At 35.6% G+C, this 233,820-nt stretch overlaps 1 protein-coding gene across 5 annotated transcripts; it reads right to left on the bottom strand.

Annotated features, from left to right (window-relative positions):
- Positions 1–9,490: 9,490 nt before the first annotated feature.
- On the bottom strand, positions 9,491–221,354 carry BLTP1 (bridge-like lipid transfer protein family member 1). 5 transcript variants are annotated; one of them, XM_060105644.1, is made up of 87 exons: positions 221,159–221,354; positions 219,131–219,218; positions 204,017–204,146; positions 200,221–200,337; positions 194,049–194,127; positions 192,819–192,883; positions 180,474–180,660; positions 176,845–176,926; positions 176,277–176,470; positions 174,153–174,232; positions 172,154–172,304; positions 167,775–167,931; positions 167,288–167,366; positions 164,166–164,257; positions 162,733–162,850; positions 157,445–157,600; positions 157,077–157,174; positions 154,354–154,532; positions 154,082–154,188; positions 152,870–153,075; positions 141,994–142,221; positions 141,065–141,202; positions 134,446–134,625; positions 131,827–131,955; positions 129,712–129,831; positions 128,473–128,753; positions 122,847–123,097; positions 119,930–120,188; positions 116,670–117,507; positions 114,103–114,173; positions 113,387–113,560; positions 112,781–112,901; positions 111,664–111,810; positions 111,148–111,275; positions 110,614–110,813; positions 109,153–109,350; positions 108,272–108,483; positions 104,381–104,532; positions 103,751–103,901; positions 103,431–103,583; positions 101,566–101,806; positions 100,321–100,463; positions 97,255–97,474; positions 96,644–96,802; positions 94,899–95,074; positions 92,020–92,195; positions 85,964–86,670; positions 85,290–85,535; positions 84,694–84,787; positions 82,454–82,504; positions 78,386–78,592; positions 76,429–76,667; positions 71,743–71,987; positions 69,513–69,618; positions 63,898–63,995; positions 62,969–63,154; positions 61,815–61,983; positions 60,039–60,250; positions 58,506–58,704; positions 53,128–53,187; positions 51,055–51,281; positions 49,754–49,884; positions 48,369–48,492; positions 46,370–46,479; positions 45,612–45,702; positions 45,016–45,078; positions 42,713–42,966; positions 41,929–42,144; positions 40,305–40,485; positions 39,602–39,800; positions 34,546–34,707; positions 33,920–34,059; positions 32,136–32,337; positions 28,482–28,682; positions 27,495–27,674; positions 25,111–25,248; positions 24,144–24,401; positions 23,098–23,248; positions 22,522–22,679; positions 22,213–22,405; positions 21,780–21,997; positions 18,379–18,630; positions 17,500–17,703; positions 16,160–16,354; positions 15,612–15,746; positions 12,393–12,558; positions 9,491–10,047 (listed from the first exon to the last, which is right to left on the bottom strand). In XM_060105644.1, exons 3-87 carry the CDS (start codon positions 204,111–204,113, stop codon positions 9,831–9,833), a joined length of 15,075 nt encoding a protein of 5,024 aa, XP_059961627.1. In that variant the 5' UTR covers positions 204,114–204,146; positions 219,131–219,218; positions 221,159–221,354; the 3' UTR covers positions 9,491–9,830. The 5 variants fall into 5 exon arrangements, with proteins under 5 accessions (XP_059961627.1, XP_059961643.1, XP_059961635.1 ...); XM_060105660.1 differs by lacking the exon at positions 82,454–82,504; XM_060105652.1 differs by lacking the exon at positions 219,131–219,218.
- Positions 221,355–233,820: the final 12,466 nt, after the last annotated feature.

The following is a 233,820-nucleotide window of genomic DNA, read 5'->3' as shown; positions in this document are numbered from 1 at the left end:
CCAGTATTTTTCTATAGATACGCAGACATACAAACTATATAGTTTGTTTTGCAGCAGTGAAGTTATATATTTTGCTCTGCAGTTGCCTTTGATATGGTAGTATGTGGGCAAATTGCCATTGTTTTGTTTTGTTTTGTTTTTTGCAGCACACGGGCCTCTCACTGTTGTGGCCTCTCCTGTTGCGGAGCACAGGCTCCGGACACGCAGGCTCAGCGGCCATGGCTCACGGCCCCAGCCGCTCCGCGGCATGTGGGATCTTCCCGGACCGGGGCACGAACCCGTGTCCCCTGCATCAGCAGGTGGACTCTCAACCACTGCGCCACCAGGGAAGCACAATTAGCTACTATTTTGTTGAGGATTTTTGCATCTGTGTTCACGAGGAATATTGGGTTATAAGTGTTTCTTTCTTGTAATGTTGTTGGTTTTAACATTAGGATAATTTGGCCTCATAGAATCAGTTGGGAAGTATTCAGTATTATTCTACTTTCTGACAAAGATTAGGTAGAATTGGTATTATTTCTTCTTTGAATGTTCTGTATTTTACAGTAAATTTTTCAGAATCTTCAGAATTTTTTCAGTAAAACCATCTGGGGCAGGAGTTTTCTTTTGTTTTGGGGCGGGGAGAAGGTTTTAACCTACAAATTCAATTTCTTTAATCAATATAGAAGTATTTATGTTATCAATTTCTTAGGTGAGTTTTGGTATTTTGTACCTTTTAAGGGATTAGCATATTACATCTAAGTTTTGTGTAACTGTGTCAAATACATGGCCATATAATTTTTTATTATTATCTTAATGTCTGTGAGATAAGTAGTGATATCCCCTCCTTTATTCCTAATATTGGTAACTTGTGTCTTCTTCAGCCAGGCTAGAGGTTGATCAATTTTATTGATGTTTTCAAAGAAGCAGATTTTGGCTTCATTGATTTTTTTCCTGTTATTTTTCTGTTTAAATTTTATTTATCTCTGCTCTCATCTTTATTATGCCCTTCCTTCTTCTTGCTTTGGATTTGTTATTCTTGCTCTCTAATTTCTTTATTCAAGCATAGTTTACTGATCTCAGATCTTCTTTTCTAATATGAATGTTTAATTCTATAAATTTCCCTCGAAGCACTGCTGTAGCTGCATCCCACAAATTTTGATACATTTTCATTTTCATTTAGTTTAAAATATTTTAAAATTTCCCTTGGGACTTCCTCTTTGACTCTTGGCTTACTTAGAAGTGTGTTGTTTAATTTCCAAATATTTCAGGATTTTTTTCAGATATCTTGTTTAATTCTGTTATGGTTTAAGACATACTATCTTTGTATGATTTCTATTTTATACTTGTTAAGGTTTGTCTTAGGGTTGAGTATGGTCTGTTTTGTGAATGTTCTGTTTGAACTTGGGAAGAATCTATATTCTGCCGTTGTTGGGTAGAGTGTTTTATAAATACCAACTAAATCGAGTTGACTTTTAGTGTTGTCCAGGTCATCTATATTTCTACTGATTTTCCTCCTACTTGTTCTGTCAGTGACTAAGAGAGGCATCTTGATATCTCCAGCTATAATTGTGACTATGTCTATCTTTTCATTCCTATCAGTTTTTAGTTTTTACCTCACATATTTTAAAGTGTAGATGTATACACATATAGGATTATTATGTTATCCTGGATGATTGACCACTTTATGTCACATCACTGTTTGGTCTGATAATATAATATTCCTTGTTGTGTAGTTTATTTTTTATGAAGTTAATATATCTACTCCAGTTTTCTTTTAGTGTTTTCATGATATGTATCCTTTTGTTTTAAACCTATCTGTATCTTTATATATAAAGTGAATTTATTGTGGATAGTGTATGGTTAGGTTTTGTTTTTTTATCCAATCCAATTTTTTTTTTTTTTTTTTTTTTTACTGGTGTGTTGGGCAATTCACATTTAAAATGATTATTAATGTGGTTGGATTAAAATCTTTAATCTTAAGGCTAGATGTTTTTTCTGTTCCATTTTTTTTTTTTGCTGACTTCTCTGGGTTTAATTGTACATTTTTTTATGATTCCATTTTATCTCCTCTGTTGACTTAATATTTACATGTCATTTAAGAACTTTTTTAGTGGTTGCTCTGGAATTTACAGTAATATTTTAAAATAATCTGAGTCAATCTTCAAACAATATTATACCACTTAGCATCTGTATATTAATCTTATAACAGTGTATTCCCAGTTATTCCCTTACATGCTGTAAACACAATATATTGTTACAGCTTTTTTGCTTTACATAGTTAATTATCTTTTACAGTAATTAAAAACAAAGATATTTTTGTTATCCTCATTTACTTTGAACACTCTACATGTCTTTATATAAATCCAAGTTTCTGACTATATCATTTTCATTCAGAAGTGTTCCTGCCCCTTTTTCAGATCTAATATTGGGGCTAGTTCTCCCAGCGGTAGAACTTTTTTTCCTTTTTATTTTCCTCCAGCTTCAGTGGGTTTCCACCAGTTGCCTCAGGCAACAAGTTTGTTGCCCTTCCCTCTGCGGATTAGACTTGTATTCCTTAGGAGATATAGAGGACATGGGTCTGGGCAGGGTTTCAGTGGTGGCTGTTCTTCCCAGTATCTAGCCAGTATCATGGGGGGAGCTTTTTCAGGATTCATCTTGATTTATCCTATGAGCATTTTGTGGGATTCCTGGAGAGAAAGCTTACAGGAAGACACAAAAGCCCCTAAGTCTGGCTCCCAGGGGCATCACAGTCTTATTGTAGCCTATGCTTAGCCTATCTGATTAGTTAAAAATTACTGGCTGATTCTTCTTATTAGCTTGTATGGCATTTGGCCCAAGTAAGCAAATGCTCAGGTCCTGTTTGTCCTTATGCCTGTCTCTTCAGATTTTCTGTTAGTTGTTCACACTATGACCTCAGTTTTCTGATGGGTTCAAGAAAAATTGTTAATTTACAATGTGTCCAGCTTTTTTTTTCTAAGGGTGAGCGCAGTGCTTTTTTGCAGTTCTCTACCTCTCCAAGGTGAAACCTCAAGTTGTCTGATTATGTATTTTTTTTTTTTTTTTTTTTTTTTGTGGTACGCGGGCTTCTCACTGCTGTGGCCTCTCCCGTTGCGGAGCACAGGCTCCGGATGCGCAGGCTCAGCGGCCATGGCGCACAGACCCAGCCGCTCCGCGGCATGGGGGATCTTCCCAAACTGGGGCACGAACCCGTGTCCCCTGCATCGGCAGGCGGACTCTCAACCACTGCGCCACCAGGAAGCCCTGATTATGTATTTTTAAATGAATAATTCTGGGCCTGAAACTCCTAGGATATATGTTGGATACATATAAGAAGAGTGATCTAACCCCCTACTACCCTGATTCTGGTGATGCTGCACGTTAGAATGAGCTAAGGGGACTGTCATTTTACGTTGCCAAAGTTTACCCAGGTTGCCAAATACCTGTTGGCCTTTTCTTTATTGTTTCAGCCCCAGTCAGCATGTTAAGTTTTGCATGTGAGTGCTGTAGAGATACAACGTGATGTTTTGGGCCCTATGTTTTAAAAAGTGATTAAAATTTTAACACAGCCAGAGTCTGATAAATTTTAGGTGAGATTTACCTGACTTAGGCTCTGGGACAGATAATCCACATAATTTGCATAAAATTCCCAGCGAATTATACAGTAAAAGAGAAAGTTTAAGTAATTTAGTGTTTAAGACATTTCAGTGTAACTTAAATGACCTTGTATTTCAAAACTATGAGTGTTGCTTATGTGCTGATTTTAGTAAACTGCCTCAGATTTAATACTATATAAATATTGCTATTAATTAACAAATGATGGATTGCCTAGTGTATAAATGGAAATACACCAGGTCTTAAATCCTTGCCTTCACATTTCTGACATACTGATGTAAAGTTAACTAAACATCAGATGGCCAAAATATACTGTATGACTTGAAGGACATTTTGGGAACTGTTGAACTATAGTACTTTCATCCTTCATACTTGACATGACTCTCCATTATTATTTGACAAGGAAAACTGGGAAATTGGGTGTGATAGTGAATTCCCCATCTCATACCTGACACCATCATTAACCAAGTTGTTCAAGCCAAAAACGCAGGAGCAAGGCCATAGTGTAAGGCTGTGAACAAGGACACCAGGCCAGGGGGGCAAGTGGGGCTGAAGTATACCTTCACTCTGCTAACCAAGCTATATGCCTTGGTTTGGGTCTTCTATGGCCTGAAGAACAAATGTTCTTTCTAATTTCTGATCTCATTAATGTAGTTTCCTTGGCCATGACTGGGAACTATCATTGACTCCTTTCTTTCCCTCCAGCCTTATTCCGCGGTTGGCTCTTTGGGCTCTGTCTCCATAACATGCCCTGAATGAGTTCATTTCTTATCACTTCCACTACTGCCACCCTTGTCCAAGCAACCATTGTTATCTCTTTCTGGGACTTCGCAGTAGCTTTCTGACAGGTCTTCCTTCTTCCAGCTCTTGTCCCTTTAACCCACCAGTAAGCCGTTTTCCATTTTACTTTCAAAAGAGTTTTTTAAAAATAGAAAAAATATATTATTTAGATCTGAGAAAGAAGTGGGTGAAGATAAACGTGTATATGAGAGGCAGTGTTGGATAACGGTTAAGTAATTGGGTTTTTGGAGTTAGCACAGTGTTTTATTTATTTATTTTTAAATTAATTTTTGGCTGCATGGGGTCTTCGTTGCTGCGCGCGGGCTTTCTCTAGTTGCGGTGAGTGGGGGCTACTCTTTGTTGCAGTGCGCGGACTTCTCATTGCGGTGGCTTCTCTGGTTGTGGAGCATGGGCTCTAGGAGTGCGGGCTTCAGTAGTTGCAGCACGCGGGCTCAGTAGTTGTGGCTCATGGGCTGTAGAATGAAGGCTCAGTAGTTGTGGCGCACGGGCTTAGTTGCTCCGCGGCATGTGGGACCTTCCTGGACCAGGGCTCGAACCCATGTCCCCTGCATTGGCAGGTGGATTCTTAACCACCGTGCCACCAGGGAAGTCCCTAGCACAGTGTTTTAATTTAGACTTTGCTGTTCATTTTTTCATTCATTTACAAATGTAGCCAACAAATATGTTGAGTGTCTACCATGTGCCACTGTTTTAGGCCTTGGGGATTCAACAGTGAACAAAACGGGAAAAACAAAACAAAGAAACCCCCAAAACCCTGGCCTTCATGGAGCTCACATTCTAGTGTGAGATACAATGAAAACATAAGTAAGTAAAATTATACAATGTTAGTGAGAAGTGCTAAAATGAGATTATAAAGTTGAGAAGGGAGACATATATTTATATAGAAGGAAGTTAAAATTTCAGGTAGGATATTTAAGGAGTACCTCACTGAGAGGACTACTGTTAAAGACCTGAAGAAAATTAACTATGGTCAAGTTACCTGGCCCTCTGAGTCTCAACTTCTTCATTTGCAAAATAAGCAGATTATCATCCACTTCATACATTTGTTGGGAGGAATCTATTAATTGATAGATATAAACAGCTTAGTACTGTACCTGTTACCCAGTAAATGCTTGGTATTATTATTTTATTTCATATATGAATAAGTACTGAAGCTTTAAAGGTACTTTTAAATGTTTGTCACAGAACTTAACACATAAAACTTCCATGACAGAAGTTAAATAGGTGGTAGAACCCTCATTTCAACTGGTCATATGGTGGTGGTTAGAATTTATCATTTATTTCTTGTACCACCCGTTCCATGTCAGTTGCCTTCAGTCAGTGTCTCAAATGATTGGGGCTCCTTATTCAGTGGAATAATCTGTCAAGAACTATGAAGGATTTGAGATTTTACTGTACTTGAAAACTTTAAAGTTAGCCTGCCATAGTTATCGATGCTGGCAGAACATGAGACTTGTGATTCAGTGACAAAGAGTAGTGTGGCCATCAGTATGTCTGAATGGTTCTACTTGTCCCCAAGTCCCATGGAAGCAGCATGTATAGGTCCAGATGAATGCTGCACACACAGTAGGGTTGTGTTACAGAAGAAGAACTTTCAGCTTAGGGAACTCTAATCTTTTATAATGGGCAGAAGGAGACACTATTTTCCAAGGCTGTAGGTAAATTTACCCTTTGCTCTGGTGGCAGGTACTATCTCTATTTTCCAGGGTTGTTCACTGTACAGATAACCTGGAGAATATAGTCCTGAACAAAGAGCAGTTAGACTCTTGCTTGCAAGATGTGTGGAAATGTAGGAGACCCACTGAGAATATCTTCCAAAGTGTTCTCATCTCTGCTTCTGAGGGAGCTGAGCCCTAATGGACATGCCTATGGCTGCTGTGCTCTGCCACTCATTTAGGGGCACTAATAGACTCCTTCAGGGCTCACCTTGGAGCTATCTGTGTCATCTCCATTGCAACAGCAACCCATTTCCTCACAATTAATGGAATCAGTCCACGTGTCCAGTACCTTTTCCTGGTTCAACCAGTCGGCATCTGGAAACCCAGATAACTAGGTGGCAGCCTCAGATTCTAATTTAATGAGACCATTGTGTGTTCCTGGTGGAAACATTGCTCCCTTGGATACTAAGAGCTCTTTTCAGTGGAATTGGACAGAAGGTATACATTTTGAAGGTGCTTGTTAGGTATAATAGTGAAAGGAGATAACTTTATCTTTCAACTCTCAGTTATTGAACCTATGTATTTTGTTCATGAGAGATACAGGATGAGATACTGACCACTAGTTTAAAACATCTACTACATTATGTAGGTCAGCACCCCAGCTATACATATCTTTCTTAGATTGAGGAATCACTGAATCTTCAGTAGGCTAGTCTATGATGATAAGTCCAGCTGCATATGGGTAATGATAAAACTAGTGAAACCCACGGGCATCAGCTTTCTCTCACTGTAAGTTAGGTAAGTTTTCATTCCGTTGAACAATGAATAAACCTGTTAACAGGAAACAGTAGTAACAAAGTAATAGTAACAATAGTAATAGTAAAGTATTTAAACAGAAAACTATTCATGTTTGATGCTTAAGATAAATATCTGCTTTCTCCTGTCCAAAGGTTGGAATTCATTGAAAGACACATATCAGAGATACGGAGGTTAAAAAAAATAGTCAGCTTTATTGCCTAATGAATCTGAATTGGAAAATGTGCTCAGCTGTCTGGCCAAATGGGGTTGCCATCACTCTCTAAATACACAAACTTCCTCATTCTATCAGTGCAAGCTGGACAAATCCAGCTTGCCCCTTACAGCATGCACAAGGGGGGAAATCAGAATTGCATCCTCCTTGCAGGCAGGCTGGCTTCAAAAGATGAAATGAGAATAGGCTCATTCATTTTCTGTAGAAAATGAATTTTCTAGAGAATTTTCTCATTTTCTTCATAGTGAGGATAGAGAAGGTTCTAGAGCAATTCTTTTTAGTGTAGTCCATGGACTGAGGCCACTCCATGAATTATTAGTGTTCTACAAGAAGTATAGAAATTGAGAGTACGCGTTTAGAAGTTCTTACAGCAATTGACAGAACACACTTGAATCTAATAATAAAACTGAATGTAAAAAATTAAAAATTTGAGCTTGTGTTTTATATGTTGAGTATTTTTAAAAATGTTTTCATTTTGAATAATTGATCTTTACTGTATTTTACAAGTATTGTTTTGGCAGTTTAGATTGGTACTGCAGATTTATATTTTGGTACTGCAGATTTATATTTGGTGCTACATATAGGTAATTTTTAAAAAATGATTCTTCACTACAGATGGTTTGTGAATCCCAGGTCTAAAGTGGGCCAGGAATTACGATCTTTATATGAGAAAATCCTTTAGATTTTGTCACATGTCATTGGAATGTTATAGAAAATCTGGATGTATAATGTGATTTACTAGAATAGGGTAAGGTACATGATACTCAAAATATAATTTTAGCAGACTGCCTGGAAACTGGTATCTACACAGGGCTGTATCTTTTTTCATTCAAGGATAGAGATCATCCTTGGTTTTTGTTTGTTTTGTTTTACAGTTGTGTACTATTCCATTAAGTGGGTCTGTCATATTTCATTTACCTGTCTTCCACTGATGGACATTTGAATTGTTTCCATCCATTTATTATGAAGAATACTGCAGTAAATATTCTTACATAATTATTTCACACATACGCAGGTATATCCAGTAGTGAGCCTGTTCAATAAGGGATGATGTGCCTTTGTAATTTTAGTAGCTTTGCGTAATTGTCCTTCATGGGGGTTGTGCCAGTTTACACTCCTACCAGCACTGCACAAATATGGTTTTCCCATAGCTTTGTCCAACAGAGCCACAGAAATTTTCAAGTTACAGATTTATTTTAAATTGCCCTTTTTTTGATAGCGTTACCACAGTAAGTACCAGAAATAGAGTTTATACTTATGTCGTTTTTTTGGTAATCTCATATATCAATACATTTAAAGCCAGAGGAAATTTTTCACATTTAGAACTTACTACTAGCACACTGTTTCTTGGAAGCAGAGAATTAATACCTGAAGTACAACTCCAGGAACTAATTTTCAAAATTTTTACTTATTCTGTTGTTTTATGAAGTAACTATCTTAGATAGTTCTCTGGTAAGCTTGACCAACAGAAATATTGTACCTATTGCTCCCAACTGTAGGGCTGCCAAGGGGGAAACAGAGATCAGGCAGATGATTCATAAGATGGTCTAGCAGAATACAAAATGATGATTCTAGACACTAGGGTTTTAGTTTTGCTACTGAATTGCTGTGTGACCTTAGATAGCAGTTCTTAATTCCCCTACTGACACTTAGTGTACATGCATATCTACATACATACCTATACACACACACCCTTGGCTAAGTGTCTTGACTCTTGAGCTTTTAATCTGTCAGAACAAATAAATGCAAAAGTCTGCACCAGAGGCTTTCTTGAGGTGTTTTCTAGCTCATGGTTCTTCAGTTCTACTCTTTTACCCAGCCTTTAAACTGACTATTGACTTAGCTAGATTTCAAACCTGAGTTGTGATTAACAGTATTATAGCTACCTTTGAATATTACTTTAGATTTTGCTATTCTTTTAAAATTTATTTATTATATTTACATGTATATTATACATATTCGTATGCACAAGGAATACATATAAATATATAAAGAATATAGTATAATAAAACAAATAGCTGTGTACTCACCAGTAGCTTAAGAAATAGAACAATACCTAATATTTCTGAAGCCTCTGCTGTACCTCTCCCTGAGATAATTTTTTATAAGTATTTTTTTCTGTGAAAACAGTAACTGACCCAGGATGGGCATCTATTAATTATAAAAATAAGCTATAAAAGGAAGAAAAGTCTCAAACAACTACAGACTGAAACCAATTATTGTGACTTTATTACAGTAGTTACAAACAATACTTTAGTGGTATGTATTTGTATCACAGTTACTCAAACTATATACAAATAGGTATTTATACAAGTCTACACTTAAAAAAAAGAAAAAGCAATTAATGTCCAAAAAAAAAAAAGTCACATTATCAACAAAATTTTTTTCTAAACGTTATGGCCAATAACAAAGGAAATTCACAGTTATTCTGAAAATATTTTAAAGATGCAGGAATCATATTGCACATAATACAGTTATAAACCTTACTGAGCAAATGTGTATATTTTAATCTAGTTTTTCACAAAATTTACATTCTCATGCAATACTTCACTGTATACAGAATGGTGGAACTAGAATAAACAGGTTAACTTACAAACTTTTAATATAATGGCCACAAAATTAGAATTTTTTAAAGTTATATTTAAAATAATTTTACTATACAAAAAAACCCCCCAAAAACCCAACACTCCAGTGTAATAAAACTTAATGGACAGAATCAAAATTTGTTCACAGATCAAGTTACATTTTTAGTGTTCTTCTTTATCTTTTCCTTTCTTTTCCTTTTCATCCTGTAGTGCAGTACCGAGTTTTTTAATAAGAACTGACAGAACCTTGTCCAGTGGGTCCATGACTCCTCTTTGAAGCCACTTAGGAATAGTAGTCCTGGCATGATGAAAGCCCAATTTTTGAAGAATATAATCAACGCCTACTGGATCAATTTTTCTTCCAGTCCAAGAAATTAATCTAAAATAATTATAAATTATTATTAAGGAGTACAGTGCCCTAGCACAGTCCTGAAGATAGGTTCAAGACAAAGTATTTTCAGTAGATGCAAATGATTATCTAACCTGCAATTCCTGGATTCACTGTAATAGCACTCAAAAAATGTGTGAGCCTACACAGCAACGGCATTTATGAATTTCATCATGATTAATTTATTTTAGGCCTCAAGTTACATGGTCATCTTAAACCTTTAAAGGACATCTGGCTCATTCTAAAAGATGGTATTAACTTGATGGGGGGAATCCTTTCATGATGTACACGTATATCAAATCATGATGTTGTACACTTAAAATATCTGTTTTGTCAATTATACTTCAATAAAGCTGGGAGAAAAAGGCTAAAATTTACTAAGTGTTTGCTATGTGCTAAACATGTTTGAAGGAAGAACCATTTTCTCCCTATTCTTTCTATTTTCTTCCATATAGAAGAACAGCATTAGTGAAACACACCTGGTCTTTCTCTGCCCCCTTATTGATGATTTATCTGATTGGCAAATTAACAGAAGAACTGAGTAGTGTAGTTCAGTACCCTCCTCCCTACCTGCTCTTCAGGAGCCACTCATTTTGAACTGTTCCTCCATGCCATAGGTTTTTCAAGGACAGGCCCCTAAATAGTTAGCCCAAGACTGTTCGTGGCTACCTGTAGCTAGGTGAGTACACACGGCTGCTGACTGCACAACTCTAGCATCCCTCTGCCCCTCACCTCCTACTTGAGTTCTGCATCGAGACCCTGTAGGTAAGTCCAAACCTAGACTTTGTAATAGAAAGACATTGTTGCTTGACACCAAACCACATTCTGTTATCAGCTTTATAAGTATTAAAGCTGTAATTTTGATTTCCAGCTGCCTCTTGCTGTTTCAATTGATCCTGAACTTAGGTAGGGAAAAGGAGGGTATGAAGCACTGGTCTGCTAAAACTCTAATGGTTTAATAAGCTTTTTCCATTAATTAACTCATGTAACCACCCTGGAATGTAGGTAATAATACCATTTTCCAGATTTTTCATATGAGGCACCTGAGGCATTAGATCCTTTGGCCAAGGTCACTCAGCCGCTATGCTATGTAGCTGGGCTTAGAGCCGGAGCCCTTAACCACAGGCTCCACCAGTATATCGTATTGCTTAATCTCTTGATAGGTATCTAAAATATATATATATATATATATATGTGTTTATGGCAAATTTAACTTTTTATTCTCATTTTAAATTAAAAGATAGTCAATTTCATTATACTTATTGAGATTTACATATACTGAACAGTTTTCTGTATTAGGACCTTTGCAGTATTTTAATATTGACACTGTTAATATTTCTCATGAGTATATGTACTATTAATACCAAAGTGTATTGTTGATTTGGTTACAACATATTTTATTAAATACAAATTACTAACACAAAGTCACTACTTTCTGCTTATACAGGAGTCCACTGAATAATGGAGATCTTACTAGTTTGGAATGATTCTGTGGCATAAATATATCTGAAAAATAACGTCTAAATGAAATATGTATCATTCTGCAGAATGTTGTGCTGGACTTTTTTTGATACTGTTATTGCATGATGGACAGTTATAATTTGATTAACAAAGCAGAGGAGAGGAAAGAGGAAAATAACAGGAAGTTTGTGTTAAATCACACACAAGGACATACAGAGCAAGTACCGCTAGTTACAGCAGAAGTTTAATGTAATTAAAACTAGAAAATACTTTGGAAAGTTTGATATGAAAACAATGTGATGTAGCTGGGATTGTGATTGTAGTAGAACATGACACAGTAAAGGAACCTAAATCTGAATTAAGTCTGACATTTCAGGATGGTTTTATGTTGCTTATTAGTATGCAGACAGAAAGACACTGTGACACTGTAGGTTCTATTACATTGTCCTGACATCTGTGAGAAATTGTAATGACTCCTTAATGATGATGTATGACTTGTGCATCTTACAGAAGTTTATTGTAGCTACCTCAAACACCTGAAAATAACATCCTGCTGAGATGGTGAAAAAATAATAGCAACTGCAAAAGTGGAGTTACTCTCATTTTTTACTGATTAACCGACAGGATATCATGTCACACACTGGATAGCTCATCAGCACGGAGCTATTCTCAGTTGTTTGAGCTTCTTTTGCCTTGCTTAGAAGCACTTACAAGAGAAAAAAGGAGCAGCAAAGATATCAGAAGCTGTAGAGGTTGTAAGTGACTAACATAAAAATATTTTTTGGTAAACCGTATTTAACCTGCTGCATTATTTATAACCCTTTTCTCATAATAATCTCATAGGAAATAGGTAAATATGTACACCCACTCCTTACCTAAGAGTGGGTTCTAGATGCCATGTATTGCACATAAAATCTCTCCAGTCCACAGTAGTGTAAGTGATGCTGTCTTCTCTGTCTTTGTCAGAGGAATTTTCATCATGAATGATAACTGGACTTTTCTGTCCTGGTCGAGTAGATAAAATCCGAGGTGGAAAAATAGCTATAAGGAAAATGATATATTAATATTGCAAATACATATCTTATAAATTTATTTTAAGTCACTAAATGAACAAAGTAATTGGCTCCATTTGTTTTTATTTATAAACTGGCCAAAGCCTCATTTAATTACATTTCTTAAAAAATATTTTAAAATAAGCCATAAGTAAGTGCCAGTTGTTGGTATTTCTTGGAGAAAGACAATATTGAAGTTATTTTATTCTAAGAATTAGAAATAACATGTCATCATTTATTTTTGAGTAATAGCACATGTTTTACATGTATCTGTGTGCCTAAAACATAGAGTAAAGAATACTGAGATTTACTTGATAGCAGGCACAGGACACTGAAATTGACAGTTATAGGGCTCCTAAAGAAATGCCTGTAGATGGATGACTTTTTAACAGCTTTTTTGAGATGTAGTTCACTCGTTTAAAGTGTACAGCTCAATGGGTTTTTTTTTTTTTTTTTTTTGCGGTACGCGGGCCTCTCACTGTTGTGGCCTCCCCCGTTGCGGAGCACAGGCTCCGGACGCGCAGGCTCCGGACGCGCAGGCTCAGCGGCCATGGCTCACGGGCCCAGCCGCTCCGCGGCACATGGGATCCTCCCAGACCGGGGCACGAACCCGCATCCCCTGCATCGGCAGGCGGACTCTCAACCACTTGCGCCACCAGAGGGGCCCTTTTTTGTTGTTGTTTTTTTTTTTTTTTTTTTTTTGCGGTACGCGGGCCTCTCACTGTTGTGGCCTCTCACGTTGCGGAGCACAGGCTCCGGACGCGCAGGCTCAGCGGCCATGGCTCACGGGCCCAGCTGCTCCACGGCATGTGGGATCTTCCTGGACCGGGGCACGAACCCGTGTCCCCTGCATCGGCAGGCGGACTCTTAACCACTGCGCCACCAGGGAAGCCCTCAATGGTTTTTTAATGTTAATGCCTATATATATATATATATATATATTTGAACAGCTGTACTAACTTAGGAGTTTTTTAGGTAAGCAGTCTTTTCACTCTTCATAGTTGAGTACTCAAATGTTTTATGAAAAATGAAGTCTTTTAAAATTGGTGATCATAAATGATATATTTAAAATTGAATCTGGGACAAAAGTAGCTTTCATATGATCTTTAATAAATACAGCATTCCTATAGGGCACAGGTTTTCAAGACACAAATTGGGCATAAAATAATGATTAATATGAAATATGATATATATTATGTAGCTCTGGTTATAACTGTTAATTAGCAGTGGGATAATATATTCATTGGGAATGAACCTAGGCATGAAGCTGTACTCTCACACCACATCAGAATACAGATGTCTTCAGTTATTGCTTGGTCTGTTGCTCTGCTTTTGTTTATTATTGATGGTGGTTACAGTACTACAGTTTATCTGGATGTTCTAGGAATATGTTGATTCTGCTCTAGTCTTACATGCTGTTAAGAATTTTCTGAGGCATGTTTATATTTATTTTGCCCAACAGTACTTGCTTTTAGTTTTTTTTTTAAAAAAATATACTTACAGCTATTAAAATATTTTATTTATAATTAAAATCCCCATAAGTAATTTTGTTACTGTAAGTCCAATAATCAAGTCCCTATTTTCTCTTTTCTCATTGAAATAATGTCTTACAACAATTTCTAAAAAAAAATACATTTTAGAAGAAGCACAGAGTTCATGGCAGGCCAACACAGTATTTCATAAAGTGACAAAGGTTCCACATAATACCTGAGGGAAAGAAATCTGGCAGGCATTCATACCTAGGTAGACTAGAAAAGAATTCTGCACTTCACAGCTTTATCTAGAATCTGTGTTTCTCCACATTAAGTTTAAACATTAAGGCAGAGAGAAAAACAAGAGGATTAACAGTGATGGTATATTTTGTTGCTCTATGTGAAGACTGGATCTATGCATATTATACATAACATTTCCTATTATACGCCTGCAGTCATTTTACTTGAGTGGCTCATAGATTTCTCCCAGCCATCATTATTGCTTTCACTCTCACTGAATTTTTGGCACATCTAGATTAAATAGTAATGGAAGAGCGATTCAATTTATGTATGCTATATTTACACTCTTTCCACATGGTCTTTTGAAAATCTGTCTTTGTTTTCTTCACTCAAACATTCATCATGAAGCTATTTTGAAATATCTACAAGATAAATTTTATATTTCTTTCTTCTTGGAAAAAATAAAGCAGTTATTATAGTGTGATTATAGTGTGACTTGATTATATTTAATAAATTAAATAAATTTCATCTATTTGAAGCAGTTTTTTTTTAAAAGCACATGTGTTGTTTTTACCATTGTATATTCATATAGTTGCACAATAAATATTTATTGAGTGAATAAAGACCATATATTTGGAGAGCATTCCATATCATGACATTTTAAACTACCTCATTCTTTTAAACAGCTACAGAGTATTCCATTTCATTCTATGGACACACCATAATATATTCAGCCAATTCCATATGGATATTAGGGTCACCATATGTTTCTTAGTGGGCCAACATTTAAGTTTCCAGTGAGTAAAACCAATGTTAGCTAGCTCATGAAAACAAGATACCACTACTGAGGTCTAAATATTTATAAAAAAGATAATGTTCTGTGCATTCTAGACAGATATATCTTCTTATTTAATTCGGTTTTCCCAATTTTGTATGTAAGTCTTGCTAACTTTATTATGTAGTTGTTTCTCTAGTCATTTCACTTTGACTAGCAATATTTCCTCAAAGAGGTTTTCTTTTCCAACTTTTGTGAGACTATCTTACTAGACCTGATAATATACAGAACATATATGGAAACATTGTGTAAAGTATAAAACACCATTCAGTTTGAGATATGGTTAGAAAAAAATGAAATGTACCTGGCAGATACTCAGAAAGTCTATCACATTGTCTTACTACTATATATTTATTGATATTTGTAACTCATAGAGGAAGGAGATACATTCTACCCATTTTATCACTAGACCATAAAAATCCATATAAATTGTAGTGAGAGCTGCCTTTCCTGAAGCTTGAAAGGAAAAACAAAAACAAAAACAATGTTACCCACCTTTTTCTTTTTCTTTAAGATAAGCTGACACTAAATCATGAAGAAACATGATGAGCTCAGCATCCATCGTCACACAAATGTGGTCAGTGAACTCTGTCACCACACTGCATTCTACCTTTGGCTTCAGGCTGGCGTCTGCAATGGCAAAGTTCTTTTACAGTAAAAGATTATTGAAATAAGTCCCTTCCTCTTCCCATTAACAAGGGATTTACATGGGTCCGTGTAAATGCCTCCACTTAAATGCAATTTCTGTATATGACTTACAGAATGATGATGATAGTTTACTAAGCACTTTCCAAGTATATGCCATTTACTTATAAAAACCTGATGAAATCCTATTAGCTCCATTTGAGGAGAAAGAGGCACAAATGGAGTAAATTATTTGCCAGAGGTCATACAGCTGGTAAGAATATCAATCAATTTGAACCAGAAGATCAATTTCATTATATTATATTACAAAAATAACCTTCAGGGAAAAAAAGAAGTTTGAAGATCCTTTAGAATTTTCTTGGTTAACTTTAGAAACTAAAGATTGTTTTTCCACATACTCTGTAATGAAGGTTCTTGTGGTTCTTGAACGTGAATAGATTTAAAGTCAAGCTGCATCCTTGGTAATGCAAAGATAGTCTCTGTTTCATGATTGTAGCTAGAACATCCTCTGAATCCACTCAGCAAACTAGAATTCTTCACTGTAGTGCTATTCTCAGTGTTATTAGCATCAACATTACGAAGCAGATTTAGCTCTACAAGCATAATGATAAAGACAATAAGAATCAAACCAACAGGCATTGATAAGCATAGAGCTTTCATGACAGTGATACACAGAACTTTTATCATTTCAAAAGGCTGGAAAATGAATACATTAAAAAAAAGAGAGCCATAATTAAGCTTTGATTTTGAGACTAGTTATATGCCTCTATAAATATGGACACATTTATATATACATACATATACAAATATATATCTCACTATTCTCAATATTGAAGCTTTATAACATGATTTTGGATAAATCCAGTAAATTGTGTTTTTTTGTTTCTTGAATTTTGAATATTATTCTCAATTGAAATTGTATCTGAATTTAATGAAGGCGAAGTCTTAACCACTGGACTGCCAGGGAAGTCCCAGGAGGTCTTTTTAAAGTAAAACATTCAAGTCTTAACAGGTCCCAGTCTAGTCAGCTTTTTAATACAGATGAAATGATTGGTAAAAGCAGTACTCTAAACTCTAACACAAAAACAACCACAGAATGAGAATTTTCATGACTGAATTACTACAAGACCGGTGAATCTAATGTACTTCCTTATCCTCCTTTGTTCTGAGAACATTTTTAACAGTCTCTGATCCCTAGGGTTGCCTGTGCGTAACAACTATTTTCCGTGAGGCCCAAGCCATCTTCTTTTCCATTCTGAGAGGATTAAAAAAATTAATAAATTAAAAAATGAAAATCAATTTAAAAACTTCATCAAAAGCACTCTCTTTAAACTTATGACTTCATAGGATTACTAATATTTAGTTTCATTTTATTCCAGCCATCCTGAACCTTAATTTTTGGTATTCTATTACTTAGTTGTATAATAACTTTCCCAAACCTCCAATGTGAACATTACTATAAAAATATTTTTCAATTATAATAAACTTAATTTAATTTATTTAAACCAATTTTATTTTGAATGTTTTCAGTTACATCTAAAATAATTTTAGTCCATGAGATGTTGCACTACTAGGGTGGTGAATCATGTACTAATATTGCTACTTAAGGCAGCTGGAATAAAACGAAAATTGTTTAAAGAAATGGAAATTCTCCCTACACTTAAATTCTAAACACAGTCAACAGAGCCCAAAATAGAACAAAACAAAATAAATCTCTCCAAAGAATCAAACTTTTAACCTTCATTTCTTGTGGCTGTAACGTAATTGAACCATTCTTTCACACTTGCTACTCCATGGGGTGGATTTTCATGGCGACGCCTTGTTATCTTGGTTATTGTTGCCATAGGACTTTCCAAAGCACCGCATGGTTTGGTAACCATGGTATTATGGCCCAGATGAAAATCCAGTGTTTGTACAATATATGTAGAATGATCACTAGCGCCTAGAGGGGAAAAAAAGTTTCTCAGTGTAACAAACTATATTTAGATGCAAGAAAAGTTGTGGTCCTAGAGCAATAGATTTAGCTAGGTAAGTCATACATAGTAAGGAGTACAAAAGAGAGAAAAAAATTCACAAATACTCTTTCTTTTAGTTATAACTGGATCTATCCCCAAGAAGATGAAGAACATCAACCATTTTTTTCCTTCATCATTAAGAAACCACTGAGTAGAAAATTAAAGCTAAAAGAAACTGTAAATAGAGGTAAGAGCACAGCCTGCCCATAGAAGTTTTGTAAAATAGTATTGACTGGCAAGTAATTTCCTTACACTACCACTGTGTGTCATCTTCTCTTCATGTTTTTATAAGAAATTTTTACAATAACTATTATTTTGACTGTGGCCAGCCACAGCAACAAAAACTTTAATTGCCTAAGTAAGAAACAGAGTGAGATGGTAAGTTCAGAAATAAGTCCTTTCACATGTCCCAGACTTTATAGATACTGACTCATTGGCAGTGAACTCCTTGACACTGTCAGATACATGATAATAAATAGAGATGGATTTCAGAAATACCATAAGAAAAACAGATAAAAGATATGAGAAAAGAAAATTACTTTGTCATATATAATCATATAAGAAGATGGGGAAAAGTGAAAGCTGAGAATGTGTCAGTTTACCATCTTCCCAGATTTTTTGAGCTTCAGTCCAAAAAGCAATATTTGGTTCCTCTAAGTGAAAAAGGGCCCATGATTTTGAACGGAAATTTGGACCATGAAAACAAGCTAGTGTCATATGATTTCCATGTAAGCTCATTGATCCTCCAAACTGCATTCCATCTTCTGGTAATGGAATCTGAAATAAGGATATGTGGCATCCTGATACCACCTTCAATACTCCAGGCCAATGTCGATGATGAGCTGCATCGAGCACTGCAAGAAAACAAATAACCAGTTATCCTGAAATATCTCATGAACATCCTGAATGCTGGGTAGGAAAACAGCAGGTGGCTACTTTCTACAGCTGAAGTGACTCAGATAACAGATGAAAACAACAATTCAGTCCCTGGTTAACATTAAGCAGAAGCTAATAAGGATACAGCCTGGGAAAAGATGCTGTGTAAGGACGGCTAGAACTCAGGAAAGTAGCAACTTGCTAATAACAATTACAACTAATGCTTCTGTAATGATTAATGATTTACAAAGTGCCTGCATGAAATTTTATGTAATTCTCACAGTATCTTTGTAAACTAGGTATTTCATCTAGACTCTTCAAGTGAAATAGAAGAGGGGTTAAGTGAACCAGTGATTAGAAGGCCTAGAAATCAAAGGCAGATCCCTGATTTTAAGTACTGGAAAAAAAATCTTTTATACCCTTTGCTGCTCAAAAGTGAGGTCTGAGGACCAGTGGCATCAACATCGCCTCGGTGCTTGTTAGAAATTCACTCTTATGTCCACCCCAAATCTACTGCATCAGAATCTGCATTTTAAAAAGCTCTCCAGGTGTTTCAGATGCACAGTAAAGTTCAAGAAGAACTAATGAGATATACAGTTGACCACTGAACAACATGGGGGTTAGGGGCACTGACCCTCCGCACAGTCGAAAATCCACGTATAACTTATGGTTGGCCCTCCACATCCACACTTCCTCAGGATTCAACAAACCATAGATGGTATAGTACCACAGTATTCATTACTATTGAAACAAAATCTGTGCATGGGCCTGCACAGTTCAAACCCATGTTTTTCAAGGGTCATCTGTACAATTCATATTTCTATTTCCCACTTATTCCAATAATATCCTTTTGGCTGTTTTCCACAATTCTCATTCTGGATCTAACCAAGGATTATACATCATGATCATGCAAGGATCATGTATTAGTTGGCATATCTCTTTAGTTTCCTTTAATCTAAGACAATTCCTTAAGCCTGTTTGTTTCCCATGCCAAAGACTTTTTGGAAGAATCCAGGCCATGCATTTTTGGGAACATCCCTCTATTTGTATATACGTCTGATACCAATTCTAGTTTAAAGGAAATGCAGGGACTAGGGGAACAAGATAAATGAAACCACAAGGAAGCAACTGAAAAAGACCCAGAAAGTAGGATATTCTGCAGGACAATTGGCCAAGTCTCTTCAGCAAGTCAGGTCACTAAAAAAAGGGCTATACTGAATTTAAAAATAGTAAAGGAATATAACCATTTTTAATCTGTGATCTTGAATTGGATATAATGGTTTGGACAAACCAGTTGTAAATATAATTTTAGATCAGTTGTAGACTGTGCTGAGGTGGCTAGAGGAGATAATTAGCACAATGGAAAGTTCGAGACTGTTGACTGGAAAAGGCTACAAAACAATATGAATAATGTTTTGGTAAAAGGTACATATGTGTGTGTGTGTGTATACATATACATACATACACACACATATACATACACACACACACGCATAGAAAAGTATCTGAAAGTATATACTCTAAAGTGTTCACAGTGATGATTTCTGGGTGGAATGTGATTATTTTTTGCTTGTATATGTTTTCTCATTTGTTTTCCCAATGCACATGTACTGCTTATGTGCTAATAAATCATTAAAAATTATCCTGCTTCTGACTACTTTTCACTTTTACCACTCTCTCTCTAGTTAAGGCCACCATCGTCTGTTGCCTGGACTCTCAAAAATCCTCCTTACAATGGTAATGTAAGTCTGTAGCAATGGTAATGGTAATTATTGCAGTGATTTCCTTACTTTCATTCTTTTTTTTTTTTTTTTTTTTTCCGGTACGCGGGCCTCTCACTGTTGTGGCCTCTCCCGTTGCAAAGCATAGGCTCCGGACGCGCAGGCTCAGCGGCCATGGCTCACGGGCCCAGCCGCTCCGCGGCATGCAGGATCTTCCAGGACCGGGGCACAAACCCGTGTCCCCTGCATCGGCAGGCGGACTCCCAACCACTGCACCACCAGGGAAGCCCCTTACTTTCATTCTTAACCATCTTGGTCTGTTCCCCACACAGCAGCCAGAGTGATGCTTTAAAAAGGATTAATTTTTTAAAAAGTGAATCAAATAATATCAGATCGGTTCAAAGCTCTCCAATAGCTACCCATCATATTAAAAATCTTATCTTTGGCCTCTCTAAATTCATGTCCAGTATTTTCTTGCTTGCTCACTCTGTTCCACCACAGTGGGCCACCTTAATGATCCTCAAACAAGTACGTTTCCTCCCGACTGTAGGAGCTTTGCACCTTTCGGTAGCCTACTTTGCCCAGAACCCTCTTCCCCAGATCTTAGCCTAGCTCTCACTTCAGAAAAGGTTTCCCTGACTACCCTTTCTCAAACAGCTATCCTCACAGTATGTATCACAGACTCTATGATCCTGCCCCTGCTTTGTTCTTTTTCTCAGCATTTCTCTCTACCTGAAATTATCTTACATACTTACTTAGCAAATTTGTTATCATCTGTCTCTCCCATTAAAATGTAAGCTCCATGAGGGTAGGAATTTTTTCTACTAGTAGATCTCCTAGGCCTAAAACAGTGCTTAAGAACACGGTTGATACATAATAAAAATTTGAAGTACTGAATGAAAATCTGCCTAATATGACACAGGTAATAAATCCAAACTCAGACATTCTGATTCTATAGCCCATGCTCTAAACCAGAACATGGTGTTGTCATATTTAGTATTCAAGAGCATGGAGTATAGTTGTATGTATTAAACAGTCAAATGAACATGAGTATTGTAATGGGAAATACAATGTAAGCTATTCAGAATAAAAGAAAATATATCTAATCATTAGTTGTAACTTGTAATTATGTAATAAAGTAAGAATTAATTTGTAGTGTAGTGATGTAATCTGTAATAATGGCATGATTGTAGATGAGCTGTGGCAGGGGGAGGAGATAATGAATGAATGACTTCCCAAACGATGGCCTCTAATTCCACTGGTGGGTAGGAAATTGGGTACTTTGCTGAGTGAGCAGGATAAAAAGCATACGGACCACTTTTTAAGTATGGTATATAGATATTATTTTAAATGAACACATATTTAGTGAAAGATAAAGCATATATAAAGCCTTAGTCTTCTCTTACATTGTTCTTGTGAACTTTTCTCTAGGTTATTAGTCATTGTCTTAGGTGGAAGATAAGGAACTGGTCCCCAGGTAGACAGAGCTCGTTTGCTGGTGTCAAACTGTTGAGTGAAAAATTCCTGCAGCTTCATTCCTATTTTTATCAGGTCTGGTGTAGTTGATCTTGATATCATTACTTGGAAAATATCCCACTTCAGATCTCCATGGACAAAAATTTCACTAGAGCATAAAACAGAATCTTTTATCATACATATTACAGAAGACAGTTTAAAAGCACAAGAAAAAGTCTCTTCCCCACCAGTTTTTTCATTCATATTAATTGTATGATATAAAATCACTGTGCAGGAAAAATGGTTTGTGTTTTCTCACTGGATGATAAAAAATATGTTGAGTAGTCCTGTAAAGTACTGAAAAAGTAATATTTTACTAAATACCTTTTATCAGTAATGCTTGAATCCAGTGTGTTATACAGATTTACTTTCCATTCATCCTGAAGCTTGAGATCAGCATTACTGAAGATACCCATGAGAATACTTGAGCCCATGTAATCAACACGAGCTTCAGTAGAACCCATAGTAATCTGAATTTTGTGACTGGGTTGCTGATTTGGATGTTCAGAAATATGAGCTAAAATAGAAACAATAATTACTTTGCACAGAAATGCCTCATGGGAAAAACTCATCAAAATCAATTTTCAAATACTTTTCTTCAACATATTGTTCAGTTGTAAAATTTCAACATACCAACCATCTCCAAAGCATTGACATCTATAGTCCCTCCAACTACTCCTCCTTTAGAATCTAACTGTGATCTTCCTAGACCAACAGACATGCTTATCTCTCGATCTCGATTACTTCCTACTGACAGACGGCCCTGGCTCTTCAAACCACTAGTTGTCCAGCTATAAAAAAGAAAAAGTGTTATTAATTAGACATATGGCTTCCCAAGTCAATGAATTAAAACAGGAGTTAGATGATTTCAAAAAAGTTGGACAATGAAACAATACATTTCTTATAAAAACTATGGTAAACATTTGAATATTAACATTAATGATGAAGCTTTCTTCTTAACTAGATAATTATGCTATTTTCCTTATCATTTTCTATCTTTTTAGAAGACATATTTCATGCTGTTTTTATGTTACAATCTCTTTAGGATTAAACCATTTTCAGGATAAAGCAAGGCATATAATCTTTTATCTACTGTCTTCACTGTCTCAAACATTGCAGCATTAAAAAAAGGTTTTGAATTGCTTTACTACAATTAGAAAAATTACAACTAATGATTAAATGTATTTTCTTTGTATCTGAATAGCTTACGTTGTATTTCCCATTACATTACTCATATTCATTTGAACGTTTAATTGCTTCAGGTTGATAGCAAACACGACAAGTGTTTCCCATGGGGTCCCTTGTTGGCTTGCTGCTCTGTTTGATTTGTTAAAAGGAGTTGATGTTTTTGAAAGTGAATCTAAAAATAGAAAATCAAATGTACATTCACATAGATGCTCAGCCAATTACAAAGCAAAAACTACTCATCACTATAATCCAGAAAATAAAATTATGATATTCTTGTGTTAAAACCTAACATTTACTAGCTGTCATATTGCCTCCAAAATATTAATAGTTACCATTTACTGAACGGTCAGTAAGGGTTGCCAGCCTTACTTCTTGAAAGCTCATAGTTCTGTATGAGCTCCATCTTATATGAGGAGATTCTGGTGTGCATGGGATATAGCAGCACAGATCATTTATCACCCTAGGATTTTCTTACCAAAGGAGAAAATCATAAGTTGCTGCTGCCAAGAAGAGAACTTGGAAGGCAAGTGCCATTCTGAAATGCAGAGGCTGGCTGGGGTGCCTGTCTTCTGTGTTCTTATGGACTCAGTATATATCCTGAGTCCTGCATTGACTCATTATACTCTAATCTTACCTTGTGACATGAACTACATCATTCATTTTATATACTTAGACACAAGTAGAGCCTTGAGCACATAAGAGTTAAAAAAAATAGTGGCTGAGTAGAAGAATGACTGAAAGAATGCAAAGATTAACTTTTTCAATATGGAGTTTACAACACTGTAGGTTTGTTTTACTTCCTGTGGTGCATGCTAACACTATGCTCATGCCTCTCTCCCTATCCCTTTTCAAAGCGACTAGCCGTCCAGCTGTCTCTTCTGCTAGCAAATACTGTGAAGTGCTTTGTCTGTTGTTTGGTTTGGGGTTCCTCCCTCAACCCCGCATCTCCATAAAAACCTGCAAGAGAATAACTTCCTGCATTTGGGGCAGAAGTCTGGGCATAACTAATTAAGATTTTTATCTTGGGGTCACTGGAGGACTACTGATAACAAGGAGAGCAGTGTTACCTCTTTGGGGAACTGAAGAATCAGACACACTCCTTGACCTTATGGAAGCTGGGGATTTTAGGCTCTGTGCTGCTGTCCCTGGTGACATGGTGCTGTTTGTCATATGCTCATTGAACACATTAGGTGACTGAGGCATGTGGGTGAAAGAGGATGACTGACTAGGCTGCTCCCAGGTCCTGCAGTAAGCTTTTCTTGAAGATTCGGGGGAAAGGTGTTGGCTTACACCTTCAATGGAATCAGGTGTCCCTGGGCCAGATGCTAACAGAAAAGTAGATAGCAAAAACAAAATTAACAGGGTAATATCACCATGTTATAAAAAAGGGAATTTCACCACTCCACCATTTCTAATCACATTTTATATCCCTTCCAGTTCTCTGACAACTGTATGATGTACAGTTTGCAAAGTACATTCCAGCATGTTATTTTTTAAAATTCTCACAGAAACTCCATGAGATGGGTAGGACAGGCACTCTGTCCCATATTACAGATGAGGGAATAGACCCAGACCCAGATTTCTGATAGTTTCTACTGTATCATGCTAACTCTGTCTTTCACTTACGCAGTGTAATACTACAACAATATCTAAGTCCACGAGAAAAAATGCAGTATGATAGCATGTCCCCAATATATTCTATTTTCCATGTTTAACCATGATTAACTTGGTTAAATGTATTTCTGCGTTTCCAGATTTTACAAAGATTACAGGGTAATCATTACAGAACAAAAATCAGCTGAACTTAACCCCTGAGAGTGCAAGTATTTTGTGACCTCCAGTGCTAGTGCACTCCCAGTGGTTATCTGAACATTAAAGGGGCTCCACTGACATTTGCTGAATGAGTGAAAGAACTGCAGGGTAAAACTTACCAAGTAAGACAAAGTTTGTGTTATCAATCATGGATCTTGTTACTATTGTAATCAAAATGAAAAGCAGCCTAAGTATAATTTATAATTACATAAACAAGCTTACTTGGCAAATTTATAGTTTGGTCTCCAAGGAACAGGCGTCTTGCAATACTCCTCCTATACCAAGCTCTTGGAAATGCCAGAATTTCACTGAGGCGGCGCATATCATATTTAAAGGAAGCAGACCCTATATCACAAACAGCTGATACATAAATAAAGTTTGTTAGAACACATTTCCAAAACCTTTAATATTTTCACATGGTAGGTAATAATAGGACATGATATCACACAACTGAATTATAATTCTGTTACAATTCATGAAATACCAAAATAAGTTACATAGTATGATTAGTAAGTGATAATGTGTTCCACAAATGATAAAAATAGCACATTCTGCACTGTTAGTTCCATTTTTAAGGTGAGGGCAAGTTGGAATTCTATTATCAAGTGATGATATCGTGAAATTCTCAGAGAGGATCTAAAGATCGGTCTTACAAACAGCTTCCAGCTTTAACATAGAGCTCAAATATGGGAAATGAATCATCAGGATGAGCGAGAATACAAACTTCCTCAAAAGTAGCTGCAAACCAAATAACTATGGCAAAAACTACTATTTTCCTTTTAGACAGAAAGTAGCGACTTGTTAATCTGAAAGCACTCTCATGGCTGTCTCTAGGGGTTCTGCTCTGAGCACACTGCTGCTTTTGCTTCATGTGCCTTCTGTTCCTCCACCATAGCTTCTGTTGCATTTACATGCCAACATCTCCCAAACCTGAAGTGTCTGTTTCAGTCTGAGCCCATATCCACACAGCTCATTAGCCAATTGCCTACCAGACCCTTTCACCTCAAGGTCATATAGGCATTTCCTTCTTTATTGTCTATCTAAGTTAATGACCTCACTGTCCCTTCAGTCACCTAAGCTAAAAGTTTGAGGCATCCTTGTCTCCTCTACTGCTCCTCATACAACTTGTCCTTAAGCTTGTGGACTCTCATATTTCTCTTGAAACCATTCCCTCTACTCTTTTTTTCCTATAACAACTCAGGCCCTCATCCCCTATTGCTTAGTCTGTTTCAACAGCTTCCTCAAGCATCTTTCCACTCTACCACCCCTTTTCATTCAACCATCAACTCCCTTCCTAAAACATCAATCTGAAGCATCATTCCTTTTTTTTTTTAATGTAAACAGATTATTTTATAATCCGTATATAATTTTGGTTGTTTTTTGTGGTAAGAACACTTAACATGAAATCTCCCAGCTACAGATTTTTAAACGTACAATACAGTATTGTCATCTTTCGGGACAATGTTGTCATACCATTTCTTAAAAATGCTAATGGCTTCTCCCCGCCCAAAGGATCAGAACCCTATTCTTTAGCCTGGCATATGAGTCCCCCCTACCCCAATCATGTCCTGGGCTATTTTACCAGCTTTACCTCTAGCCAACTCCTCTCTCACTCTGGCCTCACCTACTGTGTACAACTAACTAAATGTTCAGTTACACCTATGCTTCAGCTTCAGTGAATCAAAGTATGATCCAAAAGCATACTTTTTGACACTTTTGTACCATTAAATACCATGTTGCTATAGCCAAGGATATTCCTACATAATTTTGAAGATCTGGTCCAACATCATCTCCTTTGTGAAGCTTTCTCTGATCACTCATATAAAGCAGAGTATGTTTCCTCCTCTTTAAGTAAACCTCCATTATAGGATTTATCACACTGCACTGTAATTTGTCTACTCATAAGACCTTCCCTTATTCATGCCTGCACCTTCAAGCATCTAGCAGAGTGCCTGGCACAAGTTCACTGTAAAATAAAGGCTCAATATATGTTTGATGAATGACCAAACATATATTGTGTTGAGTGAGTTAAGTATACTTACTATATCTTTTCAGTTAATAATTTAAAGATTTTTCACTTGCATAGTACTCTGAATTCTTCAAAATGTTCTACATGCATTTAATTTTAAATACTCAAATCACAACGTAAAGAAAATGAGCAAGTAATCTGTCCATAGTTATGTAACTAGTTATAAAGCTGGCAACACATATGCACACAACTCAAGATCTAATGACACCAAGTAAAAAATTTCCAACACTCATCTCTCCTTAGTGTTTTAAGAATTTCTAATTAAAAAATCAAACAAAAAGTCAGAAATTTTACCAATTCATGGTAGAGAAGCGAAGAAGCCGTTTTCAGTGATTCAATTAGGCATATTTTGGCCCTTGGGTGATATTTCCATGTATTTATCTAGCAATCATATTTCTAACATTGATTACCTGGACTGAGATAATACTTGGCTGGACAGTTATTCTTCTCCTTTAAATCAATTTATCACTGAATGCTTAATATTACTAAATGTATTTAATAATTAAACACGAAAAGGAGGCCCTTATTTAATTCTGGAAAAACAATATTTTAATTAAAAAACTATAAAATTGAATACCAGATATATTTATTAGTGTAGTGTCCATTTTGCTTGCAGACTTGCTTACAGACTGACTTTCAAAAAATGAGGCACCTCCTGAACGCCTTATCCGAGACAAACTCACTTTTACGAACTCGAGATTTATACTGAGTGAGTCTTTTCGACCAGTGACTGAAGTGGCCTCTTCATCCACATTCCCTTTAAAAAAAAAAAGAAAAAAAAACCCCAAAACACATGCGTATGAACACACACACATATATATATGTATACACACACACACACACAACTATCTTACATGAAATTATGAAATTACATGAAATTATCCAATAGGCTAGAATATGCTATCAAATAACATCACTTAAGTGAGTAAAAATTTAAACAGAATGACCTAATGAGCATTAGGCATTCCTAACAATAATTTTATAGGTTCAAGCCCATAAACATAATAGATGATTTTTACAGCATCTCTCCAGCAAAAATTAGGATGGACATGGAGTGTGTGTCTTTATTATTTGTCTAAATAAGTCAAGAGACATTCACTAATATCAACATCCTATGCATTTTTAATGGTAAATCTGCACTTTAAATGCCAGGGGAATTTAAGTTCACTAAATAACTAGTAATAATAGTCTCATTTTAAATTAACAAATGTGATGCACACCCTTTAAAAATTTACTATTTATAAAATATAATTTGTTATACAAATAGTGATTTGATGAAACATTTAAAATTTAAGTAACATAAGTAATGATATCTGAAGCGACTGCACAGTGTATATCACTTATAAAATATTTGGAGTTTTAAAATTCTTATATAATTGATTTACCTACATTACTTATTTCATATTTCTATTTATTATGTAGAGACAGGATAGATATTATCAAGAAGAAAAATAAAAGTTTCTGATCTCATTTTATATCCATTATTAAAGATAACATTTCTAAAAAGATCAAAGCTTGAAAAGATGCGATAAATTTGAAAAAGATGCAGACATGCCAAGAATACCTAATCCTCCTGATCCAGGTGTAAGGCCAGAAACAGCAGTTTTTTGTTTCCCTGCTCCATATGGATGAAATACATAAAGGGAAAAGTCAGACATGCACGCAGTGAAGCTCAACCCAGATGAACTGCTGCTGGAACTGGTCAGATCTGACTGACTACTACTATGTCGACTTCTGCCAAGAGGGCTGCCTAATCCTGACAAACCTACAGGGAACACAAGAACACCAAAATATTTATAAGCCACAGAAAATTTTAAAAACTGTCACTAATATAGTCTCAAGAAACAAACATGACTTGAAAATAAAGTGAAAATAGTCAAATATTAACCGATCAATAGAGTTAAATCCTTGAAATTAAAATGAGGACTTAGATGTATTTTCCAGTTAATTTACTTCGTAAACTAAGGCTGAATATTCTGTTCATCTTTGAAATAATTATTTATACATATTACTGGCCAACTCCATGGTTTCCTGTTTCTCTTCTCCTTTGTTCTACAGGAAGCAGGCCGTGGAAGAGGTACAAAACAGCTGGGTTTTAAGCAATGGAAGAGAAGAATGAACTGTAAAAAACCCAAACCATATAGCTGGAGTCCACATTTCCCAGAAACAGTGGAAACAGAGTAAGGTACACAAATAGAGAAAGTTAAAGATCTCCTTCTCTTAGGCAGCTACGTGCCCTCACTGGCAACATCTACCATGGGTGGACAGACTAAATCCAAATGTGCTTTAAACATAAAAAAATATGAGACTGTCTGAATGGAGCTTTATATGATTTGCCAGTGATTCTAAAATACGTATCTCCAGACCAGACTTCTTTTGGATTCATATATTGCCGCTGGTTACTTGACATCCAGCTAGAATGGATCACAGACACGTGATCACCGACATGGTAAGACAAAGCTTACCATGTCCAAAACTGAACTGATCTTTTCCCCTAATCTGCTTTTCTTCCAGTATTTCCCATCTCTGTAAGTAACACTTCCATGCAAATAGCTCAGCCAGAAACCTGGGAGTTATCTGTCATCCTTCCCACTTCTAACTTCCTATCATGCAATTTATCACCATACCATTTCTATGTCTAACAACATATATCAAGTATGTCCATTTTCCTCCATCTTACTATTGCTATTCTAGCCTAAACAATGATCAATTCTGGGCTGCTGAAATGGCCAACTTCTCTCCCTGCTTCCTCCCACTCCTGTTCTCCTCAAAGCAACTGCCACACTGCAGCTGGACTAGTGTTCTAGAAGTGTGAATGATAATCACGTCCACTTCCCTGCTTAACCTCTCGGTGGCTTCCCTGAATGATATGGCTCTTTCCTATCTATATAAATCTTGCTTATGACAGTATACCCTTTGTTCACCATGCTCCACTTATACTAGTTTTATTCTTTTTATTTTTCAAAGTTGTCAAATTCTTTCCTACTTAATTCTTGTATTCTGTACCTGGAGTGTTTATTCCCCCAACTCTCTGTTTGGCTAACTCATACTTAACCTACTTCATGTTTCCACTTAAAACATGTTTGTTTGCTTATTATCTGTTTCTCCAAATTCAATTTAAGTTCCATATTAGCAGGCACTATGTCTGTTAGCTAAGTTCACTACAGTATATGCAACCCCTAGTACTGACCCAGAACTCAGTAAAGTTCAGTAAAGATCCTTTAAAAGAATGGATATTGTCATAACCTACATTTCTTATACATTTATTCTCATCATCATTCCTTCTTTCATGTTTTATGATGATAGAATAAGGGGTGCTGTTTCATTCTTTAATTTTCTAAAATAAATGTGGACATAAAAATAGCTGCTCATTTTATTTTCCTCTCATTATATATTTCTAGCATAGTACATATATACTGCTATAATAATTTGTGTTAATAATTTGTGATATTTTGTCATTAAGAAAAAAGTGAATATCCCAACAGAGAAATGGGCATGGGCATACTTATCCCCCTCTGTCAAACAGCCAATAAAGTAACAATCATATTAACAATGATTGAAAATAAATTTAAAGCAAAGTGTTGAGAAGAGTACAGTGAACTTGGCGTTCAGACACGTTATGGTGAAGATGCAGAAATCTTTATAGTCTTACTAGAGAGTAAAATATATCAAACACCTTAAAATGTTTACACTCTCTGACTTAGGAATTCCACTTTTAAGAATTAATCCTATGGATGTTTTAAAATATTTATATACAGAGATACTCATCTCAATATTATTCACAAAATAAAAGCCAAAGAGCCCAGGGAGTTTCAAATATATGATCAAAATGATGTTATATCATACAGTCATTAAAGTTATTTTAGAGATAAATACTTAATAATTTGGGAAAACCTATATTTAAAATTTCTGAAAGTTACATAGCAGAAGAGACCATATTTCAGTTTTTCCTGGGAAAAAGATCATATCTTCACAAAAATGCTAGAGAGTAGGTAGGAACTGATAAAGGGATATTATTATTTTCATTTTTGATACTTTTCTGTTTTCTTTATGTTCTGTAATGAACAATGAGTTAATTTTATAATCAAAAAAATATGTTTTCAAAAACCAGCACTATTGCTCCAACATGTTGTTGACTACAATACAATTCCAGCAGCAATATTTAGGAGCTAAGTGTAAGACAGTGGGCAATGGTATTAGCAAAAATCTTATTTCTAAAATATCAACTTTTTGTTGTGAAAATTTTCAGAGATTTACACAGCAAAGCAAATGTTTTGCTTTAGCCCTTTCTCCACGTTGCGGAATATCCCCTGGGGGCAGAATCGCCCCCCCACTGCTTAAGACCACTGAACATTAGTTCTCTCATCAATTTTCATTCATTCTAGTCTCTCTTTTAAAAAATGGCCAAGAAAATCTTTATTTTTTGCATTTGTGATCTCTAAATGATTTTTAGGGCAGAAATGACACAGTTTTAATACAGTGAAGTGTGACTAACTCATCAGGAAATCATCAGTTCTGCTTTAAAAACTAAACCTTTCATGAAACAAACATTTGAGGAGGTAACAAAATTCACCAATAAAAAGTTTTTATACACACACACACACACACACACACACAATGTGATATACTTTTTTTTTTTTTTTTTTTTTTTGCGGTATGCGGGCCTCTCACTGTTGTGGCCTCCCCCGTTGCGGAGCGCAGGCTCCGGACGCACAGGCTCAGCGGCCATGGCTCACGGGCCCAGCCGCTCCGCGGCATATGGGATCCTCCCAGACCGGGGCACGAACCCGTATCCCCTGCATCGGCAGGCGGACTCTCAACCACTTGCGCCACCAGGGAGGCCCTGATATACTTTTAATTCAGTGTGATAAGAAATCCTTGCAAGATAATACTACATCTCATTTACCATTTGCAACACTGATTACTTGTAATGTAAAAATATAGCATAAAATCAAACACTCAGAAGTGCTTGAACACATTATCATTCATACCTCATAGTGCATGTAATGCGTATGTGAAACCAACAACAAAATGCTATCCCACTGCCATTCCTTTGTAATAAAATACACTCAAAACTTTGATCTCCTATAGATTTTTTTCTACAAGTACTCTAATTCTCAAATATTCTCCTTTTCCAAATTTATTTATTTGGCAATATATATTACTGTTAAAATAATACTTGGCTTTATGCCAATTGAATAAAAGAATGTTTCCACACCTGGTATTCCAGTTTTGCTTGCAGAGGTCTTTGTTCCACTCTGAGGAGCATTACCTCCAGGGGATAAAGTCTCTGCAGGATACGTAGCCCCTAAAGTCTCCAGCTCTCCTCGGTTTGAAGAAAACACCAAGTCCAGGGATGGCAGTTTTAGCATGCATTCTACTCTTGACACTGGTAAACAGCTAAACTTGATCTGTGAGGGCTAAAAAGTGCAGAAAGCCAAAAAATAAGTTTCTAGGAGCTAGATGATTAAAAAACTTCCCACTGGACTCCAAAAATTACATTCAGTTTCCGTTTCAGTCTACATATACCAAATTTATTATTTGACACTTAAAAGAATTTTGTCTTTAGTGTCCTACCTTTTTCAAACAGACACACGATACATTAACCAAAGTATATTAACAAAATGGTATCATTTTAAAAACTCTAAATATTTGAGGAACTATCTCTAAGCAGTAAATATGTAGACATAGAGATAATTCAGAACATTAAAGATGTTTATGTTCATATTGTTCATAATCAAGTATTTTAAATAATTTCCTTTTATACTAAAATTTAAAAAGGCTATTGCATTAATAACTGAAGTTTTACAAACTCTCAAACCCTTACTCATTACATGTTTTCATCAGATCTTCAAAACAGCTTGTGCAAAACTCCAGAAGATCAGACTGAAGTTCTTTTGGCCAAACTGCTATTGTAGAAATTAATCTGAACAGATGATCATTAGCGTTTTTTTTTCTTTTTTTTTTTTGCGGTACGTGGGCCTCTCACTGTTGTGGCCTCTCCCGTTGCAGAGCACAGGCTCCAGATGCGCAGGCTCAGCGCCATGGCTCACGGGCCCAGCCGCTCCGCGGCATGTGGGATCTTCCCGGCCCGGGGCACTAGCGTTACTTTTATTCTTGAGATTGTTCATAAAATTTTAATTGAGAGTAAACTAAACCTTGAAGTTTGGATACAAGCCAAGTCCTCCTTAATAAATGGACTCAATCGGATGCTAATATAACATACCTCGTTTTATTGTGCTTTGAAGATGTTGAGTTTTTTACAGATTGAAGGAGGTTCATGGCCACCCTACCTTGAGCAAGTCTAATGGTACCATTCTTCCAACAGCATTATTTTTTAATTAAGGCAGGTACATTGTTTTTTTAGATATAATACTATTGCACACTTAATAAACTACCATATAGTGTAAACATAACTTTTATATGCACTGAGGAATCAAAAAATTCATGTAACTTGCTTCACTGCAATTTTGCTTTATTGCAGTGGTGGTTTGGAACTGAACCCACAATATCTCTCAGGTATGCCTATACTCCTAAAGGACTACAGATTGGACTGAATTTTAGAATAAAATATTAAATATATATTATATAACTCTTAGAAAAATCTAACAAAGGTACTGTTGTGACTTTGTATCTCAATTTCACTTTATACCTGCTCCCAAATGACCATAATGACAAGAAATATAGGTGCCATCATAAAAAATGGCATAGAGTGCTAAAAAATAGTTTTAACTTACATATTTTTACATTTGCCACAAAAGTATGAGATCTCAATTTTGAAAACTCAAAAGATACGAACCTCCTCAGCAGACAAGTAAACACACACATAAAATTATACATACACTTCCCAAAGGTTCACACAACCTCTAAGCCATCATAGACATACTAAAGGTCCATGAAGCTTAAGAAAACGCTAAAGGGTAGTAATATTGTAAATGTTCAAATAAACTTAAGAAAAAATTTTTTTCTTTAAAACAGAAAGGAATAAATGAAGTATATCACCTGAACTCGTACATAAACCACAACATCTACAGGGAAGGAAGAGTAAGCAGATGTTGAAGATGATACTAGTGATGTTGTTGATTCTTCCATAGGATCTGGTATTTCAAAATGTCCCATATCTTCATCTTGTGAGCTGATAGCTGTTAAAATATTTAGTTTTAAGTGCACTATTAGGGCAAGGGCAAACTATTTATTAAAAGATCTTTTTCTCTTATGCTAGTACTGAGATCAGGGGTATGAATGCACAGAAACACTGGCTCTGTAGCCCATCATTCTATACATCTTTCCCTATTCAAACCTCTTACTCATTCCTTCAAACTCTGATTCCCTGCTGCTATACCAAACAACAAACAAAGAAAAAAGTAATTATGCCTTTGCCCTCAAGGAGTTTCCAGTCCAAGAGACACACTAACATAGGACCTAAAAATGTTAATTTTGTCACTAGCTGTGGCCGTGGAAGAATCGTAAAACCCCACCAGGACTAGATGGTCTCTCAAGTTCTTCTTCCGTTCTATAATTCCTTTACATTTATCATTGAATATATAATAGCATTAAGAAATCCTTCTAAGTAATAGGACCCCAAAGTACATGTGATGGGCAAATAAGTATATAAAGAAGACACTCACTTGTATAGTTCCTTTCAATTGGTGTAATTGGGATAGTTTCCAGAGCCTTTTCCAGAAAGTCTAATAGGCAGGGACTAATAACCATTTCTTCTGGTAATGACTGAAGTGCTACCCAGGCATATAACTTGGCTGTTTTTACTCCTCCACTTGCTTTTCCTTTAGCTAGAACATTTAAGGGTGTGAAGTGAATTTAATAGTTTCCATAAAACATACAATAATTTTGTGAGAAATTAGAATTATATGACAGTTTAATCACATGAAACACCTTATATTTAAGACCATACAAGAATGCAATAAAAATAGGTTGAAAGAAATCATAAATTATTGTTAGAATACAAAGATAATCAATGATGTATATAAAAGTACAACAGTTATTCCTATTTGCTCTAGGTAACAAATTTTGGTTCAGTTTTTCAAGTTCATACTTTGCTAACTCTGCCAGTATTATTTTAGCATTTAATCTCTCATTTAGTATTATTTTGTCCACTTGAGGAGTAAGATGTAGAGAATTTTGACTAATGACATTCTGTGGCAAGTTGAAGAAAAACATCATTGTTTTTAGGTTTTCCTGTGTTCTTGCTGTTCTTACCTTGTATGCATTTATAATGTCTCCTTACATTGGCTGCATCTCTCTTTCCTTCTGCCTGACTAAATGTTTCCACATTAGTAGAATGATTATAATAGCTAACTAAGATTTGGCTAACTTTGGCTTAGATTTCCAACTCCAGCATGTATTAGCTTGTAAACGTAGGAAAGAAATGCAACTTCTGTGAGCTTTAAATTTCTTCATATATAGAATGGGGACAATATTGATAATATCTGCCTTGCACTTAATGGACATACATGTGTCTTGTCAATTTAAAAGTGATCTAAGGACTTCCCCAGTGGTCCACTGCTAAAGAATCCACCTTCCAACGCAGGGGATATGGCTTTGATCCCTGGTCAGGGAACTAAGATCCCACATGCCATGGGGTAACTAAGCCCACACACTGCAACTACTGAGCCCACGCACTGCAACTACAGAGCACATGCACTCTGGAGCCCACGCGCCACAACTAGAGACAAGCCCATGCCCCACGATGAAAGATCCCATGTGCCGCAACTAAGACCCAACGCAGAGAGCGCAGAAGCAAGAACTACAATCCTGCAGCCTGTGGAACAAAAACCACATCACAGAAAGACAAGATGAAAAGGCAGAGGGCTATGTACCAGATGAAGGAACAAGATAAAACCCCAGAAAAACAACTAAATGAAGTGGAGACAGGCAACCTTTCAGAAAAAGAATTCAGAATAATGATAGTGAAGATGCTCCAGGACCGGGGAAAAAGAATGGAGGCAAAGATCGAGAAGATGCAAGAGATGTTTAACAAAGACCTAGAAGAATTAAAGAACAAACAAACAGAGATGAACAATACAACAACTGAAATGAAAACTACACTAGAAGGAATCAGTAGCAGAATAACTGAGGCAGAAGAACGGATAAGTGACCTGGAAGACAGAAGGGTGGCATTCACTGCTGTGGAACAGAATAAAGAAAAACGAATGAAAAGAAATGAAGACAGCCTAAGAGACCTCTGGGACAACATTAAATGCAACAACATTCACATTATAGGGGTCCCAGAAGGAGAAGAGAGAGAGAAAGGACCCGAGAAAATATGTGAAGAGATTATAGTCGAAAACTTCCCTAACATGAGAAAGGAAATAGCCACCCAAGTCCAGGAAGCACAGAGAGTCCCATACAGGATAAACACAAGGAGAAACACGTCAAGACACACAGTAATCAAATCGGCAAAAATTAAAGACAAAGAAAAATTATTAAAAGCAGCAAGGGAAAAACGACAAATAACATACAAGGGAACTCCCATAAGGTTAACAGCTGATTTCTCAGCAGAAACTCTACAAGCCAGAAGGAAGTGTCATGATATACTTAAAGTGATGAAAGGGAAGAACCTACAACCAAGATTACTCTACCCAGCAAGGATCTCACTCAGATTCGATGGAGAAATCAAAAGCTTTACAGACAAGCAAAAGCTAAGAGAATTTAGCACCACCAAACCAGCTCTACAACAAATGCTAAAGGAACTACTCTAAGTGGGAAACAAAAGAGAAGAAAGGACCTACAAAAACAAACCTGAAACAATTAGAAAATGGTAATAGGAACCTACATATCAATAATTACCCTAAACGTGAATGGATTAAATGCTCCAACCAAAAGACACAGGCTTGCTGAATGGATACAAAAACAAGACCCATATATATGCTGTCTACAAGAGACCCACTTCAGACCTAGGGACACATACAGACTGAAAGTGAGGGGATGGAAAAGGACATTCCATGCAAATGGAAATCAAAAGAAAGCTGGAGCAGCAATACTCATATCAGAAAAAATAGACTTTAAAATAAAGAATGTTACAAGAGACAAGGAAGGGCACTACATAATGATCAGGGGATCAATCCAAGAAGAAGATATAACAATTATAAATATATATGCACCCAACATAGGAACACCACAATACATAAGGCAACTGATAACAGCTATAAAAGAGGAAATCGACAGTAACACAATAATAGTGGGGGCCTTTAACACCTCACTTACACCAATGGATAGATCATCCAAACAGAAAATTAATAAGGAAACCCAAGCTTTAAATGACACGATAGACCAGATAGATTTAATTTATATTTATAGGACATTCCATCCAAAAACAGCAGATTACACTTTCTTCTCAAATGCGCATGGAACATTCTCCAAGACAGATCACATCTTGGGTCACAAATAAAGCCTCAGTAAATTTAAGAAAATTAAAAACATATCAAGCATCTTTTCTGACCACAACGCTATGAGAGTAGAAATGAATTACAGGGAAAAAAATGTAAAAAACACAAACACATGGAGGCTAAACAATACGTTACTAAATAACCAAGAGATCACTGAGGAAATCAAAGAGGAAATCAAAAAATATCTAGAGACAAATGACAATGACAACACGATGATCCAAAACCTATGGGATGCAGCAAAAACAGTTCTAAGAGGGAAGTTTATAGCTATACAATCCTACCTCAAAAAACAAGAAGGGGCCTCCCTGGTGGCGCAGTGGTTGAGAGTCCGCCTGCCGATGCAGGGGATACGGGTTCGTGCCCTGGTCTGGGAGGATCCCATATGCCGCGGGGCGGCTGGGCCCATGAGCCATGGCCGCTGGGCCTGCGCATCCGGAGCCTGTGCTCCGCAATGGGAGAGGCCACAACAGTGAGAGGCCCGCATACCACAAAAAAAAAAAAAAAAAAAAAAAAACAAGAAGAATCTCAAACAATCTAACCTTACACCTAAAGGAACTAGAGAAATAAGAACAAACAAAACCCAAAGTTAGCAGAAGGAAAGAGATAATAAAGATCAGGGCAGTAATAAATGAAGTAGAAACAAAGAAAACAACAGCAAAGATCAATAAAACTAAAAGCTGGTTCTTTGAGAAGATAAACAAAATTGATAAACCATTAGCAACACTCATCAGGAAAAAGAGGGAGAGGACTCAAATCAATAAAATTAGAAATGAAAAAGAAGTTACAACAGACACCGCAGAAATACAAAGTATCCTAAGAGACTACTACAAGCAATTCTATGCCAATAAAATGGACAACCTGGAAGAAATGGACAAATTCTTAGAAATGCACAACCTGCCAAGACTGAATCAGGAAGAAATAGAAAATATGAACAGACCGATCACAAGTAATGAAATTGAAACTGTGATTAAAAATCTTCCAGCAAACAAAAGTCCAGGAACAGATGGCTTCACAGGTGAATTCTATGAAACATTTAGAGAAGAGCTAACACCCATCCTTCACAAACTCTTCCAAAAAATTGCAGAGGAAGGAACACTCCCAAACTCATTCTATGAGGCCACCATCACCCTGATACCAAAACCAGCCAAAATAAAAAAATAAAAAAGACCCAACGCAGCCGAACATAAATTTAAAAATATAAAATATAAAAGTGCTCTAAAAATGTTAGGCATTATTACGATTACTGGCTACTTTAAAAGATTTATCAAGTTCCATCTCTCTAATAAAGCTTTTTCAAATAGTTCTTGTCCAGTCCAATATTCCCTTTTTTGGAAATTCTATTATATATATATAAGGTATTATCCACATGGTATAGTAGCCAGATTCCAAGATAACTTCCAATAGTCCTTTCCTCCTGGTATTCACACCCTTGTGTAGTTCCCTCCCACACTGAATAAGGCTCACCTCTATGATCAATTAGATATTGTGGAAGTGATGTTACATGACTTCTGAGACTAAGCCATAAAAGATATTGCAGCTTCAGCCATGTTCTCTTTTGGATCACTCCTTTTGAGGGAATGTCAGCTGCCATGTCCTGAGAACACTCAGGCAGCCCAGTGGAGAGACCCATGTGGGGAGAAACTAAAGCACCAGCTTGCCAGCCATGTGAATGGGATACAATGGAAGCAGATTTCCAGACCCAGTCAGGCATTTGGATGACTGCAGCCCTAGCCAACATCCTGACTGCAGCTTCATAAAACACTGTGAAGTTAGATTCACCCTGCCAAACTGCTCCTGAATTTCTGATCCGCAGAAGGTGTGTTTGAGATTATAAGCCACTAAATTTGGGTTAATTTGTTATGCAATAATAGATAATAAATGTGGTTAAGTCCAGTGTACTCTGTCTTAAATGTATAACTTTGATGTTTCCATCTAGATCATAAGCTCCCAGATATAACTTTGATGTTTCCATCTAGATCATGAACTCCCAGATTTGAACTACATTAAGACTTTTCTAAATATATATAGATCTAAAAAATTAAGTAAACTATTAAGTTTATTTTAACAACTGATATTCTAAGGTAATATCAATTTGAGAACTAGGCAAAAGTAGTTGGCCAACACTTCCACATATGAACTTTGTACAGTTGTTACTGATAAGTCTAAGTCCTTTCTTCTTAAACATGAATTTGAAAGAAAGTCTCAAAAGAGCAAGTAGGTGATGACTAAAACTTAATTTATGAAAAAAATTAAAATAAAATATGTTTTCCGTAAATACCTGAGGGAATAGGCGGGGGCTGGGGAGGAAGTAAGCTGTGAGTCTTGCTCTGGGCAGTGCAAGGTAAAGGAGGAGGAGGAGATGTCGCACTGTCTTTCACACCATACAGCTTGGACTCTTTAGACAGTGTTCTTGGCAAGGAAGATCCTCTGGAGGCATTAGGTGATTCGGTCTTTAGAGTCTTGGAATTATAATGCAACTGTATTGAAACAAATAAACTTTCAAAATTAAAATTATGCAGATGAGGGAAACCAAGAAATGTACAAAAATGTGGCTGAAAGAACACTGGTTCTGGAGCCAGAAGATTTTACGAGTTAGCTTTGTGATCCCGGAAAGTTCCTTATTAGCTTTTTCTCATTTTTAAAGTTAAAAAGGGTCATCCCAGATAATATTTTAAGTTCTTTCTAGCTTAACATCCTAGCTTAATAATTCTAGAATCTAAAAGAGTTGCAATAGGCAAGGTTTAGCAAATACATTGTGAGTATCAGTGTTTAAAAAAGAAAATTAACTTTTCTGTCAAAATTTCGTGGAAAAAGGGGCAACCTGCAGTTTAGAAGGTCTCATGTTCAGAATATGGCTATATTAGAGAAAAACTTCAGAAAGCCTCATTTTAATATAATTGGTGAAGGAAGAATATATATGATAGAAAATAAGCATGGCTACTAAAAATCTAATCCCTAATCCTAGACATTTAGGTTTTTACCTTTACATCAACTCCAGGAATGTAAAATACTGTTGTTTCTAAGTCACTAGGCTTTGTTTGTAGAGATGATGGCACTTTCTTGCCAGTCATTAAATGGGTGGTGGAAGCATAATTAGTTTGAAACTTCTTCTTTTTCGAAGGAGAATCTTGATCTAAACTCCTGGAACTTCTATCATAACTCCTATAAATAGAAAAATGTTATATCTTTTTGAAAGATATTTATTTCATTTTATTTTGTTTAAAAGCAACTTTTATTTATATAGTAAGTGAAATGTAATCCTTCATTAATAAGGTTGAAAAAGTGAAGCTCATCAGCATCTCTAGCGAAACTGGTTAATCCTTGCATGGATGAGGTTTATGTTGTATGTTCCACAACTACACAAGGCAGTTATTCTTTCCTGAGATCACAACTGTTTCACATGAACACATAAGGTTGAACCAAATGAAACTGCCCTTTACATAGGTAAATATAGCTGAGTACCAGCAATTTATTTTGGTTTACTGCGGTTCAACCAAAAATAAATTAACAGTTGTTCTTTTTATCACCACTATTACATTTGTAAGAATTTAACTGTTTAGAGTGCCTTTTTATCTTCTCATTTTCTAAAAAGCTTCATTAGACAAAGAGACATTTAAAAATCTTTTATTGGGCCTCCCTGGTGGCGCAAGTGGTTGAGAGTCCGCCTGCCGATGCAGGGGATACGGGTTCGTGCCCCGGTCTGGGAGGATCCCATATGCCGCGGAGCGGCTGGGCCCGTGAGCCATGGCCGCTGAGCCTGCGCGTCCGGAGCCTGCGCGTCCGGAGCCTGTGCTCCGCAACGGGGGAGGCCACAACAGTGAGAGGCCTGCATACCGCAAAAAAAAAAAAAAAAAAAAAAAAAAATCTTTTATTATAGAAAAATTTGAACATACAGAAAGTAAATGGAGTGGCAGAATGAACTCCCATGGGTCCATCTCCCAGCTTCAGCAGTTGTCAGCATTCTGCCTACTTGTTTTATTTACATTTCCACCCACTCCTTACTCATTCACTCAATTATTAATATTACTGTTTTCTTATAATTCTTTTTTAGATTAGGAAGGAAAAGTAAAACAGAAATTCAAAGAACAAAATAATCTAACCCTACGCCTGTTTATACCACTATTTCTTCAATGATGGAAACAAATGGTAAAGCTGCAGTTATAGCCTGAACAACATTCCAGTTTACTGAGGTCTCTTGATGCAGTTGTTTCCCAATCTTTCTTATTTCTTTATGTCATCAAACTTTCAATAACAAGATATCTTTAAGTATTGTACTGTTCTTTGAAACAGAAATGTGCACCATATGATGACAGAGACTGAGAAATTCATGCTTATTTAAAGAATTCCAAGGATATAACTATTTTAATTAACAAATTTGCTAGAATCTAAATCAGATGTCCATTTCTAATCACCAGAAAATATTATACACTTGTTTAAAGAAAACAGTATGTTATACAAATAAACAAACATGCTAATTATAATAAAATATACTCTTTAAATCTGCATTTTGGGATGTGGTGGGAAATGTTTGTTATGATTAATGATATGTAAATAGTAGTTCTAACAAATGAAGTTACTTGTACACCTTTCTGACCAATATGTTACCTTCTCAAGCTTATATCATCATGTTCTTGTAGAAGGGTGGTTGGGTGGAGCACACATTTTCCACTATCAATTTCAACTCGTATATCAAGTTCAAAGTCAATATTTCTCTCTGTAGCTGTGCCACTAAGACTTCTGTTGGCTGGGGCTGTTGGCCAGCGTTCTGTAAATAGCTGATGAACAGCAGCAAAGCCTGTTGCTTTTTTACGAGATGTATGTCTAGAGGAGGAACAACTGGTGATTACATTGTAGTAAACTGGGAAGAGTTTTCAACCAACTATTTTCCAACATGTTATGTGAGCAGTAGTCTATAAATAAATTTCACTATTTTATAAATTCACACAAATTACCCAACTGGCTCCTACTAATTGAAGTTTTTCTTAAGTTTAATGGAGTCACATTTTATTCAACAACTATGTACTGAGTAACTATCACGTGCCAGGCAGTGTTCTAAGCGCTCAGGACACAGGCACAAGCACTGATATTAAGGAGTCTGAATATCAGTGTATGACCTACATTCTACATCTTGGAGGAGATTTCATTTTTGCAAATTGTAAAATTTAAAATGCTACTTTCTAGATTTTATTAAAAGACATAAAGACAGGGAAAGAAAAAAATAATGCCATATGGAGCTAAATTATATTAGTAAACCATGGATACATCTCCTAGTCTCACTCTGGGTAGGCATGTTAAGATTTTTTTTTTCTGTAAAAATTAACAGTTATATAATGCTTTAAGCTCAGTTCTAGATTCTACAATACTGCCTAGGGATCTTAAAGCTACTCACGAGGGCTTCCTGTAAATATAGAACCTTTCCCTCTCATGGTCTTCATCCTTTTCATCCTTCTCGGAATCTTCACTGGTAGAAGACAAACTGTCATCCCGTCGGCCCTCCTCAGGTTGGAAAGAAATGCCTGGTGAAAGGCCTCCTGGAGTTTTGGGAGAACTGAACACGGAATATGATCCTTCACTATTTGAGGAGTAATGGGATGGACCTTCAATGGTTACTGACAAAAGGTCCAGTTCTGTCTCCTCTGGAAACTGAATGTAAAGAGAAAAAATATGAATCAGGTTCACATTATAAACCTCTTTTCCCTTAAAAAAAAAGAAAAAGAAAAAATATACATTTAAGCATCTAAAATTTCTCTCAAAATTGAATTTCCTCACTCTGAACTGAAAGATCAGCTTTACAAACATATGAAATGGTACACCAAGGAAGGAAGGAGAAGTTCAAACCACAGAAAGTCATACCACTGACTCACTAAAAATTAGAGTGAAATTTTACTTTATATAAGCATATATCATCACGTTAATTAGTACATACTGTAATTCTTTAAAGCATGGGTTAATCATGCTGTGGAGACAAAAGAAGCAATGTGATTAAATTAGAAGGGCAAGAGAGCAATTAATGATGGAAGAACATGCAAGTGTCAGTACAGAATGTACTTTGTGCTTCCAGAATACTTTCTGTGGATACATCATTTTAAAATGGGCCCCTAATGAGCTGAAGAAAGATGTGTAAATAGTTATATAATTAAATAGCAATCAATCAAACTTAAGAATTCTGTATTTTAAGGCAAATACTTTGTATAAATACAATGTCACTCACTGAGGATTGTATCAGGAGACCACTGCATTTAAGTAGGTCAAAAAAAACCAAAAAACAAAACTTCTATGACCTAATTTTGATTCCCAGTTTTGAGATTTGCTCGCATATCCTTTGAAGGAATGTGATAAGCCTTTGTAAAGTGTAATGTGCAAGGTACATTTATTGATATTACTATAAGATACATAGTGAAATCCTATAATCAAAATTTCAAACATTTGCAGAATCTAGATTTTCTTCACTTAAAAGAAATAACATCATTTAGTAAGTAAGTCAGATTTTATCAGAAAATCTTCAACTTTTAAAGCTGTGGTAAGAGTTTATGTAGATAAATATACCTTTGTTTATATTTATTTTCTATTTAACCATGCCTTAATGATCTATTCTGTAATTTATGATTTTTATACACTATTTTTTTTAAACAGCATATACTGCTATTTAAAAATAGGACTTGAATCATTCAAATATTAATGCCTTTAAGAATAACTCAATCATTTCACAGTATATACATATATCAAATAATTATGTTGTATACCTGAAAATAATGTTATATGTCAATTATCTCAATTTTAAAAATACTGTCCAGGAAAAAAAAATCAATTAGTAGAATCCATTCAATTCACTGTAAAGGACAGTATTTCCAAGTTCATTTTTAGAAAAAAGGACATGTCTGTCAAGCTCACTCTATTACAACCTAATAGTTCTACAACAAAATTTGGCTTGACTAAATTCAGTGTAACTACGGGATATATATTGAGACTATCTTAAAAGAGTGGGCTATGGGAAACAAATGTGGAATAAGTTCCAATTTTTAAATGTAACTTGACAGAAAATTTCTAGACAATGATTTAAGTACCTACTATACAGATACAATTTTAAAATTAAATTTTACTTTTATAACTTATATTTAGGGAAAATATGTAGCTTATAAAGGTGTTAACTCAACTTATAAGTGATTGTGTAGCACATTTTCCATACTGTTTTGAACATAATTTTTAATAGATTGCTTTTATACATGCTTTTTTATACCAGTGACTCAAAATAAATAACTCAATGATTAATTTGTTGTTCTGAGATAGGTTTGATTCTAGTTTGAATTAGGTAACTAATTTTTTCTTAAAGAAAAGATTCATTTTGTATTTGAGTGTAGGGAAAAGAGATTCACTTCGGGATTAGCAAATAACTGTAACATACTGCAGTTTTTGGTTTATGATTTTGTTGAGTTAATCTGCTGATTTAGTCCTTTAATTTTGGAGATTAAATAATTACTATTAAATTATAAGTAAGTATAGAAGTAAAATATATTCATGAAAAAGCTTAGGAAATATACATGATGAAAAAGAACTGAAACAATCTTAAACCTTTATGTAAAATATCTTCAAGGTCTGAGTTTAGTATGAAATGAGAGGAAGACATTTTGAAAGCAGATTTTCAGAGTGGTTAATTAGTTTTAAAGCAAAATTTATGTTGTTCTTAAAAAGTACCTGAAAATACCCTTCCCCAGGACAGCTGGACTGTGGTGTACTTCCCCATACCGTGTTTTTCAACTTAATTAAAATAATAAGAAAATTTATAAAAATTCATGAAAAATAAAAAATGCTTTAAAAGTAAACAAAAAACAACAAATATTTTAACATTAATTTTAACATGCTATAAAATTAGAATACAACTTTGACGCTGACCTTTTTTACTACTAGTTTCTGATATTATCTCTCTATATATTCTGAACAGAAATACATAAACAATAAAATACATTAAGTAAAAACATTCCACATTACATTTGTGTAAAATACCCAGTTTAATGCAGAGTCGAACTTGAAAGAAAAATTATTCAACAAAATGTTTCTACCTACAAGCAAGCAGTATGGAGTCTTTATTCTACATGCAAAACACTAACACCTGCGGCATGGCTCTCAATAGTGCTCTGCTATTTGGCAATGTACAGACACCTCAACCATCACAATCCACACTTTCACTGTAAGTAGGAACTACTATTTCTAAACTGCATAACTACTATAATTTTGTAATTACTAAAAATTATTTAGCACTGTGTATCTCTAACAAATAGTATCTCTCTTACTGTATCTTGGATATTGAAAGTGACTCTGGGTCCAGGAGATGCTGCATCCACCCGGATTTCTGGGAGTTCCTCAGTTTCACCTACTCGAGAACTATAATAAAATATAAAGTTATAAAACATTAATACTCGTGTTCAAAAAAACCCCTGGACTTTATAAAAGTCTGATTAATGACATTAACACTTTATTTCTAAATATTTACCTTATCCAAGGATTGAACTTTTGGTATTCCATTTCTTAACCTTTAGCATCTCATAAAAAAAAAGTTCATTGCTTTAACACAAGATTTTCTAAAATTAAACCTTATAAAAAAGAATTTATACTTTATAGTGTTCATTTACTAGTAAAACTATATTTTTCTTCAATAACAAGTAAAATTTCCCATTTTTCATATGTTAAATGTGTGTATAATCACACTTTTTCTAAAATGACAAATTTAGAGCTGCAGCTACTAACATGCAACTATTCATTTCTTTGGATAGTCTATAAGTTTACGCATAAACTTGTCTAAATAGCAGTGTACTTCATTACTAAAAAGCACACAATGACTTTTATAATATAAAAGTAGAGTATAAATGGGATAGAGGGATTCCTCAAACTTCTTAGTTTGACAGTATCCACTATTACTAGTTTTACTAATAAGGTCCATTTGCTACCTTAATTTTGTAATTTCCCCAATTAGAACACAATAAATAAGTAGTGACCTTTGGCAAAAGAGTCAGCAATTTTATTACTTGTTGCATTGGTTGAAATATATTACCTTGCCCTTTCCATTCGCTTAAGAGGTGGTCTTCCAGAAGCTGAAATGCTTTTTGATCGGCTGTAACTTGGTTTGTAACCCAAACCCCACTTATCCTTTAGGGAAGCAGCCTAATGAAAGGGGATAGAAAAAGGGTGAGTTTAGGCAGTTGTTTACTGTTGTAATATCTGACTTCAGGTAAAATGTTCTGCTGTTAAAGAAGTTAGCTTGTCTCCCCCAGGTCAATAACAAGTTATCTTAAATTGTGACATTAAATGTCACTTAACAACACAGATGGATCAAAGTGCAGCAGGAATCAGCTATTCTTAGTCCTAACGTCAATTAGGAAGGCTGTACAAGGAAAATAGGAGCCACCAGATAATTTGAGAGAAAAGATTGGGAGCAGGGATGAGGGGTACAGAAATAAGGGGAGAAATAAGGAAACAATAAGAAAAGAAAGAAACGAGAAAGAAAATGAGAATTAAAAGGAAAGATTCTGGGAGAAAGGGGAGGGGAGGGGGGAGAAGAGGAGATCAGGGAAGAGGGGGAGGGGGAGGGAGGGAGCGACCACTAATCATCCTGAGTACCACCCAAGGGTACCCCCCCGACAGAACTCTTTATTACAAAAAAGGAAAGGAAGTGGTGACTGGAACACCCTCCTTGTCACCAAATCCCTCTTCTTCAAATTTGTAGTTTGGGGGGCTAGATAGTAAAAAGATTCTAATACAATGGAGACTTAGAAAGCAAGTGGACTAAAAGGGAATTGAGGGGGAAATACCAAATGAGAAAAATGTTAAGAACACAGATTTAATTTCAGTAATTTTCCTAATCCTCTCTACCTAGTTTTATTTTTAACAGTTAATTGCCAAGTCTAAACTAGCTTATAAACAGTATGCAAGCAATATTTTCATTATGTTGCATGACTGTGAGGTACATAGTGGCAAAAAATTTAAACACAGAGTTATGCATTACAGAGCATCACTATCCATTTAGTACTATCAGAGGCCAGTGTTGAATAAGTAAAATTGAATTTTATTCCTAATTTAAATAAATAATTTAGAACACTATTCAAATGAGGTTGTCTAGGACTTTGGTGGTGACCAAGGAAAGAAAGTTCAAGCTGATGAACTCTGGATCCCTGCAACCTTTCCCCCTTTTCTCTAACCTCAACAGCTCTGATTTAATCAGTTTTTATGTATTGGGGTAACACCCAAAAACCATACTCTGGTTAAAAAAAACTGGAGGGTTTTGCTGACTATATTTTTAAAAATTAGTTTTTCTACTAACAAGACTACCTTGACCCAAAGCAACCTACCTCCATTTGAATAAGTTTTAGAATTATTTTCTACTCTATTTTTCTAGTACATCTATCTATATATTATTTCAAGTGTTCAGCAATTGGACTAAATCCCAGGATGTGGTAGATAGTAAGGTCAAAGATAAACAACTTGTCCTTTAAGAGACTCAAATACTAGTAAGGGCAACTAAATATGCAAATAACAAAGGTAAGAATAAAGTGCTTACAGTATGTAGTGGCTAAAAGTAAAATCCGCTGTGGAAAATGGGAGGGGTAGAATGGACATCTCAAAAAATTTCACATTTGAATTAGAGACAAAAAAGAAAGTATGACTTCATGACAGGCAGACAAAACACAGTGGCTAAGGGCATAGACTGTAGAATCCCACTGTTTGGGTTTGAATCTTGGCTCCACTGAAATTATTGGCTGTATAACCTTGGTCAAATTGCTTGACCTCTCTGTGCCTCAGTTTCCTCATCTTTAAAATGGGGAAAATAATACAAGCTACCACATAGGGCTGTTGTAAAGATTTAATGGGTTGTTGAATGTAAAGTGCTTTAAACAGTGCCTGGTACATAGTAGACATGAGATACACAAGTCAAGTGTTATCAATAGCAATGGAGGAAGAAAGAGAACAACATAAGTATCATCATAAAATTTCATAAAGTGAAAAAATGTTTAAATAGTCTACTTTAATAAAATTCTCCTTAAATGTTTACTCACTCGCATACTGGACCTCCGTAATTTTTTACGAACATCTCTTCTAATATCATTCACAGCAACAGATTCTAATTGTTGATAACGTTGAATTTCCTGGTTTATGGTTCCTTCACTTGCACCTAGTTTTCTGGATAAAAAACAAATATGGCAGTTAGTGTAATGAGGTAACAAAGTAAGAGTGATTTTTACTTGCTCCTTTTTAAATTCTCTATCAGAATATCAAAGATTATGTATGGACAGGCCACAATCCTGCATAAAGTTAATACTCATATCTGGCAAAACTGTAAAAAAAAAAAAAACTTTCTCTAATGTTTTAGGAAATGGTTCTTATCCATTTCTACATCACGAGTCTCTGTGATAATCTCAGGAAAGCTATGGAACCACTTAGCAGATAGTATCTGTATGTAATATTCTACATATAATTTAAGCCTCAGGTAAGATTTTAGGGGAGGAAGTATATTTTGCTTCAAGTCAGTTTTCCCCTGATAACAAAACTCAAACTACAATGTAAGTCAACAGGAAAACGTGAATCACTGTATCATAACTGATTTTACAGACAAGTTTTTAGCGAATACCTTTCACTGTACAATGTATACATTTCTGTAAAATCCTCGAATGCAAAAAAACACAGATAAAGGAGTACAAAGATTAGAAAAGATGAAGTATGTTTTCCACCTTTGGGGAAAACAAAAATTTCATTTTGGCAAGAAGAATATTTAGTCTTACAGAGCAAGCATTACCTACTCAGTACTATTTAGCAGGCTACAGATAAAGAAAAAAATGACTACCACCTACTCCCCACTCTTGACTCACCCTACCCTCACCTCAGTTCTAGTGAACTGCTAATACAGGAAAGCAAAAAAGCATGAAGTTTGAATTCAGACAAACACAGGTTCAAATTCCAATTCTTTAATCTCTCTGAGCCAGTTTTCTCATCTATAAAGTTTGGATAATGCCATCTAATCTCACAGAAATGTTGTGAGGATTAAATTGAGATAACATGTCAGAATCACAATAGGTGCTTAATAAATTCTAAATTTTCTTCCTCTCTCAAAAATTTGCATTCCAAAAATACTGTTAGCAAAAAACTCATATTTACATACATATGTGAAGATACATGTATGTACATGTAGGGATGCATATATGTGACATAAAGTCAGTCATAAACTTCTCAGAAATGCGGAGTTGTGGTGAGCACTAGACTAACATTTCTAACTTTATCACTAATGAATGTATGATCTCAGACAAATCACCAAACTTTTCTGGACCTTGGTGATCTCATTTATAAACTAAAGGGGTTGTACTGGCCCCAATCCAGTTTCCTTCACATTTAAAATCTATTCTATTATTAGGGAATACTATACTAAATTAAAAATCATTATACATACTTAAGATCATCTATTACTTTGGCCTGTTCATTCAGTTCTCTGATATCCACTATACGCTTCATAATTTTTCTTCCTCTAAGTTCTCCTGGCTGGCTACAAGATGCTCCTTGTCTTCGATGATCTACAGCTTCCTGAAAAATCAAAAGCATGTCTGTCAGTAACACCCTCAGGTCACAAAGCAAATCTACCCTATCACAGAAATAACACCTTAAATCAAAGGGAGCATGCAAGAATCAAAGCCATCTATATTAAGTAAGATGATTGGAATTCTCCAGTGATTCAAACCCCTTCATTTTCGCAAGGAATCCATTTAGTTGCTACCTACGTTTCCCCATGAGTGAGCTCTGCATGCTTTCAGATGGGACTGGCTAGACTGAGGGGAGGCCCACATCTCTGGGTTACACAGATACTCTGCAGGAACAGAATAGCGCTGATGTGGAGGCCTCAGGCCTAGGAGGTGATTTACAAGTCGTTGCCCAAAGGTGAGCTTGTGGCCATCTCCACTTACTGAACTTCCCTCTGAACTCTAAATGGTAAACAGTAATGTTAATTTTTAAAAAATTTCTTTCCAAGAACAAAACTATTTCATGATACAGTAGTTAAAAGATGTTTCAAATTTTTTTTTACGTCGATAATAGAATGAAAGCAGAGAGAAACTTTCTTTTTATCTAATAATAAGTTTAATAACTAATCAATCTGATACTATAGAATATGTACAGTATAAATGGAAATACACATTTTTAAAATGTATACTTTATTTTGTGTGGGTGCACTTTGCTTCTGACTTTCATTTTTGAACATCATTATTGAGATAATTCACATGCCATAAAATTCACCCATTTTAAAATGTATAATGGTTTATAGTGGTTTTTAGTATAGTCACAAAGTTGTGCAGCCATCATCAGAATCTATTTAGAACATTTTTACCACCTCCCAAACAAAACCTCATAACATTAGCAGTCTCTTCCCATCCCCTCTCCCAACCCCCTAAACTCTCCCAGTCCTAGGCGACCACTGATCTACCTTCTGTCTCTACAGATCTGCTTGCACTTTGCTTTTACTGTTAACATGTTACCTGTAGGTTAAGGCACAAGTTGGTTGACAACCGTTATGAAACAAGGAATTCAATTAAAAGACAATATTTTGGAATTAAAAAAACAATATTATATAAATGTAGACACAGAGAACCACCACTCCCTTCCTCCACAATTAGCAACTACAGTAAATAACACTGACCTAATAATATCCCTTTCTCAGGGTAAAAGCCAGTCCTGACAAAGTCTAACTGTGAGTTTACTTACAGTATGGATAGTGGGAGACATAGTGTCAACTTCATCTTCATCTGACAGGTCAGCTATGTTCACTGAATTTAGATCGGCAATGTCATCTACGTCCTCCTCTCCTGTCAGTGTTGTAAGGGTATTGCCCAGAGCGTTAAGTCTTTTGCCAATGTTAGGATCCATGTGGACATCAATCCCACACATTTTCCACAATACATTGAGTGTCCAGGTTCCAGCACTACTACTTTCTGTTTAAATAAAGAAGTGACGTTTTTGGTAAGTCTTGAGTATAGAAATTTAAATAACTCTACATTCAGGTAATAAAGTGGATGATGGCCCTGTGTAATAACTAATGTCTCTCACAGCTAGATCTGTCAGAAACATGAGACTACGGGATTGATTTCCCTATTGTATAGTGTGCACCTATTGTTTCTCTGTTTTCAGCACTCTTCTTTCCCCATGTGACCTATGAATTCCCTCCTCCCCTAGCCCCATAGCTGATCTACCTCCCCATGACTATAGTAGGAGAACTGGCACAGCCCTCCCTCATTAGCCAGAATTAATCAGATGATTAGCCTGAGTAAGGGTCAAAGTTGGAAAACTAAGAATCCTTCCCTGGACTTGAGCAAAGACTGGTCCCTCTCTAGTGATTGAGGGGTGGGGAATGAGGCTCATGAGCTGCTGGCAGCCATGTTTCCTGCCATATTTCAGGAGGTCAGCAGTTAGCAAAAATGAAGCAGCCGGAGAGAAGCAAAGACAAGAGCTGGAAAGAGCCCTGGTGACAGCTGCGATCTTGTTTCCAGTAGTTCCTGAGGGCCCCTGAATTGACCTCGTTCTTTCTCTTCACTGAGATAGCCATTCCTAAGTTTAATTGTGATCTGCAAATGTTCTTTTAACAAGTTCCCCCTTCTGGTTAAGCCAGTTTGAGTACGTTGTTGTCGCTTATAAACAAGACTCCTGACAAAGACTTTTATGTGACCTTCCTCCCAATATGTATGTTTACCTCAGTTATCAACTTTTCCTTCTAACATTACTGCTGGAAATTTCCTAACTTTTTCAGTTCTCTGTCAGTGGGGACTGCAGGCCTTGCTATTTTCTGAGACAGTTTACTTAGGACGAGCACTGAGACTAGGTTTTGGAGGACAGGAGGAATAGTAAGGAGAAAAGGAAATCTACTCATCCTAATCGGCTTCTCCCCTCTCAACATTTTAAGCGCTCTTAAATAAATATCTCCATTTATCTTACCCTAATTTTATACCAGTAAAAATAATAAAAAGTTACACTATGCTGTCATCTTAGTTAAGACAGATTATTACTTCTATGGTTATCTCCTAACCAGTTTCCTAGATTTTTCTCCTCTCTAATCCTTGAAAGTGTGTGTCCCTTTGATACTGTCACATCTGCTTTCTTGCTCAAAAAAACTCAATGGCTTTCTCACTGTCCACAAAATGAAGTCCAAATTCCTTAATTTGGGATTTAAGATTTTTCTCATCTTATTTTCACATAACTCTATTCCAGCCAATTTGGACAACTCTAACTAGACACTGTGTTTTGACATCATGACAGGTATTATTCTCTCTGCCTGAATTTCCTCTGTTCATATTTTCCAGTTTTTGCTTAAGAAACAGTTTTATCCATCTTTCAAGTCCTTGTTTAAATGCTTTTCCTTCCATAAAGCTTTCTCTCATTCCAGTATCCTTTGACATTTAGAAATTTTATCTCCCTCCTGTAAATTTCAATAGCAATTGGAATTTTATATATTTTTTGAACTTATCACTTATTACAGTTTAGTTATGCTGCAGAGCTGTAACTACATTATTAGAATTTAAGCTTATATGGCATAGAAAGTATATCTTATTCATCTTTGTCTTTCCCAAAACATTTTGTAGTGTATCTTGTACACTGATGGTGTCTAATTAATTGTTAGATAAATAAAAATATGCTAATATTATTGCAAAATAGTTTTTAAAAATTAGGGAATACCAGAATGAGTTTAGTTAAAAGAGCCTCTAATATAAAGGCAGGAAAAATGGATAAAAAAAGCAGAATTCTATCAGATATATATAGCAAAAGTAATACCAAAGGTGAACTTACCAGCAGCTGCTTGTCCTGTAGTCCTGGAACACACTTCATAGGTACCATCTGGAACTACACCTGCACAAAAATCACCCCCAAAATAAGTTTCAATAAAATTATGCTTGTGATTAAATATTACACTGCAATTTTTCTTCCAAAAATGATTACCTAAATATAAACAGGATTACTAGCCTCTCTAGGTTTCAGTTTCTTTTTTTTTAATTTATTAATTTATTTATTTTATACAGCAGGTTCTTATTAGTTATCTATCTGATACATCTTAGTGTATTAGATTTCAGTTTCTAATCTGGAGAATGAAAGGGCTACCTTAGATGACTTATGATATCTATTTCATATCTCGCAATATTTTATTCTTACCGATTTTAAGAACTGCATACACCTGAAACTAATATATTGTAAATCAACCATACCTCAATAAAGAAAAAAAGATTTGACTCCAGTTTTATCTTTACATTCTGCATGTGATTTCCTTATCTGAGTGACAATACCTGGCCAACTCTGAAACTCTAGTTTCCAGATTCTATGACAATTTGTACCATCATGAATGAATGGCACTTTGAGAATGCAAATAAGTTTAAAATGATTTTTTGATAACTAAGAACTGCCACATTAGGTCACAGACATGATTCATCAACCTTGTCTTTTACTTTGACAAGGATCATTTTATGAGGGGAAAAAAAAAAAGATTGCCTGCCATGATGTCAACCTCATAACGTCAGCCTCCTAAGGTCATGGACCTATCCCCAGAACATATCTAACTTTAACTTTGAAACATTTACTACTTCTTAGCTTTAATCAGATAATTTCAGCTTTTTAAAGAGGTTAATTAAATCAACAAAAGACATGCCATCCTTGAAACAACTTTTAAACAAAGTAGAGCCTAAAGATAGAATTAAGACCCTTTCTCAGTAATCCTTAATGGAAACCAAATTTCAGTCTAAACCTGACAGTATATATACCGTAAATAAAATGTCCTTTTGCAATTCATTCCATATTCTAAACTGGTATTCAAATGTTACTCAAATGTGAGTTGTAGAAATACTACAATTTAGTGACTTCCCTGGTGGTCCAGTGGTTAAGACTCCATGCTCCCAATGCAGGGGGCCTGGGTTCGATCCCTGGTCAGGGAACTAGATCCCACATGCCACAACTAAGACCCAGCACAGCCAAATAAATAAATTTAAAAAAAAGAAAAGAAATACTACAATTTATTTTGGGAGAAAGGGTTCATAAATGACAATTTCTATTATGTATTTTTTAAGGTGGTGCCAATAACTTTAAAATCTAAATTATATTTTTGAACCATATGGTACTTGTGCCTCACATACAAATTATAAAAAAGAATTAGATCTTGTTTGGGGGTAAAAGTTTGCCTAATTCACCTTTAATGTCATAGTTATAAATCAGAGCAAAAAAAGCCTAGACTACCCTTTCAAATCTTAAGACTGCTAGAATGAAAAGAAAAGCCTCTGAAATTGGAGTAATATAACTAAGGCCAAGTGAAAGTAAGAAACAGTAAATTTAAAAAGGGTAGAAAACATCGGGGACTTCCAATCCCAAGAAGTGCTAGAGAATTTTTGAATATTAAGCTAAAAAAAAGATTATATAAATTCATAGAATACAGAGGTATGATGAATTAATAAGGAATGTTAAAATTCTTAGGAGTATATCTGGATCCTGAAAGTGAGAAGTAGGAAACCAACTGGGCTCCTGCCCACTGTACCTGTCATCTCTGAGTTGGACCAACCAGAATCCAGGATGGCAGTATTCCTGCTGTGACAACCAAATGCTGCTACCCAGGTGTTAGCAGAAAGCTTGGAATTTTTCAAACTTCTAGTGGTTTAGTTTTTCTAAATACATGTTAAAGAATAGCGTCTAATCTTTACTATTTAAGTGGTCCATGGAACCCTTCCTATAGATTGTCCTTTCTAATTTTTATTGCACTTCCCCCCAAAATATTATCACCTAGAGAGGAAATTACACCGTGCTATCTTTTTTTTTTTTTTTTTTTTGGCCATGCCGCTTGGCTTGCAGAGTCTTAGTTCCCCAACCAGGGATCAAACCTGGGCCCCGCCAGTGAAAGCGCCAAGTCCTAACCACTGGACCACCAGGGAATTACTGACACAGGGCCATCTTTTTTTTAGGGCATGATTTTTTTTTAACATCTTTATTGGAGTATAATTGCTTTACAATGGTGTGTTAGTTTCTGCTGTATAACAAAGTGAATCAGCTATACATATACATATATCCCCATATCCCCTCCCTCTTGCGTCTCCCTCCCACCCTCCCTATCCCACCCCTCTAGGTGGTCACAAAGCATCGAGCTGATCTCCCTGTGCTGTGCGGCTGCTTCCCACTAGTTATTTACTTTACGTTTGGTAGTTTATATATGTACATGCCACTCTCTTACTTCGTCCCAGCTTACCCTTCCCACTCCCCATGTCCTCAAGTCCATTCTCTACATCTGTGTTTTTATTCCTGTCCTGCTCCTAGGTTCTTCAGAACCTTTTTTTTTTTTTTTTAGATTCTATATATGTGTTAGCACATGGTATTTGTTTTTCTCTTTCTGACTTACTTCACTCTGTATGACAGACTCTAGGTCCATCCACCTCACTACAAATACCTCAATTTCATTTCTTTTAATGGCTAATATTCCACTGTATATATATATGCCACATCTTCTTTATCCATTCATCTGTCAGTGGACACTTAGGTTGCTTCCATGTCCGGGCTATTGTAAATAGTGCTGCAGTGAACATTGTGGTACATGACTCTTTTTGAATTATGGTTTTCTCAGGGTATATGCCCAGTAGTGGGATTGCTGGGTTGTATGGTGGTTCTACTTTTAGTTTTTTAAGGAACTTCCATATTGTTCTCCATAGTGGCTGTATCAATTTACATTCCCACCAACAGTGCAAGAGGGTTCCCTTTTCTCCACACCCTGTCCAGCATTTATTGCTTGTAGATTTTTTGATGCTGGCCATTCTGACTGGGGTGAGGTGATACCTCATTGTAGTTTTGATTTGCATTTCTCTAATGATTAGTGATGTTGAGCATCTTTTCATGTGTTTGTTGGCAATCTGTATATCTTCTTTGGAGAAATGTCTATTTAGGTCTTCTGCCCATTTTTGGATTGGGTTGTTTGTTTTTTTGATATTGAGCTGCATGAGCTGCTTGTAAATTTTGGAGATTAATCCTTTGTCCATTGATTCATTTGCAAATATTTTCTCCCATTCTGAGAGTTGTCTTTTGGTCTTGTTTATGGTTTCCTTTGCTGTGCAAAAGCTTTGAAATTTCATTAGGTCCCATTTGTTTATTTTTGTTTTTATTTCCATTTCTCTAGGAGGTGGGTCAAAAAGGATCTTGCTGTGATTTATGTCATGGAGTGTTCTGCCTATGTTTTCCTTTTTATAGTGTCTGGCCTTACATTTAGGTCTTTAATCCATTTTGAGTTTATTTTTGTGTATGGCATTAGGGAGTGTTCTAATTTCATTCTTTTACATGTAGCTGTCCAGTTTTCCCAGCACCACTTATTGAAGAGGCTGTCTTTTCTCCATTGTATATTCTTGCCTCCTTTATCAAAAATAAGGTGACCATATGTGCGTGGGTTTACCTCTGGGCTTTCTATCCTGTTCCATTGATCTATATTTCTGTTTCTGTAGGGCATGATTTTTAAATGATCTGTGAAAAAAAATCCTAAGGCATAATCCTACTTTTCCTTATTTCTCTGCCCTAAACTCAACTCTTTTTTAAAAAAAATCTCAGTTATATCCAAGTATACTTACTACTAATAAAAACTACACTAATAAAAACTACAAAATAGTAAACTAATTGGTGAATCTGTAATTTGGAATTCTTTTATGTCAGCAAAACAACTACTCTACTCATCTCGTTTGCCACTCTCCCAAAACACCAAACAATAAGCATGTTACAAAAACAAGTCATTTGATTCCCTCCAAAACCCCAAATAAATTATGATTATCGCAATTATCAGCATGTTAGTGTTCTACTTTGCTGGTATAATATCCACTGAGGTGCTGAGTTATTGTTTATATTTTTTAATATGTGTTTTTGAGTCAGAGGCATATTTCTTATGCATTTTCCCTTTGTTTAAACTGCTAAGGAAATGGTATCCTTCCTTGTTTCCAAATATATTCTATCCAGTATGACTATAATGATGGCAAAATGTCATCATAATAAAAATCAATAGGTTTAAATTTATTTTAAGAAAAAAAACACACAAACAAAAGACAGTTATGGTGACCTTTTAAAACATACATAACAACCATGTAAAATGATTACTTGTAAAAATTTCTAATGAAGCCTAATTTTGGTCTTTTGGGTATCAGGCACGAGTATTTTGATATCAAGTCTTCTTAATAACCTGAAGTATTTCAAAGAAATCCTAGTATTTTACCTATGAATTATCTAAATGCAAAGCATTCAAAACCAAAAAATTTCACCTAAAATTTTAGCCAATATTAAATGCTAAAACTTCAAGTTTTGATATAAAAACACTGGAAAGTTCTCCCAATACTCAAAGAAAACCCAGAACTGGAAAGAAGATTGTCTTACAGTGAAGAGAGGAAAAAATTGCTAAATAATGGCATACCACCTTCTGAAAAGTAATTAATTTTGTTTTACAGATTAGCTGAGGAATTTTAGTCCACAACCATTAATTTTTCAAATATAATTTTTCTTCATTATTAAGATTAATGATAACACAACACTGTAAAGCAACTATACTCCAATAAAAATTAATTAAAAATAGATTAATGATGCTTTATCAACTCTGCTGTAATATTTAAAATATTAAAATAAAAATAAATCCCTTTACCTTCAAAATAGCATACAAATACAGCTTTAGTTATTCACAACCAGAGGAATAACTAAAGCTGTGTTTAATGGAGCATAATAGAATCAGAGAAATTCACACAAATTATACTCTGTATACTACATATGTGGACATGTGGACTTATTTATGGCTGGAATCCCTGCTCCTGGTTATCCTGTATTATGTTATAGGATGAATTGGATCTTACACATTTATCACTTTGTTTCAAGATCCCCACAGAACAAAGACACTTTGCCTGGTCATTCAAGAATCAGTTACAGGAAAAATCAGGGAGTGAGCAAACCTTCAAATGTTATACCATCAAAAAGAATACCTAGTTGGTTTACTTACCCAAACAACTGAAAGCTGCAGTTTTTCACAAATATGTTCTGATATCTTTAATTAGAAATAGTCTTTATGTCACAAAGTCCAATAACATTCCTAGATATGAACATCCTTTAGTTTTACTTATGAAGACACTGGGGTTATTTTTTAATTTTAAAAAATTCAAAACCTCATACAGAAAATAAGAGACACTCACAGGCATTCATCACTAGGTCCCCACGAATTTCTGGTTTCCAGTCATCCCATGATGTCTCAAAGCCATCAGCAAAACGGATACAAAAGTTTTTGAAATGCCCTTTACTAACTAGAGATTCTGAAGAACAAGCAGTGATGAGAGTACTTTCAATGGTCAGTACTAAAGCAGAACCAGTGTCAAGGTCTCCAGTGTGATTAGACTGCAAAATATATTAAAGAAATGAGACAAAAGGTGACAACTTTTAAAATTTGGAAACCTCACAGGATTCATAAGATCAAACATCTAGAAAGGGTCAACCCTAGAGCGCTTCATTAAAAAGCAGTTTAGAAAGATGCCTACTTTTAAAATTAAATTGCTCATGTGAAATGCATTGCCATGTGCATTTTTTTAACCTAAACTTGCAAAAGGCTAATTATCTGTTCTTTTTATCTCAAGCCTTTTAGTTTGTGTGGAACATTTTCATTTTGACAACCATCCCTGGTGTGTAAATCCTTCCTAAGCTCTGTCCATCATGTCATTAAAATATTATCATTTTTCAGCCCCTGAAGCACAAACATACCACGTTGCCAATCCTTAACTCAGAGTTTTTCTTAACACTGTTTTGCCAAACAAAATACTTAAAGATAAATTCATTCAACAACTGGTTACAGGTTAAGGTAAATTATAACAGTAAAATGTAGACCTCTGTATTTGTTATAATTGTAACTTCTTAGCCTAACAGGGGGTTCATAGCCTTTTCCCTCACACACATGTGCATGCAAATATGTATTCCTGAGAACTGGTCCTAAATCACAAAGAGTAAATTTTTGCTTTATCCAGTACACATAACTTGGAAGTTTTGTTACCACTAAATATTATAGTTTAAAAGAATTTTGAAATTCCCTACCCTGTTTTAGATAAAGTTATTAAACATTACTATATAGCATCCTTAAATATCCTTTGTTTCTATTTTATTATCAAGTGTATGCCAAAGATGTCTTGGCTAAATACAAAACAAATAAAAGGGCCTCCCTGGTGGCGCAGTGGTTGAGAGTCCGCCTGCCGATGCAGGGGATACGGGTTCGCGCCCCGGTCTGGGAGGATCCCATATGCCGCGGAGCGGCTGGGCCCGTGAGCCATGGCCGCTGAGCCTGCGCATCCGGAGCCTGCGCGTCCGGAGCCTGTGCTCCGCAACGGGGGAGGCCACAACAGTGAGAGGCCCGCATACCGAAAAAAAAAAAAAAAAAAACAAATAAAAATTTTTGAAAGCTAAGCTGCTTATTTTCCAAGGTAAAAATTAAGATATATTAGATGGGTGTCAATCTCATTACTATTATGAGGCATATCAGAATGCTTCAGAGGAGTCTCATGAAACTGACGTTTAATACACTGTGGATGAATAACGGTTGAAGGAGTTCAATCTTACTTGCTATCTACTAAACTCAAGTTATAAACTGTTATCCTGAAAAGCTTATTGTTATACTCTATACACATAAAAATGGTTTCTAGAAATGTCTGGCTCTTAATCTTGGACTGTGATTCGATTTTTTATACCTGTGCAGTATTTGTGATAGGCAGGCAAATTCCCAGATCATTCACAGTGAGCTGGAGGAAGAGAGTCCCAAACGCCTGGGCTGACGTTTGCTGGATACCAGGCAACATATCTACCACTTCCTTTGTAGCCATATGAATATCTTTATGTAAAGCCATTCGTTGTTCATTCCAATTGTCATAGGCAGCCTTATAATTCAGCCAAAACAGCACAGCTTTTGATAATTAAGACAGGGCAGAAGGAAAATTAAAATAAAAACTGTAAAGCTATATGGCAAGTAAACCTCTAGAGCTGCAAAATCCTGTTGATTAATAAAAATTATTCCCAGAAAATTGTAGCATTAGAATTTGAAAGGATCTAAGAGGATACAGTCAACTTGAGAAATGAAAAAAGCAGAAAGCAGGGACTGCAAAGTGGCAAAAGAAGAAAATCCAGGTCCATTCATTCATTCAATGAATTAGTTGTGAAATGCCTACTATATATGCTAGGCATTGGCATGGAATAACAAACGAAAACAGACATGGTCCCTGACCTTATACAGCTTTCTGTTACAACCGTTAAAAATTCTTGAAGGAGAGGTACGTCATACTGGGAGTATACATTAATAAAGTGTGATTTAGAGAGAGAAGTCAAAGACATTTGAGTTTGTAACAAGAATGAAACTTAAGGTAAACCATCATTTAATGCAGTGTATACAAGGAGGAGTCTAAAGAGAGATAAAGATGAACGGGCCAGAGAAGTAGAAGGAAAAGCAGGTGTTATGTCATGGACACAAAGAGTACAAAGTACTTTAAGGAGTTGTTGAAAGTTGATCAAAAGTTGGTAAGATGAGAAATGAAAAAAAAAAAGTGCACCAGATTTAGCAAAATAAAATGGTAAGGGCAGTTTTCTCACAAACTGATCTTATCACCAGCCAATGCCCACCACTGATTTAAATCTTTTATGGCTTCATAAATGGTTCTTCATTACTTCTAAAATACAATTCCTATTTGCCCAAGACACATTAATTAGATTCTATCTATTGTTCAGCCTTATTTCCCATTATTTTCTTTTATAAAAATGGCTGCTATATTTTCTTAGACCTCTGTGCTCATATATATTCATTCATGTTCTTTCTCACTTGGCAAATATTTATTTAGTTCTTAACTACATGCCTGGGACTGTTCTAAGCCTTCAGATACAGAGGTAAATAGGACAAGCTTTCATTTCCTGTCTCCTTGGTGAACTCCTAACTCCAAGTTGAATCTGAAAATTTAGTTTCTCCTCTGAGAAGCACAGAGAAAGTGAGAGACACCCTCAGATATAAGGGGGAAAAAAAGAAGTGTGTGTGTGTGTGTGTGTGTATCTATATCTATATATCTCCACTCTGTAGTCTACTTTGTTCTCTTTCCCACTGAACTGAGAGCTCCTTGAGGGCAGAGATCCTGTTTTCCATATTTGTATTCCACTTCTAGACAGTAAACAATAAATGTTTATAGAATAAATTAATAAAGACAGTGCTAAGACAATTGGGTGCAATAGTTATCCAAACCAAAAAATTTAAAATTCTGAATCAGACATTCCTATAGATCCATGTAAAAAGCAAATAACTTTAAAAAGTAAAGTAACTTCAAAAACTAATGGTAATAAGCATGAAACTTTTTTTGGATGCTCACATTTTAAATTTAAGAGACATTTAGCTGTCAAGCATTTAAACTTGTAAACTACAGATAATTTTTTCTAGCATTACCAAAACATTTCTAAATCTAACAAGACAGTATTGATAGACTTCATCTTACCTCTATCAAAGGCCACAGGCTGTGCATAAACAATTGGTCTATTCAGGGTAATAAGCACAGCTTCCCTATCTGAAGAACCACTGATTTCTTCTCGCAGGGCATTTCTTAACCCAATTCTAGTTTTAAAATAGGCAACCTGATGAAAATCAGAACCAGCTTCCTCATAAACCTAAAATAAAATTAAAAGCTCAATAAAATCAAATAATGGAAAATATTTTAATTTAAAAAATTAGAAGTTTTAACACCATTAATGGTATTGTTCACTAAAAGAACTACAGTACATTTTTCTCTATTTCATGTCAATGATAAATTCCTGATACTCTGTACCATAAACACTTGAAATTAATATACAATATGGATGGGTATATAAGAAATAAATAGGAAGTCATACATAAAATTCATACAAAAGCTAGGATTAGGGCCATATCCTCAATGGCAATGTATTAAATGTTTCAAGATAATTAGATCCTCTCTCCTCTCAAACTGTGTTTCTATTTGAAAAAATTACTGTTTTTCTAGAGATGACATGAAATTTTTGTTCATTTATTCCCCCACATAATCTTTAATACAACCACTCAGGTTTGAAAAGTGACTGGTATTCTTTTAATCTTCAAACTAAAGAAGGAAAAAGGTTAAATCTACATAATAATTTTTAGCAAAAAAAATAGTAAAATTCCCTGATGAGCTGTGAAAGTTAATTTTTATACAACAGAATCTGATTTACTGTCATATATATACACTTTTTTTTAACTTTACATGTTTATATTATAGCATGCAAAATTTGCCATTATCAAACAGGACAGCTAAGAAACTTAGTAACATTTTAAAGACTGACCAATGTTAGTACAAAGTGTTGAAATAAAAAATAATGTTTAACAAAATCAAGAGACATTATAAACGAATATTTATGAAGATACTAGATTCAAGTTTCATGTGATTGCATTTGCACTGAACAATATACTACCAATATACTCAATGAAATACCAAGGTAAAATTATAAGGTCCTTCTTAAATGATTTTTTATTAGAATTTACAATCAGATTTTAGGAACTTCAACTCAATACTTTTTAAAGTATAGTAATACTTAAAGTAGTTTAAATTGATGTGCAAAGTTTAAAAGCCACAGTTTTAATATCAACATATTCAGCACTCACCTGATGTTTAACAATTTGTCCTAATGCCAGATTTAAATCCACTTGGCATTTACCAAACAGTTTCAGATAGCTGCTACTTCCTGGTGAAGCTTTGGTTTGAAGTCGGTTTGAAAGTTCCAGTTCAATCAATCCAGTTTCAAATCTCACAGCTCTCATTGAGGGAGTTGTGGCCGTTACTTGAATACCCTAGCAGATTATATGTTTGGAGGAAAAAAGAATCTTAAATCAACAATGTACACCCACACAAATGAAATCTTTCAATATATGATAAATAAAACAGCCATGTTTTAAAACACATATAGGATGCCTGATGAACTGATAAAACTGGCAACATCCTTTAATTTCTCATGTCAGTAGGAACTTTTTTAGCTATTAAATTTTTTTTCAGTATTCTGTATTGAAAATATAGACTGTTCATGTGTTAAATACATTAATTACAAGTAAATAACTATTTGGTAAGAATGATTTTTATTTTTAAGAACACTAATATCGTAAATATTGGAAATAACTTTTCTATTAAGGTATTATTTTAACTGGATAACTACAAAATATTTCTTACAGAGTAATTTATAACAGCAATAATTAGAAAAAAGTCAAAAGGTTTATCTGAAGGAAGTAGTTAAATTGTTACAACTGTATAATATATAGCATAGCTGTTCAAAAAGATAAAGTGGATCTAAATGTTCTGACATGGAAAGGTATTCAAGGTTTTTAAAAATGCAGAAATATATACATATATTAAAAATACAAATAGGAAAACGTCCTAAAGGATATTCAACTGTTAAAGCTTCTTCTCTGCGTGGACAGGGTTATACTTCAGTTTTATTTTCTATTTGGCATACTCATATATCATATAGATTTTCTACAAGCATACATTAAGTAGAAAAATACTTCTTAAAGAATCATTATTATATTATTATTTATGTTACCTTAAACTGCAAGTTCAGGGAATAGAGTAGAATTTTAGGCTTATCTCCATCTGCTGTTCCATCATGTTCGTTCCAAAGAGGAATAGGTTGCTCCCCACCTGAAAGGTTAAATAATTGAAGGTTTGAGGCAATTTCTTTAAAAGGAAAATAATAACTACTTTGTGTGCTTAAAAACACACACACACACACACAACATTTTCTTCTTCCTGATCATTAACTCAATCTTTAACAGGAAACTTTAGCCATGTCACATTTCACTGAGGCAGATGTTATATGATAGGGACAGTACTGCATATGTAGATATTTATTAAGAACATTTTATAAGGACTAGAACTAAGATCCCACAAGCTGTGCAGTGCGGCCAGAAAAAAAAAAAAGAACATTTTATAAGGACTAAATTAAGACATTATACCTATAATTACACCAAACATGATTATACACCTGAGGAAATATATTTGAGGGAAAAACAGTACAATGAAATAATTTCTTCAACCAAAAATGTGACCTTTGTCATTTATATTTGTGTGTCATAAACAAAAAAGAATGGAAGAAAAAATAAAGGTGGAGAAATAAAAAATAAGGTAATAATTAAGAGTGTGACAATAAAGGTTTGGCCTATACATGAAAACAAAATGGGGGCAGAGGACCCTGGGGATAAAGTTCCTATTAATAGACCATTTGTTGCCCAGGCATTGTGGCATTCAGGAAATAATGTTCTAATACTTGAAAATCCAACTTCTATCTCTACTCCTCCTTCCTTTATTGTAAAAACCTTTCTGTATGCTTACCTTTCAAATATTCTAAAAGTGATTCATCTTTTTCTATGTATATTGAATTTAGCATCATCCCAGGGAGCAAATATAAGTGGGATGGGAAGTTTTTTCCTAGTAGGTAATCAATTAATGTAATTCATCACATCAACAGGCTAAAGAAGAAAAATTACATTATCATATTACAGGATGCAGAAAAAGCATTTGACAAAATCCAACACCTATTGATAGTAAAGATTCTCAGTAAACTAGGAGCAGAGAACTTCCTCAACTCGATAGAGAATATCTACAAAAAACCTACAGCTAGTAGGATCCTTAATGGTGAAAAGCTCTTAGTTTCCTCACTAAGATAAGGTACAAACCAAGGATGTCCACTCTTACCACTCCTTTTCAACATCATACAAGAAGTCCTACCTAATGCAACAAGACAAGAAAAGGAAAAAAAAAAGATATACAGATTGGGAAGGAAGAAATAAAACTGTCTCTGTTCACAAATGACCTGATCATCTATGTAGAAGTTCCTGGACCCAATAAGTGATTATAGCAAAATTGCAGGATACAAGGTTAATAATATACAGTTTCCTATATACCAGCAATAAACAGTGGAATGTGAAATTAAAAACACAATACCATTTACATTAGCACCACAAAAAATAAGATACTTAAGTATAAATTAACAATATATATATAAGATCTACATGAGAAAACCTACAAAACTCTGATAATGTCAGTTCTTCCCAACTTGCTCTCTAGATTCAATGCAACCCCAGTCAAAATCCTACCAAGTTATTTTGTGGATATTGACAAACTCATTCTAAGGTGTACATGAAGAGACAAAATACCCAGAATAGCCAATAAAATATTGAAGGAGAAGACCAAAACTAGAAGACTTAAACTACCTGACTTCAAGACTACAAGCTAATCAAGACAGTGTGGTACTGGTGAAATAACAGACAAAAAGATCAATGGAACAGAAGGGAGAGCTCAAAAATAGATCCACATAAATATAGTCAACTAATCTTTGACAAATGAGCAAAGGCAATACAATTGAGCAAAGGCAGTACAATGGAGCAAAGATACAGTCTTTTCAACATATGTTGCTAGAATACCTGGACATCCACATGCAAAAAAATACATGTAGATATAGACCTTAAACCTGTCACAAAAATTAACTCATAATGGATCACAGGCCTAAAGGTAAAACACAAAACTACAAAAATCATATAACAAAGGAGAAAACCTTAATGACCTTCTGTATGACAATGACTTTTTGGATACAACACCAAAGGCATGATCCATGAAAGAAAGAATTGATAAATTAGACTTTTAAAAAATTTTTTAATTTTAATTTTAATTTTTTTTTGGTCACACCACACAAAATGAGGGATCTTAGTCCCCCAACCAGGCATGAAACTCGCACCCCTTGCAGTGGAAGCACAGAGTCTTAACCACTGGACCACCAGGGAAGTCCCAAGCTAGACTTTATTAAAATTAAAAACTTCTGCTCTGAGAAGACAGTATCAAGAGAATAACAAGACAAGCCACAACCGGGAGAAAATATTTCCAAAAGATACATTTGTAAAGGACCATTATCCAAAATATGCAAAGAGCTCTTAAACTCAACAATAAGAAAACAACCTGATTAAAAATGGGCCAAACATTTTAATAAACACCTCACCAAAGAAGATATACAGAAGGCAAATAAGCACATGAAAAGGTGCTTCACATCATGTCATCAGGGAAATGCAAATTAAAACCACAGTAATATACCACTGCACACCCATCAGAATATCCAAAATCTAGAACAGTGACAAACAACACAAAATGCTGGGGGGATGTGGAGCAAATGGAACTTTCATTCATTTCTGGTGGGAATGGAAAATGGTACAGTCACTTTGGAAGACAGTTTGGCAGTTTCCTATAAAACGAAACATACTTTTATATGATCCATATGATCCAGCAATGTTGCACCTTGGCAGTTACCAAAAGGAGATGAAAACTTATGTCCACACAGAAACCTGCATGTGGATGTTTATAGCACCTTAGTTCATAATGGCCAAAACCTGGAAGCAACCAAGGGAGGAATAAATAGGCAAAGAACAGAGGATTTTTAGGGCAGTGGAACTACTCTGTAGGATATTATAATGATAGATACACATCATTATACATTTGTTCAAACCCACAGAATGAACAATGCCAAGAGTGAATCCTAATGTAAACTATGGGCTTTTGGTGATAATGGTGTGTCAATGTAGGTTTGTCAGTTGTAACAAACGTACCACTATAATGGGGGACTTTGATAATGGGGGAGACTATGCATGACTGAAGGCAGAGGGTATCTGGGAAATCTCTGTACCTTCCCCTGAATTTTGCCGTGAACCTAAAACTGCTCTAAAAAATAAAGTTGATTTTTAAAAAAGACTATTTGTTTTGTTCATCTGTCACTATGCTGAATATCTTTTATATAGTTTCAGAAAAAACATTTTTTTTTAATTTAAAAGACAAGCTCTGCCTCTTACAAAATGTATTACATAATACTTTTAGTTTATAGAAATATCAGAGATACTATTAGTCACATTAACTCCACAGTTTTTACCTTGTTATGAATTAAATATAGACCTGGTCCAATTGTAAGAAGGTAACCTCACTATATATATATTTCTCATTACATATAAATGGCTGTACATACCCAAAAATAGACCTCTTCTCTTTACTAAGTCAGTGCTTACCTACACCTTTCTGAAACCCAGGCAATCCATGGGCAATAAGATTATAAGAATTGATTCTTCAAAAAAGAATTTTCCTAACAAACTTGATGATGATTGTGAACAAGAGTATTCCTATGCAACAGAAAATGTCCTAAAGCTAAATGTAACATGAAGGAAAAGCATGAGGAAAAAGTTTAAGAAACAAATAAGGAAAATAATCATGAAGATTATGGGAGAGTAGGGAAGCAATATAGAGATTAGAATACTAAGAAATGTGGCTACAGGGATTCTAAGTATTCCCTCTCAATAATCTGTTACATTCTCTGGTTTTGAAAAAGATAAGGGAACATCTGTGCTCCATGAGGCCCTGGGCCAGCTGGATGATATGTGATTTACATTTCAGCTATTTTCCTAGGGTTCATGCTCTCTCTACAGTCAGGAAGGAATGGTTCAGGGAGCAGATCTAGCCACTAAATGACTTTGGCATCATTATCGGATTTCTCTATTCTTCACAGTGATTAGCAAGCCTTCATGGTTAGAATATTAATTTCCAGTCTTCTTTTCCAGTTCATTATTCACAGACCTAGGGATACACTTTACTTATAACTCCTAACTGAATGTAATTCAAAGGTTAAGAAAAGCCTTTCTTTTTCATCAAAACCACTTTGACAGCTTACAGTACCAGACTAATACGAGGAACTCTATAATCCTAGCTTTTTACCGTAAGAGATACAAGATTAGTTAATGGAAAAGTCTGTTTGTTCTTTAGTTATACATATTCAGCAATAGCAGTCTTAAAAATACTCTTTAAAACTCATAAAAATTTACCAACTTGAAATATTCTTTACTTTCACTTTATAGACAATGTTCTAATGTGATATCAACCAGGTAAATGGGCCACATTAAAACTTCTGTATGGTCTCCAAGTAGAGACACCTTCAGTGGCAGAAGAGACTTCTGCTATGTATTTATCCCTCCCTTAATGGTTTGTATTCAACCGTTTTTAGAAAAATTCCAAGACTACCAATTGATCTGATTTTTATATTAACTTGTAAAATTCTATAGCTCTGCTAGGCTTCTTCAATGTGATCATTAAGTAGCTTCCTGACCTCAGATACAACCAGAACCAACCCATGAGAACCAGGAAAATCTCTTGCTCACACAGCTGCTACATAATTTAATTCCCTAATCCATGTTCTGTCCTCCTTCAGGGCCTTATCAAATACTGGTCCATAAGCTCTGCCTGAATCTTCTCTACTTCTCCTTTCTTGCCAAATGAGGCTTCACTTGTGAGGTTTTGAATATGACTTCCTCTGTGAAGCCTTTTCTGATTCCTTAGACTACATTAGTTTCTCCTTTGACACAGACATAGCACCTTCTTGTCATTCAGAGAACTCATCACAATTATAATATACTATCTAGATACTCAATAAATTTGTAAAATGAATGAATTTATCCATCAACATGGAGGAGTCTCCTCTTGATGCCAATTTATAGATGAGGCTTAACTATTATTTTAACATGATAATATTCATACTGAAATATTCAGCCTCAAGAACTGTTATACAGTCAACTTGTTTTCCACCCTAATGCCTCTTAATACTTTACCTTGTGAATTAAAAATCAATTAATTGTTTAAATCAAACATATTTCCGGTTAAAATATAAAATATTGATTAAGAAGCTCACTTATAATCTGATCTTGAGGAATAGCAAAAATATAATAAGGGTTGCTATAGACAATTTACCATGTGGCCAGCATACAGTCACCATCTGATACAGATTAAAATCGAAATCTTAATACTGATCTAAATTTTGTTCCCAAATGATTAAGATTAGTTTAGTTAACAGACACACACTAAGCTTTTTTTTTTTTTTTGGAAGGGAAGCATAAGGGAGCTTTGTTTAATTTATAAATTGTAAATGCATATATTACATATGACAAAAGTAATAAGCAAAAGAATCTGTAGGTGAGAAAGCCATAAAAGGAATGCAGAATTTTTAGGGAGTTACTCAACAATTTCATCTAAATGATAGGGGCGATACTCATACATACCACTGGTACATGGACCATCATATAGCCAATGAGAATAAAAACCTGTTGTATGTTCTGCACTGAAAGTATCAAATCATCTTACCAGAAACTTTTTGTATTACTTCATTAACTTCCTTCATGAACACTTTCTGTACAAATACCAAGTGGTTTAGAAGATCAGTTGTAAGGTTATGTTCGAAGGAGCCAACCTGCCAAACAAAATCAGAATATTAGATTAACATACTGACTATATTAGTTTAAAATACATCTCACATAAGTCATCCCAAACTCTGAGGAAAAACAATTATCTACATGCTATTTGAAATGAAAATACTGAAGAAGGGTTAAAAATATTCCCCAATACTCTACTGGCCTGACATTGTTATGAGCTATTCCCCCCATATTTTAAAATAACAGTAGCCAATAAGGTATAGGAAATCTTTTGAAAATGAATGAAAATTATACTCTATGTAACTTGCTGATTGCAAAATTGAAATTTTATGTAGAGTAATATTTATTTTTAATGACCACTGTTGTAGAGTTAGAAAGATGGACCAGTATAAATGAAAGTAAATGTATTTACTCATTCAAATATTTATTGACCATCTGCATTAGGTGCTAAAGATACAGCTGTGAATAAAAATAACAAAATTATGGCTCTCATGAAACTACATTTGAGCAAATTAGCAAATCAGATATACTAAAGTCAGCTTTACCATAATACATGTCCCATAATTAGTATAAAGCCCAAAATTTCTGGCAAGTATTAGTTAATAAACAGATTAAATAGAAACCCGGCCCTAACTGGAGTTGAGTTTTATATTAACAATGAATTGAAACATCCTTATGAGTAAGGCAAATGCTACAACATTTGTCACTTTGATAGTGTCCATATTTTGATCAAAAGTTAACAGCAAAAGAGATGTAGCAGTCTTTTCTTAGGTGAGAAGTCACATAAAGTCTAAGTTTCACTGGGCACTTTTATTTTATATATAGTAGTATCAAATGGGCAAAGATGATTTTCACATGTGTCTACTTTAGGCCATAGTTAAATGGGCAACTCTCAGAGAGATGCAACTTTAGATTCTTCTGAATGTTTGTAATTAACTGCATTCTCAGTAAATCTGGGATGGTGTTCTGCCCCAATTACAAACTTTATAGCTTTATAATAGCTAATATTAGTAAGGAACTATGCAATATACTGCATTTGATTTGTTTTATTTTCTGTCAAATGAAGCATTAATAATAGTATTGCTAAACTACAGTCTGGGACACTTATTTTTCAGTGTAGAAAGCACAAATGAAATATGCTTTATAATCCACCTTTAAGTAAATATTTGACTTCTAGCATCTTGTACACGAGAAGTTCTAGGACAAGCAGAGTCTAAAGAAGGTAAACTAGATTTAAATATATCCTACTTAGCTGTAATATTTCTAGAAAGACGCCAAAGAGCATTCTTATAGATCCTTCAGATTCTAGAGGATAAAATTTATAAAACAAAGAGTTGGAAAATTGATTTTTGATAAGGTTGCAATTGTTTCTGACAAACTGACAAAGCAAGCTGAGGGACGAGCACACTGTGTGACTCCTACATCTCTCATTTGATAGTTGGGAGACTTGGGGAAAGTTATTTAATCTCTCTAAATTTGATTTTGTACTATAAAAAATTAGGATGATAACAAATGGCCTACTTACCACAAATCAAATGAAAACATATCCAAATGCTTTTTAAACTTGTGATAATTGTACAGATATAAAGGGAAAAAATAATGATGGAATCATGTATGCTGGCTTTCAAATTCCCTTAGTAAAGAAACTAGTCTGTGAATCTGCTTGTAATTATTTTATGTCTGTATGACCTTTATATTGTTAATAAATATGTATACCTGGATGAATCATGTAACCTCTCTAATGGCTCAGTTTCTTTACTTGTAAAATGAGAATAAAATATCTACCTCAAAGGATTGATTTAAGGATTGTACAAGTCAATGAATATGAAGCACCTGACAAATGTTAGATACCCTTAGCGTTTTTATAATCAAATGAATCACGAAAATATTGTAGAGATGCATGTGAAACCCAATATAATAAATTTGAATTCAAAGATGATTAAAACAAGAAAAAAAAGCATGTTTAAATAGAACTATAAGGAGAGAGACACAAACACACATGTGTACGTACGTACACACACACACACACACACCAAACAGAGTACAAAATTCTGTAGGAATAAATGATTTGATGATTTTTTGGATCACTACATACTTTGGTACAACTAAAATTTGAAGGCTCCTAAATTACAAAGAGTAAGAAGATTAAAAAGTGAACTTACTTCTGCCACACAACGTAGATAATTTCCCTGTAAATAGTACCCTTGTTTAGAAGGCAGTTCATCTATACTCCACACCTGGTCTGAATAACTATCATGCTCTTCCATTATATATTTCCCTGACATAGTAACAGGAGGAAGGTTAAGACTGGCAGAAGGAGGAATGGTTGACATATCTGTGGCAGAAACTTTTGAAGTAAAACGCAATCTGTGATTTGGCAGCTCAAATGTAAACCTGGTCTGTGCACCTGTAAGAAATAAGGAAAGTTACTGTTTGTTGTTCAGGTGCTCATTCACTCATTCATTCCTTACGTTGTTCGATAAATGGTGTCTATAAAAAAAAGTATGCATTTTCCAAACCTACGTTGAAAGATATGAGGATATTTTAAATTTGCTTATAAAATATTTCCCATCTTTAAATATATGTATGGTTACTATAAAGCATCAGCCAGTATTACTAAGCCAGCAAATATCATTTATTAAGCCTACTAGGTGCCCAGCATTGAGTTAGGTGCTAGAGAAACACCTGTAAATGTTCTCTTTATTTCACATAAGGTAGAAAAGAAATTGCCTTTATTATGAAAGAGTTAAAACAAGAGAAATTAAAGTGCAAAACAAAACAACAGCAATCCATACAGTGTTTTATTCACAGAGAATAGTTAGCAGTTGATAACTTGCCTCTTGATCCTGACTCAGTATGGAAGGAAACAGTGAAATTGTCAAATCAACTAAATTACACTCAATGAAAACATTCGTAAAGTATAAAATTTTACAAACACATGTATCTTTGACCTTAACAATAATAATGGGACCATACTCCAAATAAGAATATGGTATGAGTTTTAGTTTACTGTTGGTTCTAAACACTTAAATCAACAATTTGGCATGTAGTTGTTCAAACAATTATAAATACACAACCTGTACTATTTATTCAGGCCATATTTCTCCAACTATTTATTGAGGGCATTAAGGCGTAGCAGAAACCTTGTTAAAATCAAGATCTATTATTGCCTATTACATATACTGTCTAATGTATATGTGCATGTTCCTTTCCAACCAATCAAATCTACTGATACTGTTCTGTACATAAGCAATTCTCTCCACTCAAACATTAAACAGCCTATTTTGCCTACATTTAAAATTTATTATATGTTCGTAGTATTCTCGATTGTGCCAGAAGTAATTCTCTTTCTTCCACAAACTAATTAAAGGTCACCTCCTATATGTCACTTTCACTATATTCACTCACTATACAGTAACGTTTATACTTGGAATGAGTTATCCATAAACAGAAACATGCTCTCTCACCAACTGGTGCAACCGTGAGAGGCCAGATAGGTCACAACTGCTCTGATATCCTCTTACTCACCACTCCAGCCAGGCAGAGTCATTGACTATGGCTTGCAGGCTGCAAGGGGTGCGGGCTGCCCTCCACAGTAGCTACCACTACTATTACTACCACCAACATCACCAAATAAAAACACAGACTGAAGTAATACTAGGCCTCAGGTCATCCCTTACCACTAGTATAACCTTTTTTTTTTTCTACTGTTTTTGTCCCTTTCCTTTATTGCAAGAAGAATTATGGGTTGTTATCTGACTGGATATTTGACAATATGTTTTCTTTGCTCCTAAATACTCATATCTTCCTAGTTCCAAACTGACTATTCGGCTTTTGATTTGCTGCTTCTGTTGACTCTTCTATTTCATGGATACCCTGAATAAACAGACAAGAAGAGCCATTTAGCCCAATACCTGAAGGCCCAACACTTCTGACTCTGCCAAATATGGAAATTCACTTTAAAGTGCTTCTGTTTCTGATACGAAAAGATGTTCAGAAAAATCCCTCTCAATAAAGAAAACCTAAAATGCTAGAGAGCAGAAATAAATACATACACATACATACAAAAATACATACATGTATGTATTCACATATATGTATATGTGTTTTTTTAAATTATTAATGTAATTTATCATGTTAATAAAATAAAGGAGAAAAAATATTTTAATTTCAACAGATACAGAAAAAAGTATCCAATAATAAGTATTCGCCAATCATTCATAGAAACTCTTAGCACACTAGGAATAAAAGTAACTTATCTTGACCTGATAAAAATAATCCAGCAAAAACCTACAGCAAGCATCATATTCACTGGTGAAATATTAATTCCCTTAAAAAATGTGAGTAAAACAAGGATGCCAGCAGTACCCCTTTTACTGAACTTGGTAGTAGAGACACAGTAATATAAGAAAAATAAAAAGGCATAAAGACTGGAAAGGAAGAAACAAAAGTATTATTTGCACATGGTATGAATATCTACTTAGGAAACTCCACAGAATCTTATTAGCAATAATAAAATAGTTTAATATGGTTGCTGAGTATAAGATTAACATCAAGTGCATTTGTACATACCACCAGTAGTTTAAAATGCTATTTATAAAATATACCATTTGTAATAACAACAATAACATAAGGTGCCTAGGTATCTAAGTAAATAAACATATCTTGCAACAGATACACAAAAACCTCAAGTTGAAAAATTTAAACTTTATAGAAAAACGTTGAAGATCTAAAGAAACAGAGAGATAGACATATGCAGGAATAAGAAGGTTAAATACTATGTCAGTTCTCAATATCAATCAATATTTTTAATTCTCCCCCAAGTAAATCTATAGATTCAACTCAATTTCTATGAAAATCCAAACAGGCTTTTTCAGGGAACTTGGCAAACTGATTCTAAAATGTATCTGAAGGAGCAAATAAACAAAAATAACCAGGACAACTTCTAAAAAAAGGAAAAGTCAAGTATCAGTATGACACTGGTGCAAACAGGCCACTGAGGCACAATAGAGTTCTCTGAAATAGACCCCCATATACATAAACACTTAATAGATGATAAAGTTGGATTATCTGTCACTGAAAAAAAGAACAGATTAGTCAATAAATGATGCTGAGGTAACTGGTTATGCATACTACTCCATACCAAACTGAAGAAAAAACCAGTCAATTCCTTACAGATTAGGAACTTAAATGTGAAAAGCAAAACTTCAAAATGTTTAACAGTAAATATGAGAGAATCTTCTTATGATCCTGGGAACAGAAGGATATAAAAATTTATATTTTTATGTCTTCTTCAAGACATAAAACTACACAATTAAACAAGAAAATATTAATGCAGTTACATTAAAATTAAGAGTATATGTTGATCAAAAGACCAAAAAGTGAAATAAGCCTCTGACTGGGTAACAATATATGTTGAACATATAACATCAAAGGTTTAATATACAAAACATACAAAGAATTTCTGTGAACCAAGAACAATACAAATGACTCAATGGTCAAATGGACAGAAAACAAACAAGAACCATCAACAGGTGTTTCATATAAGAAAACATATAAGGACCCCTTAATCATATTTAAAAATTGAGCTCCATTAATAACTACAGAAACATAAATTAAAGTACAATGAGATACCGTTCCACATTTACCAGACAAGCAATAATTTTAAAGTCGATAATACCAAGTGTTGGCAAAGATGCAGAACAGTGGGAACTCCAATCTAATACTGATAGGAGGGTAAAAACTGGTGGACACAAGCACTAAGGAAAACAGTTTTATATTTCCTAGTAAAGTTGAAGATGCATTTACCCTATAATCAAGCTGTATCACTCCTAAGTAAATATCCTTGAAAAACTCTTGCACATATGTACCAGAAGATGTGTATGAGAACAAATGTAATAGCAAAAAAATAGAATGAGGCAAAGGTCCATCAATAGTGGAATAGATAAATAAATTGTGATATAGTCACTTAACGGACTACTATATTTCACTGAAAAATGAATGAACCAAAGATACATGGATGAATATAAATAAATCAAAGAAAATGTGCAATAAAAAATTCCAAGTTAAAATATACATTAGTGGGACTCCATATGAATAAAGTTTAAAACAGGCTACAACAAAATTGGTCATTTGTGAGTATATGTCTCCGTAATAAAACTATAAAGAAAAGCAAAGCAATGGAAAACACAAAATTCATGATAGTGATTATTAACCAAGCACTCATGGGGACTACTATCTGGTAGTAATAATATTCATTGAAGGAGCCTTCAAAGTACTGGTAATGTTTTAATTCTTAGGATGTGTAATCGGTGGGTGAGTTTACAGTTCTATAAACTGTGTGAATGTAACTGACATACTTTTGTATACATGATACATTTCAGAATAAAAATACAACAGCAAAGTGCTTTTGGAGAGGATATATAAGGATCACAAAATCTTATAAAAATAGCTATTTTGAAGAAGTCAAATAACCTCTGATTTAAGCTAGATGTACTCAACGTGAAAATAAACCAAGTTATTCAGGCTATAAGAACCTAACAATGTAGAAATGTATCCAACTTGTAGAAATGTATTCAATTCAAGCTTAAGTTGGAAATGGTTTCTAAAGAGTGGATAACTCTAAAGAGTTCAAATGAAAGCAGGGTCCATGCTGGTCATTCAAGGAAGTGTATTGCTATTTTTACTTGACTGAATGAAGAACATCATTAATGAAATTTAAAAGTTTTTGATTAAAATTATTTAAATTTTCATTAAAAATCTATAAAACTAAATTTGTTTCACCAAAATATTACTGATTTCTTAAATCAGTCATAAATTTTAAGAATGAATTCAAACTTCAATGTTACCTGTCATTCCATGACTTCTCATTCTTCCCATCTTGTATTCTGCTTTCAGAGATGGTAAAAGTGCTGCTCCAATGGCTATACCATCTAACATGGTGCTGAATTTAAGGACAATAGGCTTCTTCTCTAAACCTTCTGGTAGCTGAGGAAATTCATTTGTTTCAATAGGAGTTTGATTAACACTTGTTGGGGTTTTTTCAGAAGGTAGGGGGGTTGCAATATCTTCTTTTACAGGCTGCGGGCTATAGAGCAGAAAAAAAAAGTTTAAAAAAGACAATTAGAACAGCTACTAATAAAATTTAAATTGTATAAAAATAGGGCCTCCCTGGTGGCGCAAGTGGTTGAGAGTCCGCCTGCCGATGCAGGGGATACGGGTTCGTGCCCCGGTCTGGGAGGATCCCATATGCCGCGGAGCGGCTGGGCCCGTGAGCCATGGCCGCTGAGCCTGCGCGTCCGGAGCCTGCGCGTCCGGAGCCTGTGCTCCGCAACGGGGGAGGCCGCAACAGTGAGAGGCCCGCGTACCGAAAAAAAAAAAAAAAAAAAAAAAAAAAAAAAAAAAAAAAATTGTATAAAAATAAAAATTGTATAAAATTGGTATTCTCAATGTAAAAGAGCAAAAATAAACTATGAACAGATGTTTTCTTTCTAATACCAGATCATATTAAGACTTCCTCAGAACAGCCATTGAAAAATGATGATCTAGAAAAGTAAACAAGATGAAGTAATAACAATATAAACTGAATGTTACACTGCCAAGGCCATTCACATCATTAATGTGAAACTGGAGGTTTGTCTGATTCCAAATTCCATGACTCAACCATTATGCACTCTACTGTTGATTGTTAATACTATTACTATTACTAGCACTATTAATAAAATAACACCAACACCAACAACAGCAGTAATTATTTGAGTGCTTACTATGTGCCAGGTATTATTCTTATTGCTTTGTGTATTTCATATAATTTATTTATCTCACAAAACCCTTTGATTAGGTACTATTATCTCCATTTTACAAATGAAGTATAGCGAGAAAGTGGTGAAATCAGTTTTGAACTCAGTCAGTCTGACTCTAGAGTCTTTTTGTTTTTAACTACTCCACTCCACTGCCAATACATTCTAATAAGGAAAAATTCCTTAGGGTATTTTATAACTTAGGCTCATGTACACATTCTGGATTCCATATTCCACTGACAGGAGAAACATGTTTAAATTATTACTACTTAGTCAACCAGACATGAATTAATATTACATCAGAATTAAAGATCTAAATAGGACAACTGGAAAAATCACTGCTTTAAGACACTGTCAAAATACACACTTGTTATTTTCTGCCTTACAGGTTAGGAAAAAGGAAACATAACAAGACAACTTTTTACCTTCTACTTATATTTTTATTAGTTATTAATTAGCTATAACTTTGGAGACCAGGAAGAAAGCTTGGCAATGCAGACCCAGGGAATAAAGGTTACTGTGCAAAGGTCCCATTTACTGCCTTTTAAAATATTTAAATGGTATATTCAAATCCTGCCTTGAACCATGTACAATAATCTCACATAGAGGTCAGCACAAAACCACGCATGGGACATAAATGGCCACTGCAACTTTATAAATCTATGCACTCACAAATTTCAGTGAGTTCAAAGTAAAGAAATATTGCTACAATCCTAGAATTTGCCTTTTATTAGTAACATGTTATAACGTCCACTAATCTCTAGGATCTCTTAAGCTTTACTGATGCAATATGAAAGACTGACAATTGCATTTGTGACATAGTACTTTAATAATATTCAGAATATGATTCTCCCACAATCATGTTTAGCTACTTTTCACCTGCCCCACTATCCATAATAGTCACTACTTAGATGTAACCTTCTGTCTTCCTCCAAACTATTGTTAACACAGCGAAGAATGACATGAAATACTATATAGAATCACAGATCTTAAGTAAATAACTTACACTGTAGAAGGTTGTCTGATGAGATCTGAGATCTGCTTAGATAGTTGGTGAGAACTTCGAACCATCATGCTGTGTAAGGTGGCAGGGTGTTGGGGAATGTTGATGCTGATAGCTCCTACTTTGAACACCGCGGCATTGTTAGTCTTCAACCCCCTCTGGGCACTGTAGAGGGCTTGGGACTTGGCAATACTACATTTCACTACAGTTCTAATTGAAGAGAAGGAGGATCATTAAAATATGGCCAATTAAAGAGAAATTTTGAAAAAGTATTTTGAGAGCAAGACAAATGTTTTTAAATCATTCAATGAAGTAAATTACAAGATTTTTCATGAATTTAAATCACACTAAAGAAATAATGTTTTCTAAAAATATGGACATACATTTTATACTGAATATTATTCTGTTTAATAAAGAGCTTACAGAAGAATGTATGTATGTGCTTACACGGAAGAGAATACACTGACATATTACACATATACAACACACAAAATCCCATTTTGATTTTTTTCCCCATTCAGAACTCCATTTTTCTTCAACATATTTTAGGCATCTGTACAACCACTAAGAAAATATAAACAGTGAAAATTAAAAGAAAAGAAACAAACACTCACTATACTTCTTAAAATCTAATCAGCCAAAGAAATTAATCTAACAATCATCTAATATGTTAAAAGAAATTAATGAGAAGGAAGAAATATAACTTGCATTTTCCATTTTTTTTTCAGTGAGTAGCAAAGAAATGATAGAAGTCCAATTCATAATGAGTAACTACTACTTAATTAAAAATTGGTAAGCTTTGCTGGTACAGATATAAAATAGAAATACTGTCTTTCTTGATTTCTTGTTCTTTCTTTCCAATGCCTAGAACAGTGCTTTAAACATGGTAGACACTCACTGAATTTTGTGAAATGAATGAGCAGAAAGAAGTACAGCAGAAGAATGACTCAACACACTGTGGAATTCACAGATATCATGTGATAAATCATGTATGTAAAAGCCACGATGAAGCAGTCTTGACACACACAGTGGAAAGGTTCATGTCAATGAACTGCACCACTAAAGGCCCAGTAGTAAAAGGAAAGCTTTTAACATATATGTTATCTTTCAAATGAGCAAAGAATGCTTGACAACAGATTTAGCAAAACACACAAAATGCAAATTTCATATTAACTACATGTCAGTTCACACACATTTATCTCTACTTAGGCTACAGAGGATTCACAGAGAATTTATTTAGTCTCAAGGACCTAAGGAATCATCCATTCATTACATTTAACTTCTATAAGAATAAACCTTGAGAAGCGTTAACAGTGGTTCTATTAGAAGTTCTGATTATTTACATAGTGAAATCCAGGTATTATACAAAATTCGAAAATGATTACTAGAGAACTGCATTTGCTTTCTTCTTCAAAGGAAACTATTTCTCAAAGACTATCACTGACTAGAAAAAGAAAAAAGTAATCTATGGAATTGTTCTAGCTAGCAAGAGTATAGATTCTAGGATGCTGACTAGTTACTGAATTTTGAATCTTAACTATTTTAATAAATAAAGCTACTATTTATCATCAATGAGATTCCATTTTAAATTCAATTTCAACATGAGCCAGAACACTCAGATGGTGCTAAAATGCAAAGGGCTTTCTAGTTGTGAACAGTATTCACCTACTGAATGAAACTAAGCATACATTTACAAAGAAGTCTTGTTATCATGACATTCAAGAAATTCTATACCTATCTTACTATTTTACCTTTATAATCTATAGAAGTCTGCTTGAATATTACTTGTGATTATAGAAGCATATACACAACCCTTGATTTTCAATTACACACCAAATGTCAGAATAGAAAGCTATGGGGCTGACTGCTCTCCTACTGTAGATCCTACTGTGGTATTTCCAGTGGAAATTTTGATGTTAAGGACTTCAGGGGCTCTGTGTTGCCCAACTCTAGAGGGCACCATCACACTGTAGGCTATGTAAATGATGCCCATGACTACAGCGTGAGTAATGTTCCTTGGAGCTAGACAACAGGATAGTCCTACACTGATCAAACTGAGACAGACACTGTAGAGGATGTCTGATTAACTCTTGTCAAACTGTACATGTCAAACATGTAAGGAGACCCAGAATGAGGAATTAAACAATTTACAAGCTGCCAATATGAATTATCTATTCATAATTTATCTATTCATAAATTATCTATTCATAATTTCAGATTTATCTATTCATTATTATCTATTCATATATTATCTATTTTAATTCTTAAAAGAGCTGTCACTTAATCTAGATCAAAAAACATGTAGTATACATAAGACTTTTACACAGGAAAGAAGTGGTTGAAGTCTTTTTAAAGAGAAGACTATAAAAACTTGTAGCATGCCAGGCATGCCTCATATATGTAAAAAGTTCATGGCAAGTGACCAAGAAGCTTGGTTCAAGAATTCATTGGCAGTGGTGGTAGGGCAGATCCACTGTGAGCCTGTTATAACCACCACAGTGCCTAATCAGGCAAGGACTTATCCGCATCTTCTTTTTCTTCCTGTGTCCAGGCCACAGGGCCTTTAAAGCAGGCCAGCCATCCTCATAGTGCCGGTTGAGAGTTTGAGGATTTACTTTGGGGCCTCATTATCGCTACTCTATCTCCACCCCCACCCCACCTCCTTGATCTTGCAGGCCCAGACTTTAAAGGCAGGAAAAGGAGGTAAACTAATTTATGTACCCTGACCCATGCTGCCTGCCTCAGTTCAGTTTTGCCTGGAAATCTCTACAATGTGGACAGAGAGTGTTGGGATCAGGTGTAATTCAGTTAACTATTAAAAATCATTCGAGCTTTCTTTCCCATTTGGCAATTGTACCTTACGTGTTAACTCTCTCAGCAGGAAGGTCTAAAAAAGGAGGGAGTGGTCCTATAAGTGATATTATGACAGGAACTACCTCTCACTTGCTTACTGTTGCATCTCTGAAACATAACACAGTGAGCAGGCCATACTATGCAACTAATAACCTAATTAGTTGAGTGGATAAAGATGTGATCTTCAGCCATTAAATAGCATCCTCTCTAAAGTCATACAGTACTGATTTTTTTTTTATTATACATCCAGAGAACTCAGTGATAAAAAAAGAGAGAAACAATAAATCTTCTCTAGCTACTATAACTTCTAAAGTGGAATTAGCTATTTTTCCTATATCTTAGAGTGGTTTCCAAAAACAATCAATTTTCTAATTTAATATTAGTGCATTTATTCTTTTTTAGTACTTCTAGTTGCCTGATGAAGTGACATAGATCACAGATAATCCCAACAAAGGGTTGCTGACTGATGATATTTTGACTATGGCTTATTATCAATACGCAATGAAACAAATCTCACCAGGTATTGATAATCTTACCAGCCTGGAACAAAATATGCAGATTCATCTATTTATTCAGCATACTGAAATTTTATAGAAAAGGCTGAAAGAAAATATCAGTCCTAAGTAACATACTAAATTGTCATGGTGGTAAGACTCATGTGACAAGTATTTAAATATATCACTACCACAAAATATCAGATATACACAGGCCAAATCAAGCCGGTCAAAATACAAAAGGATAAACAGTAAAAGCCATACATAAAAGCTGACAACAGAGCAGTGAACTCTCTCCATCTTAAAGACAGAATTATTATAAGATTGACCAATGTAGATATTTTCATATATTAGTGTTTTAATAATTAGTTTTGCAAATTTGTGAAAACTCATTTGCAAAGTTAAAAATTTTAGCTTCTATTATCACATCAAACGTTAACAAGGGTTTGTAACAGGTCTTAAAAAAGCACAAAGCAACACACAACTACAGTGTTACAATCTTTCAACAATAAAACAAGGTATGAATTACCAAAAAGGTAGTCCTTACCTGTGTATTTTCCTTGAAAATCAGTAAACTTTAATCTACAAAAGGATCTATATTAAAGCTACAAAATAATAACTACATACTTTCACAGCCATGCAGATAATCTAAATATTTTATCTTTAAAACTATTCAATACTATGTTAATCACAAAGTCCATGAAAAAGAATAATAATGACATACAGAAACTCTTGTTTGGCTGTGCTTGTAGGAGATGTAGGAAAATCCTCCAGTCTACAGATGAAGATTCAAGAGAAAGCAGGAAAACAAAAAGGAAGCAAATAAACATTCATGCATAAATTACTGACAATATGAGCAATCATTTGGAAAGCTTTTATTTTCCATTTTTAAAATTTTCAAGAACCTTTTCAACTATTTTTTTAAAGTTCCATTTCCTTTTAATTGAAACTGGAAGTGAAAAGCCAAAGAATAAATCCAGAAAGTCTTAACACTACTAGAGTTTGGCAGTGAGTAATTAATAACTTTTATTTTTTTAATGAAAAAATTAAGGGATCTTGGCTTCAGATTTTTTTAAAGGCAAGAATTATCAACTAATACTTTTTTAAAAAAATCAATTTTATAAATATGTTTGCAAATTTAGAGACTATTTGAAGCCCTTAAGAGATAATAGATAATGGAGATAAGAGGTTCAAGAGGATAGAGTAAATAAAACCCACGAGACATCTAAAGAAATTTTTTTTTTTTTTTTTTTGCCTCTGGTACGCGGGCCTCTCACTGTTGTGGCCTCTCCCGTCGCGGAGCACAGGCTCCGGATGCGCAGGCTCAGCGGCCATGGCTCATGGGCCCAGCCGCTCCGCGGCATGTAGGATCTTCCTGGACCAGGGCACGAACCCATGTCCCCTGCATCAGCAGGTGGATTCTCAACCACTGCGCCACCAGGGAAGCCCTGTTGTACTTTTGAATAGGTCACAGTGACCATAATACTTTAAATTTAGACTCAACAAAGGAATCATGAAACCCAAGGTCTATGGTGACTTCCTGCAGTAGCATCATAGTGAGGTAGAAGGTGCAGAGGTTCAGGCATCTCTTCTTACTGACTGTATGACTTTAAGCATTTTAGGAAAACACTTTGATATTTCTGAATCTCGATTTATTGTTCTGTAAAGTGGGGATAAAACACCCCAGTTAACAGAACTGTGGTGAGGATTAAATAAAATAATGTATAGGAGGCTCCAGGTCCATGATAGATAACTCCTTTAGATGGTAATTATTACATAATAATACCCCTCTCCTCCCATACTGAATGATCAGAAAAGATCTTTTCTCACAACTACTGGAATTTCCTGGTCTTTAGAAAGACTGCTTAGGACATGTGATCTGGACCATTTAGGCAGCTATAATGAAATATACTCTTTGGTTCTAGATATACAGGTCCAAACTGCCTCAGCAAGACTTAGACCTCCATTTCATCCATCCATTTTATGTTCCCCAAGACAGTCATCACATTACCCATGTTTGAAATGTTATGAATAGACCTGTAATGAGTCAAAGTACAACTAATATTTAATATTTATAACATTGAACCAAATCCTGTATTTATCAGTATTTAGCATGATAGATGCTTTAAGGGACAATAGTAGGACATTAACTAGTTATAATATTAAGAATGAGCAAATCCTCAAAATCTGACCTAAATTATCAAAATACATTTTGTAGTTATAGCATAAAAGTGCTGCACTGAAAGGAAGTTAGGAATGAAGTTTTATACTCCCAAGTGTATGAGCAAAGTAAACAGTTAAATGTATTGACAACCAAATAGTGATCTAAATATCATGTATAAAGGTAATCATTATCAGAACAATTTTGGACAGACCCACAAATAGAACATATAAAGAAAAGGTGAGAGCAAAGAGTCAAAAAAAAGCAATATGGAATGGTATACTCACTACAGAAAGCTTACCTATACTATTAGAAGGGTCTCACAGGCTTTATTGTTAAATTCTTTAAATGAAAAAATGGCAAGATAAAGTTTGGAAACCCAGCATGAATATGGGTAATGATTAGTTAGAATAAGATCAAGAGACAGTCTATATTCTCTGACTATAATTTTGTTTTAAACACTTAACTATTTGAATTATGTGAGCTTTTGCATCTCATATGTTTAACTGAAATTTGCATTGTAATCATTTTTCCTGTCACACAATCTTAAAATGCCCCAGGAGTCAGTTTTTTAGGGTGGAGGGGTGGCAGTAGGCCAATTTTAGAAAAGGAATAAATAAGTTTTCTGAGAACATTTCATTTGTGATGTTCTTAGTGACAGAATCACAGTGTCTGGCAACATTAAGTAATATAAATCTCAAAACTTAGTAGGTACGGGATTCATCCAATGAATTTTAAGTTTCCTGTAAAACTATAACAAACAAGTTTAAGAGAATAGTAAAAAAAAAAAAAACCACACTTACTGTATATTTGGTGTAATCCCTTCAAGCAGCACAATATTGACCCCACCAATATGAGCAGTGGCACATGTCTCAGTCATCTTTTGATGTAAAACATCTTAAAATGTGAAAAAAAAAGTGTATGAATTCTGGAAATAGAGTTGCACTTCATATTAAAATGTCATTTTATTCATAATATGTTCAATGACAAAAGATAACTTTAAAGGTACAATGAAATTTAAACTATTTCCAAACGAGTTTTTAAAAAATTTCCTTGAAGATTTTTATTTCTATGCACTCACATATACATATGTATTATATGTCAAAACCGGAATGATGCTGAATATGTAGTTTAACATGCCATTCATGCACTAAAGAGCCTAATGACATTAAACAGCCTAAGGACATTTTAAATCTCAGAAGTAAATCTTGGCACAGAATACTTACAAGAATTTTAAAAACGTTAAGAATAAGAAAAAGAAACTATATACATGAGCACTCTTGATCTGTATAAATGGGAAGTTCCATTCTCTGAAGAAAAATTGCCAAGTAGGAATTTGTGAGACATGGCACTGGCTTTCTTCAGAAAAAACGCGCCCCAGGGTTAGAATGTCACCTGCCTTTCATTTTTTCCTTCAGTGTGAAACTGCCGTGGATCCTCTTCAGCTCTGACTCCATGGTTAGCCCACCAATGTCGGCCTCCAGGTGTGTGCGGCTCACCATGCCAACCCCAAACACTATTAGAGTGACGTGCTGGGGCTCAGCAGCTGCCACACTGCGCTTCCTCTGCGTCCTCGTCAAACTGTTCTTGTCTTGTTCATTCTCAAACACAACTTTACACGTTGGCTCTGTAGGGCTCCGGACTCCTTTAAGTGAACAGAAATATATAGGTTTAGACGTGAAAACTGCAAAATGGAAGGACATCAACTGACCTTTCTTTCCTGCACATTCCAAACTGGCCCTCTTTGTCCTCTTCCCCACCAAAATGATTTCTTAAATTTTTCAACATTTTCCCATGGTCATATTTGAAAATAAATAGTACAGTCAGGTGTTTGAAAGCAGGTCTGTGTGAATTCTTTAGGAGCATACTGTGTAAGGGTTAGGAAGGATGGGAAAAAGGGGTAGCAGAATATCTGATCGCCATCACTATTTTCTCTCCTTGGGTGACCGCCAATTTCTTTGCATTTCAATTATCCAATTATAACATTAAGAAAACATGATGAATAAATTTGTCTTTTTTAGTATTATTGCTATTCTAAACGGAAAAAATTTTAAATATAAAAATATCCATTACCTGCTGGTCCAAATGTTTCTGAAGATTTTTCCAGTATTCCTGTTGGATCAGAGATAAGTGAATAGAAGTTAAGCAATTTATACATATTCTGCCAGCACTCAGCTGAAGGCTCACTTTGTTCTGACACTGTAATTGAGTCAGAGTCATCCATATGGATAGTCATATGATCCGCAACGTCTTTTGAACCCTTCCTAGACACTTTTGAAGTTCTTCTTTCAGATCTTCCTAATGAATTTTTGTTTCGAGACTCCTTTTTGTTGTTCTCATTGTTGGTCCGTTTGTTCTTTGCATTATTTACTCTATTGCCACCATTAAGACTTCCTCTAGAACTGCGGCTGAAGTCAGATGAGCGAAAATCCCGATGTTTTCTGGTTTTGAAGGTAGGCGTTGGAGAAGCTGATCCAGCTGTATATCTGCTAAGTTTAATGTCAGTCTGAGTCGCTTTGATGTCATCTATCATCGTACTAAATTGATGAATAAGACGAACTAAAGCCATATCTACATGCTGGCTTATTGACTGACAGGAAATAGTAAAGTTGCAGTGAAAGGTATTGTAATAACGCTTGTTGAGATCATGAAAAGAAAGAGCACTGGTAGAGTTCTGAGGGGTGCACACAGACTTTTCCATTACAACAGCGCTGATGCTAAAGGTTTCCAACATCAATGCTGGTTTGAACTCAAGTGGAGGAAGATTCACATGGCCTTGCCTAAAAATGTGGAAAAAAATGAAAAAAGAAAATGACAAGGTTTTATTTCTTTTTCCCCAGAACCACACAATCTTTATTAATTTGTTAGCAAAATAATCTCTAAGGTGAAGAATAAGCCATTTAAATAATTTTAAGTAAGAGATCAAGTAGAATAAGTTTTTCCAACTTTTTCATAAGTGGGAAACTGGGCCTTAAGTCTTCCTTCGTGATCTTACTCTATGACTAGTCAAAATCAGACTTAATTAATGATTTCAGTGAAATGGTAAAATAATTTTTCTTGCCATCTGATGGCACACCCCAACGGTATTAGAATTTAAAGTCAATAGTAGGTCAACCAGAACATCTTCCTTAACCATCCTCTACTGTTCTGTTAAATATATGATTTATATATTTAATTTCTTCACATTTTATATATTTTGATTTGCTATTTGAAATGAAACCCTGCTGGCATATTTTGCCAAGTTGAAAGTGCTAAGAAGAGCAACTGAAACAAAAATGAGAAATGCACACAAGACTTAAAACCTCTATAAAAGTTATTTTCGCAAACCCCCTGCATATCTAAAATTTTTCAGGTAGAAATATTATAGACAATTTTAATATTAAAATGTCAAAATATCTCATATTTTCATAAATCAACTACTAATAACAATAAACCTCAAGCACCAAAATTTTAAAAAGATATTTTTCTCCTCTTCTTCCATGTAAAATATGAATGTGTAGTCATATAGGTTAAATTAAACACAGGATTTTTTTCTATTGGGAAAAAAAACCTCTCCAAGATTCTTTGATATTTTCAATTTGACTTAAAGAAATTATAATTAGAGACTAATAATTCCTTAATGAATACTAGTATTTCGTATTTAATAAGAAAAATTCCACTCTGTGGTATAATTCAAGAAAATGTACAAGCTTAGAGTAAGCCTATAATCAATGCTAAGTGTGCAATCAGAGAAGGAAAAATTAGATTTTGAGAATTAGAAGATATAGAAGAGAGACTCAAAAGAGATTAAAATAATCCAAAACTGCAAAAACAAGAACTGAAAACATGTAAGCGAGGCAAAAAAGTCTTAAAGAGAGGAGATTCAAGTAAAAGGGGGAAGAAATCTAGCTACATAATGAAGCAGTCATTTAAGGCAAAAGCAGCCACATGGGTAAAGTTAAAATTAAATATTTATTAAGCCCTTAACATGTTCACCTATCTTGACTGGAGATAGCAAAGATATAAGGAAACCAATATTTATGAGGACATACTACATGCCAGGACTTATGCTAAATGATTTAATAACTGTTCTGGCTTTATGGTCTAGGAGACTTATACATGTTTATATAAGAAACTATAACCCAATAGTAAGGTACAATAATTAGTAGAATGAACAATGTGCTACAAAAAAAGCCCAGACCAGACTAAAATTAATGACCAGGAAAAGTGTACTGTGACAAAAGTTTCCTAATAAATAAGAGCTAAGGTGGAGTTACAGGAGATCTGAGAAATAAAAGCTAACCATGGTGGAGTAATAAGAATGTAGAGCATTCAGAGGTGGTGTGATAATAGAAAAATTAAAAGGAATGTTAGGTTCGGCTAGACTAAAGACAGTAAGTTCAAAGTCATTCAAAGAATTTGGAGACATAAGAAGGGAAGTGTGGTCAGATGAAGGTCTGGTCTGTAGCAGTATTATATGGCATTTAGCAGGCCAATAAGTAGGCTGTAAATATAATCTAATATATATAATCATATTATATATAATATAATTATGCATAACCTAATTATATCTGATGATACATATACTATGTGTGTATACATACCATTTTTATATATACATATATTTTTACATATTAATATATATTTATATGTATGTATATATTTACATGAAAGTAGGCTACTGTAAATAGAAATACAAATTTAACGCAGGACTTTAAACTCTAATCCAGGAATGTAAGCAGATATTAATGTTTTGGTGTCTGGATTTGATGATTCCAATGTGAATGGATGCAATTACCATGGTTTATAGTTAAATAACACCAGACCCCAATAACATGGTTCAAATTTTAACTGAAATTTACTGCATAAAGTATAAACTTGCTGCTAGCTCTTCAGTCCACAAATCACTACATAAATAATAGACGTACATCATGATCACTGACCAACCACATCACTTCTGTCAAAGTCTGCCAGTGATTAGTCAGTGCACATTTGTTTTTCATTTCATGCACAGACAGTAAAGCATGTAGTTATATTGCCTCCTTGTGATAAACCCACATGACATTTTACAAAAATGGTTAATTAAAAGGGAACTGGACAGCAAAGATGAAAATGAAGCAAAATAAGATTGTGGTGATGAAATTCAATAAAAAGTAAATGGAAAGTTGCAGGGTATAAAATCAACATACAAAAATCTGTTGTTTCTATATGCTTACAATGAGCCAGCAGAAAGAGAAATTAAGAAAACAATCCCATTTACAATCGAAACAAAAATAATAAAATACCTAGGAATACATTTAACCAAGGAGGTAAAAGACCTGTATACCAAAACCCATAAGACATTGTTGAAAGAAACTGAAGACACAAATAAATTGCAAGATATTCTGTGCTCATGGACTAGAAGAATTAACATTGTTAAAATGCCCATATCACCTAAAGCAATCTACAGATTCAACGCAATCCTTATCAAAATCACAAGGACATTTTTCACAGAAAGAGAACAAAAAACATATATGGAACCACAAAAGACCCTGAATAGTTAAAGCAATCCTGAGGAAAAAAAAAAAACAAAGCTGGAGGTATCATGCTCCCTGATTCTGAACTATATTACAAAGTTAAATTAATCAAAACAGCATGGTATTGGCAGAAAAACATACATAGATCAATGAAATAGAATTGAAAGCCCAGAAATAAACCCACACATATATGCACAATTAATTTATGACAAAGGAGCAAAAGACAAACAATGGAGAAGGATAGTCTTTTCAATAAATGGTGTTGGAAAAACTGGGCAGTCACATGCAAAAAAAAAAAAAAAAGAAAAAGAAAGAAAGAAACTAGACCACTATCTCACACCATACACAAAAATCAACTCAAAATGGATTAAAGATTTGAATGTAAGACCTGAAATCAGAAAATTTCTGAAAGAAAACTTAAGCACTATGATTTCTGATATTGGTCTTTGCAAGATTTTTCTGATATGCCTCCTCAGGCAAGGGAAACAAAAGTAAAAATAAACAAATGGAACTACATCTAAATGAAAAGCTTCTGCACAGGAAAGGAAGCCATCAACAAAAGGAAAAGACAACCTACTGAATGGGAGAAGATACTTGCAAATGATATATCTGATAAGGGGTTAATATCCAAAAAATACATAAGGAGCTTATACAACTCAATAATTTAAAAAATGATTAAAAATGGGCAGAGTATCTACATAGATATTTTTCCAAGGAAGACATATAGATGGCCAACAGGCGTATGAAAAGATTTTCAACATCACTAATTATTAGAGAAATATAAATCAAAACCATGATGAGATATCACCTCATGTCTGTTAGAATAGCTATCATCAAAAAGTAAGAAATAACAAGTATGGGCAAGGATGTGGAGAAAGGGAATCTTCATACACTGTTGGTGGGAATATAAACTGGTGTACCACTATTGAATACAGTATAGAAATTCCTCCAAAAATTAAGATTAGAATTACCTTATGATCCAGCTTTCCTACTTCTGGGTATTTATCAAAATAATACAAAAACATTAATTCTAAGAGATATATTCACCCCTATATTCATCATGGCATTATTTACAATAGCCAAGATATGAAAACAGCCTAAGTGCCCATCAATGGATGAATGGATGGAGAAGATATGGTATACACTCACACACACACACACACACACAATACTACTCAGCATAAAAAAAGATGAAATCTTGCTGTCTGCAGCAACATGGATGGAACTTGAGGGCATTATACTAAGTGAAATAAGTCACACAGAAAGACATACCATATGATTTCACTTACATGTGGAATACAAAAAACAAATAATAAAATAAATAAACCAAACCAAACAAAAACAAACACCCAGATACAGAGAACAGAGTAGTGGTTACCAGAGGGGAAGGGGCTCAGGTAAGGGAGGGGGGAGCAAAATGGGTAAAGGAGATCAAACACATGGTAACAAAAGGAAACCAAACGTTTGGCAGCGAGCATGCTGTAGTGTATACAGAAGTAGAAATGTAATGTTGTACATGTGAAACTTATATAATGTTATAAATCAATGTTACCTCAATTAAAAAATAAAGTTTAAAAAAGTAAATGGAGTTATAGAAGAAAACAACTGAGTATGAAAATGTTGACACTTCCACTGTTCTAGAAACTCTAGATATGCAGCTAGAGGAGCTCAGAGAAGGCAAACTTACTAGCATAAAGAGGAAGTGGTCATGGCAAAAAGGATGAAGGTATCCCAGAGAAAGTGATGTGGGCAAAAACCTTTCTAGTGAAAAGAACTAGGGAAGATATTTCATGACACAAAGTGCAAAGGTAAAATGTTGGAAACTGCTGAGAATGGCATATGACATTTGCTAAGGCACAGAAAAGATGCTCATTCTGTGTTGTAAGTTACATGATGATAAGAAGGTAAGGACTACACAAACTACCCTTTGATGAGTTTTTAAGAAAGAAATAAAACACCTTAATTCTCCATGTTTCTAATGTTTTAAATTGTATGAACAAAATATTAGTTTTACTATATTTTTCATTTTCCTATACATTTATAATAAATAGTAAGAGGCTTTTTTAATATTTTGACAAACATTTTTCCAGGTCACAAAACAAAGGTAATTTTCCCCATTAATCTTTATAATCATTAAGGTCACTTCTGCAGTGTTTCAGCTTGCATGGTCATTATTAATGGTACCACACTATTGTGAAAAGCAAGTCCATACTCTCAGCAAGACTTCTACTCTGTTCCTAATAGAAAATACTGCCTGCTACAAGTCAACTCAGAAAGGAGGTTAGGAGTAAGTTCTAAGAATAATATATAAAATTACAATCCATAAGATCATAAAAATTAAACTACTGCAACAGTAAATAAAGTGTATTTATCAGCATAAGTGCTTTGGCTGACTCTCATACATGTACTAACATCTTACAAAAATATGCCTAAAAATAGGTCTCATAACCTACTGATAAAATCAACAGGTTTTTAAGGAAATGTGACTACTGTTTCTGTTAAATGGAAGTTATCTTCTCATTACGCTATTAAAATTACTACCGCATCAGCACTGGAAGAAAGCAAAGTTAAAAAAAACAAGTATTATAACTTTTGTACAAAACTTTACATAAAAACAATAATAATGTAAGACACCTTCTTGCTCTTTTGCCTTTTCTCTCTTTGGCTGTGTCTGAATCCACGATATCTGCTCTAAGGCAGTCCAAAGTTCCTGAAAATGAGAGGTGTTCTCCGAAGTACATTCGGTAGCAGAGAGGCACTGCATCCTGTGACTGGATCCCTGTATGACTCAGAAGAGGTTTGAAAACAACCTAAAAAACATAACACATTTATATTACCTCAACTTAACAATTCATCATTTATTGTGGCTTTTTTCTTACACTCTATCTCAGTATATATTATTAACTGTAGTGTGAAGGGGAAAAAAAAGGCCTTGTATAATAAATATAGCTCTAATTTTACTTAAAACTTAACAGTATTTTTGAGCACCTACTATGTGTCACTCATCTTCAAATTAATCATAAGGACAAAGATGCCTTGATCCTACTTAAGTGAAAGTACAAGGTAAATAGAATTGTGAATTAGTTTAAATCATTCTACTTCTTGCTTTTAAGAAAGGCTTGAATATCTACTGTGTTTCCGTAACAATCTGCTATAAAAGGTTCACAAAAGAGTCTATCAATTTCCTGTGTTAATATAAAAACATTTCATGTTATATTTTTAATATCTGGTCTATTTTTAAGTGGTATCACTTGGTTGCAAAATAACATTTTCTGACAAAGAACTTCCTTTACATTTTAAGTATCATATATGCTATGGAAATATTAATACATCACTCTGGTTAAATCTCTAGTTAACTGAACTTCATAGTTACTAAGAGGTAACCCAAATAGAAGCAACTATATGTGTGCAATAGTAGATCACTATAATCTTTCTGACTACTCCTTCTCTGCTGCATGGGTCCTTTTCCTCCTTCCACATCCTAAATACAGATGCTATATATCCGGTGCTTTCCTTGACCCCCTTCTAACTCTTTCACCACACATTCTCACTTAGTAATCTTTTCCCGAAGCTTAAAAAATCTATCAAAATGGAGAAATTCCATTTATGCAATGAAACTCAAGTCTGCACTTTCACTTGTCTCTACATCATCTCATTTGTTTGTGCTTGGGAAAACAAGCTACCCTTGTGAAAGCATGAAGGCCTAGAATGAGAGAATTCAAACAATTCACCCCTCACTGGAAACTTAGGGAGTATTTTTCTCTCCCTTGTGTATCTGCTTGGCATACACTTTCTTGGGTTTACTCTTTCTTAGATTTGCTCTTTCATCCTAATGGAAACGCTCTTCCCTCTTTAAGGTTCAAACCATCTTCCACCTTTCCTAATCTTTGTTATCTACTTATGCCCCTTAGTTAATTCTGCAAACCCATCAGGTATTTTGGTTCTTTTCTTTTCCATCCCAGTTTATCATCCTGAATGGCTTCTTTGGCCATGCAGATAACTCAACCAATGCTTTAGTTCCAAAGTTATGTGACTTCCTTTCCCCCCATAATCTTGCCTTAAACTCCTTTTCAGCAACTTCCAAGACTGTATATTACATTTCATCACCTCATTTTTCTTGCTACATCTGCTTTGGATCAATCCTCTTCTATTCCTATAGCTGAGCTACTAAGGACACAAGAAGTTCTAAATAACTAGACCCTCAGCACTATTTGGCAATCCTTCTGGGGGTCTGGTGGGCTCTCTTTCACATTCACTCTAACCTTTCCATATATCTAAATCACCTTACACAGTTTTTTATTGTATTACTTAATATTAATGTCTCTGGTAGATTTTAGAGTCTTACATGTAAAATAGTATAGTTGTCTCTAAAAATGTGTATTGGATGCTAATAAATACAATGAATATATATACAGGCCAAAATAGACATAAAAATATTTCTTTTCTCTCTCTCTTTTAAAAAAAAGTGAAAGAATCCCTAAAAACTACTCCAATGTATTAGAGAAGTAAATCTCAAGAAAGTTTAAAAGTGCCTGACACATTTCTTAACATAAATCACCTCCTATTGTAAGAGAAAGTTGAGGCTATCAATTTGCAAACTTACCTGTACAGTTATGAAATGTCCTTACTGCCTTCCCAAACATTCTCAGGGGAAAAAGTACTTTTTATGTCAAAAAGTATCTTTCTCTATAAATGACTCTAAATTCCAACACTTCTCATCCCTCCCTGAGTCTTTATCAGTTTACCCTCTTTTCCATTTTTTTTTTGATCAGGACCTTCTTAATTCCTCCTAAGTAAAAAATATGCTCGAGTCTCTTTCATCCTGAAAAAATAATACCTCTTAATATCCATATCCCACTCTCCCACCTGCCTCTGGTCACTCAAACTAGAAAGTACATTTCAAAGGATTTTGTTCTCTACTCCCTACATTTAGTCAATTAAATAAGATCTCCACAATATTTCTCCTTTACCTATCAAAGCCATAACCATCTAAGCTAATAGCTTCATTACCATTTGTGTGAACTATTTCATTAACTCATCTTTTCACCTCTAGTATCTCTATTTCAATCCATTTAACACATTGCTACTCATATAACATTTGCACATGTACAGTTCCAGGCACTTTACTCCTCTGCTCTAAAATCTTCAATGCCTCCCCACTGCTCGCTCAAGTCTTCACATAGCACTAAAGACTATAGGAAATGATGAAATTTAACTTTCTAGTCATGTTATTTTGCCTATCTCTATCTCCAAATAACAAAAATGTTGCTATACGAGACAACTAACTATATGCCACTCTTCAGTTTAATGAGTATCTATAGATGCTTAATTTGTATTTATAATTAACCCATGTACTTTTTAAAGGCTCCTCCTTTTTTCATGAAGGCTTTAGGCAGACAGGCAAGGAAAAAGATTTTCACTAGAATTCCACGGTGCACATACTTGATGGTTCCAGCTGCTAAGTACTGCTCAATGCGAGGTCACTATAATTAGGGAAAAACAGACTGGCTCACCTGAGCATCAGCAAGCTGTACAGCAGGAAACCCTTGGTTGGCTTCTTCTACACCTACCACATCATCCTGACTAGTGCTATGTTGAGAATGTGTCCCATCCAAAGTATTCTGGTCACTAGACAAGACAGTGTTGAAATCTGAGGCTGAGGGTATTGTAGGAAGATTGGGTGCAACACCTAAAACAGCAAGTGTTCAAAAATAAAATCTAAATTACTGGGAAATGAAAGCAACATAAAGGGGCACAGCAAAGTAAACTTATGAAACTTGTATTATAATTGTATTATCAGACCATTTAAATTGAGAAGGGAAAAAATAGCACTTTCAGGTTATTTTACAGACATGATTTATTAATAGAAAATGAAATTAAACTTTATTTTCAGAATATATCACTCATCCTTGTACATGAAGTATGCATTAGAGCCAGTCACTCCAAAATATAAAACTTTAGGGCTGGAAGATCTTTGAAAAGCATTTGATATCCCATCAGCTTTGCACTGAGGAACAGAATTATAGACAGTAGCAGGGCTACAAAAAGCAGCTGCAGCAGGACAAAAGCCATAGGCATCACAGAATCCCAAATATAAATTTCTTCCCCACTATGCTTTCCCAAGGTGTAACAAAAATGAAATGGCACTATTTCTTTCTTCTGTACTCCCTTTATCCTTCAACTCGCCAGGCAAAGGACCTGTGATAGAGAGGAAATGTTCCTTTCTGATTCTTTTGAAATTTAAACTCTATGAAGTAGTGACACTAGCTCCAGAAAAGTGCTGAGAGCTGGTAAAAGCACCATCCTTCTATCTTCTTCAACCAAGGGCCAATACTAAGAATTAGCACGTCTTAGCGCTCTTAAGAGTCAGAATTAGGATCAGCTCCAGATTCAAAAGTGGTCCATGCACTGGCAAAAAAAAGGACTGAGTAAGTAGTCATGTATCAACTACTTTTCATAATTTCATATTTTTGTCTGAAGAAAATTTACAAGTGATCCAATAGGTTATACAGATTAATTCCAGCTGCCCTCAGTAACTAGGTTCAAAGGCTACTTCACATATTCATTTAAAATATATATACACATTTTTACAATAAAATAATAAATGCATCTAGTGAATTTGGAAAAACAAAAAATAATAGCAAAGGATAGGAAAGAAAGAGTAGCTCCATTTATGTTACTGGAAATAGCCACCAATATTTCCTTGTGAATTCTTTGCCTGTTTTCCTGCTACTTACAAACATTCCTTTAAAATTAATAAATTTTCCTCATTTGTTTCCCTCCTTGAGGGCAAGAATCTTACTTTATTCCTTTTAGTACTCCTTCAGATTTAATTAAATATTTAAGTATAAAGAGTATATAGATGCTTGTCATTATGCCTCAGAGGACTCTGGATAAGCTGAAAGTATTTTCTGTATTGTAGGTACATGACGCTGTAATTATACTTTGCATTTTTTCATTTACCTCCTCTTGGTGTTTTGAAAATTAAACCACACACATTAAATGGAAGTTTTAAACTCTTTAAATTATATATAATCTTGCATTTGACATATTTGCCTTTCCACAAGAACACTGAGCGACTGCTTAGGACTCTCTCAATTGCAATATTAGCAAAGGCATTCCATAAATGAGCCAATTTCAACTAAACAGTACTTAAACGTTTGAGATTTTTTTAACCATCCTCTGAAAAACAGGATTTTAACATAACTTCACACATACCCCTTAGATGGTTAAGTAAAATAATGTGATAGCTCAATACCTGTTGGGAGACTATTGTGTCCTGATTTTGTAACAGGAGATTCTTGCACCACACTTCCTCGATTACCCACAGCATTTGACATCCAATTATAGAAACTCACAGATGATGGCTCAGATAACAAAGGGTGTTCAGATAACATATCAGTGGCCATTGTGTTTCCTGAAAATAAAGTTTTACTGAGTATAGTACTTATGTACTAAGGAGCAGAAAATGTGATTTATTTTTTGAAAAGTCAGGTTAAATTATCTGCCTTTTGTTTGTCTTTAAACTCACTGCACGATGTTGGTATTTGGATATTAAGGCATTAATAAATAATTTATTGCTATCATAATGGGAAAAAATTCACTGCTGGCTGGCCTAGACAGCATTTCACACCATGCCTAGGTTGACAGTAATAGCAAATGTTGCAATTTAAAAATGCAAACTAAGGGCATGAGACACCAACAAGTTATAAGCAGAAGAGTTTCCCAAAATACTTTCTCAAAGATAAGGTGTAATACAAAAGACTAGGTATGCAACCAAAGTATATATCTAAATAAACATAAGTCCTGTTTTTGTTTTCTTAATCTCCCACAGAAGTAAGCTTATAATTGTCAAAACTAAGGATATACCTGTTCTCGTTAGGGAGCTACTTTTCACCGCTGCACTACTTCTTTGAGGGGTCCCTTCCAGGAGGTTGTGCAAGCTTGGGAAGCTTCCCGTCAGGTAGCTGAGTAGGCTCTCCTTCCTTGGACTCTCCTTAACTGGCATGCCTGTACGTCCCACATGCACCGGAGAATCTGTGGCAGTGTCACCACTGGTATAGCTCAGAGAATGATACGGGTGAATGCCCTATAAAAGGAACAACACGGGGCTCTTTCTTATGCACATAAAAATGACTACTGATAACCACGACTACTCACTGTTTTTATTACTAGTTATTGTTTACATTAAAACAACTGTGTCTATCTAAACAGTTTGTGTCTATTAGAATTATGGTGAATCCCAAATGTATGTAATAATGTTTTATAACTCTACAGTACAATACAAAGGACAGCATTTATTATCACTCATTTAATTTTAACAATGATTAATGCCCTTTAAAATCTGGAGAGGGAGTCTGGTGGTAAGATGTCTATCCCAAAATTCTTCATACTATACTACTCTTCTTGGTACTCTGATAATAAATTTCTGTGTTAAGACCTGATTCTCTGTAAAGCTCTAATATACCAAAAAGAATTTCCAGCAATTCTCTGAAGAAAAACAAAAAAATCAAAAATTACACAATTGTCCAATCTCTATCTGTTCTGTCACATCTAAGACCGGAATTCCAGATCAGTTTAAAACAGTACAAAGAAAGACCATGCAGACAGAAAGAGCCTGAAAAGCAGAGATCTGAAACGAAGCACTTTTAATTTCAATTCTTTGGACTTCTGTAATCCATAAACAAAGGAACGTTCAAAAACATTTCTGAGAGAGAACAGCATTATAGCAAACACCTAGGGACTTCCCTGGTGATGCAGTGGTTAAGAATCCACCTGCCAATGCAGGGGACATGGGTCCAATCCCTGGTCTGGGAAGATGCCACATGCCACAGAGCAACTAAGCCCGTGCACTGCAACTACTGAACATGCACTCCAGAGCCCACAAGCCACAACTGCTGAGCCCATGCGCCTAGAGCCCGAGCTCCATAACAAGACAAGCCACCACAAATGAGAAGTCCACGCACTGCAACGAAGAGTAGCCCCCGCTCGCCACAACTAGAGAAAGCCCGCACGCAACAACGAAGACCCAATGCAGCCAAAATAAAAAAAGAAATAAAAAATTTTTTAAAATAGCAAACACCTAAATATGATCAGAGCATCTGGAAAAACTATAAACCAGGAAAAATTCTGAGACAGATTAAGGGGTGGAGAATTTAAAGTGTCCCAGCCTTGTAACTATACTGCAGAAATAGAATAAGCCTATAGCCCAAACTTTAAAAAATGTATATCAAATTAAATGTTTTAATTAAAAGAGCAATACTTACACAAAATAAAACTTTCAAAAGCACAAAAGACTAGTCAATAAAAAGTATCTCCTGAGCTCCAGTCTACTAGATCCTTTCCCCGAGAAGTCCTCTTAACCATTTCTTATCTATCCTTATATAAATAATTTGACTACATAAACATATTTATCCTTTTTTAACACAGAGATACATATTGTCCTATACTTTATTTTTACTTGAACCAGTGCACTTTGGTGATCATTCCACATCCACTTAGAGATCTACTTTATCTTTTTGAAGTCTTCATAGTAGGCATCCATATGAGGGTACACTAATTTATTAGTCCTCAAATAGTCATTTATGTTGTTTCCATTATACTCCTATTATAAATGGTGTTGTAAAGAATGTTCTTGGACATGTATCCTTGAGCATTTATGAGCATTCATTTCTTTAGAATCAGTTCCTGGACATGGACATACTGTTAAAAGGCATTACATTTAAAATTTTACATTTAAAAATTGACAAACTGTTCTTCAAAGAGGTTATGCCAGTTTACACTCCCACCCAGTACCATATGAAAGTGTCTGTTTTCTTACATCTTCACCAACCTATACTATTAAACTTTCAGATTTTTCAACCTGACAGGTGGAAATGGAATCTCATTTTATTTTACATTTACATTTCTTTAATTATAAGAGAATACATTTTCATATTTGTATATGAATTCCTCTGTGAACTGCCTTTATTTTCTATTTGGTTGTGCCTTTTTAGTGATTAGGAAGAGATCTTTACACATTAGGAAATTAGCCCTTGGTCATATGTCTTTCCATTTTGTTTACAATACTTTCTTTTCTGTGTAGAAATTTTATATTTCAATATAGTGAAAAATACAATTTACTTAATGGATTCTTGGTATTAATTATTAATTTAAGATTATACCCAGACTGTCAAAGGAAGTTAAAATATTAACTATTTGCTGTTTTCAGTGCTCAGAAAAGGAAATTACCAAAAAATAAGTAACTCACAACAACAGCAAATAACTTACTAAGTGCTTACCATAAGCCAGGTATTGTTCTAAGCATTTTTCATGTATGAACTCAATTATTTTTTACAGCAACCTTCTGAAGGAGGTTACTATTATAATCTCCATTTTTAACATATGAGGAAACTGACACACAGTGCAGTTAAAAACTTTAGTCACAAAGCAATTAAGTGGCAGGGGCAGGATTGAAACCAAGGCAGTCTGACTCCTGAGTGGCACTCAACCACTCTGCTATCCATATGTCTTATTTTATCAAGCACTGGTTAAATTTCTTAAAACAAAAAAATGTAATTAAAGTCATAAAACTAGCCTAACTCAAACTGTATTTTGATCATGTACTACCTATAAAACTTCTCATTAAAACTAATAACTGTAAGCTGATCAACATTTCAATATTGTTTTTTATTGAATACAATATTCAATAAGTTGAAACAACGAGAGCCCTAAGGCTTGGTAGTTAAAGTAGTCCTTGTTCAATATTAATTACTGACTGTTGATATAATTTTCAAAGAAATGTGTAAACTAAAAGTTACTAATCATGTTAATTTCAACATAAAAACACTACTTGAATATTTAGGGCAAATACCTAATATTTACATTTGAGATAACAAAAGTTTAGGTCTTCTCTGTAAGTCTAAGTAACTCTAACCAAGGGCAGCAACAATGTACCTTTATTTTTAATGCAGAGTCACTATGCGTATGAGTCTTAGATAGTTTCCTCATTATCTCAGCTCCAGTTACAGGTCCAGAACTACCAGGTGGAGGCCGGTTGGCTGATCCCTCCAGCAGCATTGTGTGTTCACTGACTGTGGCTGAAACAGTTCAAAACAATAAGTGGGCTATAGATTATCATAATCTTGAAACAACAACTCCAATGCTCCTGGTGGCATAACTAAACTCAACTTTTCATATTTCTTGAAAAACTAATTGTGCACTCTGCTATAACATTCACTCTTCTGTCTTTTATTCTTCAAACCCCAGTCTTCTCACTCAGTCTCAAGAAAGGAACAAACAGCTTCTGCTCAGTCTTTCACATGTCACCCAAATGGCACAGAGATCAAAAACTAATTCAACTATGCTAAAGAAAGTAGGAAATGTTCACAGATTAACCTAGGCATTTGCAGATGATTAGAAGGGATGTTTACTGCACTATTCTTTCAATTTTGGGGTAGACTTGAAATTTTTTAAAATAATAAAATCTAGCCTATTACACATAACATATTTATTTGTTAAATACAAAGTTTTTCTAATTTATTTTTTAAAAGCTTGGTAAAGTATTATATGTAAATGTTCTGAAAGCTCTAATTTTAAGACTACTATCCTTTTCCATGGTACTTTTAATTTTTTTCAAAAGATCACAAGATAAATTTTCATTGAATACTATATATCATGATAATAATAAAAATTATCCTTTGAAAAAGCATTTAAGTATGCATGTATATTTCTGTAATGCATTATCTACTGCCTATGTTCTGGCACAGTCATTATAATGACAGAATTGTGGGCTGAATGCATACCTCTAAACATTATACAAATTCAGAATCAAACAGGCACCAGGTAAAATTCAAATCTTTAAAAGACTGGTATAGGGAGCATGATAAATAGACAAATAAAAATATAAATTTCAAAAAGAAATTCATGTGTTTCACTCAAAACATTCTGGCTATACAAAGATGCCTGTTAATTGTACTGGATAGGTTAGGAGAAGAAATCTTCTGTATTTCACAAAATTAAACTTAGAAGTCAAGTCTGTATAAAGATTCCAACATTATTACCACTTATTTGGACTAATACAAATCATAGTTGTATAATTAAGCCATGACATTTTCAAATTTGGGACAAAAATTATTAAAATTATCACAAGTATTAGGTTACCAAGTACATAGTATCTAGCAAAAATATTTATAAAATTACCTGCATCAAATTCAAATTCTGCTCCATCAGCACTGGTATCACTTTGAAGACCACCTCCATTGTCCAGCCCAAGCCCATCTTCATGATCATAGACCACAGCTGATTGAGGTTTCAGGGGCTGAGCTGGTCGATGTAAACTCACTCCTTTAAAGGCTGGTGTCACTACAATAAACTTCATCCACTGCCTTGCCAGTGCAACTAAACCTTTCTTTAAAGTTACCAAAGCAGGAAGGCCATCACTCTGTAACAACAATGACATGGTTAGGAGTAATCTTACTGTAACAATAATAGTGACCATTTAAGTGTTCTGCATACATTTATTCATTTAAATCTCATAACTCCCATTCAGAGATGAGGAAACTGGAATTTTTATGTTGAGTAATTTGTCCAGGTTTACACAGGAGAGTCACTATTTCAAGCTGACTATAGAACTCAATCTCTAAACACAATGTTGCATCTTTCTATCATAAACAACACAGCAGTACCAGGTAAATAAGAGACTAAACACGGGGTATAAAAGTGGGATCCTCCTTAAGAAGCATTCAATGCACTTCACCTGCTTTGCTCAACTGAAGAATTAAATGTATTTTGTCCTACCTGGAATATTCATCAAGTAAAGAGGAAATTATTTCTTTCAAAGATTAGGTAACCACCTCTATTTTATCATTAAAAATTTAATAAATTACTATAGTTAAATGACAGACATAGAAAGATTTGTAACTGCTTTGAAACTTAAATATATGATCAGTAAGAATTACATAATTTAGAATATATTTTATTCCACATGGTGATGATTTTATGAAAGAAAATTTGCCTACTGGAGCCTTAGCCTAAGGAGAAAATATGCAACTCCTCTCCCTCCCCTTTCCTAGTATTAGGAATAATAGCTTTGACTGAAGAGAGCCGTTTACTAGGTGGCAGGAATCACCTCATTTACTTTCTGAGGAACATCAGGTCGCTTAGCCTATCCTTTCATTCCTAGACTCAAGTAAGGAGGGTCATTTTGTGTTTCTTCCTCTTACATGAAAACCATATCCCGGCAGAGCATCCATCCGTGGGAAATGCCTGCCTGTGACTAGATGGGCAAGTTAACCTTGCACTGTGGATCTCCCAGGCTTCAATTCACAGGGTGGGAGTAGAAAGCACTATACCAGCCTCAGGTCTAAGTACCTTTATGAAATCCATAATTTACTCCAGATTCTTTCATTAGAGGTTATCAGGAGCTTGACTGGCCATTAATAATACTGATACATTGATTACTAATTTGGCTAAAGATTCCTGTGTATTCTCTATTGACCAGAAACTTGGAGAGGAGAGGGAGATCCTCAAGCTCTAAGCCTCTAATCATGTGCTTCCATAGTGCTTTTCTAGTGCAGAGATATACTGTATTTATTCGTACAGTTACATATTCCCCCCTCAATCATTAATTAGTTCTTATTTTATTAAACATTTCTGTGAAATTTGACTCTAATGATTACTCTCCTGCTTGAAATTCTTTATACCTTTGGTTTCTAAAACCTTCTTTCCTGGTCCTTCTACCTCTTCTTTTCCCTCCTTAGCACTCTGTGTACCTCTATGCACCCTCTCCATGCTCCTTTAATTTTGGTATTTATCAGGGATCCATCCCTGACCAGTTTCTCACTCAACATATCATCCGTAGAAGGCTCATCCATATCCGCAGCTTCTAACACTTGCATGCTGGCAACTCCCAAACCATTAATTTGAGCCCAATCTTGTCAATAGGCTGGATATCTAACCACATTTCTCCTTTGGACTTCCCATACTCATCTCAAACCTTGTGGGTCAACGGCTACTCAAAAGAATAGAGGTTTTTTTAAAGCTAACATATGATTCCAGTAACTCACCATTGTAGCATCATCAATGATGGAGTAATTTGCCTGGTGCAGGTAGTGATGTAGTATATTACACAGTAAACATGAAGGATTTTCTTGGAGAAAGCGGGCAACTTTTGTAAGTCTGTTGTATTTACTTCTTAAGGGAAAATGTACACTTTTATTCTGTAAAAAGCAAAACAACAGATTCAGAATGACACAGCAAAGATACAACAAACAAAAGATACCTGGAAATTAAGAACTTGCAGGTCTGATGTTTTCTGACAATGATAATAAGGGATCATTTTCAATAATAAACTTTGTATGATACCTTGTATTGTTGAAAGACATACCTCTAATGCTTCTGTCATTATGCATCCCATAACAGCACAAATTCTCAAGGTTCCCTCGGTTTCTAATTTGTTTAAGGATGACTTGAGTTGATCAATAGGAACAAGCCATGCACCAACAGCTGGAGTTGCAGTGCTTAAAAGGTTTAGCTGCCTTTTAATATGAAAAAAAAAATTTTAAAAACAAGTGTTTAGATTTGTATTTCAAACAATCTACCATACCTACTGTAATTAGTGGCTATTTTATTAGGCAAAATTACCTTTCCTTTTGACCACTAGATAAATTCTGAACATATAAGTAGGAAATGCAAAGAACAGATAACAGAAAATAAAGAAAAATATAAAAATATTTCTTTATAAAATAAAGAAAAATATAAAAGTTAGAGGTGAAAAGAGTATATAAAAAGCTTATGGCAGGGTGACATGTAAAAATAAAACTAAAACCCTAGGAAAGAAGGGTCAAACAAATTGGGAATAACGTCCATAGAAAGTATGAAGTAGGAAAGATGGAAAAGAAACTGGCAACCCTAATACTAGATATATCAGAAAAACAATTAAAAAAATACATGAAACAGTATTGTATGTTACTTAAAGAAACATCAGGGATAGTAATATATTTTTAAAACTTTTTACCTAGAAAATGCATGTGCAGGAGATCTCACATTGGTGGGAGCTGCAAAACTAAACCAAATTTCCTTGATGGTCAACTTCATGCTACAGGAATCTGGAGGTGGAGGCATTAAAGGCAGATCTTTTTTCAAATCATCAGATTCAACTCCTTCATCCTATATAAAACAGAGCATCAAAAACTTATTAATGTATAGTCCCTTAAAACCACTAGCACAGAGTGTTTTACGAACAAAACCTTTCTATCAAATCAAGTTCTACAGATAACACCGTGATATAAAACAGGTAACATAAACCTTGCTCAGCCTAATCCTTATTCTGAGAAATACCTATGGATCCTTGAAGCTCCAAGGAGCACACTCTGAAAAATATTATAACAAACCATAATTATAACAAACCATAAATTATAACGAACTGCATTATAACGAACCATAAATCAGAGATCTTAGAACTAAAGTGTTTCTCTCAATCACTTAATTCAGTCACATTTGTTTAGGGATACTGTTTTTTTTTTTTTTCCTAGATGAGAGAAAGAAGTTTTATGACTTGCCAGAGGTCATACAACTATTAAGTTGGAGAATGAGTGACAGCATTAAGGTCTTCTGCTTCCTACTGCAATCTATTTTCCATTCTATCTTTTTTTTTTTTTCTTTTTTTTTGCGGTACGCAGGCCTCTCACTGTTGTGGCCTCTCCCGTTGCAGAGCACAGGCTCTGGACGCGCAGGCTCAGCGGCCATGGCTCACGGGCCCAAACGCTCGGCGGCATGTGGGATCTTCCCAGACCAGGGCACGAACCTGTGTCCCTTGCATCATCAGGCGGACTCTCAACCACTGCACCACCAGGGAAGCCCCTTCCATTTATCTTAATAGAATGTTTCAAACTTCCAAATAAAGTGCCATAAGAAATACTATTATAGCCTATGTTCAAATAAATAACACTATACAATAAAAAATTATTAGTTATCTTGGATGCTAGTAATCTGAATCTGTATTGAGAAACAGGAATAATACTTCTTAAACATGTAATCACCACTCTTCAGAATGCAGGGAGGTAAGAAGCATAATATTAAAGAAACAAACAAAATCCATTGCCTGCTATATCTGTTTCATAGGTTTCTAATTCATTTTTAGATATTCTTGGTCAAAATAAAGAAAAGATTGGCATTTTCTTGTGGGATGATTAAGGAATGAAGAGTATCCACAAAACAGCTTTAAATCCTAAATGTTACAAGACAATGTGAACCACAGACCCTAGTAATTTTAAAGTCAGCAGGCACTAAATATAAGTCCACATTCCCATATCTGCAATTCCAAAATCCACAACATTCTGAAAATCTATATCTGTTTTTGTGGCATCAAAATCTGATATGAACTTGTAAGAGACTATTTATCCCACTTGGTGTTTTTATTCATGTCTTGCTGTAGAAATATTCAAATATTTCAAGATGTAGTGCTATCTCAGATTCCACTAGGAGTTTATGTAGCTTATACACACACCGTATTACCTTTATTTTATTTTTTTATTGAAGTATAGTTGATGTACAATATTGTATGTTACAGGAGTACAATATAGTGACTCACAATTTTTAAAGGTTATACTCCATTTATAGTTACTATAAAATATTGGCTATATTCCCTGTGTTGTATAATATATCCTTGTAGCTTATTTTATACATAATAGTTTGCACATCTTAATCATTTATAATGGAATCTAAAAAACACAACATAGGGAGGGTGGGAGGGAGGGAGATGCAAGAGGGAAGAGATATGGGAACATATGTATATGTATAACTGATTCACTTTGTTATAAAGCAGAAACTAACACAACATTTTAAAGCAATTATACTCCAATAAAGATGTAAAAAAATAAAATAAAAAAATAAAAAATACAACAAACTAGTGAATATAGCAAAAAAAGAAGCAGACTCACAGATATAGAGAACAAACTAGTGGTTATCAGTAGGGAGAGGGAAGGAGAGAGGGGCAATATAGGGCTACGGCATACTACCTTTCTTTTAAAGAAAAATAAATCTGAATTCTCAAATACATCTGGTCCATGGATTTCAGACAAGGGCTGTGAGCCAGGCAACTGAGTATATACAAATATACAGAAAACAGTCTAGAGGAACTTGAACTTTAAAAAACAGGAAAGGGGGGTGCTTCCCTGGTGGCGCAGTGGTTGAGAGTCCGCCTGCCGATGCAGGGGACATGGGTTCGTGCCCCGGTCCGGGAAGATCCCACATGCCGCGGAGCAGCTGGGCCAATGAGCCATGGCTGCTGAGCCTGCGCGTCCGGAGCCTGTGCTCCGCGACGGGAGAGGCCACAAAAGTGAGAGGCCCGCGTACCGCAAAAAAAAAAAAAAAAAAAAAAAGAAAAGAAAAGAAAACGGGAGAGAGGCTTGCAGATAATAAGCAAGTACTTATAACAACATGTGAAGCAAAGTAACAAAAAACTTGGTTTTAGACTGACTGAATTTTTGGTGCCTATGGCACATCTAAATGATGATATCTAAAAGGCTATTGGATACAATTCTGAAGCTCAGGTAAAGGGTTGATGCTGAAGGCATAACCGATGGGAAAGAGCAGTGTCATCAAATTATGGACCTGGACTAGGAAATGAAACAAGTGAGGGAGTGGACAAAGAGCAAGAAGAGTAGCCAAGAACAGAACATGGGGGGAACACCCACATTTATGAAGGACAATGAACTGCATAAGGAAATGGACCAAGAAAAGTCAGAGAACCAAAAGAAAGCAACGTTACAAAATTCGAGGACTTCCACCAAGGAGAACAGGATCAGCGAGATTAAGGAAGATACCTGAGTTTCTGTCAAGTATTTTAGAAGGTGAAGGAGAAGGAAAGAACAGATAGGTTCTTCCTAGCTCTTTGTTCAGTGAGCAGCTGCTATATATTTTAATTTCCTTAATCGAAGTGCTAATTCCCACCCAGCTCTCAAATACTTCCGAAGACCTCACAAGAAAACTGTGATTAAAACCCTTTACTATGCATCAAATCAAAATAAACATTTCAAAAATAAATTCCCAGAAACCTGGGTTCAGGAGTGATTTGCCAATGCATACTAGATACCCATGACACATTTCTTAGTTAAAAGGTGGTTTCTTTCCTCTTCAATTGGTCTAATTTCCAAATGATCGGAAGTGTCATGTATGTTTAAGAACAACATTTACCAAGTTCTTACTATGCTGTAGACACCAAGTTAAGTCTTTCATATGTACTGCCTCCTTCAATCTTCACAACTCTAGGTCAATAACATTATAATACTCCTATTTCAGAAACATAGGAGACAGTAAAAAAAAAAAAAAAAAAAGTGCCCAAGGTCATCAATCAGGTAGTAGTACAACTATTCTGTAGTCTAGAATTTTGAATATTTTCATTATTGCTGTTACTATATTCATCACCATGAAATTATACCATAATAAAAATAATAAATGAGTTGCATGTAAGGTGTTCTTCAGGCTTCCAAATGAAATAGGTAGATATTGACAAAAATATTTAAACTTGCATAAAATACTACCAATAACAAAACTGTTTATTTAAAAAATGAATTCTGCTAAAATCCTTCAAATAAGATAAAAACAAAGCCTGCTAGTCTGAAATTCTATTAATTCATTAATTCAACAAATATAATTAAGTACTTAACACAAGCAAAATATTATGCTAGGTACTATGACAGATATAAATATATCTATAATATGGTGCCTACATTTCAGCAATTATACTCTAGTAGAATATAATCACCAAAATGCCTTGGCTACCATTTAAGCAAAATCCACAACATGGAAAGACAAGGAAATATACTCCAGAAATTAAATGTGAATTGGGTATGTAGTTTTCTATTTTATTTTCCCAAATCATTATTATTATTAGAAATTCACCAACTTGTTCATCGGAAACAGAATTTCCATTTAAGTCTGAAGAAGGGCTTGTTCGGTCACAAGGAAGATTATCATCAGAGACATCAGTATTATAGCCGCTGCCAGTTGGAGAATCAGAAGAATTATTGGATGTCAGCACTCCACCCCTTTCCGTGACATTAGCTTTACCCATAATTCCAAAAGTATTATATAAAACAGCACCAGACTGTCTTCCTCCTATACAAATGAAAGAATTTATTTATTAAAAACACTGGGTGTCTCAATGCTGTACTCTATCATATCCATAAAAATAAAAAATAAAAATCTCATGAAGATTTTTTTTTCTCACCAAAACTTTGCCCTTATCTATAAAAGTGATATAATATTGCAATATCAGGTATGGAATTATAGGCATATACACTACTATTATATATAACTAAGCCTAGAAGTCTTATACACAACTCAGCTTTCCTATTTTAATGTATTAGTCAGTAATGTAAAAGAAAATAAATATAAGTCAGTATCACTGAATAAAGGATTTACAGTATTTTCATCGTATATGGCAAGGCTCTACTAATCAAAGATCCAGTTTCCAAAGATGCAGACTTCCAAAAGTTAAGAGGCTTTATATTTTATTTGAGAATTTTTTCTGAACTATGCACTGCTTTGCTCAGGCATTTTACGTGTCTAGATGCTCTGCTAGTTTTGAATCACACAATAATTTCATTAAGCTCCACTTACACAATTGGGATGGGGCACCCACTCCTAGTAAATAATCCCAGATGCTACACTTTCTGCTTGAATATGCTGATACAGGTTATTGAAAGTCATGATTGTTCAAAACTTTTCAGCAATGTGTGGCCAATTTGTTCCCCACTTAAGCAGAAATTTTTATAAAAAGCTTACCTTTTATGGTTAAATTTTCAAGTCCACATTCAAACATTATCCAACCCCATTTTTCTTGGCTGGGACCTATTCGAGTTACATCTGGAACAGCCTGCTGATCAGTTTCATCCACAAAAGCAAACTCATCCAACTCTTCAAGAGTAAATAAAACTTTGGACTTCTCAAAGGGGATAGCAGTGATGGCACAGGTACCAATATCTATTATCAAAAGAAAACAAAATGACCATTTTTAAAGACAGAGGTTTGTATATTTTTTAAAAACAACAAATAATGTAAGCATTTGGCACAGTGGTTGTCTTAAAAGATATCTTAGTATTCTGTCAAAAAGAAAAATAAACAAATGAACCAACCAATTTCTAAAATAGCACTGCCTAATGTCATACTACTTAAAAAGTGCCAGAATTATGTTGAAGTTAGAGGGAGAAAAGAAGATTCCATAAGTAACAGATCAGAGATAGGATAAAGTCATTTCTGACAGATTATAGGGTACTCTAAAGATCTAAACTTAAAAAGTTCTTGAATAGTTCAGCTTCATAGTAAACTATTTTTAAATACTTTCTCATCATTTTACAAAATAAAAAATTATTTTAATTAATTACCTAGCCTCAGGAAAAACATTATTTTCCAGGAAAACTATAGCTTTCACTCAAAGATTGCTTTATGCTAACATATTTTATATAACAATTCATCACAGATATTTCCTAATTCCATCCCTTTCAATATGCAATATGGGAGCCAACATCCCGAGTGCCTGGCAGAGATTTTTAGTTTATCTTACTGTTTTTTCATTTCTTTCTCTGATTACAGCTAATGAATACAGAAAAACAAAAAGAAGATTAAAAAACACATGTAAATTTACCACCCAGAGATAACTTGTTTACATATGAACTAAGTTTTCTTCTAGCTCTTTAGAGATCGTTTTACAAATCCAGCTTTGGTTCCCACCTTGCATGTAGCAGTCAACTATGATAATTTCCTCAGTTCATTAAAAATTCTTCAAAGATATTATTTTAAGAAGCACAGCCATGTCTATTATTCTTATTGCTGCTATAGTTCACAGATTTGACTACCTGCTTTTGATACCACTATTAATTCTTTTTAACAAAGCTGTGCCTACAGGATAATTTTAAAAAGAAAGAAAGACTATAAAGATCATACTCTCTCTGTTCTACAGTGAGCAAACAGATACCATGAAGAAAACAGATGCAAGCTGGAAGCAGTTCCTAATTTGGGGCCATACTACCCACCTTCCCACCCAAGTTTACCTTCCATCCTGCGTAGAATGTGAATAATGAATAGTTAAATACTATGTGTTCAATATATACAGAAATACCTTTCCCTTCCTTATATTGATAAAATACTCAAATTGTAGCAATCTTCAAAGGAAAAAAATTATGTTTCCTTTTGCAAAATCCTCTTACATTTATACATGTCAAAGAAAAATATGTTGTAGACTCCTACCTGTTGTATCAAGACCCCTCAGTTGCCCATGAACTCGATGAATGTTTAACTTGGCTGCAATCTCTTTGCCTTTTTCCGCTCCAGCATTTGATCTGAGAGATCCTGATGACTGAGGCTGCATCTTAGTGGCATGAACATACCTATCAAAATTTGATGTTCTACCAGGGTCTGCATTGTTTGAAGTCTCTTCAACCACACCTCTTTATGAAAAAAGAAAGAGTATGATGGTTAACATTTAAATAATATATAGTTCAGTAAAAACATTTAACTAGTATTTTAAAAAAAACAATCCACTATTTTAGTTAAACCAATATTAATAACAAACTCTTCAGTGTTTACTAAAAGATAGTATGAAAAAAAAAAGTACAAACTTTTTAAAACCTACTTTGCTAATCTTAAAGTGAGATTTGAAATTCCAATACCAGTTCTGAGTTTTAACATTAGAATTTTCCGAAATGTATTAAACGGATGGTTAAGGCTTGCTTTAACATCCAGCAAGGCAGTCATGTCTCAAATTAATAAACTCTTTCTTACCTGTTCATACGAACTTGTGTAGCAATTCTGTCAAAACATAGTGCTACTAAGGAAACATGAGTCACACTTCTACTAGGAGCTGTACTCGGAGATTCTTCCACTGAGGCTTGTAACAAACATAAGTTCACCTAACACACAAAATGTCACATATTTCAGAGTTGAAAAGTAAAAAGTTACCACTTAAACATAAGATATATAGGAAAATGAAAAACTACCATTAGGAATGGCATATCTATGTGTATGAAAGTAATGAAGGAGAAGCTTATAAACTCTCATAAAATAATAATTAAATTCTTACTGGATCAATGTGAATTATTTTAGTAAATATTACCCAACATTCTGCTTAAGTAAACTACTTACATTACATTAAATGTTACATTAGATCATCAAGGAAATAAAATATATATTTTTGATATTACAATCTATTCTACCACCATTCAGTTTAGTAAATACAAAGCATAAAAACCACCAAAATATTCTCTTTCAGGAAAACTTGTTTAAATATTAAATTTTTACCTTTGGTATGCTAACATTAGCCTGAAGACCTTTAATTGTTACATTATCTTGCTTCATTATAAGATTTGTCTGTGCTTGTCCTTGGTTAGTCATTCCTATGGTAGAATGTTCAGTTTTTGTTCCTCTAACATCCTGTTTGGAAGATAGCTAAAAAGATTGAAAGCGGAATTATTATTTCACAGACCTTTCGTAATTTCCATATCATCTACAACAGCAACTTGTTATTCACTGTGCTCCTTTATACCCATCTAGGTACCAGCTGCCATCTGGTTTAGCATTCCCAGTCTTAAAGTCCAAACCTTAGAAAAGCTAGAAAATAGACTGGCAGCCCCAGTGTTGAGAGAAGTGATACATAATAAAGCAAAATCAGCCTACATAAAAACATGTACTTGAGAACATATTTGGTTTCTGATAATTAGCTCCTTGTTGGCTGGGAATATTTTCAAATTTCTTTTGATTTGTACTCCTCTAGCCAAGCTACCTATCACATGAAATGCCAATATATTTTGAATAACTGGATCACTAAAAATAATCAGTTTTACTTTCAGCTTGCCTCTGGTCCGTAGTCCAAATGCGACTCAGATAAATCTGAAAGTCAAGTGGACAGTCACTAGATGAGGATCAATCACCAGGATATGACTGCTAAGAAACTGGCTTAGTGACTAGGACCACAGTGTTAAGTAAAACATCGCACACCAGAAGACAGTGACTTGATTCACCGAGGTGAACAAAAATAATCTCAAAAATATTAAGATACAAGTTATCTAATCACAGAGGAAAGCCAAAATACTATGCAGATTTGCTTTCTTAGTAAATGAATGTACCAGTCCTAAACAATGCTCATTCACTTAGGACCAAAGCTCTTTAGGAAGGGCTTAGAATTAAACTATTTCCAAAATAAAAGAAAAAATAATGCTACATTTTAATAAATATTTTACTCCTCTTATGCTATCTCTTATGGAGCCAATGACATATAAAGATTATTTAGAAATGTTCATGTATTCCAATTTAAATGACTAATAAAATTTTAGTATATTCAAATTTTTTTCAAGTTTGGATATTATGTACCTGTGAAGAATACTCAATTTGCCACACTCACTCAACAAAAAGTTCTTACATTTTCTGAGAAGGTAGTCTTGCTATTTTGGACAGCTTCCCTGAGGACTTTGACATGTAGATCATCCACAATTGCAGCTGGATGTCTAGTACTAGTACAATGAACCATGGCTTCAATATACCTGAGGGAAGAAAAACAGTATATGAAACATTTTAATATCACTTAATACTATGATCTAGTTTATCTAGTCTATCCTATTATGTTCCATTCTAGATTTTATTCATCTTAGTTTTGTCTCCCTAGATAGACTATATCTCCTTGCAGGACAGACAATATATTATTTCCTCTTTATACCTTCGTTAACCAGACAGTAGTAAGAATATCAAACTTAATAATTAGTTCCTGGGTATTTGATAAATTTTATGCTTATCAGCCCAAAAGCAAAAAGTAGAAAATACAATGTAATATAATTATTATAATATTGCAATATATAATTATTTAGGCTGAAAAAGTAACAAATAATAACTGAAACATAGTCCTTTTAAAATATATTTTCATTTTTATTCAATCAAAATAGCCATCATCGTTCTTTTTCATGAAAATACTATATCACATACACTCATTATTTTATAAAATAGTAGTTGTAGTTTTAGACAAAATTAATACCTGTCTAAAGCTTCAGCCACTAGGGGAGTCAGAACAATATCAACGGTTCCTTTTACTTCAACTATGGCTGTTGTTCTGGTCTGAGAGACTGGTTGATCCAAGGTCCACTCTTCTGTTAATGTTTCATCATCTGTATTATCAACAGCTTTCTTTTCCAGAGGAGTATATGGTGTACTATACAATTTAACAAGCAAAGTATATATTAAAAAGACCATTATATATATGAAAAAAATAGAAGTTAGAGCTTCCTTAAGATGAGTGACCCTTAAACTTATACTTATTTCAACTAAAAATTTCATGAAATTGGACTATATATTATATGTCCCAAATACTCTTCAAGGACAAGACAAATGAGGCAATAAAATGCAAATTGATCAAAGACGGTTAATACGTCAAATGATAAAAAAATTTTTGACATATTTACTTGGCAGGGCTCCGCCAAAATATGAAAATTATAATACTGAATTCTTGTTAGTTCCCAATTTTAATATGCCAAGTTATGGTTTGCATAGTATGTCTAAAAGAAATGCTACTGACTACTTATACATGTAGGCAAAGCCATGGAAGACAACAGAGTTGAATTATTTGGGTCAATTTATTCATAAAATAAAGACTACAGTCAAGTAAAGAGTGGTTATTCCTCCGAACGAACTCTATGTATCTCATAATCAAGAAAGACTGATTTTAAACTTCAAAAGTATATAATTTTTACTTACTTTGAAGTTGATCCTGAAAGCTGCATTCCTCTGTCTAGTAAAGAGTTAGCTGTGAGCCCTTGTTTGATAACCTAGAATAATAAAAAACATTACTTATAGACTAGAATTTTAATATTAATTATTCTGTAATTTTATGCTATAAACTGATACTTGTGAATATCCAAATTACCTTGTTAATGTGATTTTGATATGTATGATATAAATATTTAACAAATTGAAAAAATCACAGAAAATATTCAACTGGCAATTTCATTTTCTAATTATTCAGACAAATGACAGAGTAGGGCTGTGAGGATTCAGCAACGAGAAGATTCAGCAACGAGAGTAGACTATACAACTAAAGCTTAAAAGCAAGTGCTTCAAATGTTTTTCCTCCATAGTTCCTCTTTAAATTGTGCTTTTCTTAGAAAAAGCTAATTTTAGAGTCTTGTAGCACAATCAACTTTTTTTTTTTTTTTTTTTTTTTTTTTTTTGCCGTACGCGGGCCTGTCACTGTTGTGGCCTCTCCCGTCGCGGAGCACAGGCTCCGAACGCGCAGGCTCAGCGTTCATGGCTCACGGGCCCAGGCGCTCCGCGGCATGTGGGATCTTCCCTGACCAGGGCACAAACCCGTGTCCCCTGCATCAGCAGGCGGACTCTCAACCACTGCGCCACCAGGAAAGCCCCCTACAATCAACTTTTAAGTGGGAAAGAATCCCAGAGTAACATTAAATTATAGGAAAAGCTAGATTGTATTTTATATCCATAAAAGATAACAAATAAAATAAATAATGCACTTGAATAACCAAACTAAACCCCTTTAAATGCTAGCCTGTATTTAGATTTAATGAAGAAAAATAACTTTCTTATGTTCTATTTTTGAAGTTGTTTAAAGATATGAATTCCTTGACTTATTTTCTCCAGAGATTTGACTGCCTAATCAAACTAGATTTATTGAAAATACTACAATAATTCTAACCTCTCACAGCAATTCTAACCTCTATTTTTCACAGCAAGTGCAATTTAGTTTTATACTGGAACATTCATTTACCAACATATTTTCACAGGGAATAAAGAGAACATTTTAAAATGTTGGCATGGATAACTTATCTTAGGAAAGATAAGAAATGGGCACAACCTTAAAATCAAAATTTTGTGACTCTATGTTTCTTCTTCCTTCAATACATATTACTCAAATGCATTTATCTCTAAGGATATTTCACTCCACTTATCACATTTCCGTCACTATTTAAGTCCAAGCCCATCATCTCTTGCACAGGCTGCTGCGACAGCCTCCTAGGTGATCACCCCAATTCCTCCTTGTGTAATGAGAATTCTGTTCCACTTAGTAGCCAAAGTACATGAGATCACATCACATTTCCTTAAAGCTCTCATGAATTTCCCAATGAAATTAAAATTCTAACTACCGATACCCTGGTCTACACGTCCTTAATGATCTCGTCTTTGTTCAGGTCTCTAACCTCACCATGTGCAAAGCTCTCTGCTAACTCACTATGTCTCACGCACACTGACTTCTTTCCCACTTTAGAACTTCAGCAAGGCGGATGTCTGTGCCCTGAATATAGTATATAGTACCCCCAAGTCTTCCCTTCCTCAATTCCTCCTCATCCTTTAAGTTTCAGTTTAAATATTACCTCCTGTGATAGACCTTTCATGTCAATACAAGCTGGGCAGCCCCACTCCCCATTATTCTCTATCCCAGCATCATCTTCATAAGACTTCTGAATTTATAATCATATACTGTACTTATCCATTTATCTATTTACTGCCCGTCTCTCATCCTAAACTATAAGCCCCATGTCTGTTTCCCTCACCAGTGAACAGCAAATGATTGACACACAGTAGTATATAATAAATATCTAAATTTAAAATGAGAATATTAACATTTAGACACTTTAAACAAGTATATATGTACATGTTAGTATATACCACATGAGATTCTTGAATTGTTAATCAGCTCCATAAGATTTTATATGCTCAGTTTTGGTCTTTAAAATCATAAAAAGTTCTCTTATAAATTTATAATTTTATAAAAATGTCTTCATATTGGATATTATCACTAAATTTATTTTGACCTATTTTTAGCTTTCCTAAAAAAAAAGCTATTTACAGAATACATTACAGATATGGACAATAATTAATTAATACTAAATTATACGATCTCAAATACCAAGTGTACAGAACTGGATTTGCATAGAAGCAGTTATGGATTAATATAATAGAACACCAACAATTAAAAACTATTACAAAATTTTACTTTTAAGACACAGAAAATATGAATTCACAGAGACATGATCCTAATCTTAGAATATAATGTAGACATAGACTATACGTTAATTGTTAATATTCTGACAATCAAGTCTGAAACTATTCCTTAATTTTATATGCTTAAATTTATAATACTCATCAGTAAATCTGAGGCCTACTGTCGTACATGAAGCCATGACTTCAGGAATTTTATCTTTCAGAAAAGTAGCTAAATGACTGAGAGAGTAATTTTTTAAATATCTTAAAAATCAATTTTCCTACATAAATTTATCAGTGGAAATTAATGATTTGGCTTATACCTTAAAAGTTGGAACAGAAAGCTGTTCAAATGATGATGAGCTTTCTTCACTGGTTGGTGTATCCAGATCGAGGGGGCGATGCAATGAGGACTTAGAGGTTCTTTTGTTGGTTGGATGCTTCACTGACCAATTAATTACTTGGAACTGTGTAAGGTAAGTCTGATAGCAATTCATCACAGGTTGTTGAGAAGTAATCTGTTCGCTCTCTACTGTTTTCTCACTTTCTACAACATACAGATGCTCTGTAACATCATCCTCTCCACCTAATGCAGAAACAAAGGAAGCCTGGGAAGGATGAGTTTTGAATGGCAGAGTCCGGGGATCCTGAATGCTTTCTCCATGGCCAGTAAGTGGTCCTTCTACACTGTGATATATGGAACCCCTACTGTAGTCAATCTGCTGGGCTTGCTTTTTCTTCTTTTTTCTACCTGGATAAGTTCCAGGGCCTTCGTCACTGCTAATGGGCTCAAATTCTTCAGCTGCAGAAAAGTAAGCTTCACTATCAGCCATTGACATGCTGGAATCCATTGATCGATATTGATGAAAAGAATTAGAGTCTGCTGATGGTGTATATGGAAATGAACCAAAACTTCTTCTCTGCTTTGGTGAGTCTAGCACATTTTCATCACTTCGGGAGACATCACTACTAAACTGGACTCCAACCGTAACAGGCTGCTTGTCCCCATAAAAAGCAGCAGTAAGGCTCTTGGTACTTCCAAGTCGGGTGGAACATACAGAGGCTTGTCGTTTCAAGGGAGATCTCAGAGGAGACTGACCTACTGACTTATCCTGAGTATTAGGAGACACAGGGCTATTTCCTGAAATTTCTGTAGGAATGCTAAAAAAAGAAAGAAAAACTATTAACATTTACTGAACACCATATAATTATAAATAGAAGTACTTATAAAATCCTTTCTGTATATATTAATCACTTATTTTACAAATAAAGGAAGTTGTAAACTTTTACAATAAAATATCCATACAAAGTAGCAAAACAGTACAATGTATATTCCTACCCCACATAGTTCCAAAAAAAAAAAAATTGAGGCAACTTAAAACACAATAAAAAACATAGGCAGAACACTCTATGACATAAATCACAGCAAGATCCTTTTTGACCCACCTCCTAGAGAAATGGAAATAAAGACAAAAATAAACACATGGGACTTAATGAAACTTCAAAGCTTTTGCACAGCAAAGGAAACCATAAACAAGACGAAAAGACAACCCTCAGAATGGGAGAAAATATTTGCAAATGAAGCAACTGACAAAGGATTAATCTCCAAAATTTATAAGCAGCTCATGCAGCTCAATAGCAAAAAAACAAACAACCCAATCCAAAAATGGGCAGAAGACCTAAATAGACATTTCTCCACAGAAGATATACAGACAGCCAACAAACACATGAAAGGATGCTCAACATCTTTACTCATTAGAGAAATGCAAATCAAAACTACAATGAGATATCATCTCACACCAGTCAGAATGGCCATCATCAAAAAATCTAGAAACAATAAATGCTGGAGAGGGTGTGGAAAAAAGGGAACACTCTTGCACTGCTGGTGGGAATGTGAATTGGTACAGCCACTATGGAGAACGGTATGGAGGTTCCTTAAAAAACTACAAATAGAACTACCATATGACCCAGCAATCCCACTACTGGGCATATACCCTGAGAAAACCATAATTCAAAAAGAGACATGTACCAAAATGTTCATAGCAGCCCTATTTACAATAGCCCGGAGATGGAAACAACCTAAGTGTCCATCATCGGATGAATGGGTAAAGAAGATGTGGCACATATATACAATGGAATATTACTCAGCCATAAAAAGAAATGAAATTGAGCTATTTGTAATGAGGTGGATGGACCTAGAGTCTGTCATACAGAGTGAAGTAAGTCAGAAAGAGAAAGACAAATACTGTATGCTGACACATATATATGGAATTTAAGAAAAAAAATGTCATGAAGAACATAGGGGTAAGACAGGAATAAAGACACAGACCTACTAGAGCATGGACTTGAGGATATGGGGAGGGGGAAGGGTAAGCTGTGACAAAGTGAAAGAGCGGCATGGACATATATACACTACCAAACGTAAGGTAGATAGCTAGTGGGAAGCAGCCGCATAGCACAGGGAGATCAGCTCGGTTCTTTGTGACCGCCTGGAGGGGTGGGATAGGGAGGGTGGGAGGGAGACGCAAAAGGGAGGGGATATGGGAACATATGTATATGTATAACTGATTAAATTTGTAAAATAAAAAAAAAATAAAAATAAAAATAGAAAATAGAAAAAAAAAACACAATAAAAATTTAAAGAAACCCAGAGTATAATCTTCTATCCATAATCCATGAACACTAATGCATTTATAAGTTTTTTTTTTCCCACATCCTTTAAACGTTTATATAACAAAATATACCAGGGGCCTTTGATTAGATGAGAGGAAATGAGAGAGGGAGAAGTCACAGATAACCCCAATATTTCTGACTTCAGCAATTGATATACTAGTGCCATTTACTGAGGCACAGCAAGTTGAACATGATAGGCACAAGATCATTTTTTAATATGTTGAGTTTGAGCCCTGCATGAAACATCAAGAAGGTAGCTAGGTTCATAGGGACAAAGGTCTTGGATGGAGTTTTTAACATTTATAAGATGTTAGCTACAGATCATAATTGAAGCCAAACAGTTACTAAGACTGCCTAGGGAAACATTATTGAGTCAGTGGAGAAAAGGGTACATAACAGTCTTAAGGGATAATGACATTTAACAAATGGCAGTCTGTAAGAGGAAGAGAAAGAAGAAGGGGAGAGAAAAAAAATGGAGGACTTGGAAATAGAGACGGAGAAGGAAAAGGCAAGGAGATGGGAGGAAAATCTGAAATGTGCTATCAAGTCGAGAGGAGAGTGTATTTCAAGAAGCAAGTAATCAACTAGGGGCCAAAAGAAGGACCAAAAAATATTCAACACACTGGAAGGATAATATCCAAATGTTAACAATGGTTCACTCTCAGTGGTGAGATGACAAGAAATGTTCATTTTTCTTATACTTTTCTGTATTTTTCTAACATCTGGAATGAATATATATGTATTACTTTTGTAATGAGAAAAACAACAGCAAATGGACATTTAAAAATAAGTTCAGGAGGATAAAAAATTCTCTACAACAGGTGAGTTGAGAGGAGAGAAGTTTTTCTTGCCACAGTTTTAAGCACTTATAATCCCATGATCAGGTTTCTAAATCTAATTGAATACTGACCTCACTTGGCCATCATCTCTTTTCGTACCATGCAAGAATTCTTTTTGAACCAAATGATTATCGGCAACAGAAGAGGGACTTTCCTTTTCACCAGCCAATAGAGGCTGTGCAGCACTAGAACTACTATTCTCTTCTGAAGAAGAGGATGAGCTATGAGATCGTAATGGTACTTGAAGACTAAGGTGCTGAGTTTTTCTCTCTACTTCTATTCCCACTGATTTGTTTTCCCATTCTTTCCTCTTCATGCCATTCACATTACCTAAACAAACAAAAAAGTGAGTTACATAAACATAATAATTTCAAAAGCAATCTATGAAAAATATGATAACTTAATCCAATTCCCTGTTTTTAAGTGTATAATAATTTTTGAAAAGCACAAGTAACTAATTTCACATAGCAATATGCTAAACACTACAGAAAGATACCAACGTAAGTATGAATCCAGAGTCCATACACAGTGAATTTTTTCTTTTTTTTAAGCTATTTATATGAAAATTTTCCAACTTAGAAAACATTCAAGAGTGATAACCAAGCCATCAAAGATATTTTACTCGAAATTACCTATCTTAAAAACACTTTGCCCCCATTTGCTCTATTTTTATAAATAGACATAATATTTTTGGAACCATCTGAGAATAATTTGCAGATGTAGTAGGCTTTTACCCTAAATACTTAAAGGTTTATTTCCTAAGAATAATACAAAAACACAGTATAATTATCAACTTGGTAGATTTGGTGTTTATACCATACTGTTATCTAGTCTACCACATGCTTTCCAATTTTCTCAAATGACCCAATAATGTCCTTTAAAACACTTCTGCCCTCTCCAGTATAGGATCCAATCTAGGTCTGTATATTATTACATTCAGTTGTCATGTTTTCTTTAATCTGGAACATTTTCTCAGTCTTTCATAAGAGCCCTGTGATGTGTTATGTAAATTGGGGGTGGAGAGGGATAAAAGGAGAATTCTATAGCTGCTTAGATCCAAAAAATAACTATTGCCCTACTCCTCTCCTCCAGCCATGCTTGTGCTACTCAAGAAAGAAGAACATACTAGTAGGAGAAAACATCTCTCCAAGCAGAAGGCACTTCTAAGTGGAACTTAAGCGGTAAGAAGACTTAAGAACTTACAGTATAAGTAATATTACTTGCTTCTACCACCACAAATGTAAAAATCCAACAAAAGTCAAAAGAAAAATGGGTTTGAGTCATTTCTAAGTGATAGGAAACTAGTGTTCACTGACCTTCCAAGGAACTTATTTAGTTCCATCGACATGCCCTCCTTGATTCTATCCTGACACTGTACATCTATATGTGGCTCCTAGAAAATGCAGACACTTACACAGGGACTAATTCCAATCTTCCCTGCACAAGAAACTTATGGCAATTTACCAATTATAGCTCATTCCTGAGAAAATCACTAGGAGACACAGACACTCCCTATTACATGTTATAAGAACTAAAATGAGGTTTCTTTTGTTTACTGTTAGAAAAATTGCTATTTTCTCCCTTTTAACCATGTTTAAATTCCCTGTAGATTTTCTTCCTTGAGTTTGCGATAGTTAAATTTTGATCTGCAGATTAGAAGATCAAACAACGTCTTTATAAATAGTGCCAGCTCTAGTAGGGTGGAAAGAACTAAAGTGGTTTCGATGACTGTAATTCTAGTTTATGCTCAGCCATATACATGACTTTTTGACTTCATGCAACTCAGCCTCAGTGATGACCTCAGTTACTTCACCATATACAGGGAAAATAAAGAACTCACATGGTAGTTTGTGGATGAAATAAGAAATGCCTGTGAACACCTTTAAAAACAAACATTATTCAAAAGTAAGAAAGTAATATTATAAGAAGACGGCTAAGTAAATTTTGTTTCGTATGTTTCTTGACCTTTAAATGTCGAGAAGTTTTGGTGTTTGCTGATTTTATAAGATAATCTGCTCTTATTCTAGTAAAATTGCTGAAGTTAAGTAATCTTAAAATAACATGCACAAATTTATTAATATTCAGTGAAATACTATTTAAACAAGAATTTGGCATATGTAAGTAGTCTAGCTCTTTCCTCTAAGAGCTCCTTACACATGAAAATTAATCCAATAAATTCTTAAAGTTAAAACTACTTCTTTTCTATCTTTGTCTACTGACAAAAGGCAGAGCTAAGTTAATGTTTCTGAATGGATCAAGGAAAAATAGCTAAATACTGGTGAGATATCAAGACTTTTCTACATTTCACTTCTTGACAGCATGGCAACTTAAGCAGTAAGTATTGCACTTAATTGTAGGAATACACAACTAAGAAACACAAAGGAAAATGCATTTCTGAAGTCTTTGGAGAAAAGATGCTAGATAAATATAAATCCAGTATGCCTAAAGCCACCATTCACTGTTCATATCAAACTCATGTATTTGCAAAGTTATCCTACAAGCTCTAAGACCAAATTTCTCTTCTTGACATGTACAGTTTTAGTAAGAAGAATATTTTGCAAAAGTAGTGAATAAAATGAGGGCCAATAGTATAAATATTTCTATTGATAAGTTTTTCCTATAAAAGTAAGCTGGTAAAACAATCGTTACCTCAAAGCATAGCTATTCCTAAGTATATTCCTGGAATCTGGATTCTAGGGTAATAATGATATATAAGGAAATATTTAGAATAAGTTGGGCTAGGAAAAATCACCCATGTTAACAGCAGAAGATCTGAATAGTAGATCTACTTTTGCCTTGTGCAACTCTGAAAAACTCACTAGTCTTATCTGGCTAGAGTTAATCACCTGCAAAACAAAGACAGATTATACTAAACCCTACATGTAAGACTGCTCAAAAAACTAAGTTGAACAAAGTAACACTGAACTTCTCTCAGAATGGCATAGGGATGAAGATAATAAAAGATTAACACAAGTGACAACACATTACCATCTACAATTTTGGGAACTTCTTTAGTAATGATCCATTCTCCAGGCTGTAGCAGAGACTGTCCATAATACATATCAGACTCTGCACTCGTGCTTGAAAATGCAGAGCTACTGGAAGGTGTCAGCTCTTCAAGTCTGAAGAAATCTAGGCAAGTTACTGTGCCGCCGAAGAATCTGCAGCCACCAAGACAACCACACTTGTTCCTACACCTCTTATTCTTCAGGGTGTCATCTGGCCACAGAAACCACAACCTAAACAAAACCCAAAATGAAACAAACAAAAGAACAACAACATAACAAAAAATCATTAAGAAATCAGAAACTTTTTAGCAGATAATCAATTAAATATAACTGTTAATATTTTTTAAAGAAGTTTGTTTTTACAATGGACTTTTTAATTATTTTGCCTTTCTTAAAAAAAAAAGTCTCACCATGGTGAGATGAAAATAGGTAGGAACAATAATGAGAAATAGAGTATACGTTAAAAAAAACACAAAAAACAAAGAGCTAAAAAAGAAGCATATATATAAAAATTAGACATTTAAATCCAGTTTAAAGACAGCAGTGAACATTCTCAAAAGAACTAAAAATTTAAACATTAATCTAAAACATAGCCAAGGGACTTCCCTGGTGGTGCAGTGGTTAAGAATCTGTCTGCCAATGCAGGGGACACGGGTTCGAGCCCTGGTACAGGAAGATCCCACATGCTGCGGAGTAACTAAGGCCTTGCGCCACAACTACTGAGCCCGTGTGCTGCAACTACTGAAGCCCACGCACCTAGAGCCCGTGATCCGCAACAAGAGAAGCCACTGCAATGAGAAGCCCGCGCACCGCAACGAAGAAAAGCCCACACGCAGCAACAAAGACCCAACGCAGCCAAAAATAAATAAAATTTTAAAAAATGAATAAAAATTTTAAAAATAGACAAAACTATTAGTATAGATTATGCTTAATAGATTATTATTTTTAGCATTTCAGAGCCTATTTCACATGGTAAATTTAGTACACCAAAATGTTATAAATATGGGGCAAGTAAAAAATTATTTCTCAATAAAATCAAAATAATGCACCATTCTATATTTTAGGAAAAAAAATTGTAATGATTTTGTAATAAGGACTCTGAATAAAGTATTGAGAATTAAGACAATAAGATGTCTGTAAAATTCTGTAAAATGTCTGTAAAATTCTTCAAGCTCTGTGAGTGACCCCCACAGAAAACTGTCAGCATTTATTAACTCCCCTTTCTTAAAAAATATTATATAAGTCTGGGAAATATATTGTTATTCCTTTTTTTTTTACTTTAATAAAACCTCATATTAACAGTCCATTTTTCTAAGCATTTCCACATGCATTATCTCACTGGATCCTCAGGGCTCTCATAGGAAGATAGAATAGGTATTGCATTTTCACTTTACATTCATTCATTTATATTTCCTGAACATATCTACTGTGTGCCTTGTATTGTGCTAGGCAAAACTGACATAGCCTTATCCGTGTGAAGTTTACAGTACAGAGGCAAAGACAGGCCGCAAATAAGAATATCTAATCATAAATTACAGTAAATGCTCTGAGGAAAAGAATAGGGTGTTGTGACAAACAAAATGCACGTAACCTTTCAAAAAATAATATTTGAGATGTGAAAAATAAGATGGAATAAATATATCAAGTTAGAAGTGAAGAAATTAATATATCAAATTAGAAGAGGAACATCCATCTAGAGAAGACAGAAGGAAAATATGTATAACATATGTAAAGCACCTGATGCAAAATCTGGAATACAGAAGTTGCACAACAAATGTAAGCTCCCCTTCTCTGTCTTTATATAAACCAGTGTGCTAGTTCTCAAACTTCACCTTGCATTAGAATCACCGGGAGGGCTTATTAAAATATGGAGAGCTAGGCTCCACCTCCAGAGTTACTGATTGAGGTCTGGGAGGGCCTGATTACTAACAAGTTCCAAGGAGGCGTTGGTGCTGGTGGTTTAGGAACTATACTTTTCAGAAATACTAATCCAACGAAACTAATGGTCTGGGAGTCTGGTAACTTTTCCAGTTTTATCAGAAATGAATACACCTACTCCCCAAAACTCCTGGGAGTCAAATATGCACTAAGGCAGACAAAGCAGAAGATCAATGAGCTACCATGTAGGGAGAAGCAATTCACCACGGGCCCTAAACAGCCCTACCTGTTCTTGCTGGATACGCCAAGAATGCAAGGCTCTGACCAGGCCATTTCTCAGGATTGTGCTGATAGTAAGCCACCTTAAGGAACGAGGTAATGTCTCACCCTGGAAAAGAGCAGGCTTGCTTCCACTTATTACAAAAGTAGAATTTTTACTCTTAGGTAGAATACCTAAGCTCACTGTGCCTCTTCTGTAATGCATCCCACTATGTGCAAACATCCATCATGGGTCTTTTCTGACACCCCCATGGGACTCAGGGATAGGGGTACCAGGTTTAGCAAATAGAAATACAAATAAAAATAAGTTTGTCCTATGCAATATGTGGGGTGTGCTTATACTAAAAAGTTATTTGTTGTTTATCTGAAACAATTTTAGCTGTGCATCCTGTATTTTATCTGGCAATCCTACTTGGAGGGCACAGGGAACCAATGCAAACACATTTGACTCTGGCTAGTGCTTTTGCTAGTGAGTAATATAGTCTTCTGTCTCTCATCAGGTTTCTTATATCTTCTGCCAGCACTCAGGAAACTGTGGCAGGATAATTTGTCAGCTTGTAAGTAGGATAAAATCTCAAACTCTTCACAATTCTTAACCAGAGCACTGAAACTAACCTAAATGAGGCCTTAAATCACATGGAGCCACCTCCTTAGCTTCACTAATACTTTGTACTACCACCTGACCTATCAGAACAGGCACTGGGTTCATACTCACTGGCTTCCTGAGCAATAATTAACAAAGAAACCAAAGTTTCTTTAAACAATATTCTCTACACATGAGTTTTCGAACTTAGATTTACAAGATATCAGCATCTTAAATAAACCTAAAAGATTAATGTAATCTCAATAAAAACCTCAAAGGGATTTCTTTTAACTAGAAAAATAGTTCTTTGGGAAAAGTTAATAGATGAAAATATTTAAACATTTTGTGAAATGAGTATGTGTTAGGTATTAATTTTCCCTCTATATTTGAATAGATATTTGCAGAAAAATCTATTTACATTCTTGGCTGTACTAATGCACACACACCATTAAAAATCCAGATGGTTTAGAGTTTTTCCTCTATATCTGAATAGATATTTGCAGAAAAATCTATTTACATCCTTAGCTGTATTAATGCACACACAGCATTAAAAATCCACATGGTTTAGAGTTTTTCCTCTATATCTGAATAGATATTTGCAGAAAAATCTATTTACATCCTTGACTGTATTAATACACACACACCATAAAAAATCCAGATGGTGTTTATTAATGCACATACACCATAAAAAAATCAAGATGGTTAGGAATAGAAAAAAATAAGAAAGTACAGGGGCCATGCGATTACTAGCAAAAAGAGTGTTCTCAGGGCCTCCCTGGTGGCGCAAGTGGTTGAGAGTCCGCCTGCCGATGCAGGGGATACGGGTTCGTGCCCCGGTCTGGGAGGATCCCATATGCCGCGGAGCGGCTGGGCCCGTGGGCCATGGCCGCTGAGCCTGCGCGTCCGGAGCCTGCGCGTCCGGAGCCTGTGCTCCGCAGCGGGGGAGGCCACAACAGTGAGAGGCCCGCATACCGCAAAAAAAAAAAAAAAAAAAAAAAAAGAGTGTTCTCAAATTAGTACAAGAAATTACAAAAGGGAAAAGTTAACATATTTGAATACATAAGAATTAAAATCTGTTTAACATAAGAATAAAAAAATAAAAGAAACAAACTGCAAAATATTAGCACCAGGGATCAGAAAAGGGCGATAATCTATAAAGAGCTCTTAAAAATTGGTAAGAAATATACCAAGATCCCAATAAATAAATGTATGTAGAATACTAGCAGGCAATTCACAAATGAGGAAATAAAAATAGCCAATAAATATTTGAAAAAAGTATTAAACTCGAAATAAAGAAATGCAAAATAAAGCAAAGAGATACCACCTTTCGGTTATTATAAAACACTCAAAGGGTAGCAAAGGTGCAGTAAGACAGAGACTCTCCTAAAAAGCCACTGGGGATATAAAATGAAATAATCTTTCTAGGAAGTAGTTTGGGAATGCATATAAAAAGCTCAGTTTTTAACACAGTCATACAACCTTCTAAGGAAGCTATTTAAAGGAAATACCCAGAAATCGTGGGAAAAGCTTTGATGTATAATGAGAAATTTAGAAACAATCTACGTATTTAATGTAAGGGCAATGGCTAAGTAAAGCACAATATACCTTCTTGATGGGTGCATTATCATTTGTTTAAAAGGAGCTTTATCAGTCCACGGCTTATAGACGCCAGCCTCCTGACCCAGCAAAAACAAGCTGCCCAAGGGCTGCAGCCAACGAAGAACCCACAGCCTCCCCAGTCTCCTCCCTTCTCTCTGTTCTCTCCTCTCCTCTGTTCTCCAGACTTGCCTACGGTTTGCCACAGTTTGCTTGTCTTGAATTGCAATTCTTTGCTATTTCCAAAAAAACTCATTTTGCTGGTAAAAACAAACCAAAAAACAGGCTCTTTTGTTTTTTTTAAGGGCAACATTACATACATGCAGAATTTTTAAATGTAAATACAGGATGATTTCAAGTATAAGAAAAATACACTAAAAATACTGGAAAGAAATGTAACAAATTCAGTGTAGTAGGGCTATAATTATTTTCCTTTATTTCTTAATAGTTTTCTCTATTTTTAAAATAAGCTTTATAAACTTTAGAAGGGAAGAGATGGGGATGGAAAAAGTCATACTATCATTTTAAACAGATGTAATTCAGTAAGAAGCTTTGGCAACTTTTTAAAAAGCAGATATAATCATTTCTTAAGGTTTAGGTACTCTGAGTCTTCCCTGCAGTTGTGAAGGCCTACAAAAGAAGTTTTGTAGAATAAATGGTGATTAGTAATGGTGTTTTCTAGGAATGACATATTGGAAGTGGAGGGCTGTGGTGAGAGAGAAGGGGGTGTAGTGCTTTACAAAATGTTATTTGGGGGCCAGTAATTTATATTTGTTTCACTGTTGACATACACAGCATGGGCTTAGAAACATATCAAAAAATAATGTTTTTTTCCAGCAACCACACCGTCATCAGATGATATATACAATGTGATTACTTATATATAAAATCTTTATTTATTCATTGAGGTATACCCAGCACAATCACATTCGGTCTATATTTTAGACATTCTTATTCCATTCTTTTTTTTTTTTTTTTTTTTTTGCAGTACGCGGGCCTCTCACCGTTGTGGCCTCTCCCGTTGCGGAGCACAGGCTCCGGATGCGCAGGCTCAGCGACCATGGCTCATGGGCCCAGCCGCTCCAGAGCATGTGGGATCTTCCCAGACCGGGGCACAAACCCGTGTCCCCTGCATCAGCAGGCGGACTCTTAACCACTGCGCCACCAGGGAAGCCTGCTTATTCCATTCTTAACGGTAGAATTTCCTTTATAATTATCTAGTAATTTTCATCTGAACTTGAGACTATTACCATTCCTAAATTTCACTTACCGCTTAGTTCTGGTATCGTGAGTTTCTAAGAAATGTCTTTGCGCCTCATGTTTAGAATGATGATCAGCAGCTAATGCAATATCAACAGTAATAAGTCCTAAGTTGGCAGACCCAGCTTCAAGCCAGTAGGCCCTCCGTAGTACTGCAGGCTGAAGTCCAACTCTGGAATTATTCAACTGTTCAATGTACTGTCTCACTTGAAAATCCTGAATTGCAGCACTTATTCCTTCCCCAACCGACTGATTGTGGAGATTACAGTTTGCAACCCGAATTGCACCCATCTAAAGTTGAATGAAGAAAATGAAACAAAACTGTAGTTTCTGTATTTTTAAGCAACTTACAGTAAACTATAGAATAAGTAATTATTTCAAATTGCATGAAATATAGAAGAAGAAAAGAAAGGGAAAGGAAAAAAAGAGAAAGGAGAAATAGAAAAGATAAATGCAACAGAATAAAAATAAACATTCAATTTAAAAAAGAGGATAAAAGGAAAAGAACATAATTCCAAAGGAAAATGAGAGATGGAGGAAAGAAAAGTTAGAAGAGTAGTAAGTAATGAAATCACAGAATCTTAACAAGGGCTTGATTTTAAACAGTAGCCAGTAAGCAGCAGTGGCAAACAAATGTTTTAGGAGCCAGACAGCAAATATAAATGAATAAAACCTAAAGGAATTCAAAATTAAATCTTTTAAAAACATTAGCAATTTATATCCCTGCCATATAAGCACGCTACCAGTTTATATCCCCCTGCCATAAAGCAAGGTTATAATAATCCAGTTAGAGTAAAAAAGTAGTGAAAGTGTGGCTTTAAAAATATAAGACTGGGGCTTCCCTGGTGGCGCAGTGGTTGAGAGTCCGCCTGCCGATGCAGGGGACACGGGTTCGTGCCCCAGTTCGGGAAGATCCCACATGCCGCGGAGCCACTGGGCCCGTGAGCCATGGTCGCTGAGCCTGCGCGTCCGGAGCCTGCGCGTCCGGAGCCTGTGCTCCGCAACCGGAGAGGCCACAACAGTGAGAGGCCCGCTTACCGGTTAAAAAAAAAAAAAAAAAATATATATATATATATATATATATATGTAAGACTGGAAGAGAACACAGATAGTATAAAATAGAAAGCTATCTCCTAGAATTCTGCGAGATGGCAAACTATAAATATGTGTTTTATTTCAAGAAATGGAGGTTTGGTTTGGCAAAAAGGAAAAAAGAATTACACTGGCCAAGAAATAGACAAATGTGTACCTTTATATTTGTAGCACAGCCATGCTCCACAATATAAATATCAGCTCCATCTACTGCTAAACGAGTCATAGTATACTTCAAATCATCTGAAGTTGGACAAGGCCCAGGAATACAACTCAACTAAAATGAAATGGATTGAACATTTAATTCTTCACCATCAATTCATTATTTTGATACATAAATCTGCTTATTTAAATAAACACAAGTCTTGTTACATGTGTATTTTAAAATATCAATTAAATTTCACTTTTTTATAATGATAAATTATATGTTTATAATTAGATATATTTATAATGATAAATAAAATAATCAGCAACTAAAGTTTTGCCAATTAGAAAACTAATCATAAGCAACCATGTGTCACTTTCGTTCAAAAGTGGCATGTGGCAATACTATACTGACAGAATACATGTAAAACTTGTTATTGAAACTCAAAAAGAACAGCCAAAGGAAACTGATAAACAATTTCACAGGTTTATAAGGACTGTAGAGGAGTTTAAAGTTGTAAGATTTTCTTAAGAGTATTTCATATTCCATTCACATGCAAATTTTTACACACATCCACAAATATATGAACTGTAAATGTTATGATGATATCTAGGAAAATCCACACAAATTTACTTTTGTTTTACTCCTAAAACATAGATTTGGTCATGATTAGGTTGGAAGCTAACATACATATCCCCAACTTCAATGAACTTCTTTGGGAAATGGCAGCCCTGAATAAATTACCAGCCCAACAGCATGTACTCTGCTCATCAGTGGCAGAGCCAGGACTAGAAGGCAGGTGTCTTGCATGACAGTCGGTGCTCTATACTAATATATTTCCTCCACACGAAATAGACCTTTAAAAAAATCTGATCTAAAGTGACAGAAAGAATATCAGTGGATGTGTGGAATAGTGTCTGACTGCAAAGGGTCACAAAGGAATTTCCTAAGGTGATAGAAATGTTCTAGGTCTTCATTGGTGGTAAGGGTTACACCAGTATATATAACTTTTCTCAAAACTCAAACTTAAAAAGGGTGAATTTAGTGTATGTAAATTATGCCTCAATGAAGTTGATTTTTTAAAATTATAATACAACTTAAAAGCTTTGAGTAGTAGTAGGAAAAAAAAAAGGAGATACCAACAAGTATGTACAAATTATTGGTAAGAAACTAATGACTAAGGAACCAATTCCCTGGAGCCTGGCATTGTGTTTATAACAAGAAAATAAATAATTTTATCACCAATTACAGCTGTTTCCTTTATTGATGGTAAATTAGCACAGGTTACAGATTTTCTTGGACATAAAATTAAAAGAATGAATTACTTCCAATTCACAGTAATATAATAGCAAACATACAGTTTGTATAACAAAAGAAAAAAGAAAGGAAAGACACATAGAAAAGAAACTAGAAAGAAAAACTGTTAGCAATGGCTATCTCTATGTTGTAGAATTAGGGTAAGTTATTTTTCTTTTTTGAAACTGCAATGTTTTCCAGGTTTTCTCAAAGGAGCATACTTAATAAATGTTCCCCACCCTAAATGCATAAGGAATGGTGTTTACTACAAAATAACACTCTGCATCTCTCTGCCCCTGTACATGATTTCAGGAATTACTACCTACTTTTTACAACCCTCTTGAAGGTACTGTAATGACCCTTAGTCGCGGTAGTGCAATGTGGTAGAAAGAGTGTAAGATCTGGAGTCAGGAAACTTGGCAAATGCCCAACATTGCTAATCATGTTAAAGGAGAACATGTATGTTCCAGAAGGGTCTGCAAACAATGCCATGTAAGGAATTTAACCTTCTTCCTCCAATTTCTAAACCTTCTACATAAACACACAGCCATATCCCAAAGAGTTAGTATAATAATGCAGTAAGAGATAAGACATAATTTTATAATATCTCCATTTATTTGTGAATGTATGTTTTAATAATTACCTCATATTTTAGATATTTACAACTAAATAACAAGTGGCTATAAATGTGTAAAATAATTTTAGTAATTGAAAAAACTGAACTTTGGTGTTTACTTGATGCTATGTGCAGTTGATTTAAAGCTGATATCTCTTTCATTTTGAAAAAAGCCATAAATGTTTATAATACTGCTAACATATCTGTTAACATACCTTGGATTCACAGAACCGACGATCAATTCCATGCTGACATACTACTACTGATTTTGGTCTTTCCAGTTCATACTCCCGACATACGACATGAAAAACAAATGTCTGTCCCCACTCCAAGAGACAAGCCAGCTGCAAATAAGCCATGACAGGTTGACAACACTGTTAGCATTCTAAACAATTGTTCAGAGTTTAAAAGCTTATCAAGAATATTAATACAGCGTGAAAGAATCCAAACAGTGCCTTATACCTGCTACATAATCTACTTGTTAGTCAATATCATTTTTCTACCTTGACATCATTTATAAGCTTGTGTTACTTTTCATCTGTGAATGACAAAATGCATTGCCAAAATGAAAACTCATTTCAACTGAAAAATTCAACTTCAGCAACCTCTAAAGCAAGTATTTTTTTCAAGGTTATATCTTTCTTATATGATTAATCGGAATCCTCTGCACAGAAAAGCACCTAAAATTCTCTACCTAATAATAAACCAAGCTTTGAAGTGAAATTTATATCTATTAAGCTACAATTTTAGAAAATCAGGTATTCTGAAGAACTTTTATGAATAGAAGTTTAAGTAAGTATATATCAATTTTTCATCAAATCTTGAGTTTAAAAAAAACCCTTAATTTTATAACTGGCTAGTTTACAATAAACACTGAGACAGAGGTATACATGGTATTATCCCCCCCCAAAAAGTACATATCTTGAACTCTCAGAAAACATGAATTTCACTTTTAAAACATACAAAGAATGGAATAAACACTAAAAGCACCTATGGATTCATGAACCTTGCAGGAAACAGTGATGCCATGATTCTAGTACAGAAGAAAGAGAAATGTTTTATCTTCTAATAAGGGCAACGTATATGAGAGTCTAGCAATCTTTAGATTAAAGGAATTGTGTCCAGTCTTGGAGGGTCAGCACAGCTTCACTGCATGCTTGCTGGGAACAAACTGTTTTGTTATATGCTTCAGCTTTTACTTGTATATTTAGAGACAGAAAATGACAGATAAGAAGAAGACAGTTATGAGGCTACTGAGCAATGAATATTTGTTTTCACCCATTATTATTTATTTATTTCCATTCATTTTTATATAAAATATCCCTTTTCAATTCCTATTTCTAGAATCTTAATTTTTGCTGCCTTCCAACAATTTCCTTCAGATACACAAGGTATCTAGTCTTTATTCACCCGCTTGTTGCCACTACCTACCTCTAAATTACATGTATTTCACACTCATTCTGTAACTCTTTATTAAAAACTGAGTATGTACCTTTCTACCACATTCCAATCTTTTGAAATGCCAATTATGAAACACACATTATAACTACAGGCATACCTCAGAGATACTGTGGGTTTGGTTCCAGACCACCGCAGTAAATTTGCAATATAGTGACTATCACAATAAAGCAAGTCACAAATACTTGGTTTCCCAGTGCATGTAGAAGTTATATTTACAAGTAACTAGTAGTCTATCAAGTGCACAATAACATTATGTCTAAAAAAACAACATACATACCTTAATTCAAACTTTACTGCTAAAAAATGCTAACCTGAGCCTTCAATGATTTATAATCTTTTTGCAATAGTAACTAACATCAAAGATCACTAATCACAGATCACCATAACAAATGTAATAATAATGAAAAAGTTTGAAATATTGCAATAATTACCAAAATGTGACACAGACACATAAATTGAGCAAATGCTGCAGAAAAATGGTGCTGATAGACCTGCTTGATGCAGCATTGCTGCAAACCTTCAATTTGTAAAAAAAAGCAAAATCTGTAAAGCACAATAAAATGAGGTATGCCTGTATATGGCTCGACGGGTGAAATATTGCAGTAATACAGACATTCAACTAAATTTCAATGGTCCATTTCTAGAACTAAATACAGTCATCCCTCTGTATCCTTAGGCTTCACATCTGCAGTTGGTTGAACCTGTGGATGCAGAACCTGTGGATAGGAAGGGCTGACTATAACCTTTTAGGCATCTGAGACTCCTAAAGACTAAGTGGGACAGTGAGGGGGAAGGAGAATTTATCCAAAAGGATCACAACTAGCACTCCAGACCAGATTTTCTTACCAATAAAGTCATTTTTATTTTTCTAAACCAGTATTCATATCATTAAGTGGAGGTTCAAACGATTTTATCTTGTTTTGGGACATCACAAGTAAAGAATCATGCTACCTTAATAGTATAAATGCTGTTTTCCAATCCTACTTAAGAAATATACAAGGAGGTAAAGTTCTTAGAAAATTATTCTGTGTACTGGGAAAACAAGATTGTTCCAACAGTGGAGAGCCAAGTAATATAATTTTAATAATATATAATTTGATTTCCAGAAATTTCTCATCCTGAGTTTTTCTCAAAGAAAGTCTTGAATTCTTGAAAGTATTACACAGAACTATAAAACATCACACCAGTCAATTTTAGGTGGCCCAGAAAAGTGAAATTTGTCTCTGACTCATATACTACTAAGAAAATTCTGAATGGCAAGTGGAAATAAGATGAACATTCAAATGGGCATATAACCTATTCTTGGGGAGCTGGGTGAGTAAAGGAAAAAAAAAAAAAGTCAGGAGATAGCACTCTGAAAACTGAGAACATACCTGTGGCGCTGTGACCTTAGCTGTAAGGCTTCCAGCCTGCACATCAATTAGCCATGCGTATTCTAAGGAATCACTTCCCAAAGTAAGACCTTCTGCTGAGAACATAGCATGTGCTCTCAGTTGGAGACCTGACAAATTGATGTGACCTTCCCTGAGCACTTCATCCACAGGGGGTCGCTGCTGAAAACAATAATAAGACTGTAAGAAGCGTAAGAAAAATCAGCATTATAATTGTTAGTTGCTTTTTCCCCCAGTGACAAAAGGTAAAAACACGCTATTTGGAAAATATGACTTTGAGATCCACAAGCTCCTAACACAACCTTGTACCCATAAAAGTAGTCTGTGTTAAGCTTCTTTAGTGACATTATCCATAAGAGCCCAACTGCAAAGCGAGACAGCAAAGTCCTAAAAAAAAATGCAGATCTGATTGGTAACTGCCTCAATGAATAAAAAGAAACAAGCATTCTGACTGAGAGGGAATGTAAGAGGCCAATCTTTTGTGACAAGGCAGGAATCATGAGATCGAAGTATTAAAAAGAAGAAAATAACATGGAAGAACAAAGACCATTAAGACCATAAAACAAGGAACTAGCAAAGAAAGCCATCTTCCAAAAAGATTTTGAGAATTATGTAAATATTAAAAGGATAGATTCATCTTACAAGAATAATTATATATTCACAACTAAAAAGCAGCAACATTTCAAAGAGAAAATTTCTAAGACTTACTCAGAAAGCTAAAGCCTATGTCCTAAAATAGGGTATTCCGTGCAACACTGGTTTCACAGATGGTTATTAGAAAGACAGAATAAAGTAAGTTTGGTAATGCCCTACCCATCAGTCACCAATTTCTATAGAATCTACCTCCCAATCTCTCACAAATGCACTGAGTTTCTTCCAGCTTCACTGCTATCATCCTGGTCCAAATAATACAACCTCTTGCCAGGATCTCCCGTCTTAACTTTTACATATCTCTGGTCCACACTCTACAAAACCACTACAGAGATCTTTTAAAATCAAGTTTTATCATGTTCTTATCTTAAGACTATTACATGCTACCAAAGTACCACATTCCTCTCCTTGCAGCACTTTTTACGCTTGAAATTATTTATCTTAATTTTACCATGACAGTCTTTTTAGTGTGTGTGTGTGCAGGCCATCTTACAGGGTTAATGTTCCTTATTTCAACACAAATCTTGGGAACTGCGTTCATAAAAAAGTGTTTTTAAGAATAGAGCTAAATCGAATTCATAAAGAATTCTTAAAAGGTCATTTCAAATTGTGACTATAACAATAGCTCTAGAAACTCTTCTGACACAGTTTTAATTTTATTTTTGTCTAAGCTGTGTGACAGTATATAAAATCACTTAACTTCTCCAGGCCTCAGTTCCCTTCTGAGAATTTTATCTGAGGCAGCTGGAGAAGATGGTCAATAAAGATCACTTCTGGCACTGAGATTCAGTAATTCTCAGTATAAAGTTTTTGAGAGCTTTTTCTAAGTTCAAAAATACATGTGGATCTTGGCTTGGAAGAATCAATATTGTTAAAAATGTCCACACTACCCAAAGCAATCTACAGACTCAATGCAATCCCTATCAAAATTCCAATGGCATCTTTCAAAGAAATAGAACAAATAATCCTAGAATTCGTATAGAACCACAAAAACCCCCAAATACCCAAAGTAATCTTGAAAAAGACAAAAAAAGCTGGAGGTATCATGCTCCCTTATCTCAAACTCTATCACATAGCTGTAATAATCAAAACAGTATGGTATTAGCATAAAAACAGACACATAAGTCAATGGAACAGAATAGAGAGCCCAGAAATAAACACACATATATATGGTCAATTAATTTACAGCAAAGGATCCAAGAATATACAATGAGGAAAGGAGAGTCTCTTCAATAAATAGTGCTGGGAAAACTGGGTACCGCATACTAAAAGAATGAAACTCAATCACTATCTTATACCATATACAAAAATCAACTCAAAATTAGAGACTTGAACGTAAGACCTGAAACCATAAAACTCCTAGAAGAAAATATCGGAAGTAGACTCTCTGACATGGGCTTGGTGATTATTTTTTGAATCTAACACCAAAGGCAAAGCAACAAAAGCAAAAATAAACAAGTGGGACTACATCAAACGAAAAAGCTTCTTTGTAGCAAAGGAAACTATTAACAAAATGAAAAGGCGACCTGCAGAAGAAAAGAAAATATTTGCAAATCATAAATCTGATACAGGTCTAATACTCAAAATATATAAAGAATTCCCACAACTCAAAAGCAAAAAAACAAACAATCCAATTTAAGAAATAGGCAGATGATCTGAATAGCTATTTCTCCAAAGAGGACATGAAGATGGTCAACAGACACATGAGAAGATGCTCAACATCACTAAGCATCAGGGAAATGCAAATCAAAACCATAGTGAGATATCACTTCACACCTGTCAGAATGGCTCTCATTAAAAAGAACACAAATAACAAATGTTGGCAAGGATATGGAGAAAAGGGAACCCTTGTGCACTGTTGGTGGGAATGTAAATTGGTGCATCCACTATGGAGAATAATGGTGGTTTCTCAAAAAATTACAAATAGAACTGCCACATGATTCAGCAATTTCACTTCTGGGTAGTTATCCGAAGGAAATGAAAACACTAATTCAAAGAGATACATGCATCCCCATGTTCACTGCAGTATTATTTACAAAAGCCAAGATATGGAAAAAACCTAAGTGTCTATCAATGGATGAATGGATAAAGAAATTATGGTGAATATATATATATATATACATACATATATGTGTGTATATATATATACACACACACACACATATACAGTGGAATATCAGTCATAAAGAAATTATGGTAAATATATATATATACATATATATGTGTGTGTATATATATATATATATATACACACACATACACACATACAGTGGAATATCAGTCATAAAGAAATTATGGTAAATATATATACATACATATATATGTGTGTGTATATATATATATATACACACACACATACACAAATACAGTGGAATATCAGTCATAAAGAAATTATGGTGACTATATATACACATAAATATATATGTGTATATATATATACACACACACACATACACACATACAGTGGAATATCAGTCATAAAGAAATGGTGAATATATATATATATATATATGTGTGTGTATATACATACACACATACACATATACAGTGGAATATCAATCATAAAGAAATTATGGTGAATATATATATATACACATATATATGTGTATATATACACACACACACACACATACAGTGGAATATCAGTCATAAAGAAATTATGGTGAATATATATATGTGTATACACACACACACACACACACACAGTGCAATATCAGTCATAAAAAAAGAAGGAAGTCTTGCCATTTGCAACAACATAAATGGACCTCGAGGGCAATATGCTAAGTGAAATAAGTAAGATAGAGAAAGACAAATACCGTATGATCCCTCTTACATGTGGAATCTAAAAAAAAGCTCATAGAATATAGAAAACAGATTGGTGGTTGCTAGAGGTGAGAGTAGGGGGTGGGGGAAATGGGTGAAAGGGGTCAAAAGGCAAAAGAAAATAAAGTACATTTGGCCTTAAAGTTGGGGGGGAGGGGTTCATGCAGACGAGACGGGGTATTGAGGGCATGATGCCTTTATCAGTCACTACCACCAGCTTGTCTATTTTTATTATTTTTAGCCACATAGGTTATCACAGGGACCATCCAAATGTATTTTCCAAGAATGTTCAGGGCCCACATATGCATCTGCTGTTAGTATATTAGAGTACCATCAGAAAGTCAGCTATTTATGACTTTTGAATGCCACTGCACCTACACAGACACTTAGGTGTTTATCTCAGCTATTTCTCAAAGACAATGAAGTCCACTCTTTGGAAAATACTAGAAAATGAAGGTTCATTTCTTGGTACTTCAAACCCAACATGCCCAGAAACGCATCATCTTCCCCTATAAACCAGTTCCTCCTCCCGTATTCTTTATCTCCCACTGGCTCAGTTAATTGCCCAAGGCAAAAACCAGGCATCATCCTGGATTCTATCCTCTCTCTCACCACCCGCTGCCAAAAAAACAAAAACAAACATGTGGATCTTGGCTTGTCCTAAAGGTAAAGCCTACCTGGTACACCAATAAAGATTATACTCTGAATTTTATTACGGCTTGCATCGTTTAGTGGGTTGAATTGTGTCCCCTATGAAGACACGTTCAATTCCTAAGCTCAGGTACCTGTGAATGTGATCTTATTTGGAAATAGGGTCTTGACGAATGTAATCAAGTTAAAATGTGATTACACTGGATTACAGTGGGCCCTAATCCAAGCAACAATGTCCTTGTAAGGGGAAAACTTAGACACACAGACTCATGGAGAGAATGCCACGTGAAGACAGAGGCAGAGATTTGAGTGATACAACTACAGAACAAGGAATGCCAAGGATTGTTAGCGACCACCAAAAGCTAGGAAAAGACAAGGAAGGATCCTCTCCGATGGCCTTGAAAGAGAGCATGGCCCTGCCAAACACACCAATTTCAGACTTCTAGGCTCCAAAACTGTGAAAGAATACGTTTCTGTTGTTCTAAGCCACCCAGTGTGGGGTACTTTGCATTGGCAGCCCTAGAAAACTAATATACTTCAAAAGATGATCAAGTAAAAAGTGTGTGGTTTCATAAGTCAGACACAATAATAGACCCATCACATTAGATCCTTAACCTTGAAGTTCTGCACTAAGACTAATGCTACCAGAAATAAGCAGCTACAGGTGAGTGAGCCAGAACTGAGTCTTGAGGGCAGTCACAGTGTGAAGCTTCCCACCATGAAAGAGTATTAGATAGTATAAAGACAAAAGAAGAAAATATTTCTTAGGAATGCTAGCACTACAAAATGTAAGCAAATTAAGTAGATAAGCAAATTCCAAGAGAATATGCATAGACTATGCTTGTCTTCGGGGTGAATTATGAAGTGTTAACCACCCAGGAAACAAAACATCACTAATACTTCTACTACTGCCTTGATATCTCCACTCCCTGAATTCATTTTCTTATCACCAAATAAATCACACTTTACACTTCAGTCTCTGTACAAGTTTGCCAGTAATCTATAATTAGGGTTAATATGAACTTTCATAATAAACTCAATAAAATATTTTTATATCTACTAAAGTCTTTTGAGAATGCAGTTATTAAAATAGAAGTTGAAGTATCACCAGGTACTCATAAGCAACCAGAGATACTCACCTAAGATTCTCAGAACTCAGCCTTAAGAAGATATTTCCCTTTTACCTTTATTAATTTCCTCAACAGACTGAAAAAAGGAGATGGGCTTCCCCTCCATACACTTGCCTCCCAAAATAAAAAAACAACCAATTCTAATGACCCACTAATTAGAGAGAGAAGGACAAGAGTTATTTTTAAGGTTTCATGTGACAAGTTAAAAGCGTTAACACAAGTGAGATCTTTGTGATGATAGAATAGTTCTGTATCTTGATTTTGGTGGCAGTTACACAAATCTACACGTGATAAGATGACAGAGAACTATGGACACATATTGTGCCAATGCCAATCTCCTGGTTTTGATACTATTCCATAATTATGTAAAAGATCAACATGGAGGAAACACAGAAACTCTCTGTACTACCTTTGTAACCTCCTATAAATCTATAATTCTTTTGAAATAAAAGTTTTAAAAAAAGAAACACATTCTGTGGCAAAAACTATCATACATTAAGTGTTAAGTTTTAGCTACTACAATAGAAAAATATAGTCAGTTATGGCAAAACAGTGAAAAGGGGTAAGCTCTTTTAAATAAGATGATCAGTTACTACATAGACTCCATAGTGAGTTATCATTCATTGATGATTCACTGTCAGATTCTTCCTCCTGTTTATAATTTTACTTTGCTTTGTACTAAAAAAATCATAGTTCTAAAGCACACAACTTGACTAAAAGTAGAAAAGAGCCTTAAAGTAGTGGCAGATGCCAAGAGAAGCCATTGGCATTAAAAAAATATAATAATAATAAAGTAATAATCTACCCAGGAATGTAAAATATTCCCATTTGATGAATGTCACCAGTTCACTTCCAAAAGAGCCTCAGGAATATCTTGAAGGAATTAACAAAGTATCTGGTAGGTACATTAGATGAAAAGAATAAACCATTGACCATGTAGGTATGCATGTTTTCAAGATTTATGGTACTGGTTAATATTAATACTTAGGTTGCGATTTTCAACACTATCTACACCAACATTGTATACAATTAGTTCTTCCCTTCCATCAACATACGACAAAGTTAGAAAGTATTTCTTTCCATTTCTAAAAACAATAGATATTAAATATAATTGTTTGGGATCATATACATAAGGAAATAAGCAGAGAAAAGAAAAGAAAAACTAAGATTCTTGAAACAATTCTCATATATATACACACAATACAAAACTGCTTAGTACAGTTAAATTAGAGGTCCCTAATTTTAAGAGCTATATATTCCATGCTCTGAAGTTAACACATTGTTTTGACCCCAAAAATAGTAATAATAAATCACTAAGTCTCTACCATAACTCAGTTTCACATTACCTGATAGTTATCACTGACAAACACATTCAGGGGTGACAGGACAAGTTGCAGCATGGTCTCCCTAAATCCTTTTTTCATTTCAAAACATAGTCTTTCCAAAAAAGCTGTAGGACACTCAGGGCCATCAGTAGTTCCATGCTAAAGTCAAGCAAAATACTATAATCAAGATACAGATAAAGACCAAGGAAGTACAGAAAAATAAAAATTACATTTATACAATTAAAAGACTGATATTTTACAAGGAGAAACAGTGCTTACTGACAAAAAAAGTATTCTGTACCCAGAAAAAAGACATTAGGTTCACTAAGCACCAGAGGTGATTCCTTTCCCGTGCAACCCTAGGAACTTGACATGGACCCAGTATGCAGCACAATGCTCTAGGGTCACACCCTCCCTATCTGGCCTGGCTCCAATGGCCATGGGTTCTTTGGACAATATAATCTTATTTCAAGTCAGCCCCAAGAGGCCCAAGGGTCATCCTTTAGAGTAAACCAGGATACTGTGCTGAATCCAAACCTCTGACACAACTCAAATTCCAGGGTCAAGTCTGAATCTTGATTTTGTAATAGGTCCAACATCCCAGACTGGTCTGGAGTTAGAGATAAAGGCTAAAAAAATGTGAAGTCCTAGGACATCCATCAGGCTAACTATAAACCTAGCAACTCAACAGCATGGCAAAATGTTCTAAACTTATATAGAAGAGCAAAGAAGGAACTAAAGTGAAACAAGAAAAACAGAACCGAAAAGTATCAGTGATCGCGTAATTATACTATGAAGAAAATAAAAACTAGCTTTATAAAGATAAAAGGGTAAATTCATAAGTGTTTTTGAATATGAATTGTTTATGTAAGTGTGTGCACACACACAGTTTCCTACGCTGAGTGGATTTCATAATAAACTCCAGACTATTTAGACACGTAAACACTTACAACAGGAAGACGCCCGTGAACCTTGTGCAAATTAACAAGTACAGTAATATCCCAAGGACGCAAGGTAAGCGGATGAATTGACTTGGCTGAACTTTCATTTTCTTTTTTGTCATTTTCCATCCCAACAGCAGTCCACCCAGAGCTGGATGATGTTGACAGTGACATAACAGGACTTGAAATAACCTCTTCAAAATCCATATACATGTCATCTTCCCCAAAGTAGTTTTCCTACAAATATTAAGAATAAATTGCCATCAAAAGAGATATGTAACAATAACTTTTCATCTTGGAGCCTGAAATTTGTACACTAAGCAATTCTTTAACCTGTTTTAAAGCATCAGTCTATTTCCTTAAAATGAAAACAAGATACATATATTTAAGGCACCCATTTGATACTTAATTACATATATTTAAGCAGCCACTTACTTGGCTGCTTAGCAAATAAATATTCCGTAGCAAAAAAAAAAAAAAAAATGAACAAAAAGTTACAGAAGTTTGTAGTAAAGCTTCATGATAACACCACCTCTAATTACCTCTAATTATAGCAAAAACTTGCAATTTAGGTCCTAAAAGAAACCTATGAAAATTTGAAAGGTTCAGTTGTTTTCAATCTGTGCTTCTCAGAGTTCTGAGGTAATAATACCCAGAGATATCCTTTGAGGGAAGCAGATCAATTCACTAAAAATAAATTTGGATAACGGAGGAAGATGGAGGAAGAGTAAGACGCGGAGATCACCTTCCTCCCCACAGATACATCAGAAATTCATCTACACGTGGAACAACTCCTACAGAACACCTACTGAATGCTGACAAGACCTCAGACCCCCCAAAAGGCAAGAAACTCCCCACATACCTGGGTAGGGCAAAAGAAAAAAGAATAAACAGAGACAAAAGGATAGGGACGGGACCTGCACCAGTGGGAGGGAGCCGTGAAGGAGGAAAGGTTTCCACACACTACAAGCCCCTTAGCAGGCGGAGACTGCAGGTGGCGGAGGGGGAAAGCTTCGGAGTAGTGGAGGAGAGCACAGCAACAGGGGTGTGGAGGGCAAAGCGGAGAGATTCCCGCACAGAGGATCGGTGCCCTCAGGCACACACCAGCCCGAGAGGCTTGTCTGCTCCGCCTCCGCCACCAGGGCGGGCGGGGCTGGGAGCTGAGGCTCGGGTATCGGGTTTCAGTCGGAGCGCAGGGAGAGGACTGGGGCTGGCGGCAGGAAGAGAGCCTGAAGGGGTTAGTGCACCACGGCTAGCCCGGAGGGAGTCCGGGGAAAAAGCCTGGAGCTGCCCGAAGAGGCAAGAGACTTTTTCTTCCCTTTTGTTTCCTGGTGCGCGAGGAGAGGGCATTAAGAGCGCTGCTTAAAGAAGCTCCAGAGACGGGCGCGAGCCGCGGCTAAAGGCGCGGACCCCGAAGCGGGCGTGGGACGCTGGGGCTGAGGCTGCTGCCGCCACAAGGCCTGTGTGCGAGCGCAGGTCACTGTCCACCCCGCCTTCCGGGAAGCCTGTGCAGCCCGCCACTGCCGGGGTCCCGGGACCCAGGGACGGCTTCCCCGGGAAAGCGCACAGAGCGCCTCGGGCTGATGCAATGTCACGCTGGCATCTGCCGCCGCAGGCCCGCCCCGCACTGCGTGCCCCTCCCTCCCCTCTGCCTGAGTGAGCCAGAGCCCCCGAATCAGCGGCTCCTTTAAACCCTTCCTGTCTGAGCGAAGAATGGACGCCCTCCGGCGACCTACGCGCAGAGGCGGGGCCAGGTCCAAGGCTGAGACCCGGGAGCTGTGAGAGCAGAGAAGAGACAGGGAAATCTCTCTGTGCAGCCTTGGAGGCAGCGGAATAAAGCTCCACGGTCCGCTTGATGTGTCCTGCGTCTGTGGAGTGCATGAATGGACAGCGAATCATCCCAAATTGAGGAGGTGGACTTTGAGGACAAGATTTAAGATTTTTCCACCTTTTCCTCTTTTTACAACGAATTATCCCAAATTGAGGAGGTGGACTTTGAGAGCAAGATTTCAGACTTTTTCCCCTTTTCTTCTTTTCACAACGAATTATCCCAAATTGCGGAGGTGGACTTCGAGAGCAAGACTTTCGATTTTTTTCCCCCTGTTCTCTTTTTGTGAATGTGTATGTGTATGCTTCTGGGTGAGATTTTCTCTGTATAGCTTTGCTTCTACCATAGGTCCCAGGGTTCTATCCGTCCGTTTTTTTTTTTTTTTCCCAATAATTACTTTTTTTTATTTTTAATAAGGCTACTATATTTTATACTTTATTCTATTTTACTTTATCTTCTCTCTTTCTTTTTTTCCTACCTTCCCTTCCTCTCTCCCTCCCTCCGCCCCTTTCTTTCATTCTTTCTTTCCTTCCTCCCTCCCTCCTGTCTTTCTTTCTTTCTTTCCTTCCTCCCTCCCTCCTGTCTTTCTTTCTTTCTTTCCTTCCTCCCTCCCTCCCTCTCTCCTGTCTTTCTTTCTTTCCTTCCTCCCTCCTCTCCTGTCTTTCTTTCATTCTTTCTTTCGTTCTTTCTTTTTTTTCTGTCCTTCCTCCCTCCCACCCCTTCTTTCTTCCTTTCTCTCTTTCTTTTTCTTTCCTGCCTCCCTCCCTCCTTTCTTTCTTTCCGTCCTTCTGCCCTCCCTCCCACCCTCCTTTATTTCTTTCTTCCTTCCTTCCTTCCTTTCTTTCCTTCTTCCTTTCTTTCTCTCTCTCTTTCTTTCTTCTACTAATTCTTTCTTTCTACTTTTTCTGCCTTTTATTCTGAACCGGGTAGAAGAAAGGCTCTTGGTGCTGCAGCCAGAAGTCAGTGCTGTGTCTCTGAAGTGGGAGAGCAAACTTCAGGACACGGGTCCACAAGAGACCTCCCAGCTCCACATAATATCAAGCGGTGAAAATCTCCCAGAGATGTCCATCTCAACACCAGCACCCAGCTTCAGTCAACGACCAGCAAGCTATAGTGCTGGTCACCCTATGCCAAACAACTAGCAAGACAGGAACACAACCCCACCCATTAGCAGAGAGGCAGCCTAAAAACATAATAAGGCCACAGGCACCCCAAAACACACCACCAGACGTGGACCTGTCCACCAGAAAAACAAGAACGAGCCTCAACCACCAGAACACACGCACAAGTCCCCCCCACCAGGAAGCCTACACAACCCACTGAAACAACCTTAGCCACTGGGGACAGACACCAAAAACAATGGGAACTACGAATCTGCAGCCTGCAAAAAGGAGACCCTAAACACAGTAACATAAGCAAAATGAGAAGACAGAAAAACACACAGCAGGTGAAGGAGCAAGATAAAAACCTACCAGACCTAACAAATGAAGAGGTAATAGGCAGTCTACCTGAAAAAGAATTCAGAATAATGATAGTAAAGATGATCCAAGATTCTATTTCCAAGATCCAAAATCTTGGAAATAGAATAGACAAAATGCAAGAAACAGTTAACAAGGACTTACAAGAACTAAAGATGAATCAAGCATTGATTTAAAACACAATAAATGAAATGAAAAATACTCTGGATGGGATCAATAGCAGAATAACTGAGGCAGAAGAACGGATAAGTGAGGTGGAAGATAAAATAGTGGAAATGACTGCTGCACATCAAAGTAGAGAAAAAAGAATGAAAAGAACAGAGGACAGTCTCAGTGACTTCTGGGACAACATTAAACGCACCAACATTTGAATTATAGGGGTTCCAGAAGAAGAAGAGAAAAAGAAAGGGACTGAGAAAATATTTGAAGAGATTATAGTTGAAAACTTCCCTAATATAGGAAAGGAAATAGTTAATCAAGTCCAGGAGGCACAGAGAGTCCCATACAGAATAAATCCAAGGAGAAATACACCAAGACACATATTAATCAAACTGTCAAAAATTAAACACAAAGAAATCATATTAAAAGCAGCAAGGGAAAAACAACAAATAACACACAAGGGAATCCCCATCAGGTTAACAGCTGATCTCTCAGCAGAAACTCTACAAGCCGGAAGGGAGTGGCAGGACATAATTAAAGTGATGAAGGAGAAAAACTTGCAACCAAGATCACTCTACCCAGCAAGGATCTCATTCAGATTTGATGGAGAAATTAAAACCTTTACAGACAAGCAAAAGCTGGGAGAGTTCAGCACCACCAAACCAGCTTTACAACAAATGATAAAGGAACTTCTCTAGGCAAGAAACACAACAGAAGGAATATACCTACAATAACGAACCCAAAGCAATTAAGGAAATGGGAATAGGAACATACATATCAATTAATACCTTAAAGGTAAATGGATTAAATGCTCCCACCAAAAGACACAGAGTGGCTGAATGGATACAAAAACAAGACCCATATATATGCTGTCTACAAGAGACCCACTTCAGACCTAGAGACACATACAGATTGAAAGTAAGGGGATAGAAAAAGATATTCCATGCAAATGGAAATCAAAAGACAGCTGGAGTAGCAATCCTTATATCAGACAAAATAGACTTTAAAATAAAGACTATTAGAAGAGACAAAGAAGGACACTACATAACGATAAAGGGATCAATCCAAGAAGAAGATATAACAATTGTAAATATTTATGCACCCAAAATAGGGCACCTCAATACATAAGGCAAATACTAACAGCCATAAAAGGGGAAATCGGCAGTAACACAATCATAGTAGGGGACTTTAACACCCCACTTTCACCAATGGACAGATCATCCAAAATGAAAATAAATAAGGAAACACAAGCTTTAAATGATACATTAAACAAAATGAACTTAATTGATATTTACAGGACATTCCATACAAAAACAACAGAATACACATTTTTCTCAAGTGCTCATGGAACATTCTCCAGCATAGATCATATCTTGGGTCACAAATCAAGCCTTGGTAAATTTAAGAAAATTGAAATTGTATCAAGCATCTTTTCCAACCACAACGCTATGAGACTAGACATCAATCACAGGAAAAGATCTGTTAAAAATACAAACACATGGAGGCTAAACAATACACTACTCAATAACAAAGTGATCACTGAAGAAATCAAAGAGGAAATAAAAAAATACCTAGAAACAAATGACAATGGAGACACGACGACCCAAAACCTATGGGACGCAGCAAAAGCAGTTCTAAGGGGGAAGTTTATAGCAATACAATCCCACCTTAAGAAACAGGAAACATCTCGAGTAAACCACCTGACCCTGCACCTAAAGCATTTAGAGAAAAAAGAACAAAAAAACCCCAAAGCTAGCAGAAGAAAAGAAATCATAAAGATCAGATCAGAAATAAATGAAAAACAAATGAAGGAAATGATAGCAAAGATCAACCAAACTAAAATATGGTTCTTTGAGAAGATAAACAAAATTGACAAACCATTAGCCAGACTCATCCAGAAAAGAAGGGAGAAGACTCAAATCAATAGAATTAGAAATGAAAAAGGAGAAGTAACAACTGACACTGCAGAAATTCAAAAGATCATGAGAGATTACTATAAGCAACTCTATGCCAATAAAATGGACAACCTGGAAGAAAAGGACAAATTCTTAGAAATGCACAACCTGCCAAGACTGACTCAGGAAGAAATAGAAAATATGAATAGACCAATCACAAGCACTGAAATTGAAACTGTGATTAAAAATCTTCCATCAAACAAAAGCCCAGGACCAGATGGCTTCACAGGCGAATTCTATCAAACATTTAGAGAAGAAGTAACACCTATCCTTCTCAAACTCTTCCAAACAATATCAGAGGAAGGAACACTCCCAAACTCATTCTATGAGGCCACCATCACCTTGATACCAAAACCAGGCAAGGATGTCACAAAGAAAGAAAACTACAGGCCAATATCACTGATGAACATAGATGCAAAAATCCTCAACAAAATACTAGCAAACAGAATCCAACAGCACATTAAAAGGATCATACACCATGATCAAGTGGGGTTTATTCCAGGAATGCAAGGATTCTTCAATATACGCAAATCAATCAATGTGATACACCATATTAACAAATTGAAGGAGAAAAACCATATGATCATCTCAATAGATGCAGAGAAAGCTTTCGACATAATTCAACACCCATTTATGATAAAAACCCTGCAGAAAGTAGGCATAGAGGGAACTTTCCTCAACATAATAAAGGCCATATATGACAAACCCACAGCCAACATTGTCCTCAATGGTGAAAAACTGAAACCATTTCCACTAAGATCAGGAACAAGACAAGGCTGCCCACTCTCACCACTCTTATTCAACCTAGTTTTGGAAGTTTTAGCCACAGCAATCAGAGAAGAAAAGGAAATAAAAGGAATCCAAATTGGAAAAGAAGAAGTAAAGCTGTCACTGTTTGCAGATGACATGATACTATACATAGAGAATCCTAAAGATGCTACCGAAAAACTACTAGAGCTAATCAATGAATTTGGTAAAGTAGCAGGATACAAAATTAATGTACAGAAATCTCTGGCATTCCTGTACACTAATGATGAAAAATCTGAAAATGAAATCAAGAAAACACTCCCATTTACCATCGCAACAAAAAGAATAAAATATCTAGGAATAAACCTACCTAAGGAGACAAAAGACCTGTATGCAGAAAATTATAAGACACTGATGAAAGAAATTAAAGATGATACAAATAGATGGAGAGATATACCATGCTCCTGGATTGGAAGAATCAATATTGTGAAAATGACTCTACGACCCAAAGCAATCTACAGATTCAATGCAATCCCTATCAAACTACCACTGGCAATTTTCACAGAACTAGAACAAAAAATTTCAAAATTTGTTTGGAAAAACAAAAGGCCCCGAATAGCCAAAGCAATCTTGAGAACAAAAAACGGAGCTGGAGGAATCAGGCTCCCTGACTTCAGACTATACTACAAAGCTACAGTAATTAAGACAGTGTGGTACTGGCATAAAAACAAAAAGATAGATCAGTGGATCAGGATAGAAAGCCCGGAGATAAACCCACGCACATATGGGCAACTTATCTCTGATAAAGGAGGCAGGAATGTACAGTAGAGAAAGGACAGCCTCTTCAATAAGTGGTGCTGGGAAAACTGGACAGGGACATGTAAAAGTTTGAGATTAGATCATTACCTGACACCATACACAAAAATAAGCTCAAAATGGATTAAAGACTTAAATGTAAGGCCAGAAACTATCAAACTCTTAGAGGAAAACATAGGTAGAACACTCTATGACATAAATCACAGCAAGATCCTTTTGGACCCACCTCCTAGAGAAATGGAAATAAAAACAAAGATAAACAAATGGGACCTAATTAAACTTCAAAGCTTTTGCACAGCAAAGGAAACCATAAACAAGACCAAAAGACAACCCTCAGAATGGGAGAAAATATTTGCAAATGAAGCAACTGACAAAGGATTAATCTCCAAAATTTACAAGCAGCTCATGCAGCTCAACAGCAAAAAAACAAACAACCCAATCCAAAAATGGGCAGAAGACTTAAATAGGCATTTCTCCAAAGAAGATATACGCAAATCAATCAATGTGATACACCATATTAACAAATTGAAGGAGAAAAACCATATGATCATCTCAATAGATGCAGAGAAAGCTTTCGACATAATTCAACACCCATTTATGATAAAAACCCTGCAGAAAGTAGGCATAGAGGGAACTTTCCTCAACATAATAAAGGCCATATAGGACAAACCCACAGCCAACATCGTCTTGAATGGTGAAAATCTGAAACCATTTCCACTAATATCAGGAACAAGACAAGGCTGCCCACTCTCACCACTCTTATTGAACTTAGTTTTGGAAGTTTTAGCCACAGCAATCAGAGAAGAAAAGGAAATAAAAGAAATCCAAATTGGAAAAGAAGTAAAACTGTCACTGTTTGCAGGTGACATGATACTATACATAGAGAATCCTAAAGATGCTACCAGAAAACTACTAGAGCTAATCAATGAATTTGGTAAAGTAGCAGGATACAAACTTAATGCACAGAAATCTCTGGCATTCCTGTACACTAATGACGAAAAATCTGAAAGTGAAATCAAGAAAACACTCCCATTTACCATTGCAACAAAAAGAATAAAATATCTAGGAATAAACCTACCTAAGCAGACAAAAGACCTGTATGCAGAAAAGTATAAGACACTGATGAAGGAAATTAAAGATGATACAAATAGATGGAGAGATATACCATGCTCCTGGATTGGAAGAATCAATATTGTGAAAATGACTCTACTACCCAAAGCAATCTACAGATTCAATGCAATCCCTATCAAACTACCACTGGCATTCTTCACAGAACTAGAACAAAAAACTTCACAATTTGTTTGAAAAAACAAAAGGCCCCGAATAGCCAAAGCAATCTTGAGAACGAAAAACGGAGCTGGAGGAATCAGGCTCCCGGACTTCAGACTATACTACAAAGCTACAGTAATCAAGACAGTGTGGTACTGGCACAAAAACAGAAATATAGATCAATGGAACAGGATAGAAAGCCCAGAGATAAACCCACGCACATATGGGCAACTTATCTCTGATAAAGGAGGCAGGAATGTACAGTGAAGAAAGGACAGCCTCTTCAATAAGTGGTGCTGGGATAACTGGACAGGGACATGTAAAAGTATGAGATTAGATCATTCCCTAACACCATACACAAAAATAAGCTCAAAATGGATTAGAGATCTAAATGTAAGGCCAGAAACTATCAAACTCTTAGAGGAAAACATAGGCAGAACACTCTATGACATAAATCACAGCAAGATCCTTTTGGACCCACCTCCTAGAGAAATGGAAATAAAAACAAAGATAAACAAATGGGACCTAATTAAACTTCAAAGCTTTTGCACAGCAAAGGAAACCATAAACAAGACCAAAAGACAACCCTCAGAATGGGAGAAAATATTTGCAAATGAAGCAACTGACAAAGGATTAATCTCCAAAATTTATAAGCAGCTCATGTAGCTCAATAGCAAAAAAACAAACAACCCAATCCAAAAATGGGCAGAAGACTTAAATAGGCATTTCTCCAAAGAAGATATACAGACTGCCAACAAACACATGAAAGAATGCTCAACATCATTAATCATTAGAGAAATGCAAATCAAAACTACAATGAGATATCATCTCACACCAGTCAGAATGGCCATGATCAAGAAATCTAGAAACAATAAATGCTGGAGAGGGTGTGGAGAAAAGGGAACACTCTTGCACTGCTGGTGGGAATGTGAATTGGTACAGCCACTATGGAGAACAGTATGGAGGTTCCTTAAAAAACTACAAATAGAACTACCATATGACCCAGCAATCCCACTACTGGGCGTATACCCTGAGAAAACCATAATTCAAAAAGAGACATGTACCAAAATGTTCATTACAGCTCTATTCACAATAGCCCAGAGATGGAAACAACCTAAGTGTCCATCATCGGATGAATGGATAAAGAAGATGTGGCACATATATACAATGGAATATTACTCAGCCATAAAAAGAAACGAAACTGAGCTATTTGTAATGAGGTGGATAGACCTAGAGTCTGTCATACAGAGTGAAGTAAGTCAGAAAGAGAAAGACAAATACTGTATGCTAATATATATATATGGAATTTAAGAAAAAAAATTGTCATGAAGAACCTAGGGGTAAAAGAGGAATAAAGACACAGACCTACTAGAGAATGGACTTGAGGATATGGGGAGGGGGAAGGGTAAGCTGTGACAAAGCGAAAGAGAGGCATGGACATATATACACTACCAAACGTAAGGTAGATAGATAGTGGGAAGCAGCCGCATAGCACAGGGAGATCAGCTCGGTGCTTTGTGACCGCCTGGAGGGGTGGGATAGGGAGGGTGGGAGGGAGGGAAACGCAAGAGGGAAGGAATGGGGGAACAGATGTGTATGTATGACTGATTCCCTTTGTTATAAAGCAGAAACTAATAAAATAAATAAATAAATAAATTTGGCTAAATCCAATTAGCTAAATCTGTAATTTATATATTACAGTTGGAATATTTATCAGGAATGTTTCAACAGCTTTAATAAGAATGTCCCATTTTGGTTACTTGTGACAAAAACATTATAAACAGTTACCAAAATTTCCTTTCACACAGTTCATCCTGGTTTCTTAAGTATTCAAATTTCAGAAGTGTTTCAACAATTAATATCTGGTTTCTTTTGCATCAGAATTTAAATTTCTTTTTTAATTGAAATTCTTTTTTCTTCCTATTAATTCCAAATTTAAATTTTGCCTATTTGATCTGTCAGTAGTAATGAAAAAGTTGTTAAAATATTCTAATTAACACTGTTAACTACATTTGCTCAATATTAAAACCAACGTAGTATTTTGGTAAATTCTGCATTTTGGTTATTGACATATTTATTTTCTGGCTAGGGTTCTGGATATATGGCCAATTAATATCCTTTCATAGGAAAGGATATTGAAGGGCTTAAGGTCATTCAGTTAATTACTGGTAGGGCAAATATTAAAATCCCAAATATACTGACTTGCAGAACTGGGGCTTTTTCCTCTATTCTCTACTGTCATCTGCCTCTAAATAATACAGGTCCTACTTTGAACCTGCTTGATTTAATTGTGCTTATATAACTCAGAAGCATGGACAAATTCAAACACAAATAGAAAGGTAAATAAATATTGGATTTTATCCTGAATTCCAACAGTAAATTTTTAAAACTCAAGATAGGGCTTCCCTGGTGGCGCAGTGGTTGAGAGTCCGCCTGCCGATGCAGGGGACGTGGGCTCGTGCCCCGGTCCGGGAAGATCCCACATGCCGCGAAGCAGCTGGGCCCGTGAGCCATGGCCGCTGAGCTTGCGCATCTGGAGCCTGTGCTCCGCAACGGGAGAGGCCACATCGGTGACAGGCCCGTGTACCGCCAAAAAATATATATATATATGGAGGTTCTTTTAAAATTCTTACCTTTATACATAGAAAGGCATTTAATAGAGGTCCATAGAGAGTTATTTGAGAATCTGGAGAAAGTTCCATTTCTACATGAAGTTTATCAGGTGGAAGTTCTGAGGGATCAATAGGTGGACGTGAAGAAGTAGAGGGAGAAGAAACAACTCTGTCTGTTTTCTGGGATGGCCTTAATACAGATAGCATTGTTTCTTCCATTTCTGACACTGGAATAAATTGAGGAAAAAAGAATAATGTTTGAGGGGTGAGGGAGGAAAGCACCTCTTAAAAGTTCTTCAAAGAACTAGTCACTAAGAAATTCTATTTTGCAAATATGAAAGCAACTAATGCTATAAAATATCTGTAGTATATAATGAAAATAAACCTGAAAGATTAATAGTTAAGAATGCAATAAAGAATGGACTTCATTGAAATATGTATAAAATAAATCAAACTTCAAAGAATCGATGCAAAATTCACATTAACTAAGGCAACATTCTCATCAAGTTCTGTCAGTATACTGTAAGTCTGGGTCACAATTAGGCTTTAACTATACTTAGGCATTAAACTATAAAGTTATTTTCACATAAACAGCTATTCAAATGCAGTGTGACATTATGAACATATACATATGAGAAAGTTACAAAGACTATTCTTAAAAACTTAACTCACTGGAAAAATACACAGAAAATATCACTTGACTCTAATTCCACTTTGGATCCAAATAAAGCAGCACTTAAGCCTCAGGGAAACTATAAATGATATGACAGCTGTCAAAATGCATTAAAGAAACTAACATTTCACAAAATCTAGTGCTTTAAATATACAGATTTACATATACCTAACTTCATACTCCAGCTCTGCTGCTTCTAGCTCAGCAGACCTTGAGAAAATTACTTACTTTCTCTGAGCATATTTCCTCAACTCTACAATGACAATAATAATTATAACATCTATCTCACAGAGTTGCTTGAAGAGTTAAATGAGATAAAGTAAACCAGGAAACAGCTTGGCCTAGTATTTGATATATACAGTATTTGATATAGTACTTGATATATAGTAAACGCTCAATGAAAGTTAGCTGTAATTATACCAAAATCCTTAAAAGGTTTTAAATGTGTAAAATTGCCAATAGATGCATTTCCAAATATTTTTAATTTCTCCTTGTATCTTTGATGTTTATCAATTATAACACTAGATATTTCAACATACAAATTATATAAAAACACTTACATGACTGTTTTAGCTGTTCATCTGCTTTTTGTGGATAAATTGGATGCCATGTGTAATCAATTGTAAGCATGACACTTGGGACAGTCCAGCATTCAACCCAACCAGCCCTTTGAAGAGTAAAAATAAAGTTTCTAGTCTGGTACTTATTCCTTTGATTGTATACAGACACCAGTTACAGATAATCAAATTTTACTATCATTCTTTTAAAGAATTAGAAGAGTAATTTCTCACATAAACACAAAATACTTAGATCACTAATATTAAGTACTTACTTTTCTTGAGTAATGTTCCGCCATTTTGGTTTAACTGTTTTCTGGCTACTTTGACATTCAGCAGGAATACCAGTATCATGAGTCATTTTATTTGCGTGGCAATTCTTTACCAGCATAAATAATGAATATTTACTAGGGTGGCAATCTGGTAGAAACAAATGAAGATCAACATCTTCTCCCTAAAAAATAATTTATAATAACCCAAAGTAACAAAATAGGTACATAAATTTGTTAGGTTACTATTTACAGGCAAGCTTACCTATAATAATCAATTAAACAGAAAATAAACATAAATTTGAAATGGCAGGTTTTACACTGAATAATCAGGTAAGTAACTGGAATAAGATCTTACATTGACTGAAACTAAATTCTGCATAGAAAGTCAAAAATGAGACTTCCCTGGTGGCGCAGTGGTTAAGAATCCACCTGCCAATTCAGGGGACATGGGTTCAAGCCCTGGTCCAGGAAGATCCCACATGCCATGGAGCAACTAAGCCTGTGTGCCACAACTACTGAGCCTGCGCTCTAGGGCCTGCGAGCCACAACTACGGGGCCTGAGTGCCACAACTACTGAAGCCCGCGCACCTAGGGCCCATGTTTCACAATAAGAGAAGCCACCGCAATGAGAAGCCCGTGCACCACAACGAAGAGTAGCCCCTGCTCTCCGCAACTAGGGAAAGCCCACACGCAGCAATGAACACCCAACACAGCCAAAAATAACAAATTAATTAATTAATTAATTAATTAACTAACCTTCTTTAAAAAAGATAATAATAAAAATAAAATCTCTAAGTAAAAGAAAGTCAGGGAAAAAAATCAGGGAAATAAACAGCACAGTTTCTAGAAAACAGTAAGAAGATTATCTTCCATGGGTTTCCTTGGATATTTCACACGTAACTCAGTAAAAAAAAATTAAAAATCAGCTAATATAAGCTCAGGTGGAATATGTTCTGTATTTTAAAAAACATGATTGTCTATTTTGATTCTAGTAAGTCTTGGTTCCTCAACTGCCTTTTAAGAATTATATCAAAGGATCTTCACTGAGTTTCACTTTTTTCCTTATAGGTCCCTGAATCTTTGCTCATTTTGATGCTTGGTTTCTAAACAGGCAACACAGTCGGGTGGTTAAAAGAGTGGAGCCCTAAACTATACTGCCTGGGCTCGAATTCTAACTTGGCCACTCACTAGCTATATGACAACTTACATCAACTTGCCTCCTCAGTTTCCTACTCTGTAAATGCAGATAATAACAACAACTACTACAAGAGGGTTGTTCTGAGAATGATTAAATGAGTTACTACACATAAAGCACTTGGAGAAGTGTCTGGCACAAAGAAGATGTTAATACTTGCTGGATGCTCTTATTATTGCTGCTATTTTTTACCTTCATAACCTCCATCAATACTACAACTACCAATGATTGTATACCTTAAAGTTAGGTGTACCATGAATTTTGAACTCCTAAGAGCTGGCTTTTGGATCATGGGGTTTATTCCTTGAATTCATGGTTAAAATTAGGACTGAAATACAGCTGACCCTTGAACAACACAGGTTTGAACTGCACAGGCCACTTACACATGGATGTTTTTTCAACAGTAAATATTACAGTCCTACACAATCTGTGGTTCGTTGAATCTGCAGATGCTGAACCTCAGATACAGAGGAACCAAGGACATGGAGGATATAAGGAGAACTGACTCTAAGTAACTGCACATGAATTTATGATGGCAGGGAGGGTCAGCGTCCCTAACCTCCACATTGTTCAAGTGTCAACTGTATAGAGAAATGTAAAATCCAGTTCACAGACTAATATTAGACCTAGAATAAGTTCTTAAGAGAACATATAGATTAGTCACAGAGGTCAGAAATGAGCTCTAACAAAATAATCGACTCAAGGAATATTTTTTTTTGCCCAGGTTTTTTTTTTAATAGAAGTATAGTTGATTTACAATATTATATTCATTTCAGTCATATAACACAATTCAGTGTTTTTATGGATTATATGCTATATCAATACAAAGTTATTATAAAATATTGACTATATTCCCAGTGCTGTACATTACATCCCCATGACTTATTTTATAACTGGTAGTTTATATCTCTTAATCTCCTTCACCTACTTCACCCTTCCTCCTTCCCCTCCCCCCTCTGGTAACCACTAGTTTGTTTTCTGTATCTGGAAGTCCATTTCTGTTTTATCTGTTTATTTGTTTTGTTTTTTAGATTCCAAATATAAGTGAAGACATACAGTATTTGTCTTTCTCTGTTTGACTTATTTCACTAAGCATAATACCCCTCCAGGTCATCCATTTATCCATCATAAATGGCAAGGTCTCATCCTTTTTTATGGCTGAGTAATACTCCAGTGAGTATATATATCACATCTTCTTTATCCATTCATCTGTCAGTGGGCACTGAGGTCACTTCCATATCCTGGCTATTGTTAATAATGCTGCTATGAACACTGGGGTACACATATCTTTTCAAGTTACTGACCAACTTCTTAGGGGAACTTGGGGAACTTAGGGGAAAGGCAGAATATTACAGTTAACTACAAAAAAAAAACAGGCAATTCTGTGCCACTGAAGTTAGTGAACAATGGTGGAAAACCAAAATACTTCAGGGTGGCAACAGGATGGGCAGGAGAGAGTAAAGGTAAGTGCTGGGAAATCAAGTTTACTAATAAACCTTGTGGAATAAACAATGCATCTAATTATACGTACTCTTAAAGAGAACTTGGTATTACATGTAGCTGGAACAAAGTCCGTAAACGGCAAAGAGAAATCAATGTTTAGTGTTTCCCCACAGGCTGCCAGGTACACTGCAAAAAAAAAAAAAAGAAAAGAAATTTACTTTTAATTACAAAAAAATTTTAAACAAAAACTGCCTTAAATACACACCTAAACAAAATTAAATTTAATATACTTAGTGTAATACAAATTCTGAAATAGTTCTCTGAGAGTCTTATAAGACAATGGAAAAGAAGATCAATTCTAGTATCTATTAAAACTACAAAAATCAATACCAGTTTTCTTTGTTGGTATTTGTCTTAATGAACAGAATACTAACCTAATTTTTAAAAAGTACTTACCATTTTCCTGTTGTTTAGTGGAACAGTCAATCCAATTGTGCTGATTAGCTGCCCAAATCATTTCAAATTGATGAAACATGATTTTAAAATTCCATGTATATGGAACAAATGAAAAAATGTCTGGAGCACTATCGCTTGACCAGTCTTGAATTAAATCTAAAATTATTGAGGTAGGAGACAGAAGGTAAAATTAATTGAAATTCAGAAAACAAAATAAAAATATTCTAACACCAAAAAGTTTCCTACTGTAACCTAAAAAGAACTTTTATACAAAAAGGTGATTAAGATGTAGCTAAATGATTGGACAGTAAAAATGTTTACTTACTAATCACAGTTCCAAATAAGAACACTTTTATGCATTTCATATACCTATTATGTTTTTAAAGAAACTTCAGAAGATAAAAGAGGAAAAAAAATTACCTGATATTCTGTTACCAAAACACCTAACATTGTGGATATATCTCATCCTAGTTCTTTTTTCTATGTAGATTTTTACGCTATCCTAGATGTACAAGTTAAATTACTTTTTTTCATTGAACTCAAAATTTTGCCATGTTACTTCGTACACATTAACAAAAATTTTGTTCATTAAAAAGATATGCAGTGATTGAGCTCTTCCCTGTTGATTAGAACCGGGTGCTGGGAGAGCTATAAGCAGACAGGAAAAAGAATCACACCGAAGGCAGTAGAATTACAGAGCTGATGAAAGGCTCTTGGTGCTGAAGCCAGGAGTCAGTGCTGTGCCTCTGAAGTGGGAGAGCCAACTTCAGGACACGGGTCCACAAGAGACCTCCCAGCTCCACATAATATCAAGCGGCGAAAATCTCCCAGAGATCTCCATCTCAACACCAGCACCCAGCTTCAGTCAATGACCAGCAAGCTACAATGCTGGTCACCCTATGCCAAACAACTAGCAAGACAGGAACACAACCCCACCCATTAGCAGAGAGGCTGCCTAAAAACATAATAAGGCCACAGGCACCCCAAAACACACCACCAGACGTGGACCTGTCCACCAGAAAAACAAGATCGAGCCTCAACCACCAGAACACAGGCACTAGTCCTCCCCACCAGGAAGCCTACAAAACCTACTGAAATAACCTTAGCCACTGGGGACAGACACCAAAAACAACGGGAACTACGAATATGCAGCCTGCAAAAAGGAGACCCCAAACACAGTAACATAAGCAAAACGAGAAGACAGAAAAACACACAGCAGGTGAAGGAGCAAGATAAAAACCTACCAGACCTAACAAATGAAGAGGTAATAGGCAGTCTACCTGAAAAAGAATTCAGAATAATGAGAGTAAAGATGATCCAAGATTCTATTTCCAAGATCCAAAATCTTGGAAATAAAATAGACAAAATGCAAGAAACAGTTAACAAGGACCTAGAAGAACTAAAGATGACTCAAGCATCAATTAAAAACACAATAAATGAATGAAAAATACTCTAGATGGGATCAATAGCAGAATAACTGAGGCAGAAGAACGGATAAGTGACCTGGAAGATAAAATAGTGGAAATAACTGCTGCACATCAAAGTAAAGAAAAAAGAATGAAAAGAACAGAGGACAGTCTCAGAGACCTCTGGGACAACATTAAACGCACCAACATTTGAATTATAGGGGTTCCAGAAGAAGAAGAGAAAAAGAAAGGGACTGAGAAAATATTTGAAGAGATTATAGTTGAAAACTTCCCTAATATGGGAAAGGAAATAGTTAATCAAGTCCAGGAGGCACAGAGAGTCCCATACAGAATAAATCCAAGGAGAAATACACCAAGACACATATTAATCAAACTGTCAAAAATTAAACACAAAGAAATCATATTAAAAGCAGCAAGGGAAAAACAACAAATAACACACAAGGGAATCCCCATCAGGATAACAGCTGATCTCTCAGCAGAAACTCTACAAGCCGGAAGGGAGTGGCAGGACATAATAAAAGTGATGAAAGAGAAAAACCTGCAACCAAGATTACTCTACCCAGCAAGGATCTCATTCAGATTTGATGGAGAAATTAAAACCTTTACAGACAAGCAAAAGCTGGGAGAGTTCAGCACCACCAAACCAGCTTTACAACAAATGCTAAAGGAACTTCTCTAGGCAAGAAACACAACAGAAGGAAAATACCTACAATAACGAACCCAAAACAATTAAGGAAATGGGAATAGGAACATACATATCAATAATTACCTTAAATGTAAACGGACTAAATGCTCCCACCAAAAGACACAGATTGGCTGAATGGATACAAAAACAAGACCCATATATATGCTGTCTACAAGAGACCCACTTCAGACCTAGAGACACATACAGATTGAAAGTAAGGGGATGGAAAAAGGTATTCCATGCAAATGGAAATCAAAAGAAAGCTGGAGTAGCAATTCTTATATCAGACAAAATAGACTTTAAAATAAAGACTATTAGAAGAGACAAAGAAGGACACTACATAATGATAAAGGGATCGATCCAAGAGGAAGATACAACAATTGTAAATATTTATGCACCCAACATAGGAGCACCTCAATACATAAGGCAAATACTAACAGCCATAAAAGGGGAAATCGACAGTAACACACTCATAGTAGGGGACTTTAACACCCCACTTTCACCAATGGACAGATCATCCAAAATGAAAATAAATAAGGAAACACAAGCTTTAAATGATACATTAAACAAGATGGACTTAATTGATATTTATAGGACATTCCATACAAAAACAACAGAATACACATTTTTCTCAAGTGCTCATGGAACATTCTCCAGGATAGATCATATCTTGGGTCACAAATCAAGCCTTGGTAAATTTAAGAAAATTGAAATTGTATCAAGTATCTTTTCCGACCACAATGCTATGAGACTAGACATCAATTACAGGAAAAGATCTGTAAAAAATACAAACACATGGAGGCTAAACAATACACTACTCAATAACGAAGTGATCACTGAAGAAATCAAAGAGGAAATAAAAAAATACCTAGAAACAAATGACAATGGGGACACGACGACCCAAAACCTATGGGACACAGCAAAAGCAGTTCTAAGGGGGAAGTTTATAGCAATACAATCCCACCTTAAGAAACAGGAAACATCTCGAGTAAACCACCTGACCCTGCACCTAAAGCAATTAGAGAAAAAAGAACAAAAAAACCCCAAAGTTAGCAGAAGGAAAGAAATCATAAAGATCAGATCAGAAATAAATGAAAAAGAAATGAAGGAAACGATAGCAAAGATCAATAAAACTAAAAGCTGGTTCTTTGAGAAGATAAACAAAATTGATAAACCGTTAGCCAGACTCATCAAGAAAAAAAGGGAGAAGACTCAAATCAAGAGAATTAGAAATGAAAAAGGAGAAGTAACAACTGACACTGCAGAAATACAAAAGATCATGAGAGATTACTACAAGAAACTCTATGCCAATAAAATGGACAACCTGGAAGAAATGGACAAAGTCTTAGAAATGCACAACTTGCCAAGACTGAATCAGGAAGAAATAGAAAATATGAATAGACCAATCACAGGCACTGAAATTGAAACTGTGATTAAAAATCTTCCAATGTGTACTTGTTTAGCTAATACAATATTCAGTCTAAATGTAAGCACTACTACAAAATAAAGTTTAAATTTTGAGAAATTTATACTTCTACTCCAAGTATTCTTGGCACTGCTAAAGTCTGAGATTGTGAAGTTCTGGAGGAAAAACAATATGAAGTATTGAATGCTTGAAAATACTGGTTTTTTTCTTTAAGCTTAAATAAATTAAATAATTTATAATTTAAAAAGTCTAAAAAGAAAGAAACTGGAATCTATTTTAAAAGATTAGCAAAGTTAGAAATGATAAAATCTTAAGTGAGAAGGAAAAGATTATGCAAAGAAGCTATCTATATAAAAACAGATTCTTGAACCAGACTATTTGGGTTGGAATCCTAGCTTGACTTAGTCGTGTAACCCTGGACAAATTGCTTAACCACTCTGTAACTCACTGCCCTCATCTGTAAAATAAGGATAATGATAATAAAATTGACCTCAGAGAATTATTATGAGGATTTAATGATTTAATATGTGAAACTGCTTAGAACAGAGACAGACACTAATACTCACTAACTTTTAGCTATTATTTTTTTCATAAATCTGAATTAAGTAGTACTTATTCAATATTCAGCTTCACTGACAAAAATTTAACTTGCCAGGGACTCTGTCAAAGTTTCTACTACTGGGACCTTGACTTGAGCCTTGGAGAAGCATTATACAACTGCAAAAATACAGAATCATTCTATCTAATCCCCACGATAAGGCTCCTGATTAAAGCAAAAAACAACTACAGAAGACTACTGATTGAACATATTATAGTATTGGCATTATTATAAAAGGCCAAAACTCTAGCAATAGCAAAATTAAGTTAGAAATTGTTATCCCTATTTCACAGATAAGGAAACTGAAGCTTAAACAATTAGGAAATTTGGCCAACATCATATTGCTAGTAAGTAATGTCAGGACAGGGAAACCTGTGAATATCTTAATCACTGCTATACCCACAAATATTAGTATTCAGCACAGAATACTTGTAAATGATCGGTGGGTGGATGGACGAACAGATAAATGCAGCAATCAGTCAAGCAAATATTAGGAGTTCTGGGGTAGCCACTGATCCTAGAAAAACAGACCAACTCTGGCTAAACTTCTTACAGAAAGGCTCAAAAAATGCTTATTTTTATGTAGCAGTATTTATGTCATTCAGAGACTAAGACCACATGTTCCCATAATCATAAAATAATGAGTAGCTATCATAATATGCTGCAAGAAATAAAAGAATTTTTTCCACCTAATGACAGCATCAACTTAATTATACATGCCAACAGAAAGGAGTTAAGTAGGGACTCCAAATACAAAAATAACATATTTGACTATTTGAATATACTGTCTGTGGATTACTAACTAAAACAAAATAATAGAGCCACAGTGATGCCTAATTCAGGAAGAGAAAGAAACTGACTCATCTTCCCCAACTTATCCCCCACTAGACTGACACAAAAATGAGTTCTTGCACTTCCTCCTAAGCCCAATTTGGGGTTAATATTTTCCTTGTTTGGGTTAGAAGACAGCATAGAACATGTATATTTAAGTTTCTCCTTTGATAAACTTGGCCCCAAAAGAAGTGTAAAAGAAAGTATGAATTGTGTCATCAAGTCCCTATGTTGAATCTAAAAGCAAAACTTATTGACTATACACAAGTTCACTATGATAAATCTCAGATCTCATTGTATTTATACTTATTAGAAAATTACCTGTGAAGAAATTCTTCTGTGCAAAGATGAAGTGGTAGGTGGCTTTATAAACCTCTAATTCACACTGCCATGTCTGTGGCATGTTCCATATTCGGGGGTAGCTGGCAATGATGTGAAACTGCAAATCAAATGTTAGGTAACAATGTCAGAGGTTAAAATATGACATTGTGTGACAGCATTAGAAATGAACTCGCACAAACTGGTGAGTAATTAAAACTTATTTTCCTACTGAACCAAACAGAATGTCCCTTAGAGATTTTAATATTGCTGTGGCTAAAGGTCAGTATCCATGGTTACATCCAGCTCCTTAAAATACTAAGCTATGATGTGGCCAAAAAACTTTAAGAACAAATCAGGCTACAGTTTTGATACTGTAGCTAAACAAACAGAGTAACAGCCAACTTCATTAACTCTTCTTTAAACCTAATCTGTTAAGTGAGAGGCTCAGGGTCAGGCAGGGTAGAGTGCAATGTATACTGTCACACAGAAGTCTGGCCACCAGTGCCTCCTCGGTTCTCATTTGACAGCACAGTAGTTATAAATCTGACATGATGCTTTGTGGTATATTCCACCTGCCAAAGCTTGGCAATTCTGCAAAGGCAAGAGCTGCCTGGCCAGGAATACCATTATTGCACAGCACCATTTATCAGCAATAGCTTAGGAATTCATTAAAATGCTGAATATTCATATTTATAGTATTCATTATATTCTTGGTAACTGCAAAATTTTCTTAATTTACATATATCATATATAAATATGCTTGTTTAGACAAGCAATTAAGGACCTAATGATATCATCTAATATAAAAGAATCCTCTCTAAATATCAGCCATTCTACACAGTGACTTTTGTTATTATTGTTGTTATTGTTGTCGTTCCTGAGAAAAAATAATAATCTGCTTGATTAATGAGTTCCTGACCTGCAGTTTTCAATCATGAGCATTTCCATATTTATTCTGTTTCTAATATGGAGCAATTCAGGGTATCAATAAGATTTTCTTCCTTGTACCTTATTCATCAAGTAAAAAAGGACAATGAATTATTAAGCCCTGAGAAAGAATCTGATGGGGCCAGAAAACATAGAGTAAAAAATTATCTTACTTACAGCATAGGAGACAGCTAGTCTAGCCATACAGTGAAGTTTAAAAACAATACACCGAGAACTTTTCACATTTTTAAAGGCCAAAAACCCATGCAGTGTTGCCTTATATTCATTTCCCCCAAAAGAAGAGCAACAGAGAGATGCCAAAGGGAGTCCACAGCATTGGGAATCTACACCTCTACCCAAAAACATGATCAAGAGCATCTGGTTGTTCTTGAATGAGAAGACTGACCATTTGATGACCTCCTGGCCATTAAAATTTTATATTAAAAAATTAAAACCAAATTTGTATTTTATGGACGTAGGCATATCATCATATACTCTAGACTTACTGCTAACATTTCTGCTTCTAAAAGAGTCCGGTATTGCATGCTGGTAGTGGCATCAACATGTAAGAGTTGTCCTTTAATTGCAGGGGTGTAACCTAAAATAAGTGAAAACATAAAAATTAAGAACCTAAAGAAATATATACATATAATTAAAAATTTTGGACTGGAAACAAATTCCCCCACCACCCAAAGAAGGAATTCCTGAAAAACAGTAATCAGTCACTATTTAAACACACCCCCAATAATGTGGAGTATACTATCTAATAGGTAACCTTTCTCATTTCGGACAGCTCTGATGGAAAAGAGTTCCATCTTCATATAAGGTCTATCCTGACTCTGCTTTCCAGTGCAAAACTACAAGTCTATTTTCCAAATGATAGTGTGCAAATATTTAAGACTGCTCCCATGTCTTTTTTTTCACTGATTCAAGGGTACATATTTTCAACTACCCCTTAAGTAATGACAGTTGCTTTTTTTTCTTTTTTGGGGGGGAAATTAAAACACCAGCTTTATTATAGAGGTATTGAAAACATAGCTTTGAATATCCCAATAAGAAAATCTTGAGTTAGTCATAGCTACAGATAGGCAATGCCAGAAATCCAAATCTACTCCACCACCCAGGACAGACCCTTTCACTAAATGACTTCGAAGAGTCTAAAATCTGTCTGTAGAAAAGACAGTATAAAAAAGGCGGGGGGGGCTTCCCTGGTGGCGCAGTGGTTGAGAGTCCGCCTGCCGATGCAGGGGACACAGGTTCGTGCCCCGGTCCAGGAGGATCCCACATGCCACGGAGCGGCTGGGCCCGTGAGCCACGGCCGCTGAGCCTGCACGTAAGGAGCCTGTGCTCTGCAGTGGGAGAGGCCAAAACAGTGAGAGGCCCGCGTACCGCAAAAAAAAAAAAAAAAAAAAAAAAAAAAAGGAATAGGATGGATCTAATATATCATACCCTTGTTCAAAATCCACACATCAGGGCAAGGATAGGTAGGAGAGAAGTCAGGAGATTGCACAAATTATTAAAAAAATGTGTAATGATAGTTGCTAAACAAAAAAAACCTATTCCTTACATAGTGACAGTTACCAAACAACACAGCCCCACTCTGAATAAAAGCAGAAAGGTTCAGAGTATTTCACTTCTTTTCTTGATGGACTGCCCTCCTATGAACACTAACACTATGAACATTCTTATATGGCTAATTCAACATGCATCCTGCTCTGGGCATTTTTTTTCCCCCAAACACCTGAATCTCTGGGACCAGTTTTTAAATGTTTTTGAATTATATTTTGTTATTGTCTAAGAACTAAGTCTCTTTTTCCCTTTGAAGACAGTCATCTTAAAAGCCACCTAACCTTTACCAAGAACTTGACTGGGTTTTCCTTAGACACTTAACTCATTCAGTTCAACAGTCAGTGTGCTGTGGCACTTCCCATGAATTCATAATAGGTATATGCTCAAGATATTGATGCCTCAGTCCTCAGATGGTCTACCCCAGTGCACCAATAAATGTACCCCCCAAAAATCTGTACAAATATTATTTCCTATATGCATCATCAGTTTAAAAAGGCAGAGGGACTTCCCTGGTGGCGCAGTGGTTAAGAATCCGCCTGCCATTGCAGGGGACACGGGTTCAAGCCCTGGTCTGGGAAGATCCCACATACCGTGGAGCAACTAAGCTCGTGCACCACAAGTGCTGAGCCTGTGCTCTAGAGCCCGCGAGCCACAAGTGCTGAGCTTGTGTGCTACAACTACTGAAGCCCACGTGCCTAGAGCCCATGCTCCGCAACGAGAAGTCCCCACTCGCCGCAACTAGAGAAAGCCCGTGCGCAGCAACGAAGACCCAACGCAGCCAAAGATAAATAAATAAATAAATAAATAAAAGGCAGAAGCACTCCCTTAACTGAACCATTCTCAATTCTGTGCAACCCTCAACAGCCTCTTCCCCTACAGAATTACAGGTCCTATATATCAGTAATTAAGGCTATCCTGAAAGATGCTTCTTTCCAACTGACTACTCTAAATCCTAGAGAATCTCAAGCATCTGCTTCAAGACTTAGGTTATTCTTTTAAAAGTAACTAAGATAAGGTTTTAGTTCTTCAGTGTAATAGCCCTAAAGTTACAGGGAAAAGATATACTATCTCATTCTCAGTCACTTTTTCAATTAATTATCTAAGCAGGCAGACTCAACTGCTATCTTTTTATGCAAGCTAATAAATCTAGTCAACACCTTTGCCTGTTTTCTTCTTATTGTAGCAACAAAATGAGTGACAGAAACAAGAAAAGAGAGCCAAGAATTACATAAACCTTATTCTAATTATATTTAGCAATAGTAACATTGCTATTCAGTAATTTAAAAACATTGGTGAGTTGCTACTCTCCATACTCTCAAGAAAGTGAAGAAATAAAGCAGAACTTCACTTCAACTGGTCTCAGTTACAAATGTAATAAGAGGATGGGAAGAACAAGGAGAAATGAGGGAGACTATATAATATTTTGATAAATTTAACAGTAAAGTATTTAATCATGTTACTGATTAACCTGTATCAGAGCCCAAATTTCAAATTCATAATGAACTTAGATTATCTTAGCTCAGATAAAACTACAGCTAATCAGGGCATGACTTAATATTTTAAATATGAAATATTCTGCTTTCTTAAAGTTATGCTATTCAAAGTACCCAGGTTACTTCCTGACAAAAATCTACTAACAATACAACCTAAAACAAAGCCTTTTAGTCATTCAATCTATTTCTGCCCATGGACCACGTGCCAGGTCCTGGGTTTGGCACAGGTATACACCAGTGAAAAGAAATACGTAGTACCAGCCTTCACAGAGCAACAGACTAACAGGAAAAACATACACTAAGCAAATTACACACAAACTTACAAAAGAAGTGTAAGGTGTAATGAAAGCACAGAATAATAAGACCTAGCTTGATTAAAACACTTTTCCCTTCTCTCCAAGTGCGTGAATAATATAGTATTTACTAACTACAGACACATCAAAATAGAATAAAAAGCTGAAAAAGAAAACCCCATTAATTCTAGTCTAACTGGATTAATGATTATTTATATATTAATTATTCCCCTACTAATCACTTAAAACAGAAAAACAGTCATTGTAGCTTACCATTTTCCTCGACTGTCATTGGAATATTAATTTCTAAATACGAGCCAGCTCCTACATTTACATGTACAGCATTTGTTTCCTACCAAAAGCAAAAAATAATTCATGAGGCATTTATTATAATTACACTCCCATCTTTACTTTTCAGTTATTATCAAAGATAAAATTTAATCATCAATAATATTAAATAGGTATTAAAAGTTCCTAAGAGCAAAAGTTCAAATTTATACCAAAAATATACTAAAACAGTTTGGCCAGATTTAAAGGAGAAAATGAATCAGACTATAGTATAAAGGTCTATTATTATTAATTAACTTCTTTCTACTATTTGGCACTTAATGAAAGTAACATACATACAATTATTGGGGGTGGGGGTCAGGGAAGCTCATAGAAATGAATCTGAGTATAGGACTAGTCGCCAGAAAGATACCCTGGAAAATAATGTTCAAATTTTACACATAATTTTCTACTATATTATTTCAATAATTACCCTATTTTTGGTAAACAGCAAGTCAATTGTAGCATCTGCAATAATATTCATTCGTAGTTCAAAAGCAAGGATCTGTCTTGGTCTCCCAGGCTGTGCAATTTCAGAGACTTTCAGAACTTGATAATCAGGAGGGAAGAAGAACTTCCATAAACAATCTCTAAATAAGGAGGAAGAAAGAATAATGACAAGTTATTCAAATAAAATTACCTCTGATAAGAGACAAAATCAGTATTATAACTTTCTATTACCACTGCTATCTTAACAATTAGACATAAAATTGAAAAAAAAATATAAGTCACAAAATAACACCTACCATAATTTCCTTTCAGTAAAATGAAAGACTGTTTTATACTTCCAGAGATCAATGAGCTTTGAGCACTTAATATACTACTATCAAATAAGACAAAGGTAAGACCAAATTTGCACTATTCAAACATACTGTGAAAAATTAAAGACTTTCTACAGGTATATCAATTGTGCAAATGGCAAAGAAAAGCTGAAGGGGGATGGTTTAATTAGAATCATTCCGCTCTGGACAATTACTACTTAACCTTTCTGAGGACACTCACCTGCTTCCTCACCTGTAAAAGAGAATTATCATAACCAGTCTCAGAGAATAGATCCAAGAATTAAATGACAACATATAAGAAAAAGACTTGGCAGTACAGGGCACATGGAGAAAGTGTATTTCTATTATTTTCATAATCACTATTAATCAATGTTATAAGAATAAGACTCTAAAGGGCAATAGATTTCTAAAACGAAGCAAGTGTTTGGAGGCTAGGGCTCTAATGTATTTGCCTCCCCATATCATTTGACAAACAGGAAAGAAACCAAGAAACGTTCAATTCATAGTCTTCTATAAAATTAAAAATTAGCATGTTACTCATACATTCAGAAAAAGTATCAGTTTCTGACTTTTAAATAGGAAGAGCTGAGGAAGGAGTCATCAGTAACAGGAAATGCTGCTTGGAATAAACTGACTGGGAAAAATCAGATCAACAGAACAAAATTTGCAAACTGATCCATTATAGACATGAAAAGAAAATTAAGTCTGTAAATGTTTTGGCTAAGACACAAATATATAAAACTAAGCTTTCAAGACAAAGAATCCATCTGATCATTAGGTGATCATGGACTATAAAATGGGTAGCAGGATATAATGAAAAGAGCAGTGGACTTGAAGGGTTGGTCTGAATCTTGGCTCTAGATGTTATAGCTTTACTATATTGCCCAAATCACTGAACTTCTGTGTCTTCATTTTCTCACAGGTATAATCAGATCAGATCACCACACCTGTCCTTGTGTCTCTCACTGTTATGAAGATCAAGTGTGAAAATATAAATGAAAGCACTTAAGTGAAAGCAATAAAACGCCAGACAATATCAGGAATATTTGCATTATTATAGTTATCATTAAGGAGTAAGTACGAATTTATAAAGTTTATATTTCAACTCTGTCATGAAAACTCTTAAAAAGAAAAGATGAGTGTCTTAAAGATTCAGACACAAGAGGGAGGGGATATGGGGATATATGTATACGTATAGCTGATTCACTTTGTTGTACAACAGAAACTAACACACCACTGTAAAGCAATTATACTCCAATAAAGATGTTTAAAAAAAAAGAAAATCATGTAAAGGTAATAGAACTGACATTAAAATCTATAAGCTAAATAAGGTCATGCTACATCAGAGATCAAAAACTCACAATGCTGAGTGAACTATCCAATAATAAAACAGTTGAGATTTCTTTCTATATTTCTTACACTAATAGGTAGATACTAAAAAAAAAATAACCTAATTAATATTTCTGATAACAGTTCATATTTGTTTAGAAACTCAGTATGGGGAAAAAGAAAAGGAAATGGCTACAAGAGAGGAAATGCACAATTTGCATATAAAAGGGAGGAGATAAATACTATTATGACTCACAAAAGGAAACTAAACCCATGTGATAAATTTCTTTCTTCTTTCTTTTTAATAAATCTGAATGGTTTTGTTAAGTCCAGGTTAAAGAATGTATTGCTGTTCTCTCCTAGCAGTGGCAGGACCTACTGAAGGGAGTTGGTAAAGCAAATTTTTCTTTCATGTTATCTTCAGTATCATTTCTCTGTATTATACAAAGATCACCCAAAGAGTGAATATGACTATATATTAAAAGAATTTTAGCTAGGATTTTCATGTAAATATAGCCTAATACTTCTCTTAATGCAATACAATATAGTTTAAGAAGAATCACACTTTATTCAAATACTAAAATGCAAGAATATTCTGTGTCTGTGTTAAAGCACTGCTTTAATTTTTTCCTTTCAAATATAGCAAGTGTAATTGTTACTTAAGGGAATGTAAAACCCCTCATTTTCAACTATTACACAGTAAATATAGCATGGTTTAATGTATGAAAAATTTTATTATAAAAGGAAAATTTTAATCCAGTAATTTGAAAAATATTTGTTTTCTAACCTGAAATTTTAAGCTATGTTTACCTTCGGGTCTAATAATCTAACCCAGAACTTAATGAAGTACTGTATTGGCATACTCCAAGTATTCAAATAATAACACACTTACTTATATATTTATCAAACAACTGTTATTTAAGTAGCTACTTAATGGAGCAGGTATTTCTATATGCTAGAGATACCAAGGTTAACAGAATGTAGTACCTGACAAAGCATATAACTCTTCTAACAATGCTAGGTAGAAAGCACTTTTTTTTTGTTTCTTGGCTGCGTTGGGTCTTCGTTGCTGCGCCCAGGCTTAGAAAGCACTTTTTAAAACAATTTAGTTTGCAAGGCAGAAATAGAGACACAGATGTAGAGAACAAACGTATGGACACCAAGGGGGGAAAGCGGCGGCGGTGGTTTGTGGTGCTGGGATGAATTGGGAGACTGGGATTGACATATATGCCCTAATATGTATAAAATAGATAACTAATAAGAACCTGCTGTGTAAAAACATAAAATTAAAAAAAAAACCAATTAAGTATAAAAAGAGACAGTATATCAAGTCAGTATCAGTGCTCTTAGTAGTCCATCAGTGGCCCAGTAATATCTGCCTCAGTGACTGATTAAGCTTGTATTTCTCCATTCAAGCTAGTTTATGAAAGACTAAACTAGCTTTAAACAATGTATATTTACATAAAAATTTAGATGTTCCCTCATAAATAGTAGTACATGTCCCCTCCTTTGTTTAAAATTCTTCAATAAGTAGGTAGATGTTCATAATATATTAAAAATAGAAAATTAACTTCAAAATTAATAGAATAACTAAGAAATAAAAAACCCTTTTTTACCTTTCAGGCACTCCCTATTACCTCCAGTATAAAATCTATACATTTCTTAACTACCTACAAATCTCTTTAACAACCTATAGAACTTATTAAGACAATTCTCTACTGTCATCATGCATTTGCAGAACTCCTCCCTTGCCTTGATTACTTATCCTTCCCTTCCTTCCCTGGCTAATTCTTACTTACGTTTCAAAACTCAACTCACATATTACCTCAACCAAAAAGCATTCCCCAGTTCTCTCCTCTTCAATATGAGTTATGAACCTGTTGTGGGCTAAATTGTGTCCCCCTAAAATTCATATGTCCTAATCTTCAGTACCTCATAATTTGGCCATAGTTAGAGACAGGGTCTTTAGAGAAGTAATTAAGTTAAAATGAGGTCAATAGGGTGGGCCTAATCCAATATGACTGGTATTCTTGCAAGAAGAGGAAATTTGGACACAGAGACCTACAAAACACACAAGAGAGAAGACCATGTGAAGATACAAGGAGAAGATGACCATCTACAAGCCAAGGAGTGAGGCTTTGAACACAGCCTTCCCTCAGGGCCCTCAGAAGGAACCAATCCTGCCAACACCTTGATCTCAGAATTCTAACCTCCAGAACGGTGAGAAATTTCTGCTGTTTAAGCCACACAGTCTGCGGTACTTTGTTGTGGCAGCCTCAGCAAACTAATACAGTACCTCTCTAAATTCTTCATCAAGACTTTTTACATACCTCTAATACAGCACTTAATAAAACTCTTTTGTTTCTTTTTTCCGAAACTGAACTATGTATGTCTTTTAGCTCTGAAATCTCCATAGTCCCAACAATCCCTGGCATATTCGGTGATTAAATACAAAAGAAAAAACCAAGGAATCAATAAATATTCTGCTCATTCACCATTTTTCTAATGAATTAGCTCCTCCTTTAGAGCAAACTTGCTTGTGCCAATTTCTCTACAAATTATTTGGATTAAAATGTTTAGTGATACCTTACCCTGCCATAATAAAATAGCTTATAAAAATATCGATACTAAGCTAGCCTTTAATAAAAATTATAGTATTATCCCAATATGTTTGACTTAGAAATATAATTTAATCAAGTACCTCTGCCTATCAGCCCATGGCCCATAGTTGAAATCTGTTCCTTTACCACAAACTATATCCAGTCCCCAACAGGGAGGCAAATCTTGTAATTTGCAATCCTCACTGCTCATTTCTCCTTCAATAGTTTCTTCTGTTTCTTCTGGAACAAGTCCTATATTGCAGAATATACAATATGAAGATAGTTACTTAAAATAACCATTAAAAGGCTTCCTTAGATCAACATTTCTAAAAAATTTTTGATCTCCGGAACACTTTACACTCTATATTGAGGACCCCAAAGTGGGATTTTTTTTTGTATTGTATCTATCAAAATTTACTGTATTCAAAATTTGAATTGAGCAATATTTTTAAATTTTATTTTTAAAATAAACTCATTACATGTTGACATAACAAAATGTCTAATAAGATTTAATGAAAATATGATGCGAAAAATAACTACATTTTAATGAAAACAAATAAAATTTTATTTCATTTTGAATGAAAATATTTTTTAATCAAAATAAGCATATTTTCTAAAACAAATTAATTTATTGAGAAGTGTTGGCATCGTTTTTATTTTGGCAAATTTCTTAAATATACAGCTTAATAGAAAACAAGTGAATTCTCACAGCTGTTTCAGCACTTAATCTATTGAAGAAAAACCTAGCCTCATACAAATAGGTAGACAGAAAAGGGAGGAGTATTTTAATAGCTTTTTCAGATAATTCTGGATATTCTTTGACACTAGACCAAAATTCAACAAGTGGTAATTTCTTAAAGATTACTTGCAATGTGGAATCTGAAACCATATCACTGAACTTCTCATACTCTGACACGTTAAAATTTACTGATCCCTGTTGCACTCTGAATAAATCTTTTACGGACATCATGAATTGGTCATTTGGAAAATATTGGTTCGCTGAGACATGCATATTTTTCCCAAATAGACAAATTTCATTATTAAACATTTAAAAAGTCATATTGTTAATAACACTGGTAGTCTCATCAGAAAAGTCATCAAACTCACAGTGGCAGACCCAAATTTTCCAAAATTCTAACTTTCACATGAAAGCTCAAAACCATAGTTTGTCCCTAGTTGCTCTTTCAAGCACAACTGGTATTCCATGAAAAGAGCAAACAGTTCAGCTTGGAACTCAATCACAGAGTGCTTTTCCTCAAAACAACAGTGTACTTTGGTATGGGGCAGAAGTGTATTATGTGTTCTTATCATTTTATTAAATGAATATTAAAAAGTTTACTGAAGGGTCAAGATTTGATAAAAGTAATTTTTACTGCTTAATCAAAGACTCTGTAAAGTGCACTGGCATTTGTTTTATTGTGACTGCATGGCAGTGAAAAAGACAGGGATTACTAGTATAGTTTGGAATCACTGCCTTGATTCATGCTAAAGCACCAGAAGTTTTGCACCCTGTAACTTTTACACCATCAATACAATATGGTAAAAAAAAAAAAAAAAAAAAAGGCAAATAACATCCTAATTTTGAACATACTTTGACCTCATAAACCTCCTGAAAGGTATGAAAAACAAGAATTAGGAAAAAAATGACTAAAAATCCAATATTTAGCTTATTTATAAAACTGAGGCCACCTGTGAAACACTGTAACTAGCTGGACTTCAATCCTTAAACTTTAGGCCTCAAATCCAACTTACTGTGATTTTTTTTCCCCTAAGCCAGCAAGAACTACCTTAACTATCATCATATTCTCTAATGGTTTTCACTCATGGTCATTTGTATTCACAATTTTTGAAGTATACTTGCAAAAATGGAATTTGAAGGAAAGATTACTTTATTGTTCTCTTTTGATCTGAAATACTAAAGATATTCAACTTTTGCCAAATGACACAGATATTTTTTAGGTAGGCATTCTCACATCCACATTTACCGTTATTAATGCTTATTTATATCCTAAGCAAGGATACTTAAAATATTATTAGATATCAGCATTTCATAGAAGAAACAGAATTGTAGCTATGAAACATATTTTCAAAAAATAATACCTGGCTCATCCATGTAATAGTAGATGTCAACATCATTCGACTGCATCACCACAAAACCTTCTCCCATTAATCTTGGTGGTCTATACAAAGGAAGGTGGAAGGCAAACTAAGTACACCTCCAGAATATAAAATGTTCAGCATTCTAATTAACGATGGTAATGGGTGAAAACAAAAAAGAAAACTTAAAAGCAATCAAGTGTAGAAACTTGAAAAGGGAAAACATCTTTCACATACATAATAAATTGTTCCATAATTGTTTTCTATATTAGACTATATAAAAAATTGGCACTGAAAAATTTTTGACCAGCAAAATCAGTTAAAGAAAGACAAAAAATTTGTTTTGCATTTTTCATTTTAAGTTTTGAATGAGAGAAATCCATTTAAAACAAAGTTTAATTAAATACAATGGAAGAACAATGTTCATTGGAATATAATAATCATATTCTGCATTTGCAACAATAAATTTAAAATTAGACTTCAAATTCAACCATTTTATATTAATAACACTATATAACTGATTAAAAATATCATCTTATATATTGTAAAATAAAGCAAAACCTTTCAGAAACATTAAATTTAAAAAGTGTTGTCATTTTTAACAACTTTATATTACCTATTTCCAAGAATATTTAATTGATCAACTTGAAATAAACTTAAAGCAAACATCTTGAACTCAAATTCTGGAATGAATGTTTCTGTACCATCAATTAACTTCCCTCTTTACTTGCTTTGATTTAACAACTTTTGTCCTTATCATACACCACAATATCTTCCTTCCATATCAAAATTAACCTCTCAATCATCAGATAATATAACACATACAAATTCAACAATCTTCTTCTAAATATGTATTAAATCACAAAGGTTAGGGTTTAATCTCATTAGTTAATCTCCATGCTTACTTCTGAAGAGTGAAAAATACAATTTTAAATCTTTTTATACAAATAGCAGGACACTTTTTCATTTTACTCTGTAGTAATTTTCACAAAAACCCAGATTTATTTTTTTCAGTATTACAACTTGCACCCATAAATATAGAATTGTGTGCGTAGCTTATATTCCAAGAGGCTAAGCAATTCAGTGATCCTTAAGAGTGTGAAACCAGGTAGACCCAGAGCCTCCCCGGTACTCAAGCTGGGAAAATGACTGGGTCATTCTAGCCAATCCCTAGAAAATCTAATAGCAAGCTAGCCAAAAGTTGGAACTAAAAAGAAACAATCATGTTTCTCATAAACTCAAACTTTATATTGCCTACACACAAGACAAAAGCTGAGACAGTGGAAACTCATCACATGAATACTTAAATTACACAAATTTAACCACAGACTCCTTCACAAAAAAGAATAGTGATTGAGAATAACAAAGATTACAAGAGCTCTCACCCCACTCATGAGCATGTGGCCTGGGAGTCAGATGCGAGACATGTGTCTGTTACCTGGGGGCCCTGGTCCTCTGGAATGGAAGCATCCCACCACAAAGAGGGTGACTCTAGTGTGCGTCATTATTACAATGTGTCTCCTAAACGCAAGGAGCTACTTCACTGAAGGAAAGCAAATCTGAAAAGCCAGGTGGAAAACTGACTGGGACTTAAATGTCAACTGAATTCCAAAACTGTCTTAACTTCATCAGTTTTCCAAGAGTAATTCTGATTCAATTTTCAACTTTTCATTAACTCAGATGATACTCTACTATAATGAATTTGTTGAATTTACTATTTATCCATCCCTTCTGAAAATAAAAACCTACCTGTAATGTGTATTTTCTAACCTACAAACATCAGGGCTCAATTGCCCAAAATAAATTTCCCAAATACACTGAGAAAAGGATAGAAAAATTTTAAGCTTATAAACAGTGCCTGACATATATTAAATGGCAATAAATATTAACTATTACAATTAAAAAACAAGAAAAATAGCTTATAGAAAAATATTTAAAATAGGAGTTTACCAATGGATAAACTCCATTTATCTTATAAAGCAGGAATACTCTCAGTTGATTTAATAGAGAAATATATGTAATTATTGCCCAACTTATAGCAAAGAAATTAAAAGGATACAAAAGATTCTAAATGATAAGCTACAATAGGTATAAAGAAGTTATTTGTTATTTTTATGACTTTCTTACTCATCATTTTGAAGACCAACATATCTTGGACTAGGAACAAGCATGACTCGAACATTTTCAAGCTTTCCCTTCACAATATGCATGAACTGGTCAAGATGACTGGAAGGTGGTTTTGTAGTATAGGTTAAGAAAGCATCATCAAAGTTGATGCACAGAGTTTGAGGTTGGTAATGATTTCCAAAGGCCAAGCGTCCCTGTAAAAAACAGATAAGAGATATTATGCCATACAATTTAGGCCATTTTTTTTTCTCAGTTGACCTAATAGCAAGCATTTTCAAGCAACTACTAAATGATTCCACTTTAGCACTATATACTGTTTAAATCGCTCCACTGATCAATTTAGACTAGTGTTTAAAGAAATTTGAGCACTTGTGAATAAATAAATAGCCTTAAAGGTCTATACATTTGTGCTAAAATGGTATTGGTGTTGAAATAATTCTTTCACTTTATTAAGAATGGAACCCAAAGACCTCCACAAAATTACTTTCTTAAGTGAAAATTATATTTGCAAAAATAAAAGGTTCTGTTATTAACCCATGAAACACTAATTGTAGTGGAATTTACTTACTGTGCTCACATTGACCTTTATGACTGGAATAAGTGATCTCCATGAAGATGTGGGGTCTTGAGATTCTGTTTTTACTTTAACTCTGAGAAAAAAAAATTGACATATATGAGAAAAATTTAAGTACCTGAGAATACTGTTGACTTCCTCACAGTACACATTATTATTATTATTATTGGCTGTGTTGGGTCTTCGTTGCAGCGCGCGGACTTTCTCTAGTTGTGGTGAGCAGGGGCTACTCTTTGTTGTGGTGTGCAGGCTTCTCACTGCAGTGGCTTCTCTTGTTGTGGAGCACAGGCTCTAGGCATGCGGGCTTCAGTAGTTGTGGCTCGTGGGCTCTAGAGCACAGGCTCAGTAGTTGTGGCGCACAGGCTTAGCTGCTCTGCAGCATGTGGGATCTTCGTGGACCAGGGATTGAACCCATGTCCCCTGCATTGGCAGGCAGATTCTTAACCACTGCGCCACCAGGGAAGTCCCACAATACACATTATTAATACCACTTATATCTTTCCAAATATATCTAATGACGGCTCAGTAAACAAACCAATGACCATCTAAGGGACACTAATATCCCTAAAATGTCTCCTAGAATGTACTCTATGACGTACCAATTTTTATATAAGAAGCTATAACAAAAAAGTATATTTTCAGAATGACAAGCTTAAATGACAAAGTATAAATTATGATGTGCTGTCATTACATCTGTCATTATGCCTATCACACTACATTATATCATTTTACAAGACAGAAAAAATTATAAGTAAAACAAAAATGACCAAGATATGTTACTTTGATGTTTTAAGTGTTTTAAGCACTTCTGACAGTTCAGCTGATCCTTCACCTTCCCTACCCCCGCCACTCTGTGCCAAAATAATTTCCTCTCAATATAATGAAAAGGATAGACCAAGAGTAAGAAAAAAGGAATTGGCCATACACAAAGTACACAAAATTTAAGAAATGAAAAATTCACAGCAATTCACTAAAGATTTCATATGAAAACTCAAGGCATATCTCTTCAATAACCTGATAACTCCTAAATCACACTTCTGGAGCCATATTTGTAAGATGGCCTTCAGTTCTTAAAACTAAATTCAAAACTAACCTCACTACCACCCCCTAACCTTTCTCTAACGTTCCCTGACTAAGCATGACTACTGCTTAAATTAGAAATTTGGATTCACTGTTGACTCATCCTTCTTATTCGTTCTCCACATCTAATCCATCACTCTCTTTAAGTATTCATCTGCTTAAATGTATCCAGAATCCATCTCCATCTCTTCCTTCCCCTTGCTAGCAACCCAGTTGATGATCATCTCTTCCCTGAACTGTTACTATGTCCTTCTATCTGGTCTCCCTGCCTCCAGTCTTATTTCCCTCCAATCACAACACAACACTGCTGACCTGGGGTAAGGCCACATTTCTAACCCAGATCCTGCTAAACATTTTAGTCTAATTTATCCCCACCTCAAGTAATCCACTCCAGCCTCAGTAACAACTTCTCTATTGCATATGATGTTTCTTCTCCATGGAAGAACTTTCATCTCCTTCTCTGCTTAATTCATTCACCTTTAAGGTTCCTACCTTCCTGGATCCTTCTATGTGTGCCCAAAGAATTCTATTCTTTGTTTTGTTTTGTTTTGTTTTTTGTTTTGTTTTGTTTTGTTTTTTGCGGTATGCGGGCCTCTCACTGTTGTGGTCTCTCCCGTTGCAGAGCACAGGCTCCGGATGTGCAGGCTCAGTGGCAATGGCTCACGGGCCCAGCTGCTCTACGGCACGTGGGATCCTCCCGGACCGGGGCATGAACCCATGTCCCCTGCATTGGCAGGCGGACTCTCGACCACTGCGCCACCAGGGAAGCCCGAGAATTCTATTCATGTCCCTGTTATATTTCTTGCACTAAAATTGCCTGCTAAGTGTTCTAACTCCCACAGTAGGCTGTACATTCCCTCAAGATAGAACAGTTGTCATATTCTCAGTATCCCCAGTACCTCAAGCTCAGTGCCTGGGACATAATATGCACTAAATATTTAATTGAGAATAAACATCCTCACCATCTACTTTAAAAAAAATAAAACTAGGGCCTCCCTGGTGGCGCAGTGGTTGAGAGTCTGCCTGCCAATGTAGGGGACACAGGTTTGTGCCCCGGTCCGGGAAGATCCCACATGCCGCGGAGCGGCTAGGCCAGTGAGCCATGGCTGCTGAGCCTGCGCGTCCGGAGCCTGTGCTCCGCAACGGGAGAGGCCACAACAGTGAGAGGCCTGCGTAATGCGATAAATAAATAAATAAATAAATAAATAAAACTATTACCTATACAAGGCTGGTTCAACATTCAAAAATCAATTAACAGGCTAAAAGTGAAAAATCAAAGGATCATACCAACAGGTACAGACAAAGCATCTGACAAAATCCAATACCCATTCATGATTAAAACCTCTAGTTTTACTAACTAGGAATAGAGAGGAACTTCCTCAACTTGATAAAGAATATCAACCAACAAAAACCTACAGTTAACATGATACTTAACAGTGAGAAGCTAGAAGCTTTCCCACTAAGACCAGGTATGAAGCAAGATGTCCCCTCTCACCATTCTTTTCCAAATACATACTAGAAGTTCTAGCTATTGCAATAAGACAAAAAAAGGAAATAAAATGTATACAGATTGGGAAGCAAGAAATAAGACTTTCTTTGTTTGCAGCTGACACAATCATCTATGTTGAAAATCGGAAAGAACTGATCAGGAATACTCTTAGAACTAATGACTATAGCAAGGTTGCAGGATACAAGGTTAGTAATATACAAGAGTCAATCACTTTCCTATATACCACCAATGAACAAGTGGAATTTGAAATTAAAAACATAATACCGTACATTAGCACTACAGAAAATGAAATAGGGATAAATTTAACAATTTTTCTACATGATCTACATGAGGAAAACTATAAAACTCTGATGAAAGATATCAAAGAGAACTAAATAACTAAAGAAACATTCCATGTTCATTGACAGGAAGACTCAATACTGTCAAGATGTCGATTCTTCCCAACTTGATTTATAGATTCAATGCAATCCCTATCGAAACCCCTGGATATTGGCAAACTGATTCTAAAGTTTATATGGAGAGGCAAAAGACCCAGAATACCCAAGACAACACTGAAGGAGAAAAGCAAAGTTGGAGGACTGACACTACCTGATTTCAAGACTTAAATGTAAAGCTACAGTAATCAACACACTTTGGTACTGGTGAAAGAAAACAAATAGGTCAATGAAACAGAACAGAGAGCCCAGAAACAGATAAAATAAAATAATATAATTGTATATGCACCTTAGCTATGTATATGTATGTATAGACTTATGTATGTGCATTCAAAAGAATAAAAAACAAATTGATAGTAGTTATCAACAAAGAAGGAAGTAGAACTGGTGAGAAGAATAGACCGGGACTGTTTTTTCACATTACATAATTCTGTATTATTTGAAATTTTTGAAGAATTATATACTTATTTGTGAGACTAAAAGTTTTAGTTAATCTATAAAGAAAGATTAGGCTGTGTTTAGGTAAACAGTGTTAATACTCTAATAAAAGCGGATGTTTAAATGTTGGAGATTAATAAAATTCAAGTGTGACAATCAACCTTTCAATTTTGGACTGGGTTCTTGTTCTTCCATTTTCTTGTGTTTTATCATCTTCTTTCTTGGGTAGAATTATTGTTGGCTCCAAACCAAACAATTCTTGAAGACGTCCATAAAGATCCGAACGATTATAGACATGAAATTCAAAGTCATTGACTGTGATGTATAATCTAGTTTCTGCCTTTGGATCTAAAGACATCAATTACAAAAAAAAAAAAAAGTTTTTAGTCAACTTTTAAAAAACTTTAGTCAAAGTTTTAAGTCAAATCTTTTCCACAGCTAAAGTAACTCAATTTCTTTTAACACAGAAGTCTATGGTAAAAGGGAATAATATTTTAAAAGCAATAAAACATGGGCAAAAGAAAGAAAAAAGCTGATTTACTACAGTATTTCAATTTAGCACTCTAAAAACAATCTGAATTTCTACATTCTGGGTGTATAACAACAAAACTTAAAGACTGTATGCTAAGAACAGCACAATGCCATTTACAGAGTAAAACTTTACCCCAATATAGCCATAAGTGTATACTAAAATATAAATTGTTAAAAGTATGATGCATTTAAACATCACACTAGTATTTGAACTTGTGTATCATAGAAACCAGGACTTTTCATAAATACTAGTTTGTTTTTAAAAACTACACAATGCTAGGGCTTCCCTGGTGGCGCAGTGGTTGGGAGTCCGCCTGCCGATGCAGGGGACATAGGTTCGTGCCCCGGTCCGGGAAGATCCCACATGCTGCGGGGCGGCTGGGCCCGTGAGCCATGGCCACTGGGCCTGTGCGTCCAGAGCTTGTGCTCCGCAGAGGGAGAGGCCACAACAGTGAGAGGCCCGCGTACAGAAAAAAAAATTAAAAAAATAAAAAATAAAAACTACACAATGCTAAAACAAAGATTCTATAAACTGTAGACTCAAATAGTAATCTCAAATAAAAGACAATTATATTAAATATAAGTGACAATAGTAATAAATCCATCTATAAAGTGATAGATGGGGCACTTGTTTCTACTGAGGAAATAATCTAAGACAGTGCATCTCATGTCAACCAAAAAGGGTCAGAAGAAAGGTACCACAGTCAGTGCTTTATTTTGTTATAAATGATACATGTGTTCTTTAAGACTTCTTTTTCAACCTTTATCTGTTTTTATCCCTGTCAAACAAATTCAATTGAAAGGCAATTAAAATTAGATATGAACAGTTAGAATAATTTAATTTTTTTAAATGGGTAAAGAGAATTACCAACTTTCATTTTAGTAGCTTAAGCTGTGGTTTAGTAAGGTACCAAATTTCACCAGTATTAATTTCTTCTCAAATTATTAGCAAAACAGCATATGAGATGTCAAACACCCTAAATAAATGTAAATTTTAGTTTAAATTAATAAATGAAAAATACACTGCCACTCATATTTCAAAAATAAGCTGAGGAAAATGAATCAACAACATTCATATTTTTATACAGTAATACTTTTAGTTTTACTCCAATCAAGGTTTTTTCCCTCATTACTTCCTGAGACAAGAGAGGAAAAAGAGATAAACACAATCCTTCAAAAAACTAATGTTTAAGAGCTGTAAGTTTTCTTATATTTTTTAGACAGCTCTTGACCTATGTTCCCTCTCCTATTTCTTCAGACTTATCAAATGGCTAAAAGCTAAGACGATCCCCTTAAACTATTACATAAAGTGTGTTTCCCTTTTTCTTGCTGTAGGTCAAATTCTTAAAATTAAAATAAAAATAAGAAACACATTTTTAATACATATGAAGTATTCTAAGACTTAATAGTTATAAATATCATTATCATTTTTAAATAAGTAAATCAAACTTTATCACTCATTAGGTTTTAAACCTTTCTACAGTAATTATTCATGACCTCTTCTCAAAATGTCAGGGTCAAATATCCAGCAGCCTACTCAAATATCTCCAATTTGATGTCTAACAGGCATCACGCACTTGACCTATCCAACCAAACACCCGATTTTCCCACCCCAACCTACTCCACAATATTCCCCACCTTATCAACAGCAAGTCAATCTTTTCAATTGCTCAGGCCAAAAAATTTGACTGCTCTCTTTCTTGTCCCAGATATTATCAGCAAATCCTGTCAGCTTTTCTTTCAACATATATCCAGAAACCACTCCTCACCACTCTGGCCCAAGTCACCATCAACCTGCACCTGTTTTAACACAATAGCCTCCTAACTACTCTCCCTGCTTCTGCCCTTATTTCCCTTATGCCTGTGCTTTACACATTGGCCAGATCTTTCAAAAACCCTAACTAAAATCATGTCACTCTCCTGTTCCCTAATTTTCTGATGGTCTCCTCTCTCATTGATACCAAGTTTCTTTAAAAGTGACCTATAAAATCTTATAGGATCTGCACTCTTCTCCCCTTCTAGTCCTCCCTCCCTTCTAGTCCTGGCCTCCATTTTGGTTATAAACCAGGACCTGAACAACCAGGAAATGTCCTTCCCCCAGACAGTCAAAATAACTCATTTCCTTAACTTGCTTCATGTTTCTGTTTAACCATCCCCTATCAATGAAGCCTCTCCCAACTTCCCTATGTACACAGCACCCTCCCTGCAAAACAGCACTCTCTACTCTACTGACCCTACTCTGATTTTCCTCAATGCCATATTTTCCTCACTCACTCCTCGATGCTACATATATTTACTCGCTAATTATCTAAATCCTTCCCAAGCAAGGATTCAGAATGAAGCAAGCTCTTTAAGAGAAAAAACTTGTTTTATTCACTATTGTATCTCTGGTGCCTAGAACAATTCTTAGTACATAGTAGGGCTCATTTGTATGAAAGAGGAACAGAGCATCTTACCACAAATCATACTCCTAAGTAAAACAAAAATATCCTCAAACAAACAGATCTAAGACTTTTTGGAAACCCAACATGTGGAAGCATAATAAATGCAAAGTAGGTTATTTTTCTATTCCCACTTTGATCTATACAAGTAGGAATTAATTATTATGCAATTCTTCAAGGTCATAAACAACTCAATCAAAATTTACCTCAAAACTCATTTAAGGCATTTGTTTTCAAATTTACTTTTGGAACACCTGATCATGATCCCTGAATACAAATGCCTTGATCATTAGGAATATACTATAAAGGCCAGTGGATGAGCTACAGAAGGAGCAATGGGGAAAATCAAGAGTCTGGACTAGCTCCTAATTGGATCAGCAGTGATGATAAACAAATGACTGTATAAAAATGGAAACAGGATTACTCTCAATTTGATCTTCAACTTGCTGGACATGCACAACTGATTCTCTTCTTTCAATATAACCGATATAAAAGAATATGGCTACATTAACTTACTAAAGACAACAAGGTACAAAGATAAAGGTATTAATCTCTGAAAGTATTTTGAAAACACTGATAAACACTAAATACTTAATACTAAAACACTACAAGATCCTCTCAACAATCCCTACCCATTTTCCCAACTGTTTTTTTTTTTGCATTATTTATTATTGATTGTCACCTGCCCCAACTAGAATGTAAACTCCATTAGAGATGATTTTTTCCTGTTGTGTTCACTCTTCTATCCCTGGTGCCTAAAACAGTGCCTGGTATGTAGAAGGGGCTCAATAAATATGTTAAATCCTTAAACAGAAATAATAAATGGGCTTTTAAATTTTAAGTAAGATTGAACAAAATGCCTAGACCACTCTTTTCCTTCCAAAAATCACTTTAGAAAAATACTGAACAAATAGTGAATCTATAAGCATTTTAAAAGCAGCTTTTGGTTTCATATTTTTAAATAGAGAGATTTAGCTGAGTTCACGCTCAACTTCTATGTTCTATTGCTTCTATTTGTTTCACCTGAATTACTAATATTCCAGCCAGCAAGCTATGTGATTAAACAGTAAATCAGATCGCCAAGCCTGGTTGATCTCCAAGCTTACATGACCTTATTCTCTTCAGAGTCTTTGCCCAGGATCTTTTCTGTCAATAATCCCAGCTTTCTGCCATCCCCAGGAATATTCCATGGGCAATTCCCTCTCCATCCGTCAACCCCTATCCCAACAAACACAGATGCAAAAAGGTGGCCCAAGAGCACACCCACAGAGACAGAAACATAGGAAAAAGCACATACACAGAGGTGAGCACACATATACAGAGGGGGGCATGCATTCATTTAAGCACTCAAACACAGAACCACTCATAAAGACAAACACATACATACATAAACTCTCACAGAGCCATACATGCAGATGCATGAATACAAGTACTACTGTACTAGCATATTCAGTACTCATAGCATCACCCTCACAGAGATAAGTATGTACATACAGAGCCCACATGCAGAGGTACCCCACACATAGACAGGGATACCTTCCCAGATCAACAGGGCACATCCTCATAAATAAACACCTCCCCTAACAGATAGATGAGCACTCTAAAAAGACAGAGAGGGCCTCCCTGGTGGCGCAAGTGGTTGAGAGTCCGCCTGCCGATGCAGGGGATACGGGTTCGTGCCCCGGTCTGGGAGGATCCCATATGCCGCGGAGCGGCTGGGCCCGTGAGCCATGGCCGCTGAGCCTGCGCGTCCGGAGCCTGCGTGTCCGGAGCCTGTGCTCCGCAACGGGGGAGGCCACAACAGTGAGAGGCCCGCATACCGCAAAAAAATAAAATAAAAATAAAAATAAAAATAAAAAGACAGAGAGGTTTCAAAGGCATGTATCTCTCACATATAGACATGTGAGTACATGCATGCACACCCACACACACACATAACTGAGAAGAACCCTGTGAGACCTTTCCAGAATAGAGAGCCACCCATGTCCTCTGCCTGCCTTTTGTCTCTAGAAAAACTTTAGTCAAAGAATAAATTTAATCAAAGAAGTGAGAAAATGCAGAAAGAAAGGGAAATAGTCAAGCAAGACAAAATAATAATACTTCAGCCATTAAACAAAGTCAAGGACCTTTAGTTCTTCCTCAAGGACTACGGATAATATTCTGAGCCACCTCCTTTGAGCTGTTTTGCAGATATTGAAACCCCCAACAGGTGGAAGAAATTATCTGTATGCTGCCCACAAGCAGGCAGACCCCAGACTGATTGGAACCAGAAGGCTGATGATGCTGACTCCCCATTACCTCACCACCAACCAATCAGAAGAATGTCCACAAGCTAATGACACTTTGCTCCTTGAACACTATAAGATTCCTTACTATCCGCTCCAGGGTGGAACACACAGTCTTGAGGATATGAGCCCGCTGTGGCCCCCTTTACCTGGCAAAGCAATAAAGCTATTTCTTTCTACTTCACCCAAAACTCTGTCTCTGAGATTTAATCCAGCACCAGTGTACAGAGGCCTAATTTCAGCAACACACATATACAGCTTTTTTGGGGGGGAAAAAAGAAAGTTGGGGAATCCTACACTAGATTCTCCAGGAATTAGAAAAAGGCAGTAAATAGACAGTAGAAAGGATATAAGATTGGATTCCTGTAACATTATTTACAAATGCTATGACCTAAGGCAAGTACCTTAACCATGCTGAGCCTCATTTTTCTCATTTATAAAATGAGAATACCTCTACCTACCTGTAGGATTGTTGTATACCATAAATACTAGCTAGTTCCCTTGGCTTTGCAGGTCAAATTCTTCTTACTAGTCATATAAATTATGTCTTCACTTTTTATTTGTACTGAATTCTCTTCTTTTTAAATAATTTTTCATTTAATAATGTGACATAATGTTCATCATAATAACAAAAGCAGCTCACCTCTATTGAACAGTTGCTATGTTCCAGGTACTGTTCTAGGCACTTTACTCATATAATCTCATTTAATCCTCACAACAACCCTAGCAGTCAGAGCCCAAGATTATATAACTAGGAAGTAGACTAAAATCCAGGTCTCTAAATAGGTTCTTAACCACAAAATAAAATTACTTATCAATTACATTAATAAATGTAATGACTATTTCAAAAGCAAAAACGTTATTAATCCCTGAAAACAGAAATGTACAAAACGGGTCCAGTTATTTCTTTGCATTTTATATTAAAAAAAAAACTGATCAATAGTCAAAACTTAAATGTAGTATTTAATTGTTAAATTCTGATAACACTAGATTTCTCACTGACATTTATCTCCCCTAGAAATTTTAAAAGCAGTTTTTAGGTTTCATTCATTCTGATGATACTGGGAGTCAAACGGAAAACTTTATTTTATACATAATTTAAGAAAGGTATAATCAACTGGCTCTTCTAAATCTTCTCTTTACATTAACACTGCTCTACCCTTGAAGGCAGAAATCTTCTCTTTCTCATACTCCTTGTCATCTAACATTCACATAATGGGCTTCCCAAACTCATTTTTTAATAAAATATCCAATAGATAGAAGTATAGACATAAAAGGCTCTTAACAAGCAGTTAATTTACAGAGGAAAAAAGTAAATGAATGTTGTACAACAGCTTAAGTCTCCTGAGCAAACAGCTAATTGAGACTTCTTGTTTTCCAAAGGGAAATTGGGAAAAAGGCACTTATTTAATTATATAATTGGGACACATGTTATTTGCAGTAAAAAAATCTAAAGTGCAGAAGTGCTGACAAGGCCTTGTAATACTTAGAATCAATACTTAGCACAAAGACAAAATAGTCTGCTGACCTTTTAAGAATTGTTCAGGGATTTTTATTTCCTTTATGTATTTAACAAACAAGATCTAGATGCTACAAATTTAAAAGTACTAGATTATATTAGGCTAAAGCTTCTAAGCAACAAAATAACAGAAAGGGACATACTTTACCATCATCCTTTTGCTTCTCAACAGCCCAAGAATTCCTCTGGATAAGAAGGATGCATGCCTAGTCTGTCAGACTAGTATGAATTTAAACACTATGATATATCACCACATATTAAGAGGTAACTGGCCCTATTTATTTTCCAAAAGAATCCTTTAAAATTAAATATCCTAAAAATAAAGATTTTTGACTGATACCCTCATTAAGTGGCCTTTAGCCAACAACCATCTATAACAGATCACTAATTCATGACCTAGGGCATATTTTACAACAAACTCTATGGTAAATGAATTAGATGTGTTCTGTTTTCTCTTTTTTAAAGGGTTAAACTGGACAAGTGACAAATTTAAATCTGCTCCTGGCTTAAATTATCCCAACCAAGCTCTATGGCACAGTAGTTTCAGCACTTAACATACCTCTTTTCTCCTAATAGAGCAGCTCTAAAACTTCCTAATGAAAATCTTGGTCCTACCCACCAATGGGGCCTATCTCCTTGGAAGGCTAGTGGCCATGTATCTTCTCAGGCACATGCCCCAGTTAGGCTTCTAAATTTTCCACCAAGAAATATCAATCATCTCTACTTCCTGCTTGGTTAACTGTCAAAGCACATGGATCTTCCCTTTTTTTTTTTTTTGCGGTACGCGGGCCTCACTGTTGTGGCCTCTCCCATTGCGGAGCACAGGCTCCAGACGCACAGGCTCAGCGGCCATGGCTCATGGGCTCAGCCACTCCGCGGCATGTGGGATCTTCCCGGACCGGGGCACGAACCCGTGTCCCCTGCATGGATAGGCGAACTCTCAACCACTGCACCACCAATGAAGCCCTGGATCTTCCCTTAATCAGCAAGAAGTAATATCCAGAATGTAAGGCCTTGCTACTGAATATAGCTCACTATTTTAACCTATATTCCATAATATTGTCCAACTTTTTATCAGAAGCTTACTTTGCAGCCTATTCATTCCTCTACACTATATTCTGATAAATTCTGTCCCTTATAAATGCTAGACTAATAATGTACTTAGACCAAACTGCTTATTCCTGCACTGCTATTTGGCATTGTGTCTTTACCTTTGAAGGGTGTAACTGTGAGCACAATGTAAAGTATGTCATCCTTTACAACAAAGAATATCTTTTAAAAGCATATGGAAGAGAAACTTCTTTGACCATTCACGAAAGCTGTGCTATTCCTGAGCACATACATTTAAATTTTTAAATGTAGGTAAAACTATGAGCAAATAATTAGAATTATAGAAGTGATAACTGATAAAGTCTACCAACTTTTAACATCACTGTAAAATGGAGGGGTGAGTTTTTTTTCTACTGCAAACCACTGGCATAAAAAAAATGAGAAAGAACAATTTGGAAAAAAATAATTTAAATGTTATTCAATATTAAGAAAAACAAAATATCCAAAAATTATGATAATATTTCTGTTCTACATTATGGACAATTCCAGAGGGAGAGCAGAGACACAGATTTATGTTAACATTAAGAGTGACAAAAAGAATTCAAGACACAAAGAAATGACAGGGGAGAGCCAGTCAAGGAAGGGCTAATATTTGAGCTATTTATATTAGTCTTGGGTTATGCATCTCAAGTAGTGATTACATTTTGCTATATTCTTTGAAATGAGCTAAGTTCATATTACTCCCCTGCCCAAAAACCTTTCACGGCAGTGACTGCCAGGTGTTCAATATCCTCCACAACACAGCTTCCAAATTATCCCCTATTATTCCTTTACCTTATATTTATCACCAAATGGAGTTGTTAATTCCTAAACACACCCGTTTTCCAACCTTATTGCCACTGGTCAAACCAGTTATTCCATCTGAGCTACCCTCCCATCCACTCCGCCCCTGCATGACACAATCCTACTCACTGTCATCATCAAGCATGGAACTTTCACAACAGCCCTCCATCTACCATTCTGCTTCTTGACCAATAGGCAGAACTTATAACATCATCAAACCATGAACCAGCTGGGACCACACCAAGTGGTCCATTCGAAAGTTGGTATGGACCAACTTTGAAGATGGTTCTGAAGATGGTTCTCAGTATTTTTCCTCAACACACACTCATTGCTCCATTTTTTCTTTAATTACAATTGTTTGTATGAATGTATTCCCTCAAGTAGATTTGGATAGCACCTATTTTTTTTATCCCCCACTCCAACTTAACACAATGATCAAGTAAAGTGAATTCAAAATAAAAATCTGTTCAGGGCTTCCCTGGTGGCGCAGTGGTTGAGAGTCCACCTGCCGATGCAGGGGACACGGGTTCGTGCCCCGGTCCAGGAGGATCCCCCATGCCGCGGAGCAGCTGGGCCCGTGAGCCATGGCCGTTGAGCCTGCACATCTGGAGCCTGTGCTCTGCAACGGGAGAGGCCACAACAGCGCGAGGCCCACATACCGCAAAAAAAAAAAAAAAAAATCTGTTCAATTAGGTAAAGATTTTTATCAAAAGTTACCTCTTTCCTAAAGAACTTGGGTCAGTTACTCTTGACCCTCATCCATGTGTTTTGGTGAATAGCAATCCACTTTAAGGAGATGTTACATTTCATGATAAAATTAATTATTTTCTCCAAAAAAAAAAGACTATAAACAATTTAGGACGGTATTCCCCATGTCAAAGAAAATTCTGAAATGGGCAATCACAGTAGGCTTAGTTTAAGTCGTGCAGTTGCCTCTGGACACTGCAAATGTCTTCATTCCTCCCCATAAGCTGTGATCAGTGTTTATCCATAAGAATCTCTAAGGAACCTTCTTGGGCCACATTTGACAAGGTTGTTTGATAAATATAAGAAGCACTAGACTGGAAGTTAGTAGACCTGGGTTTTTGTCCTGATTTTACCAGCTATAATCACAGTAGTTTCTGATTTTCCATCTGCCAAATGAGGGGTTTTGAGAACATTAATTGTTTCCAAATTGGTAATAGATTTTGAGAAAAATTGGTTGTTTCCTGTGTTCCTTGGAATCCTGGGGTAAAAAGCATGGGGTGGAGGTGCCCTAAGGCCGAATGGGCCTCCTCACTCCACCACCCCCTACAGCTTTATCAGTTCACATGAACATTTTAAAACACTAAAAAAAAAAAAAAAAAAAAAAGAAATTGGAAATAAAGTTCCTAATGTAAGTATACAAATAGTTTTTTTTTATCACAAACAAGCTATATAAATGAAGAGAACTTTTGTTTCAGCTCCATTGTAACCTTGTTAACAACAAAGCTTATGTTAACTAAACATGTAAAGAGAAAAAAAGATTAAGTCAAAACAGCAAGTCACCTAGCAAATACACTACAAGATTAAAAGAAGCATGACGTGCTGAGGAAAAATATTCTCCTAAAGTAATCTATCTCTAAGGGACAAATGAGATGGATTTTTCAAACTAAATCAGAGGCAGAAATACTGGGCCTGCGCAAAGTTAAGTAAATGTGTTAGAAGCTGGGACTGAGCTCAAAGGAACTTGGCTCTCAGGAATGAGCTTTAACCATCTCTAAAGTGTAAGATATCTTTACTTAACTGCCACCTTTAAGACCTAAAAATTTAAAAAAAAAAAAGTCAAGAAAATTCTCTCCACAACATTTAACATGGTTAACAGTATAGGAAAGTGACTCAAAATTTTGAATTTATTCAGATTTCATAAAAAGTCAAAACTTAAAAGATTCCCAATGCATTAACATAATATCTAAAGAACACTTTTTATTTCCTGTGAGAATGCTTCTAGTAAATGTTAAGAAAAGAGGTAAAAAAGTTGGTTTAACAACTGATATTCTAAAATCACAGACTGAAGACTGGTAATAACATACAGCCAGCCATTCTCAATCACAGATGAAAGATTGCAAAAATCCTATTCCAAAGTCCCACAGAATACTTTTATCATATGAAGTCACTCAGCCTCTGTTCAAAATTATCTAATGTACAACTCTAATTTTTAGAAAACTTTTTCCAGATATGAAATTTGCCATTATTTCTTCTAATCATTCTGATTTCATTACCTCTTCAGATGTCAAATTGTAACCAACTAATGTCAACCTTTTCAAGGTAGAGTACATTATTATGTATTATACAGGAGGGGCAAAAGATACGTGGGAGCAAGGAAATGACAGTTTAAAAAAAGACTAAACAATGGTGAAACAATAGCAAAATCTAAAAGTAATTTAGGATAGCCCAAAGTTTTGATGTTTTAAAACTTTTGGAACTTTAAATCTATTTTCCTATACAAACAAGTTATATACGATGGTAAGATTCCTAGATGAGCTCACACACACACACACACACACACACACACACACACACACAGAACCCAACATTTAATTGGAAAGTTCCAAAGTTATACAGAACCAATCACCATTTCAGAATCTCAGTGGGGTGCCAGAAACAGAGGTCTTCATCACTAAGAAAAGGTGGAGGGGTTTCGTCCTCTTTTGACCTTACACTCCCAGGCCCCACTTAAAATCTCTGTAGTTATCAAAGTATGGTCCAGGGACTTCTGGGGAGATACTGAAACCCTTTCTGGAAGACCACAAAGTCAGAATTATTTTGATAGTATTATACTAAGATGTTTGACTTTTTCTCATTCTCCCATGAGTGGACAACGGAGTTTTTTAGAGGCTACATGAAGTATATGGTACAACAGACTGAATATAAAAGCAGAGGTGAGAATTCAATTATCTTCCATTAGGATATTTAAAATACTTGCAAAATATAAAACAGTGTCACTCTTCTCACTAATTTTTTTGCTTTGGAAAAGTTATTCTTCATAAAGTTTGTTATTTATTTTAATATGTAATGGATTTATGATAGGTATTTTTAATGAAATAAAAATGTTTCTATAATGATCAGGCTTAATTGTGAATGCAGTAAATATAAATAGATATAACTTACATGAATAAAAAGCTCTTTGGAATCCTCAATAATTTAGAACAATGTAATAGGTTCCTGAGATCAAAAATGTTTGAGAATCAATATTCTAGAAAGTAAAGACAAGGTCTACTCTCCTTGAGGCCACTGGTGTGGTTAATGTAGAGAAGGAAGGGTACATTCACAAACAGGAACACCTACAGTTGTGAAATGAAGATTTGAGGACAATATTCTGAGAGAAAATTCTGATGATAAAAAGCAGAACCAGAAGAGAGTCAAAGTCTGCATTTCCTCTTTTCTGCTCATCCTTACAACAGTAGATAAATGAGAATTAGTCACAATGCCACGTAAAAGTATAAATAAAGTCAAAGAAACTGAAAAGTAAGAGAAGTGTCTTAGTAGAATGATTAAAGAGTGCTAGGAAGGCCACCCTAACCACAGTATGGGATTAAGTCCACAGATGTAATAGGAGGTAAGGGTGGAAATGTGGGTAAGGGTCATACTGAGAATAACCCTAAATAAATAATAGGCTAAAGAAACTAAATTTAACCATGCAAGAGGAAAGCTGCTGAAGGATTTCCAGCCAAGGGGTATTAAAATCAGTTCTGTAAACTCCAAAGCTTTTAAAAATATTTTTAACTATTACAAAATGTGAGACATTCCAATATCTACAAATGAAAATTCTGATTATATGATTGAAGATTTCAAACACATGCAAAAATGAAAGCTCACCATGTTGCTTCTGCTTTGGGTTATACATTTTCCACCACCGAAAAATTATAAATCCATCTTGAATTCTAAGCAAGATAAATTACAGAAAGGAAAGCTTAAGTAACAATTTACTTAACTCATTTCTTAATTAGTTATTATAAAAGGCAGGCAATTGATAATAAGGAAATACACAAAATTTTCAACAGGACACTAGCATACCAAGATGTTTCATAACATTCCAGTTCAGAAAGGAAAAGAAGATTTGCAAAGCTCTTAAGATTCTTCTATTTAGGTAAACTGTAATACCAGATTACATTTAACAGGAAAATAAAGTGTTAAGAGAAAAAACTTTTTCTTTTTTAAATTTAAATTTTAAATTTTTAAAATTTAAAAAAGGAGTTAAAATTATATAAGCTAAAAGCCAAATCTTCAAAGGGGGATATTAGCACACTAAGGGAAAACTTTTAAAGATTTTCTTTCATTTCTATAGTGATACAACACTTCATATCCCAGAAGGATGGAATTATAATCTAATTTTCACTTTTTAATTTTAACTTGGAAATAACTTTAGACTCACAAAGAAGTTACCTCTCCATTATAAATGAGGTATGAGGGCTGCCAAACCCTAGCACCTCTCAACTAATTCCATATCTTCAAGTTTTATCTAACTAACAAATTTTAAGCAAATCACAAAAATAAGAGTAAGCTTTTCTTTCAAGGCTTACAGAAGACAGAATATATCAAACATATGAACTATCATTTCTTATTATATTCAGATTTCATTTCCTCCTTGAGGTAAAATTAGAAATGTTAATAAATGCTAAATAATTCTAAAAACTGACTATCTATACTAAGGAACTAATGGATGAGAGTTATCAACGTCCCTGATCCTTGCTTACATAACAAATGACCACAATGAATTCTAAAACAAAAACTGTCAGGTAATCTAATGGCTCAATATTTAAAACTAGGGATGACATAAGATTGTTCATTTCCATAAGCTGCTATTCAATAATATTTTGCCAGCTTAAACCTTAGCTAAATTAATCCACTGATAGAAACATTTAAAAAAATCAATTCACCAAGTATGAGTCACTGAAGAAAATGATTTTTATGATTTTATTTGAAAAGGCCAACATTTCTAATATGAAAAAGCAAGTCATATTCAATACAGTATTATAATCAAAAAATTTTGTAATATTTCAAATTTGTTTAAGATGGGTCCTCATTTATTTATTTATTTATTCTTACCTAATAGACATGTCTTCTGTAATGTAATAGATTTCACGAACCATGACTTTTCCAGAAAGAACAGAGAAAGAAAAGGAGCCTGTTGTAGGAAAAAACCAACAGCAATTAATGTAATTGTTTTGTAAGACAGTAGAGTCCTTAAAGCTTTAAATGCTCTTAGCATTCAATTTACTCAATAATTAAATGTTCTCTCCCTACTCCCTTCCTGATATCCTTAAAGCCTTACTAACCTTCTAAAATTTTTCCCTCGAATATAACAAAAAGTGCCATACATATCATCACTATGAACTGAGCCACTAAATAACTATATGAGAACATTAGTTTAAACAGCTGCTTCCTATGGATAATTCCCTTAATTAGGCACAGCCAATAAACAAACCCAAAGCAGTGCAGGGGGCAGACAGCAGAAGCAAAAGGAACTACAATCCTGCAGCCTGTGGAACACAAACCACATTCACAGAAAGACAAGATGAAAAGGCAGAGGGCTATATACCAGATGAAGAAACAAGATAAAACCCCAGAAAAACAACTAAATGAAGTGGAGATAGGCAACCTTCCAGAAAAAGAATTCAGAATAATGATAGTGAAGATAATCCAGGAACTCAGAAAAAGAATAGGGGCAAAGATCGAGAACATGCAAAAAATGTTTAACAAAGACCTAGAAGAATTAAAGAACAAACAAACAGAGATGAACAATACAATAACTGAAATGAAAACTACACTAGAAGGAATCAATAGCAGAATAACTGAGGCAGAAGAACGGATAAGTGACCTGGAAGACAGAATGCTGGAATTCACTGCTGTGGAACAGAATAAAGAAAAAACAATGAAAAGAAATGAAGACAGCCTAAGAGACCTCTGGGACAACATTAAACGCAACAACATTCGCATTATAGGGGTCCTAGAAGGAGAAAAGAGAGAGAAAGGACCAGAGAAAATATCTGAAGAGATTATAGTCAAAAAATTCCCTAACATGGGAAAGGATATAGCCACCCAAGTCCAGGAAGCACAGCGAATTCCATACAGAATAAACCCAAGGAGAAACACGCCGAGACACATAGTAATCAAATTGGTAAAAATTAAAGACAAAGAAAAATTATTAAAAGCAACAAGGGAAAAATGACAAATAATATACAAGGGAACTCCCATAAGGTTAACAGCTGATTTCTCAGCAGAAACTCTACAAGCCAGAAGGGAGTAGCATGATATACTTAAAGTGATGAAAAGGGAAGAACTTACAACCAACATTACTCTACCCAGCAAGGATCTCATTCAGATTCGATGGAGAAATCAAAAGCTTTACAGACAAGCAAAAGCTAAGAGAATTCAGCACCACCAAACCAGCTCTACAACAAATGCTAAAGGAACTTCTCTAAGTGGAAACACAAGAGAAGAAAAGGAGCTACAAAAAGAAATCCAAAACAATTAAGAAAATAGGAACCTACATATCAATAATTACCTTAAATGTGAATGGATTAAATGCTCTAACCAAAAGACACAGGCTTGCTGAATGGATACAAAAACAAGACCCATATATATGCTGTCTACAAGAGACCCACTTCAGACCTAGGGACACATAAAGACTGAAAGTGAGGGGATGGAAAAAGATATTCCATGCAAATGGAAATCAAAAGAAAGCTGGAGTAGCTATACTCATATCAGATAAAATAGACTTTAAAATAAAGAATGTTACAAGAGCCAAGGAAGGACACAATGTAATGATCAAGGGATCAATCCAAGAAGAAGATATAACAATTATAAATATATATGTACCCAACATAGGAGCACCACAAAACACGAGGCAACTGCTCAGACCTATAAAAGAGGAAATCGACAGTAACACAATAATAGTGGGGGATTTTAACACCTCACTTACACCAATGGACAGATCATCCAAAATGAAAATAAATAAGGAAACATAAGCTTTAAATGATATAACAGACCAGATAGATTTAATTGATATTTATAGGACATTCCACCCAAAAACAGCAGATTACACTTTCTCCTCAAGTGCACATGGAACATTCTCCAGGATAGATCACATCTTGGGTCGCAAAAGAAGCCTCAGTAAATTTAAGAAAAATGAAATCATATCAAGCATCTTTTCTGACCACAACACTATGAGATTAGAAATCAATTACACGGAAAAAAAAAACATTAAAAACGCAGACACATGGAGACTAAACAATACGTTACTAAATAACCAAGAGATCACTGAAGGAATCAAAGAAGAAATCAAAAAATACATAGAGACAAATGACAATGAAAACACGACGATCCAAAACCTATGGGATGCAGCAAAAGCAGTTCTAAGAGGGAAGTTTATAGCTATACAAGAGTACCTCAAGAAACAAGAAAAAACTCAAGTAAAAAATCTAAACTTATACCTAAAGGAACAAGAGAAAGAAGAACAAACAAAACCCAAAGTTAGCAGAAGGAATAAAATCATAAATATCACAGCAGAAATAAATGAAATAGAAACAAAGAAAACAATAGCAAAGATCAATAAAACGAAAAGCTGGTTCTTTGAGAAGATAAATAAAATTGATAAACCATTACCCAGACTCATCAAGAAAAAGAGGGAGAGGACTCAAATCAATAAAATTAGAAATGAAAAAGAAGAAGTTCCAACAGACACTGCAGAAACACAAAGCATCCTAAGAGACTACTACAAGCAACTCTATGCCAATAAAATGGAAAAGCTGGAAGAAATGGACAAATTTTTAGAAATGCACAACCTGCTGAGACTGAACCAGGAAGAAATACACAATATGAACAGACCAATCACAAGCACTTAAATTGAAACTGTGATTAAAAATCTTCCAACAAACAAAAGTCCAGGACCAGATGACTTCACAGGTGAATTCTATCGAACATTTAGAGAAGAGCTAACACCCATCCTTCTCAAACTCCTCCAAAACACTGCAGAGGAAGGAACACTCCCAAATTCATTCTATGAGGCCACCATCACCCTGATACCAAAACCAGACAAAGATACTACAAAAAAAGAAAATTACAGACCAATATCACTGATGAATATAGATGCAAAAATCCTCAACAAAATACTAGCAAACAGAATCCAACAAAACATTAAAAGGATCATACACCATGATCAATAGGGATTTATCCCAGGGATGCAAGGATTCTTCAATATATGCAAATCAATCAATGTGATACACCATATTAACAAATTGAAGAATAAAAACCATATGATCATCTCAACAGATGCAGAAGATGCTTCTGACAAAATTCAACACCCATTTATGATAAAAACTCTCCAGAAAGTGGGCACAGAGGGAACCTACCTCAACATAATAAAGGCCATATATGACAAACCCACAGCAAACATCATTCTCAATGGTGAAAAACTGAAAGCATTTCCTCTAAGATCAGGAAAGAGACAAGGATGTCTACTCTTGCCACCCTTATTCAACATAGTTTTGGAAGTCCTAGCCATGGCAATCAGAGAAGAAAAAGAAATAAAAGGAATACAAATTGGAAAAGAAGAAGTAAAGCTGTCACTGTTTGCAGATGACATGATACTATACATAGAGAATCCTAAAGATGCCACCAGAAAACTACTAGAGCTAATCAATGAATTTGGTAAAGTTGCAGGATACAAAATTAATGCACAGAAATCTCTTGCATTCCTATACACCAATGATGAAAAATCTGAAAGAGAAATTAAGGCAACACTCCCATTTACCACTGCAACAAAAAGAATAAAATACCTGGAATAAACCTACCTAGGGAGACAAAAGACCTGTATGCAGAAAACTGTAAGACACTGATGAAAGAAAATAAAGATGATACCAACAGATGGAGAGATATACCATGTTCTTGGATTGGAAGAATCAATATTGTGAAAATGACTATACTACCCAAAGCTATCTACAGATTCAATGCACTCCCTATCAAATTACCAATGGCATTTTTTACAGAACTAGAACAAATCATCTTAAAATTTGTATGGAGACACAAAAGACCCCAAATAGCCAAAGCAGTCTTGAGGGAAAAAAATGGAGCTGGAGGAATCAGACTCCCTGACTTCAGACTATACTACAAAGCTACAGTAATCAAGACAATATGGTACTGGCACAAAAACAGAAACATAGTTCAATGGAACAAGACAGAAAGCCCAGAGATAAACCCACGCACCTATGGTCAACTAATCTATGATAAAGGAGGCAAATATATACAATGGAGAGAAGACAGTCTCTTCAATAAGTGGTGATGGGAAAACAGGACAGCTACATGTAAAAGAATGAAATTAGAACACTACCTAACACCATACACAAAAATAAACTCTAAATGGATTCGAGACCTAAATATAAGACCAGACACTATAAAACTCTTAGAGGAAAACATAGGTAGAACACTCATTGACATAAGTCACAGCAAGATCTTTTTTGATCCACCTCCTAGAGAAATGGAAATAAAAACAAAGATAAACAAATGGGACCTAATGAAACTTCAAAGCTTTTGCACAGCAAAGGAAACCATAAACAAGACCAAAAGACAACGCTCAGAATGGGAGAAAATATTTGCAAACAAATCAAAGGACAAAGGATTAATCTCCAAAATATATAAACAGCTCATGCAGCTCAATATTAAAGAAACAAACAACCCAATCCAAAAATGGGCAGAAGACCTAAATAGACATTTCTCCAAAGAAGATACACAGATGGCCAAGAAGCACATGAGAAGCTGCTCAACATCACTAATTATGAGAGAAATGCAAATCAAAACTAAAATGAGGTATCACCTCACACCAGTGAGAATGGGCATCATCAGAAAATTCACAAACAACAAATGCTGGAGAGGGAGTGGAGAAAAGGGAACCCTTTTGCTCTGTTGGTGGGAATGTAAATTGATACAGTCACTATGAAGAACAGTATGGAGGTTCCTTAAAAAACTAAAAATAGAATTACCATATGATCCAGCAATCCCACTACTGGGCTTATACCCAGAGAAAACCATAATTCAAAAAGACACATGCACCCCAATATTCATTGCAGCACTATTTACCATAGCCAGGTCATGGAAGCAACCTAAATGCCCATCGACAGATGAATGGATAAAGAAGTAGTGGTACATACATACAATGGAATATTACTCAGCCATAAAAAGGAACAAAATTGAGTCATTTGTTGAGATGTGGATGGATCTAGAGACTGTCATACAGAGTGAAGTAAGTCAGAAAGAGAAAAACAAATATTATATATTAATGCATGTATGTGGAACCTAGAAAAATGGTACAGATGAACTGGTTTGCAGGGCAGAAGTTGAGACACAGATAGAGAACAAACATATGCACACCAAGGGGGGAAAACCGCGGTGGGGTGGGGATCGTGGTGTGCTGAATTGGGTGATTGGGATTGACACATATACACTGATGTGTATAAAACTGATGACTTATAAGAACCTGCAGTATAAAAAAACAAACAAACAAAAAACCCAAAGCAGTGACTAATTCACCATTCTTCTCCATTAATTTGGGTGACTCCAGGAACCCGTCATTGCCTCAAATTAATGAAAGACTACTTACGTTTGAGAAAAGTTTTATTTATGACCACTAAGAGGTACTCAACTCTAAGGAAGATCAGAAACATTCTATTTGCTGACTCTTCACCCCTTTTCCCCAGTGGTTTAGGGCTTTCTAAGGCATATAACTTCCTAAGACACCCTCCTATCTATTTGCAAACTTCCCATTTATAAGTAGTCAAGTTAAATTAATAAAGAAGGCTACAAAATGAAATACACAAGATGATTCCACTTACAGTTATAGATTTTTTAGGTATCAGTTTAAAAAACAACAGTAAAACTTCATCAAGCATTAGAAAGTTTCTTTGGATAGTAGGACCTTAAGAAACTTCTAGTTCCATATGTTATATGTCTAGATTTTTCAAATTATTTTAATGATTATCTCTTATAAGTCAAAAAAAAAAACCACTTAGAAACACTTTAAGAAATAAGAATGAGGTAAAAGGACATAACCAAGTGGTAGTTCAACTCTACTTGAACTATATGCTATATGAGAGAAATTCCAGTTAAATTGGTTTAACTTTCATAAAACAAAGGTAAATTTCTAAAGCTACTATCTGTTTATAAAATACATATTTACAATATACATCTCAAGATTACAGAGAAGAAAAAAATTACTCAAACTTACCAATATGGATATAGCCATGCTTGTATAATCTGTTAAGAACCAGTGTTAAAATAAGACCAACATTCCGAGAATTATAATACGTGAGATAAATAATCCATCCACAGGACAAAATGGTAGCTGTTGGGAGAAAAAAATGCAAAAAAAAAAAAAAAAGGATCTCACTATACGTTTCCTTCAGTCATCTTAATATCTCAATAAAAATTTGTTAGTGAAAGATCATTTATCACGTTCAGAAACGAGAGGATTTACTTCCATATGGTAAAATGTCCTCTTACAATTTAATACTTGAATTTTCAAAACCACAAGATGATTCTTTATTCAACTTTCTTCATTCTCTGTAAGTCATTAGCCAGCAAAACACAGATTTCAATCAGATGAAGTAAAGCAATGTTTCAAGTAAAATGGCTTTCCTTTTTTTCCTGTTTCCTTTTACACTCCTTTGTTCTGTTTCAGTTATTAAACATACACAAAGATGTTCTGGGATGAAAAAGCCCATATTTCTGAATATTATGAAAAAAAAACTACCTTTATTAGGCTAAAAGCTCACTCCTAATACCGTCCACTTAAAAATAAAGAAAACTGATTTTTTTTTTTTTACATCATAGAAAGGTCACTTTTTAAAAAAAATAAATTTATTTATTTTATTTTTGGCTGTGCTGGATCTTTGTTGCTGTGCACAGGCTTTCTCTAGTTGTGGTGAGTGGGGGCTACTCTTCATTGCGGGGTACGGGCTTCTCGTTGTGGTGGCTTCTCTTGTTGTGGAGCACGGGCTCCATGCGCATGGGCTTCAGTAGTTGTGGCACATGGGCTCAGTAGTTGTGGCTCACGGGATCTAGAGTGCAGGCTCAGTAGTTGTGGCACACGGGCTTAGCTGCTCCACGGTATGTGGGATCTTCCTGGATCAGGGCTTGAACCCGTGTCCCCTGCACTGGCAGGTGGATTCTTAACCACTGTGCCACCAGGGAAGCCTGAAAAGTCACTTTTTAAAAAAAATCAATAGTCTCTGCTTTTAAAGTACTATTGGAAAGAAGTGACAATTTTAACCTACTTCAAGATATATCTATATTAAATAGGCCACCAAATACTATTTTGCTGCAATTGATAAGACAAGAACTTACTTTTTTCTTTTTTTTTTTTTTTGCGGTACGCGGACCTCTCACTGTTGTGTCCTCTCCCGCTGTGGAGCACAGGCTCCGGACGCGCAGGCTCAGCGGCCATGGCTCACGGGCCTAGCCGCTCCGCGGCATGTGGGATCTTCCCGGACCGGGGCATGAACCCGTGTCCCCTGCATCGCAGGCGGACTCTCAACCACTGCGCTACCAGGGAAGCCCCAACAACAACTTACTTTTAAAGAACACCAGTAAATATTATTACAGTAAATGATATTCTAAATTTGATCATGAATTTTTCATGAAAAGTTTATGGTCACTTATAAAATTTATAATATTCCCAAAAAACCTAGTTCGTAAACATACAAAACGCAAAACACAAGAAAGTATTATTCGATAAATTTTCTTTTACTTATCCATTTAAACAGTATAACTATTTTCTAGATTAAGACAGTAATATAAAGCAATTTAATATGTGTAACCTTTTAGCAACATCATATTAAGTTCGTAAAATTTTTAAAAAATTTTTTAACATAGGGCTTCCCTGGTGGCGCAGTGGTTGAGAGTCCACCTGTCGATGCTGGGGACATGGGCTCGTGCCCTGGTCCGGGAGGATCCCACATGCCGCGCAGCGGCTGGGCCCGTGAGCCATGACTGCTGAGCCTGCGCGTCCGGAGCCTGTGCTCCGCAATGGGAGAGGCCACAACAGTGAGAGGTCTGCGTACCGCAAAAAAAAAAAAAAAAAAAAAAAAAAAAAAAAAAATTATTTAACATAGATAAAACAAAGCAGTCACTGAGAGTCAAAATACAACATTCCTCAAGGTAGCTTAGATTGATGGTAATAGCTCTGAGGTAGCAAGTGCTATGATTTGTCCATAAAAATTATTTCTAGAACAATTCTTTTGAACACTTATTTTGATGGTACAACACTGTTTTAAGCTTAAAGTCATTTTGCATTAATTTTTACTGTAAATCACTGTGTGAAGAGCAGATAGTTACAGGCCCTTCAGAAAGGCAAAAGGTATTTGCTGAGAAAGTATGCTTCTTTCCCGGAGAGTAACCACCTGAGGATTATGGCCTTTCACTGTATCATGTCCCCCCATCCCCTTCAATAGCGTAAGGCCATTAGTAAAACAGAGGGATTAAACAATCCCGCTAGGTTTTTCTGGTCATTGCAATTATTTTCACCTTAAAGAAAGGAGCTGTATACAATGTGAAAATGAGAAATTCAAGGTGACAGGAGAAGGGGCACCTAGGAAATAAGAAAGAATTCTGCCGGGACTTCCCTGGTGGTCAAGTGGGTAAGACTCCACGCTCCCAACACAGTGGGCCCAGGTTTGATCCCTGGTCGGGAACTAGATCCTGCATGCATGCTGCAACTAAGAGTCCGCATGCTGCAACTAAATATCCCTTATGCCGCAATGAAGATCCCGATTGCTGCAACTAAGATCCAGCACAGCCAAAATAAATAAATAAATGTTAAAAAGAAAAAAAGAAAGAATTCTGCCTTTAATTAAACTAAAAGGTAATTTTAAACGCTGCTTTTATGAAGTTATATTTCATAGTATTGTTTTGCATTTCATTTTACTTTTTATTTTTCGTTAATGATAATTTACAGTAGTTCATGTTTGTCAATTAGGAAAAAAAAACTTGAAGTTGAAATGGTAATCCAATCTTACCTAGAAATCATGAATCATTATAATTCCCTTTATATATACTTCACCTCTACCATAACCCTACCATGCATCCTGCAATGTCATGAAAGAAGCATAAGCCTGCACTCAGAAAAAAACAGCTGTGTAACCTGTGTAAGTTAATAAATCCTTATGGGCCTCAATTCCCCAACATGTTAATAGGAAAATAACACCTACCCTCATAAGTCTGCTGTGAGCATTAAGTGAGACAACATATGCAAAATGCCTGTGGCATGTGGCACACAAAGGATGCTCAATAAATATTACCTCAATAAATATTACCATTACCCTCCCTTTCCTCTCTCACCCCATCTTACCCTTCCTACTTTCCTCTCTGTATCTTTCTAATTCCCATGCTAAAGTTCAAATCAAACACCATTCTTCCACAAAACATCCTGGGCAGTAACAGCCTACAGTAATCTCTCCTTTCCTTGGTATTTTATTTGTATTTCTCCTTCTTATTTGTTCATACTCATTCATTCACTCGTATTTCTTCCCTTTCTCTGCAATTTAAGTATACACTGTCTTGTATTATTTGTGTACACCTAGAAAAGTTCAGCAATATAAGACAAAAAAACTTATTACTGGAAAAGTCCACTGTCAAGTGAATAAAGAGTGAGGAAAGAGATGAGAAGATTAATTAGGCAAAAACATATTTGCCACAAGGATTTATCACTTTTATAATAAAACAAAAGTGTTTGCTTGTATGTTGGGATGGGGAATGGAAGAGCTGATCTGAAACAGGAAAGATAAGCTACGTCTTTCTTCTCATCCCACTTCTAAGTCAGACAAGGAGGCAATCTAAGGAAAACAGCCTTCCAGAGCAGTTTCCAGAGCAAATATTCAAAGAAGCATAGATTAAAATCTTCTCCCCAAAAAATAAACAAATGGTATTGTAAGCATTCTAACTTCAGTCAACCACTGCTTAAAATCTGGCAGTTGTTAATCCATACACAAAAAACAATAAAGTACAAGAAAATATATTCTACTTACCAACAAGAAGCCAAACAACATTGGAATTGTGTTCTGTAAGAAAATCTTCTAATTGAGTGATACTAGGAACAATACTCTCATTCTTCCTTTGATCCATTACTTAAGTTTTTCCAGAATAGCATCTAAAGGTCTGAAAGAGTTCAAAGGTTAAATTTAGAACTTAACCTATGTAAGGGGAAAATAAGGTGAATTTAATAAATGTGAAAGTTTATTAAATCATATTCTGCTTTCTTCAATAAGAAGAAATTTGTTATATTTGCAAAAATATAACAAACAACAAACATGTCCACATTTCTACATAAAATATAAAACATTGTATCATATTTTTAATGTCCTGATTTCACCATTCTAAGTATGAACAGAGACTCAGGTTCATTTACTATACTCTGGCTCAAAATAAGAGGGACATAATTATTCTTAAGTCTAATCTAAGATATTTATCTCAACAATAAAGGAGTAAGTATTAATCATCTACATTAGACAAATTCACCTAGACTTGTCCTAAAAACTGCTACTTAATAATAATATATTTATATATTAAGTTGTATTAATCCTTCTTAACCTCCATCAGCTGTGTATTCCCATTATTCCATGGAGAAACAATCTTCCTAGTTTAGATTCACTCTGGATAGTTTGGACAGTAAGCAGATCTCCTGCCACCGGATGCTCAGGATAAATTACAACATATGTCAAATTGTGATTAGACATGAAAAATGTATGTGTGTGTGTGTGTGTGTGTGTGTGTGTGTGTGTGTGTGTGTACGTACTGAGAATGAGCAAAAAGTGAGGAATGAAAGTTCTGATTTTATGATCTAAGAAACAAGAAAATTATCCCTCTGATAATACAGTATTAACATGACTAACCCAACCCACCTATAACAAAATTATCTTGTGATAAATCAAAAAAGGGGGGAAAGAAGTTAGACAAAGAAAGCTATGCAGTTAATAATCCCTTAAGACCAAACAGTATATGTGACTTTTATGAACAACAGATTTTAAAACAGGAAAAATATGTGAGGACAACTTTCTAGATGAAATTCAGTAGTTAGCTTGTCAAACTTAAAAGTGTTTTCTGTTTACTCGCCACAAATCTATCTTCATAGATCACAAAACAAGTTTAAAAACTGGGTGAAACAACATTGCAAGATACTATCTACAAGAGATTACAATATTTCATATTTCTACATTGTTGAAATCAGTATAATTTAGAGGCAAATTAAACATGCATTTTTAAAAAATGAAGAGCTCAGTAATAAAAGGTTTATTATTAAAAGTGATATGCAAACCTAAGGGCAAGATGGCTAGAGAAATTTTTTTAATGTTTTCATTTTTCAGTAAACCTTTTTTCCTATGTTTTAGAGAGTAAAAAATGTTCACATATTGAAAATACTGGTGGTGGCCAAAGGTGTGGGGTGGCGGAAATGATTGAAGATGTTCAAAGGGTCCAATTTCCAGTTATAAGATAAATAAGTTCTGGGAGTGTAATGAACAGCATGGTGACTATAGTTAACAATACTGTATTGCATATTTGAAAGTTGCTAAGAGATCTTAAAATTTCACATCACAAAAACAAACGTGTAACTATGCGAGGTGATGGATGTTATCTAAACTTACTGTGGCAATCATTTTGCAATATATACATATATCAAATCATTATGGTGTATACATTAAACTAATACAATGTTATATGTCAATTATGTTTCAATAAAACTGGGAAAAATGCTGTATTTTTCAAGGCTTTGAAAAGTCTGTCAACTAGCAACTTAAAATTTGGAGGCTAACTTTTACAACATGAGCTTTCTTTCTTCCCTTTTCAGTTTTGTAGACTAGAAGAAGTAAAAGTTTTAAAAGAGAGAAAACACTTTGAAAAGACCTATAATCTAAAACCAAATATTCACATATTATATAATGGTTTACACATTATAAAATAACATCTATACCTATTTCATACTTATTTTTAACATTTTACAGATGCATCACCAGCACACTGAGGAAGAAAGGAGCACCTGGTGACTCCTAGGGGATGCTCCATGAGGGATGTACCCTGGCATTCAGATCTCCACATAAGAGGAAAAGTGATCTATCCACCAAAAGGATCTACAGTCCTCATGCAACATCACCTGGACCACCCACCACTGTAACAACCCACAGCCAAAGAGGATGTAATTAGAAAGAGGGTATTCAAGTTACCAAGAGAGAAAACTGCAGTATCACACAGTTTTAACCAACATTTGTCCAATTACTAGTTAATGCAAAACCTTTAAGAGAAATCAACAGACAAAGTCTCAATAGTTAAAAGAACATATTTTGAGCAAATACAGAAGTAAAGGTTAAGACTTAACAAGGGGCCCTAAAGTAAACAGTAGACATTCTGGCATAAAGTGAGTAAAAACAACACTGGACACAGAAAATCCAGACTCAAACGGGGCTATATGCTTTGCCACACTGTTTAAGTGGCACACCACCAATCCTTTAAGGAAGAGGAAGTGGAGACTGATATAAGAACCTACTGCAAAACCTTTTCATGGAGCAAATGATGGAATAAAAAACAAATTGGTTGTTTCCCCTTCCTCTTCCCTTCCTGAACAGTTCAGTCTAAAAGCCATAACGTGGGACTTCCCTGGTGGCACAGTGGTTAAGAATCTGCCTGCCAATGCAGGGGACATGGGTTCGAGCCCTGGTCCTGGAAGATCCCACATGCCACAGAGCAACTAGGCCCATGTGCCACAACTAGAGCCCCCGAGCCACAACTGCTGAAGCCCGTGTGCCTAGAGCCTGTGCTCTGCAGCAAGAGAAGCCACCGCAATGAGAAGCCCACGCACCACAACGAAGAGTAGCCCCCGCTCACTGCAACTAGAGAAAGCCCATGCGCAGCAACAAAGATGGAATGCAGCCAAAAATAAATAAATAAACCAATTAATTTAAAAAAAGAGAGAAAGCAGATTGTTCCATCTCCTATTAAATAAACAAACAAACAAACAAATAAATAAAGCCATAAGGTAAAGCAGAGTAAGGCAGGCACCTGCACATGGGGGAGAGAGGGACAGGAGTCTCAGTGGCCTAGAGTAGGATATCAGAGCCAAATAATACCTTTAAATACCCTAAATTAAATACCCATTTGTGCGGTGATGAGGCTAGTGGAAAAGTGGCAGTATTTCAGGGTACTGAAGCCATAGCAGGATGAGGAGGCAATACTTGCAGGGAACAGGTCAGGCACAGGGTGCTGGAGACTGAGTGGAAGGACGAGGGTCCAAGGCACGGGGAGAGGGGCAGGAGAAGCAGTCCAGCTCAAGGTGTCAGAGCCTGGGCGAGTGAGGTCATCCACACAGGCAGGCTGCCTGGTGCAGGGTGTCAGAACCCAAGTGGAAGGCATCAGACCCCAAAGAGATGGGTAGAGCTTCCATGCAGGAGGGCGATCTGGGGTACTGCATTGATGCGGGAGCAGGATATGAAGGGCGAACACCCGGGAGATAGCCCATGCAGGGGATGGGGGAGGGGATTAATCAAGTAAGTAAATATACCAAGAATAATGGGAGCCAAGTTTCTCACTGCTAGAGGATATATAAAGGAAGAAAATCAGAATTAACCCTGTGGTGCTGGATAAGAACTGGAGGTACGGTTTTCAATATAAACGGATATAGAAACAAATATAGCTGTAAATGTATATATGTATATTATGCATATGTTCATTAACAGGCCCTGAGAGCAGCAACACCCCAATATAAAGAGCAGAGAACTTTTCTTCTAAAAACAGTTTTCTATTAAGAGAGCTCCTTGAAGAAATGGCTGATTCCACAACTAGGGCAGGGAAGGTCAAGATGAGCCTTGTTTTCCAGAAAGGAAAGAAGTATTCAAAGAATGATGGGAACACGTCAAAAGGACATAAAAACCAGAGGCTCCCACTGGCAAAATCTGGGACAATTTAAGCAGTAAAATAAATAACAGTAATAAATTACAACCCATTTAATAAATACAAATCTATGAGTCCATACGAATATAAAAAATCAATTAAATTTTGATGAGCAACAGGATACTCATATCATCTCAAAATAACTGCTCCCCAAAATAATTATTAATGACAAAGGGAAAAAGAGGAACTCTGAAAAAGCTGGCAATTAATTAAGTGATCAAAGTAAATACCATCAATATAGGGACAAATCAAAATCGTGCACTTTTTAACAGAAGAAAACAGCCTCACTTCCTTGATATTCCTGCCAAAGATACATAACCTGAATCTAATCTATCTTGCCTCTCTCTTCTGAATCATAATGACCAATAGAGATTGTTTTAGTCATCTTTGTATCCAAAATACCAGTGACAATGCCTTGAACACAGCCACTGTTTTCAAGTATCATATCATTTTAAATGGCATTTTTATCTATTACGTAAGAAGGTAACACTGATCTACGTGTTTTAAGACATGTTCTTGCAATATTTTCATGATTCACCTATATTCTTCTCTTCATTCTTCCTGAAATCCATGGTACTCATTTCAAAACTGCTGTCCACATTAGAAAAGAAATTGTGGCAATTAATATTTTAGTGGCATACAAAGAAAAGCATGAAAATGTGAAACAGTTTAATCAAACACAACAACAACCAGAGATTTATCAAAGTCCCTAATTTAATACCACCACTACTACCAACATTCTTAGAAATAGCTTTCCAAAAAAGATTACTTTTCAAAATGAATTATCTGCAAAATATTTTCAAATACTACATTCAACCTATTTTCTCTTCCACTAGCATGAAGGAATAAAACTATCTAACATCTAATACTTGCATCATCAGACTTTTAAAGATAAAACTCCAAATCTTGATTGGTCCTACAAGAATAGAGGTCATCCTACAAGTCAATACAAAAAACACAAATAATCTGATAGAAAAATGAGAAAATATATAAACAGGCAATTCACAGAAAAAGATAATCAATAACACTAGCAATCGGGGATAATCACAATTTATCACCCACTATAAGCAAAAATTAGATAGACTGAAAACAACTATATTGGCAAAAGTATGGGGAAATGGGCACTTATACAGTTGATGGGAGTAAACTGCCTTTGAGAAGACCAATTTATCAGATACTATAAAAATGTACATGCCTTGACTTGAACATTTCAGTTCTAAGGCTCTATTTATTTCTCAGAAATACTTAGACACAAAGATGTTTTTTCAAGGACAGTCACTGCAACATTATATATCATACTGAGAAAACAGAAAAAATGTCAATTAATAGGAAAATAGTTAAATAAATTATGGTACACTCTTACCATATAAATACTATTACCATGTGAAATAATATGCAGCTTTTTTAAAAGAATAAAATAGCTCTATAGGGGATAATACAGGGAAATGTCCAGGATACATGTAATGTTAGCAGGAGAAAAGCAAGATGAGCAAAAAGATGTATAGTATTCCACTTACATTTTTTAAAAAGACTATCCATTTTGTGTATTACATATATACACCATAGAGACACCACATATGCATGTACATATATAGTGTGTGTATATGTATATACTTTTATTAATCTGCAAAAACATTAGCTAAGCCATTACCTCCGAGAGCAGTGGGAGGAGATTTGGGGAAAGGAAAAGAATCAGTAAAGCAGAACTTTCACTTTTACTCTTGATAACTAAGTATTATTTAAATGTTTTACAATTGGCTTGTAATTCTTCCACAATTTAAAAAGAAAAAAGGGAGGGTGGTGGCTGGAAGACAGGACATGACAGGCGAGAAAGGGGCTTTTTTTGCCCAAGCACACACCCCTTGGCCTTTCCTTATAACTATGGCCAAGGAATAGGTGTTTCCCAACCCAAAAATATCAACTTGATCCTCTGTCATTCTACCATCATGTCTTTCCTTCTACGGTTCTTAAATCTTTGTCTTTTCTAAAAATTAAAATGCAAATACCAAGCAATATGAAACTCAAAGCCTTCATCAAAACATCAGAAAGATCAGTTAACACCTTAGCAAGAATTATTTGATTTGATAGCCTTGAGTGTAAGAATGGAAGCTGAACAGCTGTACTGTTCTAGAGAGGGGCAAGCTAAAAACAAGGAAGGAAGTAAAGAACACTAACAGGAAAGACACTGGAGGAAGGGAGAAAGAGGAAGCAGTTACCAAGGGAAAACAGAAGAGTCAAAAGGTCCTGCTTCAGGCTGTGTTGTTCCAAAAGCAGACCATTATGTGGACTGAGAGCATGGACTCTGTACTAGACCACCTGGGTTCAAAAACCAGTTCTGACATTATAGCTATGTGATCATGGGCAAGTTACCTAACCACTCTGTGCTCTATTTCTTCATCTGTTAAATGAGGACACTAACAGTACCTGCCTCACAGAGTTGTACAGTGAGAATTGATGAGTTCAGATATGTAAAGCATTTAGAACAATGCGTAGCACATAGTAGATAATACATTGTGTAAATGCCTGATACTGGCAACAAATGCCATTGGTGTCTTGCCCATAAACTGTTGACATTCACCTCTACACCAGAAGATTATTCATTCTGAACACCTGTAACATCCTACTGTAGGCTGCATTCTGGCTGCAGGAACATGCTCAGTTTGTACTCAGGGCAAGCCAGAAATGCCAGAGTTAATGTCAATGATGGCTAGGAAGTTGGTGGGTAAACACCTGCAGCTTCCCTGCTCTTGGCTTGGGATAACTCTGAGGAATATTTTATTTAGTCTCCGTGAGTTCCCCAGTGGTAGTGAGCTCCAGATGGCCACAGTGGTAAATGTATCTTAGCATTTATCACACTGTATTGTAATTATCAGTTTAGAAGTCTGTCTCCCCACCTAGACAGCTAACTGCTCTTTAAGGATATGCTTGCCCTATTCATTGAGTGTGCAATATCCAACAAAGTTCCTGGTATGCAGTAGTCTCTCAATAAATACTTGTTTCATAACTGAATGAAATAAATGCATCATTATAAAAAGTACATAATTATGAGCTATTGCCAAAGGTAAGCAAGTATTTCCACTGTACTCAAGGCCAAGAGAGTCCTAAATGATCTTTTTCACACTCAAGAAAATTTGGTTTTCATTCACTTGAGTTTAAGGAAAGGATATCAAAATATCCTTTTGATAACCCAATTCCAAATATAACAAAAATGAAGGAAAAAAACTAATCATACTCAAATCCCTTATGCAACAATAAAGTCACAATTATTTGTATAAAAGGCATTCACATACCTTCAGACCATTATATTAAAGTTTTTCGAATTTAATCACAGTTCCTTTTCCATAAAGGAAACTACGTGGGGTTTTTTTGTTTGTTTCTTTGTTTTTTTAATTTTTTTTTGAAGTATAGTTGATTGTGCCAATCAACTATAGTTTGGCACGAGATTGTTGTGCCCATCTCTGCAAAGTGACTCAGTTATACACACATTGACATTCTTTTCTTCTATATTCTTTTCCATTATGGTTTATCACAGGATATTCAATACAGTTCCCTGTGCTACATGGGTTTTAAGCGTTGGAAAATATATCGACTTCATAGCTCTCCTTTCAGCTTCATCAACATTAGCATTCTCTTCAACATCAAGCTTGAATACCTATTAGCACATAGCAGCACTCTGTATACTAGAAATTCTGTGAAGTATGCACTTTGTACACACTTTTGCATTGCTTGCCCATAAACCAAACTTGACTGATTTTACATTAACTGTTATAGAATATACACTTGCTTGAAAACTTTTCAGGTACGGTTTGGTTTCTGTAAATATGTAAGAAATTACCTTGAGATACCTTTGTAGAGGTCCCAATTTCAAAGTCATTTATATCCTCCTTAATTAAGAAGTCAGGTAATTGACCCAAAGAGCTCAGTAAATACCAACACAAAGGAACTGCCAAAACAGACTGCTTAAGTTTCCTATGGCATAATGACAACCCAAAACAAAAGTAAAACACAAATCAGATGGCAACATTTTTATACAAAATGAAGTTTCAGGAGTGTTTAATTCATTTGAACTGTTTCTACAATGGCTCAAGTAGTCTGAGCACTCAGCAATCTAAAGGCAGCGGGCCTGAAACAAATGACTTTGCGATGCTCCTTCCAATTCTAGGACGCTACACAAATAAAATAATACAAAACAGAAAAGTACCTGCAATTGAACATCTCAAGCAAAAGAAATATGTAAACATTTACATTTAAGATAGTATTGGAATGCATATAAAGGTTGGTATTACCAACTGAGCATATAGTGATTTGAAGAGCCCTCTATGCCTAAAAAAATTTGCCCATCAGGATACAAGGCCTAAAATCCCACCATCCATTTCTTCAAATAGAGTACCAACCAATATTCTCTCTTAAAATGCAAAGATATCTTTAGAGTATCTCAATAATAGCTACTGTTAATTATTACCATGTGTTATTAGTATAAATTAATTCAATAATTACTTTTCTCATTAACAAGCAAGATCCAGGAATATCACAGAAGGCCTGAGATTCCTGAAAATGGGAAAAACCTTAAAAAGAAGATGGTAGGCAAAAAAAGCAAATTTAGTTTCCTTAAGAAATGTGGTCAGGGTTGGCAGCTTTGTGTACATAAAGCAAAATTATATAATGTCCTATTCTGTTCATTTAAACAAACAAAATAGACAATTATCCTCTTAGATCAAACAGATTGGGAATAATCCTCTCTACCTAGAAAGAGTCATTCCAGGACCCTTTCAGCCCCAGGATTCTACATGCAACAAGCACAATTTGACCTATTAACTATTAACTACCTCTAAAGACCAACAGAATTAAGTGGTAAAGTAACAGTCAGAAATAACAGAAATCAAACAGAATAGGCTTTAAAGCAGATTTGCAATGTAAAGCTTCCTCTTTCTATCCCTTCTAGCCCTTCCTTAGCTATGAGATAACTGAAGCAAGTTAATCTCTTTGAGCCTGTTTCCAAGTTGTAAAATGGCCATCTCTTCCTTGAAGAGCAAACATAAAACTCAGAGCAAAGTGTTTGACAAGAAACACATTATAACAGTGGTAGCTAAGCTATCATTAATGTTCTTTTTTAAAAGAAAACCAGTTCAACGCAAGGTGAAAGTTAAAAAAACATAAGATGCACACCAGTAAACAAGGACTAATGTACTGTTAGTAAAAGATAAAAATATAAAAGAGAAATATATATATTTAATTAAACAACAGAAATTTATAACAAAGAAGAAATTAGTTGATATAAATGACAATCAAAAATGTATTAAATGCACCAAACTTTTGGATAGCATGGGCCATGAGTCTAGGGAGCACTAAAAAAAAAAAAATGTATTATGAATAACATAGCTCTAAAAATACTATTGAGATTCTTAAAAGCAGATCAAATACCAAAGTTCAATGATCACCAGGCAATTATTGCTGAAGTATTGATATTATTCAGATATGGTGACCAACGATTCAAACAGTATAAATCAACAAACTAAACAAATGTAGAGTACCTTTTAATATCATAATCTGTGCTACAAAAATGGTTCTTCATGTCACATATGGAAGTTTTTAACATCTAAGAAGTCATATCATCCAATAAAAATATTGCACTTTAGCAAACCTCACTGCTATAGCCAGAAATTTATGCTGGTTCACCTAAATATTCATAGAAAGCACAAAAAACAAAACGAAACTCTTAAAAAGCTGTAGAAAGCATATCTACTAATAATGGGGTAAAAAGAGCTAACTTCAACTTCTTCAAATCTAGAAGAAACCATGATTTATAAATATTACCCACCTCCATACAGCACACCAGAAGTAATTACTACCTTCAGTGTATTCTTCAATATGGCCAGCGATACAAAGACATCAACAGAAAGTGCCATGAGTGAAAAGTTTAACCCTTCCACTTCTGCATCTCATAAATTGATTAGCTGTGGGGTTTTGTTTTCACTTTTTGTACTGGCTGGTGAACACAATCTACAAGTTTCTTTTAATTCTTTTAATCTAGAATTCTATATATCCCTTCCATATTGATACACCAGAAGGCATAAAACTTTAAAAAAACTAGCATCAGCAAAGTAAAATTCTAAAGAAGGTTTCTTGTAATAAAACCAGTATTTCCATTTTCTGATCTGGCTCTTAATCTTGTTATCTTCTGCCTTAAGTCACATCAGAAAACCCCACCTAATATATATTCAAACTATTCACCCAATAAAGTAGGGTCTTTGGATATGGGGGAGAGGGAGGAAGAAACTTGTCATGTGTGTTTACCAACAATCTTATCATACCAAGTTCAAGGAAATTATTTTTTATTAGCATGTTGCTATGCAGAGAGCCCAAAAGATCCATTTAATAGCCAATTCCTATGAACTGAGAACACTGCTGTAATTGAAATTGAACTTCTATGTACCTACTACAACAAAAAAAGGCTGCTTCAGGAAAAAATGCAGATGTGACCTTATACAATACTACTGGTGATATCTGACACAGTATTTTAAATGGATATGGAGCTGGATAGAAACACACTTTCCATATACATCAAAAGTGACAAAGTCCACTAAAGTTTAGACTGTAAACATTTTGGACAATGTTATATTACTCCTTGAAAGGTTCATGCCATGGTATTAACTCACCATTATAATGATAAAATATAGCTACCATAAAATGGCTAACATTTATTCACTGCTTGCTATGTGCCAGGCACTTTTCTAAACACTTTACATGTAGTTACTGATCTAATTGTCAGAAATAACTACCTACTTACAATTCCCCATTTTACAGATGAAGAAGTTGTGGCAGTGAGAAGCTAAGCACAAATACGGCTAAGACATGGCTGACCTGGGATTTGAAACTAGACAGTCTGGCTTTAGAGTCTGTGTTATACTGCCTCTCATATCATATATGTTCACAGAAATCAGCCTGTACTTGTCTTTTAGTCCTCAATTTCTTTGCTGCAAAAAATTAGTTCCTTCCTTCTACCTCTAAATTCTAGTTTAGGAGCTAATATTGAATGTTACCAAAATCCACATTTTGGTATAAAAAATTCATATTTTGCCCACTATGGCATTTTTTTTCTCCTAAAAGTATCCTCTATTAAATCAAAGGTCAGCAATCACTTTTTTAAATTAACTACAAGAGGTAACACATCAAGTTATTGAGCCTAATTCGCGGCAATGGAGACCAAACGGTAAAGTGAGCTAAATGTGACTGAACCACCTCCCCACGTTTCTGTACTTCTCTCTCACCTGGATATAAAGGCTGAATCTACATATTTTTAAAGAGCTTATTTGCTGCCCTGAAGAAACTGACAATTGATAGAATTGTGGTAGTTTTAAAATATGTCCAAAAAGTATTTGATATTCCTCCCTTCAAGAGGTGGAGCTTAATTCATTCCCCTCCCAAGTGTGGGCTGGACTTAGTGATTCAGTTCTAAAAGAACAAAGCAATGGTTTGTGACTGAGTCAAAAACGGCGTCACAGCCTTTCTCTCTCTCTCTCTCCCTCTCTCTGTCTCTCTGTCTCTCTGTTTCTCTGTCTCTCTCTGTCTCTCTCTCTCTGTTTCTCTGTCTCTCTCTCTCTGTTTCTCTGTCTCTCTCTCTCTTTCTCTGTCTCTCTCTCTCTCGGATCATCTGCTCCAGGGGAAGACAGCTGCCTTGTTAGGACACTTCAGAAGCCCTAGAGAAGTTCATGTGGTGAGGATTTCAGGCCTCCGGCCGACACACATGTGAATGAACTATCATGGAGGCAAATCTTCCAGTCCCAGCTGAGCACTCAGTGGATTGAAGTCCCAGCCAATCAACTACAACCTCATGAGACCTGAAGCCAGATGCAACCAGTTCAGTCACTCCCAAATTCCCAACCCACAGACACTCTGAGATAATAAATATTTGAAGCCACTAACTTTTGGGATAATTTCTTACTCTGCAATAGATAACTAATACAAAGTATGAGAAAGGTAATTTTGTGAGATATCTGCAAGCTATCTCTACCCTGATGGTTCATACCTGCCATCTTAAGCTAAACTACCCTCACTCCACTCCTCCTCACCAAATGATCAGGAGTCAGCAATACCACACCAAGAAGGCTACCAATCACATGAGTGAATCATCTACTCCTTCCACCCTAAGTGGGAGTCTCCTGCAAGGACTCTGTGGAGCAACCTCTACCCTGCCTCCTACAAATTTATCTGTATCCATAATCATCACCACCTCCTTCCCTCCTGTCTCGGGAGAGGTCTATCTGAAGCACCCTTGACTTGCATCTTTGTATTCTATCCCTTCCAACTTGGTTAATGACCTTGCTCCACCAATTCTTCTCTCTCACTCTTCTCTCGTCAAATTCTCTTTTTGATGGCTTCTTATCCTCAGCAAATAAAGACTGTAAATGTATTCATATCATTCGTACCTTTAAAAAACAAAAACCCTCTCTCAAACTCATCTATCTATCTATCTCAAACTATCTCTAACTATCCCCTGTTTAAAACCAAACTTTCTGAAAGACCAAGTGACATTAGTTATTTCAATTTCTTATCTCTTAGCCAGTGTGAACTGGATCCACCTATATAATTGCTCTTGCTGAAGTCAATGACTTAACTGACATGTCCAATGGATATTTTTGTTATCCTCATTTTATGTGATGTCTCAAAGATGCCTAATACTCATTCCTTTTCTCCAAACTCAGCTCTTCCACTTACTTGTGACTCTGCTGATCTTCTCCCACTTCCCTGCCTACTACTTCATCTCTTTTGAGGTATGTTTTCCTTCCACCTTACCCTTAAATATTAGTGTTCCCCATCCTCATTTCTCTTCTTTTACCCTATGTTTTTCTCCCTGACTGATCTCATCCATTCCCATTGCTTTTCACTATCATCTATAAACTGTGACTTCAAATTTATATCTCAAGCTGAGTCTTCTTCTTAGCTCAGATCTGTATATACAACTGCCTAATGACATTTCTTGGAAGTCACAGATGCCTCAAATATAAGAGCCTCAACTGAACTCATCTCCTCCAACCATGTTCCTCAGTCTATTTCTCTTCCTATATATTCCCTCAGTAAATGGCCCGGAATCTACTCAGTTTCCCAAGCCAGGTGTCAGATAATTCATTTATTCTGAAAATATTTATTAAACATTAATTATAAAATTGAAAATGATAATGGCTAGAAATCACCCTGACTCCACTTTCCCTCAAGCCCACTAAATCTTATCCATTCTATCTCCTTTATATCTATCTAATCCATCTCCATCCCTTAAATCCCATTTACACTACTGTGCTTCTAATTCTCATTTGCCACGTGGATTACTACAATAGCCTCTAATTGACTGCCATGCTTCCAAGCTCATCTCTCTCCAATTCATCATCCAGATTGTTGCATCTGACCATGTCCCTTCTATTTGTCATATATAAGTTCCCTGAAATTTTCTCAAATTAAAGAGTTAATTTTCTTAATCTCCCATGAACTTTTGAAATTCTATCACTATCTTTTTTAAATTTATTTTTTGAGGTAACTGGTTTATAACATTATATGTTTCATGGGTACATTATATTCATACTTCTGTATAAACTACAATGTGCTCACCAACAAAAATTTAGTTTCTATCCATTACCATAGAATGGATCCCCTTTTCCCATTTTGCCCTACCCCCCCATCCCTTTCCCTCTAGTAATCACTACTCTGTTCTCAGTAACTGTGTTTTTGTTTGGTTTGTTCATTTATTTTGTTTGTTTTTTATATTCCACATATGAGTGAAATCATGTTATTTGTCCTTCTCCATCTTATTTCAGTTAGCATAATACCCTCGAGATCCATCCATGTTGTCACGAATGGCAAAGTTACATCTTTTTTTATGGCTGAATAGTATTCCATATATACATACATATATATATATATATATATATATATATATATATATATATATATATCTCACATTATTTACAATAGCCAAGATATGGAAACAACCCAAGTCCCCATCAACAGATGAATGGATAAAGAACATGTGGTCTACTACTATGTCTAACATGGAAAAGAGTACACTAAAGTGAAGTCTGTAAGAATCCTAGTTTCTCACTGTACCTTAAAGTAGCTCTAGTAGAGTGCCTTCCTTTATTAACTAAAATAATATGAAAGAATTATTATAGATACAAACACTTACTGTATGAGTAGTGCTGTTTTCCTAGTCTTTTACATAAATCAAAAACATCCTTGCATATAAAACTTTTTTAAAAGATATGGGTTTAGGGACTTCCCTGGTGGCACAGTCATTGAGAATCTGCCTGCCAATGCAGGGGACACGGGTTCGATCCCTGGTCCAGGAAGATCCCACATGTCGCGGAGCAACTAAGCCCGTGTGCCACAACTACTGAGACTGTGCTCTAGAGCCCACATGCCACAACTACTGAAGCCCATGCACCTAGGGCCTGTGCTCTACAACAAGAGAAGCCACCGCAATGAGAAGCCCACACCCTGCAGTGAAGAGTAGCTCCCGCCCGCTGCACCTAGAGAAAGCCCAGGAGCAGCAACGAAGACCCAATGCAGCCAAAAATAAATAGATAGATAGACAGATAGATAAATAAATAAATAAATAAATAAAAGATATGGGTTCACAAAAATCTTACCTTCTAGAAAAAAAGTTCACTACTCTAGTACTCTCCAGGGCCATGGTGACCACTACTCTTAACAGAAGCCTGAAAAAATGCCTGAGGTACGGTACTCAATAAATATTTATGAAATTAATTAAGATTTTCTCAATCATGTTTAACCATGTCTTCTACTATTCTCCATTGAACTCACAGTGAAAAATACAGTTAAGTTCAAACAAACACAGTATTCTATAAAGAACAAACCAAACGTCAACTAATTTTCTTCCTTTCTTTTTAAAACCCTTTATAATATGGGCAGATTAATGAGGAAGCAAAAGAGAGAAAAGAAAGTTGACACTTGATAGAGAATCAAGCCAACAATTCCCTTTGCTTTCTCCTGCCAATACACAAGCTAAGCACATGACTCAACTGTCAGTCACATAGCAATAGTTCAAAAGTCAGGTAAAATGAATGGCAGGTCACGTTATACACTACTGTCACCCCACCCCCATTCTTAGACCATTCGATCAGGTTAAATTACAATTGAAGCAGAAAGTCAGATTTCCTCTATCTGAGCTTTAACTGAAAACCCGAAATATTTACCAAGTTTTTTTTCCAGAGTTTGTAATGTTCTGTTTTTCCTTTTCTTGATCTTCAGAAGGCCTGTCTGCAGTGTTTCATCTTAACACACCTGAAAAGATCACCCATTTTAACCAATTATACAAGATATTCTGGCTTTATCAGCAGTTTCACCATTTCAGATTAAATGATTTGATTACATATGCACCTGCGTACATGCACACACAAGAAGTCTTTAGTGTTAATCCAATATTACATTTCCTTCTTTAAAGTTTCTGAACAAGAAATACTCCTAAAACTAGAAGAAGACCACAATTTCCAAACTACAGTCTTCCAAAGGTTTCAAAACCACTGTACTTATGGAAAGGGCATGATTTTGGTAATCAGAGGGTTCTAGAGGTCAAATCCTACCTTTAAAACATACTCCTTGAGGGCTTCCCTGGTGGCGCAGTGGTTGAGAGTCCGCCTGCCGATGCAGGGGACACGGGTTCGTGCCCCTATCCCGGAGGATCCCACATGCCGCGGAGCGGCTGGGCCCGCGAGCCATGGCCGCGGAGCCTGTGTGTCCGGAGCCTGTGCTCCGCAACGGGAGAGGCCACAGCAGTGAGAGGCCCGCGTACAGCAAAAAAAAAAAAAAAAAAAAAAAAACATACTCCTTGAAAAAGCTGTTCTCTCAAACTGTTGGGTCCTTGCTGGCAAGAATGGTGCCTCAGTTTCCTTCCTATTCCCACCTGGCACACTTTTTATCAAATGAAAATCACCTTGCAAATCCTCACGATGCTTGGGAGTGGTAAAGCATACTGATTAAGGGACTCTAAACTGGAGTACAATGACCTGATCTAAATCACAACTCTGACTTTCGACAAGTTGTTTTTTAGGGCTGTGGGATTTAGTTCTCTCATCTATAAAATAAGAGTAATAACAGACTTTACCTGATAGGATTGTTATGATGATTAAATAAGATAATATATGCACATAAAGCATGTACCACTCAATACTCATTAAGATAAATGTTCTGGTTAATTCATCTATTTTTATACTTTATGTATCTAGTGAACTTAAAATAAATCAGCTTCATTGCCATGCACAGAGTTGAAAGCAGCAACATGAAACCAGTTGAAACTTAGACGCTTGAACAGTCATGGAAAACAATGATTTCCTTACAGAGGAAATTTACAAGAACTCTTTCCCTTTAACAAGCGTCCCTAACTTGCATTTGTCAAAGCTAAGGCCAAGAGGAGCGGGAGGGGGACAATTCTGCAGAGGGAAAATCAACTTCCCTTCACCCTCCTTTGGTCAAAAGATGTTTCCGCTGAAACGTACTCTTCCATAGTGTAGCCCCAGCAAGCACCCATCAGAATACAAACACACCACGCCTGGGGAGTAAACAGGGTTTCTAAGGCTCCACTGCCCTTGGTCCAAAATCGACTCTGCGTTAACCAGGATGGGGTCTCCTGCAGCCCGGTGCAGCTAACAAGGCTGAAGCCAGAGTCTGCAGGTACACGGTCCTTCCCACACAGCCGCAGGTGGGCGTCGCCCGCCCGCCATACCACCACCCAGGGGCCAGTTTCTGCATTCGAGCCCCCAGTCACCCATCATGGCCCTTTCTGGCCTTCTCATGGACCTTCGACAGCCGGTGTACAAGTCCCCGTGCTGCAGGTAAAGATGGCAAACGGGGCCTCCCTGGTGGCGCAAGTGGTTGAGAGTCCGCCTGCTGATGCAGGGGATACGGGTTCGTGCCCCGGTCTGGGAGGATCCCATATGCCGCGGAGCGGCTGGGCCCGTGAGCCATGGCCGCTGAGCCTGCGCGTCCGGAGCCTGCGCGTCCGGAGCCTGTGCTCCGCAACGGGGGAGGCCACAACAGTGAGAGGCCCGCATACCGCAAAAAAAAAAAAAAAAAAAAAGATGGCAAACGAATAAGAGATGAGTCGACGTCGCACCAGGCAGTCGCGACGAAGCCACACCTCCCTGATTCCGACCAGACTGAGGTCCAGAGATGCTGGGAAGAGTGCTGCCCACCCAAACCCTGCCCAGCCGGACCCATCCCCTCACCTGAGCGAGCGCCGGGGCGGCCCGGAATCGCTCTGGTCTCTCTCCGGGGGATGCCGAGGGCCTTGGGCGGCGGCGGCGGCAGCTGCAGAGCCCAGCCGAACACGGCCTGCTGAGCGCTGCGCGGGTCCACACCCTCCAACCCCGCCACCCAGACCCGCCGCCCGAAGTCCGGCCCGGGGCCCCACCTCTGACACAGAGTGGGGCGGAGGAGGATGGGAGGGGTCCGAGTTGGGGCCGGGCAGCACTGCGGCTGCGTCAATTGGTAACGTCATACGTCACGGCGCCGGCGTCTCGAGGCACGCCACCCGAGCCCCACCCAGGAATTGGGACGCCCCGCCCCTTCCCCCCATCCTGGGCGGGCTGGGGGCGGAACCTCGACCTTGAGGCGGAGGTTAGGCACGGATTTGAAAAATCATTTCGCTACCCACCCTAAGGGAATGGTAATGAATTACCTTCCTGCGGCCAAGAGGCAGATGAGCACAGGTGGGGACAGATCGCTAACCAAAAGGAGACCGGTGCTCTGATTTGAAGAGAATCCGCTCTGAATAGAGAGCAAAACTTTTATGACCGTATCAATAAAGGGAGCTTCATTGTGTGAAATGCTGCCACAGCGAATCTATTAGAACTAAGTCTCTTATTGTTATACTACTAAAAAGTGGTTGATGCTCACCATTTTTAAAGAGAAAGGCTCTTCATATTATTAGTGGGTGCACCAAAGCAAACTACTTCCTGGAGTTAGAGGCTTGTTACAGATATTTTGCGCACTTCTTAGGTACAAATTGTAATAGGAAAAGTGGGAAACAGTCTTAGCTCTGTAAAAGTTTTCTGATTGCTTGGGGCAGATGTGGAGAATGCACATAAGACAACTAGAAATGCAAATGGTAACATACTAGTAATAGCTAACAGTGTCAAGCATGAGCGAGGCACTGTTCTAAGCACTTTTTATTTACTGACTCATTTAATCCTCCCAAAACCCTGTGAGGTAAATACTGTTATTATCCCCACTTATTTCCATTTCACAAATTAAAAACTCAGATACAGAGAGAGGTTTAATAACTTGCCAAACTGGAGAGCTAGGGTTCCCAAGCAGTATGGCTCCAGAGTTCATGCTCTTAAGCATTACTGTATACTGCCTCTTAAATTCGAAATGTCGAAATGTCTAGTCTGACTTCCTTGAGCTGAAGTACCACTCACAGTAACATTTTTACATGGGAGTTCCGTTTTTACCTCAAAACAACAGCTATGAAGCCAAATTTAAAATAAAGCTAGAAAAGGTTTATCACATGAGGTATTGTATTAACCTTTATTGCATATAAGGAAATGGTGGCTCAAGCAGAAATGGTTTATGAAAGGACTGGATGAAAGCCAAGAAGAGAAAAGCATACACCTATCTTAGTTACTTCCACCTACTACCGAGACACACCTGCCTCCCTTATTTGAATTAGCTCTTTAGAGTTTATTTCTGCACTTCTACAAAGAAATTAATTTCAGTAGTCTTTCTCAAAGTCTGGAGAATCTCAATCATTCTTAATCCTTATTCCCTAGTAAGGCTCCAGGACCCCACAAGGATTCAACTTTGCTACTGTCAAACATTCAACCCTGCCTTAAAGGGAAATTGTCCCAGCACAAGTTATCTGGAGTAGGAATACCAAGATGTGGTTCAAGCTCCTCAAATCAAAAACTAAACTGAAACTGAATTGCCCTGGAGCTAAGGGAAAGAATTAAGAGGAAAGAGGGAAGATGGGGGTGAAGTTGAATGTGGTCTTCATCTAACTACTGAGTGGACAGTTGGAATCTGAAAGTTTCTGACTCTACTTCCTTTCATCCCTAAGAAAAAGGGCCACCCTGTAACAACTACAGATATGCATTAGACGGCGTCCTAAAAATGAATTATTTATTTTAAAGCTTTCTATTCCAAAGGTGTTTAATGTTGTGAAGATTGTTAAACTCTCTGACATTTCATTTGACTCACTAATTTTCATGACAAGGCTTATTCCCTTCACTTGTCTACCACCTACTTTCACCAGCAAAGAAGAATACAAAAGCAAATGTCTCCATCCAGACTTCAATAAGAATTGCTCTAATGATGGAAGCCCTCTAATGATTTTGGGTTTTTTATTAACCTTTTACTTTGAAATAATTATAGATACACAGAAGTTGCAAAGGTAGTACAGAGTGGTTTTGTGTACCCATCACCCAGTTTCCCCCAGTGGTTATATGGTACATAATTATAATACAACATGAAAACCAGGAATTAGACATTGGTATAATGTGTATATATAGCTTTATATCATTTCATCACATGTAAAGTCATGTAACCATCACTGCAAACATGATGAGAGCTATTCTGTTACCACAAATATACCCCTCATGCTATCGCTACCCCTTTATAGTCACACTTACTCCCCTCCGTGTATAATTCCTAGCCTCTGGCAACCACTAATCTGTCTTCCACTTCTATAAATGTAATCATTTAAAGAATATTATATAAGTGAAACCACACAGTATGTGACCTTTAGACACTGGCTTTTTTCACTCAGCACAGTGTACTTGAGAGCTATCCAAGTTGTTGCACATATCGATAGTTCATTCTTTTTATTGCTGAGTGTTCCACAGTCTGTTTAACAATTCACCTACTGAGGAACATTTTGGTTGTTTCCCACTTGGGGCTATTATAAATAAAACTACTATGAATAACTGTGTATAAATTTTCTTTGTGGTCTAGTGGTTAAAAAATATATATATGTATATATATGTAAATACATATATATATATGACATTTTCTTTGTCTTAATTTCTTTTGGTCCACTGAAGAGGACTATTTTTTTAAGTTGAGACCAAGGTGAAATTTACGTCTTTCAGTTTTGTCTCTCCCCTTTGTTACTCTCATTTGTTACTCTCATTTGCCACTCACTAGCTCACATACAAAGGTCAGCCTCAAGTCTGATTAAATCAGGCTCTCATGGTCCCCTGAAATTATATTCCTCATCTCCTTCTGGGGGATATTTCATTTTTATGTGAAAACATTAAAGACAATAAAAATCTTCAACTTTAAAGATATTGAATGGAATAAATCTCTAATGGTGTAATTTTGGGGACAGTGAAAGGATTATTTAAGGATAGAAGGGATTACTTTCAAAATAATCCAAGAGGTAGCCACCAAATTAACCAAATTTAGCTGCTTTCTATTTACAGTGATATTGTCATCATGAAAATGTTTTATCCTAGAGTAAAATAAAATGTGCTTCAAAAACTAATGGAATATATACTAAGAAAAAATTTTTTAAATTACATATATATACTAAGTGCCAGGCACCTGGCTAATATCTGTTATGGACTATTTCATTTAATTCACACAAACCCATAATGTATATACCACCTGTGAATGAGGAAATTTAGTAAAGTTAAATAACTTGCCCAAGGTCACACAAGCTAGAAAGTGGAACCAGAACTGGAACTCAAGAGAGTCTAACTCCAATACCTATTATTTTTCACTACTCCATACTAGATCCAAGTAAAAAAAAAAAAAAAAAAGATTATTTCTCAAATTGTAGTACTGGAACAGATAATAATGTAAAACCACAACTGTAACCAAGCAGGACCCTGTGGGACCTTCCTGGGACACCCCCATGCCTCTGCCACCATGTCCTCTGCCTGCATTTTGTTTGTAGAAAAACTTTAGCCTCCTAGGCCTTCCAGAGTTCCAAAGAATAAATTTAATCAGAGAAGTGAGAAAATGCAGAAACAAAGGGAAACAGTTGAGCAAGATAAAATAATAATAGTTTAGCCAATAAACTAGTCAAGGACCTTTAGTTCCTCCTCAAGGGCTATTAATAATATTCTGAGCCATATTCTTTGAGCTATTTTGCAGATACTAAAACCCCCAACAAGTGGAAGAAGTTAACTATATGCTACCCACAAGCATGCAGACCCCAGACAGGCTGGAACCAGAAGGCTGACAGTGTTGACTCCCAATTACCACACTACCAACCAATAAGAGGAATGTCCATGGGCTGATCACATACCCCGCAGCCCTCTCCCTCACCCTGGCATTAAAAACCTTTCCCTGAAAGCCATCGGGGAGTTTGGGCCTTTTGAGCACTAGTTGCCTGGACTCCGTGCTTGGTGCCTGCAATAAATGCTGCCCTTTCCTTCAGCACAACCCTGTGTCAGTAGATTGGCTTTCCTGAGCTTGGGCAAGCAGACCGAGGTTTGGTTCAGTAACATAACTACTTTACAGATAATTTAAAAACAGTGATGATAAAGCGGCATATTGTCTGTATTTTAATGCATAAAAGAATTTAATGGCACCAAGTTCAATATGTTAAAGTTGTTGTGAATGCTTAATTCAGATTTTTATTTCACTACCCTTTAATAATTTCTTAAAGCCACTATTCCTTTATATATAAACTTGAGTATTCCTCAAGTTGTTACACACTTTTTATAATACCATACCAAGTCTGAAGTTAATTCTCACACCAAAAAGAAGAAAAAAGTAACATCAATAAGTCCATAAAACACACACATAAAATAATTAATAGTTTCCTGTATTATTTCCCAATATATCTACCAACTGAAATTATTTCTTTCATTTCACTTACCCCCAGCCAATGCAGGCCACAGTTCAAGCTTCTGTGATGTCACACTGTCCCAGGAGCCACCAATGCTAAAACAAACAAACCAATGCTATTTAAGTCAAATATATTTTAAGAAAACCACAATTATACACTTTAAAGCTGACACAAAAGTGAAAGGAGCTGAACATGTGTGTTGAAAGAGGAAGTGTGTACATCTCTTAATATACTAGAAAAATCCAGTTTTCTAATAATGATTTGAACTTTAATGACATATAATACCCTAGAAATCAACAAGCAAGACCAACAACCTGATGAGCAAAACATGTGAACAGACAGTTCACATAAAAAGAAATACAACTGGGCCTAAAACTTTAGAAAAGACAGTCTTCATTCTCATAAAAATAAAAAGGCCAATTACAGCTAATGTTTAGGTACTATTTCTTTTCAATTGACAAAGCTCAAAACATTTTTTGATAATTCAATATTAGAAAGGGTTTGAAGAAATAGACACCCTCCTACCTTGCTGGTGGTCATGAATTGATTTAGCCTCAATGGAGAGCAATACAAAAAATATCTTTTTAAAGCTTTAAGTGCTCATATCTTTGACCCAGCAATTCCATTTCTAGAAATGAATCATACAGAAATCTTCGCACATGACCAAAACGTACAAGTTATCCATTGCTACATTGTTCATAAAGGTAAAAGATTGTTAGCTATCTAAACATGTTCAGTTCTAGAAGACGAGTTTAAAAATATGAAACATTTGTAGAGCAGTGAAAAATTGTGATAGTTATAAATGCACTGATATGAGATAATCTACAATGTATATTATTAAAAAGGTGAAGAGCAAAAAATATATGTGTATGTGTGAAAAATAATAAGTAAATAGGCCAAAACCTACAAGTGACTTTAAAAATATATTGGTCAAAAACTAAATTGGACAAAAGTTATAATTTCCAGGCAATGGCACATAACGTAAAATAACATGTATGTACATGGATGAGATGGTCACCTTCTCACTTTTTCCTCACATGTCCTTTCTCTGTGCAAGCTTGACCCTGGTGTCTCCCCTTTTGTCTTAATTCCTCTTCTTGCAAAGACACCAGTCAGATTAAACACATTAATGGCCTCATTTTAACTTAATTACCTCTTTCAAGGCCCTATCTCCAAATATAGTCACATTCTGAAGTACTGGAGGTTAAGGCTTCAACATATGAATTTTGAGGGGACACAATTCAGCCCACAACACATGATAAATATGATCTCTTGTATAATTCTTTGAAATATATACTCCACATACCTTATTCTAAAACTCTTGATATTTCTTAATTTGTATTAATTTACCAGTTTATCATCCATCTCTCCATACTAGATTGAATGCCCTCGAAGGTAGGGACCAAGCTCCTCTGTTCACCACGATGTATCCAGTGCCCACCTGAGCACAGCACATGATAGATGCCCAATAAACCTTTGTTAAATAAAAAAAAAACTCTTGCTACACGTATTTTGTATTATGTTATCTGGTTCATTTATCCTATCATTCTTTTTTAAAAAGTAGAAGGTTTAAAATTTTTTTGTAAGTTACCATTTGATCTTGTGTGTGTTCCAGAAAAGGCTGAAGGGTGGGGATTTTTTTCCTTTCTCCCTTGGTATTGGTCAAGCCCACTCTTGGCATATGTGCTAGTCTAAGTGACAGCATCTTACCTCTCTAATAAACTCTTTCTACTGCCTTTGTAGCTACAGTCCTCTACAATTCATTAATCATCTTATCACTGTATCTCTGTTCCTCAGGACAATGTGAAAAATTATTTCAAAGTCTTCTTTATTTTGATTTTTCATGTGTCTACTTTTCTCCTTCACGTCAGTCAATAAATATTTAATATTTTGTACAGTACACACTGGACTAGCTCCTAGATATGAAGAAATAATCAAGGTAGACATGGTCTCTGCCCATGAGGAGTGTTATAGTCAGTGGTAAAGACAGAGAATAAACCAAAACTTAAACTCTGATCTGTCACTGCAGTCTAATGATTCCTGTTAATGGTATTGTTTTTTCCCAACCCATGTTAAGTTCAAATTCTTTTGATTGTATGTGATAGAAAACAAACATAAGTTGGCCTAAGTAAAGGTAATATACTGGCCCTTATAAGCTTTAAACCCCAGAAATTGGCTTCACGCCAGGCTGAGGCTCCATGACATATATGTCTTCAGGACCAAGCTTGGCTATGTCTCTCAGCAAAACCATTCACATTGATGTTGGCTTCAATCTCATGTTTCCCATTGTAGCAAGACAGTGGTAGAGCTCCCACACCCTCCCCATTTTTTGATCCAGCAAGATAGAGCAAGAGTCTTTTCTCCAGAAATTTCAAAGTCTTCTTGAGTCTCATTGACTATTAGGTCCCATGCTTATTCCCAATGGCATTGGGAACTGCAGTAGTGTTGATTAGTGTAGACCTTGGTCATGCACTCCACCCCCAGAATCAGAGCTGGTATCAACTTTGTGCTGCCATTATGTCATCAGTAAAGATGTATCACAGTGTTTTCCAATTTTTCTGTTTCTAAATACCTTTTGCCCTAATAGATTGTGAATTCTCTGAGGAAGGAACTGCCTTACAGAGTTTTGTTGTCAGACCCAGCATTGTGTCTGGCATAAGGTAAATATTCAATAAATGCTTATTAAATAAATGAAGGAAGGAACAATTAGCTTCAGATAACAGAAATCTATATAAAAACAAACATGTAAAAGAGTGTTTAAGATCAATAAATGTCACACCCTTCATTTGAATGTAAAATACTGCACACTTTAAAATACTGGAATTTCCATTTACTGAGAAATATTTCAAAAATAAAGTTATCATTATATAATGCTTTTGGTTATTTTTCTATACTTCTCAATTTGAAATGTGATGCAATAATCTAACACCTATTATGTTTAAAGGATCTTACCTGTTCATATTCATATTACATATTCAAATTTGCTGACTGACATCATCATAATAATAATTGCTATAGTTAAGACTGTTAACTAAGAACAATAAAACAGGCAGTTATTTTACCAGCAAAGTGGATTTATTCAAGAGCTGCAAAGAATTGCAGTTTGGGACATGCAGTGATGGTGAACCACAGGCATGTTCAATAAAGCAAAGGAGAGGAAAGTGTTTTATAGAGGAGAAAGGAAAGTTGCTTGGGGCTGTTATAAACAAAAAAGTCCACTGGAGGAAACTGGGAATTCAAAGTATAGTGGCTTTTCATCAACTGAGTTGTGACAGTATTTCATTGGCTGAGCTGTTACCAGGCAAGGAGAAAATCTTTTTTCCTCCTGTTGGTGGTAGTAATATCACTTCCTCCTGGAAATGCAAGATATTTCTCTTCCTGTTGTGATCTGTATTGATGTCAAGTGGTATGTGCATAAGAACTCCCCCTTCTGGTCTCCTGACTCCATTTTAGTGGTTTCTCTTTATTAATTTTCATATTTCCTCAGTTTGATCAAGATCTTTCTCTGAAAGCATCACTGATCAAGAATTAGGTTTTATTTAATTTTTTAATTTTTTGGCCAGCATTCAGTGGCCTTTTGTCCCTCAGTGCCAGGAAGGACCTTTCCTGGGTGTCATGTCCCATGTCAGAGGGAAAGTGCACAGACTGGGAACCTATTGTGGTCACATTTGAGTAACAAGGAGGGGTAGGAGGGGGACATCTCAGGCATTTCCCACCTAAAATCTGCATCTTAGAATAGTGCATCCAGCAAGGGCACACTCAAAATTGAAGGAATTAAGCAAGCACATTGGGAAGACACAGTGCAGGAACAAACATGAAGTAATTAAACAATATTGTCATCTCAAAAGAAACTGTTTGGAACCAAATGTTTTATCAATAATACAGCTTGTAGTTCGCAAATTCAGAGAGTATGAACTTGGAAAAGAATCCAGAGTCAGTTTATAGTCCAAATGAAAGAAAGACTTCTGTGACTTCTAAACCTTCTGACAGGCCTGGTCTGGACATCTTGGAAAAGCTGTCTTATAAGATGTCATGTGCTTAAATTCTGGGAAATTTTGACCTTCGGATCACCAGATGATGTGCAGGTCCAATCAGGACTTGGTGCTTTCTTTAGATGTGTCATGTGAATCCAGGAGTCTATGCTCTGGAGTTTGGTGGCACACAGGTTGGTTATCAGTACCTGATAGGGGCCTTTCCAGCAAGATTGAGGAGAATCCTTCTGGAGTTGATTTTTCCAATAGACGAAATATCCAGGTTGCAGCACATGATGCTTAAGATCTTCATCTCCCAAGAGCACACTGTGAAAAGATTGCTCTAGGGGACTTCCCTGGTGGCACACTGGTTAAGAATCTGCCTGCCAATGCAGGGGACATGGGTTCAGTCCCTGGTCCTGGAAGATCCCACATGCCTCAGAGCAACTAAGCCCATGTGCCACAACTACTGAGCCTGCGCTCTAGAACCTGCGTGCTGCAACTACTGAGCCCAGGCACTGCAACTAGTGAAGCCCGTGCACCTAGGGACTGTGCTCCACAACAAGAGAAGCCACCACAATGAGAAGCCCGCGCACTGCAACGAAGAGTGGCCCCTGCTCTCCTCAACGAAGACCCAATGCAGCCAAAAAAAAAAAAAAAAAAGATTGCTTTATCAGAGCATGATTATTTTTAATAGGAGTTAGGTCTTTACAGTGTTGAAGCATATCCCCTTTTATCAAATGCAGATTAAAAGAGGCAAGGGTCAGGTGCACTGGTTGTCTAGTGACTATCTCAAAGGGTTAGAGTTTATGAGTTCTGACAGGAGTAGATCTGAGATTTAGAAGGACCAACGGCAGTGCTTTTGGCCAAGGGATCTTAAGGGCCTCTACGAATTTTGCCAATTGGGTCTTAAGAATGACGTTAGTATGTTAGACTAACCCTAAAGATTGGCGATGGCAAGCACAGTGAAAATGTTGTAAAACCAGCCAAATAGCACAAACTTGTCAAAGTACCTGACAAGTAAAATGGGTCCCTCAATCACTATGAAGTGGAAGGTGTTCCCCAAGTAGGGATAATCTATTCTAACAAAATTTTAGCCATGGAATAAGCAGTGATCTGCCTATGAGGCAAAGCTTTGACCCAGTGAGAAAACATACAAACCATGACTGAAACATATTTATGTCCATGAGACAGGGCAGCTCTATGAAATCCATTTTTCAAACCTCAAATGGCCCACTAGGCAGTTTAAAATGTTGTGGAGCACTGTGAACAGGCTTCCCTGGGTTATATTTTGGACAGGTGGGACAAGCGAGGTAGGCACTTTTTGCAGCCTTCTTAATATTTTCCCACCCATATTGGTTCACGAATGCTATCATTCTGTCAGTGGACCAATGGTTCAATGCATGTACAGTGGTAAGGAGTGAAAATCTTAGAATTTCTGGTAGCACCACTTGTTATTTGGCCTGAACCAGAGTTCTCTCTTTTTATCGAACCAGCAGTTACCAGAACTCCAGTACTGTTTTTCCTTTTCTGGGGCCAATTGTTGGGCATTTCTAGTCAATTTTTTCTAGATTGTTGTCTTAGGGAGCATCTCTTTAGACCATGAGAGAGGTTTGGCTACTGCTTCCTTTGACAGCAGCATTTTTGACAGAAATATCAATGAGGTGGTTTACTTTAGCCTCTAGGGATTCAAGCTTGGGATGCTCAGGGATCTTAATAATAGCCAAGGCAGCTGGCAAGAGTATGGCATCTAATAGGTTTTGGATATAAGAGCCATTTTTAATCTTTTCCCCATTAGAGGTAAGGAGACCTCATTGTTTCCATAGCACCCCAAAGTCATGAGCTGCTCCAAAGGCATGCTGTCAGTATAAATGTTTGCAGTCTTGACCTTGGCTAAAATACAAGCCCAAGTAAAAGGGTATAATTCAACCTGTTGGGCCACAGTAGCCATAGGTTAATGTGCTGCCTCAGTGATATCAAGCCCATTGGAGGAAACTGGGAGTTCAAAGTATAGTGGCTTTTCATTGGCTGAATTGTGACAGTCTCTCATTGGCTGAGCTGTTGCCAGGGGAGAAGAAAATCTTTTTTCCTCCTGCTGGTGGTGGTAAAGTAGTGTCACTTCTTGCCAGAGATGAAAAGTACGTCCCTCTCTTCCTGTTGTGATCTGCATTGATGTCAAGTGGTATGTGCATGACAGCCCCCGCTTCTGACCTCCTGACACCATTTTAGTGAGGTTTCCCTTTATTAATTTTCATAATGCATATTGAGCACTTAGTGTGTGCCAATATATTTTTCCTAAGCATTTTGCATGTATTAATTCATTTGTCCCTCACAAGAAGATATGGCAACCTAAAATTAGGATAGCAGAGAGATGAAAGCAGATGTCTTTCAAATACAATATAAAAAGCAGTGCAAAATTAATACCTAAATATGCCTCAGTACTTAGCTGTTAAAAACTGGTTTAGTCAATGAGTTTTCAAGTGAAGCCTCATGTAGAAAATGTTACAGTGATGCAGTCAAACTTATCATGAAACCCAAAGTGCAGACATTGTATCAAGATTTATGAAAATAAAGATGGAAACAAAAATACCCATCTTTGCAGAGACATTGGAATCTACTAGAAGAAATAAAACTCAAAGCCAGTAAAAGACACTATTTTCAATATTAACTATAGCATAACACCATAATTTACGTTCCTTGAAATCCTTTTTCTTCCATATCAGTGTCACCTTGTAATGAAGCAGGACCCTATGGGGCCTTCCCGTGACAGACACCTCCTCCCCCATGTCCTCCAACTTCATTTTGTCTCTAGAAAAACTTTAGTCAAAGAATAAATTCAATCAGAAAAATGAAAAAACTTCAGAAGCAAAGGAAAGCAGTCAAACAAGACCAAATAATAATAGTTTTGTCATTAAACAAAGTCAAGGACATTTAGTTTCTCCTCAGGGGCTATAGATAATAATCTAAGCCACATCCTTTGAGCTCTTTTGCAGATACTGAGACCCCCACCAGGTAGAAGTTAACTACATGATGACCAGACTAGTCATGACATAAGCTGCTCCACCTTACATGATTATAAGAACTGGTCTCAAGGAAATGGGAACAAACCAACCCTGGAACTGAAGATTAAGTGCACTTAAAATAGTCAAGATAATGCTGATCAAACCACTGTATGACCAATTTCAAGACGATTGTCAGAGCTGACTGTGCTGTTCTGTATGTAGCCCCCTTCCTCCACCTATATGCCCCTGAAACTCCCCTTTAAAAGCTCTTGCCCCATGACCAGCAGTGAGGGGTTGGCTTTTGGATATGAGTCCACCTTTTGCTGTCTTGTAGACAAGGAAACTGAAGCTATATGTTTCCTTCCCACCACTTAACATATGAGAATAATAAAATGTGGTCATCAGAAGTATTGAATTTTACAATTTATTTTTTGGGGTATCTTCAATTGACATATAACATTCCGTAAGTTTAAGGTATACAACTTGGTGATTTGATACATTTATATAATGCAACATGTTAGCTTTAGCTAACAACTCTATCACATCATATAATTATCATTTCTTTTTTTATGGTGAAAACATCTAAGATCTAGTCTCCTAGCAGTTTGGAAATATATAATATAGTACTGTTGACTATAATCACCACACTATGCATTAGATCTCCAGAACTTATTTATCTACTAGTTGTATACAATCAATTATTGTAATATGTTTGTTCCTGAAATACTAATATACAAATCAATCATAATATTTGGAATTTGATCTCTGCCTACAACCATTCACTTACCAAATCAGTATTTATTAAGCAATTACTGTGTTTTTGCTTAACAATTATAGCACTGTTGTAAGTGCTGGTATTACAATGCTGAACAAATTGCTTGCCTTCGGGGAACTTATGTCCTAGAAGTGGAGACAGGCAACATCCAAGTAAACAAATACATTAAACAATTCTAGACAGTGAGTAGAAGTATGAGTACAAAGAAGGAAATAAATAAGGAAATGTGATCCAGAATTATGGGTTTAACTTTAAATGGGGTGATCAAGAGAAGAAATAAGCAAACAAAAGCTTACTGGTTGCTGTACCAATGTGAATTTCCTGGTTTTAAAAATGTAATATG

The sequence above is a fragment of the Mesoplodon densirostris genome, chromosome 1 (genome assembly GCF_025265405.1).
Source record: "Mesoplodon densirostris isolate mMesDen1 chromosome 1, mMesDen1 primary haplotype, whole genome shotgun sequence".
NCBI classification, from domain to species: Eukaryota; Metazoa; Chordata; class Mammalia; order Artiodactyla; family Ziphiidae; genus Mesoplodon; species Mesoplodon densirostris.
Note: the sequence above shows the minus strand (reverse complement) of the source record. Positions and strands in the feature narration are given on the sequence as shown.

What these genes read in the sequence shown, in the direction of transcription:
- BLTP1 (XM_060105644.1), bottom strand. Translation starts at nt 204,113, where the DNA reads ATGGATCAAAGGAAGAATGAGAGTATTGTTCCTAGTATCACTCAATTA. An exon ending in CTAATGTTAGCATACCAAAG is followed by an intron (nt 111,276 to 111,663) that starts GTAAAAATTTAA and finishes TTTGTGTGTTAG; the next exon opens with GTGAACTTATGTTTGTTACA. An exon ending in AATGTAATGGGAAATACAAC is followed by an intron (nt 22,680 to 23,097) that starts GTAAGCTATTCA and finishes TCTTTTTTATAG; the next exon opens with CTGGACAACTAGTGGTTTGA.